Genomic DNA, 256427 nt, shown 5'->3' on the forward strand with positions numbered 1-256427 from the left:
CAAGCCTTTATTTCTACTCAGTTTGATGATTATGACTTAGGATCAATAAAAAAGGTATATTAAAAAGAGAATGATAATGATAATTTCCATGTGCAATACTGGTTTATCACTGAGCTTTTACAATTATAAGCAAACAAATAAAAAAAATGTTCTTCAGTGCTCAAAATATCCCCATGGAAAAAAGATTAACACGTGATGTGTCGTGATTAAACAATCTTGAAATATGTGTCTTTTGATGAAATTTCAAAAACGTTCTGGACAGAGAAATTAACAAACTTATTAACAAAATAAAAACAATCTAAAGCACTTGTGAAAAGTAGAAGAGCTGAAAATACTTTAGGCATTACAAATGTTGGCGGCAACCTTTTGCGGTTGCATAATTACACTTTTTCATTAATAATAGGTTTGACGCATGAATAATGTATTTGAGGTTTAATTATTTAAACATTATCGGTTAACACCAATTTAAGTACAAATTAGTGTTTGTTGTGAAAACGTTTGTTCTTGAATTTATTCCATCTCCAATGTGCATTGATGAGAAAACGCTTCAAATATTAAGTATGAATCATTATACTTTCTTGAAACTACAAATTCAACAAACAACCACTGATGCATCACTCCAATATGAGCAACAAGCAGTAGGCCGACTTTTTTTTTTTTTTTTTTTTTTTTTTTTGCCAGCTTGAAATGCTTCCACTGGGTATATTTTCATTCCAGAACAGAAAGGCACAAGAGGAAAATTATTCTTCTATAATTACAAAGCTGAAGTTAAAAACTCTACCACCTTCTAAGGGATGTCTGCAGGGACAAACTACGCAAACTTGAGACCGGTTCTGCACCTCGATTTCTAAGTGTGCAGCACAGATGGGAGAAACAGGCATCCTATTTTTCATCCGCTCCCTTTTTAATACAGCTCACATGGCCAACAAATTAGATGAGCGAGTATCCCCGCCGTAATTTTATGCACAAGTTATCCATATTTTTGCGTAATAAGCTCGAGGTCCTGAGACAAAAACCGAGCCTGCCAATTAAGACACTCACTTCCAATCTTCTCACTTTCTCCTTCTCTTCATCTTCTTGATTTCTACCACCTCTCCTTCTTCTCTCTTGATTATTTCTGATGCCGCAGCCTCACCCCCTTACCCTCCACCCCTCACCGAGTTCCCTGTCAGCATCTCAACCTCATAATTAGCCAGCATTAATTAGAGGCACTGGCATAATTGTTAATCATTGGTTGCGCTGGAAACATCTCAGAGAACGAACAGAATGCCAAGCATGGCGCAGGGGGAACAACAGCTCCACAATAGGGACAGAGCTTCATGATGCACAGAGATGATTGCGAGAGCACTAGGAAAGTCTCATAATGCGACGTGACTAATTCCCCGAGAACTCAGTTTTGCTGCTCTGCCTATGGAGACGGCAAAGAAGTGAGCTCAAGCTGGTGGGTAATTTATTAATGACTCTGAGTCCTCTTTTATCACCTAATATTATCACCCCAGGAGGACGATTCTGCGAGTGAAAACAAAAGCCGTTGGATGTTGGTGTTCAGATTCTAAACACGCCTAATGGCCGCCTCGACGGAAGGCGCGAAAAAGGGAAGCGGTGGCAGTAGTTTGATCATGGAGTCCCCTCGGCCCGCAGCGGCCGACTGCACCGATGCCTGTCCATCTCCGATTACCGTCTAATCGAATTCAGCCTCATGTCTGGGCGCTCCCGCGGGTCTGCTCTGGCGGTCGGCTCCTGTGATAAAACATTAAAACAAGACACCACCATTTCATTGCGGAATGAAGCAAGGGGGACATCAAAACGCCCGCACTGCCTCACAGTCGCTCGGTCTGTCTTCCTTTGCTTGTGTTTGTTCACTTGTTTGCATCTTCTCACTCCCCCGTCTAACCCCGTCGCCGATGATGATGATGGTGATGACGAGGGGCGAGTTCAAAGTAGTCGGCCGCGCGTCTTGTCGTCGCCGTAGTCGGGAGTCAGACGGCACCTTTCAAAGGTTACGCGGCTCATTCTTTATTCTCCGTGTCAACTGCCCGTAAATTTTTATAGCTGTGTGGTAAGACCTCGGCTATTCAAATTATCTTGTCACAATGCATCCCTGAGCAGGAATAAAGCCCTCCTTTATGGGAAACTGTAAACACTCGCTGTGCTTCATGGGGAACAATAGCCATTTATAAGAGTCCAGCAGAAACCATATCCAAAGGGGACAGTAAACTTTTTTCTTTTTCTCTCTTTCCTCCTGCCTCTCCATCCCACCTCCCTTTGTATTTTCCTGCCTTTATTCAGCCACCTATTTTTTTTTCCCAAAGCCTAGCCAAGATCAGGCTGGGTTTTAATGAGAGCCGCAGCCTCAGTCTGAGCCCTCCTCTCTATGCAGCTCCATGAGCCTTGTAATCCGCCATCGATCCTTCCATGAGTTGTTGCTGTCAGCTTTCTGAAATAACAGAAAGCCCAAAAAAAATAAAAAATCAGAAGAAACAAAGCGCCATTCCAATTAGTCCAGGTTATAATTGGGTTTATTACAGTGGCGGGGAACGACTCAGCAGAGCGTGAAGCATGTCATCGCTTCGCTCACCGCAGAGCTCCTCCGAGAGCTTTCGGCAGTGACACGGTGCCCTTCTTGCCAGCCTGCATGCTGCCTTTTTTTTTTTTTTTTTTTTTGCCAGCTCATATCCAAAAGCAGAAAAGCTTTTGCTGCTTAGCTCGGCAACATGAAGCCGAGTAAGCACTCTGTTTGAATGTGACTATAATCCTAATTACAGACGGACGGCCGCTTTAGCTCACCTCCTCGCGATACATAACAAACGTATCTCTCGAAAGAGATGAACTTTGTGCCGCCAAATGTCAGTTACCTTGCTTGAAAAGCTCAAGGACAGATGAGAGAGATAACCTTTGAGAGGAGTAGGGAGTGCTACAATATGCCTTTCAAAGCTTTTGTTCCAACCGTCTGTCTCACCTTTGAGTAATACACTGGACAACTTTCCGATTCTTTTAGCCCTGCCTTCACGGTGCTGAAGTTATACAATGAACTTATTTGAATGACAAAGAGAATCGTTTAAGCGGTGAACCAGACATTTTATTTTCACCGGATAATAGCTACAGTGTCTGATACAGGGACTGTGGTTAATTCACCACTTCTGGGTTTGCGCTTCATACATATTTGGCTTTGGATAGCCAGAACAACCCCCGGTGGTATATATGAAAATCATTTTCAGTTCGGGTGGCTTTGTTTGTAGGGGTGTACACACACACACACACACACACACTTCATGATTAGATACACACCTCAACTTTAAAGTCACAATTTCCTTTTTGAGAAGAATAAACCAAATTGTTCGATTTTAGCTTCTTTTTTTTTTTTTGCTGTAGTCAGTAATGAAACCGGATTCTTTACATTTCTTCACAGTATTTCCATTTTATTAGTATGTTTTAGTGAAAGATTGGCACATGACTGACAAGAGCTGTGATTAGGTTTTTTCATGAAATAAAGTCGTTATACAACAACAAAAAACCCACTTCGAAATGGTCAAGGTTGTAGGAGTTTCTTAGTAAGGCTTCTGATATTTTCTAATAATAAAAACAAGCTTTTCAGTCATTAGGTGTTTTTTTTCCCCCACATATGGAGAATCCAGGGTTTGTGTTGTAATTGAATGCACCGTAGAGACACACCTGGTAGGGAAGACCCTTATGAGTCACCAAGACTCATCTGAACTCGTTTGTACCATCGCTTTTCTGCTGACATAAAGATCCCTGTTGAACTGGCAGCTGGCTGAAAGCTACAAGCAGCTGGATTTGAACTTTAGCTGTTTATTTACACACCTGACTTGATGCAATTTCAAGTAAGCAGTTCAAGTTAATTTTAAAAATGGGATAATCCATGTTAATGAAGATTATCATGTTAATACATGAGATTATAGCCAGGTGGCTAGTTTCCATCTCAAGTCCCATTGGCAGATTGGTGTTCAAAAACATGGATAAAACCCACAAAATAAGTACTGCAATGGAAGTCAGTCAAGTTTATTTTTACAACACATTTCAGAAACAGTGTTTTGCGTCATGAATACATCGTAAGGTAAGATAAGATAATTTCATCTATATAGCACATTTTCAGCAACAAGGCAATTCAAAGTGCTTTACATGAATTTGAAGGAAATGCAGCAAAACAACAAACCAAAGAAAAGAACAAAAAAAAGGAAAAGTATAACCCCATGTTTAAGGAGAAGCAGTCCATGATTTATAAACTAGCAGACTTTTCTCCAGATTCTGGTTCTGCTAATGTTGAACTACAGTAATGAGTAGTTTCTCTAGATAAGCTAATACTTTTCTCTGGATCCTAAGTTTGTTCTAATTCCTGCTATGGATTAAGTCAAATCCTCTGGATCCTTTTCCTCCAACTATAGATTTGATTCATGTTCTGGGTTAAATGAACATAAATACGTCACACAGTTACCAATTGTGAAAGCAGTAACAGACATTACATGTTGTCAATTATTAAAATCAGTACAGATCAAAACATTTTGGCCAATGTTCCAGTTAAAAGCAACTCTTAGCCAGTGGGGTTGTATCCTTTGTTTACAGGAGCCCAGTGTTTCAGCTGTTTTGCAGTTTTCTGGAAGTTTGTTCCAAATTTGTGGTGCATAGAAGCTGAATGCTGCTTCTCCTTGTTTGGTTCTGGTTCTGGGGATGCAGAGCAGAACCAGAAACAGAAGACCAGAGAGATCTGGAGGGTTGATACAACAACAGATCTTTAATGTATTGTGGTGCTAAACCATTCAGTGATTTATAAACTAACAACAGTATTTTAAAGTCTATTCTCTGAGCTACAGGGAGCCAGTGGAGGGACTTTAGATCTGGAGTGATGTGCTCTATCTTCCTGGTTTTAGTGAGAACGCCAGCAGCATCATTCTTGATCAACTGAAGCTATCTCATTGATTTTTTTTAGGCAGACCTGTGATGACACTGTTGCAGTAACCAATGTGACTAAAGATAAATGAGTTTCTCTAAATCTCGCTGGGACATTAGTCTAATCCTGGTAATGTTCTTCAGAAGGCTGGCTTTGTAACTGCCTTTATGTGATATTGAAGGTTCAGGTCAGAGTCCATCACTTTACCTAGTAGGGCCAGTTTAAGCTATATTAACTTAAACTGCTTGCTGACCCTAGATTGTTCCTCTTCAGTTTTGGTTTTGTTCAGCTGGAGTTGCAATGAAATCCAAACATATTTGAATACAATCAATATTGACATTTTTGGCTTTGCAAGAGACAGTTTTTAAGATGCTTTTATTTTTTATTAAATGAAACAAGAAGTGAAAGGTACCTTATGTTGGTCAGAACTATATTTAAGTATGAGTTTTTCTAAGTTGTATTGGACAATCACCCCAGAACCTGGCCTTGTTTCCTCACTGCTGGCATAAAGTTTCTTCATTTGTAATTGTTGAATTTTTTCTTATTGATAATGGAAAGTTAAAAAACCTTCCTCTGTTCGGGTGTCACTTTTAAAAGTTGGATTGGCAGAACGTAGAGAACTTTAGTTCGCGCAAATGTTCCTCTCGTGTAGAGGTGCCATTAAACGCCCACCCCACTAAAAGTACTGATGCCTTGCAGCAAGAAGGTTACGTGGAGTTTTCATCACAGACGCACAGAGAGATCGAATGTCGAACTGAATCTGAGAATTTTCTGACCTGTCATCAGTTGTTTGGAAACACAAGAGTCGGATATTTTTCTGAGTAGTCAACACGCCGTACTAAGTTCTGCTGCTAAGATTGGTCGGGATACTGTGCCAACCCAAAAGCTGAATTTTAATGATGAGACCCATAAAACAACATGTTTTACCTTGAACTCTTTAATATACCCATGTGTTTTCCTAATGAAAGTTTCCACCAGTGGGTCCAAAACACGGCCAGCCATATAGAGCACAGACAGAGGGGTAACTTGCCCGGAGAGCGTGAGACGCCCCCCGTCAGTGATTTTCAGCAATGCAACTACAGCGAACCCTCGGTATAAAGTGGTTCACCTTTCACGGCCTCGCTGCTTCGTTTTTTGTGCAGTTTTTTTTTTTTTTGACAGTGCATTGTGTTCTGCGTCCTGATTGGCTAAACAGTCTCTGCGCTTCTTCTGTCTGCCAATAACGTTACGGTATTTAAATATACGTAATACAGCTTGGAAAATTTTGGCAAATATTCTTGCCAAAAAGAAGAAAGAGCGACAACAACTACTGATAACTATGTTCTTCTCTCAAAAAAAACACCACAGAGTTCAGAAGAAAAAGCCACTAGAGAGACGAGTGAGGCCGCAGTGTCACAGTCAGAGGAACAGTGAAATACGCCAGCCACAATTTGTCCTACTGTACTTTGTATTGATGACTAAAATGATTATTTTACTGTAGTTATTTGTAAGAAAGCGTTCTATTTGTTTAAAAAAATGCTTAGACCTGAAAACAGTTTTAGTTCTTTGGTTTTAATGTAGAGTATTAGATTTAGCTGTATAATAATTATTAAAAACAAAAGGTAACTACTTCACGGATTTTGCCTATCACGGGTTCTTTTCGGAACCTAACCCCCGCGAAAAACGAGGGTTCACCATACAACCAATTATTCACAGTGATTGTACTTTGTAGTTTTTAACCTTCACTACAAGCTCCATGAAAAGGTGTAGCCATAAAAAAAAAATAAAAAATACTTTGAAGGAATTTTGCAGACACAAATTTCTTGTCGCACGTTTGAAGCAAGGACAGAGAGCCGGTGAACAATCCAGCGCCAGAACACACTGCTCACGAAGTGAAATCACCTTAATGTCAGAGACAGTGTGCAAGAGTCACAGATTTTAATGAATAAAGCCTGAGAGATAAAGCTTGAACCACACAGACAGAGAACAGCAGACACATTGTTTCTTAACTTAAAATCTTTTTAATTTTAAAATCTTTCATTTCTGCCTCAAAACAGTTCAAAACCCTTAAATACTATTTTGTTACCGACAAAGATAACCAGGAAACAGTGACGAAGACGAGTTTAAACTGATGTGACTAAATTATAATGCAGAAAATATTCACTTAATTAGGACTCTCATTCCATAAAACAATATCCAATGGTTACTGGGTAAAGACAAAGTACCACATCCCTACGAAAAAATTAGACAGACCCTCAGTTTGAGTTAAGTTAGAGTCTAGTTTTAATTTTTCAAGGGAAATGATCCAAAATCAGGCAAAACCCCTTTACAGACCCCAAAATCAGTGCATCTCCAGCAGAAAGCAAACAAAAAGTAAACTATTTTTCTTCTGTTATGTTGAGACATGCCTGTGCTGCCTTTCAGGCTGTGAGAGAGATAGATGTAAAGTGGATAACAAGAAGGCTGAACAGACAAAAGGTTTTCTTACATATTTAATAAAACTGTCACCATGTCGTGCCAGGTCCTCCACCTCCTCCCTGTGCTGCTATTGCCATCTGAAGAAATGCACCGCTACCGGACAAAAACAACCACCCCAGGCCAGGAGGAGCAACTTAGCGCTTTCAATCAACCTCATAAACGCAGCTCTAAATGTGCTTACAGTGGAGAAACAACTCACCATTACAGAGAAGCTGCTTACCGACCGTTATATACGATAAGCGCTGCTGACAGAGAGAAGCTAAAGTGGTAGCAGAGAGCGAGGGATGGAGAGCGCGCACATGGGCATGTTTGACAGCGACAAGACCCGCCTCCTGGCTCTGATTGGTTGTTCCTAGTTAGCACTGGGAGAAGGCAGACGAGCTTTTTTTTTTTTTTTTTTTTTTACAGACTTTACAAAGTTACGGCAATGTGACAGTTTTAACAGATATGTAAAATAAATAATGGTTTCAAAGTTACATGCTGCACCTTTAAAATCTACATTCGCCAAGGAACACAGCCCAGTTTTTCATAACGCAAACTAGGGCTGTTGGTTGCAGTAAAAATATGGCTTGCAATAACTGAACAAATATAAACATTGTTAATCTTCCTGCTTTGAGTTTATGGCAATCATAAATCCCAATAATGGGAAGTTTATTTAGCTACTTGTAAGTAATTTATTTCTTCTTTTTTTCCTTTAAAAAAAATAAATAAATAAAAAAGCTGCTTCTTGTCAGCATATGCTTTTTTGGCCTTCAATAAAGTAGTTGTTGTACCCTAATGATTTAATCACCTTGCCACGCACACTTCCCTTCTGAAACGTTTTATGCTTCATCAAACGCTTGATACCAAATATGTCACAGGCACAGAAAGCCTTAATGCATTGGTCCTAAATAATTGGAAAGCTGTTATTGCAGTCCAGGCAATTCTTCGCTATGTTTGTTTTAAGCATAGTGGTTTTGCGATGATTATATATTTATAATATATTGAGCAGTCCAACGCTACCCTCGCTAACTGGCCTATCTCTTATGCAAGGTGCTTAAGCAAGCTTTGTAAGTGAACTGTGCAATACCTTCGTTTTAATACGAGTAAAATTCCACATTAGAACGGCTCCCTCTGCTGCTTCTTCCTACCGTTGAGAAAAAAAACATGTGTGTTAGGTTAATTGGTCACTTTAAATTGCCCCTACGTTCGAGTGTGTGTGCATGGTTATTTGTCCTGGCTGTCTCCAAGGATAAAAGGAAGGGATGGATGACTAATCATTTAAACTGAAAAAAGGAACCCTTTCAGGCAAATTAGACAGGAAAGAGTTTGCAGCTTTCCGTCCTCCAGTTCCATCTCCGATTCCAAGAAAAATAATCTTCTGAATATTTGAATAACTGGGCAAAGCCAGAAACGCAAATGTACGACTTCCAAGACTCAAAGCCAGTGAAAATGAGTAACATTTGGTACAAAAACTCACAAGCGTTAGGGAGGCTTAAATGAGTCTTCGCACTCCTCGCCTCTGAAGTGTATTCAGAGAATTGAATTGCGCCCCTCTGGAGGGAGAAAGAGAGATAGAGAGGAGGAAGAGAAAAGAGTGAGAGAGAGAGAGAGAGGCGGAGAGAAATGATGTGCAAGACAGAGAAAAAGACAGGATGAGAGTAAATAGAGTTTTCTTGTGTGGAAATACAGGGTTTTTGTTTTTTTTTCCTCCTCCTGGCTTTGCAGAGAGCAAACATCAGGAGTATCAACTCGGAGATGGAGACGAGGCTGGCCCGTGCTGCCTGTGCCGCGCGTTTCCATGGCAACAGCTAAACCATCTGATGATGCGAGGTAGCCTGATTGTCACAAACACGGTCACCGGGACCCGGCTGTCAAGCTGCTGGGGGAGAAGCACTCAGAGCACTTACAGGCCTGCTCTCCTTTCCTCGGTGTACTGTACCCTTATCCGTCACATCCTGCCAAGCTCGGCTCGGTGAAGGACAGCCAAGTACTCGCACACTTTATACCCCCAAACTCCCCTCCCCGCGCACACACACACACAAAGGCACGCACGTACACACACAACATGCACCCCCAAGGCCTGAAACGCGCTGTGTAAAATCTGTGTGGGCTGTTTGAAGCCGCCTCTGATTTGTAGCATCACGTCTTCCAAGCCTTTGATGTCAGAGAAAACAACAGCGAGTACACCGAAGCCGGTGCCATTAGAAATAGTTTTTTTTCCACACTTTTATGTGCTGATTAGGTATTCCGTGTGAAACGCCCTCTCCGTTTTCTTCCCGGTTAGACACGGAACAGCCAAACCGTGAAGGTGTTTAATAAAGAAGAGTGGAGCGAGTGATGATCTTTGTCTCGGCCCGTCCCCGTCAACCCCCCGCCCCCCGACCACTTTCCCGAGGGAGGTAACCGATGGGCAGCGGCCACCTGCTACTGGGAGCGCCACACTTTACTGGTGCCATGAAAAGACAGAGGAAGCTCTCCACAGGCCAATCAAAGCGTACCAGCAGCTGGCTGGATGCCCTCCTCAGCCCAGCTCTATCTCTCTCTCTCTCATTCTGTCTCGGTGTCGCTCTGTCTCAATCTGTCGCTCGTTTTCGAAAACCCACAGTCCCACCCCACCGCCCCTCTCTCTCTCTCTCCGAACGCCCTGTCCTTTTAACGTCATCCTCCGTGGAGAATGTCTCTGTCCTCCAACTCCCAGTTGGGTAACAAATATTTACAGTGCTGCCCTGATTCACTCTAGGTTAATTACTGAACGCTAAGTAGGCATCATAGATGTGATTCTTTAAAAAAAAGAAAAGAAAAGGAAAACAAGCGCACGTGAATAAACACACACACGGAAAATTGACTGTCTCGGGCACAATCAGGGCCCGCTCGCGACCTGCCCTCTGGCCCCAGAGGCATAATGCAGTTTATTATAGACATGCGAAGACTTAATTAGATGTGTATAATGCATGCTGTCCGGGGGCCGCTATCTGTACGGCTGTATAAAACTGGGACGAGTGTAAAACTGGCTGCGTTGACAGCCTGTATTAGCAAATCTCTTTGTGCTACGTTGGCGATGAGAGGCGGCTCGGCAGTAAAGCTCCGTTTGCTCCTCATTATGACAGATATACGTTGCTTTTCCAGCCAGCAGAGGCAGAATAGTTGGAAATATCTTGCACGCGAATCTCTTTGCGCTTTTTTTTTTTTTCTTTTCAAATAATTGGCTCTCTGTATGCGGAGCAGTGGCAGAAGTTATAAGTAATGAGCATCATCATTAAACAAAATACAGCCCGACACACCTTTTGGCTCCGCATTTGACAACTCCGGTAGCGACAGCTGGCGTTTCGGAATGTGTGTAGGAACACTTTCCTTCAAACTCGGCTTGTAAAGAACTTCTCAAGACTGCTGACAGTTTTTTTCGCTTTTTTTGTTTGTTTTTTTTTTCTCCTTTTTTTTTTTCTTTTTACATCTGTTGCAAATCACTCCGCTATAAGCCCAGTGCCCTGCCCTAGAGAAAGCCTTAAAGATTAGCAGTTAGATTGCAATCTTTACTACAAACAGCCTTTCCAAGTGAAGGAGGGGAGTAAAAGCTGTGCTGATGAGGAAGATTAGCCCAGGCCGAAACAACAGAGGCAAAACTAATCTACTCAAAAAGACGAAGAGGACGGTCACATAAAAGGAAGAGGTGGCAGACGGAGACAAACGTTGAGGCAAACTTTACACTAAAGGAAATATTTATGACTCGGCAGTGGGCATAAAGATGCAGTCGGAGCTTTGGTGAATCAAACAGAAACAAAAGAGGTGGGGGATCGATAAATCCATACAGGCTCAGAGCGGCACCGGGTTCCCTGACATTTGTCACATGCATTATTGCTTCGTCGGACAGGAGCGTGACCCGAGTGACATTGCAGGGCCCCTCGTTCATCCAAGGCGGGAAAGAAAAAAAGATGCAGAACCCACGCAAAAGTATTGAAGAAACTGCCGTTAAGAAAGGGGGAGGAAAAAAAAAGAAACGGTTTCTATTTGCTCTTCCTTTTGGATTTATGTTGCATAGAACCCCAGCGGATCCCATTAAAAAAGACCAAAACAAACAAGGAGGTAGCCCATCTTTCTCACCGGCTCTTTCTCTGCACCCTGCCTGGCAGCCCCCCTCTCCCATTAGTTCTGAGTGAAGAGGTAAATTTGTGAAAAGAGGTCACAAATGCCCAGTTTTTCTTTTCTGCCAAAGTAAAGCAGAGGGGCCCGGTAGCGTTAAGTACACTTTAGTTATTGAAAACAGATACAGTTGTGCTTTTAGTGGACCATTTCCAGTACATATGAACACATTAGCCTGTAGATCAGAACTAAGTGTTGCTCAGTTACTGTCTATGCTGATTAACTGGAGATAAGACACAGTGTCCTTTGGATTTTCAGTTTTTTTCTAAAGCAGTTCATTTGGAATGGATTTTCAGCTAAAAGTGTTTGACTGTATTGTTTCCCTTTAGCGTCACTACAGCCTAAATCAAAATAGAAATACCTTTCAGATCCAAGTTGGAGTTATTGTGTAAGCCAATCATCAATCATTTATGGCTTATTGTGTAAGCCTTAAATGAACTGCGATAAAAAAAAATAAAAAAATTCTTGTTTTTCTCTGTACTACCAAAGAGCAATTTTTACTTAAATTTTTGAAAGGCTTTTTCCTAAAAAGTTTCCCAAAATTTGCTGGACAGCGTCAAATGGCAAAAGGATGTCTGGACTTCTTCCTTGATCTATTCCCAATATTTGTATATTTTGTTTTGCTCTCCAATTGCTTTGTCTATATACGTCTTTTCAACCTGGCATCGATTCATCTCTTTCTTTCCTTCTTTTTTTGTGTCCGACCTCATTCACCTCTGCCCTTCTTTCATGTCCTCCTTTTCTTCCTTTGACTCTTTTCTTATTTCCTTCCTTCCAGCTTCTGTTTTATTTGTATGCCTCTCATTTAAAGCCAATATAAATTCTTAAATCGACATACAGGACTGAGAACTCTGGAAAGTTGAGTCTGAAAAAAGGCCTGCCGTTTCTTCATGAAATTTTGAAGGAACCCTGGTGATCTCTCCTTTCCCTCACCTCTACGGCGATGCCATTATCCATTACAGCCGATGGAGTCTACAAGCCTCTGATGTGCTTGCAAAAGCTTATTTTATTTTAACTTTAATATGATTGAAAAGGGTGCTTCAGGTTTATTATCCACTAGACTTCAAGCGAAATCTACTCCAGAGAATATTTCCTCATCTCAAAAAAAAAAAAGAAAAGTATTTTATTTACTTTAGACATGTCCTTCATAGCTAATTAGCTGATGAAAGTTAGTTTCATGATGCTGCAAAACACACAGCAAGTTCAAATGGTGCTGTCACATAACTCTTTCTTTTGGAAATTTCATTTGCCATTCCTTAAAAACAAGCTTAATTAGGTGGAATTAAACGCAGCGGTGAAGTTGGAGCGAACAGATCCCAGCGGACTCTGTGTTTTCTAACAACAAATTAACATTTCATTTATCGTCACATTGTAATTTAATTCCAGTCACCGCGCGGCTCGGCTGAATCCAAACAACTCTTGACTGTATATGTCGCTCTCAAATGGCCCTACCAGCAGTTTTTTTTTGTTTTTTTTTATTGCAGTAGAAATAGTGCTTTAATGAAGATGAGCTCCGTAAGTACAAACATGATTATTATTTTCACAGGTGTGTTTCTGTGAGCAGAGTTCTGTTCACCTCGAGCTGTTTGTGGAGCAGCCTCAATGTGACTGTGGCTGTTTTTGTGGACACTATTGAAAGGCAGCAGCAGCTCCCATTCATTACTCTATAAAATAAAACCCTGGCCAAAAATAAAAAATAAAAAAAGAAAGAAAAAACATTATGTAGTTCTGGGATAAAACAGAAAGACCAGCTGGAGAATTTAGGGATTTACCAAACACAAAGAACAAGCTAGAAAAAAAGAACAGAGTTTGCGTCCTCTGTGTAATATATGATTATTAAAATACCAGCAGAAACAACAGGGGCACTTGTGTTGGTGGATGCTGCATAATGCTGCGCTATGATGCCATAATTTGAATCAGTCAACTGAAAGCCTGCATTGCTTCTGGTGCATGTGTTACAGGGTCAACAGTGGCCGTTTTTACAGTACTAAGTACTAAGTCTCCTCGCATTACAAATGGATTTACATTTGAATGCAGTTTGAATACATTTGGAGTAAAATGTTCCACAACTTGGTTAGGAAACAGCTTTGACGGTTTTTTGAAAGTGGCTTTTTAATATGTGCTGATTACTTTGTAATACGATGTTAAACGCAGATATAATTGGTGTGGTAGGGATTGTCATTTCAGCATAATCCAACCATGGTCCAAACTGCTCCTAGCTGAGAGCCTTAAGAGGCAGAAATCCTATCGGGTTCAAAAGTAATTTGTTCTTAAGAGCTATTTGTTAAAACGTGACAAAATGAACGCCATGGTTTTTTTTTTTTTGTTTGTTTGTTTGTTTTTTTACTACATTCACTTCCTTTCTGTCAGGTTGTTTCTACAGTCAAAAATCCTTAAGGACCGACAAACTTCTCCGTGTCCACGTTGAAGCTATTTGGACCATCTTGAAGTCTTTGATTTTTCCCCACTAGGCTCGGGCCAATTACTGGTACCATACCATTCTTTTTTTCTTTTAATGAGAGAAAGAGTGACCAAAATTTTCTTGGACTATGCAGTGCATATAGTACTACTATACTGTCCCTCCTCCACAGAATAACGATAATTAGCTAGCTGATAGACGGCTACTGCTTTTGCCTTCCTTATAAGGGCGACAAAAATATGGTTGTTTGGAAGTTTATTGTAGTACCAACATACTTGAAACTAAAAATTTGCCATCCATCATTATTATTGTGGTAATTTTAGAAGTCAGTATGGTAAACTATGAATGGAAGTTCTGCTTGGCTGCAACCTGCTTACCTGGCAAGATATCCTGAGTGTTTAGCTCAAGTCAATTAGGCTGTTGACATGAGAACATACTTTTAGAAAGAGTATAACTACTGATATGTTTAATACTAATACTCAGCATGGATGGTTACCTAGAGTAACTTAGCAGTGCTTACACCCTGCAATTAAATCAGCCAGGCCTACGTAACAAGCCATTCCCCATCCTCCAAACATCACCGGGGGAAGAAATGCCACGATAGGGCATAGAAACAATTAAATAGGTCACCTCAAACTAAGGTTGCTGTTTATGTACACCCTGACATGCTGTCTAGTTGTGATGATGCCCTCATTTGCCAAATGTCTTCTCAAATGAGTAGAACAAAACCGCTGATAAGAAATAAGACAGATTGATGCAATCTTCTGGGTTTTCGGCTTAGATTGAAACTTTTTAAACTACTTTGAATAATTAATTGAGCACACTGTACTGTTTGACTAGGATTAATTGGAATGCGTGTGCGATCGAATTGAAATTATTTTCTTTTTCCTAAAGTACTTTGAGACGACATTTGTTGTCAGTTGGCCCAATATAAATTAGCTGAACTAAATAGATAATGATTTGTAACCAAGAATTGATTACAAATCAATTCTTGGTTGATTTGTAATCAACCAAGAATTGATTGATTACAAATCAACCAATTCTTGGTTGAGTATCCTTCAAGAGGATACCTTAAGAGGTATCCTCTTGAAGGATACCTCTTAAGGTATCCTTCAAGAGGCTGCACAGTGGTGCAGTTGGTAGAGCTGTTGCCTTGCAGCAAGAAGGTCCTGGGTTCGATTCCCGGCCCGGGGTCTTTCTGCATGGAGTTTGCATGTTCTCCTTATGCATGGTGGGTTCTCTCCAGGTTCTGCGGCTTCCTCCCACAGTCCAAAAACATGACTGTCAGGTTAATTGGTCTCTCTAAATTCTCCCTAGGTGTGAGTGTGTGTGTGCATGGTTGTGTGTCCTGTATGTATCTGTGTTGCCCTGCGACAGACTGGCGACCTGTCCAGGGTGAACCCGCCTCTCGCCCAGAACGTGAGATAGGCACCAGCACCTCCTGACCCCACTCGGGAATAGGGTGTTAGAAAATGGATGGATGGATGGATGGATGGTGTCATTGAGGTTCCAAATGCTCAAGCTATCCAAATTATGATAGCATCAAGTCTCCTCACACTTTACTTCATCCAGAACTGTTGTGTTTTTAATCTGACTTGCTGTTTTCTTTCTTTATCGATTGCTTGGTACCACCCTTTATTGAGTTTTTGGCTTTTTTTCACAAACAATTGCATTGGATCAAAATCTCCACAGAGGAGCCTAGCGCAAAAGCTACAATAGTTTATGATGTAGAATGAATGAACCGTTATAAAATTTTTAAGAATGCTACTTATTTTCAGATGGTAGGAATTCCCCCAAGTATTGCTCACATGCAGCTATTCCACATAACCTCACTTCAAAACAAAACTATTCCCTTTGACGTTTCTGTAACTCCCAATTCTCAGATTTGTAAAATTTCTTTTTTATTATTCTATGAAAGTAAAAGTTAGCTTCTGTCAGTTTTGTAGTGTTGCAGTGCTTAACACTGCTGAAGAAAATAATTAAAAAAACATCTCCTAGTTTTGTTTTGTGAAACAGAAATATATTTGCAATTTCTGCATTGTGTACACAGGCCTTTTAACTTTTAGACATAAAACTACAAGTTTATATTGCATATTTATTGGTTTTATGTGCCAGGTATTATAAGTTCTGACCACAAGATCATAAATCAAGTTTTTCCTGACCAACTCCTGGGAATCTCTACAATAAGATAGAGTTTTGTCATTGTATGTATGTTTGCTTTTATTATGAAATCTTGAACTAAATGACAAAAAAAAATAAATAATCTTGACCAATGTTCCTCACTGTGTTTTCTGACACCTTGTCTGTACATAGTGCACAGAAGAGGAAGAGGTGTGAACAATGAACCCAAGTAAAGTTAAGGTTAACATGAGGTCACGCACTGTCACTTGAGAAACAACCTGAACACCCAATTTTTTCTGTTCTGCTACACTGTGCTGGCAGTGTTCCTTTTGTATTGATTTGTCTTTTCCATCCCGTCCTGTTAGGTGTCATGTCTGGTAAAGGTCTGGAAGGGAAAAACCGGTGCTGAGGACGGTAATTGCCTGTTCACAGAGATAGCCATTCAAGGACATGGCAATAGTAAAACCAAGCCTGCAGACTCAAAAAAAAAAAAAAAAACCTGTCTTCAACTAACCTTGTACTGTCTTCTTCCGCAGCTGCATGTATAATCATAGAGGGTTTAGATCAACACTGTGTGGATGGAGTAGAGCATGGATGTTTTGCATTAAAGGACCAAGGTTATCATTAAGCTTCTGTGCTGTACAATTAGATCTCCATACTGAAGGTCTTAGTCTTTGTGAAGAAACTGAACTGCTCCCATTAATGGAAAGACGCAATAGTAAACATTTGGTACATTTATTATCACTCCACTGACGCAAATCCTAATCGCTCAAGCACCTTCAGAAAGCATGAAAATTGTTCAAGCTTACCTTACCGACCTGTCTCAAATGGATATTTAGATGTGAGGATCCGTTAAATTGTTTAAAGCTGTTAATATCGTCATAACAGATTGTGCTGAACAGCTATTTTGAGAGAGACCAAGACCAATGTGTTCTTGTGTTACCGCGTCAAAACAAGCACAATCCCAGGAACACCGCAGTGCATTCTGCGAGCGCTCTTTTAATGATCATTCAATCTATCCTCGTGCTTGCCTGGGTGATTATTTACAAAGAAACCAGGGCCTATTTAGAGAGGAAATGGACTTTGGAGGCGGTGCCACACAAGTGATCTTCTTGTGCAAAACAGGCAATTTAAGACATTTTTAGGCGGCACAACTAGTTGATGTGAAAGTAAAGCAGTGGAAAAAAGCAACTGTTCAATAGATGCTCTCTTCTGTGTGTGTTTCAGACAAGAACATTAAAGATGCACAACCCCCTGCCTCTTCCTGTCATCTCCCGTGTAAATAACATAGAAAATACAATATCCAGTAATAATCCAAACGCGAGGATGATTTAATTGTTCATTAGATTTAACATTTAAACAACTAAGCGATTTATTTAGTTTTTTTGACAGATGGTTTTTTGGAAGAGTAGCCATTAGATTCAGGGTCTGTGACCATCTAATCTGTATTGAACTACAATTTCTGTAGTGAACTGAAAACTGCCCACTTATCCCTGTTATCTACATGTACTGTCTGATGCTCTTTGCAGAAATTCACTGTATTTAGCATTACCATGACGACCGACCATTTACCCACACTACAAGTAACTCAGAGGGATCAAGAAGAACCATTTAGTCAAATAACCTTAACTTATTCCAACCCTGGCAATGTGCAATAAATATAGTGCATGAGACATGAGTTCAATGATTGGGAGTCCGTGTCAAGGCTCATGTTTTTGTTTCTGTGACTTCAGTGTGGCTCTTCTCTCTTTTTTGATAAATTTGAAATTTTTAAGTTTCTTTACATATATATATATATATATATATATATATGGTACTGTTAAATATGCATTATTGTTTTCTCTCTGTATCAACAGGAGAGCTGCACGACATCTCATTGTTCCATTTGACGCAAATGCAAGACGAGCAAGCGTAGTACACAACAAGAGCTCCCCCCGTATTTAACTTCAGAGGCAATCACTCCGGAGCAACATAGTTCACTTTTTAAATCCCTTATCTATTTTACTCTGTAATTGCAAAAGGAACTCATCCTGAAAACAGTTTCCAATAGACCAGGCTGTCATTGTCTGTTTTGGTTTCTCTGTCATGCTGTGATGGCTGTCTCCGAGGAGCACTCAATGAGCTGTTGATTAGATTAATAAGGCTACAGACTGACTGTGGTGATGTGTTTGGCTAACAGGTCATTCCCAAAGCCCCTCTCCTCCTGTGGTTGCTATACAGGACCAGCCAGTAAAGCCATTTGTTGTCACCGCAGATGGTGATAGCTCCCCCGGGAGCCGGCGTGGTTGGCTCACTTCTCCGACAGGCAGCCAGTCGTGTTCCAGTGACATTTGTGTCCCGCGTTTCTTTTTTCCCTCTTCCGTGTGCAATTTATGTCTAATTATATTATGTTATTAACTGCGCCGAAAACACACCGACTCTTCTGGGAGGATACTTCTAAATTTACCGCCGACACGTCCTGCGCACGGCTGGCTTACTTTTCTCTCTCGGAACAAGAACCGACGTGCGAAAACTTTTAACGTGCATTTGTAATATCCTGGCGTTGATATTGCTTTGTCGTTATCGAGGTCCGCCGAGGCTGTGCAAAACATTGCTCCGAGAGATAATGAAATAATGTCTCGCAGTGGCCTCCGCTCCTCCGTCCCTTTGCCTGTATAATCACTGATGTGACATGATATAATGTGACAAATAAAAAATATCCCATTCCAAAGCGACCAACATCTTGCATTTATCATCGTTTCAGGAAATGCCCAGAGGGCGAAGCCACAGTGCTTACCTGAGAGCGCAGCCTATTGATCTCGGCTGGCAACGCTAACTGTGCTCTATTCATCCTTTTCTGGCTGAGGTCTCCCCGCAAACACAGCCGTCAGTCAGCGCCGCAAAGCAGCACTGGCAGCATCCCTTGACATTAGGCTAACAATATCGTTTATCTCTACAGTCACTTTGTTGCAGAGTCATTGTGGCATTCGAAAGGGAATCCTCTTTCATTTTGCCTCTGAAGATGCTGAATTACATTTAAATTTTAATTAAGTCGTAATGAAACCAAAAGTGGAGGCATGTAACCCTACTCAAGCTCTCATTTTGCTTGCGGTAATTCATAGGATTCAGCTGTGTGTTATCGTCTTACTCTGCGTGCTGCTCGGACATGATCCCGATGATGAAATACATGCGAGCGGGTGAATATGCATCGATGCATGCTGGGTTAAGCGTTCGGCTCAAGGTCGCGGCAAAGGCGTCGCGACGTCGGGAATCCTGATCAGCGCTTATTTCTAGCGGAACCATGTCAAGAGATAATATTGACACCTTAAACAGCTGATGACTTCTTTGGGAGGTTAAGAAAAAAAATCCATGTCAAATGATTTCCCCTTCAGTAAAAAGAAAAAAAAAACTGAATGTGGGCATTAATAATTCATCAAGATTCAGAGGGAATTGATCCACAGGGAGCGCAGTTGGGATGGTTGGAGAGTTACTGTAACTGTGTATTTATACTTCAGATGTGACAATTTGGGTTTTTTCTGCACCTACAGAGTCTTTACTTAAAAAACAAACAAAAACAAAAACAGTTTCAACTTCTGTACATGGCACAACTGCACAATTCTAAGAAATGTTACCATAGTTGTAATATATGTCAGATTTTTTTCACCCCCTCTCTTCATAACATCACACACAGGTGGGCTCTTTAAAACAGGTGTTTACTCACGAGTATGTCTTAATTTTTTTTTCTCCCCACCAGGGGGTCTTTTTGTGGGCTCTAGTGTCCCTTATATGACAGTAGGCTGACAGGAGGGGGGAAGACATGCGGAAAGTGTCACCGGGTCCGGGAATCGAACCCGCGACGGCCGCGTCGAGGACTCAAGGCCTCCAAATGTGGGTCGCACTATCCCCTACGCCACCACAGCACGCCCCGAGCATATCTTAATTGATATATTATCATCGTCATCCTGTCAGAATGTCATGGAACATAAAATAAAATACACAAAAAAGACATATAAAGCATATCATGAAAGCTACAATTAAAAAAATAGCATTCGGCTGTGATAAACATAGATAAAACAAAGTCAAACATATACCTCGTTGGGTCCGTGTCCAAATGAAATCTAAATGCAGCTCAACTCTAATTGACAAAGAATGATATACAAGTCTTTATATATAAATTAACTAATGCACCCAAAGTATCTAAAGCTATCTGTGCTTTCATTACTGTGACATTTAGCAGTTAAACAATGTACTTTGAATCTGGTGTGACCATTTGCTGCTGTGAGCCTCTGTCAAACTGGCTAAATATTACATTGGGGTTAAAAATTCAAGTTCATGGCACTTAGAATTTATAAGGTAGCAATGATTGTGCAGCCCTATTGCAAACCTACCACCATTAATCAGCGAGGAAGCAAAGGGGCCACTGGCAACATTGGAGTAGGTGCAGCGCTCTAAAGAAACAAAGTCAAACAATAAAAGTGTGATTTGTTTTTCTGTGCTTAAACAACCGCATCTTGCTTGTAGGTTAAGCTAGATTATCAAACGAATGCAAAAGGCTTGTTGCATCCCCCGAGGTAGCACATTCACATTTTACCTTGGATGCGCCTAACAAAGTCCCATCTCAGCAGTGGTTAAACAGGGAGGTACTGTTTTGGTATCCATGTTTTTTTTTGTTTTGTTTTGTTTTGTTGCTTTGGATTGAGTTTATCCAATTATCTTGCAGGTGTGACATCAGGGGGAAGCTCAAGAAAGAAAGTCTCAGAGGCAAAGAAAAGCGCTGCCGGTTGAATGAGAGATAAGCAAATGAAAAACATGCAAATGGGGGGAAAAAAGTTATTTAAAAATTTCCCTTTTGAATGTCTGAGCTAATTGGTTGCTAGAGAGGAGAAGATGCTGATGTAGGTTTTTTTTTGCAGCACGCCACAAAGCCACCCACCCTGCAAACTCGCACAAAAACTCTGAGGGGAAGCATCAGACGGTGCACTCATGAATGCATCCGACACAGCCTGCGGTGACACCCTACCTCGCTTCCTTAACAATGCTCCGTTCTGCCTGGCTTCTCCATGAGCTGCGTTAGACGTCACCTTGTTTTGTCTTCTGCATCATTTCCCTCAGTTGCCCTTTGTTCTAGTGCATGTAAAAGCAAACGCTAACACGCCGTAGCGTCCTGTTCAGGTCCTTTTGAGCGAGACGCTTGAATCTTTAACCTGCATTTCACAGGAGGTGTAGGGTGTTCTCTTCACACACACCAAGACGTTAGCACCGGGAAGATCGGAAATAGCTGCGCAGAGCATCAGTGCACACTCCAAAGCACACAACAGCAACTTGTAAGCACAAGCGAGTGTATTACTCCATCAAAAATATTGGCTATTCGTTTCATAAAGATGCAACACTGGCAAAAAAAATAAAATAAAATAAAATTCTAAATGAGTGGAGGGATAATGAGCTGCAGAGGGAGTGCAGGACACCTGTTTGTTTACACAATGCTGCGCAAACACAGTGCGGTTAATCACCTGAGGTGCGGCTGCGGGGTGACGCTTATCTACATCACAATGAAGGGGTCAGCCAGCATCACACACACGCACACACACAGAGGGCGGCCGCCATTCAATTTCAATTTCAGCTTTTCGGTTTTAATGCCTGCCTTTTTTTTCCTTTTTTTTTTTTGCAAGCGAGACGTGGATGCAGATGTTCTTTATTGTGGTGCACCTGCAGTTCCACCCAGGGCTCCTGTGTGCCAACCAGCAACAACTAAAACAAAAATAACAAAAAGGAAAGATGACAGTGTGAGCGCTCACGATGAGTGATGGACAAAAAAGCATAAACGAAACAAAACAAAACAAACCGCTACCCCCTTCAGATGGAAACGCAAAAAAAGAAAAAGATCTCAAAAACGATTTTGAATTTCGTCTCAATTTCCCCATCAATAGTCGTCCGCATAGCAAGGCTCACCCAACAGCTCCCAAAAGAATCCTATTACTACTTTATTTATTTATTTTACCTTTTACTAGCACCGACGGACCCTCCACAACTGTAGTTAGCGCTTTATTTGTTGTCTCTATAAAGGTGACTTATAAGCTGTTATCACAAGGCCTGCAAGACACATCAATAAAAGATTAAAAGGTTCGGGCAGAGAAAGGGACGGACTTCATTAAAGTTGATGCCGAGCTACAAACACCTATTGATATGTGAGAGACAAGCGCAACAGTCGAGAGGTTCAATTGAGATTTGGCCCCTCATTGACATCTGCTGAGTCTTCATTGACTTGTTGGGGTGGCAGTCAGTCAGACGCCCAAATCTACCTGGGGTCAACAATCATCTTCGGATAATGGGAAGTTTTACAGACGCCCTGAAAGGATCAAAAGGGAAACCAAAGAAAGGATTGAATTACCCTGTGGAAACGGCGGAGACAACAGAAACAACAGTCCATCACAAGTTGAGAGTTGGGTTACCTCTGCCTGACGGATATGTGGAAAATCAGGAAAGCCAATGAAAGCCTGATTTGAACATGAGGGTGTTTGTTCTTTAATATGTGAACATTATCAACCTATTAGACTGAAAGGAAATACCTTTTTTCTTCTTCTTTTACAGTATTTTATTAGTTTTGTAACAAAGTAACAGTTGTATATCATGCTGTTGTATTACATTGCATAAGTGGAGGAGAATAGAAATAAAAAAGGGAAAAACTGTTGCTACGCTCTGTCACACATTCATGTCTTCGCTGGTCTTCTCCCTTACCTACTGTCATAATGGTCGCTGAACATTTCCATACAAATTGAATGCCTAACAACAAGACCATTAGAACTACCAGCTATGGTGACAAAAGGAATATACATTTCAAGACCAGCTGTAAAATATCATCTAAAGGAAAGAGACTGTTTCTGGTGAGAAATAAATGAAATTAAAATGGCTAACATCAAGCGCGGGTGTAGACCATTGTGTGCACATAATGGAAAACATGTTTCATTATATTGTGCAGGAAGTTTGTCCTGATTAAACTTCAGCCGTTTATTTTTGGTGTGTCGTCCCGCCATCTGTGCAAGAACAATCACTGATAGAGGATAAGTGTGAAGTGAAAGTAAAAAGATACATACATCCATCAACTGTCCATACCCGCTTATCATTCTAGGGTCGCAAGCATTGAACATATTGCTAGTCTAACAGGAGGCACACAGGGCAAACAACCCTTACAGAGACCAGTTTACCGAGCAGTCATGCTTTGGGACTAAGAATCCAGAGTATCTAAAAAGTTTATTTGGGCTGTAGCCCATGTGATGGACTCCATCCATTCATTTTCTGTACACCCTTGTCCCTTAGAGTGATGGGGAGGGGTGCCGGTGTCTATCTCCAGCTAACGTTCTGGGCGAGACCCTGGACAGGTCACCAGTCTGTCACAGAAACAGACAGGACACACAACCATGCACACACACACACACACACCTAGGGAGAATTTAGAGAGACCAATTTAACTAACAGTCACGTTTTGGACTGTGGGAGGAAGCCGGAGAACCCGGAGAGACACAGGGAGAACATGCAAACTCCATACCAACTGCGGCACTGTGCAGCCCTGTGATGGACTCATTTACATTAATCTCACTTATTTCTTTGTTTAGTGATGACAACTTGCTGTTTTGTCTTGAATTAACTTAAAAGTTAGAAATTTTTAACTCCAAGGAACTTTCTACTTTGACTTTACTTTAAACATTAACTTCAGAGCCACGTTTATATCCTACGTCTGCCATCACCAGGGACAGATCCAGCACCAAGCAGGTGCTGTGGAAACCTTAGTCCTCGACACATGAAGTTGGATAAACTTAATTGAATTACTTGTTACTAATTGAAGCAATTCAATTAAGCTGTATCAACTATTTTGGGATTCGAACCCAGGACTTTCTTGCTACGAGCATCATTTTCAAAGTTGACTCCAAACAGAAATCCTAAAACTTTGAGCCATAATTCTGTCCTGCCACATTTATTTTGACATCTCTAAATGAAATCAAATGCAATTGAATATCTTCAAACGAAGATGTTCTGATGTTCTGGTTGGATGAGACCAAATCAAAACCTTTTTGGCCAACATGGGGACTCCATTTGTGACACAGACACATTACCCTGACGATTTATGATTGGAAATGCACATCACACAACAATAATTCAAACTGGAATCATGCACTACTTTGTGTTGGTCAATCTATCACATAAAATCTATTAAAATTGTTAAGTGAAAACTTTGAAATGAGTGGATACTTGGACAATTTTTCATCTAACAGGAAAAATATGAAGTGGAGTACAAGTCATTCTTTGAAAAGACGTGAAGATCTGGACCACACATAATGCCAACCACATCTGACTAAGTGTGGAAAGCCTGAAACCATAGGCATTGTTAGCATAAATTTATGAGAAGAACTTGAGTTTCAGTGGCACTCTGTAGTCCTTGGTGGCTCTCAAAATAAAACAAAAACTGTTCTAGATACCCACAAAAAAAAAAAGACAGAATCGTGTGTCCTGACTTTGTGTCACTTTGGTAATGCATAGCCAATTAGAAAAAGGCTAATCCTGCCCATGAAGGTGAATCTGTCTGAGGACGGGTAGAAAGGGGACAAGGAGGCACATTATAGATCAGTGGCTGTCAACTGAGCTCAAGGCTCAGAGGAAGTTCAATCTGGAACAAAGTTAAAGCTTTCCATTGCATAGCTGAAGCACAGCATGAATTGGTTTTGAAAGAATAACAAAGCAGCAACTTAACTAACTTAGCTTTTTTAAAGCAAGCTAAGTTAGTTAGCATCCAAAAATATTTTTTCATTATTATCAGACAAGCTACACAATTTTACTGAACACCAATTTATTTTGCGCTGATTTCATGTTAAAGATAAAAATATTCTGTTAAGATAACTATAGTCAGTTTTGGTGTTTCTTTCTGTGGACGATTTGATCTTTTTTTGTCAGACACAATGTCATTGACCTGTAGAATCTTAGTATAAAAGTACAATGCAAAATAAAACGAAAAGAAGATTGTAAAAAGCCAAACAAGAGAAAACTTAGACAAAACAAAAATCTGATTAAACGAGAAATTATTTGACTTATCAAGCTCTAGCTAACCTACTGACAACATATGTTGTTATTGCTTTTTTGATTGACAACTTACAGGGATTTCAACAAAAATCACTTGACTTTTGCTCATTGTTACAAAGCTAAACACACAGGCTATTTAATGTATTTGAACTGTTTGAGGTCAATTACCATGTCACCCTTTCCTGCTTTCATTTTGAAACCACTTTATACACATCTGCTTAAATCATGTTTAATGTGTTAATTTTTCCAACGTGGTTCGGTATTTTTATAAATAATGCATCTGAAAACTTCATATTACAGCCTATTTCCAGTTATTCTGGTGTGATTCCCATTTAAACCCAATTGACCCTCATAGAATATGACAGATTATGACCCCTAAACAAGCCAAGGTAAATCTAAGCAACCTCTTGATGGCAAACATTTTCTACAGCAGTCATAAAAGCACATTTCCTTCCTGCAGAACCTGAGAAGACTGTAGAAAAATGTTGCCCCGTTCAGTGTGGATCAACCCAAACTGTAAGTGGGCCGAAGACAAAGGGGTGAAGTAACCAGCTCCCCCTTTAAATGACCGCTTTTTTGATTGTAGCGACAGCTGCCATTAAAAAAAAACAGCATCGTGTTTCTGCTGCAGTCTCGGCGGGCGATAACTCACTTAATGCAGTTTCATTGCACACCACGCCGATCTGTGTCTTGTTTAGCCTTCAGCTCGAGAAAACAGAGCTGCGGCAGGTGAAAGAGTTCATCACAGCAGCAACCTGTGGCCCTCAACAAGCAGCCTCTTCACATGGAGTAGCAGACTTTAGCCTCCAGCTGTGACCTCTCTCGTGGAATATGCAGAAAGAAAACCGCGGCACAGAAATGCAGAGCAAAAGCAAGCGTTCACGCAGAGACTCGCTTTGGCGAAGGCAGAGAGCTTAACAAACACAATGAAATGCAGCGGCTCCCGCTTGCCAGGACGCTCTCGTCGAGCCGCGCTCCTCGTTGCCGTTCGAATGTTTCAGTTTATTTATGGGATTTAGCCATGAATATTAGAAAGCTTGGAAATTGTTGAAAGACAGTTTCACAAGTTGAGGGGGGAGAGGGTCGTGTTCGGGCTACAAAAGAAAGCAGAAAACACATTGTTGGCTTAAATGCATTTCACTGGTAGTTTTGTCCTCTTCTCCTACGTACAGAGGCGTAAAAGGCTTTTCTGTACTCAGTTAAGCCAGTGAAAACACCTACTGCAGTGCAGTTAAATGTTTATATGGTTACGAATTTCCTATGATGCCCTGAATGTGTCTAAATCGGTGTTTGTGAAAACAGATGTAAATTAATATTACTCTACAAAAATCTTAAAATCGTCAGACCAGTTGATAAACATGGCTCCTCCTCTGTCAGTTTGGCAGCTCAAAAGGATTCATGAACATGAACACTGCTATATATATATGCATATACATATGTTTCTTTTTGTTTAAAAGTAAATGCAAAAAGACCAAAAGGAGTGCTATTCCTCTGCCTGTCCTTGTTCTACCTCTCTGCCAACTAAAGCGGCAAAGAAAACAAGTAAGAGTAAGAAAGTGTCACCATATCTACGCTGACAGGCTTTTAGAAAAAAAAAATACTGTTATTGCACGACGCGAGGAAAACAAAGAGCAGATCTTCCACCCAGCAACCAATATTACTTCTGCAACTGCAGAATCTGCTCCTCCTACTGTAGTTGTTTGTCTTCAAATCTGCTTTCAAAATCGACTCGCTCTTCATTTTCTTCATCTGGGTTTTGAATCAGAGTGGACTTCTGCCAAATTTCCTCCCTCTTTTGCTCAGCATGAGCGGCCATGCATGTTTTGCCTGATGTGAGAATAAAAGTTGGAGGACATTTCTGTGGTTTATAATTCGGTGGCTTTTCTCTTTCTGTACGGCTACAATGCATGGTAAAACCATGATCAAAGTCTCTTGTAGAAACTTTGGAAGGGGAGGCATCTAAATCGAGTCTTTGTCAAGATTTTGATCAGTCAGACCAACAAAATGCTATTTTTAGTCCCATGTAACCAATAGTAACCAGGATGTCTGGAAATTAAGTAATATAAAAAGGAAGGTTATGTCAAATTATGGTGATAGGTCAATTTTATTTTGACCTCTAATCTGTATAATTCAACTGAAAAATAAGCAAATATCCAGTCAAGAAGAAGACAAGCAAAAATAGAAAGGCTGCAACAACTTTAGAAACATGGATATGAGCAACTTTTGAACCAATTGCCACCTGGGTACACACCTGAAATCAGCTGAAATGTATTGGATTACCCTATTATTATGGTACCCTGAAAAGGTTCAGCTGTCCTAGCTGAGTTTTTCTGGTATTTGCCTCTATGTGCCTTTAAGCCAACGCTACAACAAAATGAAGACAGTAAGAACCAAAACTAAGGAAAAAAAATCAGAATGAAACTGGTCTGGAAGGCTAACGAGATGCCAACAGCAACATTGACGAAGCCTCTAAAATGTTTGAGCATTTCAGGTGTCGGCATTGTTGCACATGTGACCATAATCTTCAGTATTTGTTGGTCTGGACAACAAATACATAAGTACGGTATATGTATAAGCTCTATAAGCAGAGCTTAAGATCGAAGCTTTTTCTACCTGGATCAAATCTCCAAAAATGTTTCGGGAGATTGTCTAATGAAACCTCTCAACCATTTGGGCCACATCTCCAAAATACACGTTTGGTTGAAAACAACTTGGGTTAGATTATCTGGACCCAAAACCTTCGGGTACCTCTTAGCATTTGTATTGGAGTTGCATCAAAAAGTACTTAACAAAATGTGAAAACAGCAAATGTTTAGACAACGGAGAACCAGCACCGCAATGGAAGACCACAGATCTATCACAAGACGGGTTAAATGGAAGGATTTTAGGAGGAGTGAAAGACACAGATAAAAGCCGAATATAAGTAAACATTAGAAATGTCAGAGCTAAAGAATGTGCCAAAAATAGAGCACAAACGGTGAGAAATAAAAGTCCCACAGGTTATGACAGTGTCTGCAACCTAGGAGGAAAATATATGTCATTTCCCTGGATCACAGAAACTGAATAGATTCACCTGAAGAATGTTTAATTTTTGGTAATAGTCCAAATAGACCAGGACTAATCTTACAGAAAGTTGGTCAAATCACTTGGCAAAGTAGAGTATGTAAATATTTTAAAGTTAAAATATGACATGCTAATACTCACAACCAAACATGAAAAAATTCTGCTTTTGAATCAAAGGGTGATTTAACAGCAAGCCAGTTAAATAGTGTGCACTATTGCAAACAAGTTAATACACTGCTTTTTAGCCGAACTGCACAGGAAAGGTTGAAAAGGCATTTAAATGATTTAAATCAATTTTCTTGCTCTCATATTTTCACATCTCAAAAATCTGGCATTTTAAAAGGGCCGTGGCTCTAACTGCCAGGATTACACCCCTACTGATCCAAAGTACAGTTTTTGTCCCATTAGCAAACAGCAAAAAAAAAAAAAAATGGATTCTTCATAGACTGTGATCTTGCATGAATTCACAGAATCTGGTGCTTTTGCTGCTCATAACACAACCTTCATAATTTTGACATAATATCAGAGGCTGTAATTTGTAAAAAAAAAAAATAATAATAATAATAATAATAAAAAAAGGCCTAATGGATGACATCTCAAACAGCCAGCCTGAAAGAAAAAAAAAGGAAGAAAAAATTTCAGACAAGCTTTCAGCGGCGCGGCACAAAACTGAAAGGAAGCTGTCTGCTCTTGATGAGAAGGTGAGCGAACATAAAGGCATTGCAAGGTCTCTGGATAACAGCGCGCAAATAACAGCCATGGGGGGAAAAAAAAGAAAAAGCCTTTGTAATCTCCTACGTAAAATGTTCATATTACCATCATCATTCAAATCCATTATTATTCTCTGGTTTACAAAATGAAGAGGTAAAGGCACCTTTTACTTACTTTTACCGTATAGACTTTTATTTTTTTGCTTTTCTCCCCACTCAAAACTTTACGGATAACTTTTTAATTTCCTGTTAGAAGAAGAAGAAGGGCACGTGCCAGTATTGCTCCTTTAAAACACGATGAAAAGGAACCTGCAACGTCACATGTGAATAAGCAGTCACGATGAAACCGGGTGACAAGGTCAGACGAACAATTGTTTGTGCGCTAATGGAAAAAGTACCAACTCAAGGCGCTGAGTGCTGAAAAACTTTACCGAGGCAGTTCAACACCAGTTCTTATTTAACTGTCACAATTTTAGCTCAACTCTCGGAGTGGGGGGAAAGTATGAGCTGGAGGTTCTGTGAACTCATTTAAATGAGCAAAAGGTGAAAGAGATGCCATCGTTTTTAAATGCTAGGTGGAGATTCCACTAATCACCCTCCCCTGACAAAATACCAAAAAAAATCTGACTTATTTGTTCAGTTAAATGTTACAGGCATATGGTATTAACATATTTACAATAGTGTAATCTCTCATTTAAATATGTGTTAAAAATGGCCACATTTATCAAGCACTTTCTTAAATCTCACGTAAGCCAAAGTTCTCTGCATTCTTGTGGTGTTAGAAGTCCCGTCTAACACCACAAGAAACAATCCGCTTCCCGTTGGAAACTATTCGGAGTCGTGCTCTGCCATTACGAGCTCCGTATCTCCATCTAACTAATGCGTAACAATGTAGATACTCATTTAGAGATGTGTGCTTCCAAGGGCTGTCTTGTGTCGTTTTATTTTGATTTTTCTTAAATGACAAACTGGTTTATTTAACTTCTTGCTTCACAGTTGCAAGACTTGTAGGTTTTCTGACTTCATATTTGTGTCTTAATTCAAACAAATTCTGTTGCCAAAGCGGAACATGGACTTTGTCTTTTGACAAATTTTCCATATTTTGTGTTCAAACCACAAAATAAAACATACAATCCGTGGAATGGAAAGAATAGCTTTTAAAGTTAGTCTCTCACTCGGTTCTTTTCCTTCCTGTGTTTGAATTATTGTTGGTCATATTCAGAGCCTCTAAGCACAAGGAAGTGTGCTACTGCAAAATCTGTTTTCTTATGCAGCACTAAAAGATGATTATATACATGCAGAAATTTATTTTTAATAAAAAGGGTCTAATCTTTGTTTCACCTTTTGCACATTTAAATGAGTTCAAGTTGTTTGCCTGTCAGCTTGTTGTTTAGTTAATATACATGACATACGTTTCGTCTTCCTTTGGCTTCCTGACAACAGCCTGTTTTTCCCTCCTGTACTTGCAAGCTATATCTGAGGACTAAGAGGTTCATTTGCCATATGTTAAATGAAAAAAATAGACTTACATAAATTCATTCATCTTACTTCTACAACTTCGTACTTGCAGACCAAACGATTTTGCAGTCTAAAGATGAATTTATGAAAAAAAAGAATAAAAAGAGAGCATTCTGTTGACCTCACACACGAAACTAGTATCCATGTAATAAGAAGTTTAAGCTTTTCCAAAAATTGGACATTAATCTAAATCAGCTGTATAGTCATACGTGTGCTAACATTTCCTACCTAAATAGTTATGCGTTTGTATTAACATTAATGCAAACACATTGTCAGCCTTGTACAGCAGCAGTGCCTACACAAAAACACATTATTTTCTCTTTTTCCATTACTAGGTACATTATAAAACTCCTCCAGCATCCTAGAATAGGCACCTCTGAACACGAGGAACAAACGGAAAGCTGCTCTGCCTCGGAAAAAGAACGCCGTCATCGTCCCACCACCGGCCGTCCTTTTGTCCCAACGCCTTTCATCAGCGTTGGGTTCTTCCTTTTTGAGCCTCTTGCTTTCTGTCCCTTTTTGGTTATGTCCGTGTTGAGTTGTTAGAAAAAAAAGAAGCAACTATACAGGCCCTCCTGTAATGCAACAGAGACACATTTCTGAAAAGGATCAAAAGTGGAATCAGCTGGCCACCTCATTTATCCAGAGGCAAGAATATGTTAATTCAGACAGAAAGTGTTTAAGCCCTTTATATTGCAGAAATATTCGTAGCACATTAAAGGTGTACATTTGTGTTGTGCGCCATGAAATGTATGGGTAAAGCTAGTTGTTTTTTTTCGACCGCAAACTCTAAACATTAAACATTTTACTGTCTTACCACGTGGCTGAAAAACGGTTTGGTGCTCATGTGTATCTGCAATCAAAATTTTACAGCCAGACTATTATGAATCACATTAATTATAAAAAAAGTTATTATTGACTCCTTTGAAGTACAAGTGATTATGGCCTCTCAAATCTCAAAAGTTATGTTATACGTAGCAAATAATATAATCACATTTCTTGGCAGCAGACTTTGTGTAAATTGTAAAGTTTTCCACACAGGATAATTTGAGGCATTTAGGGTTAGAGGAACGCTACATTACCTAACAGCACCCTAGCACTTTCTTGATAAACTGAGAACAGAAGAAAATAGTTAGGCTAAAAAAAACAAGAGGACTAAGTCTGATTTTGTTGCACATGCTTTGATTTTTAAGTTTTCACATGTACATCTACAGGAAGCATTCGACAACCAGTGAACAAAGATCACCAGAAACACGTGTGTTGTTGACATATTACACATTATTATCAAAAACTGATAACAATGTGTGTGTGGGTTACATACAGTAAGGCCATATCACCCAATTACTTTGTGTGTGTTATACAGATGCAGGGATACTGGGTCCATTGCCTGAGTTTTGCCTCCCACACACACACACACACATAAAATGGTGGTTTGATTATTTAAACAAATGATAAATTCATACTTTCAAGACAGAAGTAAGACAGTTTTTAGAGAATCAGCTAGAAGAAGACTTATTATTCTTTATAGATGGTCATTTTGAACTCTACAATCGGATCAGATTTCACTAAAAGTCTAAAAACAGAAAGAAAAATGAAATAATAGCATAATATCATTTTTAAAAAAAAGAGTAAATGAGTTATGTTTACAAAAAAATTTGATCAACTTCACATAGGTTTAGCTTTTCAGATGCTACATAGTTACTACAAGCTAGCGCCAGCTATGTTCAGCTATCACAGTTGGACCAAACAACTGGACATAAGGTCAGTAAAGACAGCTTAAAAAGTTACATTTATTTCATTTATAGTATTTAATTTTACTTGTTTATTGCAACATATGGATAAAAAATCAAACTTTTTCTTTAGCATATTTGTTGGGTGAATTTCACCTGAATTAAAGGCATTTGAGGAAACTAAAGGAAAAATACAGCCTGATTACAATATATTTCTTTACCAATGATGCAGTGAGGAGACAAAAATTCAAACACTGTCAATGTATGTAGTAATTCCTGATATATTACATATTAGATGTATTAATCTCTTGTAATGAAATTGGTGTGATCTTTGGTAATCACGCCTAACGTTTTGTACTGTGACAGCCAAAATGGGATCTGTTGAAGGTTCCTCATTATAGTGAAATAATATTATGTGTTAAGTAAATAATTTAGTAGTAAATGTTTCATTATCATGTTGCAACGCTGCACAATACTCCCTCAATATATATATTTAATGTAAAGGCTGCTCAATCTAAAACCATAAACACTTGTCTCTAAAATTCTTCGCTAGCATCTTTAACATACATAGACAGTAGCTCAATGCGCCTTGGTTACACATTGAGCATTACCAAGGCCTTAAGACACCGCAGGACAAAAGGTAACTATGAGCTGAATGTGTGTCTATGAATCACAGACCCAATCAATTGTTGGTCTATTTCATGTCCCCACGAAGTGCTTAAAAATAATAGCCCTGCGTTACGTTTGTAATACCAAGTGTAAACTACATGCATCCGTTTAACAGTTTAACATCACAAGCGTCTCGGCCGCCCCAGCTGTCGAAAAGGAAAATATAGATTTAACGTTTTACTACACACATTAATTACGCTCTTAAGGATGGGAATTTTCTCCCGCTCCACTTCTGTGGCGCTCCGCCAAGCCTGCCCTTCACAACTATTACGGCTCGCTACTTGAAACTAGATTCTCCTGCGATGATAGGCTCCCAGGTCATCATGAGGAGCAGTAAAGGTAGTGGCGTGTTACATTACAATCAGAACAGTTGTAGGTCTTGCTCAACAGCCCTTCTCTTCATTAAAAGTTAGTTAATTGATGGTGAACTGGATCTACTTAAGAAGAAGTAATGAGCTGGGAGGCAAGGTCAGCGTCTGTGAATCAGCACCGATCTCTGTAATTAATTTGGAAAGCAGGAAAGAAAAAATGTTTTTATACCTGAAGGGAAACAATTTTTGTAACATTTTGCACAAAACTACACAAGTTGAGATGAGGCATCAGAATACAACACGTTTTTAAAAGCTGAATGAGATGTAGTTCTACTCGGTAAAACCAATTACCTTCAAAAGTCTGAGAATATGTCACCCAAAGGTGGACTCTGTTGACTAATTATCCAACACGTGATAAATGTGGGGGTTCGGCGAAGACCTCAGGAGTTTGTTAAGAGAACAACAGTGGCGTCACTAGGCCTGTTTGAGGGAGGCAAATTGTTTTAATGGCCATCTACAGAAACCTATGAAAAGGTAAAAGAAGAAAGGAAAATAAAATGCAATAACATGAATAAATGAAATTGGTTAGAACAGCATTAGAATAACATCAGTCCCTTTGTTGCCATGTGAGCAGGTCTGGCCAGATATATGTCTTTACTTTAGGTCAGTGGGGAGAGATTTTCAAAGTTTTTAGAAACAAAACTCTACTAGATGTTTGAAATTAATCACATAGTACAAGGTTTCCCCCAGAACACATGCTGGTGGTTGAGGCGCTCGGCAGTCACTCACCCATCAGTTGTTCAAAGGCCTGCCACACTGTTCGGGTTTATTTTTCTTCTTCTTTCTGCTGTCGCTGTATTGTGCTGGGATTTTGTGAGACAGACCAATTTTGTTTTTGTACCAAGACAAAATGTGGAAAAAGTTCAAGGCATCTGCAGAAATACTTCCAAAATAGCTTTGCATTGCATTGTGTGAAGAATTGTTGGGGTTATGTTGAATTTAGAGACTTTAATTAAAAAAAAAAAAAATCTAAACAGCCTGTATCTATTATAAACTCAACTCAGTCAAAAGTTTTTATACCACAATGAATGGATGAAAAAAAAGAAAGAGACAGAAAAAAGTTAGTCTAAACTAAATTCAGAAAACACTGATTTTTGAAAAGTAAAAGGAGAAAACATGTCTGGTGTCTTGCTTGACAGTCGTGTCTGTAATTCCACAACCAATCCATCTTGCCTCCGCCTGTCAAAGCTGACTGTCAAACAGAGTGTATATCTGGGATCTTTATACGCAGCTTCTCATAGCCCAGAAATAGAATCAATAGATCATTTTTTTAAACAATCAAAAACTTCTTTGATAGTTGTATCTAGTAGGTAAAGTTCACGTCCCTGCAGCATAACGCTCTGGTTCAGTAGTTGCTGACATGCTGTGGTGTTAAGTAATTAGGCATCATGCTTAATTTTTGTAGCTAGTTTCAGCTTTTTAGCTAATTTTACCTTAGAAACTGAAGGGACCTCACAGGTTAGCTCTGAAAGCAATTTTCACTGATTTCTAATAGTCTATGGGTGGGATGTTTGCTTTGAATGAAAGTTTTCACTCATCTTCAAAAGTTATTCTATCTGAGTTTTGCAGCCCATTTCTTACATTTCTACAAGTCTCGACTTTCTCGTAATTTTATTTCATTTTCCTAGCGTGGCCCTGAGAAAATGCTGCAACAGGCTGGATTACAGGAAGCTTACATGCAGCAGTTGTTTCCTCTCCGTCCTCCTACCATTAGATTGATCCTGAGTATATATGCGGTGGCCTGTACCTTGACCCCGCGGTGAATGCGTCGGCCGGCTTAGCTCAACATTTCATCACGGACTCTCTCTGTCGGAGTCAGCCTCTCTCGCCTTTGTTTTTTCTGCATCTGAGCTCGAAGGGTTTTTCATCTTCTGTTTTCAAATTTCACATGCTGGCCACTGTCCATGTTTCTTTTCTGCATCTCTTCCCCGCACCCCTCCCTCGTCTCTGTTGTATGCGCTTTATCTCCTCCATCTCCCCAGCTGTCCCTCTCGCTCTTCTCTCCCTGCCCTCCCATCTGCTGATGATGCCCTGATTATCCTGCAGAGGGAGGTTCTCTCCCTCTCGCGCCATCCTTCTCTCCCGACGTTCCCCATTCTGCCCCACATCTACCTACAGACGCAGCGCTTCCTTTCCTTCAACCTTTCTTCCAGTTTCTCTTGTATTCCTTTGTTTTCCTTTTTCTTCCCTCCAAAGATTTATAAGGCCGCCGCTTCATGAATCATAACCATCCACCCCTTCATCCAGCCAGCTACTCCTCTTCTGTTCCTTCCAACCGGTCCACACCCTACAGCAGTAGGATCAAAATGTTGCAGAGACAGAGCATGAGCCAAGATAAGCTCTCCCTGCAGGTCACTGTCTATGTACCATCTGATAAGAATCAATCTGCACCCCAGGATACAAGTCTTTTTGTTGTGCTCTTTCTTTTTGTTACAGACCATGTTCTTTTATTTTTCTTTCACCTCAATCCAAGCCGTTTGTTCTAAAGCTTTGCCAAAATCACTGTAGTGTGGCATATTCATCTTTTCTTGCCCCCATCCCTCCTGTCAGACTGTTTAATTTAAAAAATTTTTTCTACCATTTCTTATTTGGATGAGTTTATGCTGTGCCAATGGGTGCTTTGTAAAAAGGTTCACGATTGTACTACTTAAAGAACTCATCTTTATTGGCCTTCACTGTACTATAAATACAACAAACATCATTAGGAGGAACAGAAATAAGCATTCTTTTGAAGGCCAATAATTTAAGGCTCCCCAAATAAGTCATGGATGTGCTTCCTGGCAAGGGAAATCACTGAAGATTTGACTATGGTTCATGTAGAATTAGATGTGTGAAAACAAAAGTGCAGAAAGACCCTGTGGTCATGTGCGGTGTGAAGTAACACTCCCCTCCCCCAGCATTCAGTGTGATCTGTCAGCCAACTGTGCCTGATTTTATTCCCTCCTCTGACAAAGACAAAGATGGTCGTTTGACTTTGCTTGAAGACACACAAAACAAAACCACATTCGACCATAGCTTGGCTTTCAGACAAAGCAATTAGTAAAACTAGATTAGTTTGTCGAACTCCCAAGGGTTATATCGCAAAGCAGAAAATGACAAAGATTTCATGTTTGGCATGACATAGCAGGAAATTTCATTTAGCTGCTGCTAGCTTTATAAGTTTTTCTTATTTACATCAAGTCACAATGACTTTTTGAAATAGTTTGCTGATTCTGTTTGGGGTTTTTTTTTTTTAGCTACTGCTGAGATCAATGTGTTGGCCAGTTTATAAGAAGTGCAAAACTGTCAAGACTTATTTATTTTAAAAATAGTTTATTGGAAACTTGTATATACTTTACCAAATTGCTGGCTTATCCTGATGGAAAATTAGATATTTGTAATTAAAAATCTATTTAAATTGTGATCAAGAGGAAAGAGAAGTCAAAACCAGTATGTTGGGTGAAGCTCATAACACAAATCCTGTTGTGTTGAATTGGCCCAGGACCGATTTGGTCAACATTTGACCCAGTCCTTTGAGCCCTAAATAACTAAATTTTAATTGTGTTTAACTTAGCAATCTTTAGATATCTAAACATTTAACATGTCTGCTTTGCATATTGACCTAATACTAGCCACAGCAAAGCAAAATGTGTATTTATTGTTCCGACAAGTTGGCTCTTTGTCTTTGGTGCCCTGCACTTGCCCAAGCAGAGTTTCAGCACTGCATATAACCCATACATGTATAAATAGGACTAATATTCATTGGACATGTTCTCACAGGCTTTAGAAATACAAACTGAAGTAGCTTAATTCCTTGTATTGCTAACAGCAGTTAGCTAAGTCACTGACTATGTTACCAATTCCCAAGAGGCTTTCAGTTTTGAACTGCAAATGGGTTTGATGTCGTTCCTAGATCCGAGTTCAAACCAGAAAAGTTAATGCAGCAAAGCGTGACATTTTTCTGGTTTATTCGCTTCGGTTTTCATTACAACATCTGTCTCTTCAGGCAAAAATCAATATGTCCAAACAGCTGATTTCTCTGGCTGTTACTTTTGAAAGTCTTCACCTCAACACTAATTTGTTCATATCTACTTTGCGCATATACTCAAATACCATCTGAGGACCACTAAAGGCATCCCAAACACGAGTCGTACTTGTACTTGTTTGAGAACCACCGGCCTCATAAAGTTCTGTTTACCTTGACTTTCTTCTTTTATCGAGTTGATCAACCAACTATGATTAATCCATACGGGTTTAGTTCAAATTAACTGCGAGGAAGCGCAGAGGACGGTCCCTTCACTAAACGAAGAAGGTCACTGTAGAGGTGGATGGGAGTGGACCACACACCTACTGCCACAGAGAAATTTATCAAGCCAAGCTTTGCTCCCGGAAACACATGGTTAATTTAGCAGCCATTACAGGTGACATGTTGATGAATAGAGAGGGATGCTCACGCATACATAGGCAATGGGCATAAACACACACGCAGTGCGCACACAAACACGCTCATCGGAAGAATAATTGTCATTTTACTGCAGTCTGCAGGAGGACAGGAGATAAAAGTTAGTGTTGGCAGAATGATGTGTCAGGCTGGTTTCATTAACTCAGAGATAGAAGACTCCTGTCTGTGCCATCAGCGATTATTCTACAGAAGGAAATTATTCATCACTGCTGGAGATGAACATGTGCACTAACACAGTGACAAATGATCAAGTTAGTTAATCCCAACTACTTATGCAAGCACCCAACTAATCCTGTCACTAATTAGGACGCCTGCTAATCACTATTTAAGACGACCCAAAGTGAAATAAAGACGTGCACCTGAGTGTGCGGCCCAGGAGAAAAATGTTGTATTCATTCGGAAGACAACAGCCTATTGCTCATCAGTCCCTCCACCCCACTACTATTCAGTCATTTATCATAATTTTCTTCACTTTAAAACTGATGCGTATTGATTCGCTGGAGCTGCCCTTCACTGCTTTGAGTAGGAGGTTCCACACGCAGCGTGAACATTCGATCACTGTCAAACATGTGTTGGCTGGGCCCGCGACAAACGGTACACTAAGCTGTTCTACATAGCGCTGTCTATTCAAGCCAGCAGATGATATAGAGTTGTTCTACCCACACACGCAGGAAGCCGCCTGCCTACGGTTGAACGGCAGCCCAGAACCAGGCAGCGGATAGAGAATGTCCTTTATGAGGCAGCGACTCTGCTCGCGCTTTCTGTCTCTGCCGGCAAGTTGGCAGGGAGCGTTGAGCAGACACCCAGACAGACAATAGAGAAGTCTCCGTGGAGATCAGTTCTGTGCCGCCACACAGTCACCACTTTCCTCTTGCCGATCCCATCGCCTGCAGGGACGCTAGGACTTTTAAATACATATTCTTTCTTTTAAAACATGGACCCATTCGTTTTTCAGAGTTCTCCCAGAGATGAGCTTCAGATGCCAGTGAAAACTATTCCAGGCAAATGAATTGAGAAGACCTCCCCCAACTCCCTGAGAGGGCAGTGCTGGAGCTGCAAGGGCTAATAAAGAAATAGCAGGAAGCCAATACTCTCTCTGTCTGTGTCATCGCTAGTAACAATCATATCAGATCGAACAATCACGTCGGATCCGAACTTGATTTGATTATGGTCTTCCACTGTATTCTTTTCTTTCTTCCCCACCTTCTCGTTGGCGTTGGTGAGCAGAGGGCTGTCATTACCTTCAGCTCTCATCAAGATGCATCCTGAAGGTCAGGCCTGATGAATTGGAGAGACAGCTACGTCATAGAGAGCAGCCATTATCCAAGATACTGAGCGAGATTATTCACTCTCCTGGGAAAGAGCAGATGCGGAGCAACGTAGGTGCGGATTAAAGAAAGATATAGATATATATATATATATATATATATATATATATATATATATATATATATATATATATATATATATATATATATATAAGGAATGGAAAGGCAGAGATGGGAGAAGCTCAAACAACACTTCACCGACAAGTCGCTGTGAAATACTGATGGGTGATCGGTGACAAAACTCCCCCCTAACCACTTAAAGCTGACACCTCGGTGCAACTGTTTCTCTCCGCAGCAGGCAGTCAGGGATGACATCGGTGTACCTGAGAGAAGCTGCAATAGTCCCAGCCCAGTTAGAGCTGACACCAGGAAACAGTCTCCTTCCCCCGCTGCCTCTGTTTCAGCTCAACATTTTTCCTCAGCGGAGATGTCCTCTGACAGAATCCTGTGCTGAATCCTCTCCACAAGGCTGTTAGCTAAAGATATCCCCTCAGGCTGGATTTTAAGGAGGGAAAGGCCTGCTGGTTTGAGTGAATTCAAATAACATTGATCTGTCCCCTTATCGCCAAGCATTTTGTTGCCAATAATCTTAAAATGCAAGGATGTACCACGCTACTTCCTATTATCCAACCAGTCGGAACATCACGGGGTGACAAAAAAACAAGGTGCTGAGCTTGGCAGCTGACGGGATAACCTGTCCTAATAGGGTTCTTCTTGAACCTTGAGCCCATCTTCCCATCTGCCTCTGGTTTTCTCTGCAGGCTGTGGTGATGAAGTGCTTTGTGCCTGCAGTAGACCAGCAGTGTGCCATGCATGATAAAAAGCAAATGATGGTAGGGGAGAGCCAGGGACTGAGCTGCTGGCACAACGCTGCAAAGCCAGAAAAGCACGCACTTAGACCTGGGAGTGAAAAATGATTGGAATGGCAGTAAAACATGGATGTAAATTGGCTCAGCTCGTCCACATGGCCGCGTGCACTGAAACGACACGCGTAAACAAAAGCAAGTACCTGGATTTATGTGCAGGTACCAATGTGATGGTAATGCGCGGAGACAGCCACATGCGCAGATGAATGAAGGAGGAAAAAGAAGCGGTGTCCTTCTCATTTACCAGCATCCTTTTTGTAAAGATGAGTAAAAAGAGATTGTGTACTCTTCAAAAACAAAATGTATGCAGTTTTTCGTCTCTCTCAAGTTAAGCTACATACATTAGACTCCTGTTTATAAATCAGTCTGACAACACCATGCGATCTCAATGATGAACATTGCGTTTCCAGGGAGACGTATTTATTACACACCAGGAGAACGGGGAGATTTATGTATATTCTTCAGGATTCAAAATTGACTAAAATCAGCTCAAGCATAGATAATTAATAAAAATCAAGAACTAAATGCATTATAAATCAACCAATATCTACTCACTTACGAATGACAAAGTAAAACACGTGCGAGACACGAGGAAAGATTCTCCGTCCACCACTGGTCAACACAGAAACAGACTTCTAAGGACAATCAATGGAGACCAATTAACCCAACATGCAACCTAACATGGAAGGTGGCCTGAGAGGAAACACACATGCACTTGGTGGGGGGAAAACATGCAAACTCCATTCAGAAAGAGCCCAGACAGGGATTTGAACCCAGGACCTTCTTGCTGCAAACAACTCTTCATCATCCGGCAAATCAAAGAAAACATAAAGGACAAACAAATAACACTAATTGTAATCCACATATAAAAGCTGGATTATGTAACTTTTATGCAAAATATGTTTTTGGTAAAACTGCCACCATGTTGTGACTGTCTGAAACATATTGTGCATAATGTTACATAATGATGCTTTAGTAAGTGGATTACAATGTTTTGTGTGCATATCATCAAGCGCACTAGGTGAAAGTGGCTCTAATGTAAAGTGCTTTGAGTGGTGCGTTCTAGAAAAGTACTACATGAATTCGGATCGCTTACCTTTGAATCAGAACAAAATGAAAGTTGAACAATTGGTAGGAGCTCATCTGGTCATCAGAAGCTGCCAGAAAATGGGTTTCATGGCCTTAATTCTAACTCCTAATTCTTCCTGCTGTCTCACAACTTTGCAAGCACCAGATCACAATCTGAGCAGAACAGAACAAAACAGAGCGCCTTACTTTTAGGTCACGGTGGTTCCAAGCTGGGTTTCTGCGGACATGCGCCTCCGGACAACAATCCAGCAGACGACGATCTAGAGTACGATCAGGTCATTGCAGGTGTGGTGACTTTGGATCTCAACAGCACTGTTACGATGACAATGGGAAACGAGACTTGAAATAACTCACTGAGTTACATTGAGGACATTGCAACGGTGGATAAAAAAACGAAAAAACAAAACATAATGTCGTGCATTAACTCTGCACAAACCTCACACAAAGTACATGAATAAAAAAGGTGGACAAATGGCAGAATTAACACGGTTGGAGAGAAGGAAATCAACTCCTCCAGGATGAGACAGATTTCACACTGTCGTAAATAACAACCAAGCAAGGTTGTGTACTCCTTATGTTTTAGATTCTGGACTAAAATACAAGTCCTTATGAAGTGACTTGCATTAAGACAATTATGAAGATGCACATTTGAGGTGTAAGTGTCAGTATTAAATTAAGAGTAGCCTTTCTAATTTGAAGTCCTTCTGTAGCCTTGATTGTCACAGTATCAACTGTAGGAACCTTTTCTTGGGAAACACTCGTCTATATTTGAATGGTGGATTATCTTGTTTTTGCTATATTGAAGGAAAATGGGCCTCTGTCAGTCCTTGAAACGTTTCAATTATTTCCCTGATTATACACATGAACACGTTTAGTAAAGTAACGTCTTAGTGGCTTCATGTTCTTAAATACTTTTGTTGCGTTTTCTAGTTTCTCTCTTTGTCATGTTGTATTCGTAAGCCAAAGAAACAGGAAGTTATGTGTTACTAATAAATTCTCTAGATACTCTCCTAAACTTAAAAAATTATACATTAAAAATATCTTCTGGTAAATTTTATTAAATGAACTGAGGTGACTTTGTTGAAAAAAAAATAAAATAAAATGTTGCTGGATTATTTCAATGATTTTCCAAGTATTTTATTGTCTCTTTTGAAAACTAAGATAATTTTATGCCGCTAATCCAGAAGGCAATAGAGCCCTATGCATGTTGAAGAATATAACTGAATACCACAGTAAATGTAAATACAGCAAGTATTTGATCGGTGTCATTTTAAATGACACAAAAAAAAGATGATATTGCCATCTTTCACATTTATCTGAGTTTTTCTATACAACCATCTTGCAGATTCGCATATTGTACAGTCATCCAGATATATTCAGCTCAACATTAATCTAAATGAAATGAAAGCTGACAAGAAAAAAGCTGTGATGTTAAAAATGCCTGTGTTTCTTCTTTTAGAGCTTATCGTACAAAAGAATGCATTCTAGGGGGATACGTTCAGCCGAATAAAGAGCACGACATAAAAAAGGCAGAGGTTTGTTGTTTTAAAACAGATTACATTATTCTGCTTATGAACAGCAGCCATGCCTCAGGGCCAGTTCTCATCTCTTCTGCTGCGGGTCTTTAGTGACTCCCAAAATGGGAGGTTTGAGCTGATGCGAACCCCTGACTCTTTGTTGTGCCGTATCATCTTCTGCGTTGTTCTCAGTCAGCAACCGCTTAGCATCTCCTCCGTTTCCTCTAACACTGAGAACATGCATGCGATTTGACATCCACAGATTCTCCAGATGATCCAGTCTCGCACTAGCTCAGCCTCATAACTGAGTAGGTGGGAAGGCACAAGAAAATGTCATTGAACTTTATATTTGGAGGTGTTGTTTGCTATGAGGTGATAAAATTGCCAGTATACAGAAATATTTTTTTCTTAGCTTTAACTGTATTTTAGAAGCGAAGTGTGGACCGCCAAGTTTACACACCTTTTTTTTCACCAGTTTATTCTTTGTACCTGGCAATACAGAGCCATACAACCAAGCACACGTTCACAAAGTATGTCTTTCCATATTCACAGGAACTTTGCACCGACTTCCATTCAATTTTCATACATTTCTATAGTTTAACCTTGACCCATAGCCTAAACATTACCAGTACATTCCTTAACCCTAAGCCTAACCTAAACTCAATTCACTCCTAACCCATAACTAAAAACAGAACTTCTTCTGTAGGTCTTCACAATGTAGGATTTGTCAGAAAAATGGGCCTTACAATGTAACAAACACAAGACCACACACTTAAAAACAGTTCAAACTCTCCATTGAAACCAATTTGCATGTTTTTAAGCAACTAGAGACAAAACCTTAAAGCAAACTACACATAAATTAATGAGAAAAAAAAACAAACATATATATATATATATAAAACAATGACAACTACAAATGTGAAAACACATCTTAAAAAGCACATCAAGGTACTGGAAGAGGTAAAAAATATGAGGTATTGCTGATTGGATGAAGGCGCAATTGACTTTTGAACCAGAAGTTATTCTGAAAATAGTGAAGCTGAAGGAGAAGACTGTAGCTTTAGGTAATATCACGTTCTTGAAAACATGCACAAGTATGGAAGTATGTTCCTGTGTTCAAGTACCAAACCATGTGATGGCACAATTCAATATTACTGCCAGCATGGTAAGTAGAGAAGGTGAGTAAAGGTATCGCTTCTATATAACTACTGATTTGTCTCAACAGAAAAAGACAGAAGCGCAGCATCCATATTTTCAAAATAATTCCCCAACACAAACTACATTTCCTCTAAAAACTGGCTATATTAATGAATATATGGGTATACATATGCATATATGTACACCAGCATGTGTTATTTATGCCAACGAATACACACAAAACATAGATTTAATTCTGAAACCAAGTTCTCTTGTTCAAGTCACAAAAAGAGTGATGGTCAGGGCAGACGAAGTGAGAGAGCAATAGGGAAAGATATTAATGTTGGAAGTTGAGAAGTACAATAATTTATATGACACCACTCACCCTTTTTATCGCTGGCTTTATGGCACGATCTCTCATTCCCCATGCTTCACCTTTAGGCTTCTCAGTGGAGCGTCTGCAGAGTAAATCCAGGGTTATACGGCACTGTGATGGACTTATAGATAACTTTTCTTTGCACAAGTGTTGTAATTCAGCCACATTGCAATTTTTTAGAGCAAACCCATCCTTTGAAGGCACCGACACAGTACCTCAATCATAATCAGCTCGGGACTTTGTCGTCTTTTTTGTTTTTCCTGCTGCAGATTCTAACTGGGCCTTAACTTGAGGTCTTTGATTCTCTTTTTTTCCTGAGGCAACGAAACAACCATAGCCATACCACCACCATATTATACTATTATGATATTGGCCTTGATATTGATATGATGTTCTTTTTCTGAAATACAATTGTTACCTTTACACAAGATTTAATAGACAGGTCCCTTACAAAAAGTAAAACTTTTCCCTCATCAGTCTAAACAATATTGATGTCACTGTCTGGCTAAATTCAGACAAGGCTTTTCCTCTGCACTTGTAAGACACAAAACTCTTTGTTGGATGCGTTATTTCTATTACTACAGGGATTGTTATAGCTTATGTCTAAAAGTCCTATAGCATATGTCTAAAAGAAATTGTAATTGTGTAATATTTAGAGAAAGAAAACATCACAGACTAGTGAGAAGTATCTAGAAAATTGGACCAGATTAAAAGAATAGTATACAAATTTAAAATAAAACATTTGGTTACATTCGTTCAAAAGAATTGTCACCAGTGAATTCGTTATTTGTTTTTTGATGTGTGATATATTTTTTGATTTATGTACTTAAGTTAAAGATTGAATTTTTCTATCTTTTCCAACGATAAGGTCAATTTTTGTGCTTTACATAAACACAAATCAATTTGCCAAACACCAACAAAAATTCCAAACAACATAAAAACAGCAGAGAATGTACATTAAAATACAACAAAGACTTAAAAAATATTGTGTGTGTGTGCACTTCAGTCTGGTTCCTTGTCAATGCTCAGAGGATTAAATGAGGCGAGAGGAGTTTCTTCTCTATTGTGAGGGAAGAGAAAAGGGTAGGTTATGCTTCCAAACCCCGCCAGTACTACAGACATCATTTAGAAGAAGATCTCAGGGGGTCCAGAACAGACAGGATGACCCGAGCTGACCGGTGGAGCCCACGCTCAAACAGTCCGACATCTTTGCACAGGTCAAACATCCCCCTCCAGGGTGTGATTAAAAAAAGTTAGAGGTGTGATTTAGCTTGGAGCTACACCTCTCTTGAGTGTCTTCACAGAAACTGCCTCACGTTCATGGGTATTGACATCATTTTCTTTCTCAGGATCTTCACAATTCTGACATATTTGAGATAAAACCAGTTATTTGGTTCCACAGTTTAAGAAACATTGAGGCCTTGCTCCTTTACTTCTCTTTCCCTGACAGCTGACAGGTCTATAATAAAAAAATATAATATACAACAAAACGTTAAATTAGTAACGTTGCTAATGGATCATACAGGTTAGTGTTTTTGTTTTACTGCTATACAATTGCTGTAGCTGTGATTAGTTTCATTGTCCACATGGTTCACTCACCTCAGCATGCTGGAAGCTTGAAAATGAAACAGAAAGCTACACTTCTGGTAAAGATAGCTAGGAATTTTGAAAGCAATTGCAGGCTCTCACATCATATAATACTAATGTTTTATTCCCACATCTTTAGTTGATCCTCAAATTTAAGTAAGATCAACAAGACGTTGACTTAACTCCAAAACCCTGTACCCTGTCCTGAATTGATTGAACACTGTGAATTTCAAACCCTTGATCATAATACATATGGGCAATTCAAAACAGGGGTGCAAAGTCAAAAGCAATACATAGAAATGCATGTAAGTAGAGTTTTTCAATGAATCCATGGTAGGCTCTCACTAACAGTTCTTGGTCAATTCCCCCCTTCACCAGGTAGTGCCTGTGTTGTTATTTCGTAAATTTCTACCTCCATTTTGTAACTTAAGCAAATAATGTCAAAATAATGCATCTCATATATTTATAGTATTTATATTTTCTTTTTTATATAAATAAGAAAGTAAAGAGCTTAAACCCAGCATTTGGAAAATTTTCAAACAAACTAAAATAGCCATTTGCAAACAGCAACTGGGAGATGTTATTTATTGGAGATCATGAGGGGATTATGGGAAATTACTTTAAATTGCTGGCCATCAGTGGTGGCATCAGGCATAGTCTTGGTGTTTGTTCATTGAATTATAATCAAAATGAAACATCCAAAGACGGACGGCTTCATTTTGCACCCAGGGGTGTTAAACAACCAAAACTGTAGGGAAGGATGGAACTGAATGACAGCCTTTGTAAGGTAGTGTGTTTCCATGGCAACAGACAACCAGCCGCTCACTCAGCACTTGTACAGTGCAGTACAGTCATCTTGACCCAAACAGCAGTGGTCCTGCCATTGGTTTTTATCCCACTGCTGCCACCATTTGTAAGGTACTGTGGTCAAGAATCAGCAAGGTGAACAAAAAAAAAAAACAGCATCAGCCACCAGTTCCAGATTCTTCTGGTTACTTTAATTTGTTACTTTTGACTTCGACAACCATCCCGAGCTTCCAAGAACTCACTGTTTTTATAGCCAATTGGCAACACACCTGCACTTGAGTGGACCAAGCCACATTTAAACAGATCAAAGAAAAAAACCCAAATCTAAACAGAGAAACAAGAATAAAATTATTAATCTAATTTACAAACACATCTACAGAAGTTTGCAGAGAGAGAGATGAATGAGATTTAGGAGCATGAAGACAGGATAGGAGCTGGATGGAGCCAGCGAGAGGTAAATGAACTGAACATTTGCAGATGCATTAGGTTTGCTTATGAGGAACTGTATTTTTCACTGTTTCTTATTTTCTGTAAAGGTTTAGGTGTTTATTGTGCACCAAGGGTTGGGGTACAATAACACCTCATCCATGCTAAGACACTACCCTGCCTTGCATGAGAATAGGAGGAAACTGGAGCTTCACCCAGCCAAGGTATTTCATTACTATACTATATACTATACTATAATCATCAACCACTGTACCCCAATCTGTACAAACTTGCACTTATTTATTTATGCACCCGGCATCATGCCATGTGAGCGTGTCTTTTCAAAGGCTGAAGTAGTGTCAAGAAAAATCGTTTGAAACCTAAAACTGTGGAGAATTGTTGTTTCTTAAAAAAATGAATGAAATCATCCAAGTTACACAAGCCTGAGTTTATTGTCCAAAATTTCTTAAAAAATCAGAAATACAAGGAAAAATTTAACTTTGGTAATATAGTTAATGTGTTATCATTAAGATACTGACAGGATTGGTCAAAACAAAATATTGAAAATAATATCATGAAATTATAATGGTCCACATATGTGTTACTTTTTTGTTCTTATTAGTATGTAGTAAAAGATCACACTATTTTACATGTATTTTGTATTGGAGGTTGTATAATATTAAAGCACTTTAACACTCTGTGAGGAACATTATGTTCTTCGCTTTATATGCATACCTCTACTTAAGCAGCCAGTATAACATGGTTACTGAAAGGAAATATAAATAGTCATCTTAATAAACTTCCTGTTAGTTCATTTAATCTGTTACATATTATGACATTAAGTTCTAGATAAATTACCAAGGATTAGCTCTTCCACTCTCTGCACTAGTTAAAAGGCTGGCTCTGCTGAACTGACTTATAAAGGTCAATTTAGCTATGATGGACATTCCTAATTAGCCTGGAAAGAAAAAAAAAACCTCTGCATGAGGTCCGCTAAAGCTGATAGTCAGACCTGAGATGTAAAGGTGTGTTACAGCTGAGAGAAATGGAAAATTCATATCTACATGAATATATGTCTGATGACTCTTTCTACATTAACAAGTTCATTCTATTTTAAAAAGAGACTGAGTTTTCACACAATTGTACATTAGAAAACATACCCTTTTGGTGCAATGTGAGGTTAGGTGAGGTTCTGTCCACACGTTATAGGAAGTTAATATTTTAGTAGTAACTTCTTTGCCGGCTGAATTTAGTAGACATGTTGATTAGTAGGTCATGTTACACTTGTTTAACCAAATGTAGCTCAAAAAACCTTTAAATCATTGTCACATTCACACCAGATGCTTATTAACACTGAAACTAAAAAATATTGGTAAGGAAAATGAAGGTTCACCACCTTTAAATGTACTAAGAACAAAAACACAAAGGATTTTTCCATCCAGACTGGGCAGGTGGTTCAAAAGGTAAGACATTAATTTACATTAATTTATTCATTCAACTCAGCCTTACTTTTGATGCAGACGGGAGTACCATGTGGTGCAACACATTCAGTTCAATGCCCTTTTTAAGTATCACAGTCACAAAGCATACGGCATCAGTGGTAGAAAAACAAATACTCCAAAAGTTCCGATTTATTTACTGCAAAATCTAAACAATCACAATCCAATAGTCCAAAACAACATAGTGAAAAGTTCTGCTCAGATGAGTTTTGGGTCTTCAGGTCAAATTACACTACTACTGTATACAGAGCCACCCAATGCAAAGGTTGTGGCATTTTACAGGTTTATAAAATAGTGTTCGCATAAACTGCTAAGAAGTTATCTTAAGATGCTAAAAGTCTGCTTTGGGCCTGGGTCCAAAGGTTTTAAGAGAACTACATCTGCTGTAGGGCAGAGCAATTGAACTGCTTTCAACAATTAGCAGAATCTCACTTTAGAAATGATAATATATCCCTTTAACAACAACAACTCCAGGCTTTGCTGTTGCCCTGTGACGCTCTGAGGGTTTTATATGAGCAGTGCTCTCTCTTGGCCTCATTTCATTTTAAATCTGCTCATTTCCTATCTGATGCTTTTTGTGGTCTTCCAACTGACCCCGACACAAATATAATTACTTTGAGTGCAGTGTGTTTGTTGCGAGGCTCTGGTAGAGTCTAGCCATGAATGTCATGGTATTTACACAAGTTGCAGATGTTTTTCAGTAGCTTAAGTCACACATTTACTTTCAAAGCCAAAATAATATATATTTTTTAGGTCGAATAGCACTCACGTCTCAGCTAAATGCTTTCATTTTTCAACCTCAACAAGCAATAGTTAACTAAAATGGCAGCTAAATGTTTTGGGGGGTTTTTTTCAGACGACTATATAATTAGTCAGATTAAATTTTTAATAGAACATCTGCTGATCTAAAAAGGAGGCTTGGGCAGCTGTTGATACACCCGTAGCTGTCAGTCATGTTTTATATGCCCTCACTCTTGATTTCCCTAAGGGATAAAAGACAAGAGTGGAAGAAAGAAAGTTAATCAAAGGAGTAGTTTTGAAATTAAGAGAAAGTGAAAGTTACGGGATTGGATCTTGAATCCATTTGGTTTACTTCATGCCTGAGATGAAGGCTCCAAATAGGCTCCGTTGTTTCCCAGGTTCACTGATTAGGATGGTCATGGCTTATAATGCAACAATAAAGCAATGTTTTTACACTCCATTGTCTTGTTCATGTGCATTTTTATTTCATCCACAGGAAAGCACTGAGCAGCAAAATTAGTTATTAGTTTGATAGAACTAAAAATCAGCCATCGTTCAGCATTTTAAGATTAAATGCAAATAACTTGTGATGTTTATCGTCTTCCTTTGTGAATAATTCTGAGCCTCCTTTCAGAGTCAGACTATTCGTTTTGAAGGGTATCCAGAGTGTGGCCTCACTGTATGATTACACATTTAACTCTGATATTGGTGTAATCCACAAAAGAGTGTAACCCCATAGCAACCCACCTGTGGATATGCATTTTAGGGCTTTAGCGCTGCACGCCGTCTCCTCCTATCTCAGTTCCCGCGGCTTTTTCCATCACACATTAGCAATTTGGTACATTTCTCGTGATGGGGTGCTCATCTGCACTCCACCTGCATTTTGGGCAGCTGACCCTCCAGCCAAGGTGCCTCCTCTAGCAGGTCTGAATGTTTTATTCATACATGTAGAGCTCAGTAAACAGCTGAACCGCTACGGAAAACAAATGTTTCTGTCACCTAAAGGGAACTACGTCTCCTGTTTAAGGAAAACAGCTTACATCTCCGTTCGCTGTGACGCTGTGATCCTGAAAACATTTCAGCAACCAAGCAGTGAGAATTTATTTCATTTCTTGTGAATCAAATATTTATGTGCCAGTTCACCTCCCTGTTTAACTAGGAATATATCCTCACATCTTGGGTGTTGTCAGCGAACTATTTTCCCCCTAAAATAGTCGGGCTTTTCTAAATTAAACAATAATAATGAAAAACGCCCTGATACATTATATTATCAACATGACATTTATATATTCGTTTCCATTAAAACTTGTATAAGTGATTACATTAGTTCAGGTTGGTGCCATAAATTGATTTAAAAGTTAAAGTTGTAACTAGGAAGGCGTTAGCTTAGCACAGCTTCTAAAAATTTATTGCAAGGAGAAAGTCAGTGTTTACTACAATATTCATTGATATTAGTTGAACATATATTTTACTACCCTGTTTCTCAAAGTAGGTTAATAAAATAGGTTCAAAACGAAACCCTTTTTTAAGCAGCAATTGTTCATTTTGAAGTAGCAATCAAGCTAATCCCATATAAACTTGAGCTTCCATAAATAAAACTAGTTTTATGAAACCAAAGGAGGCATGGAGCTCAGCTGAGTCACATCTTAGCGCTATGCTTGACATTTTTGCGTCTGACATAATCTCAATGAACGAAACACGAGTGATGCAGATCAAAAATATGCTTCCATTTTTTTTCTTATTTGAGGTATGTGGCTGCTCAAAGTAATTTAATTACAACCAATCACCAAAGTTATCCTTCTTTAACCAATAAAAACATCATTTTCAAACTGGTTCAGACCATCAGATACTGCACGTCTTGTTATGCAATATAGTTAAAGTCTGTTGTTAAATGTACAAAAATGATATATGTTATTATTCTAGGTCATAGTTTCTGTTATAATGTTTTAAAGAAATTCACCCTTCTTTCAAATAATGTTACAACAGTTTGCCAGAGACAAAACAAAAAAAGGAAACCAAGTGATGTTGCATTTTAGGAGAAAAAAACAATAATGTTCATCTAAAAATGATACCAACACATATGGCATCATTGAAATTAATGCAGAGGGATTCATATTTAAGAGGCAGTCATATGAAAAATGTTTTACAGATGAGAAACGACTGGATCTCGGTGTGATCATGGCGGCATCACGTCAGGGACACATTACAACACTTCCTATTGTACTCAGTGGTATTCTATTACATATCAGTGTAATTTGTCCACCGCCTACCATTTTGTAATCATTCTCATTAATATCAGTGATCCCTTAACTCGGTTCGCGGCACTCTCTACTGTTTCAGCTTTGACCTTCGAAATTCCATATCAAAAGTCTTGAGATGAAAGATTCACTTTATACGGTATGCAGACGGTAATGCGCTTTTATTTGATCTTCTGCGAGGTTCCCTCACAACGTTTTTGATGAAGCCAAGGGGGTTGGCGCAGACGAGCGCGAACATCTCCGAATTGTCAAGCCCAGGCCTTTCAAGGCAATCAGAGCATCTGAACCGGTGGCACTTTTTGATCGCAAAATGTCTCCCCTCATGAAAAATGCAAGAATAACCCTCATGATCAATAAAAGCTGGCATGACTGGCTCCCAGGTGATCAGACAGAGTACATAGCATACCTGCCGTGTGACAGCTACGCATTGTTGAATGAGTGAAATTGACGTCAACGTTCAGTAATCACAGAGCTCCCTGTCTTCTCTCCTTGATGATTCAGAGCGAATCAGACACAGTCTTTGATCAGTCTCTGGCGCTGTACCCAGGGACCAAGAGAAAGAGACTGGCAGTACAGAAGATAGGGTAGAGACAGCCATGTATTTACCCCTGCATTTCAATTTCCCTATTGATTATTCACGTCCAGTCACTGTATAACAGCTTGGCAGAAGCCAAGTGCAGAGCCAAAGCCTTTATTACTGAGGATCTGTGCGAACATTATAGCTTTTGCTGCATGAAACAAATGCTTGAAGCAATTATAATGATTATAATTATCTGCTGGGAGACATGCTCAACGCAAATTGGCTCTGTGTCCATAATTAAGAGATGCACCCCGATTTTAAGGGAGACGAGCGAAGTTTTTTTCCGCGGTGCTTTTTAAAATATAAAGTCCGAGTGGCGCAGCGTTGAATTTTAATATCCATCCTGTGGGGGATCATTTGACCCCCACTCTCTCCCAAAAGGGTCCACATTTGAATATGATCACCATTTATAGTCGCTAATTATACATTTGAAAAGGTAAAAGAAAAATGTTCGCAGCCTAATTTGCATCACTATGCTCTCGACGGTCAAACGGCACAAATGGACCGTCCAAGTCAGACTAGGGGTTCATTTCTTTTTTGTTTTACTAAAATAAATTCTGGAACTCACCTCAGATTGTGTGCAACAGTATAATTTCCTCTCCATAGCAAAGCCAGGAGAAAGCAGTTGCATTAGAGCAACCCATTTAGACCATCCCCAGTGGCGGCCCTTTAGTAACAGTAGCACCAACCAGCCATTCCAGGTGTGGGTTTATGTATACATTAAAACTCATATTAATTTTGATTTTTATTGCCTTTCCACTGCCTTCACAGGGGTGCTGCTGCACAAAATGAGGTTAGCCAGAACACCACCCAAAAGGGGTGGCTACAGTAAAAAGAAATGACAGTGGAGCCACACACCAGATGCTGTCGTAGCGGGAAATGATTTGATTACGTCCGACATCCGTTCCTCTCAGGCTGAAGCAACCTTTGACAAACTTTTCCTTTCTATTACATCTGATGGAAACTTTGGAGAAGACTGATTCAAAGCCTTTCACTGTTTTGGCAGGCAAATATGTCCGCTCAGCGCACACATGCATACACACACGCCAGGCCGCTATTAGTGTTCGGGATGCCATCCTTTTTATGCTTCAAGTGTTTGCGCAACTCATAAAATGTAGATAGCGCGGTCACGTTGTTGATTGGAGTTTTCAATTGGTTTCAGCTCAGTCCAGAGTAGGCTCCTCTGTTCCGACCACAAAGAAAATGCAGTCTCCATCTCTCACAGAAAATTGGGTTTATAACTATCTGTCAACCCTGTATGCGCAACGCTGCACCTGCTCCTTCTCCTGCTCTTACCCCAAGGCGTTTACTTCCTGTTCCTCTTTACCTTTCCCGCTGCAGCCTCATTTCTCGGTGCAAAAATCAATTGCTCATTATGTATTCCCACACTGAATGCCACATATCACATCTCTGTAGCTAACAAATAAATCCCCGACTGTTTGTTGTTCACTCGCCTGGCTGTGCTCTTTCCTTTTCTTGACGGTCGCTCAACCGATCAACTACAGATTTAGTCCGCATAGTGGCGGGGATCCGAGTTAATTGGACTGCCGAGTTTAAGGAGGTTTACATAATTTGGCCGAAAGTTGTTTATTGCTCTAAAAATCAATGCCTTTAGATTGGATTAGCTGTAACGATGCTGTACGCCGTTGCTAGGGTATTATTTAGTTGTGTCTTGTTTGTTCGACGTAAACAGGCGAACGCTGTTTGGAAGGTCGCAGCATTCACCGCTGCGACCTTTGGCTCCATTAAAATCTAACCTCGTCTTACAATTTTTATTGGATGTTCTCCTTCTTTTATGACGCACACACCAAAAAAGCTGCTCCTCTTCATTCTACAGCTGCTTGTGCGCTCATTTTTACCTCGCCACCCTCACAGCAAAACTTAGCAGAACTCTATTTTAAACTGCCCAATATGTTAAATGTTTAAAAATTTTTTTAGAAAAGACTTTGTATGGATGGAACAAGGACAAACTTCCCTGACAGCGTTTTTGAGGTTGTTGATTGATTAAAACTATGTATAAAGAACTGATAGATTTATCATGACGGTGATTGAGGTTTAATTTCTTGATGCAGCAGCAGAACCTGCTGCGAGACCATGATTTTCCAAGGTAGTTTAGTGCCCTGGAGGCTGTAATGATCACAGTGATATAATGATGATGCAGTGTGTCCTGAGACACACTGAAGGACACACGGATCCAAAAGGCGTTTGTGACCTCGCACTCCGTGTACTGACTTTTTCCAAACTGCCAGAATCTTTTTTGCTATACTTTACAGTGCAGAGTTTAAAGGAAATGTCGGTTTTCAACTTGTTTTTGACACAGTCATCCAAACATGACATTTGTCCGAGTGTTGTTGAGCCATATCTCTTGCCGTTGGTCTCGTAAACGGTACAACAACAACAAAAATAAATAAAAATGAGGCAGGTGTTTTTCAGCCTCCTGGACAAATTGCCATTGTTGCTATTGTTTTTCTACAGAGTGAGTGTCGCTCTAACCAAACAGCAATGATAACAATTTCATGGTAGAGTCTGAAAACACATTCATTTTGACAGGTGCACATTCAACCGAATATAGCCGATGGATTATTTACTGTAAAAGTGACATCATCTTAAAAATGCCACCTAAAGGAGAACTTGTTCATTTTAAATTGTGCACATTTTGACCCCCACCTGTTCACAGCTCAGTATTTGTGAATTTTTCAGAATATAACTCAAAGTTATTTGTTAATAAAATTGCCAAATCGCAGTGGTTATTAAAGACAAGAAGGGGTAATGGAATGTATGAGGCAATTCCTTAAAGGTTTTTCAAAAATGCTAAAATGTCAGTAAGCATGGGACAATTAGCTTACTTTAGGTTGTAGAAATTAACCAGATATTTATCAATAATTATTGTTTTTAATTTATTTAATATTTTTATGGATTCCACATTTCCTTTGCAGTAATGCATTTTTTTAAATCCAAGTTCTGTTTATGTTTTGAGCCCAGCCAGTAATGAGGGTTGCAAATTAGCTTCAGCCAGAGTCCTGCATGCAGACAACCTCTTTATTTTTTGTGTCTAATTGTTAAGCAGACGCATAAAATAAAAGCTTAAATAATTAAACAGTAGTGCCTTAAATATTCTAATAAATAGGATGCTCATTCGGGATGGTTAAGCAGTATTCATTGTCATTAATTTCTTTGCATGGTCAAGTCTGTTGCAAATATAACCTTTTGACAAGCTTATTTTTTGTATACCTTAAAAGGAACTGAAGTAACAGCAGGTGTATTTTTCCTTAAAAAATAAAGGAAATGGTGAAGTGAGTTAATTAGGAGAATTTGGAACAGCTGTGGAGGAAAACAGAAAGGGTCAAATTGAGAAAAAGTGACTAATTAGCACAAAGGGAACTAAATTAGACACAGTGGAGCTACAAATTAAGAGGTGAAATATGTTGACATTGATCTAGAGGATGAGCTAAAACAGAACACAATAAGTAAGTAAAAATCTCAACCTAAAGAAGTTAACTCATTACAACACTTTTCTAACGATAAACAGAGAACTGAACTGAATATGGCAAGACCTTTTAAACATAAATAAACAAGGAAATGGTTAAAACACAAATGAAAACCAAAACATCCAGGAAGGTAACGCAGGTTGGCCTCAGGTCAAGATATTGCGGTGGTAAGGTTTTATTTATCTTTGCATTCATGTACCAAAAAGTGAGCTAGTATTTGTGTGTTATCACAACAAATTGTAAAACATTAACTGTGAATGGCAAAATATTCAAGTTGTCAAGCATGAATTGAGCTCTGCGTCCTCAAGTCCGAGCACATTTTATTTATCTGTTTTGTAGTCTGCACAGGATTTATCCCCTCATGTGTGGAGGCTGAAGACGAGACGGAGGTGAACACGGATTTCCCCATCATGTCTTTCCGCTTCGGAGCCTGGCTGTTCTAGTACCTCTAGTCCTCCAGAGGGGACAGGGTTAAATCTCAGGAGAATCCCCATAAGATTAAACAACAGCAACCACACAGCGCCAATGTTGTCCATGTCCTTCTTCTTCCGTTGTTTCCACAAATGACGCCACATTTCGGTAGCGCACACTTCTCAAGAGCAACTCTTGGCAGAGAAAGAGTTACTGCAACACAAGGAGATGTTTCTCTGCTGCCGACTAAGCTGGCCGGCGGAAATGCAATGCACTTTTTGTAGAGCAGAGTACGGCCGGGCCAATAGAGCGGCGTTATATGCAGTCACTCTCGTGTACAAGAGGTTTGTCACGTCAACAGCTGAATAAGATGCAGACGTCTGCTGTGATGGTTCGTAGATGATGATAGGGCGCCATGAATATATCTCATGTAATTGTTTACATCCGTTGCTGTCATGATTTTTAATGACATAGTGTGAACAAGCTGATTCACGTGTGATTTTTATTTTATTTCTCGTTTAAAGTTAATATCCCAAATGCGAAATTGTACTTTTTCAACATTAGCAGAAAACAGGCATTTTTCGGCACATTTGCAACCCAAGTACATCTAAAAACCTGAAAAAACCCCCCCCAAAAAACAAGGAATCTGTAAAGGACCTGATACTTTTTCCTCAGCAGTATAGCTCTCCTCTTTTCAGCACAGAAGCATGTGTGACTGTGTGTTTCCTGCCATACTCCTCAGGCTTCCTTGACACACATAAAAACAGCTGCAAGGAGAACTCGGTCCACAAATCACACGGAGAACGCGCACAGCACAAGTGGGAAAGAAGACAATGAGAAGTTATGATTTACAACGCAGCCAACCTGCTGCTGCTGCTGCTGCTTGGGAGTTAACCATTTACCCGCCAACAACCGCCGCTCACATCTCGACGAAGAGCTCACGACTTACACCACACAGCTCCGGGCTTGGCGCTGAACTCTAAACAAAACCAGGTCAGCCCACATGTACAAGTGGTGAATCCTGGCAGCAAAGTGCTCCACTTTCAATGGAGGCCAAGTGAAATACTGAACCAAAAAAAACACGATTCGAACCTCTCTCAAGGCTCTTGTGACGGGGAAAAAAAATAAGTCACTCAAGAATCTTCAAGGGCACGTTATTGTAATGTGATCATTTTATTTTGTGAAATGAATGACAAGAGGCACTCACATCCAGAGATGCCCGACATCACTCACTGTATGGAAAATATCTTCCTTAAAAAGAATCCAAGTGTTTCCTTTTTAGACAAATACTATATAAAAAAAAATTGTAATATGTAAATCTAAGGGGCTGCAAAAATAGACCCAAAGCAAACGTTTCAGATAAGGCGAGAAATGAAGACAATTTTGAGATCGTTAGGAGGACAAGATGGAGCGGACGAGTGGGCGGGTCATTGGAGGACATTACGTTAGCGCGGGCGGCTTAGGAGGAGTGTGGATCCATGGGATATCGGATGTTCTGACCTGGCCTGGTGGAGGCCGTGAGGATGGATTGGCCACTGCGGACCCGCCGGAGAACGCTTGAACAAGGGAGAATGAGAGATGGGGTGATGAAGGTGTGCAGAAAAGGAAAAGAGTAAGGAGAATATCAATGGCCAGACAGAGACGCGTATGGATTTCTCTTCTGTCTCTTCAGAGCCCGACTTTACTGCAGCGCAGGAGCAGATCGAATAGGGAGAGAGAGAAAAAGTGCCTGCTGAGCATCCCCAGAGAAATCAACACTTATGCATGAAAAGCTTCTTTGACTGTTAACTTTGTTTCCCTGCTCGTCGTTCAATAGAATGCGCTTATGTCTTCGGTGTCCCCCTGTTTACAAGTTGATGCAATAAAAGCAACATAAGGTGGTGACAGAAAATAATGAATACCACATAAATTATATTAAAAAGAAAAAAAGTCTATGCCTCAGAGATGACTAATATTAAAAAAAAAGGAGAGGAAATATATGAATAAATGTAGTTATTACAAAATCCTGCCTTGTGAGTATTTGCATAATTTCAATTACAGAACAATGACACACTTCCTTCCTGATGTGATTTGTGCTGACTTTTAATACCATCAGCATAAACAGAGGAATATCGCATTGATTCTCGGGCCGAGTCTGTCAATATCTACATCCACATTCATATATTGTGAAAATCTTGTAACGCAGAGAGACAACTAGAGGTTATGTGCTCTGAAAGACGTAGGAGCAGAAAACCGTTGATTCCTAACTTATTTCAGACTTACTTCGGCATCAATCAAATACGACTCATGATACCAGGATAAGTCGCAAAACATGTAAACAGTAAACGGAAAGCCGAGTCTTCTCTTCTATTTAAAGGGCATATTTCTTTATTTTTAAACAACTTTTCTTATTTGGTTCTTTTTATAACTATTTTCACTTTTAAGTCCAAATTCAATAAATACCTGACGGGGAAAAAAAGCAACCAAGAACAAAGCCAAAATTTAAGAGGGAATGATGATGGCGCATACGATATCGGACAGCGGCATCCGAGCGTAAAACAATAGTCATTGAAGAACAAGTTTTGCAAGTGAATCTCAAGCTCCAATTTGACATCGTATCGTGGAGATTTATATCCCCATTTTTCCAGTAAGGAGAAGGAAGTCAGGGGAAATGTTGTCCGAGAGCGATAAGACTAGTCTACCTAAATTATTTTTCAAGGTGGTAAATATATTTTGACAAAACTGAAAATAAAAGCGAAACAAAAAAATCTTTGGGTGTTGAGGTTTAATCTCTGTTCAGGTTTTGAGCAGCATTGTTAGTCTGACGCACCAGTACTATTGGTAAGCAGGGAGTGATTGTGTAAGTCTCACATTTTGCCACATATTTGGTCCATGTTTTTCTTATGAGGGCTTACAAGAAGTTCTTCAGAAATTATGTCAAAGCAATCAATCTCTTTAAATGTAAGATAGTTTTCTTATAGCAACTTGTTTAACCCAAAATCATCAATTCAAGACTTTGCTACTAATGACAATTTTGCCTTCATTTGGCTCAGGCACTTAAAAAAAAAAGAAAAAGTAAATGTTGCAGCTTATTATAATAGTGACATAGTGTCACTATTATACCCCCCATTGTTCTAGGGGACTTTTGACTCAGAAAAGTGGGTTTTAAAAAAGGTTGACAGTTTTGGATAACTAAAAAAGGAAACTTGCTAATTTTACGAAACGTTTAAGATTTTTTGAAATTTTCAAACTCTGAAATATGATAGTCACCGTTTAAAGTGCTAAAGTTAATTCAGAGTGTATACCCATCATCTTGTTGTCGTTGTTGTCTTCATTTCATCTGACTGCTATTTGATAAATGGCACTTCTCGACACTGAACAGTCACAGAGATCTTTTTTAATGTCCTGGTTAGGCCATTGACCGTGAAGCTTCAGGCCTATTTAACGACGGCAAGATCTCTTTTGGAGCAGAACAGAACGAAACAGAGGAGAATAGAGCGGTGTCCTTTGATCCCCAATAGGGGGATCACCTGTGAAGAAGATAATGAGTAAATCAATAGTCCAGTTGTAAAACTCATACTAAGCTGTGCCTCCTCAGCTGGGGGTATCTTAACAGCAGTCCTTTAGACTCATCTGAAGCATAACGACAATAACTTACATTTGCATGACTAGTTTTTCCTCAACTTCTGACTTTGTTGATGTGAGTTACTCCAAATCTGTGCTGTACAGAATTAGCTACATCCTTTTAAAATGCGTGCCATTTTGTGAGGCTGCTACAGAAAACAAGAGAGTATGAATAAAACAACCTTAGCCTGTATATTGATATTGCATTTAAAGACAACAGCCCTCAGAAAAAGAAAAAAAAAAAAAGACAATGCTAAGGTGAGATTCCAGGTTAAAGCCATAACTCTACAACCTAGGAAATACAGTTGTTCCCTCAGCAAAGTCAGTGCCTCTCAGAAACCTTTCTGTTAAATATGAAACAAAAGTGAGAGGTCAGATGTGTCAACTTAATAGAAAAAGGTTGAGGCAGGAAGAAACGAAGCCTGTGAATCATCAGGAGTGCTGCAGGATGGGTCTTGCTATTGCTTTAAGTTGTTACTATGAGTTTCTAAATGCTGGCTGTAGACTCCATTCAATGATCAGTTCAGCTTATCCTTGTCAGTGAAAGCAACAAAATCAATTTTTGTTTTCTTTGTTTTACTAATTAGTGAAAAAGAAAGAAAATAATCGTTGGTGTAAATTAGGATGATGCTTTCACAAGTTATCTCCTCCATTACTCATATTGAAGGATATTGTAGGCAACCGCCTACAATATTCTAATTATTGAATGAAATAATTTGTCACAGTGTTAAGATTTGCTGTCAGCGATTAAGCAATGTCGTGGGAAAAATACTATTTCCAAGCACTGTTCAGGTGAAATCACCTCTCTCAATGTACACTGAGAGATGAAGTGAACAACACGTACTACTTCCTTAGTATTGCAGCCGCTAGTGACTGGGGTGTATGAGGCCATAAGAGAGCATTGTGTCCTCAGAGTTTATGTGTCAGCAGCAGGGAGAGCAAGCGAGTGAGTGGATTTGACAAGGACCAAACTAGATTAGAGGATCTCCACAACTATTGGATCTTATCGGATGTTCTCTGTAGGGGAAAAAAAAAAAAAAAAAAAAAAGAGTCAAAGTACTTCTAAGGAAGAAACGGCGTCAGTGGGTGACAATATGGGTCAAGGCTGGGAGCAGGTTTTCTTAACCGATGGACTACTTTTAATTTCTATCTCAATTTAGGTAAATTTTTTTTAAAATTCAATTGTACTCCCACAAAAGTGTTATGCTGAAAGGTGTGTAGAGAGAAGCCAGTCAAACGTGGGTGTACAGCAAACAAATCTGGTTTATCAAGTCTCATGAACCACAGCAGATTTCAAAATGGCTGCCGTCCAGAAGGCCACTTATATACCAGTTAAGCCCCGCCTTCTCAATTTACACGGGCCGATGACCAGAGTGGGGATAAAATGAGAAACAAAGTTAACTTTCAAATACAACGTAAACACTAACAATTATTTATCCAAATATCATTTTACGTATACAAATGCAACGTTTACAAATCATGTTATTCTTTTTACGTACTTTAAGCTTCAGCCAATTAAACTCCAGCTCTAACTATAAAAGAACTGGGTTTGAGGCGGGCCTCCTCATTAGCAGGGTCCCAAGATGGCTGCCACAAAAGACACGTTCAACATTTCAGCCATATACACAGACATTGAAGGTTCATTTACACCCTCTATAATTCAAAAAGTTTAAGGAAAACTCATTGCTTCTTAACAACAAGAAGTGATTTAGCTTCTAACTGCAATTAAAAGGAGGTAAAATACAGACAGAGAGAGAAAGAGAAAACCAAAGAAGCATGCTAGCTGTTTTTGATGTCTTGATTTATGTTTTTCAGGTCCTGTGGTATCCACTGAGCCTTTTAAGGCACCTATGTGTCTCTTGCCTGAGGAGATACCTGTTGTGTTCAAAATCGTAGCTAAGGGCTCCCGACTAACATCAGAATGTGTTGTGATCTATTCAGCAAAGAGGTGCACCTCGAACAATGTTGCTTTGAAAATTATTTGTACAGAAAAGGAAAAAAGAACTCTTTACAAGCTGGCCTTTTGTGCAGGCAGCTGACGATGTGTTTGCCTTCATCAGAGCTACTATCTCTAAAACCTTTGTTTGCATTTGTTTAGCGGCCATTCTCACCGAACGGAGCCCAGCGGACCAATCTGAGAACACATTTTATCCGCGCGCAATAAATTTCGTCATCAAGCCCAAATCGCTCCCAGGCTACATGCTGCAAGCCCTCAAATCGAACACAATCATTTGCCCAGACTCTTTATCAGAGCAAGGTCAGTGAGTGGGTGGAAAAATTGCCCACTGCTTGACCTGTTTTATGCTGAAACGGTAATGCATTCATTTTAGCTGTTGGACATTTTGCTCCGAAAAGCCCGAAAGAAAACAAAATTTAGAGTAATTTGACACGATTGCTTATGTTTCTTGTTACTAATGCAATCTGTGTGCTGTACAGAGCCAAAGCACAGATTTACTGTGTTAAGCTCATAATTGCCGGAAAATAAGAGAAGCCAGACACTTCCAATGCGAGGCACGAATATGTTTCAGGTGTTCATTGGAGTGTATTTGATGCTACAAGGCAACAGCATGTCTCTTTGTAGGAAAAACTAAAGACAAGCCGCCTTGTGCTGCTGGATCAAGTAACACTGGACTGACTGCTCATCTGTTGCGTGTCATTTAGTTTACGTTATATTTCACACCACATCATATATTAAGGTTTGTTTCATGAAACTCCATTGTTGCGAAGGGAAAGGTGTTTTGCAGCATTGTTTTTGCCCAAAGATATATTGCTCAACTCAGCTTTTTATCTTAGATGAGAGTCTGGGGCTTACATTAGCCGATTGAAAAGCTTAAAATATCCAGTCTGATCTTTTCCCAAGAAGTGTGCTTACTAAACATAAAGTAACACTCTGAGTGGAAGTTGTTACCATGTGAAATAGGCCACAAGTTACTGAATCTGATGATTTAGTCAAAAGTCCAGGTGAGCAAAAGCTAGGAGCTCAATCACTGGTTGCACTGGTACAGAACTAAATCAGCAACACGTATGGCAGCAACGACAAGGATCAGACGGGGAAACACAGGCACCGGTGGGATTAAATACACAAGAGGTAATCAGGGAACACGAAACACAGCTGGGAGGAATAAGGGTAGCCAAGACGAGACGACACAGGAACTGAATTGACACACACAAAAACCAAATCCTCACAATTCTACTGTTCCGAAGAGATTAATACAATATTAAAAAGATTTTTACATGGTCAGCAGCAATACTCAGGTAGGCTGGGGTCTTTAAAAGTTACCCGGTTGTTACTAGGGGACCTGAAATGTGTCAAGAGATCATCCTCCATTCCTTAAAGGTGACCTATTAAGTCTAAGGGCTACACAAAACATGTTCAGCACATTTTTTTACACAAAATATTTCTGTGGCAATGAGAGTTTAGTCTGGTCAGTTCTGCCTTGAGCTCCTTTAAGAATGAGTTGCTTCTGGGTCTCTTTTCACTTTAAATCCAAATAAGCTGTAGCTGGCCACACCCCTAACTCAATGTTTACCGTGAAAATGTTTAAAAACGGATGCGCAGTTCTACAGCAGTACATCTTTGAGAAGCTTCAGTATGCAGCAAGTGGTTTCTGAATGGTAGGTAAAAAATAAAACACTAGTGTTTTCCAGCAGCCATTGTACAGTGGTAAAACAAGCTGTCCAAACATTCTGAAGCTGTTTGAGTTGCTAGGTGAGAAGCTGGGCTCTGGTAGGGTTAGTAGGTAACAGTGTACTGCCTTTCAGTTATGACTTGACAAGGTTTTTGAAATGGCTTATTTTGCAGACACCAAAAACCATTATCTTATTGCCAAAAAAAATAGCTGGGTGGGTTTTTTAAGCACTTGGTCTGTTTTTAGAAGTAGCGGAGAGTCAAATGGAAGTATAAAAATGTGAAAAATGTGAATTTTACCACCAACAACTATATAAACCATTGCTACAAAGCAGGATGGATCCATGTGTTTAAGTTGTTTTTGTGCTATCACTGGACCAGGCAACGGTTCTACTTTGGGTGACCCTGTGTGAACTGTAGCCTCGGGTTCCTGTGCTGAACAGATCAGATTTAGAGGCACACAGTGTGGCCTTCTGCTGCTGTAGCTCATCCGCCTCAAGGTTTGATCCATGGAGCATTCAGAGATGGTGCTCTGTATACTGTGGACATAACGAATGGCTTTTTGAGCTAGTCTCTCCTTTTTTTTATTATCGCTTGCCCATTCTCCTCTTATACAAAAGGGGCATTTTCATCCCAAACAACTGCTGTTCACTGGATATTTTCTGTTTCTGTCCCATTCTAGATTCCTACTATCTGTAATCTTAAGACTAATTATTCTGATACCAACCAACATGCAACGATCAAAGTAACTTTCTTCACCATTTTTGATCAATTTCAAGTTGCTTTTATCATGTCCAGATACCTGAATGCATTGATTTGCTGAACTGTGATTGGCTGATGAGCTATTTGTAATAACCCAGGTGTACCTAATGAAGTGGCCTCTGCCACATATTTTGTGTTGATGCTCAAAAGAACCCTGTAAAAAATAAAAACAGTCTTCCCAAACCACAATTTCTCCCATAAGCAAGTTGCATAAGCTCCGTACTTGTTTTATGTATTTTGTGCTATCTTCACATCGAGGGGGAGTCCAAATCTAATACCTTGGGGGAGGTAAGTATCTCACAGTCTCCCTATTCTCATAATGGCCATCGTAGTGAAGGAGATGAGAGGAGAACCAAGGAGAAAAGACCTTGGGTTGGTTATATATTCAGGACAGAGTCTCGCGCTAATCCACATACACTCCAGCTCCATCCCTCGTGTGTGCCCTGCCCTTAAGAAGACAAACAATGGATATCCTTCACTCTCCTCCAGATCACCTCTTTCAACACATTATCCTTCATCTTCTCATTCTTGATCTTTTTCATGTACCCGCATATTTATTTTCATGTAAAACAGAGAGTCCTTATCAATAAGTTAAAAAAAAGACAGTGTTTACAAAAGTGCCCACATGAAAATAAATCTTATGCAAAACAGGGAAGGAAGAGAAAAAGAAGGAAAAAAAAAAAACCCACGGTTCGCTTTCTGTTTGTGTAAGAGGGATTTTTCGTTAAGCCCAATTTAACAGTCAGTGAGTTTAAGCAAAGGTGCTCCACACTTTCTATTCTGCAGCATAAACACTCAATATATGCTAAGCCTCATTCTCTGGGTGTGCATAATGCTGCCTGGCTCTCACCGGGCTCCCGCGGACCCACACACTCTGCCCTGTCCGCCTTACTCCTTCTGCCAATAACTGCTAAGCCAGATCAATATGTCAATTCACATTGCAAATGTTGGGTCTTGACTTTGCAGGGTAATGTCTGCTTGTCTCTGCAATTTTGCTCTGTGAAATTCAAGAAAGGGGGGAGGGAAAAAGACAAAAACAATTCCTCCCCTCTCCCATGGACACCGCTGAAAACCGCAAGCGTCTTATGAACCCGATGTTGCACTCTGGTGAAAACAACGTGTGACGAGGTCCCTGTCAGCCGCGCCGGGCCGTGAACCGAACGTTATTTTCACAGGTTTTAAAAACCGACAAAGGGAAGCATCGCTCTCTTTTCTTTCTCAAGACCTTCTTGTTTTAAACAGAGACCATAGCTGCTGGGACCAACAAAGTTTATCCACGCCTTATCCAGAGGCCGCTACGATATTTAAGCAAAAGGAGTTGAGGCAAGTGGAAGTGGAGTTGAGGGGGGAATGGCGAGGAGAAGACCTGAAGCTCTTCTCTAAGAGCCCAGAGACCCCCGCAGCTCTCAGAGAGATCAGTTCTACTCCGAAAACTCTATCTACACTTAATACCGTCTCCCAGGGATGCACACCCACACATGCACATACAAATGTAAGCACTCAAACACACATGGTTCTGAATTATTCATCTGCACACACCGAGTGCATATTGTACATAATCACGCCAGCTGCAAGGAACACTCTATTCTCACTGGTGGAACTCGTTTCTGAGACTAAACTAAATGAAAGATAATGATATTTTTCACATTTTTGAAACATGTTTTTTTGCACTGGCTCTTCTTCTGGCCACCAGCCCGATCACTCGCCAAAAAAGCACATGTCGTGAAAAGGAGTTCTTCGCAAAGCATATGAAGCGTCTCTTAAGTTGAGCGCTTGCCCACCGGAAAGTGTGCGACAAAAAGTCAGTAAAGCTGGAACGCTCTGAAACCTCTTCGTGAGATGCCGCCGCCCCACCTTTAATGTTTGAATATGCATGAGATTTCAGATTAGCACTTTTCATTTCAAATGCGCACGCTGCCTCATCAGCTGTCACATCCTGGGCACGCATCTGAAAATAAACACACAAAAAAAGAAAAAGAAGGGGAGAGGGAAAGAAAAAAAACTATAAAGCCCACTCACTTTTCATATTTTATTTAGATATCATTTCCCATCATCGAGCACAAGGAGCAGAAAAGCTCATTTGATCTGGCTTTTTCAAAAAGTTTCATGAATAAGGTCCCCAGGGAGAGACCCTGTCAGACACAAGGCGATGTCTGAGACCAATCAAGGTCTGATATCTCTCCGGAGATTGTTTGTCGCATTCATTCTCGCCGCCTTGTTCGGGTTTGATCCTCGCTTTGGCCTCAACTGCTTCTTTGGATGATCAGTGATGTAGCTCAGAAAGGTGACTCATGAATAATAATACGCTTTCAGGAGTGGCAAATTAATTATTCGGCGGCTTTTCAACACTTGACTTTAAGAATAAACACAGCATTGTCTACGGTTTATACCAATTAGTGCTCAGTATTGACTTTTTGACAATGATAATTGTATAGATGAGTAGGCACTAATTCAAATATAAAACTCTTAACATGGCAGCTCTCTGTCACAAACAGCACTGTATGTAAAAAGTAACAAGTATGGGAGAAATGTTTGACTTTATTCAACTTTGTGAAAGAAAAGGATCTGTAATTTTATGTTTATGTCCAACTTATTTGTGGATTTGGACATCAGGCTACTGATGAAAGTGAAACATGAAAAGCACAATACATCAACTGAATTTGTGAGTTTTAACCTGTGCAGAGTTTAGAGGAGAAACACAGCAAATCTACTTTTACAAGCAAAATAAATCCACAAACTAAGCTATAGTTCTTTTGTTTGTTTGTTTTTTAAACCTAGTTGATCTAGGGCCTTTTCACAATTTTTTTTTTTTTTTTTTTTTTTTTTTTTTTGCTTTATCATTTGTGGAGTATATCCTTAATGAAATCTGCACGAAATTGTCAAGAATTTTACAAGAATTCTTGAAATGTCGAGAAATGTAATGTCTGGAGATACATGGGATTTTAAAAAGGAAGACTTATAGGGATCCTGACTAAAAAGACCAATCTACAAAACAAAAATATCTGACTATGCAGTTTGTTAATTAATTAATCCTAACCCAAAAGGCATACAACCAGCAGAGAAAAAAAACCAACAACAAACTATGGTAACTAGTACCTTCATCAACACCAAGTTTACTTTTGATCAGCATAAATGAATGTAAAATCTGCCCTGTGTTTTCCCCCACTCTGGACTTTCATTGACAGCTTTCCAAAACTACCATCGAACCTACTGTCAGATCCATCATTTCAGATTGCTCATCAGATCTTAAGTCCGGTTTCATCATTTCCAAGCAAATAAACAAAGAAAAAAAAACAAAAGAAACAAAAAAAACGGCTCTCTAGAGTCTCCTCGGTCTGTCTTCACCTGTTGTTGTGAAAGACGTCAGAAATATCACTGCTGCTCGCAGTGTCTGGTACCATTAATTAAAATAGCCACATCAACCAACTGATGAGCGAGGCTGAGACAGGACGCGAAAAGCTGACAGGAGCGTTGAGTCTTATTGACAGCTTTGACAATCTGACGAAAAAATTGTACCACTAGCGCTGAAGAGGGAGTTTCACAGTGGTCTTTTTTTATTTTTTATTTTTTGGTGATCAGCTTATTGCTATTGTAAAAGAAAAATGTCTTCTGTGGCGTTTCTGTTTATGATCCTGAAAATCGTACGTCCAATTCAGTATGTCCGAGTTGAAAGCTTAGCTCAATGTGGCTGTATGACTTGCATGAGGTCATCTGTGATTACACAGTGTTGCATGGCCTAACAGGCCCACCATGTAAATTGTGCAGCAGGCATGCTGTGACATTCAATGAATTCATAATCGTGGGTGAGAAATAATCTACTATATAACTCAAACAAATTGTTCCCAGGGAGAAATCAGTTGTGAATTTTTTTTTTTTTAGATGCTGGAAACAAACAAGAAAACTAAGCTGCATAATTACTTGGCAAAAAACCTTAAGAAGATTTGACAAATGTCTTGCATTCAGAACACACAAAGTCAAATTAATATAATGTACAAAAGTGCCACCAATAAAAAGGGGAAATGGAAAATTTAATTCTAAAATGCACTGTTTGACAAAAATGAGAAAAAAGGCAAGCACAAATTTTTCAGAATAGTTCAGGCGTGACAATATATCTTCTCTTGGCCATACTTAAAATAAATTTTTTGGGGGGAAAATTACAGTGATGGAGAACCTCACATAACAAGTAATTCAAACCTTTCATAGTCAGACTCATTATTTTCAATTATCTTTGTAGATGAAATGCTTCATTTACGGAATATCTATAATGGTAACACACAAAGGACAGATGTTTTCCTGTAAAGCTATCGATCTGTTAGCATCTAAATGTCTTCCAATCAAGCAGAGGAAAAGCTCTATCAGATGTAGACTTCACAACGCAAGTAACTTAACACCATTCATTTCCTGATAGTGCAGTTACAGCCGCGGAGATGTGATACTGCATCTGAAGACATTTGATGTGAAACTCACTGTGCACGTCAGCTTCGTTTTCCAATCGCCTGCTGTGTCTTACTGAGCCGCACACAAGCAGAAACTTATTCTTACTTTAATTGCAAGTCCAATTCGCCTTATCAACCCACTCTGCATCGCAAACGTAACTTCATGATGCGCAACCCGGGAAGAAAAACGATTTCCTCTGGGCTGTTATCTCTAAAAAGTAATTTTACACTATTTAATCAGAGGTGCGTAAAATTGGCTTTTTTCACCACTGGATTTCACTCATTGGTCTCAGGTGAAGACAAACTAATTAATCTATAATCCATGACAGGCTGTGTTTTATTGAGATGAGGTCTCATATAATGATCCTTTTCCTCTCAGACAATATCCACCCTCCTGAGTCGAGTGTCATTAGAAAGGAGACAAAAAAACGGTACTGTTTCAAGAGAAAAGCAGCTTCATGTTCCCTAATTTTTTTTCTTTTATTCGCATCTTCATCAATGGCTCTCAATTATCTGCAATAGGTAACATTTATAATTAATTTATTTTAAACTGTTTTTTTAAAACTGTTACTATATGTTTATAGTATAATATGAGACAAGATCCAAAAAATATCAAGCTCTTCTGCCTCCTCTCTGAGGTGCTACAGCTATCTGCAGAAACACACGCCTCCCAGTCAGAAACAACCAATCAGAGCCAGAAGGAGGGCCTTAGCGCTGTCAATCATGGTTGTGTACCCGTTGCTCTATGTTACGCTACAGCTAGTTCCTCACAATGGATCCTGTCCTGAACGCTACGGCTAGTTAGCACAGACACTGATGATGGTGGATAAACTGTTTTCCTTTAACATTAGGTTGTTTCTCTGCTCCAAACTGGGAAGCTTGAGCTTGTATGTGCTATGTGGGGCAGGGTGAGAGCAGTGCATACACAAGCAAGATGGATGTAATGTTTGTCAACAATAAGCAAGTTTCAAAGCGATTCAAAGAGAAAAGTTAGCTTCCTAAACTAATTTTCAATTATTCAAAAGATATTTAAAATAATTTCAGATTCAATTTAGCACAGTTAAGAGTAAGGGTTAATTCGCACACAAGAACAGCAAAAATATGTTTTCGTTATGAGCTCTTGTGTCGGCCACTGCCTCCTCTCACGAGGTGACAATGTGCTTCAAGAGTTATTGGGTGTAATCTGCGATGTATTTCATAATTCCACGGTCAGCCGACTATGACCTTCTGGAAAAGCATTTCCCCTTATCGAACGAGACAAGTGGAGTCAAGTGGCCGGCTCCATCTTTTTAAATGGCTGCTGTAAACATTGTTGCCGCTGTCGTTTGGAAAAACTTGTCTGGTTTTATTTTTTATTTTTGCTGATCTGAAAGTTCCGACGAATGACAGAGAATAAACTTAAAAAAAACAACAACAAAAACATCATCAACTATTTTCCAGATACATGTCTTGTTTGTCCTTGGGTTGACAACCTCTTGAACCTGTGTTGTAAAGCTCTTTTGATTGCTAAACTACTGTTTCACACTTTTGTTTTGCCTGCTGAAACTACTTTCGCTAAAGAGCAGAATAAATGAGTTTCACTTCTGAGAGACTTTGTATCTCTGTCATCTCCTCATTCCTCATAAGTAAATAAAATGCCTCGAACTTTAGATTCCTACTTTATTTAGAATCAGTCAGCTGACGAACTCAGCCCTTGTTTTTATCCTCTTCCTCTTGTGTTGTTTCTCTGTGACCATCAGGTTTCAGCTCTCCTCAACAACACAATCTAAATATGAACTACTGTCATGGCAGTCACAAAACTGACAGAGAGAAACAACTAAAGTCTTCCTTCACAGTGACCTCCATGGTCCTGACTGCTGAAATTTCAGGGCACTACTGTCAGAACAGCAACTTATTTTAGTTTAGTTTTAAATCTGGGCTGGCATTTCTAAATCAGTAGCAGATGTATGTCACTAATGATATTCCATGGCCACAGGTAATGGACTCATGACTACACCTGTCCTGCTAGATGTCAGTGTGGCATTTGATATGGTTGACCACAATATTCTTTTAGCCAGGCTGGAAATTCATTCATTCATATAATGAATCCCTGGTTTTTAATGTTAGTGAACGATCATTGTCATGCACTAGAGTTAGTTATGTCTACAGCTCTGAGTTTGGGCCAAACTAATTTGACATTCAGTCTACAAACATGTCTTTGCAACATGAAAGAATTGATGTCTTTTTTTTATTTTCTGCTTTTAAATTCTCACGAGAAACAAGTGTACTTGTCTCCTGACCGTCTCTCTTTAAATTTACGCCTGCTATGTCTTGATTATGTGTGAAGTCTAAAATAAACACTGACAGCCTGTGTTGCAAAGATACTAAGACAAATTCAGCTTCAATTACAGGGCATGTTGCAAAATAAACTGCAGCTAAGTTCAGCTTTCCATCTCCTTGGTCTTTCATATAAGGGCATTAGGAAAGTAAACAGCAGGATATTGTGTTGTGTTTTAACATATTGTGCAGCAAAATTATTTTACTTAACCTGGATCATCCTGTAAGACTCCCATCAATACAAAGAGATTACATTCCTCTCCTCTAGTGTGGTTTGTGTGTGACTAATCACTTGGAAAAAAAAAAAAAGAACTATTTCAACGACAACTTATCTATCGTCTTGATCGGAGCGTTTGTCTGGGGAAACAGGAAGACTGTCCATTGTGTTTATTGTGAAACTTTGATATTGACATTTCCTCTAAATCTTACTTAAAACCTGATTCTTTGTTGTAGAGATTATGCTAGGACCATTGCTTCTGTGTTTTTTGTATCTCTACAATCAGTCTCAGCAGATGGCCCCGCACTTAGGCGAGTTGTATTTGAGGTTACTTCCTGTAAAAAGAGCGTTATTCTTTTCTACTGTCGCCACAAGCTTGTGTATGGGGAGAGATTGCTGACAGGTGAGACCCTTGATGGAACCTGCTTTGCCTCATTACATAGGAAGCTGGACGATGGATGTAATTGGATCTAAATGTGACTTTATGATTGCTATAAAGCACAGGTGTCAAACTCCAGTCCTTAAGGGCCGGTATCCTGCAACTTTTAGATGCATCTCTGCTGCACCACACCTGAATAGAATAATTAGGTCATTAGCAAGGCTCTGGAGAACTGATCTACACAAGGAAGAGGTAATTAAGCCGTTTCATTCCAGTATTTTATATCTGTGGCAGAGTGGCCCTTAAGGACTGGAGTTTGACACTCCTGCTATAAAGGAATTTGCACAAACATAGGAGAGTTGATTGACACCAATTTTGTAAATCTGGGAGGCTGGTTGACCTCTGGACACTACTTTTATGAATAGCTTTAAAATGATAGCAGCACAAAAGAAAAATCTTTTCTTCACAAACCAGCAGAGTTCATTAACACCATATTTGTTTGATTTTGTACTCACTCAGGTCCAACACCAATGGTTGTGGTTGCATGTTACACTGAACACCACTGGAGCCACAATCTGGAAGTAGAAAGAACATAATTATTTTCATAAACCACGTTTGTAAAGTTTGCAGCAGAAGATTTGAGCAAGCAAAAGAAGTACTGGGGAAACATAGTGTGGTCAGATAAGGCCAAAGCTACAATCTTTAAATCTGTTCAGACACATGTTTTGAGGATAGATGGTTCTGCTCATCCCCCTAAAGGTACAATGCCAAGATTAAAGATTCCAGGCGGGCGAACTATGATCTGGGCTGTTTTACAGCATAGATAGACAAATGTACCAGAACACTCTTAAAAAGAGTCAGGAGAAGAAATGAGCTTGGATTTCTAAGAAAGTCTATAGTCTCTAACACAACTCTCAATTATATGAACAGAGAATAAATAAGCTATTCAAGTACACAATGAACATCCATGTAAAGAACTGAAGATTAGAGTGTATAGAAAAACCATTGGATCTTCAAAATTTGAATACAGTTTGTGTGAAGGGAATAAATTAAGATCTCACTTGACCGCTGCATGTCACTAGTTTCTCCTAACCGGCGGCATCTTGAAGTTGTCATTACAAAGAAAGGATTAATGTTTCACAATCTATTTATGCATTTATGTACCTGTGTTCAGAATAAACTCCCAGTGACATTCCATCTTATTTAGCTTTATTTGTGGATGGAATGGCTTTGATTTCTTTTTGTCTGTGGATAATACAAGCTTGTGGTTTGAATTTTATGTCAATAAAAAAATATTTGAAAACATGCGAGAAAAGCCTTCTTTCACCTGCTCTAACCACATTTTTGTTGTTTGTTTAGAGATCTTTTGTAAATTGGCACTATAAAAACTGACAGAAATTAAATGCATAGCAAATGTTAACAACGCTGCATCACATTAAATACAAATGTTTACTTTAGTTGTTTGTGAATTACTGCCAATAAAAAAATATAATGTGTTCTTTCTTTACTGTTATTGCATCCTGGTATTTTTGCATAGTAAATAGGATAAATATTTCCTGGTTTATTTTATTAAACCTGCTCTTACAGGGTTTGTATTCTCAATATAAAACAACAACAAGAAGACTTCTGTTTTTTTAAGCGTTCGCAAAAGGAAAACAGGATTTCCTCCAGAAAACTTGCTAAGCCCAGTGGTAGGGGCGCTACATTAATCAACTTACTGCGTTGATTAACTTACTTAACTTATTGTGGTTTGGGTTAGAAACATTTTAAAAGTTGACAAGAAACTTGAAAACAGGAAGACCGGAAAAGATGACTAAAAAAAAGACACCCGACTTCTTTCAGTCTTCTTGTGTTCACATATTGACCAAACTATATTGTCATTGTGGGTACAATTGTTTCATCAAAGCGACTCTTTAACCCGTCTTTGCCATCACTGTTACTGGTACATAGAAAAACCTATAATAAATGAGTAAACAATTCGTAGCCTGGTGGGAGAGCAAGCAAGGTCTGGTGGCCCGTCAGGCTTATAAAACACTTGGGGAAACTCAGGAGAAACCCAAATGCAATAATGTCAGCAAAACGTCACCGGAACAAAGCGTAATTATACCTACTATGCCATTCTTATCCTCCATTTGTAAAACCAACAACATAGTTTTTTTTTTGGGGGGGAGGAGGGTTTCTATTGCAGAAGAAGGAGCACCGATAAATAATTCATGCCAAACTTGTGTCACAAACAGCACTGGTCTATGAGAATCAGATATCATTTGTCTCTTACAGATACTACAGTAAATTGGACATTTTACAGACAAATATGCAAACAGAGGTTTTCACATGTTTTATGGATGAGCGGTCCTTTTGTGAATAAGTCCCTAAGTCTCTTTGTGAACATTGCGCTATATTGAAAAGCACAGTTTCTGTATTCATATAAACGATGATTGCTACCTCACAATGGCGGACAATAAAATGAAGATATTATAGCTAAAAAAAAAAAATAAAAAATCAACATTCCAGATGGAAAATACATCAGATTGTGCTCTTGTAGATCCGGTGGAAACATAAAAGAAAGAAAGGAGGAGCCTTTATAGCAGAAGACATTTCACAATGGCCCTGAAGGAAAATGGCACAACAGGGGAGTGGAGACACAAGTGTTTTGATTAGGTATACTAATTATCTTCAGACCGTTAGCAAAGAGAGAGCATTAAGTTAAATGGCCTGCTCCAAATCCTCTTTGTTTCGGCAACATAAATAGCTCAACGATGAATCAGATCTTCATCTCCGTCTCTTTCCCCTCTGACTCGCCCCTGATTCCTCGTTGTTTGATGAGGCCAAAGCGAGTGGAGATCTTCTTCATTACGACGAAATCAGACGACGTTAAAACTGTTCCGCCGTTAAATTAGCCCTTTGTTAGACGTGATTCCATCGTCATGTATAAACGGTAACTCGGTTCACACGCCCAGGTCTCCGCAGACCAATGAAACAAGTACAGCTCAGCTGCCACACTTAGACGATAATTATAGTATATATTGTCACAGTGGATGCCTCCTGACAAACACGCCATATGCAGATTGGCCAGTTTAACAGGCGGAGGATAAATCAAACATTTATTGCAAACCAACGCTGGGGAAATATTTATCCTGCAGGACAAATGATGTGTGTGACAAAGCAGCCATATTGGGAGAAGTAAATAAGGCAGATTAACCGTTCTGGAGATGTTGTGTTCCCAGACATGTTGGTGGAGGACAGATGGAGGCAGTGAGACATGCAACCCTCATTGTTATCTCAGCCTGGGCAAAACGGCATCAGATTTAATCAAATGAAAATAATCTCAGCCTTCATTACTGTACTGTAAAGACCTAATGAGAGTTAACAAGGCCTTAGACTGACCATAAAGAATGATCAACTGAATGTCTCATATGATTGAATCTGAGCTTTTCTTCCACTTTTTTTTTTTTTAAATCTCTCATTAACATTCCTGACACTTTATGTCCTCATGTTTTCTCTCTCTCACTCTCTTCTAGTCTCTCGCTTTTCATCCGTCAGACAGAACATTGTCCATTCTGAGCGAAGTCCATTGGTAAGGTCTAGCCGTGGGAATGAAAGGTCATCAAGCAGACTCAAGATATTTCTTTTCAGCAGAAACCTAAGCCACCCACACATAACACTTTGTACTACATTATCAGTCCTGATGAAAAAAAAAAAAACATGCCATCTTTCATCTAACCTGAAAAATGTCATCTTTCTTCCTTTTTTTCCCTCGGCTTGTAGCTGCAGCAGCTTGTTTGTGCGGTATCAAGAGGAGCACTGGCTGTCACTTGTAAACCAACATGATCTGCCAAAGATTGGCGCAATAAAGCGATAAATGTATTATCCAAATTTAAGGAATGCTGAATGAAAACACAGCAGTGCTTCTATTTAATTTATGCACCCTTTAAAAGGAATAATAGACGTGATTTTTTTTTAAGCTGTAACAGCGTTTACCTCCAGCAAAGATTAAAAAGAGACATAGATCAGTGAAGAGTCTCTGGGGGAAAGTCTGAGACATTAACAGTAACATATGCATTGTAATAAAGCTGAATATGTATCTGTACCTTTTACTTTTTTCGCTTGCAGGGACTGCAAACTTATTACTAATAATTTGATAGTCTATGTTTTTTTTATTTTTTTTTACACGTTTGACTGTATGGCAGAGTTTTCTCCTGAGCTATCATCAAAACGACCTCGAGTTTATTTCTCAGCAGGGCTTGGTAATGCTAGACTTGGAGGGGAAAAAAGGCTGCTGTTTGTTTGAGATGTCAGCTTTCGGTTTGAGTTGTTTGTCACCTTTCTCTGTCAGTCTCACTAATGGAACCGATTCTCTGGGGGGCTTGTTTGCAGTTATCTGGGATGACATGCAGGTGTAGTTTGGATTCTTACCAGATAAGGGCGTAAACTACAGTTCGGCCATCCGGTTTCCTCAAACTGAATGGACGTAACAGGGATAACGCTGTCACCCAGGTAGGAAGACTGGACATCTGGTCTGTTCAACACCTTGAAGTGTATGGATGTTTCTCAGACTCGGGAAACAAATTACACTGTGTAATAGAGCGGATCCTTAACTGGAAATGGATGACACCATAGCTTATGAATGGAGCCCAGCAAACTCTTTACTGCAGTAGGGTCAAGGCTTTGTTTTTTTTGTTTTTGTTGAAGTGGAGTTCTGCAGAGTAGTGATTCTCAAACTTTATAACAAGTAGCACTCCTCTAAATGTCGAGGTTTCTAGGTAACACCATCTTGATGTACACTTTAAAAGAGCGTGTACTTTAATGGCATGAAAACAACGTCAGAACAAGAGGAGGCATTTCCAAGTTTGAAGAAAACAGAAAGGGGAAATGTCGCATGAAGACACAATCCCAACTTTTAAATATGGCTATCGTATTAAAGTCTTACTAAATCATCACAACAGTCTCAACATAGTCTTCAATGTATCTTCTAGAAAGCTATTTTGCGAAGTTTCTGGTGATGCAAACGTCAATACGCTTGAGCAGTCCCTCTTTGTGTCAGTTGCTGCTTTCTAGGCCTGTTGCTTCAATATTCAATTGTTTCAATATTTCACAATTTCTATTTGAGTTTTAAGCTTATTAGAGAATAAAAGGAAACATTCAAATAAAAGAATGGTTCTTAGAATTATGAATTAAAGTAATGGGATTTATTTCTTCTTACTGTCGCACCAGATTTCCCTAGATGACAAAAAAAATTGTGCTTGCATCTCTGTCCCCCAGAATTGTGTCTGTCCAGTTCTGTTTGTTATAGACTCAATGAGATCCATAAAAATTTTTTAAAAAACCATCAAAACAAGAAACATTTTTTGCCGTTTTAAAATTATGGCAGTCATCATCCAGTCAGATTCAGAAACAGGTCGAATGTGACTTTGCTTTCATTTCTATGGTGTGTTTTCAAAGAGCCGACTCAGATTAACACACTTACGGATGACTATTGTTTCACACAAGATTATGTAACAGACACAAAGAGGCACACTAACTCTAATCCGATGCATGTTGGGTTTAAATCAACAAAGCAACCTCTCATATGGAGGGAAAATGACACACAAGAGGCAGTTACAATCAAAATATCTTCAAGGTTTTTTCTAGTCGATACCAATATTCAATATTCAAACTGAGATTAGTTTTCCAATAAATACTTCTGACCAAGGCTTCTGACAAGATGTAACCGAGAGTAATAACCGAGATGCTCAGGGCCGGACCTAGGAAGGTGTGGGCCCCTGGGCTTGAGCCAACCCTACTTAATCATCATTATATAGTCGAATATATACATACTGATTTTCTTCTTTTTGGGTGGTCGGCGCTTGGCCATGACAGTGGAACTGATCCTTATCCACCAACCTTATCTACCTACAAGGTCATAAAAAACAGCCACTGTCCACCATAAGAGAGGGCTGATGGACAGTCCCAAGCACCAGGTCATCTCTCCATGCAAGGTTTACAACAGTCACTCCATGATTGCCAACTTTTTTACTATATTTTGCACACACATGGACAAAAAAAATTTCAGCAAGTCAGATTTTTAAAGAACATGATCGGTCAGAAAATTGCTACACCTTTAATAAATATAAATATCATATGAACAAAATATACTTTGTAGTTATTAAAGAAATACTTGAACATCTTGAGTATGTCTATTCAACAGCGCTCTCCTAAGGAAGAAAAATTTGACAATGTTCTCTATCCATCCTCAATCTACAGTATTTATTTATCCTTCTTCATTTCTATCTTTATCTGTCTCCCTCCCTCTTTCAGTTTTTATCAGCTGTATCTTTCTCTGTAGTGATCACATTTATTATTTCCCCTCTGAGAGCCAAACCTGGTCAAAACTTTTATTTGGTGATGACTGGATTTAGCTGCGTGTCAGGGCAGAGCAGGACGCACTCAAGCTAATTTGTACAGTCGTCCCTTCGCAATATGATTAAGACAGTTCCTCCCACCTCCTGTTACTGTGGCCAAAATGTCTATCTAATGACAAAGTCTGTGTTTACGGTTTTATTTTTATTTTATATCCTATCATTCCACTAAAAATACATTAAAAGCCAATACTAAAAGTTAATTATAACGTTTGTTAAGGATGTCTAAATTAGTACAATGATCTTAACATCATTTGAAATATTCTTTCTTTCTTTCTCCCTTTCTTTCTTCCTTAACACGTACTATATCTTATGTCGAGAGGTTCTGAAACATTGCACCATAAAAACAGCATCTGTGTGTATTTACACAGCAGAGGGACTCGTCTAATTGAATCTATTTCCTTTGCAGATGATGAGTTCACCTTCTGTCATGGTGGATGTCCGATTTCCATGCTGTGGAAATGTGGTTTTATTTCCTGGCTTATCTCGTCTGCCTCCAACTCATCTCCTCCTGCTCCTATCAGCAGCTCTCCCCTATCGCCTCTCTCTTTCTCTCTGTCCATCTCGCTGACATTACCACCACAAGCAGAGAAATGATGGTAATTGGCCATTTTTGGCTTGGACAGCTACTGACATGAAAGCAAAAGCGGCTTCGGCTTGCAGTGTTGGGCCCTATAACCTCTTCAACGGTTTTCCCCTTAATAACCAGAATTTTTTTTTTTTTTTCTTTTTCGTTTTCGCTCACGTTTTCCGCACTCTCAGAGGCACGCATTAAAACAGACGTACACACACACACACACAGGTAAATGGATAAACAGAAACGGGGCACATGAACACTAATGAGCGCGAGTCTCCACTGATGTTGCTATCTTCCGGATAGATGTGGCTATATTGGTGCGTGGAGCCAGATAGGGTCACGTCGACAAATGCAGCTCATGTCAAGAGAAATTTCAACCGGGTATGTAAAAACAGCCAAGCAAACAAATTACGTTGACCAAGCAAGCTAGCCTTTATATCCATTGTTATTGGTTAATGAAATTAGCTTAGCTGAATGAAACCATTACTGAGGACGTGAGTTTTTCAATAGCATTTAAAAGGAGGGTGTTATGTAAAATCAACTTTTCTGAGCTTTTTTTTACGTTATTGTGATATTCTCTCATCAAAAACATACCTGGAGTGCTGCTTCGATTTTCATGCATATTTGAGAAATCCTTTGCCATTCGGGAGCTTATTATACGAACTACTTCTCAGTGCAACACTGGTAGGAACGTTGTTAAAGGGCATGGAGAAACGTGGTCGTGTGAAAGGGCGGGAACTTCTTAAAGCGACAGAGGCCCAATTTCTGTTTAAATTATGTTTTATATAGTATTTTTAAAGCAACTAAAGGTAACATAGTTATTTGATTGTGCTATGAAATGACACGGAAAATGCATAACACTGCCCCTTTATTTATGAAGAGTGCTACCAAAAAATATAAGTAATTTGTGACCCTCCATCTTTATTGGAATTTTTTTCTGTACCTTTTAGTTAGTTTTTCATAGAATTACTTGTTTAGGGCATCATTAGTGAGTGAGCTTGACTTTCGTTTTGGTCTGCTTTTTCTTTCTCCTCATATGTGGGCAGCGTTATGTCCTTTGAAGAGAGACGTGTGAATCTCATCAGCTCCTTACCTGGCTGAGTAATGAAAGGCTGATGGCTCTTTTCAGAAGGTAATAACTTATTAGAGGCTTATCAAGGTGGTTTTAGAAAAGAAAGCAGCACAGCAGATCTACTTATTTGTCTGGACAATGATCTCAGGAAGGTGCAGGTCAAGAAGAGTACAGCTGGTGTTGTGAGTGTGGCTGTGCTGTGCAACTAAATCACCTTTTTTGTAAATTAGATATTGTACAGGCCGGTGGTTTTGTGGTAAGTTTAGGAGACATACGGACAGCACCAGTGTGTGCCCTGCAGGTTGAAACAGGAAAATGCCATTATGACTTGGGGTGGGGAGAAGGCAGTACACAGCAACCTGATGATTACATTTTAGTGGACAAAGTGAAAGCCATCTAAGGAATGCTCGTAAAGATTGGATTTGAAGAGTGGATTGGAAAAAAATAATAAAACATAACTGAAAGTACATGAAGTTAACTTTTATCATAATGGGTTTTTTTTTGTTTTGCTTTGTTTTATTGTTTTTTTTTGTTGTTTTTTTACTAAATACACTCACACTCAGTTAATATTAAGAATACGAACAAGGCAGTAGTTCTGATTCAGGGGTTTTATAGGCCTTTATATGGAAACACACAGAGTATCTCAGACCTGATAGAAGTAACATTGGTGGTGGTGAATATCCTCGCCTTTTCGCTCTCTAAAGGGGAAAGGAGATCAACTTATACAAGTCTATTCATGGCAGAGTGGTTAAGCGTATGGCTTGCTTCAGAATGGGTACAACATATTTACGGTATTGTGCTGTTGTTCATTACCAGCACCCTTGTCTAGTGGTACATGAACTTTCAACAGTCACCCAGAAATAGCCTATCAAATCTTGTCGCCAAACTCACGTTTGGTTGCACATGGGGGAAAAAAAGCACTTCTTCGCTTCCCGCTTATAAAAGTATCCCTGGCAAGAATAGATTCCAAAAAAATAAAAATAAATAGAATTTGTAAGCGAAAACAATATAGATATTCAAAAGAAATGTTCAAAGCCTGCAGGAAAGAAATAATCAAAATCAGGGCAGACACAACAAAATCAAGACAGGTAGTTATTTACGGTGCAGCCGAAGGTGGGAGAGGTCAGGAGCTACGGCAACAGAGAGGAGGAAAACAGGTCGTAATCAGCTGGCTTCGAATTGGTAATTTGAGCAGTGCCTCTTCTCATCGTAGGAAAACATGCAGCTGGGAATTTTAGATAAAGCACAGAGCAGGAAGAGACAGTTCGACATATTGTGTTGTTTTCTATGGAGTAAAATGCAGCCAAAGCAGTTTTAAACAGGGACAGAGGAAAATTCGAGCTCAGAAATGTTATTTTAAGAATGTCGTCAGGCGATGAGACTCGTCAGAGCGAAGGGAAATTTTTATTTGTTGTTGTTCTTTTTAAACTAGTGGACTTCAATATGGAAGAGGATTTCTTCTGTTTAGTAATGAGTCAGGAACCAGTGGCATTTAGGAGGCAGTGAGACAATCAGATATTCTGATTATCTAAAATGTTGGAACCCAAGACTTAAACTTTATTAAACCATTTTTGTTTTCATTCTGACTTACTCCGGTTTCCACATTTGCTTCGTAGTTCACCTTAAAAAAACATAGAAATCACAGCTGTAAGCTCTCTTTGGTGTCTCTCCTCCAGCTTAGGATAAAAAAAATGGGTTCAGGTCACATTTGATCAGAGCACCTCCTTCCATATGTTTGCTGTGTCCGCTACATGGCCTGTGGCAAACTGCAAACGCAATGCTTTCATAGATTTTATTTTTTTCTTCTTTGAACAATGGCCTTCTTTTGGCCACTAATGTCGCTGAAATGTGCACAAATATGCTCTACTTTATATTGGTGGCGTCACATAAAGTTGAGATTTGTGGCTATGATGTGACCAAAAAAGTGAAATTCTGCAAGTGAGTCGAGAATCTTTGGAAAGCCTTAATATACTAAGAAAAGAAGCTGTCGGATTGTCCATTTTTCCGATTTTAATGAAAATCAATTTGAAAAGACATTTATTTGTTACATGCATGTAAAGTTGAATAAGCAGTGTGCATTTCCTGATCAAGAAGGTAACTCTTTGCAGTTTCAGTTCCCTCCTCTAGATGTCTCCCTTTACTCACTTGTATATCTGCTTCAAAGAGAAATCTGAAAAAAAAAGAGTGAAATTTTAATTGAACACAGTCTCATATTGGATCAAACATCTACTTAAATAGATTTATGAGATCCTGAGTGTGAAGACAGATAAATAACTAAATCTTGAGGGACTTTGTGAAGACTGCTTAGTTAATTTGATCAACATTTGGATCAAGTGACTGAAGTGTCGTATGAGGGCCTTCACATCCAGCTGGGAGACAATAAAACCCAAATGGAGCACACTGCGCATGATTTCTTCATAGTTTTGGTAGGTTTATATTCAGTTAATGAGTTATTATCACTCCTTATTACTTTTTAAATTCTCCATTCTTCCCTTTTTCCTTTGTTTATTCCTTCAGTTTGAAGTTCACTCTCTTTGCATTTTTTCCACAGTAAATTCAAAGGGAACTTTTACATTGATAATCATGTTACTCTTACATTATATCCACTGAACCCTAAATCCTGTCTCACCCGATGGATTTACTTATCGATCCATCCCTGGTGAAAAAAAAATATCTCCGGCGCTTGAATTCTTTAGCTAAAACATCCTCTAAACAGACACAATGATTCGGTCAGAGGGCAACATTCATCAAGCAGATAAAACAGACAGCTCTGTAAAAAAAAAAAAAAAAAAAAAAAAAAAAAAAACTTTTCAAAAGACAAATTAGCTAACAGGACACAAGTTTGCTTTCAATCACAGAACTAATTGTCTCCTATCTCTCCTCAGATCCCCCCTCAGTCAGAACCGACATTGTGTCCCACCGAGAAGACGACAGGACGATCAAAAAAAAGAGAAAAGTTTTATCTCCTTTTGTTCTCAGCAGTTAAATGTCTCTTCTCCTGACTGTAGTCCCACCCTTTGTCCCCTGGGTTGCCCACTCATAAACTTCCTGAAGAAGCTGCAGAGACCGGCTGCTGTATTTTTTATTTTGTTTTTTTGTTAGTGATGCTGACCCACAAACACAGCAAAGTTTGGATCTGCCTGTGGAAGCAGAGTTGGTGAGAGGGGAGTAAACATCTGTCTCATTGGATTTTTTTTTTCCTTTTTTTGAAGGCCACAAGAGAAAAGCTCTGCTGAATAGACCACACAAGCAACCACCCTTTACCCACCCCAAGTTTGGTCATATTTGGCATATAGATACATCTGAGTATTTTATTTTTCCAAGTAATGTAGTGGAAAAGTAACATTCATTACTTTTTCCAAGTAATGAATGTGGTGTGTTCTGATTTAAATTCCTCAAAAATCTGCAGTTTCCTCCCTTGCTCTGAAACAGGAAGTAGAACTGTGGTCGTCTTCCGCTCGTCTTGTTTATTGGAACCCGCCTTCCTGTTTTTAGATTCCTTCTGATAAAAGCTGAAAATCCCCAGCTGAATGCCTAACACACACACACGCACGCATACACACACACTCAGAAAGAGGCACGTTCTCTCTGTCTTCTCCCCTCTCCTTCTTTTCGTCCTTCCCTCCTGCTGTCTCTCAGATATGTTGGGTTGATAAGTTTTGTTTTGGAGGCAATCCTTTATTGCGGAATAACATGCTCCAGCTGTCGTGTGGGCTTCATTAGGTGGATGGGTTGTAAGACTCAAACTGATTGATTAACCCAAACTGATTGAGACTTGGGATCAAAGAGTCAGACGTCAACGTGTGAACCAGTAGGATGGGTTCAGATTAGCGTGTGTGTGTGTCTGCGTGTGTGTGTGGGCGTGTGTGTGTGTGTGTGTGTGTGTGTGTGGAGTGCGGTGCCCTGTGCAGCCAAGTCAGAAAGGTATGCAGGTCAGTCCAATGGGAATGTCAGGAATGTCAGGGTAACTTAAACTCTTTTCTGCCACTACAGCCGACTACTTTTTTGATAAGATTTTTTTTTAAGTGGGTAAGTCTGCACTTAAATGTGACAGAATATAATGCCATATTTAAGTGCGACATTATATGCTCCAAAAATGTTTGTGTTTGGAGGATTTCTTGTCTTCAGTTCCCCGCGAGGAAGATGGGAATCAGGAATTCCTCGCAGCTCAAGCGCATGTGGTAAAATTCCACACTCCGTTTCAGCCTGAGTGTTCCCAAACACCTGCACTGAAAACAAGACTCAGCTGACCTCCCAGCTGTCCTCACATGAGTTTCCCAGCTCCTGAATGCAGTTCCCAGGCTTTAGTAAGCCTTTCATTTGATATCATAACATATCTGAGCTCCCCACCCCAACCCACCACCATCACCACCATTCCCCCCCCATTCCCATCCCGTAGCTCTCTTTCTCCTCCCTCCCTGTCTGGCTTTTTCACGACAGCCTGTTTTCACTCAGCAGCTTTGACAAAGACTGGTGAAATAATTACAGCTGGGCCTTAACTCGGTCAGTGTTTGTCTCCGATAATCTCCAGCGGGCCTGCGGAGTACAGGCCGTGTCATAGGAAAGGGAGGAAGGGGTCGATTGTTCTGAAATTGAGAGGCCGATGACATCATTTCAAAGAGCTCTGTTCGGCATGTTCGCCAATCGCATAGTAAATAGGCGGTGGAGTACACTCACCGTACGTCAACAAAACATGTCGATTCAGACACGCAGATCTCGCTGTCTTTCTCTGTCGATTAGTGACTTTGATGTGGGTCACTACAGCTTTTGTGTTTCTCAGACGCTGGCTAGATTGAGAAGTAGTTGTTCAATGTAGCTATATCTGAAAAGTGTAACTTTGAGATGAACACTTGGCCTGAGGGAGCCAGGATGTCTTCTGTAATGGCTGGAGGACAACTTGAAGACTGCTTGGTCTTCAGAGGAAGCGAATACACTTTAAAAACTGCTCAGCCTAAGTTAGGCCATCTTACCAACGCAATTTGGGTTAGTAAAATAATCTGATTTCACCAGACTAACTGCTAGAATGTAACCAATAGAATTGGTGGAACAATTTATATACAGTACAGACCAAAAGTTTGGACACACCTGTGTGTCCAATACAGTCTGTACTGTATGGACACACCTGTGTGTCCAAACTGATATCATACCTGTGTGTTTGGTGTGTCCAAACATTTGGTCTGTACTGTATGTTTTATGTTTGCAGATTTTAAATATTTCTGATGTAAATAATATAAGTTTAACAGCAAACTGGTAGTTAAATTTTTAGATCTACTTTTAAACCCATAATCAATCTACTCAAATATGTTTGTTAGATTCTTAGTTATGAATCACATTCTGCTAATCTATTTTGTTAATTGTTAAAAGTATAAGATGAATTGGATTGCAAATATATTGATCAGCTTTTAAAATCGATATAAACAAGGTAATATCTGAACGATTTCCCTAATAACCACAAATAAGATCTGCTTTTAATTAGCTAAAACTGCCTCAGAAGCTCACCATGCTAGCATGTTTATCTTTAGCTTTAGGGATAGCTAAGCTAGCTAAAACTGGGAACAAATTTCCCAGTTTTAGAGTTGGAGGAACTCTTGCTCCAACAAAATGCAACCGCATGTCTTATTCCTAACTATTAATTAAATTATATTCATTCATTATCCAAACCAAACTTAATCGCAAAGCCTGTAATAAATCTATTTTTACTTTAAATCAAGATTTAAACAGTTAAGGAGTGGCCACGTTTAAGAGCTGTAGTAAGATGCATCCCTTGAAAGACCAAATCTACCTGGTAGATGCTTTGAAAGCAGCTTTGAAATTGGATGGTCACACCTTCAGAATGACTCTTGCCCTTACCGCTGCACTAAACACACGCTGGTTTAAATGTAGCTCTAATATTTTATTACTTATTCAAAGTTTTCTAATTGAAGAATTTAATTAAATTTAAATAAACACCAATGACTTTATGACTTTTGAATTTTGTGTTTCCATAATGTAAATCACTTTGAAATGCCTTGTTATTGAAATTAAACTTGAGAATGTTGAGCGTAGCTAGCACTAGCTTGGACTAAATAAAAAATTGACTATGGAGCAAAACTTATTTAAAGCTGCTTACCTTCAGTGCCAATGGCATAAACCAAGCATTTGGGTTAAAGAAGTCGCTCAGTAATTTCATATGTGGGTGTAAGAAGGGGAGCAAGGGAAGAATCTAAGACCAGGGAGCAATAAACAGTGAGTCACAGTTAAACAATGACAGAAAATGACCACAAAAGCACAAACAAGACAAAACTAAAACTGCAAAACATTTGATCTGTTTGAAGAATAAACCTAAACCACTATAGACGTTACACTAAAATGCTCCATCTCAGAAAGGTCATCCTCGCTGTAATTTGCAGCGAGGGTTTGCGAGTGAATTATCGGGGAAGTGTGGCTTATAAATCACCGTCTTGCCACAACTACCAGCAAACCCGTAAGTGTGTGATAGCTCCTCCAAGGGACAAGGCAGGAGCGCAGAGCCTCTCCATGGGCAAGCAAGGGAAGCATGGACACCCGGAGATATTTACATACAGTCAGACAGACTTCCTGGCATTGTCAGGCCGAGAGCGTTGATGTCAGATCCACTCCTTCCTGTGCAGGAGGGGAGAACGCCATGCGATGACAATGGGCCCAAAACAGGACAAAGAGGAAATGTTTAAATTTAGGCCACCTCTTCCACCATCTCCTCTTTCAGGGCGATGGAGCACTGGAGCTGTTTAGTTTTCAGAATTCCTTCAGTTCTCCCCCTGCTCCCTCCCTCCCAGAGCTCCCTCTCCCCATTGTACCATTTCAATAGAAGGATTTTCACATTCAGAGAAAATCCCAGAGGAATATCAGCTAGTGAGACCAGAGTTCAGTCAATAACTTGTTTTCACTGTTGCTACAGAAAATATAAGTGCTTTTCTTTTTTTTTTTTTTTGAAATCTGTGAACAAAACTTAAAGCAGCACCCAAAAATTGTGTGCTTCCAAAGCAGCATTAAATGGATTGAGGATTTTCTTTTCAAGGAGACAAAAGGATAAATACGGGATTAAAAGCTCATTTAAACTTCAGGTATGTATGAGGAGCACAAGGAGCAATGTTTAACTTTTTCTAAGCAAGTCATTTCTTTTTTCTTAAACTGAACTCGGAGCTGGTCTAAGATATAAGAAAGCTTTGCAACTGTTTAGAGCCCCCTGCTGGCCAAAGATACCAAGTAGGAAAACCACAACTTGAAATTTTGACCATAGATAAATGAAACACAAAGAAAATAACAAACAAAAACAAATTATTGAATAAAATAGCCATCACATATAATGTAATTGATCATTTTTGCTGCTAGAGTGTGAATTGAAAAACAATTACTTTCACCACTACTGATATAACTTGAGTTACTTTAAGTTAGGTTACTAGAGCCATGTGCATGTAGAAACTAATCTTTGGTAAAGTGTAATTCACCTATGTAATATGTTGAAAATAAATAGAAAAACAGGCCATGACATGTGGCTTTATTTGTTATCTGGAGCAAGTTTGATTGATTTAACAGATAATCCTGCTATTAAACAAAATAAAAATAATAGTTAAAATGAGCACATTCAAAAAAAAATTTTAGAATAAATATTCCTGTCTCTCTCGTGAATTATGAAGCAAGCTGTGTTAAATGTAGAATGCACAAATGAAAACATAAGCATGTAAAAAATACAAGGTCTGTGATGTGCAAGGTAGGAGAAGTGACGGGGGGGAGGGGGGGGGGGGCACAGAGGGGCAGCGGACCAAATTGTGCTTAGGGCCTTGTTCAACTTTGGGCCGGCCCTGGCTGATAGGGTTAGGGTTAATGCCATTTTCGCAGAATTGTTGGGGGTGGTGGGATGGGTATGTGTGTGTGTGAGAGCGAGAGACAAAGAGGGAGAAAGAGTGTGTGTGCGTGTGTCTGCGTGAGAGCTTTATCACAAATCAGAGTTGTCGGCATCTGCAGGAGCTCTACGGGGCAAGAGTTCACGCGCTTCGTCTAAACTCGGGGAGTTTCTTCAGCTCTGATGAAAGCTGACGAAGTTTTACAGCCCTACAAACCAAACACGTGAGAAATAAAGGGAGTAGCTATCCACAATAATACATCCGCCTTTTTTTTCTTTTTTTTTTTTTTTGAACAGGCGGACTGAAAGTTAAGGCAGTGCCCGAGTTCACCCACTGTTCAGGACGACGTTACGGGACAGCAGCGGAGATGCCCTGTTGAACACGGCGGAGCTGTGCTGCGGGTGAGTCCACAGCTGGAACTTCATTTTTGAGTTTAGGGTAGCTAAAATAAACGCTCCTCCCCAGGGTTTTAGTTGATTAATGTTTGTTAGTTGTAAAACTGTTCCCGGTAGAAACGGGACCATGTCAGTGTTTGGCTCCAACTGAAGTAGGTAAATTGCGTCAACGAGAGTGTTTATAGACGCAACATTCCTGTGAAATAAGAACAAAAATTAACGCCCAAAGAAACGGAGAAAAATACACTAACTGTATTCTTCTTGTTTAGTTAAAACTAAGTACCTACGCAATAACGTTGTAACAGTGACAGGAAAAGACAGCCTGTGAGCACTTTGTAGCCATAGGCTCTAATAACTGTACCGAACAATACTAATGGGATATTACAGTATAATTTGAAATAATGTTTATGAGTAGTAGCTGCGATAATATGTTTAGATTTAAATAAATTATGTACCTAGTTTAACAACTGACTGAAAGTAGTTGTAAGAGGGTCTGTCCAGATTTAATTTTGGGAACTCATTCCATTCAAAGTGTTTGTCCACCAGCCACCTCAGCAAACCTACATCTGCTTCTTACTGTCCATGCTGGATCTTTATTGGAATAGGCACTCACCTGTTCAAAAGGTGGCTGTAGTGAGCCAACAATGAATTCCTTATAGGAATTGCTCATATTTATTAAAAACTAGGTCTTTCTTACTCTTCAAAGAGGACATATTGCCTATATATTTTTTTTTGTTTAAACGTTTTAGTTTCTAACAGCTAATCAAAGCTGATCCAAGAACAAAGTGGACGTCTGACCATTTTAAGACTACTGCATTATGAAAACTTTTGTACGGTTTTGTAAGATTTACATTCTGGCTTTACAAGAAGCTATTTTTTTTATTTTTATTTTTTATTTTTAAACTGCATGGACCCTTTAGCCGTGACAATTTTCAAGCACTCTGAAAATCACCAGCAAGTAACTCCAACCGGTTGAAAGGTTTTTACACCTACACTTTGAATAGTCACACATTTGTCGTGATATGTGACTTTAACAGATTAACCAAATATAAGTTGTCCATTGTAATGTGTTGTGCAGAACCCATGCAGGCTGTAACTGGCATAAGACTGAAGCCCACAAACATCATCAAAAGAATGGCTTTCCTCCTTTGTGATGCTTTGCCAAGCCCTTCCTGTTCCAGCAGCAGTTTGTTTGTGGGAATTTTTTATGCCCTCAGCTTTTGTCTTCATCGAGTGAAGTAAAGGGTATCCCACTGCCTGGACTTTAAAAGCATACTTTTTGAAGCGTTATCACCTATGTCATGTTTGGATGCTTCAAATCAACCAGGACATTTTCAGGTTGATCTTTTGATTTATCACCCAAAAAGGGCATTTCTCTGAAACTTCCCTTGTTTTCTAACATGTGTTAGGTTGTGCATTGTCTAAATGTTGCCTATGAATGGCTCCCACCATGAGCTGAGCTCTGTAGATCTTGTGAGGACTTTAGATCCTCGTACATATTTGATTTGGTTTGCTTCTCGGCACTGCTATGAGAGTTTCTTTGCTCACATTTCTCTGATATAGCTACACGTACATGAAAAAATCTTATTTATCCCTAAATCTTTTGATAGAATAGACTAAGAAAGCTTTTATACAATTTTATTTCCTTTGTTCTGTAGCTTATGCTGCAGATTAACATAAGTAAAAAGAGTCTTTCTTTAAATTTTTTTCTTTTCTTCAAATCTTAGAAACAACCGGTGTCAGTGACAGTCTTGTGGTAGCACCCCAAAACCAAAACCGATTATTGAATTTCAGTATGTTTTTATAATGTTGTCAAGTATATTTATATTAGAGTGCCTTTGAAAAACAGTGGTAACCCTTAAACCATTGTATTTAATTTGTGTTTTATTTGCAAGACCAACTCAAAGTAGCGCTTATAAAAAAATAATACATGTTTTTATATATATATATATATATATATATATATATATATATATATATATATATATATATATATATATATATATATATATATATATATATTAATAAACAATACATATTCAATGAGTTTCATTCAGCCCTCCTTTCACTGGCATTCCTAATTAAAATAAAGCACAACTAATTGCCTTCAGAAGACACCTAATTGTTAAGCAAAGTCAAATTGCTTTAATTTAATCTCAGTTTCATTCCAGCTGTTCCAGACATTTTAGAGAGAACATTTGTGAACAATAATCAGCATGAAGACCAAGGAGCACAGCTGACCGGACAGGGATTGCAGAGTTGTGGAGTCGTGTAAACCAGGGCCCAGGCTAGAAAACAATATGCCATGGAGCACTGCTTAATCCATCTTCCAAAAGGGGCAAGCGTATGGTACATATGCAAAGTAACCCAGATACAGTAGTCGACCTATGGAGGCATTAATCAGAGAAGCAGCCAGGAAGCCCATCTTCCACAGGGACCGGGAATCTGGAGCTAAATACAGGACCATCCTGGAAGAAAACAACTTGAGATCAGGGTGGAGATTTGCCTTTCAGCAAGAAAACAAAGTTTCAATAAAATAGCTAAACTCAAAGCAGAGTTGTATGTTAGAGTGGCCCAGTCAAAGCTCAGTCCTAAATCCAAATGGGAAGGCTTGAAATAGCTATTTGTTGACGCTCTCAAGACTGATTCTGGTTGATTTGTATTGGAAAGCAGAATGAGCAGAAATATTTTTCTTGAGGATAAAACAAAGTTGGCATTAAATATGCCAAAAGGTTTAGTCCTACAAAGTATAGACTCAGGAGGGATCTGAATACAAATACATGTAAAATTCCTAAAAGAAAACTGAAGCTTGTGGTTCTAACATCACCAAATGTGAAAAATAAGATTTTGTATCAAACTAATTAATGTTCAGATGTTTCCATTCCTATCTCTATGTTCGCAGAGTTTGCATTTGTAGAAAACTTTGTATTGATTAAAAACATGTTATCAATAAAAACCAAAACAAAAAACACGTTAAATGTGAATTGTGATATCCAATTAAAAGGCCAGAACTTTGAAACTCATCCTTGCTTCAGAAGTCTAGCAACAAGAGCAACGTCTGCCAAAGGCCTCGATTATGTAAGATGCCCCCCTGTACATCACAGGGATTACCAAACAGGGGTAATTACCATGTGGTCGGGTAGAAAGCATCATCATCATCCCCAAAAGAAGCTTATCTAAGTGGTGCGATGATGTCACAGCAGAAGCAGGTCTGAAATAACCAGACATCCCTGTAGTGAGTGTTTCCATAGCAACGCAGCCTCCCGGTTAAACGGGGGACGGGGGACTGTGTCTCAAATAATTACTTTGGATAATTGGTACCAAATATGAAGGGGGGTGGGTGGAGCTGTTGCTGACTTGAGGAACAGAAGTCTCTGTTTAAGAATCACAGTCTAACTCTCTCACTGTGATAATCTCCATATCAGGTATTGCTGAAAATTTGACCCTGGGTGAAACACAGCTGCCAGACTGATTTTACTCCCCTATATTTTCTGTAACGTCGTTGGCATTCATCGCATGCATTTCCGGGTTTCTCGGTGTAAGTTAGAATTGAAGGAGCATATATGAAATGACAGTGTTGTCAGTTTAACGTCAGATTGCTGAATAAGAATGTGTTTTTGCTCCTTCAGGTGTTTGAAAAAAACAAGAGAGCGAGTGGACCTAAACATGATGTTCACCGGAGCTGATAGCTGACACTGTAGAATGAGAGAGGATGGAGCAGACAGACAGCCCTGCCTCAGAGAGCAGCAACCCTAATGGGTTTGTCAACCGAGTGTTCAATGTTTCTCTGGATGTGGAGAACGAGACAGGCAGTGTTTGTATTCAGGAGACGGGGCCGGGGCCCATGGAGGTGCAGAAAGAGAGCCAAGCTGCCTCCTCTCAGACCCCTGTCAAAGACAGACAGGAGGTCAACCGGAGGGCCCGTGCCACGGGGGGCATCTGGCGCATCTTAAACCGAAAAAGAGCCATCCCTGAGCTGGAAAGGAGACCCCACTCCATGATCCTCCCCGGAGAGGCTTCCATCCCGAAACTCTCGTTTGCAGACAAAGTTCGGTCTTTTAAGAAGCTAAAATCCCCCGCCATGTTCAGAGGAAAAACAGGGAAGTTGTCCACTGCCAAGTTCACCAGCTCCTTGGTGGACGAGGAGTCTTTCTGCCGTGACATCGGCACTCCACAGCAGATCAACAAGAGCACCCTTCGAAATAGAGGGAAGAGGCATTCGTACGCCGGCTACTCGGTGGACTTCGACTGCTCGTTTGAAGACCTGGACCTATCTGCACCAATAGATGGCCTCCAGTCCACTGTTACAGGAGAGACTGTTGTCCAGAACGGCTGTAAACCTTCTGAAAGAATCTCATACACTAAGAGAAACAATAGCAACTCTAACAGCTGCAACAAAGTCAGCGCAGACTGTGAGGAGCCCAGTGTTAGGAGCAGCCCCAGAACCCATCATAGTGGAGGGAGGAGGCACAAAGATGTGTGGAGTTACCTGAGGAGGATTTCCCTCTTGGGGAAAAGTAATCCTGTGTACTCCGAGAGAAGCTTTGACTCTGAGCTCCCCTCGTTGGACAAAACCATGGATTCAGATTTTGGATCTGTAGACTTTGAGAGTGTCAGAGACTTTCAGCCGCCACCCCCGAAACAATCGGACACAAAGGGACACTTTGGTGGTCTCTTTAAGTTTTTTAATAGTGTAGCAGAATCTGCCAGAAAATGGCGGACAACTTCACGGTCCTTCTCTCCTCCGGAGGGAGAGAGGACTCCAATGACCTCCCCGCGGGCCCCACAGCTCTCAGTGGACAACATTCACAGTGTTTCTCTCACACTCCACAATGAAGGATCTTTAAAACCCCAACCAACAGAACTGTCGCCGCTCGCTGCTCAACCCACAAATCCCAGTAGCTCTGACGGTGAAATGTCTGCGACCACAACTGGTGGACAATCCCCCAAACTTGCCTTAAAAGCCTTTAGAGATTATTCTGGATCTCAAGCTGTTAATGGCCTTCAGAACTCGGACAACATGACAAACCACAAATCCACGGCGATTGTAGAGAATCATATTCAGGATTCAAGTTTAAGCGTGGAGGCTGAGGCTGATGCTGAGAGGGTTCAGTTGAACTGCCTGTGTCAAGAGGAAAAGGTAGGGGGACAAAAAGGAAATGAGCAGGATTCCAGGGATACTCCGCTTGACTCCCACCAAGTACAGGAAGTGAATGTCCAATCACAACAAGGTGATAAAGAAAGCACAACCAATAGCGTAGCAGCCTCAGATTCTACTGAAGAAATTTTTAAGGTAAGGAATGAAAATCTGAAAGGTGCTAATAATAAATTTGTCAGCAAAGTTGTTTATTTCTCTTGCTAAGCTGTTGTTGTATCTCTATTTCTTTAAGAGAATACCATAACCATGTGTAATATGTTGTGTATTTATTTTCCATAACCACATTTCATTGCAGGCATTTTTCACTTCATTAACTTTCCCAGAGGCATGTGTCATGTAATTACTGCACAAATGCTAAAAAGTTCATTTATGTAACTGCCTTAACCATGGTCATTCTTCTGCTTATTAAAAAAAACGTCACCGGCAACCTGGAATATAAAGTGCATCAGAGCTGCTACATATATCTTTATGATACGGTCTGGAGTGGCTGAATGGATTGGTATGAGACAGCAGCCCTGATGTTGTCCTTTTGCCCCATCTGTTGGAGAAAAGAGGTTACAGTAAATATTTAAAAAAAACAAGAAAAAAAACAACACAGCAGCATGTTACAAAAGTTTGTCCTTCCCCGTTTTGCCAGCTTTTTATACCCTCCAAGAAAAGCTTGCCTCTCCCATCGAGCCTGCAGTGTCGGGCTGCAGCGGCCCCAGAGGTCCGTGACGTCAACGTCTCTTAACGGCGACCTCCCCTTCTCAGAATTAGTCATCTCCCTCCTAGTCATCTCGACGAGTCAGGGCACGTTAGCTTCTGACTAAATGAGATATGACATCTCAATACTCAGCACACTTTCATAGGGGTTTATTATGCAGAGGCAAGGGCTTTAGGAGCATTTGTTTAGGGAAAAGTGCTTATCTTGTGTCCCACAACTATTTAGCAAGGTCCTGCGTTTACATCTAGATGGGAATCAGACCTATACATGAAAGTTCAACTGAGTTCCTGTATTTTTTAATTATGTCCTTAAGACAAATTCATATCATTGGGTAACTTATTTAATTTGGAGTACAGAAGCCTACACACAGTGTCTTAATAGTTTTTGTGTCCCCTTAAAAGGTTGCAGATTTTATTAAGATTTTATACACAAAGTAAAGCATTGTTGCTAAGCGGAAGGATCATTACAAATGGTTTTTAAATTGTTTTATATTTACACCACTTTAGTTTGACAGTCTTGGATAAAATCCAGTGGAGCCAATACCTTGTAAAATCACCCAACTAGCATGCAGAGTTAATCTCTGTGTGATATAATCTGAAAATAAACATAGCTTCCCTGTAAAGACTTCTGGGATTTCTTAGAGAACTTGAGTGAACAAACAGCGTCATAAAGTTTAAAGCAGAGATAGGTTATAAAACAAATTCGCAAGCTTCAAGCAACCTGTGCTGTTTGAGCCATCATCTGGCTAGCCACTAAACTAACAGACCCAAAAATGAGAGTATTAATGAAGTAGGCAAAAGGTGTCCATGGTTACTATGGACACGTGAGCAAAGCTGTTAGCGACACAACTATCAGCCATGCATTTGTTGTCAAAAGAAATAATAATACATCAAAACCTTGCCTTTTCAGGTGTGCACAGATACAGATATCCACATTTTATCAGTAGTTTCATTAGACTATGAGATTGTAGAAAATTACTTAAATATTGATTATCAAAGTGGATACCAATTGAAGCTTAAGGGGTGTAACCTCTTGCTTGGCACAACACTATTGTTCCTTCATGCATTCCCCATCAAAAATATCTGGAAATAATTGTTTATATGAAGTTCATGCGTACCTACAGAAAGTCTTCATGCAGAATGAAGAGTTCTTTATTTATTCATATCTGATGTGCAGCTAACAGCTGCAGCAGACAACACCAGAACTTAGAAAACCCCCTGCGGTATGATGGAACGTCTTGATTTAGTGATGTGTCAAAACATGTTTCCAGATCTAGTTTGAGGGCTGCAAACTAGACTGTAAAAATAGTTTTGTTTAGACTTTTCATCATGATTAAGTAATGAAATGAACATATGCATTATTTACAACCCTTCTTAATAATTACCTCATGGAAAGAAAAATAAAAAAAATGTGTTAGTCTCTTAAACTCAGTGGTTCTCCTTACCTGGTTACCCACACACATGCATTACAAGTAGAGACACGAAGTGTCGACTGGTGGAATTAATTTTTGTACAGAAATATGAAGCGTAGCTTGTCAAAACTGCAGACGTACTTTCCTTATTCCCTGCACAAGAAATGCATTGTTGCGCCTGTATGTGGGCCAAGCAGCTGAGTATCTCTGCCAATCCCAGCTGTGTGAGCAGATTGCCAGCAAGACAGGCTGCAGTGTGAGGCAGCCCGGACCAGCCCCGGCCCAGTCTTGCACAGAGAAGACCTCTGTGCCTCACAGGCGGTTGCTCCACCGTCCCCGTCCGGCCTCGGCGGTGCTGGACCTGTGGAGGTCCAACCCGGAACGCGAGATCTACACGCATTATAGCGAGGTGGGCTCCCTGCCCCGGCTGAGACGCAGGCCCGCTGCCACCATGCTGCACTCCCCAGGCCAGAGACGGACGGCTGCGCGCTCCAGGCCTTGTTCTGTCATAGAGAGCAGTGTTACTAGAGAGACCCAGTCGACGGCGCTGCCTCACAGAGTAAGATGTTACGAAGCTCGATTGTTTCTAAAATTAAAGAAATAAATCAGATACTACCTTAAAGTATGCATTTTCAGAGTCTATAATATGCAGATGTGAGAATATATCGAGCTGAAAGTAGGATGGCCAAGACTCACTAGTGGGCTCCACCAACTCACTGATAAATATAGAGCATGTCCGTAATGAATCAAGCACACTCTCCAGGCTTTGAAGGGCAGCCCAGTACTAACCCAGTATTTATATGCCGCTCTCTGTTAGTTGCAACAATGCCTGCATGCTCTGCCTCATTTACAGAGGCCTGCATTTCTGAACACTGCATTTTCCCTCTCTTTTTCTTTGCCTCCATCTCACCAATTCCATTTTTTTCCCCTTCTTCTTCTCCTGTCTTTTTTGGCTTCTCTGTATCCATCCTTCATTTTCAGTCTTTCTCAGTGGCCAATTTTCTGCCTCATCGCTCCCATAAGCTTTACCTCTCATTGGCCTAACCCGGAGTCAGTTCATTTTAACCTGAGAGAACGCCTTGGTCGGCATGATGTATGGTCTCTCTTGGTTTGCTGCGGCACACGCATGGAGGCCAGTGCACCAGAATAGAGTTGCTGGGATGTGGAATACTTATATTCACAGCAAAAAAAAAGAAAGAAAGGAAAAAAAAGGGGGACAACGCAGAGAGGAAGGTTTCTTTTAAGATGAAGGGTAGAACAGTGTGTGATTGTGTGATTTGCAGTCGCGTTATGTGGAATATATGTCCTAACTACCCCAGTGCCCTCTAGGCTTTGTCTCGCCCTCCGGGAGTGTCGCCACTCGAGCCCCCGCAAAGGGCATCTCTGCAGCGGTGTCGCTCGCTGCCTCTTCCCCCCAGCACTCTCACTGCCTTGGCTTTGCTCCTGCCTTCTTCAGGTAATAGCACATATTTTGCTAGCAATGAATTTGCAGGTTTATGCAGACTTTCTTAATTCGTGACCCGTTTTTTCCGCGCGCTTCCCACCCCAGTGGACATGGGCCAGTCGTCCTCGTCGGTGCGCCTGAGGTCTGGAGGCTCCACCAGCTGCAGGAGGAAGAGGCTGTTGAGACCCGGATCAGAACCACTGCAGGTCAACATAGTGAGTCAGACACACCCCTCAAATCACCTTGCAGAGTGCTGCAGCTTTATTTGCTCTGTATTTCTGCCAGTAGGTGTATGATACCGAGGCCTGGCTTATGCAAGCATAGCACAATGAGGTTGTTTCAGAGAAAATAAGCAAGTGCTAAAATGGCTTTAGTGGGTGTTTAATCAGATGATGAGGGAAATGATTCGTCTGAAAGGTGCAGATGTTGAGGAATGTCATGCTGCACTCTGAAGGAGTTACATCACTTTCGCGCTTAAATTTCTGACATGGAAAATATCAGATTTCTGGTGAAGTCTGAATGAAAATTGGCTGATGTATTAATATTGATTTCACACAGTGCTTTGCAATAGTATTGACACCAAACAACTTGTCCACATTTTGTCACGTTATGTCCAGAGGCATTTTGTTAGGATTTATGTGGCTTACTAACACAAAATACGGTATAATATTGAGGTGGAAAGATAAGGATACATGGTTTTCAATGTTTTTCCAAATAAAGATTTGTAAAGTTCTCCTGCATTTGTATTCATCCCTCCAGAGTCAATAGTAGAACCATCTTTTATTGCTATTACCTCTCTATGACTGTTTTTACCCATTTGTCTTTGCAAAATAGTTCAGCTTCACTCAGATTAGAGGAAAAGTAGTTAAATTCAGGTCTGGACTTTGACTGGACCATTCCAACACATGACTATGCTTTGATCAAAGCTATTTCCTTGTAGCTGTGGATATATTCAGGGTTGTCCGATCTTTTGGAGCCTCCAAACTGGTTTTCTTCAGGTAGTGACTTCTATTACCTCTGACCAGCTTTAGTATACCTGCTGAAGAAAAATATGCACACAGGATGATGCTGCCTCCACCATGTTTTCAATGGTGTTCAGGGGTATGTTCAGTATTACTGCCAGTGTTTGGTATGGAGGACTGAATGTTCATTCTTTGGTTTCATCTGATCAGAGCATCTTCTGCCATATTTTTATGTCTCTTCTAAAGTTTATTTAGGGGTGTCAGAAAAGAAAACAGGGCAGAAAAGCAAATGTGTGCCTCACTTTTAAGGTTTTTATTAATAACTTACTTCTTTTAATTTTTAATCATATGCCACTTTACTTCGCTTTGTGTGGTCCTACCACATAAAATCCCAATAAATTAGATTAAAATTTTGTGATTTTAATATGACAAAATGTGAAAAAAGACCACAGGATGTCAGTATTTTTGTAAAGCAGTGTATGTACAAGGCTGCGTCTTTGTCAGCTGTGTAAAAATTATCTGCAGTAGATGTAATTCTACACAGGAAGCAAATCTGGGCCTTTCAGCGCCGATCCTTTGATGTGCAAGTGGCCTCTTGGGAACTCCAGGGGAAGGAGAGGCAAAGATTTTCTAAAATATCCATGACGGTGCAGGGAACAGTTCTCCAGCTGAGCCTGGGTTGTCTGTCTGTGAAACCTTGAATGCATAGATCCCATATTGATTCTGTTGTTTAATCACAAAAAGCCACTTCTCTGCTTCCAATGAGTTTTTCTCGATGTGCTAAGAGCTATGTTTCTGTGTTTCTGTCAAATGTACATCTGCATGCTGCGATGCAAGGAAATGCAGAATGTCTGCAGTGTCATGACAGCATCTGGATAATGTTTTCTTTACATTGAAACAATACGTGATTTGCATCCACAGACGACTGAAGATAGTAAATTAAGTAATGTAGGCGGCTCATTGTCACTACAGTGATGCAGTCTGATGAAGTGGCAGATTATGAGCCCCCACTGTCAGCTTTTCACGGCTGCCACGTCTCTGGATTGAAACCAAGTAAGCTTCGTCCTTGAGGAAACGAGAAAGCTGCGTTTTGACTTTGATTATAACTTTTTTTCCCTTCTTCTTCTTCTTCTTGATCTAAATTGTATTTGTGAACCGCGGCGCTTTGTTGCTATGACATTCGGCTGGCTCCCGTTCAGCTTCTTTGCTTCTATCTTTAGGCATCCTTTTTAAGCATGAGCTAAATAGAGAAAGTGTGTGGGTGAAAAGAGAGAAAAAGGGGTGGGAGAGAAGGGAAGAGAGATGCTCCCTTTGTCACGGCCCTCCCCTTGGGGCTCCGAACACGGACATGTAACGCTGAGGAATTCGAGCTTGAATGGCGAGAGACTGAGATTCAAATGAGATACTGTTATTTTTATGGAACAAATCCGGAAGTCGCTCATGAAATACTAATAAGAAACATCAACAGTGAACAAAGAAAAAAAAAATGGGGCTGCAAGATATCTTGGCTTCCCTGCAGGCGAATGGTTTTCTCTCACAGGGCTGTCTTGCTTGGATGTGCTGTTTGGAATACAGTTAAGTGTATGTTACAGTCTTCCTGTTATGATGACGACTGAAGCCGTGAGGCCGCAGGCAGAGAGAAAGCATTCTCACTGCAGTGGATTAGCTACTAATGCTGACGCCTCTTTTCTCCCTTTCATTTAAATGGATTTCTCCCCCAGTTCTGCTCTCCTCCTTCCCTTACTTTTCCCCTCTCCATTTCTGCTCTGGTGTTACACTTTCATCATGGTTTCCTTCCCCTCCTCGCCCCCCACCAGCCACTCATCTCCACTTCTGTCCCGTCCCATTCTACACTTTGAATTAAAAAAATAAAAAATAAAAATGTGGGCAGTGGCGGTGTTTAATTCCTGTGCAGATAAGAGGTCTGCGTGAAGCTTGTTGCTAATTGCTGCGCCCGAATCTCTGCTGTCAACTTGTCCAGAAGGAGTGGAGTTGTCTTATTAGGGATTTCATGCAGATTAGGACTTTCAACAGAAATTGTATATGATTAAGTTGCAGTATTAATCATATTATGCAATGGTATCCAGTTACTATGAATACATGAGTCAGCAGGCAGGAGCTAGTTGACCAAACAGCAAGGCATGGATGAAAAGGAGCAAAGTTGAGTTTGAAGGACTTCTTCTTGTTCTTCTTTCTGTCCTTGTGAGGAGCAGCAGCAGCAAAAATGAACTAATGCAAATGATATCAACGCTTTTTCACAGTTTGTTGCTTTATACACACAAAGAACTAAATGTTATTTTGGGATTATATGAAGCACCAATAAAAATAACAGAGAAGTGAAAAGAAAATCATATATAATTTTCAAACTGTTTACAAATATGAATCTGAATAGTGTTAAGTGCATTTATATCCATCTTTACTTTGATACCCCTAAATAAAATCTCATTTACATCATTATTAGGGACCTGTGTGTGACTTAATCTAAGCAGAAATGCAGATTATCTGGGAAACAACAAATTAGACCAGAAAAGAAATATTTTGGGTGATGGAAAGCCAATGCCTGGTTCACACTGCCGGATTTTTAAATTGTTGGCTGATTGTCAACAACGCATGAGGATAAAATAAATTGTACCTGTAACATGTTTGGTGTGATGTGTGTGGAATTGAGCCATATGGAAAGAGCAAAGCACCACACACCAACATTTAGATGTGGGACAGGAAACCTCCCCAGACCAAACGTGAGTTCAGATCAACAAACGTGGTCGACTGACAAGAAGCAATGGCAACACATTATGGACTAACAGAAAAAAAAAACAATAGAAGAAGATGTCTCTGATGTCCGTCAGACATTATAGTGCGCCATGGCCATTGCTTTGTCTCCTTTGTTTAGAATCCCCCTGTGTGTTTCCATCACCTTGGTTTCTGATTGGCTGCAGGTCGGGTTCAACAGGCTGCGTGCTCATTTGTCCTCAGGGGACACTGGACACGCTGCGATGTCGGGTCAAGACAATCCAACATGTTGAAAACAGTCCTGATGTCTTTCCCAGTGGACCAGATCACTCTTAACACACCAAACACAGCAGGAATAACTCTTGAAATGACCTTAAGAGCCATCCTGATAATCAGGGCATTCTTAAGATTCTCCATAAGGAGAAAACTGGTATAAACGTCTTGCCATATAAACTAGGCATAACAGTTGTTAATTGGGTCACTTTGGCAGAAAAAACTGCCTCTAGATTTCCTTTGCTTCACATTTTCCCCCTTATCTGTTGCGTACATGAAATCTCAAACATATACACTGCAGTTTGTGTTTATAGATAGACAATTTTAAAGTTGTGTGAATTTGTTGCCGTTTTATTGCTAAAATACAGAGCGACTCTGTTTGAATGATGCATCCTCTTCGAACACACGTGTACGCCCTTTACAGGCTGCTATCCAGAATTCAGTATTAAATCTGTCAGGACAGAAGAGTCATTACATTGACATCTTTATTATTAGATTAGCAGTGAGTAGCACCAGCTAACGATATCGTAGCCAAACACACAGTACATGGAATTTCACCTAAGGCCTTATTTCAGAGAAGCCTTGGGAATAGGTCCATGCCCAAAATAACTGTGCACATGCATAGTTTGCACGATAACCCAAAGGCGACCCAGAATCCTTCATCGGCGTTCATTCAGCATTGTTCACCTGCCAGCGCGCCAACAGCTGTTTGGGAGTACATGATGAGCTCTGATTAATAGCAGTGTCCCTGCCTGAGTCTGAAGCGGATGGTCGGATCAGAACTTCCCCGGGCTGATTCTTCCCAAAGAAATGGGTTGATGGTGTATACATGGTTATGTGGCCACATTTATGCTGAGTGTGTTTGTATGCGTGTTAGGGAAAGGAGAAAGGCTCAGGGCCTTTCTCTTACATAAGCATAAAGGCGGATTCCACCGCTCACTGCAAAAGCCATTTGGACTTTTCAGGAGAGCTGCATGCTCTCTGGTACTGGAGGAGCCGTGCTCTCTGGCCCATCCTGTTTTACAGCATCGTCCTGTTGTGCACTGCATTCTGTCAGGTCATGCACAGACTTGTGTGTGTGCAGCTCATGTCTCATCAGAGCCGGAGTATGCACCGTTCCATCTCTACGCTGCGCTGCTGGCACGTCGGAGGAGTAATAACAAGGTTGCACTAACAGGCAGTGATTCCTATAATGAGATTCTTTAACACATAAACACTTTCTGCTGAACATTGGCGGTATCTTTTGGGTCGTATTCCATTTCTAATTTACCAGGATTCACACTGTCCGCTATTTGTGACTCACTGTTTATTTTTAGGCCAGATGGTTGGTTATCAAGGATTAATCCATTCCAGGGCCTTCAGTCAAAATACTGTTAGATGCTGTCAGTCTGTCTGACAGGACAGTCTTAGTGATAATTTTGTGTCGTTTTTTTTTCTCAATTGTTTACACTTTTTCCCAACTTACTTTACAGCTTTTGTATCGTAAACTGGGATGAAAAATAACAAATTATTATTATTATTATTATTATTATTATTATTATTATTATTATTATTATTATTATTATTATTATTATTAGAGTGATAATTTGATCGATAACATTGACAGAATTTTAGCACTTAAGCGTCCTCTAATTGTCGCCTAACTAACTTTTCAATTAGTTGGCAGATAATAATAAGTTTTCTGCAAACTAAGCTGATGTTAGTGGACTATTTAGTCAGATAATCAGCTCATGTAGACATTTTATGTATTTTATCCAATTAAATTTACCACAGACCTCATAAAGCAGGTTGTGGATTTCATATCATGCAGTATAATTTGCAGGGTACAGACAATTTAATGTCGATATCTTGCCATATGGTTGAAGTAGTTTTAGCTTTTAGTTTATAGGCTGTTCAGTTTTTCATTCCATATTGCATTTTACCAACTAGATCTTTCTTTATTACACTTAAGAAGCAAAAGAAGAATTGAAAATGAAGCCAAAAATTCACAGTAATAATTTAATTTGTCAACTAATTTTCTCAAAATAAATAGTGAAATTGAATTTGGACTCATTGCACAGCCCTAGAAAACAGACAGTCAGTATCTGGTACAGATTTTCTTCACATGCTATAAAGCTGATGGTCTTAATTCCTATTCAATGATTACCTTACAGATTTTTCATGAACATAGCTATTATGTATGTTTTTGGTTACTTTATCATTTTAAATTATTCCAAAGATGTTTTCTCATTTTTAACAAGACACCTAATTGTATTTATATGTGAAAGGAATGACACATTATGCATGTATTACACATGTATTTGTACTTTATAAATGTTTTTGTCTGTGCAGCTTCTTCATTCAGAGAAGGGAAAAGTTTGTAGCTTTCACTGTAAAACACTGAACAGAACTATCGTGCTAACAATGAATCATCAAGTGCTCTGAGTCTGATTTTACTAACTACCCCAGCTGCATTTTGCAATTTAAATCAAACACACTCCTCTAACCATGATCACTTTATCCTGCCATAAAATAATGAGACAGAAGCTAACTGCCTTCTCAGTTTCCTGAGAGTCCGGATGTATCCTGGAGGGCTCAGAGTACGATGGGCTGCATTTTTCTGGCAGCTGCCACTACTCGTGTGCATTATTTAGCCTAACTTTCTCCCTCTGACCTCCCTGCTACTGTGCTACACCACATGTGGCATAAGAGCAAACTCTCCACTGTAGACACTGATTATGCAACCACACATCCGAGGTCTTTGTAGTTTTACCTCATTTTCCATTCTTTGCGCGCCTCCTTATGTTTTTTTTTCTCTGTGACCTAAGAACTCATTCCTTTCCCTCGTTCTCCTCTTCATGGATCAGTTTTTCTCCCCTACTGTTTTTTTTCCCCCCCTCTGTGTTCCTTCACCTTGTCCTCCCTTGCCTCACCCCATTCCTCCCCTTCAGGCATGTGAGAACACCTGCCTACTGCAGCCTGGTGTGTGTGTGTGTGTGAGAGTGTTTGTATGCATGTTTTTTTGTTGTTGTTCTTGATCACCCATGCCTGTGTGTAGTCATATTAGTTTGGGAGTCAAACTATATAAGATGTTGTGAGAATGAATTCATTCAAAGTGATATATTTTATTTTTTATGTTAACTTTGATGATAAAAATAGAAACCCTACATTTACTTTACTTTAAAATTTGAATATGGTATAACACCAATTGAAGAACACAAATATTATGGGATGGCCTTCCTACGTATCAGGGTGACTGCTTACTTTACAATTGTTCAGTAGAGAGCTATTATTATTACATTGACAAGCTTTACCGAGTTTGGCATTCAGGTACGTCAATGGAAAGTTGAGTGGAAGGAAAAAGGTTTTGGGGGTAAAAAACTATACAGGCAGCAAAGATATTTACTGCAGTATAAAGTAAAGCCCATTCAGGAATATTCACAAGGACCAAAGCTAACACAAAGACATTATGGGCTCCCACTGTCACATTCCTCATATTAAACCACTCCTAAACCACAGGCAACATCAGAGTTGTCTTACTTAAGAAGAAAAAAAGACTGGAATGTTGCTCAGGGGCCCAACGTCCTCTTTTCAGTTGAATATAAATGATGCACTTGATTTTGGGAACCAGGGTCCCAGAGAGATGTTTTCACAGTCGTAATGATTTGGGGAGTCACGTCGTCTGCTGGTGTTATAAAACTGTACAATACCAAATGTATTTATAAACCACTTTTAAAACAACAAATGATCAACCCATATGTTACGTCATGCTGATTTGATGCAGTATTCCACGCAAAAGCAGCTTCAACCAAGTAATGAGTGTATATTGTAAGCTAACTTTTTTTTTATTGAAAATCTTTTTGACACTTATCTTCTAATTTTCTGAGAAATTGCGGCTAAAATTGTGAAAATTAAGAAATTAATTCCTTTTTTTTAAAGTGAATTACAGAAATAAACGTAAATCTACTCAGAGGGACCTGTAACAATCTTCACGCAGATGATTTTTCTTTTGATGAACGGCATGAACGGTAACCTCAGGATGGATCCGAAAGGACAAATCTCTCCCCTGCTTCCCAGTGCTCAGGGCCGCAGGTGGCAAAGTCAGGGCTCTGATGAATAGTGACAATAGTGAGCATGAACACTCACGACCAGCGCAGCAGAATGGGAGTAAAGTGGCACTGATTCAGGCAACCAAGCAAATCATTACACAGTTCATTTGAGTGTTTCCCATGTGCCGCAGCTGGGGTTTCAAATGATCTGTTTTGCTTTATTTTATAACACACTGGTAGGCTACTGATTCTGAGAATCATAAATAGATTTGGGGAGGCTGTGGCTTTATCTTTTCTCCTAAAAGTTGATTTCTTGTTGCTTTGTTATTATGTTTTGTTGTGGAAGAAGAAGGAGCAGAAATGACTCAATGAAGAGGCTTTTTAAGGGCTGAGAAATAAAACATGCAATCATGTCTTTTATTTTCATCATATCTACAGACATAGTTTCAAATGCAAGGAAAATAGAATATTTTCTTGTGAAATGAGAATATTAATGACTTTGACGTGTGTGTGTGTGCAATGAATATAAAATTGTGGCAAATTGCTGTTCTTCCAATGCTAGCTGGGTTTTTTAATCCAAGTGAAAAATGTGTATATTTCTGAAGGTTTTGTGTGTTAAACAATCTAGATGGACAGATATTTACCCAAAAATGTGAGACAGTAATAGAGATTCACATCACTTCTTCTTGGCCACTACTGATCTCCAGTTTCATTTAAGGTCTGATCTGGCAATTCTACCTTTGGCCTGTTGTTTTTCCTTTTCCCTTAGGAATTCTGCTTTTTTTTCCCTATTCATTATTCATCATTTTTAATTAACTGGTCAGAAATATAGTTAATGTAAAATCCCCAGTTAGGATTTTAGTTAGTCAAACATCCTTGAGCAGTAGTAAATCTGTAAGGTGTAGTAGAAGTTGCAGCTAGAAACTATTTATTAGCGCTTTCATTAAACCCATTTACACACATGGTGCTATATTCCATTGTCTGATCAGAATGTGGATTCTATAACATGTCCGTTTTACTGTTGGCACTGTGGTTTACATGTTAGCATGCTAACATTATCATGTTAAATTGACTGAACATATATAGCTCTTTTCCGATCATTTTGACTACTCGAGGCACATTCATTAGCACTTACATTTATAGATCAACATGTGACAGCAGGAAGCTGAAATCAAACCTACAATCTTCCGATCACGAGACTCTACAGTCGCCCCAGTACCACGTTAGCATGTAGCCGTTAGCATAGCTTTGCAATAATTTCAGGAGGGCCTGCTTCCTGATGTCTTTTCTACTCTGTTGGCAGTCCTGATTACTCCAAGCACTTTGCACTTTTTTGTTTTTTCTTATTATTCTAAAAGCATCTTATTACACTGAAATTGAATTACTCTCGGACAAACACATTCTACTCACAACGCAGGAGTTTTTATTTAGTTCTCGTCCTGGACAATTTATGGTTTTCATCAACAAAATTAACAGAGATTTGCTTGAACCAAAGGTAGATGAGAGGGTAACTTTTTTCCTCCCTGCATGAGTCTTGGGTTTGATTTTCACAGCTGGTATTCACAAGAACCATCAAGAAGTAAGTGGTAATCTTTGTCAAAGAAGAAGGCAAAACCATTGAGACATGTTAAATTAAAACCAGTCCCCAGTGTCACATTCCTTAATTAAGCTTTACTTCAGATGCATTTCCTTTCCTGAATATCATTTATAATAAGTTCAGGCTGAGGAAATTCAAAAAGTGTCTTAAGTTTACCTTCAGTTCTAGCGATCCTCTCAGGTTCATTTGCAAGTCTCAACAGGGACTCAATCAAAGAGAAAACAGTCACAGGATAGTTTCATCTTATTCTACAGTTTGGAGATTCTGATGTCGTCATTAGAAAATATACTCCTGTGATGTTTAGCATATGACTAGGATTCCTTCATCCTACTTGGCAGAGCCCCTCTGTTTGATCTGTTTGTCTATTCTTCTTAGCTCTCTGTGTGCTCTGACCCACTGACTTGACTTTCTAAATGGTCCTGAACGAATAAACAGCTGATGGCCGGACAATGGTGACACAAACTGTGCTCAGGAAAAGTCCAGCGATTTTATTTTTAGGGCGCTTTGTGGCTTGGAAGGCCTGGGAGGAAGCAGGAAGTCAGTGTGGTTGCCGTGGGGATGGGAGGAGAAGAAAAGAATTGGAGCAGACTGAAGGGGAAATGGGTGTGGTGGGCTTTGCCTCCCATTAGTGAAATACCTACCAACCACAAACAGATTCATTTGCAAGCTCTAAAAATTGAAGTCTTTTTCGAGGAAAGATTTTCTAAATATGTAGCTACTTAGCCAAAGGCCAAAAGGGACAGCAATGACTTCAGCGACCTCAGAAAACCTTACAAAGAGGCCTTAGAACAGGAAATGATCTGGTCTTTCTATATTTGTTGTTGTTTATGTTGTTAGTTTTGCCTAGAGATACAAAAGGTGGGGCATATATCTGATGGCTTGTAATTTGGTTTTGTTGTTATGGGTAATAAAGCATGTTGTGCTGTGTTGAATACATTTCTACTTCTCTTTTTAATCAACTCTTTTTTCTTTTTACATTTTGTTGCATAGTAAAATCACAGTTGGCAACAAAAAACCCCCAACAATATATCTATATTTAATATGTAATTGCAGATTGGAATATCTGGTGTATTTGATGTATGAATAGTTTATCCAGGATACTTTTTGTTAATATGCTTTATTTCTATACAAAATGAACAAAAAAACCCAACTATGACTCCTACATTAGCTGTACTGCCAACTAGTGGTTGAACAAGTTCAGTTCAGATCAGGGGTGCGTAAAATCGTTCCTCAAGGGCCGGCGTCTCGCATGGTTTAGTCCTCTCCCTGGTGGTACCAATAACCTTTTCAGCATGTCAATGTTCTTCTTAGGCCTTCTAACGAGCCATCATTGGATCCAGGTGCGTTAAACCAGGGAGAGAACTAAAACATGCAGGATGCCGGCCCTCCAGGATTGGCTTTGGGCTCCCCTGGTTCAGAGGTTCAGATTGAAAAAAGTACCACATTTCATTCCATCCCTTGGCAAAATAAAAGATCTGTTTGGATCTGGGTTTGTATGGGGGAAGTTGGAAATCATTTCTCCCTGTCACAATATCCTTCTGGAGTCAACTCAGCAGCCTTCAATAAGACTCTTAGATTGATTTACTTTTGGGAAAATAGTCAACTGGAAACTGAGGAACACACAAGGTCTGAAAAGTCCCTCAAATGTATTTATTTGGATTTTATTTCATTGTGAAGTCAAAGAAAAATAGCAGAGATCTAAAGGAGCATAGATGTCCATGGTAACTCTGGAGGAGGTGCAACGATTCATGGCTCAGGTGGGAGAGTCTGTTGACAGAACGGCTGATAGTTTATGAAAAAGGTGCATAGAGAAAGCCAAAGTGAGCTCCGCTTACATGCATGTGTTAAAATGGCCCCGTCAAAACCCACACCTAAACCCAGTACAGAATCTGCAGTAACACTTGAAGATTGGTGTTCACAATTTAGCAAAGAAATGTTGGTTTTTTGATGTGCAAGGCTGATTGGGACATACCTCCCTGCTCTTCCAGCTGTAGCAGCTAAATGTGTTTCCACAAAGGACTGACTCAAGGTTACTGAGTACAAAAGGTCAAACCACATTTTATAAATTTTTTTTATCTGTGAATTAGTATGAAAACAACACATTTTCATTTCACTTCACAATTATGTAATGATCTGTGTTTATCTATCACATATCTCAATAAGTACAGTGAAATTTGTGGCTGCAACCGGACTGGATTTTGAAAAGCTGCAAATACAAATAACAAAACACGCAGCCCATATTCAACTTTCTCCAGTGTCACGTTTGCTCCATAAGCTCTGTACATCATTTGGACTTACAGTAAAAGAAAATGTGATCTCTTGATGTAATCTTGCTGCCTCACATTAAGACAGTAAATTAAAACAGCAATAAGTCTAATTTGATTTAAGATTTCTGCCTAGAGTGAGAAATTACGGCCTTTTATACATGCTCTCTGTCTCTTTGTGTACGTATGGGTATATTAGCGTTGGTGTCTGTACAGATTTAGACTTTCAGATGTGACCTTTGTTGTCTAAATGTCAGGGAGATTGGAGAGGGAGCCCACAGAGGTAGGACAGGCTTATGTAATCTGCTCACTGAGTCTCTCACACACACACAACCACAGATGAGGGGGGGGGGGGAGCATGTTTGAGGACGACTGTCATATCTCAGCTGTGATGCACCATACCCCTCTCTGTGCACTGAAAGCCTGCCTTTCAGGAGCCGTTGCTTTTATCAGCATGCATGTGCAGAAAGTGCCTCGGAAATTATTTATGGCTTTAAAAATACTGATGTACTGCGCTCCTTTGGTGTTGTTCTTTTGAACTTCTTCTGAGGTCTTTTTATCCGTACCAGAGCTCTCAGGTGGATCTTAGGGGTTTGCCTTTGTGTATCTGTGTGTCGAGCGGCTAACTGGGCTAGTTTTGTTGTGTGGGGGATTAAGCTGTAGCATCAGTATTCCCTTTCAAGACTTCTTTTTACAATCCAACGGTGATTGCACCTGAGCTACAGGACAAGTGCTGCAGCCTGCTCATGAGTATAACAATGTTCACTTTAAGTATCGCTGGCGAAATAAAGGCCAAAGTGACAATTTGCATGCCAATGGTAAGAGCAAGCTTCAGATGGGAACTGGGGTCATTTTCATCCTGTCACTCACAACTGCTGAGCCTTAAAGGGGCCCCGCGCGGAATACGTTTTGAATACCAAACACTCTCCTCGTGTATGTTTGAAAGGCAGCGCTGAAATGTTGCTTGGAAACAGACTTTGTCCGCACTCGGCATGGATCTCTTGGCTGTTACGGCTTACACCAGCAGCGACATCTTTTGGGGCTGGGCAGTGATGTGGGGGGGATCAAAACATCCATTAAAACTTCTCAATCTGCCTTGCCAGCATTCATCATCAATATGCTTGGTATGCTCCAAACCGCCACACTGTTGCCCAAGAAATTCAGCCCACAACTGTGGTAGGAGTTTGCTCGCAGTGCAAAGAGCAAACTGAGAAAGCAGTAATCGGAATCGTTGGGCAAGACAGGAAAAAGTACATTAATAGTTAAAGTTTCTGCTGCTTTGATCGTGTAATCGGAACATAAGATGTGCTGTTGTTGTGTTAGCTTTACAGTGTGCAGCAGACTCAGAGAGTAGTCACTATGTGTAAGAGCTGCTTGCTCTTTTAAAGTGTGTGTCACGGTGTCTCTCTGGGTGAAGGGCGTCTCACGTTCACTGCCTTATAGTGCAGATCGTCTTTGTGCGCAGTTAAGAAATGTTCTTCGTGATACAACTTTGTTGACGACAAAAGCAAAACTATGAAATGGAATCATAAACAGGATGTTTCGGCGTAACACAGCTAGTTTGAGGTCTTAAAACGACTACAGTTACATCCCAATCTGACTTTGTGAATTCAACACTGACTGCAGTTACAGCTTTGTGGTATACCTTGACCAGCTTTGCTCACACTCACTCAGAGTGAATGGATGTAATCTGTGAACATCTGTTTTCAGGTCTCGCTTCAGAGTTGGATTTAGGTACGGACTTTAACTAGGCCATTCTTTGATCTAATAACTACCTCTAGCTGTATGTTTAGGGTTGTATCTCCACCCTTCTTATGTTATTTGATGATGAAATAGTATTTAATTCACCGTAGGGTTTATTTTTTAAAGGCTTCTTTCTTGATACTTTTCCATAAAGCCTGATTTTAGTCAGCAGACTGACCTCTAAAGGTCCTCCAGAGTTATCATTGGTCTATTCTGTGCTGATCTGAGTAATGCCCTCTTTGAGCAGGCTGTCACCTCAGATAGTTGGCCGTGTCTTGGTAGGGCTGCAGTTGTGTCATACTCTTTCAATTTCAGGTGATGGGCTGAAACGTGCTGCATCAAATTTTCATGTGTTGCTTTATAAAATAACTCTGCTTTTATCTTCTCCACAGCTTTTCCCTGGCCCATCTGGTTGGTCTCTTGGTTTTCATGATGGAAAAAAGAAAAAGTAAAACCATGCATAATTTTCCTTCCATGTAATTGCAATTACATATTTGTATGGGTTGTGTCAGTCTGTCACATAAAGTCCTCTGAAAAGTGCTTTGCGTTTATAATGTATCTTATGCAATGCAAGACATTAAGAAGTTTAAGGGCTATGAATACTGTTGTTGCAAAACTCTGTTGGGTTAACCTCAAAAACAGAACAGAGAACAAGCATGCTCATCAAGTAGACTGAACCTTTTACAAGTACAGATAACAAAAATATGAATAATAATGCATTAGGAAAAGGTTTTAACTATTTATAGTAATAAAATAAATATTTACTACGTCTAGAATGAAGATGACAACAAACGCAGTTTTATTCTTTCACAATAAAGCTCCATCAGGTGGGTTAGGGTATTTCCAGTAGCAATAAAGAGGCTGGGACCAACATACTGGTGAAAATACTTTGTAATAATTTCTTGTCTGTTTTTTTTTTTGTTTGTTTGTTTTGTTTCTAAATACGATGCAGAACAAAGAGGGAATGTCTTTCATTAGAACAGTGGCAACTAAAGCTACTGTGCCTTATTTAGTTGACATTAAAATAGGCCAGCAATATATCAGTGGAGTTGAATTGTGTTCATTTCAACAATCCTCATTTGTAAATCCCCAGGAAACCTTACAAAGCAAGGAAACCTGTTCGTTTGTAAGCATAAAGTTCTATTCAGCTGAATTGTCTGTGCAAGTTCCGACTTATTACCAACTAAGTCAAAGTTCAGTTCACAAAATTGACATTTTTATGAGACTTGTAGCTAAAGTCAGCTGAAAAAGTGATCTAAATGTCACCAGATGACACATTGTGCATATTAGCATATTTATGACATCAACACATCACATTGGCGTTCTGCTCTCTGGCCCGCCCTTTACATCTGTTTGCTCGTCTAATCCTCTCTCTGCTCACATTCATTGTTCGAATACGACAAAATAAAATGCACACAAAGCAGCTCTTGCTCACATTTTGCTCTCTGTCTGTTGTCAGAATACAAAACAAATCTGCAATCAGTCCTTTAGGGCTAGTCATCTAACTTTTCACTGTTTCCTTGATCAAAACTAAGCAGAATTACAGAACCAGAGCCTTTTTTACGTAGCACTTATTTTTTTTTTTGGATATGGTCACTTTGAAGCTGGTTTTATGTGACAAGGTGAACAACTTGATTGGCAGTGTTTAATAAATTGGCACACAGCAGATGGGAGCCCTGATGTTACACATTGTTCTTCTGATGAGCTAAGTCATATTAATAGTTTTGAAACCTCTTACTTTTACTAGCCGTCTCTTTCCCTGTTATTTAATTTTCTTCTTTTCTATTAGTTTTTACTTTCAGGTTCTTTGGAAACTTTGTTAATTTACTTGCATTAGTTCACTCAGTGTCAACTGCATAACTTTCATCGTTCGTCCATTTTATGGAGAAAACACGAAAAGGTTTGATATCAAAGTTTTAGGAGCTATCATCAAGGTGTCATCTTTAAAAAGTCTTCAAAACTCTTAAATTCCTGCATCTAAAATTAAGGCCTTAAAATGTCTTGAATTTATTTTTTTTAAATGTAATTTGTCCATAAATATAGCAATGACAGGTCTGAAAGGTCGCAGGACTGTTCACTTGTTCAATGTTTACTTCACTTTTTTTCATTGCTTGTGCTCTGAACTGGTTTCCTTTTTTGTGTGTTTATTGTTTACCTTGGTTTGAGGGTTTTCTCCTTCATCTATGTCTCAGATTTGTTTCTTTCTCCTTACTCAGCTGTTTCACATCTCTCTATTTCCCTCTGCCTGCTCTCTTCCCCAGCTGCCTCTACTTACCTCTGATTAGTTCCTCTGGTTCTTATGTGCCACTCTCTTTCCTCTCTGTCTGCGTATTTAAGCTCTCTGGTTTGTATGGTTCCCCACTGTCTCCTCCGTTACCGTGCCTGTTTCCTGGTCTTTGTCTCACGTCCTTTTGAAAATTCCCTATATTTAACACTAATTAAAAAAGCTCTGCTACATGTCTGCGCTTGGGCCCTCCATTCTTTACTCGTCATGCCAAAAGCTGCCGTGGTTAAAATCATTGTTATGAAGTAATTTGCTTATTTGTTGAGTGAAAAATCGAGAGTATGAACTGGTGAAGGGACAGCTTTCAAATGTCTCCACAAAAACAGGAAGTCTACCTTTTAGAATTTCATAATAATCTTCTGAAAGATTATTTCAAATCTACATTTTTTGATTGTAACAGATTGTATTAAAACATCTGTTACAATTCAGTGCAATGTTGTTTGATTCAACACAAAACATAAGCATTTTAAAGCTGTTTTGTTTCCCAACTCAATGTATAAAACGTTTTTGTTGGTGAACCGATAAAATAAAGATATTTGATAGGTTTTGGTATCATTAACTTCAAAAAACATTCTTATTAAGTTTCATACAATCTGTTCTTACCTTTCTTATGAAGAATTATATAAACTTCTAGTTAAGTATTATGTAAGATGTAAGGGAGTTTATTGAAACTTAAGTTAAATCCAAAAGACACATGTTGAAACAGAATTTAATAATATAATAAAGGTTGTTACAGCTTATAATAACCCAATATTAGTACAGTATTAGTATTAAGATGTGTGTGTTGAATGCCTATTATTATTATTATTATTATTATTTTAAACTTCCAACTGTTGAGTACTCTGATGATCTTGGTGTTAACGCTTATGAAAAAGATTGTAAACATAGTTGAACACAGTATCACCTGTAAATCACTGCTACTGACAGAAACTGCAATAAAGAAGGCTGACATCACGCCAGTAGAGCAGAATGATAAGAAGATGGAGATTGAACTATTATTTTACGTCCAGTCCCCTTCGTGTTGAGCTGCTAATGATAAGCCATAAATCACCACAGCTTCCAGCACGGTATTTTTAGATGGGCAGGGAGATGAATGAGGTTATGATTGTGGTCTCAGTGGTCGATATAGTCAGAAAAGGGGGCTGGCTGTGCCCCTCCCCCGGCTGTAGGTGATGTCTGAAGCCGGTAGTCCAGCAGCAGCGCGCTGATCACGGAGGACCGCCTCTCAGGCTCTCGGTACATCTCCTTGGTTCCCACTCACCGGAAGGCTGCTCGGCAGCTGCGAACAGCCTGCGCACAGCCTTTTTCTCTTGTTAGCCCTGCGAATCTATTGGCCTGGCCGTCGGTCAGTGCAGGGGAAGAGGCGAGAACACCGACAGGTGTTGACTAGCGGGGAGAAATCGCGGTGCAGACTGATGACGATGATGATGGTGAGGATGATGCATCTCTTCCCGTGCCTTTGTGAAACGCTATTGTGAAGAGGCATAGGAAGACATTTTTTATTTTTTATTTTTTTGTATCCTCCCCTCTCCATTTCTTCCCCACCGGTAATGGTGGATTTCTCGGCCGCTTTGAAGCTTCGCGTCTAGACCTGGCGGGGGGGTCGGAGAGAGAAAGAGAGAGCGAGCTGGGAACAAGCCGTTAACAGAGAGCCCCCCTCTCAGCATCGGCCCGCAGCGCTGCGCCATGGCCTTGGATGTCCAGACTTGCGCGGTGTTTACGGTGATCGCGGTTCTGGTGCTTGTGAACGTGCTGTTGATGTTCATCCTCGGTACTCGTTAATGGATCTGCGCTTGGGGCCCGGTTCGCAGCGCACCACGCTCTGGAGAGGAGAGAAAAGCGGTGCGCGTTGGTCGAGAGCGGGGACACCCGGCGCTCCATCACGGCTACGCGTTGAAATGAATGACGTTGGTACAACATAATGTATTTCTGTGTGTGTGTGTGTCCCCCCACTCCACCCCTCACCCAACCCCACCACTACCACCACCCCCTCCTTCTCCCCTAAACCTTCGTTATGTCTTGTGTCCTCTCACCGTTTGTGATAGCTGCTGTTGTCTAGTGGTGGCTGTAGTTGTGCGGATCCAGGTCTGTGATGCTCTTACCTTTTCTGTGCTTAACTGGAAATTCATATCACTCGTACTCAGCTCCTAAATATTTCGATCCTCCTCTCCCCCATGTTGTGTATTCTAATATCTGTCATGCAGTGTTGTTGTCTTAAAGATGAAGGTGGAATCAGATTTTCCAACCCTGTCCTATTGCTGCGTCAGGACTTGTCCCCCCCCCCACCCCCCCTCCCTCTCCCTCTTCTTCTTCTTCTTCTTCTTTTCTATTATGATCCACCATAGCCACATTCACAACATGGCAGCTAATAGCCGCTCAGTGATCTCTGTGCAGAAGTTAGTGTGATATTTGTAGCAAATAGCGTTGCAAGTGAGAGACCCAGGCGGCTGCTCTGGAGGATCATTGTGATCTCAGCTGAACAGTAACCGACAGCAGGCAGGGCTGGGCCTAATAAAGGAGGGCCTCCATCACTCCAGGTTTCCCCCATTTTAGATTCAGCTAAACTCAGCTCCCATTTCATAGCCCCCAATATTCTCGTTTGTCCAGTCTGCACAGCTTCCACCTGACACCCGTGTGCGACCTGTTCATTTTATAGTGATGAATATAGGCATGGGATTATATATTAATTTATGTCTCAGGCACAGCGTCTTCTGAGTAGAAAGGGTTGTCAGGTTGTGATAATACAGAGAGGGGGGGAAACACATTTATCCTATTCTTGCTGTAGTGTAATAAAAGGATTGGAGGCAGGTACCATGAATGTTGAATGAATGTCAGAAATAGATATGCTAAAAGCCTGTCTCAGAGCCATCCATGACAAGAGCTATTTTTAGAGATATACTGGCCAGGATTTTTTTTTTTAAAGCTACTGTATGTGCTGTTTCACACTAAAGTTAAAGTGCTTTGTCTTTTTTTACCTCTGAGCTTAAGTGGTAAGTGTTGTATGCAGGGCTGTATTTAATGTCCCCCTGGGGCTGGAGCCCAGTTTGGTGCCTTACCAACTCAAGTTTCTTTGACACATGAAAATTATTTTGTGCTCTAAACTCACAGGTTTTTTTTTTTTTTTTTTTTTAAACATTCATTGTTTATCCTTAATAAACACGTCTCAAGACAGCATTATTCATTTATAACATTTCCTGGAAGCTTTCAATAACTATGCCGAGCCTTTCTGTGGTGATGTTGCACACTTATTGACATACACCAAATGCAAAAGAAGAAAGCGTATAGATGATGCTGAACGTTTGCTGCTGTTTTTTCTGATGGGCCTGGAGTTGAGGGCTAGGTTAGCAGCTGTGCTTTTAAAGTGGTTATGTTTTGAATATCTGCATGGAAATCTAACAAATGAAACACCAAGCTTCGCTTGGAAACTTTTGTGGGAGGGAATTTACGACTCAGTGCAATGGCTTATACTTTTAAGTCAATTTCAAACATTTGCTTTATTTGTACACCAGATTCACAAAGCAGAGTGCACTATATGCATGCAGATGCAAACATGGCTGTCAAATTCAGATGGGAGCAATTTGCGCCTACTTTTGCTTCAGGTCACAGTTTCCCCCTGTTTATACACCCACACAACATTTGCTAGGTTATCCAAAAGATCAAGAGAATAGTTTCAACTTATGAAATTATTTTAGCTTACAGAAAACTCCTGACTTAAGAAGGTATTCCGCAAAATTGTAACTTTAAACCGATAAATTATGACAACTGCAATAAATGATGACAAATGTATAACGTTAAGTGTTTCATTTTATTAAAAAAAAAAGCATTAGCAGGTAAGAATCAGTTTATTAAATTGCTCAATGCAGTTTATGAAAATATATACTTTGTTAACTATTAGTTATATGAGAACTAAATTAACACATGTATGATTACATTTAGTTTATTTCACTTAGTAAATACAGAAAACATTCACAAAGTGTTTCATTTTATATCTTCTGTGGCAAAATTACCACCAGTTTTCAGCAGAGGGTATTTTTATGTGATCTGGATTGTGCAAACAGCCTGGTCTTAATTGACATAAACACACATTGACATAAGTGGATTTCCCATCTTGCCTCATAAAAATGTGAACATCAGTGGAGAAAGCTATTTGGGAGCAGTTCTGCATTTGTGTTTCAGAAGAATTAGAAGGATTGGGCATATATATCAGTCGCAGACACTTTTGTACACTTGCCCCTTTGTCTGCAAATTTATTAAAATGTTTAGATCAACAAATAGAAAACTATCTTTAGGCCCATGAAACCTTCAGTTTTGAGGCCATTGCTCTCCGCTAAGCATCAGCCCATCAGGTTGTATGCATAAAGAGAGACGTTTGCTAGCGACGCCTTCATCACATGCCAGAGCATGTGGGCAGGAGTTGTCATCCCTGTGGCAGATCACATAAACGTCCTCCTTAGCTGTGACCTCACAGGGCCCGAAACATTTACTTGTATAAAAAAAAAAAAAAAAAAATATATATATATATATATATATATATATATATATATATATATATATATATTCAGAAGTCACAAGCTCATACCATCAACCGCTGATACCTTTCCTACTTATAGATGTGTTCACATGTTAGCATGTGAACAAGTAGCATCTGACTGCTGGTTTTGATTGGGCGCTCTCCGTTGTTCCTCACTGGATGTGTAACTCCTCCAGGGCAGGAACCTTTAGATAGAACCGTGCCGGGTTGTGTGCGGTGCAGCCAGAAGTGTGGATGTGCAGATGGTGTGAGAGTGAGTGAGTGAGTGAGACGAGCGTTTTGTGCGAGGTTGTGCGTGTGTTTCTCACCAGTTCTGAGGAGAGCATCTTTGATTGGCTCCCAGACTCGAGGTATAAGTGTATTACATAAGAGGGCTGGCAGACACAGGGAGGACGGACCGCGATACTCACTCGGTGCGTCGGGGTAGAGAAACCTCTTACAGGGATAACGTCGTCTTGTTACTTGACATCTAAGGAGGACCGCTTGTCGCCTCGACTGCTTCCTAAAGGGATTCAGTTACGATGATTTGAATGAGCCGGACTTCTCCATGCATACGCTCGCCGAACAGCTGCATGCCGCCAACATGGTAAGGGTCGGACATTGAGGCAAGCGTGCATCTGCTCGGGGATGCTATAGGTGTTTTGGTGCAGCTGTGCTGTGGATGGAGACAGAGTGATGTGGGAATGCAGTGGATCTGCCAGTGCGGTGAATGCTGATGTGTTGAGCAGCAAGAACGATACAAGAAAATGAATCAGCTTTTTATTCTAACACATTTGCCAGCTTAAAAAAAAAAAAACAAATAAAAAAAAAAACAGAAAGCATTGTCATATGCTCCTGTGTGTGGGAATAGATTTCTCTGCATTTATTTGCATTGACCTAAATAGAAAATTTGCAGTTTAAAAAGTGATTATAGATTCGCTGATGTTTTATGTTGCTTATTTAACAACAAGAACAGATAGACAAACCGGCAATAATGAGCATGGCTTTATCTTTGTGTTTACCGTATGCCAAATGATCAAGCTAGGTATGGGGGTGTTCTAGAGGATTGGGGAAGATTGATTATGTAAGGCTTTTAATTTATTCAGACATGAGAAGGGGAAAGGGATGCAATATATTGGAGAGTGCAGGACTCATTTGGAAGATCAAGGGAAGATGCAAAGGAGAGTGAGGTGGGATGGGGTCGGGGGTCTCAGCAGTAAACGCTCTGCCTCACTTTCTCTTTCCGCGTTCCTGTCCATCGGTAGGGACTGGAGAGATTGTGCTTGTGCTGAATGGGATTGAAAATGAAGTGGCAGTGGAAGCGCAGGAGGCAAGACTGACTTGAATGCAAATCTGATTTGTTGTAGGTATCAATGTACAGCAGGCTTTTGGTTTTGGTGTCAAAGTTGCAACTTTTTTTTTTTTAAGACACATTGATTTTACAGTTCCAACGACAGGACAAAGTATCAGAGTAGCCACAGTTTGAAGAAGAGTTGAGAAACGCTTGCCCTCCCCCACTTGTTGCTGCAAACTGCCTGTTGAGTCCCTTAGAAAAGCAAGAAGTGTAGATTTTGATTAAGGTTATCATTCCTAAGAGTAACATGCCATGCCTAATTAATTGTATACATCTGTCCAAAGGTGTCTTAAGCCAACTTTATTTATTTATTTTTTCCATTTTTTTTCTCCGAAGAGTTTTTGCGGCGCTAGTGGCTCGTATTTTTGCGACAGTAGGCAGACAGGAAAGCGGGTGAAGAGAGGGGGGGGAAGACATGCGGCAAAGATTGTCGGGACCGGGAGTCGATACCGCAACATCTGTATCGAGGACTAAGGCCTCCAAACGTGGGGCGTGCTAACCCCCTTCGCCACCACAGCACGCCCCTTAAGCCAACTTTAAAGTAGGTGCTACACCTGCCTGCTCGATGTCAACAGTTTTCTGAAGCTTGACACCAGACGTCACCGAGCTTTGCACTGAAGTGCGGCAGGTTTGCGAGTGTGTAAAGCTGAACAACAGAATGATTGCACGCTTGCTCAGCGCTCACTCTTTGTTTGTGACAGCTCGCTCTCTCCCCACATTTGGAAATATTCTGCCGCTTCCTGAAGTGTCCTTGCCTCATCCCATCGTCTTTGTCAGCATCAGTGAAGCATCCTCATCTGTCACCATGACGACAGCCATTCCTCGCCTTGCAGGCGTGGATGCCTCCCCTTGTGTTCACTCCTCTGCCCTGATTGGCTTATATCCCCTGCAGCTGTACGGGTTGAAGGTTCTGTGAAGCCTGAGAGCTCATGGGGAAGGGTTTTTTTTAATGTACTAGAGATATGAAACTAAATCATAAACGGAAATAGAACTTCTTTGATTAAAAAAAGAAAACACGGTGCCTGAAATGAATATAACAAAATTCATACCCATCCATGGGACACAGTCGTCTCCAGGCCTTTAATAACTCCTTACCTGGAGCTCAAGCATCGCCTGTCAGGCTCGGTTAGCCCTGGCTACTCTGCCCACAGCCCGAAGGAGTGGATGCATGGTTAGCTCCGAACTGGAGAATGCTGATGAACACTACTGCAGGGAGAACAATTTTAGAAACGACACACAGGGCCGTAAACAGGGTCAGCGTACACAAAGAGAGAAGTGTGGCTCTACATGTGCAAATATGCATGGACGTCTAGTTGTCAAAGCAAGAAAGCTGACTAGTCAGCGTGATGGATGGCGAGGCCATAGACTGATGATGTCAGGTCCGGTTCTGCCTTCAGAACATTATCTGCTGCCTATTCTTCCTTTAATAAGAAAACCTTTTGCTTCTTCAGGTCCCCTAAAGAATACTCATCACCCTACTGGGTTCAGTTTTCTTACTCTACCTGATATTTTTTTAATGTCCAGCAAAAGTATTCGTACCTTATATTTTATCACATTACAACCTAGAGGTCATGCTACATTTTGACTAGCGGTGTCAAAAAAAAAAATCCTGTATTTCCACCCACCAATTTTTAAAATGATATTAGCATTTAATTTTCATTCTGGTTAATTGCTGTTTAACAAGATGAACACATAATCTGCATCATGTCATCAATCAAATACATTTGACGATGACATCAGTTGCATTTAGCATTTTCTCTGCAGTGAGAGTTTTGAAATCAGGGAACATTTCACCAGTGGAAGTGGTCAGAAGTTTGACAAGACTGCTTGAACATCACCTGATGCCCCAAAACATTTGGAGAACTGAAGGAACCACTCCAACGACTCTTGTCTAAAACCCTTCAGTCTGTCAGCACTCAGACTGCATCCAGACCAGAGATGATACTCTGGTCACTGACCATTTGGTCAGTTGTGTGTAATCTGTCAAAATAAAGGATTTTTCTGTCACCATTTAAAAAACTGGCGACAGTTTTTTAACTGTCACCAGTTAAAAAAAGAGTGTAAGCTTTGACGTTTTAAAAATGCTCTTGAAGAGATTTCTCAGGTTGAGTTCAAAGCCACCACTAGGTGGCGGTGTTATATTTTAAGCCTTGTAGGATGGTTGGACCTATTTGCTTTAATTTTTAAGGCTGGGATTCTTGGACGTTTTTCTGCATAGTTGTTTCATGTTTTGCCATCGGCTAAGGCGAAAGATATTTGGCTAAGGTGAACCCTGTTGCAACGATACACCATTGTATTTTATAGAAAGCTTGCATGATCAACCCACAGTAAGTAGTGCCTTAGTACCCAGCCCCATTTGTCATGTAAAGCACTTTGAACTGCTTGTTGGTGAAATGAAATTTAAACTAATAAACTTGACTAGACCTACTCTGGCAGCTGTTGTTAAGTACAGGTTTTCAGTAAAGGTATGAGAGGTGTGTTAGGGAATGTTAAGGAACAAGCAGCATCACCATGACCGAGGAGGATTTCAGCAAAAAATACTTCAAACTTTGACCTGCTTAGGTGGAAAAACTACAGAAATTCACAGCTGAGGTTAGAGAATCCATTGAGAAAGTCAAAAGAAGTTCAGTTTCCAGTTTTCCACGAGCCTTGTAGGGCAGGCAGCAAACATTTTAAAGAGGGCTCTTTGGTCAGATGGCACTATAAAAGAACCGTAAGCATATATTCAAAATGCAATGTGTGACACACAGCTACCACAAAACACACCGTACACAAACTCAATCAAACTTTGATGCCACTTTATATACTATCTGTAAAAAGTATTTAAAAACAATGTCAATTTTTTCTTCCATTTTACAATTATGTGACCTTTTGAGTGACTTATGGCACAAAACCTCATCGAAATCAGTTCAACTTTGTGGTTGTAACATGACAACGTATGAAGAAATTCAAGAGGCGAACAAATGAGGATGAATGATTTTGTGAAGCACTTTGTTATTTCTTGCGCTGCTCCAGGCTCTGCACACAGCTGTGTGCTGCTACTGTTTATTTATGCTACGACAAGATGTACACATTATTTATTCATGATTTGGTAATCAATACATAGAAGCTGACGAGTCACTGGTCCGTGATTGCTGAAGACTGTTTCGCAGACAAATCAAGACGACCCTGGTGGAACCATGGAAGGTTATCTCTTCATGTTGTTCTGCTTCTTAGCTGTTACATTACAGTAACACCTGTAATTATTACAATGTCATAATGAGCCAATTTCAGCCCCAGGTAGAGACGGGTATGTTGCCTCTGAACGGTGTTGTTTCTCCATTAATGGCGTTGCCCTTTTTGTGTGTTTCTTTTGTTGCACCTTGTATGCTGTTGTGGTGTCGTATTTGCATTGCAATCCCTGTATTGTCACTGGATTCCTCCATTCAGTTGTGCATCAATTAGTAATCTAAGGGTTTTAACAAAAAGGCTTCACAGGTTGAGGCGTACTACTGTCTTAAAATTAGCATTAAGTTTGATTTCTGTGCTGCTTAAAATGTGCATTTTATTGATGGATTTTTGTTTAGCACAGCAGTGTTTTTACGTAATCAGAATAAAACAAAGCAGATGCCCTGTCTTTCTCCTCTAGTTGATAAGTGGAGGCTCGGTTGTCAACGCTGAGGCGGTATGGGACCACGTGACCATGGCGGATCGGGAGCTGGCGTTTAAGGCCGGCGACGTCATAAAGGTGCTGGACGCTTCCAACAAGGACTGGTGGTGGGGCCAGATCGATGAGGAGGAAGGATGGTTCCCTGCCAGCTTTGTACGGGTGAGTTGGAGGCAGCTGTGGCTGTCAGTGAACCTTTGACCTGGCGGACATCTTCACGCTCACAGAAACGGTGAGCACGTCGCCATACAGAGTGGAAGGGATAAACGCGCAATCGCACGGTCACGTCAAACATATTTAAATGCACACAGAGTTTTGAATTAGTTTATTTTAGGAATACGCAATGCCCAGGAGACGAGAGAACAGTCAGCTAAGCATCTTTGTATCCAAGAAGAGTAAAACAAAGATGCTAATGAGGTTCTCGTTTTATTTGGCTTTCACCTTCAACTCCTGTCCTTCATGAAATAAATTTTCCAGGAGCCAATATTGTGATCTTGCACTCCCTATTAGACTGTTTCAGATTAGTCTGGTGCCAACATCTGAACTTGTATTTTTTTATTTGCAACTGTCTAGGATTTTAATTGTTATCAGTTAACACCTTACAGCCAAAACATTGTGATGAAGTAATGTGTCTGTGGCGTGAAAACAAGCAGCCTGGAATGATATAGATGGTTTTGATGCTCTAAGCCCTGATGGATATTGAAACACAAAACTATTTTCCACATAAAAACCGGGGCAAGCAGCTTACACTAGCTAGATATTAAGGAAATGTATTTTGTAAGAAACATGTCTAAAAAGACACCTCAACTCTCCACAGGGTGCATGGATAATAATCAGCACAGATTATTATCTAAACACTGTTCTTCATCAGCGCTGCTTTGGTGACAGAAGCAGCTCTGGCAGGTGGTCAGAGCAGGTGGTCATAATGTTATGGCTGAGAAGTGTATACTAATTTAAAACTGACAAAATAATTGTGGTTTACACGTTTCCTTGTTAAGCTTTGAAACTTTCCTAGATAATCTGAAAGGCATATAACCAGATAGAGGAAAGACTTGGTGCATTTTGAAACTAACAAAACGTTGATAGAGAAATTAAAATGCTTATATTCAGTTCTCTTTACTCTGATTCTCTTAAATTGAATCTTTTGCAACCACTTTAAGTTGCTTTATAAATAAATCAAGCCCATCTGTGTGTAATTTATTAATCTGAGCTGTTTAGTAAACAGAATAAACACCGTCAAGAATACCCTGGATCACAGCAGACCGGTCAGGTAGAACATGTTTCATAATTCATTCATTCATTCATTTGCTGCTTCATAATTCGGAGAAGCAGCAAATAGGCACAGGGTAACTCTGGAGATGCAGAGATCTATAGCTCAAATTAAATAATATGATTGTGCTATTAGCTGTACACTCCATAAATCTGGTCTTTATGAAGAGTGGCAATAATGAAGCCACTGTTAAAAGAAAGTTGAAAGTTCCTGTAGAAAGTTTACAACAACTTAGTAGGAGACACAGCCCCAGAAAACACCAAAACATTTGGCATATTTGTAGAGGATATTATCTGGGGTCAAACTAGCATCCACACGCTGTGGCAGCAGCATCACCCTGTGCGGATCATTTTCTTCGGTGTAGGAAGAGAGGCATTTCAGAGTTGATGGGAAGATGGACGTAGCTACATATGGGGCAAGTCTAGAAGAAAGACTGCTAGAGGCTGTGAAAGACTTGAGACGGGGTGGAGGTTCATCTTCCGGCTGAACAGTGACCTAGCACAGAGCTTGAACCCCGATGGATTGCTGAATCTTTGAGTTGATCTAACATGTTAAATGCCATTTAAACACATTGAAGTTTGTGGTTGTACGTTACAAAATTTCACAATGTGGTTGAATACTTTTGTAAGGCAAAGCCGCCACATATCTTTAGATGTTCATGTAGGCAATATTTAACCCAGTGACGTTGGAGTATGTAAGTAAGGCAGCAGCTGTACCATAGCTGGAGTCCTTCCACTGTAACCCGCCTCCCCTCCAGACTCTTCTCATGGCCATTCCCACCTGTCCATCCTTCCATATTCACTCCTGAGAGGGCAGGAAAGACAGGCTGAGTGACTGTCAACCAAACAGTATCTCTCTGTTCTGTCATTCTCTCTCTCCAAGGTGGAACCCCACCCTCCTCAGCCCCAAACAAAACAGGTTTTCTATATCAACCCCATAGCAACTCCACGGTTCCAAAACACCACGTCAAAGGTGCGTTTTTTGTTTTTTGTTTTTTTTTTCCCCAGCTTCCATCAACCCATCCAGCCTGCCCGCTCACCTGCCCGCTCCAGTCTGTCCGCGCAACGTTCCCTTAACATTACCAGACATTAATGTACCCATGGCGTTATCACATCATTCCTCAACGGGGTCAACAGAGAGGCGCTACCGATGAGTCAAAAGTAAAGACTGTGTGAAATGCCCTCTTAGAGTAAAATTCTCACATATTCATGTGAAAGAATGTCATTTCAGGATGATATTTTTTAACACGTATTTGCATCAAATATGATGATTTTCCCTCAGTACTTCTTTTACTATTGACTCTGACTACTTTTCAGTCGTACTGCTGCACTACCAGTTGTCGTCAGTGCTCCACCACCTGTCACTCTGCTTGTCTGTGGCGCTACATTTCCCATTTTGTGTTTGGCATTCTAGACGTCGGTTCTTTGATGTACTTTTGGCAAACTGTGTGTCATCAGGTGTTGGCTGCTGGGCGAATCAAGCCATGCTCACTTGGCCCCTTCAGTGAAACACTGGAATAAGCTTTACATGTGGATCTGTCTGTGAAGTGCGAGTTGGAGGCTGCATGAGTTTTGTAAGGAAGTAGTGTGCATAGCTTCAATAAAGACGGTACTATAAGTATCTTGCAGGACTGAAGTATGATTGGCTGTATGTCCCCAACTTTTTTGGAGATGCTAACCCAAGACTTATTTATTGTGCAAACTTTGTGAAACTCTCTAAAAGCAATTGAAATAGTTTATATATATATATTGTGTGTGTGTGGGTGTGTGTGTGCGTGTGTGTGTGTGTGTGCATTCATGCTGAAGAGAGACTGATACATGTTTAGCAAATGTGTGAGTGTAAATTACAGCAACTTTGTGATACTCACACGCATTAATAATAATGATAATGCTGATCATATGTCATGTCCTCCACACTTACTGGAGCCATTGGTAAAACTGGGTAAAAATTATTTGATAAAGTCCACCGTTTTTTAATGCAGTAACATAATCTCAAATTGCAAAAAATAAATTGAATTCAGAATTGGATGAACTCACTTAATCTGAAAAACTGTTCTTCCTAGAAATAACATGCATGTAGTTATTAATTACTTTTTAAGTTAACTAGTGTACTTTTAATGAATCTCCAAAGCTTAATTATAAAAAAATAAAGTTTAGCCAAGAGTGGCTTTGATTAAATGCTCTCTACCTGCTAACCTGCTGGTTGGTAGCTGTTCAAGAAAAATAACCTTTTTCCATCATACCATTACAAATAAAAAAACATCAACTTTACCTGGACTTTAGCTAAAGTCAGGTACTTTGGTTAGACTAAGATTGAACCTTTTTTTTACAACAACCACCCCACCTGGATTTGGCGTGAAACAAAGAACGAATACAACATACTTTCATTGTTTAGTATGGTGGAGAGTCTGTGATCTTATGGGCCTTTTTCTATTTCAAAGACCCTGGAGATTTTGAATAAAATTTTATGTAGTCATCCAGAACATTGAATATGTGTTGAGATTGAGTCTTTAAGTAAGAAAATGATGCAAAACCGAATGACAAAATAACGCAAAAGGTTCACCAGACACAAAATCAACCTTCTTTCAAGGGTATCTTTAGCGCCAAACCTTAAATCCTACAGAAAACCTGGGAGGTTGAGCTGAAGAGAAGTGAGCATTAGTGAGGATCCAGGACTCTGGGTGATGTAGTGAAACTGTACAAATAGGAATGGTCAGAGATCCTTCTCTCCGGATGCCCCAACCTTGCTAAATGTAACAAGAGAGGAGTAGGTGCTATCCCATTAGCAAAGCACTAACAGAATCAATGCCAATAACTGTGTTACACATGTTTTCATCTGAAAAATGTTTTTTTATTTTTTTATGTGAGATTATGCTATTGCAATAAAAGTTGAATTCATCTGAAGGCCTTTTACACATTCATGTGGAGCTTGCTGTCTAAATATGTTCAGTGAAACCGTTTCCATCAGATCTGTGCATGAAACCCAAGAGTGCTCATACGAGCTCTTACGGAGTGGCTCTGTGTGTGAACGTGTTTGTCCTCAGCTGTGGGTGAACCAGGAGGATGGTGCGGCAGAGCCCGCCGAGGGGACCAGCGAGGTGCAGAACGGGCACCTAGATCCGACCAATGACTGCCTGTGTCTGGGCTCCCCACTTCAAAACCGAGACCAAATGAGGGCGAACGTCATCAATGAGATCATGAGCACAGAGAGACACTACATTAAACACCTCAAGGACATCTGTGAGGTACTGAAACACGTCCAGCAACACAAACACTAGCGCTCCGTACTGTTTCCTAATAGTACTAGTATGAGCAGGGGAGGTAGTAAAATTGCAAGAAGCTGAATAAACAAAAGCAGGTGTGAGGTGTACAGCAGGCTCGCTCATGCTACACAAGGATCTATTAGGAATCAGTCACACTCCCACATTCACACTTTTATCTGTTTTAATCATATTTTTTCTTTGGATTAAAAAACAGCCCAGAGCTAAGACTCCTCTTGTCAGGAGCATGTGAGACCACTCTATAGTTTTGGCTGACTATAACAAATGCATCTTGTTAGTTATGTTGAGGTTTGAAGTTGAATTTTGCGCTTAATAAAATTCACTGAGTGCTATTTAGATCAAAATCTGATTACAAACTTAAAATTGAACCACATTCCTAATCGGCCAGTCATAATTTAAAGATACAAATACTTGTTTTTTTTGTTGCTGTTGTTTTTTTACTGAAGTAAGTGAGTGTGTCTCACAATACGTTGGCCTGTCACAATAGCAAATTTTGCTGAACGATTAATTGTCTCAAAAAACTATTGCGATAGACGATAGTATTGTTTGAAAACCTTTTTACACTGATTTAATAGAAATGACATAATGCATGTGATTTTCTGCCAAAGTGTAAATAAATACTGCATTCAACCAAAAGATTATAAAGTCTGTATATCATACTGCCCTTCAGTAATCATTAGATTTAAATAGAGAAGATGGAACATCGACTACCTGATGCAATAGTTCACACTACACGTTAGTTCACACCTACATTTTCCCCTCATGACAATCTTAGAACTTTGATCGTACTAAGATTGTCGCTTGTGATCATCCTGTAGTGTGTGGTGTGTTACGGTAGATCCTCGTTGATCTAAATCAGGGGTTTTCCCCACTGGGATCGTTAACGCAGCCTGTTGAATGTGACAGGTAGTCAATCAGAAAGCCGGATTCTGCTCCGCGCTTTCTGAGGGGAAATTACAGAGGGGAATCCCAAACAGCTGACACAGCGCAACCTGAAGTCCACCGGACATTGGAGATGATATGTGGAAACAACATTAATGTTTATAAAACATTTGGTGCAAAGAATATAGAAATGACGAGGGGAGGAGTTGGAGCAAAATTGCTTTGCAGGTGATGAACCCGGTAACTTTTCAGCTGTTCTTCGTTAACATGACATAAATAAATTATAGTGATTTTCATTCAGTCAGGACGTTACGCTGACACTAGAGCCACATGCACTGCAGATAGATTGTAGTAAAGCATTGATTAATGCCTGGTTTTAAAATTAGTTCACTGGACTTGTAGCCATTATGTTGTGCCCACTGTTGGACACCACACGGCACATCGAACCCAATTGAACCGTTATACCTAGGATTTCTGTCGGCTAAATTTCTCAGGTTGTGAAAATGGGCCGACATTCGGCCGAAAGCTCTAAGATAGTGTGCACTGGGCATTACACTAAGGAAATGAGGAAGGGAGGATCAGTGGACAGCAGCGGAGTTGAGACTTTTTTCATTTAGTGTCATCAGCAGAAAGAGAAAAAGGCTGAAAGGGACTATAAAGGCGATAATTAAAATGACGTCGATAGTTTTAATTTATCGTACGATTAATCGATTTATCGTTTATCGCGACAGGCCTAACAATACGGTTCATAAGAAGTATGCTGAAGACAAAAAAACAACCAATTCTGATGCATTTATTTTGGATGATGACATCACAAGAGGCAAAAGATTCTTGCTGTTCAGCCACATTAATAAAAGCTTTGGCACAAAAGTGACTTTTAGTAGATCTTGACGTAGAGGTGCTCTTCACAAACAGTGTTTTATTGCAGCCTTTTCCCATAAGGCCAGGGAAAAATGTATGTCTTCAAAAGAAATTAGAGTAGCTGCCTCATTCCTTAGGTGATGTCAGCAGAAGCATGTGTTTGTGGAAGCTTGCTTTTTAGATTTTATCTCGATAAATAAAGTTTTACAGCAAAGTAGCACAACAAACAGAAAACGACCATGACACAAACTATATCTAAAGTGAGTGTGCGACTGATTTTACAGAAAAAAACCACCTTGCAGCTTTAAATAAATCCCTCTTGTTTTTCTCTGATTGTCGTTTGATTAACAGAAACTATAGTTTATAGTACAATAGACTCAGATAAACACAAGTTGGTTCTGGTTTTAATTTTTTTCTTCTTAAAGAGCCAGCGTCAGCCTTTGCATGTGTGCACAGCATCATCAGCAGATAAAGCAGATAAATAGACCACTTTGACTTGGGGTGGTTTCTCATGCACATTTCTGGCTTATCTAATCATCTGGGCCTAATCCTCTGTATGCCCTTTGCTTGTTTTGTGCATGAAGCGTAATGTTTAAAAATAGTTGCAGCAAAGCATAAATTTCACCTTCTCACCTCTGCACCTCATGCTAGTTGAACCACTCTGCATAAAGGTTGTTATGTGGAGGGGTGTCCCAGCTTCAAAAGCCCGCTTACTTAACACAGAGACATGAAATCTGACTGTGATTATTTGGACAAGTTGACATCTTGATATTTTCACTAAATGTTAAAGCATCATGACCTTTAATTAAACACTAGCAGCCATGTCACAATCCCTTCACGCAATTCTGAGTAAGACGTATGTGAAACTTGATTTTTTTTTAAAGTGTTATCCTATTTAGTTTTTTTTTTTAATCATCATTGTTATTATTTTTGCAGGGTTACTTGCGCCAGTGTAGGAAGCGTGTGGACATGTTCAATGACGACCAGCTCAAGGTCATTTTTGGAAACATAGAGGACATCTACCGCTTCCAGATGGGCTTTGTTAGAGATCTGGAGAAACAGTACAACACAGAGGAACCGCACCTCTCTGAAATCGGGCCGTGCTTTTTAGAACACGTAAGTATTTCCTTTTATTTTTTTTAGTTCACGCTAAAAAGAAGGAGGTTTTGGACATTTTTGGGACCAATTTTTCATCAGTTTTGAAAAACTTTCTGTTGCAGATTTTAGCTGATTATAGTTTCTGATTAATAGCAGCAATTCTTCTCCTTTCTATATAGGTGGAGGGGTGGCATGAAATGCTTGCAGAAGCATCTGTGTTGGTTGATTTTTAGTCATTTTGTTTAGCATACCGTATCCGTCCAAGGGCTGCACAGTGGGGCAGTTGGTAGAGCTGTTGCCTTGCAGCAAGAAGGTCCTGGGTTCGATTCCCGGCCCGGGGTCTTTCTGCATGGAGTTTGCATGTTCTCCCTGTGCATGGTGGGTTCTCTCCGGGTTCTCTGGTTTCCTCCAACAGTCCAAAAACATGACTGTCAGGTTAATTGGTTTCTCTAAATTCTCCCTAGGTGTGAGTGTGTGTGTGAATGGTTGTTTGTCCTGTATGTCTCTGTGTTGCCCTGTGACAGACTGGCGACCTGTCCAGGGTGAACCCCGCCTCTCACCAGAATGTAGCTGGGGATTGGCACCAGCAACCCTCCTGACCCCATTAGGGACAAGGATGAACAGAAAATGGATGGATGGATGTATCAGTCCAATGAGTAAACCTGGGTCAACATTAACGACTGATTTTTATTTCCATCTTGTTGCCATTTGTGTCTCAGGAGAGTTATATGCTATGTGTGACAGTAATAATGATGCACCAAAGGACTGTGAGGGGATTATTATTAATACTGGATATAGATTTTGGCCCAAATTTTCTTATCGGTGCATCGCTAGAATATTTAACTGTTTTAATGTAGTTTCTGGAGTATATTTTAGGAGTTTTTCTTTAATAAAAAACAATCCAACATTACGGAGCTGCTTCTAAAAACCTACGAATGCAGTGATGAGAGTGCAGCAGCATGTGGTTAAGCTCGCTGTCTGGGGTTTGACCCTGACCTTGACACCCTTTCCTGGATGTTTTTCTGCAACTGCCTTGCATTAACGATAATGAATCCTTAACTTTTTCTAAAAACTTTTTTTTCTACACATGCAGTGACTGTAATGTGCACCAAATTACAAGATAGCAATTTATCTCAACCACATCCCAGCAAAATAACAATCAGTGGTTAATAATTGAGAGGAAAACGTTTGTATGTAATATTGTAAAGTTGTTCATTTATCGTAATAATCCAAAGGCCTCATGCTTGGTTTATGCCTTCCCTTCATGTCCTTCCATCCTGTCGTTTTAGCCTGTCGTGTAAATTCCTATATCAGTCAACCAACGGCGCTGACCATACCAAAAGAGCAGCTGGTTTATGAGCACAGAGGGAATCATTTTTCCAAAATGTTACATCATCTTCTAAAACTAGTGCAGTAAAACTTTGAAGTTCAGTTTATATCGGGAATACTCTTCTCTTCATTTATTTTATTTTTATTCTTTGTCTATGAGTTGCTGAATACATGCAGATTTAATTTAGAGTGACGTCCGCCGTTTAAAATAGGAACTGCAGTAAACGGGCTCCTCAACCGAGGTAAAAAAGTTCTGCAGGCCAAACTTCTGGGCTTGGTTTGATGTTATACGCTCAGCTCCGGGAGACGTTTCTGTCATTTAGGAGCAGCATCATTGTGAGAGAGCTGTTGTGCTACACAGTTCTGCAGTTAAACAGGATTTTACTGCTACTTTAAAACAAAGGCATAATAATTACAACGTTGACATTAAAGACAACTCTCCTTGGCATTTTATATTAGCTATTGGGATGATTGATGTTATTACCATCGCTAGCACAAGCCCCTAAATACTCAAAAAGAAGGAGCAGAGCAGCTGAGCTCAGTTTCATCAGCTTTATGATCAGCTTTGTGTTATTTGTTTTAAAGTAACAACCTCTGTAGAAAGTACTGCTTCCTTTCTGGAAGCCTCTTGCTGCTTTTGTGCTTCCTCTGACTTCACTAATTGTGAAAATAGCAAATGGCCTCCTTCCTCAGTAACAGTGTCCACACTAAAGAGTGTTGTAGTCAGTGCAACATGGTAAATCTTACAGATGGTATATTCACAAAGAATAAAGATTAGACTTTCAGTTTCTGACCAAACGATCGTCAATCAGGGATGGTCCAGCAAAACATAAACCATTTCCATCAGATTTCTGGATGCATAAACTGGAGCTAAACTATCTCAGGATCTTAATGTAACATTAAAATTGAGAAAACCATCAGAAAGTAAAAGCTAAAAATGTTGTTGTCCTTAACTTAAAGATCTAGACGCCACAGCCACCTTCTTGTAGATATTGGCAGTCCGGCTGTCTGCTTAATTGTGCTTACCGTCTCATTTCCTCTGACGATGAATCTCACCTTCTTTACATTGCAGCAAGATGGATTCTGGATCTATTCAGAATACTGCAACAACCACTTGGATGCCTGCATGGAGTTAAGCAAACTGATGAGGGATGGCAGGTATCAGCACTTCTTCGAGGCTTGTCGCCTCCTCCAGCAAATGATTGACATCGCTATAGACGGCTTCTTGCTCACCCCTGTCCAGAAAATCTGCAAATATCCCCTACAGTTGGCCGAGCTCCTCAAATACACAGCACAAGACCACAGGTACCGTCCACTTTAGAGTTATTCCATGGCTTTAGAAGCTGTACTGATGCGCTGTTGTGCTCTGAGATACTCCCACCCCAGATGTTGAGTTCATTCCACCGAGTCGGTAATTCTCCTTGCTTGCGCTGAAGCAGATGCAGAGTCAACAGCATGCATCTTGACTTGAAAATCACACTCCACGTTTTGTTTTGATGGCACTTTCCAGGAGCGTTTTTTGCAACCCAAACTGTAAATATTAACAGATTCCTTTGCCTGCGTGCTACAATTTTCACAAACTACACACTCAGTGCAGGAGCCGGTGTGGGCAATGTAAACATTTGCACATGCACCCTTAAGCCCTCCCAGAATGCATGATGTGAGCTCCCAGATGTGCAAACTCATCCATGTGAGCCCACAGAAACCCTGTGCAAGTAATTCAGCGTGTCTCCGCCAGCTCCAGGTCATTCACAAACCAAGCATTCTCAGCCAGAGAGGGACAGGTGCCAGCTCTGCCAGAAAAGCCTGCCAGATCACAGTGTTTCACTGTTTGAGAGCTGTGGAGAATCTGCCAGATATAGGCCTGTGTCTGTCTCACTTGTTCACACAACACTGGGGCACAAACACACACACACACACACCCACACACACACACGTTATCTTCTAAAGTGAGGATTGGATCCGTAGCGCATCTTAGCCGGAGGGATAAATCCAGCTCAGTTTGCATAGATGCTGTCAGACCTCACTGTGAATAAAGAGACGGCTGAATAAAATTAAATAGCTGTGTGTTAATTTGACTGTATTTCAGCGGACTTACCCCACTCACTCACTGGAGTTTATCACCGCTGCCTCTGGCTCCTCTGTATCCCTCACTAATGCAGCGTAATATGTCTTTGAGTGGACAAACTCCAAGAGCTATAACTTCGCCCCGTAACACTCCAGAGTAATTACGCATGCCTTGTGTCTGTAGCGACTATCGATACGTTGCCGCTGCTCTGGCCGTAATGCGGAACGTCACTCAGCAGATCAATGAGAGGAAGAGGCGGCTGGAGAACATCGACAAAATCGCCCAGTGGCAAGCCTCCGTTCTCGACTGGGAGGTATGTGCACCGTGACAAAGACTTTTTATCCAGTCTGCTTATTGATTCAAAATTGTATTGTTGCACACTGGAAAAGCTGAGGAAGATGGGAGTGTCAAGCAAAAAAAAAAAAAGAAAAAAAGTTGAAAAATAACTCAGCAGAAATCAGACCTCTTCATCTTTTGTCATACCACCAGTTCAGCTAACTGAAAAGAAAATCTCTTCTTATGTGTTCTAGCTAAATAATATCAACTTAAATTTAAGATTCATACAGAATCAAAGCTACAAGCAAAAGAACCATGATGCTGCTGTATCTCCACAAGGATTATTAATGCAACAGTTTGTCCTGTGTAGCATATTACAGTTCTAATAATGTATCATTTATTGTCATTTGTAGTTTAACAAAGACTTGAGTAAATATATAGAACATAAACCTGATGCATCGATTTGTAGTTTTTGAATACTTATTGCTCTAAATATTATCTGTTAGCTGTTCTGCTTCTTTATAGATTAACACTTCTCGCAGCTGATTCTGATTGGTTAATTGGCAGAGCTAGCTTCTCGGGAAGCTAGCTGTGCAGTCTACTGCAGTCTACGCATATTAATTTTAAGGAAAAGTGCTGATACTTTGAAGTGACACTATGCAAAGTTACTGCCAGTTAGTCTATTTTTAGTAACTAGATGTCAAATTGCACCAAGTTTGTGAAACAAAATAATAATCCTGCAAGTTGTGGAAGGTTGACATCTAGTTAAGGAGCTACAGAGACAATTTTAGCCACAGAAATTGGGAACATATAGGATAAAATGTTAGAAGAGTTGAGATTTAGATTTACGTTTTCAGTCAAACAACAAAGCACCTGGCTGGTCTTCTTGCCAGTTCGGGTTTAGGAGATGGACATGTGGAGATGTGATGTGTTTAGGATGGAGATGTGTTTTTGAGATACGAGTCCCAAAAACTTCAGGACTCGTATCCTGAAGTGTTTGGTTGCTACCTGCAGCTTTTGCTTAGGTTGCAGACTGAAGACAGGATGTGGGAATCTGCGAAAGAAAAGTCTTGTCCCTTACACTGACCGATAACCAGCGAGAAGAAAGCAAAGATGTTGTGGTTGAGCTTTGGCTCAATCAGCTGCTGAGTATAAATATGTATATGTACTCTCTGCACTGGGTGGTAAGCAGTGTGGCAGCCTGTAAACCAACCCTTTAGATTAAAATCAATAAAATGAGCTGCACATCTCTGTGACTCTGTGATCATCTCACAGTGATCTGTTCAAAAGCAACCAAGCAGCCATTTTGTCTGTTTGTTTCAATGAGTGAAGTTTTAAAAAATTAAACTTCAATAAAGGGTGCAACATGGCCTGCGTGGCTCAGGTGCAGTGCTACTGGTGGCTCAATGAATCTAAAAAGTAGTTAGTAGAGTATATAAACGTTTGGATTTTGCATTCGGTTGCGCAGTTGCATACATAGAATAGTTTTGTGCTTTTCTAAGTGTTGCGATGTTTGGAAATGTTCCAAATATGCTCTATGATCTCAGAAAATGGCTTCAAACTTTGAAACAATATCTAGTGAAATCGTGGCTATATGACATCAGTGAATGTAGACGGGTTTAGTTAGTTTAGGCAGCTAACATAGCGACTTCCATTTGACAAGATGTTGGCCTTTCACACCTCTGAGAATTGGTTTACTTTTCTAAAGGCTACAGGATTCCTATGCTGGACATGAGATGTGTCTATGTTACAGAGAATCTTTACTGAAAACACTTTCACAGAATCTGCCTTAGCAGTTTTTGTTTTTCACAAATGCGAACATTTCTGAAAAAGCCAAATGTACAGCAACATATGCTGCACATGTTATACATTATCCTGTGCTCCATGAAGCCAGTGAAAACTCTGATTACTCTGGCACTTCTAACTTCACATTACATTGATTTAAACCAAAGTGATGATTTGATGGAACATTTTAAGGGTTTTGAATTGGTAACGTTTTAAGTATTTTGCATACCTTGATAGTGATACCTGGTCCATGCCTACCTGGGGTTGTCGTAGCAACTGCTGCACAGGAAGGAGACGAGATTATAGTAAAAATACGTGAAATTATCAAAAAGAAAAGTCTTCAAAAACAGTTTTTACGTGATGATTTTAATAAATATTACTGATTTAAGAGAAAATCATAATAGCACCTAAAAGAGAAAGTGAGCTAAAGGTCATGTTTGATGCTTTTGTCTTTCTCGAATTGCAGCTCAATGGCTAGCTCCCATTTTATGACAGCACAGAAATGTGAAAGCTCCCTCAGAGCCACAAAAACCATTACATAAGTGCCTTCCAAAGGCAGAGAACGTGTAGCTATGATTAGTAAATTGACTGTAAGTGCACTAAGTACCAGTCTCCCTTTAATTAGTTAAGTTTTTCTGTGATTGTATCTAGGGAGATGATATTTTAGACAGGAGCTCTGAGCTTATCTACACCGGGGAGTTGTCATGGATCTATCAGCCGTATGGACGCAGCCAGCAGCGAGTCTTCTTCCTCTTTGATCACCAGCTGGTGCTCTGTAAGAAGGTAAGCGCTTTTTCTTCTTCTTCTTTTTTTGTTGTCTATTTCAACTTCTTTTGTTTTTATTTCTGCTCTTGTATGGGTGTAAACAAGCCGGCTGCAAAAACACAAATCCCCCCGTTTGTGCTCCAGCGAGTTGCAGTATCACATGGCTGGCGAAGAGGGGATGCTTGAACGCAGTATGACTCCACACAACCTTAGCGAGGAGTTGAAAATAGATTACATAACGCTGCATGAGACACACCAGTCCTCTGGGAAGACGCATTCAAATCCTCGGCGCATTTCACAAAATGGGAGCTGTGGTCGTTTGGGCTCTAATGCACTTGGGCTGTTATTCTTCCTGTCAAACGAATGTTTACGCTCAGATGGACTCGATACACTCACCGAGAAGGAGACACAAATACAGATGGACACACAGACACACACACACACACACACACGCATTCACACACACAGATCACTGCATTAACACAGGCAGAGGAGCAACAGTTTCATCACAGCGCAGACGCATGGAAAAAAAATGAAAAGGAAAATAGACATGTTGTCCTTCTGTTTTTCCACCCTTCAGTTCCCTCAGTTGAAACTCTCTGGCACTCATAATTAACCCCGGTATTTTGTTGGGTCTTTATGTAACTGTTCTTTTCCTCCCAGTGTGGATTCTGCCTCAATATGTTCTAAATTATAAATTCCAGTCTATTTTCTGATTATTTAATATCTGGCATCGGCAGTACAATGTGTGCTCGAGATCCTAGCATCCCTTAAGTAGCATCAGAGCAGAAGCATTTTGTACTCCTCTACCTCTTCATCGCATATTATAATAATCAACACAACATCTGCATTTGTCTTTCTATGTTAATAACTAATAAATAGTTTGCCTTCTTTTTTTAAGGTAAAGAGGCTCGTGCTAAGAAAGGATTGGGTTTTTTTTTTTTTGGTTTGGGGAGTGCAGAACAAATTTGCATGTACTCTTTTACGTTTTCAAAAAGATAGTATTGTATTTTAGATTTTATGAGATAAAGAAGAGAAAGAGGAGCCTAATGCTGAACCAGGAGGAAAAGAAATTAATGTCATAATAAATTAAGATTAGCTCAATAATTTCCATTTTGGTGGTTAATATTTTGTTTAGAGAGACATTGTAATAAAGTTTATTTATGGCTTTGGTTGTAAGAAGTTTTTACTTCCAGTTTGTTTCTTGTTTTTGGTTGTTGTGTTTATTTTGAATATTTAAAACACCTTCTAGTTACAAAATTGTGGTTTATTGGTCTGTGAGAGGATGAACATGCATTATTACACCTCTATCAGTATAATACTTCAACATGGTCTCAAAACAGCACTAATGTTTACCACAATAATTACTGGGACAATTTATTGTTATCCTGACAGACCTACTTACAAATTAAAATCTGGAAAGTATCCATTTGTATTTACCCTCCTTTACCTTGACACAACCCAGTAAAATTCATTGCGACTAATTCAGACGTCCACCTGTGTGCAATTCATACCTAGACGTTCTGCATTGTCATGATTTAGTGCCTTCAAGAGACGCTAAAGGAAAAGCAGCTGCTCTCACTGAAACCCTCTTCTCTGTCTTCACCAGGACCTGATACGCCGGGACATACTCTACTACAAGGGCCGCATCGACATGGATCGCTACGAAGTCCGGGACGCCATCGACGGGCGGGACGACGACTTTAACGTCAGCGTTAAGAACGCTTTCAAGTTGTTCAACAAAGACAGCGAGGAGATCCACATCTTCCTGGCCAAAAAGCCAGAAGAGAAGATCCGCTGGCTCAGGGCCTTCCACGAAGAGCGGAAGATGGTGCAAGAGGACGAGAAAATTGGTAATCACACACCCACTGTAGCTTCCAGTGTAGGATCAATTGTTTGATATAAAGTTGCAAACCAAAACAAACAAACAAAAATAACCACTGCAAAATAAATCAACACTAGTTCGGACGTGCTGGACTCTGTTCAGGATGAAACAAATGACTCATAAAAGATGCGTCATGAGGATCGCAGAAGATTTTTGATTTGTCTCTGACTTAAATCTGTTTCTGCTTCTGCAAAAGACAACCTTCGGCTCCAATCGACCGTTGATGTCTGACCAAATTCCTGTGCTGCCGTTTAGGTTTCGAGATCTCTGAGTACCAGAAGCGACAGGCAGCCATGACAGTGAGAAAGGTGACCAAACAGAAAGGTGAGGCAACAAGAAGATACCAGGTGATTTTCCCTTTTTGTTTTGTTCTCCTCACTGATCTACTCTGTCTTCTCATCGCTGTTTACTCTGTCTTTAATAACCTGCTCTCCTTTTTTGCTTTCTGCACCCTGTTTAACACATGCCTTGTTTCTGAGTGGAAATAGGCCAGTCTTGGACCCAGTAACCCAGAACAGTCAAGAGATTATGGTTACTCGTTGTACTACAGCGCCCTCCTCTCCTGTTGGCACCAGTAGCAAACGTGTGAAAAACCTTAAAATAAATCTTTTTCTTTTTCTTTTTTTTTTGCAGCAGCAGCATAATCTCACACTGAGAAATGGAAGAAAAATCCGACCTTGTGGTGTTTTTTTTAGCCACTCCTACCAATTTTGATCAAATAAATGTAAAATCTTGATACAAGTAAGGAGCTGCAGCCCTAAAATGTTACATATCTACAGTCAGAGCATCAATTAAAAGTTTAATGTGACTCTGTGAGAAACAAACCGCCTCAATGACCTGTTTGCGTTTTTACTGTATGCAAAGCAAGCTGGATTATAAGAAACGTAAAAACAAACCCTCCAATGATTAATGCTGCAGCAGCAACAAGACGCACTTTGGGCTCACCAGGTCTCCATAAAGTCCACTGAACACTATCCACATGCCCACTGGTTGACAAAAAAAAAAAGCCTTTCCTGTTCTACAATCACATATCTAAGATTCTGTCCAAAGCCATCTCAGTCCTATAGAAAACCTGAGGTGAGCAGAAGAGAGGAGATTATGTCCAACAGGCTCCAGATTCTGCAGAGAGGAGTAGTCAAAGATCCGTCTCTCTGCATGTTCTCCCTATTTTTAGTAAACAGGCAAATTGCTGCCCTATTGGCAAATGAGGCTATTCAAACTCTTAACCCCAGGGGTGTAAGCAATTCCAGGACCGGTTATTCTGCTTGAAACAATCACTAAAAAACTTAAAAGTAAGTTCAAATATGAGATTATTCTCCTGCAAAGAAGCATGAATTTATTTCAGGGCATTTCCCACACATTTTCCAGGGATGCCAACAATCATGGAGGGTGCTGTATATCTTAACACCTTCCGTCTGAGTCAAGCGTTAGTCAGCAGTACAAGTTGGAAAAGCAGCCGTTAAGCATCAATGAAAAGACAGAGGGCTGTTTGCATGAAGTTTAAAGGATGATCCCAGTCTTCAGGACATGTGGGTCCTGTGCCACGCTTGTCTAGACGCCATTAATAGTAGCGCTCTAGACGCGTTTCTCTCCCTCTCTGAGCTGGAAGGTGTTTGGTATAGCTTCCGATTGCCTGTGAATGCAGATTTCGGCTCTGCACTTTTTGCCCGTGTCATTGGGACGGGGATAACTGCCAAACATGCAACGGTGAGCTCGATAGCAGAAGAACACGTCAAAGAAACCCGTTTTTTTCTCCAACTGTACGGAGCACCCACATGCCCTGACTTGCTGGCATCAGTCCTTTAAGATTTAGCCATTTAAACTGCTAGGCTAGATGTTTGTACATTTACCATTACCGATGTTCTTGCCAGATAAGCATGACCATCCATTTACGGTATCGATGAAGTAATAACTAGAGCTGGAATGTTCTCTCTGATGCTAGGAATCCCCTCCCCCGTAGATGTCTGCGAGAAGTAAATGTTGTGTGTTTCTAAGTGCTGTATGTGTACGTGGCTGGCACAAGGTGAAGTACTTTCTTGAATTTCAGATTCATTTATAGATTTCATCTTGAGAAAGAGGGCCATGTTGTATGGACATGGTTTGAAAATGATAAAGGTATATGCATTAGAGTTTTCCTTAGAGCTAGCACAATAAGATGCCATGGCAACTGCTAAGCAGCATTGGAAGGTGTTGTGTTTATAACGTTGGCACTGGAGCATGCAATCACTGTCCAATCTGTTTACAAGCATTATCTTGACAATCCAAGATAAACAGCCTCTACTAACACAAATAGATCCAACCTCTCCGACTGCTAAAACAGAAGACACCGTTTCTCATCTCTTTGGGTTTGTTTTATTTTGCTAAGATGCCATGGCAACTTTTTCAATATTTCATCTTCAAATTCTGATTCCTTATCCCTCCTAGCATAGCTGTGATGCTTGTAGACTGTAGCTCAACGACATCGTAGACTGTAGATTAGTGCATATTAAAATGCTTTCTGTTGGCTCTACTTTCTCCACCTGTGTGTGTGTGTGTGTGTGTGTCTGCGTGTGTGTGTGTGGTGCGTGCAAGTGTCAAACGGTGCTATTCAAACCAAGGCAAAGACAACAATCTCGGGAGAACAGACTCCAAATGCCTGTCAGTTCTCCCGTTGTGCTGCCTCAGAGTTTGTTTGAATAGCATCGCCGTCCTCCACTGTGTCATCGCTACAGCTGAATTTCACATTTCTGCCGATTCAGCTTTCATCGTTTTGACCAGAGCGTACCATGTATCAAGATTAAATATGCAGGAATGATAACTGGTAGCTAATCTTGTTCGCCTGCGTGCCTGTTTTCTGTGTGACGCATGTCTTGATGTTGTGGTGATGTCCGAGATGCACCGCTTAAAGTTTGGTGGCCAAATTCCGACTTGTGTAAAACGTGAACCTGGCGACGACGGTTTTAGTCGATTCTAATATCTCTGTGTAAAACTGCACGATTTCAGGCTTTATTTACATTGCTAAATCAATTATTATTATGTTTGTAATTCAGTGTTTTCTTTTTAATTGGGTCGAGTTTACAAACCATTTCGGTACTTTGAATATCGTAGTTACTCTCAAAGAGCCCATGGATAAAAAAAAGTAAATTAAAGAAACGTACAATTTAATAGCTTTATTGGCTTCAAAACAAATTCATATCTGGAACAGTGTGACATTTTGACTTGAAAACTGAATGAATCATAGACGTATAGAGATAGCTGACCATTTTTTTATTTTATTTTATCAGGAGCAGAAGTGATATTACAGTCACGTAAAACAGGCTTTTACTATTATTTCTTGGTCAAAGAGAGATAATTATGGAGTTCAGCTTTGTATATTAACAATAGGACTCACATTCTTACTTCAACAATGCGATTTTCAAAAATGCACCAACATTTCAAAACTCAGCATGAGACCCAAAAGATTGAAAGAATAAGAGAGGTCTCACTCTCTCGAACTCGTTTTTTCTTTGAAATTGAAGAAAACATTTAGCTTTTCAATCTACTCTTCCTGACTCCCTACTTAAACACCTGCCTGATACCACAAGTAGTTTGGGTCTCCTCCATTCAGTAACAGCGTCCACACTGAAAAGTCTCGTCGTCGGCACAACGCGGTTGCGTTCGAGTGTTGCTTTCACTCATCGGAAAACGATTGGATTTGTCTGTTTCGGGACAGTCTGGCCACCAGCATGTTTATCGCTGCATCTCTGGTTGTTTTTCCTGTTTCATACATGAAACTGATGATGTTTCCCCTTTGCTGCCTCCTTTCTTCTTCTCTTCTTCTTCTTCTTTTCTGCTTTGTGATCTGCACCGCTTCCTTACCCCTATCTCAACCCCCACCCCCCAAAATCCCTCGAACCCCTTGCTTGTTTTTATTTGCACCTGCCTTCCCAGGTGTGAACAGGTGCACGCCCCCCTCATACCCGCCCCCGCAGGACCCCCTCAGCGCGGGGCAGTATGAGGTAACGGAGGACATGGCACAAGGAGAGGTTTTTGAATTCAGTCAATCCAAAAGAGGCCAGGGGCCTTTCTGGCAGAATTTTAGTAGATTAGCTCCATTTAAGAAATAAACACAGACTCTTCTGAAGGACCAGCTATTTTTCTTAGAAGCACTAAACACTGGATGATTACGTCCCATGATGAAGAAAATACAACCACCACAAACACACAGGAGACTCTGAAGTTAAGGACCAATGTTACTATATGATTTGATCGGAAACACCAAGAGGACTTTGAGACTTGAGTTTAAAAAGTGAGGAAAAAGAAAAAAAAAAAGACACACCTTTACAACAATTCTTCTTTGTTAGCAACGTCATCACGCTTCTACTCCAGCTGACTCTGCAGTCACAGACTCTATCCCTCCGATTCTACACATTCACACCTTCTGAATGTTCTGGAGTTATTAAGATTGTTAAATGATTTCGTTTTGAGCCCATCGTCGTCCATCGTCATCGTCATCATCTGGAAACAGCAAGCCTTCAAGGTTAAGTTGGGTCGGTCCTCGTGGGAGCGAGACCTCGCCGCGTCGTGATCCCTCTGAATGTGAGCTTGATGGATGACACGGGAACCCGATGGGCTCGGGACCCGCCCAGCTCGACAATCCCAGACGGATCTATGCTCCACTGAAACCATCCATCCTCACTTACTTATGAAAGCCCCTCTTCATTTTATTTATTTTTTATGTTTGCCCCCAAGTCTTCCCTTCCTGCTCCTCTTGTCCTCTCTATCTCCCGCTCCACCTCCTCGGCTTCTTGTGAGCCGGTGGCTCACAGAGGAAGAGTTTCATTCTTTGGGAAACTTGCCATTGGCCATGATATGACAGGTCAGGGAACAAATCAATAGTCGGAACATCAATAGAATATTTACATCCTCTCGCCAACTCCTCGTGACAGGGTATTCACATCGGCTCACAGTGATGCTCAGCGCGTCCCGCTCAGATGAGCCGTCTGCGAGCAGGAGATAGGCAGGGTATGGTCCGCCCGCCTTGCGTCACAGCCCCCCACACCGCCACTCTCCCCAGAGACCACCCCTGTAGCACTGTGCTGGCAGCTTACTGGGAGTTTGGAAAAGAGCACAGCCTACCTCCAGAAATGAGCAGTAAAAGTCAAGTTGATGCATCGGCCAAGGTCCAGAACGAAAAAACCCCAAAACAAAACAAAAAAAATAAATATAATAAATATATATATATATATCACGCTAAAGAAAAAAACTAGGAAAAAAAACAACGATAAACGGACTTCTTGAGTTGATTTTGTAACGTTCACGCTGTTAAATATATCCAGCCTGAGTTCTTCTGCTCTTATTTCAATACAAGGGATACAAATATGCAATGCTACAGAGTGGAGAAATTAGCCAGGATCCCAACCGGCACACTGGTTAAGGACATTCGGAGTCTGTTCGGATTTTTAAAAAGTCAATACCATGATGGGAGGGGGAACGAAAAGGTGTATTTAATCTGTAGCATGCACCGTCCCTCCTGACAGATTTGTTAATCTCTTAACACTTTGAATCTTCCCCCCCATCCCCCCTTTCCTTCACGTCGCTTTCCAAATCTGATCCGTGTTTCTGGCAGTTAGCTCTGGCAGTTAGTTAGTTAGTGATTTACAAAGGACCGATCCCCGATCAGATTGATTTGTTTAATCAACAAAGTCCCTGCGGCTGCTTTGGGAGAGAGATCCTCGCCGTCCCTCTGGCGAGGCGTTCAGATAAGGGAGGATATCTGAGGAGGGGAAAAGAAACAAAACAAAACAAAAAGAAAAAACGATTGACACTCATCACGAAGGCGTAATTCTACTCTAGGAATGTAAGTGAACCATCTGTCCATGCTGTGTGATCATGTTTTGACCTCAGAACTGCATTTTCTGTTGGATTCTACAGTGCATATACAGTATGACAATTGTGCAATGTGATATATCATTATATATCTTCACTACTCACTTACGGTGTGCTGTGAAAGAGATTAATATCGTTCTATGTCATTTTGTTTGCCTTCTTACGGGCCTTATAACCTTTCGGAAACGAGACCTTAGGCTTGCTTTGTATGTCGTGCAATTTATGTTTGAGTAAAGGAAGTTGAGAAACGGGTGAGTCGGCTGCTGGTGTCTGTAGAGATGGCTCCCAGTGAGATTGTCTTGGAAGATTAACTCTCACGCCTGGCACAGCAAAGAGAAATGGTTCCCAGGCCATGATAACCTCAGGTCCCGTGCTACACCTATCCACCACCACCACCCTCCTCGCCCCTTACTCACCGCCCCTTCAGATCAACACACACGCACACACACAACCACACGCACGACACAAATGCACAATCACTTGCTGGCCCGTTCTGCTGCGGAGAAGAGAGATGCTATCTAACAGTGCCTTCCAGCATTCCACTAGTGATTATCTATTCAGTTTTCACTGGCAGATTTGAATTAGTCATGTATTTTCCCTTCGGTGCATTTCTTCCTTTCTCTCTTCTTCTAGTCCACACACTGGGAATTCCTCATCCCCACCGAATCCCCGGCTCCCGCCCCCACTCCAACTCCCAGTGCACCAAAACTCCAACAAATCCGACAATTGGTCAGGCCTTTCTACTCCCTCCCTCTCTCCCTCCCCACCACCACCACCCACTCCAGTAGTTACAGTGTTGTCTGACTGAAACACTTTATTATTGTCATTATTTTGTATTACACTCACATAGCTGCAATCAACTTGCACCAGAGAGGAAGTTTGTTCTAATTCCAGCTACGTGGAGTTCCATTGGTTATCTATATATCTCGCAGAAAGAGGATTTGATTTGAATTTAGAGTAGGAAACCGATTCACATTACTCAAGTTAGACTTCACATTTCAGAGTATATTATTAATAGTGAGTTATGAATCGAAAGAAGTCATCTATTTTAACTTTATCTGCTACACTCTGTAAATAGTGTAAAAAGAACAGATCATATATTTGGATATTTTGCGTTGGAGACGAATGTTGTTCCAGTTCTAGCGTGCGGTAGACCTCAGTACCCAGGTAAATGCATGCTTGTGGCATCCAATATTTTGCATGAGACTTAAGGCAACTCTTAACGGATTATTTACGTTCATCGAACGTCCGAACGCTTTTCTTTTCTCTTCTGTTTGTTGGTTTTCTTTCTTTCCCCTCCCCTCATAGCGGAACCATTCATTCGTGAAGCCATGCCATCTCACTAAAGGGAGTTGTTTTCTCTGTCCACCTGTATCCTGCTCACTTCACGCTCCGACGTTGTAGCCTGTGTTTTGTTTTGTTTTTTTATTTATTGCCACTTAGAGCAGCATGTCAGTCTCTCATGCTGAATCAAACATCTGTTAGGTGAAACGACAGACACCGATGGTCTCCGTGCCCAGATAAAGATGGGCGTTTTAACCCTTAGCTTTTCGTTTAGCACGCCTTTCTTTCATGCTGCAGACTGCTGGTTATTTTTATTTGACTTTATCGTGTTTTGTTTGGAGTGCCATCATCAAGCGGAGGCAAAACGGGTATAATTTTTCTATGACAATAGTGAACCAAATAGGAGTTAGCTCTGATCGCGGCTGTTTCGTGTATAGATTTGTAGTCGAGCAGAAGACATGAAAACACGTGGAAACCCCCCCTCCTCCTCTTTACACAAGCTAAAGCTAGATCCACCCATTGAAATCATTCTCTCTAGTTTAAGTAATGACTTGACATGGAAAATTTACTACTCTATTTATTGCTATCAGTATTAGGGTCATTAAGTTTGGGCCAAACAGTTTAAATAATGTATATATTGGGTTTGTTTATTCTTATATAACTTTCAATCTGACCTTTTAGGAGTCCTGAAGGACAGCCATCTGTCCACTTTGAGGTCTGTTTTATTTTATTTTTTTCCGTCTCTCTGCCCATGTAAGCCAAGTTAGCGGACGGAAATCCATTAGAGAAGGCTTCGATTTTTGTCATTCTTGGTTTTTTATTGTCCAGAGTTAACTTGAGCCATCCACGTTCAGCACAAAGTGCCGAGCAAAACTGTGAAAACATCTTGAACTTCTGCACCTTTTGTAACGTTACAGCTGCTAACTTTAATTCACTTTGTTGGGATTTTATTTGATACACCAACGCAATGCGCTGTGTTCTTGAGAGGCTGAATGATAGGTGCCTTGCTCAAATGAAAATCTGAAAGGTGTGGCAGACATATCTATGATACCCCTCAACCTTCCTAAATAAATCACGGGTGTTTCATTTTCATTTCGGGCCATTTCAAGATCACAACTATCCTCAAATTGCCAGTTGTAGCAGAAACTATTGATGAAACTACTTATTAACAAACTGTTAAAATATTAATAAGCAGCTTTCTTTACATTTAATGACAGCATCTTAAAATTTAATAATAATAATAATAATAATAATAATAATAATAAGCGTCTCTCAGGTTGATGTAATTTGTCAGTAAACAGGAAAAAAAATGCTTTAAAATCTGAGACTCTAAAAAGAAATATATTATTCAACAACACCCATAAACTTTCTCATTTGCAATGTACTCCTGACCAAGAATTCGTTTTTTGGCCGACTTGCGGAGTGATATTTGTGAGGAATAACACACACTATCAACAGCAAGACATGGTGGTGGCGGCGTCATGCTGTGGAGATGCTTCTCATCATTGGTTTTAGAGTACAATGGAATATGGATGGAGCTGAACGGAACAAAAAACAGGCTTGAAATTGAAGCGGAGGTTTACCTTACATCAGGACAACCACAATGAAAAAGCTAATGTCAAAAATGGCCCAGTCAAAGTCGACGTTTAAATCCGATTGAGAGTTTGTTGCAAGATTTTAAAACAAATGTTTACAAAAGCTCTTTGTTCAGCAGGAAACGGCAAAAAGGTGGCTGTATGACGAACTGGGTTTCGTCTAGAAATGCAGGCCATATTGGAAAAAGAGATATCTGTAAAAACAAAATAATAATAATAAGCAGTGTACCGTGCTTTCATCACTTCTCAATATGGCATAACCTTGTGTTGAACTTTCAGATAAAATCCCAATAATATACAGAGAAGTTTCTAGTTGTAATGTGACATAATTTGAGAAGAAGTACAGGATGTTTGGAAATGTTTTGCAAGGCACTGTCGCCGAATATTCAGTAGTAGTTCCTCACAGCTGATTATAGGGTCCTGTGTTGTTTCAGAGTAGTCAGGGTACAAAGTCTTCAACGAGCCATATATTCATGTGGTGTTTAGTGACGACGACAAGACTTCAATCCCCGCACTTGCAAACCTTTTCATTGTATATTACCATCAGGTTTGAGGTCCGGACTTTTTTTTTTTCCTGTCACAGAAAAATGTACTCCACATCTTTTTGACACCATATGCAAACAGTGTTTTTTTTTCCCTTTCCTTCTTTCTTTCTCATTTTCTTTGTTTCTCTCTTTCTTTCTTGCTGGCCTTTATTTGTTGTAGAAATGGATAAAAACCTGAAAAATAATGCCTATTCAATCCAGAAACTGTGAATGGGAGAGTGGAGATGTCAACTGTATGTACATTATATGTTTTGATGTAATCAGAAGCACTGGGAATATGTTGTACTTCGCTGTAAAGAAAAAAAAAATCAATCCATATCTGATATAGCTGTACTTTTGTTGAAAATAAAACCTCTACAGAACGCCGTGTGGAGGCATCAGTGTGTGTGTGTCTGTGTGAGAGAGAGTGTGGGGACGGTGGGGTTGCATTGTTGTTGAGTTTCCTGTCGCGTGACATCACCTCCTGTTTGTAGGAGCCGTTTCCAACACATGACACACTCACTCCAGGAGACATTACAAAGGAAAGATTAAAGGGCATGAGATAAACACAATCGCGTCACAGAAATAATAATAAAAATAAAAAATCAACACACTCCTAGCCACAAACGGCAGCTTGCGTATGACTCTGGTGCGATGAATAAGTAATGGGAGTTACGCAAACGTATATCTCCCTCTTGGCCACGCTGAATCGTAGGCTGTTCACTCCGCTTCCTGACGTTTTGAAGTCCAAAGACGCAAGATTTTTTTTTTCTTCTTCTTCTTCTCCTTCTTTTCTGCTGCCGGAGATCTGAGACATCCTGGTGAGCTACAGACAGCCCGTGCGTGTGGGTGCACGTGTCTTTTTTTTTCCAGTCGGGTCTAAATGCAGTGGGGTCTTGAAGCTGATGCAAAAACACACCATGGTTGGCTGATCCAAGCTGCCCATGAGGAGCCTCTAATGGGGACAGAAGCATTGTGCTGTGTGACTGTGGTCTCTAGTGGCCGGACACGGTGTTACACTTTACACATATTTTCCCCCCAACATGGACTCCATTTGGATAATCCTTTGTCCTAGTTGGTGAAACACAAAGAGATCTAAAGAGCCTGACCAGCCTGCATGATGTTTCGACAATGAACTTTTCCAGATGTTGCAACTAGACTGTAACCACATTATTCAATATATTTTCTGTTTTATGAGCTAGATTAAAGTAGTGCATGACTGTGGACAGATTGGGAAAGGATATAAATAAGATTCTGAAATGTGTACGCTGGTATTTCGTACATACCTTTAATCAACTTGTGCCAGAATATCTCAGTTTAAGCTTGACAAGATCCAACTGGGTTTGCAAGACAGCAAGATGGAAATGGATCTTCATGTTCTACTTTTTGTCGAACTTGAGTTTGAGCTATAAAATAGTGCAAAAAACGTCAGTATTTTGGAGATGTACCACAAAAAAAAATTTTTTTTTCATTAATTGCAGCTGTTACAGCAGCAGCAGATGATTTTACCATTCATTGACTCAGGGGTTGAATAAAACCAATACCACATCTTTAAAATTTTAATTTGACAAAGATGTAGAAAACCATGCATCACTGTTTTCCCCTCCACATTCTAATTATTCCCTTTTGTGTTTTACTCTATCACTCAAAATCGGACTAAAATCCACCAAAGTGTGGTTGTAGTTACAAAATGTGGATGAGTTCAAGGAGTGCGACAGGACAAAACTGCTGCTACAGTTTTTGTCTTGTCCTGCTCACTGAGGAAATTTGAGGGGGGGAAAAAAATCAAGCAAGCAAAATCGAACAACAGAAAAATCGGTAAACTCAAACTAAAATCACTCAGGTTCAGCGTTTATGTGCTTTAAGTAGTTCCTCAGGACCAGAGGTATGTCCAAACTGTCTATTGCAGGGTCCTTGTCGGCAAACGGGACGTGTCTTCGGATTGCCAGCCGAGCCTGTGACATCAGTGTTTTGGGACAAACTGTTTGGGTAAAAATGACAACTGTGAACCATTTGCAGAAGGACGTATTTAATTGAATCATACCGGAAGCTACATGTGTCAGACTCACCTCTCTCTCTGAGCAGCAGCAGTAGCGCTTCATTCTGCTTTGTAGTTTTGTCAATAATGAGTGTAGGTAGATAGACGTCTGCCCCGAAGTCTACGAGCAGCTGCATGTACTCCACCCCACAGCCATAACGGAGACACACCTCCACAACCGTCTTGGGTTGCTTGATCCTGGCCAGCATCTTCTCATCCGTGCAGTTATAGTTGGGGTTGGCCCCGTGTAGCAGGAGCAGCTTAAAGCAGCTCAGGTGTCCATAGACGGCTGAGATGTACAGGGGCCCCCTGCAGGCTGTGGCGTTGGAGGCCCACTCGGGGACCTTGGGCCGGACGTCCACCTCGGCTCCGAACCGCAGCAGCTCCCGGAGAACGTCTACGTCACCCTCCCTAGCGGCGGTCAGCACCGGGGAGCAGTTGTTGTACTGGCTGCCGTTGGGGTCGGCTCCCGCCTTCAGCAGGGCCGCCACGCAGTCCAAGTGTTTCCCACTCACAGCTGTGAACAGAGGCGTCTGGGCCTTCACATCCAAAACGTCTATCTGGATTTTGAAGGAAGGGGATGAGAGGTTAGTGTTACTTTCTGTGAGGAAATTCAGTTCTTTTAGGGTTACAGCAAGCTTGAAAACTGAAGCCCCGCATTCACACACCGATTCACCACAGTAAGGATGTGAGGTTAACACGACGTCCGCCAGTAATGGCTAGTTAGCCTGACCTTACAGGACACTCTGGGCTTTTTCGCCTTCACTTGGATTGACTCCAGTAGATTTTCTACCGGGCCAATCAGCGAACAGAAGGAGAGGTTGTGAACGGTGACGTTCATTTTCAGCGCTGTAGTCTGTCTGTAGTTTTAGCAATAAAAAGAAAATATATACATACACATTAAAAAATTTTTTACTAGTCTCATTAGGAGAATTTGGGAAACGATAAGTATTAAAATCCAAGAGATGGCAGTAGTGCAACACTAATTGATACACGCTGCCATTAAAATCTAAAGAAGAAGAAGTTTTGGCAGAGACATTGGAGGAAGTGAACAAAACCGTCCAGTCAGTGTTGGCTACGCTTCCAAAGCGCAGTGGAGGACGACTATTACAGCGCAGGTAATTTCAGGTAAGCTTATAACGCTGAACTGGAGCATCCTTAAAGGGCAACAGTTAGCTATTGGGTAAAATTCAAAACCTGGACACAATATACGCCTCCAGAAAGCAATAATTTCTCAATGGTCAAGAGCCCAGACCCTCTGCACGAAGCGAAGTGTAATACGATGAAGGAGCGTTTTCGCGCAGTTGTTTAATTCCAACTGAGTTTAGTGCAAATCTTTCAGGAAAATGGTCAAACCTTTGGATTTAAGAGATGCTAACGCTCACCTGCAGGTGGCACTATTTCTTACTTCTACTACAATTTTGCTTCTGATTTACTTCAAGTTATATTCCGAGATTTACGTGGCCACCAACAAAAAAGTGATATTGTAATATTTCTACAGTAGCACCGCAAATCAGCGATTTTGATTGCAAAAATCTCAAAATCGTGGAGGGACTGGTCAATGTGAGTAATATTATTTAATTTTAAAAAGTTAAAAAATTTTAAAGTTACTTATTGAATGCAGACTACTACTTATTAATATTTTAACAATTTGTTAATGGGTTTAATCAATACATTTTGGAACAACCGGCCCTTTCAGAACATACATATTAAAATGTAACCAATTGTCTGGAACTATTAAGGTGTTTCATTGGATTATTTTTTTTTTTCCAGAAATAGAATTTTTGATTCGTCTTCATTCGTATAGTAGCATACAGTAATGTCCAAAAGTTTAGAGACTGACAGAAGTAACCTTCAGTTTTTATGGGAGTTGACTGAGTTGCTATAAAAGGTGATTGAAATTGTACCTAATCCAGAAAGCGTGATTTAAACTGTTTTGACCATGTCCCTAAATGACCTCTTGGCATCACTTCAGTGGCTGCATAGTGAGGCCAAGAAGTTGCTTTGGAACATGTGATTGGTTTGTGTTTGAAGTCAATCGTCTTTTTTGAATGTTGGTTACCTGGAAGAAAACGTGTGCTGCTGTCATTGCTCTGCAACAAAAGGAGTAGACGGGTAAGAATGTTGCAGCTAAGGGGCTAACTAAGGATTAGTGTGTTTCTTCCTCAAGGAGAAAAACATGGAGGGGACAGACTGAAATACAGAAGGACACACCAGGATTGTTGTCTTCTGGATCTGGGAAAATGTGGAAGGAAAAAGGTGGATGCTAACATTAACACTGAAGCACTCAGACAATTTATGTTTGGGCTTGCCTCTTGTTATGTGCAAGAGAGTGACCTCACTCATGATTTTGCCTATTAAGTCTGCCCTGAGTAAGGAATGGGATCAAAATGTCCTCCAAGAGCAACTTTGCTCAATGATCCGGGAGCAATTTGATGATGATCACGGATTTTTCCGCCACAATGGAGCTCCATGCCGCAAGGCAAAAGGAAACAACAAAAGATCAAAACACTGAAATTATTGGTGGAAACACCTCCGAAGTAATCGAAAAACGTGTCATGCTTTGCCTAAATTTGATGAATTTCTCAACAAACAAAAAAATAAAAAAAAGAACCCCTCATTTGATAAATATAAAATGTGTATTTGTCAGAAATACCTGATTAAAGATGTAACACACTGAAGCAGTCTTAAACTTTGTGCTGCACAACTCCATACCTGCCAATTTCATGCAGTATCGAAGTGAACAGTTTTAGCAGTTCCTCAGTTTGTTCATGTTTGGGAAGAGTTTAGTCTGCGCAAGTACTGTGCATAAAGCCAAGCTTGTTGCAATAAAAAAAGGGGGGAAAATGTAGTTCATTAGGAGGCTTCTACAGCACGATGAGCTTCTAATGAGGGGGCAATATGCTAAGCCAATGGTCACAAGCGAGGACAGCAACACTGTTAAAAACTGCTGATTCACTCACCGGACGTGTTGGCTCTACCTAATCAATTCACTTTGTAGGGATGTGGATACAAAGTCATGCAGAACACACATTGTTCTCAAACTGTGCCCCAAGTTTGGTACACAGAATAAATCTCACTATTGACTGTTTCCAAGGTAAATACAATGAAGCTCATTAAGATAAAAAGCTAAAAAAAAAAACAACAAAACCCCGACGACAACAACAACAAACCCTCCTAAATGATGAGCTATTTAAAAACCCTGTGATCTGTGGTTTATCAGGAACTTCTCCAAGAGAATCAGAGTGAGGAAGCCTTTGAGAATACCCGTCACAAACAGGAAGAGGATGACAGAGGACACACAAGTGGTGCTGCTTTCCATTCACCTCTAAAGTTGGGCGCTTTAGGTCTGGGAATGACTTCAAGCTCAACTTTACTTCCTGTTTCACCTTCATAAAAACAGGTGAGATTTTCTAAATTATTTGCTCCGTTTAGCACTGCAGGGTTCTGAGATTAAAGTCAGAATTCTGACTTTAATCTAAGAATTCTGACTTTAATCTCAGAATTCTGACTTTAATCTCAGAATTCTGACAAGTCAGAATTGTTGTTTTTTTTTTCAGTGGCCCTAATCCTCTTCCGTAGTAGGTATAATCTGGTCATATTTTCAAATTTCCTATCTCCAAACTCAAAACCACGGTGGGCCGCTGGATGACTGCTACTACCACCGGTACTAACAGGTGTTCAGGGGGAAACCCTGCACTGCAAGCTAATAATGTGTATGTAAAATGAAGGAGCTTCCAAAGTACTTATGGGAAGTCTGAACACAGTTGCACTGAATTTAATTTCAGGGTATCAGGGAGCCTTAATACAAACGTAAAGCCACATTTTGAAGATTTTTCCTTCTACTTGTATATTTTTTTTTATACACTATTTAAAGGGACGGTTATGTATTTTAGAAACACATTGTGCTATAAACCGAGTCGTTCAGTTATGTTACCTTCAAAACGACTTATATATCAAAAAAAGACATTTGGCAGTGAGATTTGCTGCCTTGAAATTGCGCCTCTGTCTCTTTAAGAAGCTTCTACTCTTTCCGGCGCTCCGCCCCTTTGAACACGTCCTCGTAATGCTTCCCGTTATTCGTTTGCAGTCGTAAACGAATAACGTTTATAGGTAGTTCCTGTGGTGAGCTCAGCAGACTCTCAGTTCCACCAGGTGTTTGCTAATTGCTGCTGCTGCTGCTGCTGCTGCTAAGCCTGATGTAGTTGAGAAAAAATAAAGAAAGAACAAAAAAAAAAGAGAAGAAGAAGAAGGTGTGGGGTGAAGGGCGCTCTGTGAGGCGGAAGCTCGCCTGGAGACCGGAGCTGTGTGGAAACAGGCAGCGTTTTGTGAGCGCGAGCATTTCGACGCCCCCAGAATGGCATGCATGCAACACGCATGAACAGGATCAAGGCAAATCTCTCCAGATACGTCTCTGACGAGGGAATGACTTTAGAACGTGACATAAAGCACCAAAACGTGGATTTCACTTAATATTTCCTCCCCCTTTAACGTCAGGCTGCAACTTAGAGCAAAAAAATAATAATAATAATAATCTTTTGAAGTTTCTTTTTGTATTGGCTGCAAATACGTTTCATAGCAAGGCATCTTATTTGATTCTGAGGTCAAACTATATTTATAGTTTTGCTTCCTGGGGAGCTTTCTGTTCATTTTTCAACTTCTGTGTGACATATAATTAAACTGCATTCCTCAAGCAATCATGCAGCGGCTATTTAAAATAATGATTTATTTTCTTGCTTTTGTTGCTCCAAACATAACCCCGGCGAGCCGAGGCATCCGAGACGACTGTACTTTTTGGTACGAAGTGGCACTCTGTAAACAAAGTGCAGCAATTACTTCGCTACGCACGGCGTTATACTTAGACGTTTGATTCACGGCTCGTGTGAAAGTATTTATCGCGGCGGGCTTAAAATAGAGAAACAACAAGAAGAAAAAAACATCTGTGAATCGGTGCTGACTTCTTTTTCCATCTGAGCAAGTTTTCTCTTAATTGGATTTAATGCGATTTATGTCATTAAAAGCAATAGACACAAACCTCCGCCCCGTGCTCCAACAGGAGCTCCAGGCACCTCAGGCGTCCGAGGGCAGCGGCGGTGCGCAGGGGGGTCACCGGGACCCCCCAGCCGCTCGGAGCGTTGATGCGCCGCCGGTATTTCTCCTGGGCGAGGAGCTCGGAGAGCAGAGCTGCGTCGTCGGCGCCCACGGCGTCGTTCAAGGCCCGAGCCTCCTCGCCGTCCTCGTCCTCCTCCTTGGGCTGGAGCAGGGAGAAGATCTTCGATACGTCCATCAGACTCATGTTGACAGGCTGGCCCACGGCCATCGTGACACTCCGAGCAAAGACGGGGTCAGGACGACTTCATCTGCAAATCAGTTTTGCAGCTTGATTGCTTTTTTTTGTGTCAGTAGAACATAAACTTCACAGATTACTCAGAAAAGACGAGACCCCTACCTTAAGTTGCTTTTAGCCCCCCTGATGTCGGCGTTGTTAAAAGTAGGAAGCAAAGACAGAGAGGTCCTCCAAGAAGTGAGTTGTAAAAAGTGCAGTATTCCCGCTGCGTGTGCACGTGCGCCTGTGCGTGCGTGTTAACAATAGGGTGGGTAGAGGCTTCTTACTAGTGGGGGTCCACTGGGGGGCTAATTTTAGGCCACGCAGGGGCCTGGCTACACTTCCATTCTGGGAGAGTGAAGGCTCAGGTTTATAATTAGAAAGGTGATGCAGCTCTGACACTGTGGCTTGAGCATGACTTACTCCTCCCTCTTTCCCCACATAAAACCAAAATAAAGAATCACCTCATCGGGTGGACAGTTTTTGACAAGAACATCTTACTAAGTGAATAATATAAACTGGCCCTTTTGATTGATTGATTTTTTTGGTCGTTCTTTCCTGATTCCTCTAACTTGGTAACCGTCAGCTGTGAGGCCGTCGCGGAGAGGGGGATGGGGGGGGCTTTAGGAGAATCCGGTCAGCTGCTCCCGCCCGGCCCGCGTCTCCTCACTGTCCCGTCTTTAGACAGGAGGCTCCGGCGCAGATGGCAGCCTGTCAGATTTATGGCATTGTTCAAACCCACGAGGAAGCTCTGCTTATTTGTCGGGGCACACCAGAAGTCGCCGGTGAAATGGCTGCGGACACGTGAGGGTCCTCTGACACAAGCTCACTGAAACCTTTCCAAGAACAAGAGACTCGATAGGAGCTGAAAAACCATTAACCGGATTTTGACCACGCAGGTTAACTTCCTCGCATTGCATCTTTAAATAGTGTTGATTATTTGAAGGATTGCCAAATCTTTTAGTGAAATACAAGAATCTATAGTTGGATTTCTGTCCCTTTCTTTGCATTTAATAAATGAATAAAGCTGGATCGGAAGCAGGCGCAGCTGAATGTCTTCCAGGAATCCTTTTCTTGCTCTAACGTGTCGCAGCAAATGTATTCGTGCCCTTTGAACCCTTTCACAATTTGTCGCGTTACAGAAACGAGATACAAACTTCTGTGTCGTAAATTTAGATCTTATTTTATTTGGAAGTGGGAGGAAAAGCAGATGTGGGCTGCATTTTTTTATTTTTTTAAAGTGAAACCTTACCCCTGTGGCATGCATTTCTATTCATTAAATCCAATGCAGCGTCCTAGTTTTGGGCTATGGATAGTTAGCTAGTTGGACTCACTGGAGTTTCTTTTTTGGAGTGCCAGATTGAAACCGGTTGATTATTCCACATTTTTCAGACTTCTGTTATTAAGAATTGAGGGTCGTTTTGCTTAGAGGGAAGTAAATACATGTGGAGAATGAAAATCCGCAGCATTTTAAGTCCAAGCCTTTGAAATGAACCTCTGTGTTCTTTATTACCTGGCATTCCTACTTGCTGCTAGTGTACTAGCATACTTTACTGCATAATGTCTAAGGATGAAATTCTTTCTCCTGAACTTTTTCCTTTTTCTTTTTTTTTTTCCCCCCTCCCCCAATTTCCAGAATGTTTTGGCTTGCATAGCAATGAGGGGTGTTGAGAGCGCTTCTTGTAGACGAAATCTGTATTTTCCCTAAAGGTATGTTTACTTTCCATTTTCACACCAAGTTAATGAAATCTATCTGTCATTCCAAATAAAACCTTAATGTGTTCTGTGGCCGCCACTCCGACTAATGGAGCTCAGCAGTCTGGTCATATTCTGCAACGTGCACTAAGATTCATAAATTGCACAAAAACAAACAGTTCCAGGCAAAGCCACAAATCATTTTCAGACTATTCGTGTCTGGGGATTAAGATCAAAACCCCAATGGCCATAGCTCGCTAACCCTCTTATGACCAGAACTATATATAGGTCACCTGGATTTGTTTTGGGTTTTATGGGTGTAGACTTAACAGTTTCGTCCCTCCTTCCAAGAGCACTTCAAATGTCAGCGTCTGGTCGTTCATTCGGGATTGTTGCGTGTTGCTGGCAGTGCAATGTCAGCATTAAAAAAAAAAAAGGGCTAAATAAAGCCGTTTGGAAAGTAAAACTGCTGCGCTCTTTCCGGTTCCCCCATGAACCGCCAGGTGGCGGTAGAGGCGCACCTGTAGCAGGAAGTGTAACTGTAGCAAATAGAGGAAAGCTGTTTTCCAAGTTACCGCCAAAAGAAGCCAAATGAGATCTTTAATGGCTGCCTCAGTTGATCCTTTAGTGTTCTTTTTTATTTTTACTCTTTTCTAATAAAGAGTTTAAAAAGCATAAAAATGCCTAATTCACAGGAAATATTTTAACTCTGAGATGAGAATGTATTTTTGACTGGACAGCAGTGCAGAATAAATGGCACTTTCTGGAAAGGTTGGATTACAAACAATACAAAAGAGAAGCATAAAAAACCAGTCAGAAGTTTGATTTGTATTCTTATTTAATTTTGATCATTTATATACTTAGGAATATCCCTGTTCTCTTCAGCATACAATTGTCCAAAAGTTGTGGCAGAAACCCAGGCATATATTGGAACCCTGGGATGAAGATGAGGCATTTCAAAAGCTACTGCTGCAGTTTGACTTTATGCGTCTGGAGCAAGAGCAATTCTCTTTGCTCTTTTGAATAGATGAGGAGGCGTCTCAGATGAATAATTTCAAGTTATGGTATCAACACTGAAAGGCTGAAAGCTGCATTCTCCAACCTGCCGCTAGCTGACCGGACAGACTGAAGGAGAAACCCATCCCTTCTTTAATCTGCGTCAAGGTCCGGATGTCCCGCCTGTCCCTGTTCGGTCCAAGGGGAATGGACATGTGAGAGGCCATCTTTCTGTGGTTCGGCTCTGTAGCTTTTATGAGGATGGAAGGCCTTATTTCTGCCGTTTATGTCTTTGAGCTGACAGGCTGGGGAGGCGGGCGGAGCTCCCCCGTCCCAGTGTCTGCAGGGTCTGTGAGCACAAACAGCCCTAACTGGCCTTGGCAACTTTTATCTGGAGGGAAAAAAAAGACACAACTGCACTTCCAGACACTGAAGGACAGACTAAACACAAACTTGAGCGAGTGACTTAAGGACAGATTAGTTTGGCAGACAGGTTACACTTTCTTAATTGTTGCCGTTTAAATGTCTCCTCTCTGCACCAACTCCCACAGAAAGAGTCCAATGTAGCAGAGTTCCGGCCCTCGCTGGATTTGGGAGGAACTTCTTAGGTGAAAATATGCGGTCACAGCAACCTAGGGTTGCCTTAGCAACCGCTAAAGAACGTGGAGTTGCCCTGGCAACAGATGAAATGAGGGGTTACCCTGACAAAAACGCAACAGGAACTCATTTAACAAATCCTCGCTGTCCTTTTTCAGACAGATAGCTGCAGACATGACAGCATATTAACAGAGTGAAAAGCACAATGATGCGCTGGAGTCAAACATATTCCTCCTTCTTTACCTTCAAACAAAGGCTAAGTCCATCCATTTGCTAGCAATGTTTATAGGGCTCCATAAAAGTAATGATACGCTCTAAACTTTTTTTGTTTTTCTGAATATTACGACAAAAAGCACAATTGTGAAGAGGCTGTGTGTGTGTGTGTGTGTGTGTGGTTTTAACAGTTCCTTCAAATAAAAAACTGATACGTGCGGCACGTGTTTCCCTCCAGTTTTATTGTGACGCCACAAGACAACGTATTGTCCAAAGTCACCTCATTCTGACAGATTCCACCTGTGTGAAGCTTAATCGCTAAACAGTTGTTTAGTGAAAGCATCGGGAGTTTCTTAGAACACAAATCAAGTCGTCCTGAATGCATCAATGCCGATGTTCTTCAGCAGGACGGCTAGAGTTGACGAGAAGGTGCATGGATTAAATGACAAAAAGGCAATCTGAGATGAAATCTACAAAAGGGAGAAAAACAGCTGAAAATGGGGCTCAAAAAAACATGCAGCCAGAGCTTCGATGTGAAGGTTGACATCAAAGCATATTCATGTTTTAAAATGGTCCAATCAGACATAAAAATGTGTGGCATGTCACAGTTTACAATGCATCATTTTGGGTGATGTTTGGAAACTACAACACCAAACCACAACTGTTCTATGCAGACAAAAAAAGAGACATGGCACAAACATAGTACAAAACATCAATTTATTTCCTTTTCGCAGTATTAAAGTTAAACACACTAGCTTTTTTTTTTTTTTTCCCCCTTTCATTTTGACTGTAAACATAAAACAATAGTGTAACTGTATTTAACTTAAAGAAACCATGTCATTTTACATTGTCACAAAAACTACACAATAGTCATGGCATGCACCGCAGAAGAATGATTACACAAGATAATTAAAAGCAAACAGGAGCAACAATGGCAACAGTATTTGGATGAGTTCACTTTGCATTATTGCAACACGCTATTCAGGGAGCTGGTACACTACTGGGGGAAGTCACACATTTACATAGAGTAAACACATCCAAAGCGATGAAAACACAGACAACTTGTATGACATCACTGAATCCACAATTAAGCGCCGACAATACTGAAACAATTTACTGAAACGGAGAGAGTGTTGAAATCCTCCTCAAGCTCAGAGCTGTTTTTTTTATTTTTTTTTTATTATTATTATTTCAGTCATGTGGGGGGAATAAATCTGGCTGATCCAAGATCAGTGGATCGGAGCAGTTTAAACCCTACCGAGAAGTTGAAGTTGTGAGGAGGATCTACTCGTCTGGTTTCCTTTTCGGCTTCTTTGGGTTGCGGGAGCGGCTCTTGGCCTTGCACAGCGGACATATGGGAGCGTTGCGGTGAATCTGCTGATGGCAGGACAGGCATGCCTGCAGAGAAGAGGTCCAGTCAAACACTTTATTCTAGACTTATTGAGTGCTACTATTGCTCCGACATGGAGAATCAAGGAAATAATTCAGTCGTATAAAATTTCCCTTCACCGATTTAAGTAATAAATCCAGTGAGTTTAGTATAACTTTGGTCGGACTGATTCGAATGCTGCGGTGCCAGGTAGTAGTCACACTCCTTATGCTTATTAAAGTTTATGTTATGACCATAAATATCAATGTGGTTGGCAGTGATTTAATTTGATAGACCCACACAAAGTAATGCATAACTGAACGATCCTCTTCCCACAGCTTTCAGCATCTTCACTGATGAATATCTGAAAAGTGTGGCATCCATTTTCATTTAGCTACTTCTACAAAGAGAGTTTCTAAATCAAACCCATTGGAACAAATTGCCTAATTAGACAACAGACTGTACAATGGTTAGAACAGACCAACAAAATCCTGATGTATCTAATGAAGAGGCTTGTGGAAAGTTGAATTTCAGATCCTTTCCTCTGTCCAATCTGTTTGAGTTTTTTTTTTTTAAAGAGAAATATAAGAAAAAAAACTCTAAAAACATGCAACTTTAATTGCAGCAAAAACTGATTCTGCAAAGAATAGACTCAGAGTGGCAGATAAGAAATGGATTTGGTTGTAACAAGACAAAATGTGGGGGGAACAAAAATACTGAAGGGATGTGAATTCTCTTATAAAGCACTGTCCCACTGAAACCAAACTTGCATTACTTCCTATATAAAAACGGTGCTGCGTGAATAAGTTATGGATTTACCCATTAACAAAATGTGGGAACATCTATAAAGATGAGCAACGGAAACTTATGACTACACTGACCTAAACAAAGCCCTGTTCGTTTAGAGTAAGGGCAGCACTTAGGTTGTTTACTAGTTTTTGCTCATAGATCACAACCAGGAGATAGAGCTCCAAGATCAAAAGGTAACTGAAAAGTGCTGCGACGCCCTGCTGCTAACAATATTAGTATCGATGTGTTCCATCTGTGTTCGCATTACAGCTGCACTTCCCTAATTTTCTGCCACCGAGGCGCATTGGGAAATTGTGTCTTTTCAATGTCCCAAGTCTGAACAACTCTAGGTCTTTCACACAAGGTCAAAAAAAAAAAAACCCAACAACACACAATTAAAGCAAAGCACAAGAGCCAACTGCACAGTGTTTAGTATACAGGCTTGAAAGGAATTACTGTGATATAAATGAGTAACCAAATGAAACCCACTTTGAACATATTTTACCAAACAAACAGATTGGAACAGATTATTAAAAAAAAAAAGAGAGAGAGAGACTGTGCTTGAGTGGATCCAAATTGATGTAAGGTTGCAGGAGATTGGTACATCACCAGCTCTGAGAAGAGTTATAAAGACCTGCTCATCATTATCTTCCACCAAGCTCCACTTTTAAATCATTAAACCTGGGAAGTAGATGTCGTATGAATTTTTTGTTGATTTTTGGGTGCCCTCAAATAAGCCTTAAAAAGCCAATTTGTTGCTGCACTTCTATTTTTAGAAGTTGGAAAGAACTAGCTGGTGGCTACCACAGCTATGGATAGACAGTAGTGCATTGATGAACAAGAAGTATATTGCATGGATTCTTAGTTGCGTGGGTTTAATGAAAGCACCATAAAGGTTTGCAAATTAATACATTGAAAGCCCCTTTTATGCTAATGTTAGCTTGCTAGCTAAGCATTTTAGCTAGCTGCTAGCAGAATGTACATGTTAAGAGTTTAGGTTGGGCCCAAAAATATCCAGCCCGTCCCGGCCAGAGCCCGTAGGCGTCGTGTCCAAGCCCGATCTGACCCAACTAAATAACTTTAATTATAGGCCGGCGTCCGAAGTAAACCTGACATATTATTTTTAATTACGATTTTAGAGTATTCATTTTTAGAACATAATTTGAGTAAGTAGTTCAACTTTTCCCATTTTTAGATTTTATGAAATGTCGTCAAGTGGCATCTTGTTGCGTGTGACTGCAGTGTGAGTCACGTGTAAATAATCTGGTGTGTGTGATAGATAGGACCTGAGCAGGGCGGGCATTTATTGTGCAATGCGCTGTGCTTGTTAAAGTCTAACGACCTTTTGCACCTTCTTTTACTTTCCTCAATAGGGTAAGCTGCCAACTTCTCTATTTAGACCTAAAGTAGTAGTATAAGTTGCAGTTTTATGGCCGATTGCCAATCTTTAAAAAGCCTGACCTCCCATTTCCGACTTCGGCCGATACCATTTTTGTTTCGTCTTAAATATTGCGAAATATAGCAAGAAACTCGTTGAGTTGGCAACAGCTGGGGTGACTATTATAACTGAAAATGTGCAAACATGGGCCGGTCTGTCGGTTAAACCTCTCTCACAGGAGAAGAAAAGAGGACAGTCGCTGATTTTTATACCTTTTTGGATGTAGACAAGATTGATGGATAAGATTATTTCACATGTACGTATCAGCTGATGACCAATCTCCGAAGATTAAAATGACTAATAAATTGTTGCACCCTAAAGTAGTAGATTAACAAAACTTAATATTATGCATTCCCGTTTGGATTTCTCTGTGCTATAAGTATTGTAGGCCAACTAAACGCTACACAGAGGGCCAATCCTGACCCGATCATCAAGCAAATAATTTTGGCTCGACCCAGTCCGAATTTTGAGTCGGGTTCAGGTCATAAATCTAAACTCTAATGTTGGCTGACATACTGACTAATATGCTTAAATTAGCATATTAGCAAATTTAAATATTTTACCAATGCCAGGATAAGCTACTATTAGCAATAAAGTTAGCTAATCCTGTCTAACCTTCTAGTGATAATCATGTTAATATTTGCAGATTAGCCAAGCTAATGATAATATTTTAGCAGACAGTGACACCTACTGTTGGGCAACATGTTACAAGTCCTTTGCCTTCTGCCAACATCATACAAAACAGTAACTTACTATCCAACTTTAATATAACTTTTGCGTTTGATTGCTAGCATGCTGATTTTTGCTTTTAGCTCACGTTAAGCAATTTTGCTAATAGCACACTCCGGCTATTGGCATAGCAGATAGCTTTTGCAGTTAGCTCACATGCTATTAGCACCTTGGTAACTAACAGTGATATATGAGCTAATCTGAGCGTAATCGGTCATATTTGCTATCAACCCCAGTATGCTAATATTACGTATCGTCCTGAGGTTAGACGGCCTCCTTGCCATCACCCTGATCTTTAACTTCAGCAAGTCATCCTGCTGATCACAGTGTTGTGCTCATTCCAGCCACTTAAACAAGATACTAATAAAAGAGGTGTGAAGGGTTAATAGAGTGAAGTAGTTCTGTTATCTGCGGTATTTTTTGTCACAGGAACACAAACTCATAAGGCAGGAGACATTTCATGAAAATCTCTGGAATATATCAACAGCACACAGAGAAAATTTAATTTCTCCTTGATGGTCTATTTATATTTGAATGCCAATATTTCTATTATCATATCTAGTTTGAGGCAGCTGATTGGGATTCATAAACATTATTTAAAGCACATCCTGGTGACAAACCTCTGCACTTACTCCACTGTGAAAGGCAAACTGTACAAACCTGTTATCAAACATTTCTTATATATGCATAGTTGCTTATAATACATTTGCTATCATGTTTTTAGACAAAGTATATGTTTATCACAAAGATATTAATGTTCAAAGAGTTCAGCTCTGTCTGAGTAAAAGTGGTACAGAGATTTTTCTTTTAACCAGAAAGTATTTAGTAGATAAATAATCCCTGCATTCCTTTGAGGTGCTGCATTCCGGATTATTATGGTTGAATGAAGGAATTACGGTTCAGTTATTAAGGCAATAATGCATAAAAATGTCCTCAATTAGATTTTCTTGTCAGCTTATATCAAAACATTCTTATTGATAATCTGCTTACATTATTTTGAATTTATATGAAGTTTTGGTGACAGTCTCTTTTGTATTTTAAAGCTTTCTAGCAAAAGGTGAAACAGATTTTCTCCGTGTTCCTGTGTCTGGAAACCCTTGGCTACAGTCAGCAGAGGTACTTGTGTGTGTGTGTGTAGGTGTGTGTGTGCGTGTGTAGGTGTGTGTGCGCTTCATATGCCAGTTGAGTTCAGCTCCATCTGAGCTGAACTCAACTGGCATATGTCTGAGGGGAAGAAAGTGTTTGCTTTATATCCAAATAAAGTTTTGTGTTGTTATTCTGTTTGCAGCCAAATGTTCTTAAGTATGGAAGCACTTGATAATAAACGTTACAGGGGTTTTGTTTGTTAGAGAGATTTTGTTGCAAACTGCTGAAACACAGGCACCTCATATAATGGACATGTTTTTTGATAAAATATACATTTACTACATGAATGTATAGCTGATACATTCATGTAGTGAATGTATAGATGGTCATTGATCAACCCAGTGTCTGCCTGTGTTAATGTGAGAGTGTATGGACCAGGACAAATCGCTTTATTCCACTTTGATCACATTTATCCATGTGGAATAATGGTAATATGGAAATAAATGCAACTTAAGCCAGGTAAAACCAATAAATAATGCTCACAGTTAATAAATACAAACAATTTGTAAGTTACAAGCACATTGTACTCACTTTACATAACATTTTGAGTAAAGGGCTTAATAGATTCCTTACGACTGAACCACTTATAACTGGTCATTTCCAGGCTTATTCATGGGAAACAACTCTTTAATTGCACTAGTTTTCCCTCACACTGAAGACTTATTTCATGCAAAAAATATGAAAAAAATAGTCTAAAATAAATACAATAGATTGAAAATCTGCTGACATTGTATACCGTTAAAATTTTTAAATAGCATCCACTTTATTAATATGTTGCAAAAAATTCTTATTAATATTATCTACGGAAAAAAAAGTGATTAAAAAAAAAAGCGTGTCTATCCACGCACTTTGATCTCTGCTGCATCTGTTTCAAATGAGAATACCTTCATGGGTGGCGGCTGCTGCCTGAAGGTGGCCGTCTGCCGGGCGTCTTGCTTCCTGGACACCTGAAGCTGCTGCGCCGCTGCTGCAGCTGCAGCAAGAGATTCTGGGATGGCGGGCTCATGCGACTCCTTCTGCCACTCTGCCTTCTGCTTCTCAAAATAACTGTTCAAAGCATAATGAAAAAAAAAAAAAGAAGAGAAGGAAATAAAGCTGGTAAGCAGATCTTATTTAGATCTCAGAATTCCCACAGCTGACACTACCCCAGTCCACAATGAGCAACTTAAGCTGAAGAAAATTACAGTCGTGTCACCGTTTTTTTTGTTTTTTTTTCCTCTTTATGCAAAAGTCGGATCAAACGCCTGAAGTATTTAAAAAAGACTGTTAGCATGCTTAACACGTGTGCGCGTGCGTGAGTGAGTGCGTGCACGTGGGTGTGTGCAGGGGAGGGCTGGGAAAGAAATGTGGCCTTGGACTTTATGCATGACTGGCCCTTTTTCAAAGACAAAAAAAGTGATATCCCCTTTCATTACCCTCTCTGGTTTCTCTCAAAATAGGTCCGGGCTAGAGTAGATCTCTGCGCATTCACAGAACAAATTTAATGTGTTACATTTCCTGTGAACATGAGTGACCCCTGTGCCAGGCATGTTGGCCTTTTTACTATCACTGCATAACCCACATGTGTTTCTGATATTTTGCTTCTGGCTTCTATTCAGGTTAATATTTCGCAGGAGATTTCCCCTCCCCTCCATCTTCTGAGGCATAAAATGTTCATTTTTCTCCAGACATGTCACTCTGATATTCTCCTAAAACGTACCCAGCAAGCTGTTTGGAGGTGTGATTTCATTTTCTTCAAATCTGCTCTCTCTCTCTCTCTCTCTCTTCTTGTCATACAGTTTCGCAGGGAACTTTTATTATTTACTACAATTACTCCATAAATCTATCACTCTGCTTCTGCGATGAGTTGCATATACTAAGAAAAACCGCAGGGGAACATAAGCCTCAGCTTTCGAAGTCTCTTTTATGGCCGGCTGATAGTCGAGTGGGAATGTCACCGGGACGGGAAGGAGAGACAACAACCACCTGGCCAGCAATGAACTCATCACTCGAGCCTGTGCACAATACACGGCCAAATCGCAAAGTGAACCGACCAACAATGTTGTCAGCCCACGGAGCAGCAGTAGGTCAGGGCTCTTACTACGCACTTTTTAGTGAGTGTTTTAGTCTCCAAGAAATCTCAAGACCCTTATTACTTATTCGGAAGTTCCCATGTTATTTTCCAGCTGTTCATAGTAAGACTCTTTAGGTGAGTAAGATGGAAAAGAAACATCTCTTATGAAAAGTTTTGCTTTTTTAAACCGACTTCAAGACAAGAACATGGCCTTCAGTGTAAATAAACACGGCAATTAAAAATAAGCTTTCATGAGGAATATCTTTCAGTTACACTTCAGCACTCTTCCCATAGAGCAAACTAAAAACAACACCCGACGCTCCGGACTTGGGATACCTGAAAGTCTGTCGGTCCAAAAAAAACTTTGGATGAGTTTAACTTCTATGTTCTAGCGCCATTAACTATGATTTGCGGCAGCAAATTGTACAATCATCTGCTGTTGATGGATGTCAGCCCGCGGTTTGTGCTGCTGGAAGCCTACTTGTCAGACCACCCTGATGTACCTCCAATTTTGTGGATGACACGGATTTTCATGAAGCCTGAAATGGCTTCATTCGTCACCATCATTTTGGCAGTTTCTACAGCTGGGAAAAGACTGGACAAAATTAGGATAAAAAAAAAAAAAAAAAAGTTTGTTCGATGGATGTTAATGTCTGAACAGTCCAGTTGATCAAGAAAATACCAATGAGAAACTGAAAGGGTTTTAAAACACTACCAAAAGGATGGAGTTTTTAAAGGACCGGTTCACCTAAATTACACACAAAAAAAGTCATTTCACGATAGGCTAAAATTTATTAGCATTTTTACTTCAGATTTTGTACATCATGGTAAATAAACGTTAGCATAGCCGTTTTATCGTCAGTATTGCCATACTTAGTTGAAATTGAAATCAAACTGGAATTTCTTGGACCAGAGTTTGCAAAAAGATCACATCCCACTCAACTGCAACCCGATAAAGCGTGTCAAATTTGTGTTCTCAAAATAATATGCACAGAATTTGTCCTTCAAGCTAAAGCCCGCAAAAGAGTGTCACAAATTTTCATACACATCCAAACCGTAATTATACGCTAATGAACCAACACAGAGTATACGTCTGTTATATGGACAATATATAGCCATATCCACTGTATAATCCTTCATGCGTCAGATTTGACTCAATGTCGGCTCACACCAAGTTTGTCTCAAAAACTATTTTGCGCTGGTAACTGTAGCTGTGACTTGTCATAAAGTAAGATTACATGGTCTTGCCTGAGAAACACCAGGAGAACGTCAATAGCTTCAAAGCGTAAAGCTATGAGGTCAGCTGGGATGCACATTAAAATGCCATTCATTGCTGTAAATATTCAATGCGCCATGATGCTAAAATAAACCCTGTAAAGGATTACTTTTAACTTACTGAATTTCATCTGTAAGGCTTCTGCTTTATCCCTGCAAGTAGTAAACATGTTGTGATACCAAAGGCAAATAAAATGAATTAAAGCGTGTTACGCAGATATCAGGATATTTTACATAACATTCAAATAACAACAAAAGTATCTTACCTCCAGGACTTGTTACAAATTAATTGTAGAAAAATAATGATAAAAAAATTACAGCATCCTGTGAAGGGTTTTTCACATTTTGTCAAATCACAGCAACAAATCTCAGTTCAGTTTTTTTTTTTTCCCTGAAAGGTTTTTACCTTACTAGATTGTAAATACAGCTGTTCTGTTGGTGTGATATGATGAAGAACATACACTTCATAGTGAACGATCAGCTCAAGGAAAAAGTTGTGGATAAATTCAAAGCAGGAGTCAATCACAAAACAGCATCAAAATCTTTGACCGCCTCAGAGGCCACTGCACCATCCACCATTTCAAAATGGAAAGAACGTGACAGGCCAGTGGAAGAATTTATTTGAAAGCTGCAGACATAAGTTGACAGGAAAACTGTTCATTCTCAACAAATCTGGCATTTATGGAAGAGGAGCTTTAAAAAACAACATTGTTGAAATAAACCAATGACAAAGCTGGACATGAAGCATTTAGCAGCTGATAGAGCTAATTACAGGGCATCTTACTGTAATCATACAATCAAGAGACACCAGGTAATGATTTAGATTCCCTTGTGGTGCTACTGTGTCATTAGGATACTTTTACTGAATAATTTGATGCCCATATTGGTAAATCACTTTTTCCTGATACCCCCCGTGGCACAGTCACAACAAAATACACATCAAGTGTGGCCATCATGGGCAGTGACTGCTTCTCCCACTGGCCAAATAAATTGTCAGTATGCAGAATATTTGCATGCATGCCTGTCAAATACTGGATCCAAGCAGTACTATGCAACTGCAAAATTGCAAATTCTGAAATTATTATGGTGGTTTTCATTGGATATATTGTGCAGATTTAGTTTATTAATGAGTTAATTCTGTTCCAAAGTCCAGATCCACATCATACTGCAACAACAATCTTAATCTCTGTACTGCAAAGCCTAAGAGACTGGCAGCAGTTTTTGCAAAAGATGGTTGTTTTACAAAGCTAATTACAAATGTACAATAGATACTTCCACATCTTCTTTACTATTATGTTCCAATATGTGTTTGTCAATCACATAAAACCCAAATAAAACAGAATTAGGTTTGTGGTTGCAACATCACAAAATGCATATTTAAGAAAATTCAAGATGACAAATTTTTTTAGCGAATGCATTAAGTAGAATATCTGCTGTGTTGTATTTACCTGTCAGTGTGTGCATATTACTTACTCCAGAGAGAGCTTTTCCTCCTCTTCGTTCAAGTTGGGCAGTCTGTGCAGACCTAAAGTCATCCTGAGTGCATCAACGTGCTCCTTCAGAGGCTTGTACTCGTCATGGAGGCGGCGAGTTGTCTCTAGCAATTTATTCAGGTCGTTCTCTGACTGTTTTATGGTGCTCTCCATCTAAAATGACAGATTAATACATAAGTTTTGGCCAAAAAAGACGGTAAAACTTCAGAGCCTGAAACAATGGATTCCACTTAGAGACAGATGCCAGTCCTTTGATTGACACTGAAGAATTTTTCAAATAACAACCTTCCAGTCGCTGGAACTCCGCTGGAAGTTTTATTTAACAATAACCAAATGGGTTTTTGGGTTCAAGAGCATTTAGGAATTTGACCAACTCACCACATTAATATCTGCATGGATGAGGCGCAGCTCTTCAACATGGGCCATTTTCTCTTGCAGAAGGAGATCCATTTCTTGTTTGTATTCTTTTAAATGCTTCTCCTCTGACTCCAGAGCCTCAAACTCCATCTTTAGGCGAGACTTAATCTTCTGCATCTGGATCGTCTTGTTTCTGCAAGCCCGTGGCACACTTTTTTATTGTTTTCTTTTATTTCCCCTCCAACTGTCAGGATTCTGAATAGGTTTACTCTATCACGGACGAATCAGATCATTTATTCCCCGAACAATAACATCTTTTAAAGAAAGAAAATTCCCACACACAAATGACGTAAATGACCCATCAATTCATTGAATTGTAATTACAGAGTTCAAAACTGCACAAACCTGTTTCTAAAGAAAAGGCTGCTAATTAAAAAAAATATAAAAAAAATTCACCATCCTGTCCACTTCTGCTAACCAGCCAAACGATTGATAGCTAAGCTAAGGACCTAGCTAACACAGTTCAGCAGAGCACATCTGGCATTTGTTGTGATACATCTGGGATTTTGATGCATTAACCCTAATGGGCGCTTTCAGCACCCGAATTCCGTCAGTATTTGTTACACAATTAGCCCGCCTGTCCACGTTGTCAAAGACAGAATAATGGAAGATGTAGAGCAGCACAGCGCCTTTAATTCAAAGCAGAACGGCTAATATTAGCGAGGTAAGAAACAAAAGCGAAGCCAGGGGGGGCTATTCCCAGACGGCTAAAGCTAGCTAACTTAACGCTTCGAAACACTAGCCAAACATCTGGAAAACATTCATTGAAGAGGCAGAATTTGCGCTTTACCGTATTTCCAAGATATTCTCCAGCTTGCACATTATTTCTTGTTCGTCCGCCATGGCTTTTAATGCCCCTTAGTTATTATTCAGCTGGTCACCCGCTCCGTTACCCCAGCAAGGCCACAGTTGTCTCCTGGTAATAAAAAAAAAAAAGAAAAAAGAAAAAACCACAATAGTCTGCGTGAGCGCGCACTGATGTACGCGCGCGCAAATGAAACCGTGGCAACGTTGGACGACAGAGAAAGCACGAGCTAAATTACTTTGTTTCTGCCTCCTTTACCCTAACGCTTTTCGACAGATACAAAGGAGCAGGGCAAAACGATAAACAGTTATCGAACCATTATTTCTGTCATCTGCTTGCTATACAGAGCGTCGGAAAAGTATCCACACCACTTCAACTTCAATGGTTAACGGTTTCCACTTTTTTTTTTTCTCGAAATGAAAATCTGAAAACTGGCGTGTGTCCTTTTTTTTTCTTCAAATTTTTCAGGTGGGAGAATTTATTGACAGGTCAACCAAGGGTGATGAACTATAAATCTTATCTAGGCTTCAGCAGTGACAAAAATAGAGCCATTCTTTAAGGTAAGCTGGTTACTTTTCAAGTTTATCACAAGGCAAGTAGGGATCACAAATTGTGTAGAGGTTCTCTGGTCAGATGAGACTGGACTTTTACTTTTTGTTTACAAAGCATAACTAATAGTCTGTTGTGCATCAACCTGAATGGAAAGGACTCAGTGGCAGCATCATACTGCATATGAGGGATCGATGCATTTCTTCAGGAGGGATAGAGACTCTGATGAGAGTTAGGGAGATAGATGGAGATAAGTACAGAGCATTCCTGAAAAGAATAAAATAAAACTTGAGGTTTAACTCCTGCTTGCTTTACATCCAATTTGAGCGTTTTTTTTTTGTTTGTTTTTTTTTGCATTAAAAATAGGCTATTACTTCATGTGCAGTGGAACACCCCAGAAAGATTAGCAGCTGCATCTGAATCCAAATGCACACCACACTTGTCAAATTTTATTTTGTTAAAAAAACACAAAAAAACATTTTACTTCACCTTTATAATTATGAAGTAACTGTTAATCCAACTCCTACCGATAAAACTGTTGCCACACCAGGAAACTTGTCACCAGTAATTTATCTACCACCAGTAAAATAATGTTTGTGTTAATAATTAATCCTACGCTAAAATCTTACGTTACACACCAGTTAGTTACTGCGTTCCGCAGAGTCCCATGCTTGGAATAGTTATCTGTACTTTATTAATGCCTCCACTCAAAGCAGGATTAGCACCTTTAGAGAACTCCGGGACAGTGAAACTCAAGGAACCCTAGGGAAACTCACAGACCTTATCTAAATTACATGCATACTATGGGGAAACACTGTACTCGATGACAATACCCTCTTAATAAACCTGTTCATCTGACTGGGTAATGGCCACACCGACAGAGAAGATTCTTAGAATAATTACTGTAATAATCACTTCCAACTGTAGTGAGAAGTTGTATCTCTGACTCAGATTGTATTCAAACCCACCAAAACAGACAACATGCAATGTAAGACGCACAATATTGACTTAGAATTTCCACTGAGTGTTCCTGGTGAGCCAAGAGAAATAAAATAGTTGAACCGTCATAGTAAAAATCCTCGTCATGCTCTATGTATTTACGATCTGCAGGCGTGACTCGTTAGTTTTTTTCTTTATTATGATATGATTAAATAACGATCACAAGGATTTTTATTTCACCAGGTGTATCATCAACAGCGTGATATTATGTTATAAATTCTACATATTTCTACCACAAGAGTGTAATAAAACAGAATTATGTATCACTTTTAATCCAAGTTAAGCTGAGTTAAATAATGGAAATGAATGAATGAACACCAATAAATCCTTTGGAGCACATGTGTCAAACTCAAGGCCTGGAGGCCAAATCCGACCAGCATTAGTTTTTGTTGAGGCCCTCTAGATAGACAGAACTTTCAAGAAAAAGTTTGGAGCTTGATTTTTATTGTATTAATCAGATAAGTGTTTATCTGTATTCTCATACAGATAAACGGAAGAAGATGGATCCATCCATCCATCTTCTTCCGCTTATCCGGGGTCAGGTCGCGGGGGTAGCAGCTTCAGAAGGGATATCTGTATTCTGCCAAATTAAATAGTTATTTATTAATATTTTAACTTTTAGAGGAGTTCAAGTATCTCGGGATCTTGTTCACGAATGGGGGAAGAAGGGAGCAGGAGATCGACAGGCAGATTGGCGCAGCGTCTGCCGTCAAGCGGGCGCTGTACCGGTCCGTCGTGGTGAAGAGAGAGCTGAGCCAAAAAGCGAAGCTCTCGATTTACCGGTCGATCTACGTTCCCACCCTCATCTATGGTCATGAGCTTTGGGTCATGACAGAAAGAACGAGATCGTGGATACAAGCAGCCGAAATGGGTTTTCTCCGTAGGGTGGCTGGGCTCTCCCTTAGAGAGAGAAGCTCAGTCATCCGGGAGAGACTCAGAGTAGAGCCGCTGCTCCTTCACGTTGAGAGGGGCCAGTTGAGGTGGCTCGGGCATCTGGTCAGGATGCCTCCTGGACGCCTCCCTGGTGAGGTGTTCAGGGCACGTCCCACCGAGAGGAGGAAGACCCAGGACACGCTGGAGGGACTATGTCTCTCGGCTGGCCTGGGAACGCCTTGGGATTCCTCCAGAGGAGCTGGTGGAAGTGGCTGGGGAGAGGGAAGTCTGGGCCTTCCTTCTGAAGCTGCTACCCCCGCGACCCGACCCCGGATAAGCGGAAAATGATGGATGGAACTTTTAGAGGACATTTGTGATCTTGATGTGGCCCAAAATGAAAACCGAGTTTGACTTCCCCGCTTTGTAGGAACAAAAAAGAAAACATTACTGACAACATTTTAGAACATAATTCAGTGCAGACATACTAACAGCAACTACAACTATAATAGTTATGAAAAATGTAACAAAATGTTCAAGTGTAATAAGACAATGTAAAGGCTTTTGTATATTAATGCAAAAACAAAATATTTGAAAAAAAAAATGGAAACCTGTGCAAATAATAGCAGTAAAAGTGAACAGTTTATTGTGCTTTTTGGGAAGTAGAGATGGTTATAAAGTCTAACAGCTGCATGGAGGAAGGACCAACAATAAGACTTCTTTGTGCATTTAGGACGCAACACCCCATCACTAAAGGAGCTCTCCAGTTCTGTTACCGAATCATGCATGGAATGGGAGAAACTTTCCAAGAGAGATGTTTTGCTGGTGCCTCACCCCCTGCATCGTTTCGAAGGGACTTCCTGACAAGACCTTTTCTTCCTGGTGAGTTTATCCAGTCGTTTCCTCTTAGATGGTGATAAGCTGCTGCTCCGACAGACAACACTGTGGAATATGGCACATTATGAAGAAGGTGGTCATAATGTTGTACTTGATTTCTGTGTTAGAATTTCATCCAACCATAAGGTGTTCATCCTTAAATCTGAACATGACTTAATAAATAATCTGCATTGAACTAAACGAGGAAGGAATAAATACTTACTTGCTTCAAGTTCAATTAAGCATCAAGAATATTAAATCCTCTTTAAAATAATGTGGTCCAGATGACTATCAATTCCATGTTTGATGACGATAATATTATATAAGTCAGTCCCAAAGCCCTCACTACAGAGACTTAATGTTATACCACTCTTCTTTATATTTTATAGCTAATGCCTCTTTTCACACACACACACACATTACTGTAAAACACACTTTATTGCTAACTGGTCATCCTTAAAACAAAAGAAGAGAAATTCATTGGTATGTGTTTGTTTATAAATGTCTGTGATCTTTCCGCACCCTATCTTTGCAACTTGTTACAAGCTGCTGTTACTCCCTAGAGCACATGCTTGCCCCAACACATTACGCTCAATGTTCCCAAAGTTACATCAACATTTAGAGAGATATCTATCCATTGGGCTCTGCACTTTTGTATCAATAGAATTTTTAAAAAATATTTTAATGAAGATGCTGCCTGAAATATAAAGTATGTAGTGTTTAAATTCTGTCCTCTGTTTGTAATGTTTTTATGACCTCGACAGCTTTGTTAATGCTTGTTGTTTATTTTAACCGTGCTCTGCTAGAGACATATGTGTCATCTATTTCCCACCATGTCATTATTGTAGCTAAAAATTTCTTCTCAGGTAGTCACCGGGGTAAATGAAGGTTAAAAGGATTAAAGATAATTAACATAAGACAGAACTGGTGATTCCGGTTCTGTCGACTGGTAATAAGCTGGGATTTTCTTAAAGGGGACCAATGAAGATTTCACTTTTTTCACGTTTTATGCTTCAATTTGTATCTCAACTGCTTCAGAAAAACAGCCCAAGCACTTAAAAACATTACACTGCCATTTTCTGGCAATGTAATGTTTTTTGGGGGGTTTGGAAAATGAACCGTTTCAAATGGTGAGTCAACAATCAATGGGTACTGTGCCATTACCTAGCAACCCCGCCTGAAGCTAAAGCACGTTTGGTTAGTTGTTTTTACCGCTGCATGTGCTGCACAATGGCTTCCGGAAAAAGACAGATGTCTGGTTGTTGCTACACCCGCTACATTCTTGATTGTTGTGCAGGAGACTCCACTTCTGCTTTTCACAGATGCACGATTGTATAATTGCACGTCTGTTTGCTGGCGTTTTCACGTGCTGGTGTAAACATTGAGTCGAGAGGCATGATCAGCAGCAGCTTATCTGGATTTAAAGTGACAAGAGGCTGTTAAACAGCTCAATCTGAAAATAGGCAGATCTGACCTGACTGAAATCTCATTATTTAAAAATGAAAAGTAGTGAACATGTTTTGTGTAGCCCAAAGACCCATCCTAACCTGTTCCAGGAAGCAGTGTATGTCACCTTTAAGAACTCTACTCATTTCCTGATTTATATTCTGCTTTAAGTGATCATAGTTCTGCCTCATACATCAATGTCAATGTCAAAGTCAAGTTTATTTTATAGGACCTTTAAAAGCAGGTTGAAGCTACACCAAAGTGCTGTCCAAGGACACGTTAGAAATATAAAATAAGAAAAGAATAAAACGACAAAAATGACATAAAATAAAAACAAAACATCGCAATAGAAAAGACATATACATACATACATCCATATTTTTATGTCTCGTTGTGGTTAATGCATCAGTTTTAAAAGTGAATCCATTCACTGAACACTGAACGGCATTTAGCAAAATCTAAATACAAACCTCATATTTCCTCTAAATTACTGGATTCCAGGATCTAGTCTCTCTGAATAAACTGACTATATAATTTATGTTATGCTTAGCAACCTATAATAGCATCATAGAACGCTGAATGGATTTGATGGCAGAGCTTTGAAAGTGGGTGGAGAATGATGTGATTTACGACGGAGTTCAGTTTAGTCTAATGAAAAAAACCAGCTAGACTGTTTTATTGTATGTGAGTCAGAGAAGGAAGCAATTTTCTCATCGCTTCCTGGTGATTCAGAAGTGAACTTCAACAACAAGCATGGGTTTGAAAAGAGATGGTGGATTAACATGTAGCAACAGAGTCAGTCCTCCTTCAGGTTGACCTCTCTACTAGAACTGTCAGGGCTTTCATCTGCAAGCAGTGGTGGGGTGTCTATTGATCTCTTTCCAAGATGTCTTCACCTCCTTCTAGACTTTAGTGAAAATTGCGGGTTCAAAGTGCTCACAGGGAAAGGATCATCTTAAACCAAGGTGGCCTTTCCCAGTTGCAACCTCTCTGTCTTAGATGTCAGTACTCCCAGGAAATTCGGCAAGAGGCGCACGGCGAGCTGCCGGAGACGAGGCGAGAAGGGGGATTCGGTTTCTTAAACGAGTGTCGGAAATGTCTCAAATACCTTTCTCTTCGAGTTCCCCTGGAGTGAACTGAAGAGGAGGACTCCAGTTCTTGAACAGTCAGAGGAGCGGGGATGATTAGAACCTCATCCAATTCTCTGACAGGTTTAGGATCCTCGTTAACTTTACGTTTCTCCCTCTCTTTTTTTGGTCTTGAACATGAAACGCACCGTATAAGTTGAGAAACTACCAGGTCGCAGAGGGACATGTGGTGTGGTATTTCAGACTGTGGACACGATTGGAAGCCCTGTCTTAAGGTGACCTAGAAGTGACCGCAACAGGCGGCTCACTAAAAACCTACAGTAGTTCATTTTTAGGAAAACAATCTCCCCCAAAGGTCCTGCAGAACCTTTGGAACCACCTTCATCTCTACACGTTTCTCTCTCTGAGGTTGATAACTCTGGGAGTTTTGTCATTTGCATTCAGAAAAGTTAATCTTACAACCACCGTATTAAGGTTAAAAATACATGGCAAATACAAGAATACATTTAATTCTTAGTGTGTAGTTTAGATGCTACACCTTATTGATGTAATGTATAAAATAGAACTTTGGATAAGAACACGTTCAAGAAACATCTGCAAACTTTGATTAAACAGCAGCAATAGTGTGTTTTAGAAATAGTTAAACACGTATAAAACCACACAGATTAACACCAATGTATTCGCTTCGCAATAATTTGTAGTAGTTGAGATATTCCAAGTAAAACCTATCCAAACACAGTGTTGACATTTTGCTATAACTTATCCAACATTTACTCCTATAGGTGATTTCCTGCTTGTTTCCATAATTACAGTTTCCTGTTGAGTTCAACTAAGAAGACGTTGTTAGGCGACGCCTCTGGAGTATCTGAAACTGATTCCTCTGGAATTTTTTTATTTTCATTTTTCTAAGGGAACATCTGCAACGAAACAAGCCGTGTGATGCTGGCGAACATCTGACGGCAGTAAAAAAAAATATTGATGCTTTGCAGGCTATAAAAGTACCAGTATGCTTGACTGGAGTGTGGTTAATATTACCACATTCATCAAATTTGTTGCAAATCAGCTGATGTTTTTTTTTTAATTCGTTTTAATACAATCATTTCGAAGTTACAAACTGCTTGAAAGAATATAGAAGCTACTGGAGCTTCTTTATTTTTCCGCCCCACAAAGCAGCTCTTTTATGTCCTCCTGTGAAAGAAAAATCCACCTGAAATTAAATAGTGGCCCCATGGTAACACCTGAAGGTTCTGTGCTTTTCTTAAGACACAGTATACTCAGAGGTGATTTAGGAGTTAAATACTCCACATCATCACAGGGCTCAAACTGGGAAACCGTGCTGTTTTTCTTTGTGTTTATAATGTTTTTCTTCTAAGAGAACAAACATATTTGGGAACTTCTGTGATCCGGTAAAATGTGCATTACATAGCCCGCCCTCCTTTAGATCAAATTGCAATGCTGTGCAGTATAACTTTTGAACTCTGTCATACTTTGATAGGTTCCAACCACAAACTCCAATGTATTTCGATGGGATTTAATGTGACAGATCAAAAGACAAGAGGACATAACCGCGCAGTGGGGCAAAAAGGATACATTATTTTCTCCTCTTTTTCTTTTTACAAATAATAATCTGAAAAGTCTGGAGTGCATTTGTATTCAGCAATTACAGCCCCAAGTCTTCTGGGGTGTATTCTTATCAGCTTTGCAAGAGGCTGTTCATCTTAGCTTAACTAGCTCAAGCTCAGTTAATCGGATGGAAAGCATCTGTTAACATTAGAATCAGAGTTAGCTTTATTACACAAGTTGGCGTGTACAAGCAAGGAATGTAGAGTGAACATGTTAATGTTTAAATTGAATTTTGACTGTACTTTTAGTCTAAAATCAAATACATCAAGCATTTTATCTGGACCATTCCTTGTTATAAGTTTAGGACTGCTGGAAGCTTCTCTTCAAGTTTTAAGTCTTTTGGATTGCCTCATATTTAAAACTCTAGGATTGTCCTTAATTTAGTTTCTTTCATGAGAACCTGGCTGACAACACAAAGTAGATCAAAAGATCTCAAAAGCCAGTACATCTTGCTTGAAGACCTATCTAAAGAAAATGCAAGAACAGATGAGAAACAATGTCATTGACATTTATCAAACTGGGAGAGTTTCTAAGGTTTTTTTGGACCTTAGCCAACTCCAGCAGGAGCCATTCACTTAAGTTTAGTTCAAAGTTCATGATTCAACAAGAAATGACCAAATACAGACGAAAAATGGCTTTGATGGGGAAAGTCAAAAAACATTTCCGACCAAAAAGAACACAAAGGGCCCATTTCATGTTTCACATAAAGAAACCTGTCCTGTTAATCCCATAACATTTTGAGGAAAAGGTTCTATGGACTGTCGATAAAAAAGTAGAAACTTCAGGAAAGTGTGTTACAGCTGCTGTAAAACTAACAATATATCTTACCAACAGCCAGCCCTGGTAGTAGTATTTTGAGAACAGAGGGAGAAGTTATAAATTATGATGCTAATTTTCTGTGCTGTTTTAGATTTGTAGTTTTAGCAATGGCGGCGAAGGAATTGAACAAAGCTACTCAGTCCGTGTTGGCCGCACTTCCAAATATCGAACTGACATCAACAGCCATCTTGTTCAGCTTGGCACTTCCCTCTTCGTAGTGGAAGATGGTTGCTTACAGCACAGGCAATTTCCCGTTAGCTTCATGGCGTCAAAATGGCGTAAAACATACATCACGGCCAAACGTTAGCGAATGGATACAATTTTAAAAATCCACAGTATCCACGCCCCCACCAAGCAATCGTTTCTCAATAGCCGAGGGCCCAGACACTCCATGCAAAGCAAAGCGTTGTAAAGAGCTTTTTCTACTACCAGACTAATGTCCAACCGTCAGTCAATGAGTTTGAGCTCTTGGGTTGTGCAAGGGGACAATGATCTGAGGTCCACCACCACGTCCACCTCTTAATGGCTCAACAGAATAGTCAAGGTCATATGTAAAACCCATCGAGACGCCGTGGTATGACAAGGCTCCAAAACCCTCTAATGAGTCTGACTTAAACCAGTCCTGAAAAAAGGAGCGGGGCAAGATTCAGAGTTTTGATGTTGAGGTAATTTAGTGAGTGAAAAGTCTTAGCAGGAGGTTGTTCTTCACTGACACGATCGCCTAAGCCTACTTTCACCCGGCATTCACCTGTTATAAATATGGCTGTGCTTCAGGTTTCCAGCAGAACATTTCTCACATGGCGATAATAGGAAACATGGCGCCAGGCAAGAGTAAGAGGTCAAAGTGTTTTTGAATCGCGGGCAGTCACCGCGGATACACGTCAAATGAAACAACTTATAATTACAAATGTATAAAAAAAAAATTTTTTTTAAAGTGCGGGGCTATAACTCAAGAAAGCCTCAGCTGTTCAAGACGGGGGTCCATGACAGTCAACAACATGTTAATACCTCGCTGAATCCTTCTGTTTCCTGTTTGCCTCCTTACACACGCTCCCTCCTGCTGGTTTAAACCTCTAACTTGGACTCGGCTCTGAACAGGAATTTTTTCCATCATCTGTGAAACGTTGAATGGAATTTTGCCCGTTTTTTTTTTTTTTTTTTTTTTTTCTCTCAGTCAGCTCATACCTTTTTAAATCTCTCAATGAGCAAAGTGCTGCAGCTTCAATCCTTTTAGCATGTGGTCATTTTTAGTCAACCTTATTGACTCCGACTCTTTGGAGACCGTCAGTCTAGCCGTGAGTTTTAGATGAAAGCACATGTTTGCTTCAGAAAACAAACAAAAACAATAATCTTCTCATACTTTTTCTTTGTACTGCAGCCATATTTTTCACTATAACAATGTCCTGCTGGAGGCCTGCGATACACCCACTTTTATAGCAGGTGAACAATGGCTACTGGTGCATTTCCTCAAACAAACCTCAGTGCTAGAGCTCCTTTTCAACACGTGCTTCAGTGGAAGGAATAAAACTTAAGGAAATGTGACCTTTTGTTCAAAAAGGAGTTGGCATGGTCAAGCAACAAATTTGTTTAAATTTGACTGCTGACCTAAATCTAGTCCTGAATCCAAAACATGCCTTTGTTTTATTTTGCACATTTAAACTTGTTCTGAGTTGAAACAGAGTCTAATTTGCAGTATTTTGTAAAAGTCTTCATAACCCCTCCATTTTTATAATGACATTTTATGTCCTAGACCAACACAAATGAGTACATTTTAGTGAAGCCTAAGAAAAAACTGCTACATTTTTTTCCAAGTTTTTTTTCCCCCTTAAGTAAAAATCTGAAATGTCTGGTCCCATACCCCCCCACCCTAACAGCTCTAAGTAAGATCATCAAAAGTGTAATTTAGTTTCAGGACAAGAACAACCATTCTGTGACAGATTTAAATGCTAGTCAGAAAGCATTTGTGAATAGACAGCGAATAAAAACACGGGAGTCCGTCAGGTTTGAAGTTGCAGAGAGGTTCTGAAACGACATCTCAGTTCAAAAGGTCATAAAAGAGTGGAGCTCAAATGCAAACCTATCAACACATAAATGTATGCATAGGTGATTTTTTAAATATATTTTTAGCATTAATCCAAACCTGTAAAACAGTGTATCACAATTTCCTCTCAGTTTTAAAGACAGGTTTCAGAAACCCAAACTGAGTTTCAAAGAATCTGTATAACTAGATTCTTTGAATCAGTCTAGGTTAGACCAGAATAAGTATATGGATGACAATGTTCATGGTCCTCTCAATTTGAACTTGTATATATTGCCATAAAAAAATCTAAAAAAAAATAAATGCGTAAAAAAAAAGAAGTAGATTTTGAACCAGAGTTGACGAGATTCATTCCAGATTCTTTAAAAACATTGTTTTAATGTACCCTAGAAATCTGGAAGTACCAACTTTGTCATTAGCCAGCCACATTTTTTAAAGGTTTTGTTGGCTCTAGTGGCCTTTATTGAAAGAAGTTAGACAGGAAGCAGGGTAATGAGAGAGGGAAGACATGCGGCAAATGTCGTCAGGCCAGGAATCGAACCTGCGACCAACACCACGAGGACTAAGGCCTCAATACGTGGTCGTGCTTTGCCCCTGCGCCACCACAGCACCCCACATGTTTTTCTTACCATGCTTCCTCTCTGCACAATACAGGGGGCCACCCACACACTATTGACTAGTGATTAACTGAGGAAAGACCTTTTCTGTCCCTTTCTCTATTTTTTCCCTACTCCTGTGGCTCCCAGACTCAGTTGTGCCTTGGGTTAAGACTATTATCACCCATATCAAAAATCCACACCAACTGTCCATCTAAGCTGGACAGTTGGGAAAGAAGAGCTTTGATCGCAACCCTAATAACCAGAGGAGGTCCGGAGATGCACAGCTCAGTCAGGAAAATCTGTTGATGGGCCATTTCTGAAGAAAACCACATTAAAATAATCCTATCTGAAATTTTCCATGGAAAAAGGAAAATATCGGATGATAAATTCAAAAATTAGAATAATAATAACAAGAAGAAGAAGACGGACTAAATTACAACCCAGAAGCCATAAAAGATGAACACCATGATACTACCACCACATGCTCCACAAACAATAAACGTCTGTAAGCCGGAAAGCTGTTTCCCTTGAACGGAAACTAGAAAGTTTTAGGGTTTTTTCCCCGTCTTGTTCAACGAACATGTTATGAGGTGTGATTTTTTCAGACTGGGAACCCTGAATAAAGATCTTTTAGGAAGAAAAAAAAAAGATGATTTTCTTTTGCCTCCTGCCACGTTTACATTAGTTATTGTGTGCAGCCCTTTCCTCAGAAAATCCATTTTGGTTATTTTCCATTTTCTTTCTACGCTGAACAAAAACTGTCACATGAGCAACACAAAATCACATCCTATGATAATTTAGGAGAAAGGTGTTTAGAGAAGGCAAAGCCTGCCTCTTTAAAATGTCTGGGCCAGAGTTGCAGTTGGATTAACTAAACAAGCAGCACTTAGGAACAATACAAAGGCCTATTCTCAGTCACTGTAATCCTTATAGGTATTGCAAGCACTTTCATATGACTCTGCAGAGAAAAGGCTTCAACAATCTGTGAAGAAAGATTTTAGCTGCCGATAAAAGAAACAGCACAAATGTCAACTGTAAGTAGATATTATTGTTTTATATCCATGTTTTTGGTTATGCTTCTTTCCTCTCTGAACCTCTGAATGACAGTTTGGTGAAATGTGTTTTCAGTCGAAGCTGTAACGTTGTGATGGATTGTAATTCTGGAAGTGTCTTTGGAGGAAAGGTATTTGGCTAAACAAATGACATATTAGCCAAACGTTTCCCACCTAATGTTATTGTGTTGTCGGATTTAGTCCATTATCGAGAGGACCGTAGCAAGACTGATTTTTTTGCTTTCTAACTGTGGCAATTCCTGCAAATACAACAGGATAAAACGTAAGACTCAACCGCAAAATGACCTCCGTTTGTATGCTTTTAAGTCAACCGAACATCTTTTATTATTTCATAAACTACTCTCGACTTTTTCCTTTAATTTCCACATTTTTAGATAAGAAATTGGTTCAGAAATCAATATTTGGGGGATCAACTCTGATCAGAGCTTTCGTGTCTCTTGTCATCCAGTCTTGATGTCATGCCACTCACGATACAAATCTCCAAGGAGCTCAGCTATGTTTATTTAAAACCCTTTCACTGTCATGAGGATTTTTTTTCCAGTCTTGATTTTATCAACAAAGCTAACCATTATTCAAGAGTGGCCAGACCTGTTTGCAGTTGTCATATGATGAAAGGCACAGCAATCATGTGGAATAAGATGCTCTGGTCAAACTGAATCCTTTGACCTAAATGGAAAATCCTGTGAGTGAAGGACAACTACATGTAAAAACATATTGGTGGCACCATCATGATGTGGTGATGCATGTTCTTTGCAAGAACATATAAGTTGGAGAGTGTTGATGGGTAGCTGGATGGAGGTAAGTGCAAGACAACGCTGGAAGATAACCTGTTAGAGGCTGCAGAAGTTCAATTCCCAAAGGGAATACATTTATGTATGTCAGAATGCGCAGTTTAAAGTCCTGGTGCAAAACATCAACGATTAACGCCTCCAACCTACTCAAGTGTGTTTGGTTCATCTTCCTCTTGATTATGTTCTACAAATTTTCAATGTGTTTCAGTTCAGGAGATGGAAATGTTATTCGTCCTTCATGCTGGAGGATCTACCTGTGTGGCAATTAATTTTTCTGCTGGTAAAAACCAATTCTCAGAGTTGGATTGGTTTTGGCACAAGTAAGCAAGCTTCCTTTAGTGCCCACTGATTGCCGCACTAAAGTGTCAATCACACTGACTTTTAGGTATCACTTGGCCTCCGTTAAGACCTTTAGACAGCCTATGTGTTGAGAACAGTTGAAACTTGACTGAGTAAAGATGATCGTACTCCTGTCCAAACTTCACCGTGGCTCTCCTTTGGGCATTTTTTTAAGCTTTACCCCATCAAAGCTGGACGTTATTCAATATTTCCATTGACTGTTGATGTCATCAAATGGTTCCTGAAAGACATTCGAATGAGGTGGCAGTCAATGCAGCCAGTGGCGAATCACCTTCACCCTTTAGCTTTCTTGGCCCCGATAACTCAACCACCACCTTAGAAATTGCAGAGGTGAAAGCAAAGTGATGCTGCCTGTATCCTTCTGTGAATAAAGTCAGAATTACAGCCAATTTTCCTCCCTATAAACTTTTCTTTACCATTGTCTAATGGTTACCGGAGGGCTGTTGTCATTTTATCCAGTAGTTTCTAGTGCTGGAAGATAGCTATGATTTTCATAAGTTCCTAGTTAGTTCAGATGACCACCTAAGTTCTTCCTTACGTAGAATTATGTGTGCTTATGCTGGATGAGTGTCAAACATGTAGAGGTGCTGATTGAAAAGATTAAGGAACTCTGACAGTTTGTCTGAAAGAGTTGTACAACTGCTCGTAGTCTCACTGTTTTGACCAGTCAGCCATAGTTTTGCCTTAAAAGGAGCTCCATATTCTCAATTAAGACTATAATGCACTACTGGCTCAATCTTTTTTGATTGTAGTCCCCACCGACCTTTTGTGATTGGATGCTCCTGACTGAACAGAGGAATGTTAGAGGAACTCTCTTTTTGCTTATTTTCCTGTAAACAAGCCAGCTCTTATAACTTTGTTGCATAGAACAAAGCCATTTTCTCCCAGAATTAGTGCTCCCTGTACTCCCAGTTGTGCATTTCCATGCAATCCAACACTTTTCCCAGTGACTCACGCTTATGAACATTTGGGAGCTTTTCCTCTGTTTTCTCTGGCAGATTAATGTCCGAGTTACAACAATGGATGCGGAGTTGGAGTTTGCCATCCTGCCAAGCACGACTGGCAAACAGCTTTTTGACCAGGTACAACTGGTGTGTTGCAACCAGATAGGAAGTCTGCTAGAAAAAAGAAAACAAAACAAAGAATGACTCTGATCCCATCCACGGATGTGCTTAGGTGGTGAAGACGATCGGACTAAGGGAAACATGGTTCTTCGGCCTTCAGTATCAGGACAGCAAAGGCTTCTCCACCTGGCTCAAGATGAACAAAAGAGTGAGTTGAAAGTCTGAAAGGCTTTGTATCGCCCTCCTTGTGTAGACGTCTGTGTGTTTTTTTTTGTTGTTGTTTTACCCTAATGAGGCTAATTAGTATCTACTTATTCTTAAACTCCACCACTTTGGGGCATCAATCCCAGGTGACGGCTCAAGATGCGAAGAAGAACAACCCCCTGCTGATTAAGTTCAGGGCCAGGTTTTACCCAGAGGAGGTAGCCGAGGAGCTGATCCAGGAGGCAACGCAGCGCCTCTTCTTCCTGCAGGTCGGACCACGCCGTATCTTTGTTTTCTCCCGACAGAAAGGAATTACGTCCTCAAGCTGTCGAGCATCTCGCTTGTCGAAACAGAAGCAGCAGTCGTTCTAAATATTCATGTATAGTAGCCCACGAAGGAAATAAAGAAAGAAAACTAATCCAAACAAGATGTAGGACCTCTCTTAATGACCGGCGAGGCTTTCATGATGACTCACACACAAATTCTAAACCCACATGGGTGTTCAGTATAAGACCAAACAAAAACAAAGCACAGTTTCATGTGGAAGATATGCAGTTTCTTGCTAAAGTAATCATACACCTCACACTTTTTCACATTTTGTCTCACTGCGACTACAGAAACGTCAGCGCATCTTAACATCCGTTTCTTTATGGGATTCTTTTACATAAGGAAAATTCGATACTGTTTTCAAAACGTCGACCAATAAAAATCTAAACACCGTGGCGTCAACCTCCCATCAGTACGTTTGTCAGAACCACGGTGCCCGCAGTGTGATGCTACAAGACAGCCTTTGGACGGAGGTTCACTAAATGTCTCTATTTAGTTCCTTGTATATTCCCTGACGCTACAGAAAATCTGAACCACAGCATGATGCTGCCACCACCTTGTTTTGTCACGGGGATGCTGCGTTCAGACGATTTCCGTTTTTACTTTTCTGCAAAACAATCTTAAGTTTTGCATGTAGGTCAAAAAGCCACATTTTGCTCTCATTACAACTTTTGTATAGGGACGTCAGAGTAAAACAAAATTGGGGGGGGGAGTACACATCACTTTTCAGACTATTTTTTTTTTTTTTTGTAAAACCATTCGAGATCATTGTTCACAATAACGTGGCACTCTGTGTTGATTTCCAAGTGAAATCCCAAAAGAAAACACAGCAAAGTTTGCAGTCGCAGTGAGACAAAACAGGAATAATTAAAATACTTTTGTAAGGCACCGAGTCTACGCGAACACGCGCGTTGTTTTCTCGGGGAGGCAACAAGTGAGTGCATTGTACCTTTGTACCAGGAGCCTTTGTCTCTCCTCCCGCTTTCAGGTGAAGGAGGGCATCCTGAACGACGACATATACTGTCCGCCCGAGACTGCAGTGCTCCTGGCATCGTATGCAGTGCAAGTCAAACACGGAGACTACAGCAAAGATTATCACGTACCGGGATACCTCACCAAAGAGAAGTTGCTGCCACAGAGGTAGAGCATCCCGTTCATATAAGTATAAACCAAAAAGTTCACCTTAATTCCAGTCCCAGTCCCCTGAATTCTAATCGGTGTGTCCTCTTTCTGGATAAAACCAGGGTTTTGGAGCAGCACAAGCTGAATAAGAATCAGTGGGAGGAAAGAATCCAGGTGTGGCATCAAGAGCACAAGGGAATGCTGAGGTAGGGAGATCGCAGTGCGAGGAGAGTTAATGGGCTTTTAGCAAACCTGTGTTTCAGCATGTCATTAAACCGCAAATCACCCCAGGGAGGACGCAATGCTGGAGTATCTGAAGATAGCGCAGGACCTGGAGATGTACGGGGTCAACTACTTCAACATCAAGAACAAGAAAGGGTCCGAGCTGTGGCTGGGAGTGGATGCGCTGGGGCTGAACATTTATGACAAGAAAGACAAGTAGGTTGCAGCTGGCTCCGAAAACCGCCGCAGGTTTACCTCAGTTTGTCAAAACGCAGAGACGCATCGGTTTGACCAAAACATCTCATCTGCTGTGAAACTCTCGTTCCCGTTGAACGACTCGCCAAAAAAAACAAAAAAAAAAAACCCCTGCCTGCTAATGTTTCCGCAGGATGACCCCAAAGATCGGCTTCCCCTGGAGTGAGATAAGAAACATCTCATTCAACGACAAGAAATTTGTCATCAAGCCAATTGACAAGAAAGCCCCGGTAAGTTAAAACAAAAACAAAACAAATAAAAAAAAAAACAGTGCATACGTTTGATTTCAGTAGTATCTTTGGGGAAAAGCGTGTCGTACCCCCTCTTTAAAAAATTAATAAATAAATAAGCACACAAACCCCACTTAAAATAATGCAAAACTTTTCAGATGTGTGATTTTAAAAAATTTTAATAAAAAATAACAAATAAAACGAAAGACTGTGATATAAGAGCCCGGAGAGATAGGTGACATAAGGATATCGAAAAGATTAAAACGCAAAGTCTATAAGAGTGCAGTGAGACCAAGACAGGAGACTGGGCTGGAGGTGTCAGAGTTGAGGAAGGAGAGATTTTCATCGGGACTGACCAGGATGAAGAGGATTAGAAATGAGCAGATCAGAGGAACAGCTAAGGATGGGCAGTTTAGAGAGAGAAAGTTGGAGAAGAGGTGAGGTTGGACATGGACTGAGCAGCGGAATAAGAATTCACCATGACTTGAAATTCCCCCTTAAGCACAATATTTGTATTTCTGATGTTTTGAAACGTCTTCATGTAACGTCTTCAAAAACAAACAAAAAAAAAAAATTACGCTCTTTCTCCACTAACTAGATAGAACTTGCATAACTAAATGGAAAGTTTTATTTTTGTTCCTTTTTCTTTTTTTGCCTTCTGAGGAATGGAGATTCGTCTCTCTTTAACTGTGTCTGTAAACAGGAGGTGTGACAGAACCCATTTGATTCTGGTGAAAATATCAATTTGCAAAAAGCACAAATTACAGACAGTAGAATTTCAACAGCAGCTGCTACTTGATCTCATCTACAGACATGAGCTCTGCCTCGGCAGCCCCATCTTTTGACTCCATGCCCAGATTTCGGGAATCATCCAAGAGATTGGGAGGGAAGTGTGTGTGTGGGGGAATTCTTCAAAAAAAAAAAAAAAATCGTTTTAGATCCGGACCCATCGCTTTATTGGGGGATAGAAAAAAAAATAAAAATATCGGTATGTCATTACGGCTAAAAGCATTTGCTGATTCCTTTGATGCAGGACTTTGTTTTCTATGTACCTCGTCTCCGCATCAACAAACGCATCCTGGCATTGTGCATGGGAAATCATGACCTGTACATGCGCAGACGCAAACCTGACACCATCGAGGTGCAGCAGATGAAGGCCCAGGCCAGGGAGGAGAAGAACAAGAGGCAAATGGAGCGGTAAAGGAAGCTTAAATAACACAACTCTGTGTCATTTGATTTATTTTATTATTATTATTATTTTTATTTTTTTTTACAGTTTACTTTTTGTTCTCTCTACTTTAAAAAAAGCGCAAAAAAAAAAAAAGGCAAAAAGAAAACTGTCAGGAGATGAAGTTTTTCTAATGTGTATTTATGCACAATTCTCCTTGTCAGGGCTCTGCTCGAGAGCGAGAAAAAAAAGCGAGAAAACGCCGAGAAGGAAACGGAGAAGATTGCCCGGGAGACCATGGAGCTGATGGAACGATTGAGACAGATTGAAGAGCAGACAAAGAGAGCTCAAGACGGTCTGACGACTTTCCCACTACAAACCGTTGATACCCTCAGTTCCATAGGGTTGTTTTCTGCTAAAGAGCATTAAAAAAAAAGAGAGAAAAGGAATCCAGATTCACAAGTTTAACACAGGCTTGATTTCTATTATGTTTCTTTTTATTTTTTAGGATTCCTGTAGAATAAACCATGTATAAGCCTCTCTATGTGTATGCGTGCTTGCGTGCGCGCGCGCGGGTATGTGTGTGTGTGTGTGACCTGCACATGTGGGGATGTTGCTTTAGAGTTGGAAGAGCAGACCCGCAGAGCCCTGGAGTTGGAAAAGGAGAGAACAATCGCTCAGGAGGAGGCAGAGCGTCTGGACTACGACCGCAGAGCTGCAGTGGAGGCGAAAGCGGCCCTGCTACACCATTCCGAGACCCAGATCAAGAGCCAGGAAGGCCTGGTATTCACGCACAATGCACATTCTGTTGTCCTTCATCTTTGGTTGAACAGAATAAAAGCCCTGAGGGGGCCAGAGGGGGGCAGCTGATAAACCTGAAATTCATCCAAACCTTTCAAGATTTATAGATCTGGGCCCCAAAGTCAGAACTGAAAGCTTTACGGTTATACAAAATAATTTTTTTTTTAAATTAAATGATTTCAAGCTGGTAAATATGTTGCACGCGCTCGTTCGCGCTCTCCCTCACACTTTGCACGCGCGAGCGGAGCACAATGACCTTAGATCAGAAGCACTCTTAACTCTTTTTCCATTTGTGTGCATGGTTTGTGCAGGCCACTGAGCTGGCTGAGCTTACCACTAAGATCTCCCAGCTGGAAGAAGCCAAGAAGAAAAAGGACGAGGAGGCGCAGCAATGGCAGAAAAGGGTGAGAGAAAATTAGAGAGGGGATAGAGGATGAAAGAGGGATGTGTGGCGGCGGGTCCGTGTCGGGTGAAAGGTGGCTGTGAGGCAGAAAGCAGGTATGTTTTCAGTGTGTCCTGTCAGCGGCAGTCCTGGATGATGGTGTTTGATCTAGGGAGGGATTCAGTTTCGAATGCAGATTTCCTTTAGGGCCCGACTAAGCAAATCGGAGCACAAATATTGCTTTAAGCCCGCATGCAAAAAACTGGTGATTTATTGCTGCGTAAAACTGTCGCAGCTTATTATGAAAATAAGGCGGCTAAGATACAAATCTATCATGACTACACTGCAAAAAAAAAAAAAAAACATAAACTAAATCTTACCAAGTGTTTATTTTTGACAAGATTCTACACTTGAAATAAGACAAAACTAGCAAGCAGCTTTTCAGCATGATATATGAGCTTGTTTTAAAAGAGTAATTCCTTAATATTGACCAAAAAGTGTTAATTACACTGGCAGATTTGACATTTTTCATCAATGTTAAGGAATTCTTGACTTAAAACAAGCTTTGCTATATTTCTTAAAAGTTTATTGTAAGTCAGTTTTGTCTTATTTCAGATGTACTAGAAAGTAGGCCAGACATACTTGATTTTGTGTGTTTGTTTTTTTGGGGGGGGGTTTGCAGTGCAGGAATCCAAAAGGTAACGAACAGAACAAACTAAGTTAAACCTGTGTTGGTGCAATCCTTCTTAAAACCAAGCAACTCCATATTTTTGGAGCAAATCTGCAAAACATCGAAGGGCTCCAACCACAGCGCCTCACCGTGTGTTGACAGGCCTTGATGGTAGAAGCTGATTTGGAGCGAACCAAAGACGAGCTGAAGACTAAACTAATGGGTCTCCAAATCCAGAACTCTGTTCACCCCCACATGCACGAGCACGACGAGACGGACGAGAGCAGCGCCGAGGCGAGCGCCGAGCTGACCGCCCCCGGCATGGTCCGCGACCGCAGCGAGGAGGAGAGGGTGACGGAGGCGCAGAAGAACCAGAGGCTGCAGAAGAACCTGAAGGTGAGAGGGATTTTTTGTTTCTTCCCCAGAGGTTTCCGCCAAAAAACCCCCCAAACAAACACAAAACGTTTCACCGCCCTGGGCGCCTCTCCGTTTGGGTGGGTTGGAGGAGTCGCAGGTACGGTACCGTCTTGTTTTTACGAGCCGAGCAACGTCTCTGTTGCTTATTAGCGCGCCAAGTCAACGGCCGTTGGGTGTTTTTTACGAGGTGCGTTCACCACCACTGACTAATGCGGCGCTGATTCATAGCTTCTGATTCAGCGTTAGTGAACATTTTGCCGGTTTTTTTTTTTTTTTTTTTTAGTTTTAAGTTTGAAAAAAAAAAAACAACCTCAAACTGGCCTAATTGAAGCTGGAAACCTGAACTCTCCTTTAAAGCCCCTCGAGTGCCGTGACGTCGCCCGCGTACGCCGTGGACCCGTCGGGTAGCGCGTAGCGTGCTGCGGGTGGCGGCTACGGGGTTAAAACCCGTTTCAGACTCCACGAAACCTATGCTTGTGTTGGTGAAAAGGAGCAGAAAAATGTTTATTATCATTATTACCGTGTATCATTTTAATGTGTCTGCGCAACATAAAAGCGAAAATTGTCAGTGTTCTTTAAAAAAAAAAAAAAGATTGTCAAATCTCCTGCTTCGACTTGCCTCGTCTCGCTCCTCTGACATCAGCGCGCGAGGAAGAGGTGCTCCTGCTCGCCCAGGGCACTGTTCATGCGAAAAGCACCACTGTTTCCAGGAGTCCTGGTCCAGCTACAGGTTAAACGTTCCCGAGCCGCATGGAGCTTTTAGGAGATTAAACAAATTAATTTTGAAATGCACTTTCTGGGAACTGCGTTTTGCGAATTAGGAAAGCGCTCCTGCTGAAAGGGGAGACAAATGTTGCAGACGGGGGAATGAGCAGTTTTTATTAGCAGATAACATAATCAAGCCAAACAAGGCTGCATTAAGGGGGACAAATCCTACTTCTCTCTAAATACAAAGCTTTAGCTCTATTGGCAAGCTGAGAAATCTGCACAAGTACTTGTTAACACATAGACTTAAACCCTTTATAAAAGTAATGTAAGAACAGTGCACTTCATGACTGTAATAGTACATAAAATCAGAATAAGTTCATCCATCCATCCATCCATCCATTTTCTTACACCCTTCTTCCCTAATGGGGTCGGGAGGGTTCAGAATAAGTTCAAGGGGTTTGAATATTATTTTTTTTTTTCTGGTTCTCTGCTTTTATTGGCTTTTACATGATAGAACAACGCAAAGTTGTGGCAGTTGTTTTTGCAAAGAAAAACATCTTAAAAGTGTGGAGTGTGTCTGCATTCAGCCCCCTTTGCAGGTTTACGTCAAGATAAGCTGCCGGTGAAGGCCTCAGAGGTGAGGGAGTTGTGGAGAAAATTTAATTTGGGTCATAAACGATAATCCCAAGTTTTGAACATCTGACCACAGCTAAAACTTACAAACTGAAAAGTGGAGAAGGCGCGAAGGTCTTCCTGCACTGACGGGGTGAGACACACGATTAAAATCACACGTGAATACGCTTGTTAACGGGATTAGTCAGTAGTAACATCCTGTTGTTGAATTACACGACTCGTACGTTGAAAAAATAATGCGGTTCCACGGTAGTTTTGGAAAAATATCGCTAATTTTGATACAAATGGAAAAAAATAAAAATAAATCACTTCATGCAAGCGCCCAAGCTTTTTATTTATTTTATTAAGACGTGACTCTTTTTGAAATGGACGTGTTTCCATGAGGCAAATTTATTTTTCGTAATTCCAATTTGCGCAATCAAACGCGGCTTGTGTTGACCCAGTCAAAGCCCCAGCCTGAAATCTAATTGAGTGTTTGTGGGAAGACTTGAAAATTGCATTTTATTAGCAAAAAAAATTTATATTTTTCTTTGTTTATTCATACAAAACCCTAATGAAATCCATTAAAGCGGGGTTTTCGATGTCTAAATTTGAAAATTCACGTTCACAAATAAAGGCAGTGCTTGTTGAAAAGCCTGTTACCTGATGAGCATTTTTCTTTTTTAATTTTACTTTATTTGAGCATACATTCATTTAACTAACAGAAGCTGTCCTCTGTGACAAACAGGAGAGATTACGAATCCATTCAAGAGGAGCCAGTGACTGGGCTGCAGAGTTGTTTTACTCTTGCCCTTTCGGCAAGTTCTTTATTTCCTGTTCTGTGTCAACCGGTTTATACTTGGAAAAGCAAATTTGAAATTTTTCTGAAAGTTTGGTTCGTTCTTTCCTGTTTTTACCCCGGGTTTTGACTCTTTGTGTAAATATGGCAGAGTAATTGCTCCTCCAAATTGTGCTTCACCAGAACTAAGTGCACTTTACATAATTAAACATCGTTGCACTCATGGTACATCATGATTGTTATGGTTTTCGATCAAATGCGAGGATCTCGTCCGCCGTCTGAACAACATATGGTGTTTTAGAGCAGGCTGGACGAAAAATAACCTGAATAAATGACGCCAATCGAGAGGTTTTTTTTTTTTTTTTGTATTGTTTTGTTTTGTTTTTTTTTTTTCCTCCTTCTTCTTCTTTTTTTGTCAGATGGAACTGTGGGGGCCGGGGTTTGGCGGGGCGGGGGGAGTGTGGCGGAGAGAGGAGCGAGGTTGCTGAATAGTCTCGCAGAATGAGGCAAAAGAAGAAAGAAAGAAAGAAAAAAAGATTCTATTCTCCTCTTTTCGCTTTCAGTTCCTGAGCACCGAGCTGGCCAGAGCCGTGGACGAGAGCAAGAAGACCCCCAATGACCTGATCCACGCTGAGAACGTGAGGGCAGGCCGTGACAAATACAAGACCCTGCGTCAGATTCGCCAGGGCAACACGAAGCAGCGCATCGACGAGTTCGAGTCCATGTAAGACGGCGAAGGCTCAGAGCTGCGCTTAAACAGCGAGGACGGAGTGGAGATTTTAGATGAGTAGAGGCTGATTATTACCCAGGAAAACGTCTCGATGTAACCGAATGTGACAGAAATATAATTTATCACGCCGTGAGTTCTTTGGCGTCTCCTTTTTTTTCTGTTTTTTTTTTTTTTTTTTTTGGAAAATAACAAACTGCCCCCTGAAAGCACCCAGTAGTTGAAAACTTGTATCTTTCTCACCCTTTGTTCCCCCCCTTACCCCCCCGATGTCCCGGACAGTCTGATTATACACACACACACACACACACACACACCGTCCTTGTGAAACATTTCCCCGCCGTGGACCGATCGGGAAAACATTTTGAGCCGCTTTGCAGGTATTCCATGTTACACTTGTTGTCTGTCTTAGAGAATTAAGAGAAAGTAAAAAAATAAATGCTCCTGGAGCAAAAATCAGTCCTACTCCGTTTTCTGTTCTGTTTCCATATGAATGAGTGAGCGAGCATCACCTTCAATGTGCCTAACGAAGCATATCATCGCCAATTATAACTTTTCCCATTCATGTACACAAAACACCGAGTTCCCACCATCATCTCCTCATCACTGCACTTACACTTTTATTACCCAGTCTTGCAAAAATGAATGTGTTTGGATACAAATCAAAAAATTTGGAGCAGTTCTGTTGGGTCTTTATTCCCTCCCTGCACCCTCTCCTCCCCACCTCTATTGAATGAAAATACAAAGGTACATTATTAGGCTACATTTGTTTTGTTTACCGTTAATAATTGTTTTAAACATGAGTGAACTGTTCACACTTGTAAGCTTGTCGTAATTAGAGAATAAAGGAGTGCACCCTGGGTACATGTCGGTTTATGTTTCATTGTGGTTTAACAATTAAGTGTTTTGTTTGTTTGTTTGTTTGTTTGTTTTAAAAAAAAGAAAACAGTGGCATGAATAGAAATCTGAAAAGTGTGGCATGCATTTGTGTCGACCTAAAAATCCCCCACCCCTTTATTTATTTATTCTTTTTACTCTTATACCCCAAAATAATTGTTAAAAGTAAATAAGAAATCATTTAAACTCAATGTACACAAGGTTGTCGCACAGTATAAAAACAAACTTCAGTTTATTTCTTTTGGGACCAACACAAACTAGAGATGATTTCTTTCTTCTTCTTTTTTTTTTATTGCAGGAAGAAAAAAATGATACATGGTGTCCAAATGTTTCCAAAGAATATTCTAAAACCATTCGACGTACGGCTGCTGCTGTAGAACAGCGTGTTCTACGTTGTGTTTTTGGGACTGGTTTTTCACTAAACCAAAAGACTTCAGCGTTCAAATCTGACATTCTGAATCTCACTCGCACCAAACAGAACCTCAGTGGGATTCGGGGATGGACTTTGACTAGGTCTTAATAACACGTGATCCACTACACTTTGACTCCAGCCGTTCCGTTGTAGCTCCGGCTGCTGAATGGTGAACTCTGACCCCCATTCTCAAGTCTTGTTGGAGACTTCTTTCCCCCTCCTTATTTAGCTGAAACCGTCTTCCGCACAGTCCCAACCAGCCTTCCAGTCCCTGATGAAGGAAAAGCATCACCCGCAGCATGATGCTGCCATCGTCTAATTTCATACTGGAGGCTGCGTACGCAGAGGGACATATGCACTGTTAGTTTTCTCCTTCAAGCAGCATTTCACATATATAACAATCCAGTTTTGGTCTCATACTGTGAATACATTTTCCCTCTTCTTCTTTTGAATATGAAATTGTTTTAACAATATGTATTAGTTTCCTTCACAACTGGCCTCTACTGTCGTGGAAAATTCTCTCAAAACCCACTAACGTCATAAAAGGTAAAACAGTTCAAGGATTTTATTTATTTATTTATTTATTTATTGTGATCAGGGACGTTATCAACTGAATATTTCATCCGGCCCACGCTTAATGGGATTTTATCATTTGGAATGACGGGAGGGAAAGTGGACAAACAAGATTGTGCAACTGAAGTATGACAGCTGCAGTCTTTTGCTCTTAGGTGTAGACAGTGACATTAAGTGGATTTACTGCCTAATCGCTGCTATTCTCGCGAGATCTATTTACCCCCCCCCCCCCCAAATAACAGGGGGGCGAACCCTCACTCGGATAAGTTACGTTACGGCTCGTTCACCGTGGAGTTATTGTTCACTTTGCAGCTCTGACAGTGTAGCCAATCAAGGTTCAAAGTCCTCCCTCTGCTGTCTCTATCGGTTACAGTTGAGGTTAATTTTAGTAGCGTGCAAAACAGCCTAACCCGAAGCGCCGCTGTTGAAAATGGTTTCTTTGTAAGAAAGAAAGAGACGGGGGGAGAGAGGAAAGAAGGGGAGAAAAAAAAAAAAAAGTTGTGCAGCGCTTCATTCGCGGATCGGATCGGCGGGACGTCCCTTCCCTTCAGCGACGTCGTCGGCTGATCTGAATTCCCCATCCGCTGAGACGCATGAGTGGAGTCTTACTGAGTAGGCGTTTTCTCGCCGGGAAGGGGGGGTGGGGGGGAAGTGGTTTGTTTGCTCTCCGTGCACTCTGCTTTAACTCCAAGGACGAGAGCCGAAGATGGCCTTTCGCTCCAGGCTGCCCGACCGAGACGAGACGGCAAACTCTCTGAGGATGACCGAGAGGGATCGCATGGAGACCATCGATGCATACGCGTGTCCAACTCTCGAGCTCAGCCGAGCCGTGTCGGTGTCTCTAGGGCTGGACCCGCTGTCGTCTCCGCTCGGCGGTCTGAACCAGTGCCCCAGCAGCGCCTTCGGAGACTGCGAGCCCGCCGCCGCCGGCGGAAACAGTTCCTGCGGAGCGCCGGAGTTGGGCACGCCTGGAAGCGCCAGCTCGGAAGGAAGCAGGCTGGTCCGAGCCGACAGCAGCCTTGGAGTGGACGAATTTGGGGAGGTATGCCACGGTTTGCGGCAGGTGAGCTGCGTGGATCAGTTCAGTTCGGGGGACATGGACGGTGCGCAGTCTGTGACGCGCGGCTCGGTCATCTCCAGATTTGTTTGCAAGGACTCGAGCATGTTCATGAACTCGATAGCGGAGGTTCCCACGACACCTCAAGTGACTGAAGTTGGATCTTTGAAACCGTACTCCCCCTACTCTGCCGAGGCGAACCTGTACAGAGAGACCCAAGGTGTGTGGTGCGCAACCGAGCGCGCATACGGCGAACGATCCGAGCCGCATAGAAGCGCATACGACGGACACAGTTTCTTGTGTAAATACTGCGGACAAACCTCTTTCGGACCCAGGCAAGAGTGCGACTGTGTGTGGTACAGGAGAGGTGAGCGGGGCGGTAAAGGCGGTGCGCCAGTTTCGACGGTTCAGGCGTTCGGCCAAGTGGAAAGTTACCCAGACGCGATTCCTCAAGGGCAAAGCGCTTTTTCCACTATCAAGACTGAACCTTCCGTTTGGGTGCACTGCACAGATCGCGGCTTCAGGTAAATTACTGCTTCTGAGTTCCTTCTTTATTTGTTTCAAACCAAGAGGACAATCTTTTTTCCAGAGCCGCCCCAAGCCATAAGCAAAGTAAGCAACTGCTTAGGGCACCCAGGCCACCAGGAGGACCGCAAGAGTTCTTGACCTCTCTCGGAGAATATATGTTGTTTTCTCTTTGTACTTGAATTTTCCAAGTTCTTAGTCATAAAGACCGCCCCATTAAGCCAGAATTCCAACTAGGAGTGTCGGAGAGTTGCTCAGCAGCACCAAACTTTGGATCCAATATGGCTGCCGCACATAAATCATGGGGAAAGTTGCCAAATGAAAACTATAAATTAGGACACTTGATGATTTGTATCTCGTGAAACCTGTTGCATACACAATGCAGTGCAGTCTCGACTTGTGAACATGTTCTTTTAGTGCTTAGTTAAATTTTTATCAGCTTGTGCTCCTCCTGGTTGTTAACACCACAACAATTAGCTTCATGAGCCTATAACTCCTGTGTTATGGGTTCACAGATCCAAGCTCCTACCTCCAACAAGTCAAACATAACTGCATCTAAAAGAAAAATAAATAATAATAATAATAATAATAATAATAATAATAATAATAATAATAATAATAATAATAAAAACTAAAACAAAATACTGCCCAATTTTGTAGCTGTGTGTGGTGGTGGAGGGGAGAGGGGGGGTCAAATATTGTTCATTGTGATTTGAATTATTTTCTGGCACAGGCCAAAATCCATCTCAAAACTTTACCTCTTTAGTTGCTTTTGATTAATTTTTGTTTTTAAAAGATATCCCCTTTAAAAAAAAATTACTGTGGATATTTTTCTTTTAAATTTTAAGTTTTTAAATTTACCTTAACCATGTCTTCTTCGCCTTGTGTTGAGCTGAAGTCATATTTTATATCCCATGTAATTACAAACTAATCAATAATGAAAAGGTAAATAAATTTTTCCCCCCCTTCCAGACTCTGCTGAGTGTGCGCTGAATTGCTGCACTCCAGGCACGAATACCAAACCGAGGCTTGTCTCCGCAGTTTATTTACAGCTTCGTCTTTTTTCTTCTTCTTCTTCTTCTTTTTTTTTTTTTATTGAAACATGACCTGGAAATGGGGTCTCAAATAAAATCCATGTTCAGGGTTATCCATACAGTCTTGATCCGGTTCTGGTCTGGGTCCTGCCACTTTTAATTTTCACGGGCGATCAGTCAATCGCTTCTGCGTATGCTGGAAAACAAAAGAGCAACGTGTTGGGGGGCCGGTGGTGGTGGTGGGGAGGGATCACGCTTCATTACAGCAGCGTTACTGACAGGCATTTACTTTTAAAGCGCAGTGGTGGTGAAACCCCCTGATATCTGATTTCAAACCCAATTTCCCTTTCTTTGAAAAGCCACACGGCGTCAAAAGATTGTGTGTTGATTAAAAAAAAAAAAAAGTAAAAATACGTGGCCGTGCCCCCCCTTATTGGCCATGACTCGCATTGTTACTTTGTGGAATCATGGCCTGTCCCGCTGCAGCAGCAGCTGCGTATCGACCCCCCCACCCCTCTCCACACACACACACACCCCTGTGTGTGTGTGTGTGTGTGTTTTTTTTTTTTTTTTTTTGCGCTTTTCTGCTCTTGGCCTTGGCCGAGCTGCGTTTCAACATACAGCCGCTGTGAAGCAAAGTTCACCCAGTCCCCCCCAAAATTTCCAGAACCGTCCTTTTATTTGTGCTGCAGCTAGAGCCGACTTCCAGACAGGGAGTTAATGTATCAGCGTGGCCATAAACAAGAGATACAGCACCTGTTGCTGGTTCGGTGCTCGGAGTGGAAGAGTCTAAATGCCACGGGTTGCTGATTTCCAGAACTGTGGCATTCTTTAATCACAAGTTTTTATTTGTATCTTATTTGAATTCATCTCTTGTGTCATCGGCTCTGTGTGATAGGGAAACTAGTTGTAATTGGATTGGATTTAAAGGGCTGGTGCTCTAATTCTAACAGATCCCACTGACCTTAATCTATAAATATCTCTGATTTACTGTGTCCTTAACTGCTTTTTTTCATGCATGTTATGACTGAAAGTAATAAAACGGACCCTGAAATACTCTAATACTCTTGCCTCCTCCCACTGTTTATGCATCATTTAAAACCATTCAGACAGTGGTCAGTATTAGGCTGTCATGGCGTGATCATTTAATAATTTTTAAAATCAAAACTGCATCATTAGTAGGGTTTGCTATGGCTGCTATGGCCCACCACCCAGGGTGCCCTTGGGTTAGTGGGTGGCAAAAAAAAAAAAAAAAAAAAAAAAGATATCACCTACTGACCTGTGCAACAGGAAGTGGAGTGTAAACAGTGTTAGAAATAATGGTTGTACACGTCTGCTGGCTAATTAAGTTGGTGTCTGCCTCAGTAATCCTGCGCAGGGTTTCATTAGGTCTTGGCTGATCCGTCTCTTCCTCGGCTGATTCCCGCTGGAGACACCTGGAATAATTTTATGGCTAAAGAAAGGAATGTAGGGATGTTATTAATGAGTTTGTGAAACTTTACTGAAGGAGTCGGTAGCGGCTTTTCAGGAATGTGGCTCACCACCTAGGGCGCCAGTGTGAAAGGGGGTGTTGTGCAGGGCGGAAGGACTGTGAACTAAATGGCGGCTCGCTTTGTAGAATTGACATTTGAGATTTCTGTTCACCGTTACGTTGAAATTGGGGCTTGTGGACAATTTAACCAGATCAAAATGAAAACGAAAATGAAAAATAGTTAAACAAAACTCGGTTTGTGATTTATGAAACCTTTGCTCTGTTTGAGAAATGACTCAAAAGAATCCCCTTGTGAATCCAGCATTGTGTTCTGTGCTTCGACCCAAGGTGGCAGTCAGGTGATGACATGATTTAGTTGCTTTATTTAAAACAGAAACTAAAAATTTGTTTTGTACTGATGGTATATTATTGTATCATGTCATTCATAACAATCTTATCTGTTAAATTTTTATTTTTACTTAGATATGCAGACTTCATAAATAAATCTAAAACGCAGATTAAACTTAGCGACACTTTTCAAGTACTGTTTGTGTTTTACTCTTTAACCCATAAAGCAGTTTGTAGAAGTTTTTAATGTTCACGTCATGATTGTTTGTAGTTTCTTTCTTGCCCATTAGAAAAAAAGTAGAAGCTTTCTTTCAGCCAGCTGATTGCAGTGTGCAGCTACCGTGTGGAAGGTGGCAGAGCTATGTTACTCTACAGCCGGAAAAAAAAAACAAAAAAAAAACTCTCCTGGTCTTTGGCATCTGATTTAAAGTAGGGCTTCAAAATAAAATCTCTGATTTGTTTCAGACCAGACCCGCCTCCCGACATCGATTTGTTTTCTTAAAAAGACAGCACAAATGACAGAAAATATTTTCAAAGAGTGGCTTTTATTTCACTTATCCTTTCTATGAGTTGTATGATGGAGTACCAGGGCCAGGCTGTTTACTTTTCACAATATAGTCGCGATATCATCAGAGTAAAAATGTAATTTCACTAGAAAGAAACACCTTCGTATGAACGGTTCCTTTTTCAAAACAGACACAGTCGTTTGCATGAATGTTTCAAACTCCTGCTACTTATAATAATTTAATGCTGTGTTAAAATATAAAGCATTGATAAGTATTATGTGTTGCCTTTAAAACTAATACCAAAGTATAACTTCACACAGCGCTCAACATTTCTAATTTTTGTTATTTTTTCTTGGAGTTCTCATAAAAATAATACTTATTTGTCCTAAGATTGCGAATTTATTCTTGTGTTATCCCAACTCAATTGTAGACCTCCTGCATGTCTGTAATATTCCGACTTTATTCTCGCAATGAAATCTAAAAAAAAAAAAAACATCTCCCGTCCAAACCATGACGGAAAACTCTAGCGATTCTTGGAACTGAAACATTTGAAAACCTTGGCTTACCATCATAATCGTTGTAATTTGCATGTATGTGTGTGTGTGCGCACCTCCAGGCACGAGGATTTCTTCCCAGGCGTGTTCCTGTCAGACAGGAGAGTGTGTCAGGTGTGCGGCGACGACGCCTCGGGTTGTCATTACGGAGCGGTCACCTGTGGCAGTTGCAAAGTGTTCTTCAAGAGGGCTGCTGCAGGTGGGAGTGACGCAAACAACACCACAACACTCACACACACACACACACTCACATTCAAGCCAGCATCCCTCAGTGCACATCAAAATTACAGTATGCATCCCCTGATTTAATTTTATACACCCACCTACACTCTAATGCCGTCAGGGCACAGTGACCTGACATTATAAGGCAGAGCAGTTTGTTATCAGTAAACACCCACGTGGCGTTGCTATGAGTAAAAGGCCGAGGCAATGTGGATTTTTCTCTTTTTTTTCCCCTTTTTTTTTTTGTTGTTGTGTGCCTCCAGGAAAGCAGAACCACCTGTGCGCCAGCCGGAACGACTGTACCATCGACAAGCTGAGGAGGAAAAACTGCGCCTCGTGTCGGCTAAAGAGATGCTTCATGTCCGGAATGAGCCTGAAAGGTACGCAGCTTGTAGGCATTAAAACCTAGAGGAGAGAAATGTACCCTGACAACAACCTTTAGTGCAATGTCTTCCTCAGTCTTAACAGGTTGGGGTGTTTTTTTTTCTCAGGACTGGCCTAAACTGTATTTGTCTCCCATCTATTTTCCCCTCATCTCTGACCAGCTTTTTCTGTCCCTACAATTAAAATTGCGTCCCCAAAACACTCTGCCATCCCACCGCCGTTCTCCGCAGTTGGAATGGAGTTTTCAGACCGATGCTCACCGTGTCTTCGACACACCCCAAACACAACTTTTATGGCTTTCTCATTGTTTCTCTTCCAAATATTTTAGCAACACTAATAGTACAGCTAACTCCCAAGTTCAAAAGGTACGAACACTTTAGCAGGCAGCTGTATTCGCTGTGCACGTGGATAAAGAACGGGTCAGTGTGGTCAAATACCTAACATTCAACAGAGCAGAACTGTTCCTGCTAAAATTTAGCGTGACAAATTCAATTCAACGGAGGTCAGAAAAGAGCTTTTCTGCCCTTCGTGTCTGCCTGTTGGCCGGCGAAGAGGAACTTCACTGACGTGTCAATGATAGGAAACATCACAAGAAGCTTGTGAGCAACTTTAGCCTCATTTGTAGTAACCCACGTGCTGCTGTTTTCTGTGGGGACATTATCTGGCGAAAAAGAAAGAGCTCACTTGTAAGTGGCGCTTCCTGTTTTAGCAATTTATCTTCCACCTGGTGTGTGATTGTAGGCCGTAGGCTGAAGGGAGCCGGACAGACGAGAGGGGGAGAGGAAGAACAGCAGCCTGGTGCCTGGGGGCACGGAGAGAGGGAAGGGAAGCACAACGTTGTCTTGGAGCCTGGAAATGCTGCTGCCAGGGCTCAAGGTGGGGAGGATCAGTGGCTCACAAGATCAAATATCAAAGAGATTTGCAAAGAGTGTGACCATTTTATATATATATATATATATATATATATATATATATATATATATATATATATATATATATATATATATATATATATATATATATATATATATATATATATATATATTTAATCGTTCTTCTGCTCCTGTTTCTGTGTAAACTCCTGCAGGGCCTCAACTTTTAGGGATCCCTCCAACTATGCGCTCCTGCCTCTCCCTGCTCACCATCCTGCAGTCCATCGAGCCCGCCGTGGTCAACGCGGGGCACGACCCCGCCCAGCCCGACAGCCCCGCCTCCCTGCTCACCAGCCTCAACGAGCTCGGGGAAAGACAGTTGGTGACCGTCGTGCGCTGGGCAAAGGCAATACCAGGTAAACCGGCATGAGCCGGGGCGAAGGGGGCAGATGTTGTTTTTTTTTTTCTTGAAAAGCGCCGCGACCTGAAAATACCTGCGGCAGCTGTCTCCGTCTCAATATGTGATAAATAACAGCACCGCTTGGTCGGACCTGTTGTCAAAACCTCCACAGATACGCGTGTTTCTTGTGTGACTCATCAGATTATAGGGCTATGAAAATATTTCGAAAGCTTGCACGATAATCGCAAAGTATCTATTAGCTCGGTGCGTGACCTGGAAGGGGTTGGATTTCATTTTAGGAGGGTATCATAAACGGTTATAAGCCGTTAATATCTCACCTGCAGCAGATAACTCTCGTGGCATTTTCATTTGGTGTAAATATGGGTCAGACGGTCCACCTCAGAAAAATAAATAAATTAAAAAAATCCACAGCGCTTTCTGCAAGGATTCTGTGAAACTTTAAGCCGTTTTCTCATTTTGCAGTTGCGCAATAATTCATCCAACAGCTGAGGATTATTTACACAGGAAGTGGAGGTTGGAGGAGGTGCACCACTAATAATATTTCAGAGTGAAACATGAACTGAGAGAGGAACATGTAAAGCATTTCCCATGTGAGTTAGAAAGCTCGCATTCTCTTACATTAGCGGTCACCAATCAGGAGTTTCACATGTCGGAGAAAGACTCGGAAATGTTTTATTTTGAAAAACACTTCGCCCCCTGCCCCTACCCCCTGACCCCTACACACCCCTACAAGTAACATTTGTCTCCCTGGTATCATCTCTCCATGCCTGTTGGCGCGCTTGACACGTACTTACAGTGCAGACATCTGACCCTAATACAGACAGCTGGTCCAAAGCAAAGGATCTCCCTGCAGAATCCACCACACAGGCTCCCTGCTGAATGCTAAATCTGCTGCCGTGCTAGGCACAGTGCCGGTCACATGACCGCAGCGCTTCGTGCCAAAACAGATTTTGCACATGTGTCTCTTCAGCGTATTATCGTCACCCGACGCCCCTGCTTCCACGTATACATGAAATGTTGTCCTGCAATGCGCCGTGGGCCACAACTGCTTCAGTGCCGCCTATAATTTTTTTCCTTTTATACAGTTTTTGCATTTATTTCAGGGAGACTCAGACTGGGAATTGCTTCCCGGCATGTCCTACTCTCGCAAAAAGAGTTGCACACAGAAAGGCTTGTCATTTTTACGATCCTCAGCTTCTGCGTGCGCAGACATCCAAAGAAAAACATAGGGTCGTAAAATATGCTTTGCTCAGACGATTGTGAATTTTTTGAGATTAGATCTTTGTAAATACATGGTAGACTAAATGAAGGAAGCACAAGAGTTGTCTACTGCAGGTAAAAAGATCAACTGCTTGCCAACTTAAAAAAATAAAATATAAAAGGCCGATCCTTTTAACACTGAAGCAGTCTGGTGCAGAGCAAGCTAGCCTGTTCAACTATAAGCCACTAGAGGGAGATGTGTTCTCGTTGAAGGAGATGATAGAGAAATGAAAATGCACAGCGGGGTCTCTAGTATGGTCTTTGATATTATTAAGGTCTAGATTTTATTAATTGAGTTATTCATATAATTATTATTATGGTTTTCCCATTTTCTAAGATGTCCACCTTATTAACAGGTTTCCGCGACCTGCATGTGGACGACCAGATGTCGGTGATTCAGTTGTCATGGATGGGGGTGATGGTGTTCGCCTTGGGCTGGAGATCCTACACGCTCACCAACTGCTCCATGCTCTACTTCGCGCCCGACCTGGTGTTCAACGAGTAAGTCATGCGAAAAAGTTTTTTCCCGTCCCAGACGTGTAAACTTGAAGGAGTTCTTGGTTGCAAGTTGACTAAAGTTTCCCAAGCCTGTCGCCTCGTCTTAAGAAAACAGGGGGTCGGGGGGAAGGAAAAAGTTTCTTTCGGGCGTTATCAGTTGTAATAATCGCAGCGGCGCGGGGGTTTGTTGGAAATATCGAGAGATTTCCACCTGTCACCGTCACTGGGAAGCAGAACCACGGTGGAATACGCGCTTCAGAGGAAGACTGACTAATCAAACAATAAAACGCGTGCTTTCTCAAGACACGGCGGTAAACAAGCGCGTTCTGATCTTAGCACTTCCTCTGCGTCTGATACGCGTGGCCGCAGAGGGATCACCTCTGATGATTTATTCCATTTAATCTCTCTTTTACCGAAGCAGTCGTCTCATTGAGATGTTTGCTTTCGTTCACCTTGATACGCGCCGCAACCTTCCAGCCTCCACCCGAAAACCTGTCTTTGACTTCAACTTTCGTCTTTTGTCTTTGCTTTGAACTTCCAAAAAAAAAGAAAAAAAAAACTTACTGCCGCTTTTATCACAAATCTCAATGCGTGATATGCATGTACACAGTGTCTTACAAATGCATTCATATTCATAGAGTGGTAAAGCCATTGTTGAAACAAATCTATAAGAAGACTTGTTTGGAGTTTGTCACGAGTGATATAGGGGGAGAGCGAACTTCTGGAAGTAGGTGCTTTTGTTAGATGAGACCAAAATGGAGCTTTGTGGCTTACATGAGTTTCAAAAAGCTAACTGTGTACATTGTGAGCGTGTCTCCGCCACTGAACGACACGGTGGTGGCAGCATGTTTCTGATGACTTTGGAGGAGTTGCCGAGCCAGTCTGTTGACACGCAGTCCATAAATCTGTTTTTTATGGAGAAGGAAGTCAATGTCATGAACAGTTCAACTGGTCTCTGTTCTGTATTTGAACTGTTCAACTGGTCTCTGTTCTGTTTGTTGAACAGTTCAACTGGTCTCTGTTCTGAAGGTTGAACAGTTCAACTGGTCTCTGTTCTTGATGGATTGAACAGTTCAACTGGTCTCTGTTCTGATGCAGAGTTGAACAGTTCAACTGGTCTTATCTTCAACTTGCTTGACAGTTCAACTGGTCTCTAACTCTGATCAGTTGAACAGTTCAACTGGTCTCTGTTCTGGCGCAGACTTGAACAGTTCAACTGGTCTCTGTTCTGACAGGTTGGGTCAGTTCAACTTTGGTCTCTGTTTAACAAGTGTTGAACAGTTCAACAGACCAGATAGACGAGAATGCTTATATTGGTCTCTGTTCTAAACCGAGGAGTTGAACAGTTCAACTTCTGTTCTGGAGAAAGAGAGTTGAACAGTTCAACTGGTCTCTGTTCTGGACGAGACTGAACAGTTCAACTGGTCTCTGTTCTGGACAGTTGAACAGTTCATCCCTCCCTCCTGTCAATCACACGTCCCAAATGATTTGCACCTGACTCACCATGGGGTTACAACAAGCACTGAAATGGAGCCGGAAGAGGAAAACACAAGCCAAAGCAGGGGGAAGTGGCTCTGCTTATTCAAATATTGGTCTAAAAATGAAATGGGGTTGTTCAATTTCATTGTTTAAATGTATTTATCGGGCGCAGTCGGTGGCTTTTGCAGAGAAAAAGTAAATGTACTCATTTGCTTGGTGTATGACATGATCTGGATTCTCTGTTGAACTCGTTGAATGTCTAATTAACATTCAACGAGTTGAACAGTTCAACTGGTCTCTGTTCTGGACGAGTTGAACAGTTCAACTGGTCTCTGTTCTGGACGAGTTGAACAGTTCAACTGGTCTCTGTTCTGGACGAGTTGAACAGTTCAACTGGTCTCTGTTCTGGACGAGTTGAACAGTTCAACTGGTCTCTGTTCTGGACGAGTTGAACAGTTCAACTGGTCTCTGTTCTGGACGAGTTGAACAGTTCAACTGGTCTCTGTTCTGGACGAGTTGAACAGTTCAACTGGTCTCTGTTCTGGACGAGTTGAACAGTTCAACTGGTCTCTCTTCTGGACGAGTTGAACAGTTCAACTGGTCTCTCTTCTGGACGAGTTGAACAGTTCAACTGGTCTCTCTTCTGGACGAGTTGAACAGTTCAACTGGTCTCTCTTCTGGACGAGTTGAACGAGAAAATGCAAAGTGAAATGCAATTGAATAACCAGAATTCAATTATGCAATTATTTAAAACTGAATTAATTATTATTTAGAAAACAGAATATGACAGAAAGTCTAAATGACAAACAACAAGAAACGTCAAGCGCAACCTTTGTCTCTGGTCAGTCGAGTCCAAAATTTAACTTGTTGGGCAGCTGTGTTTGGGCCAAAAACTAACTTTACATTACCCCAAACAGTATCTTTGCAGTGAGACATGGTGGTCGCAGCAACGTGCTGTAAGGCGCAATATGGGAAGAAAAGCTGTTAAGAGGCTGTAAAAGACTGGAGAATGGGGCAGTTTCACCGTCCAGCAGGAGAGCAACACTGAGCATACAGACAAAGCTACAAGCAAAGGGTTTTAGACCAAAATAGGTGGTGGTGTTTGAATGGCTCTGTCAAAGTCCACACCTAAATTAGGATTAAGAAACTGTTCAAAGACACTTTATGTTCAGTTCACTTTACGTTCTGCTACTCTGCAGAAATAAAATGGGCAAATTTCAGTTTCTATCTTTGGGCAAAGGCCCAAATGATTTGTCATTTAGTCATTAGATATTTACAAAAGAATTCAAAAATAATGTGTCATTTTTCTTCTGCTTCACTATTATGCTCTACTTTGTGTAAAATCCCAGTAGAAATTACTTTAAGTTGGCGCGGTGTGACAGAGTTCCATAGGTATTCGCCGTTTTGCGAGCCGCTAAACGTACGCTGCTGCCTTGCAATCTGGTGGGCTGCTGTGAGCGGCGTCCGGATGGCGTACAGCCAATCATGCGCCGTCTCAATTTTTCTGCCATTTTGTGTTACATTAGCAAAACACTCGTTCTCTGCGCATTAGACCTCCGTCACTCCTACAGGGCCGCCCGCGACCGTCGCGGTTAATGGATACGCCTGCCCGTGTTGCTGACCCTCATTTTTCTCTGCCTATCTGTCATTCTGCTTCTCCATTATCCATCTAACTCATTTTTCTCTCACCCCTGCCGCGCCTTCTCCGATCTCCTCTTTTCTTGTCCCCACAACTATTAATCCTCTTCCTCCTCTCTGTATGTTTCTGCCAGAACATCTCCTGGCTTCACACTTCTGCTTCTGTCACACCTTGTATCCGATCACTCCTCTCTCCTCTCTCTAATACTGAGTTTGTTTGGTTCCTCCCCCCTCCCCCTTTTTCTTTTTCCTCCCACCATCCTAGCCAACGTATGCAAGTGTCCAGCATGTACGAACACTGTGTGAGGATGAAGCTGCTTGCCCAGAGGTTCTGCAAATTGGAGGTTACCGAGGAGGAGTTCCTCTGCATGAAGGCCCTGGTCCTCTTCAGCATCAGTGAGTCACCCGGGATCATTTCCAAAAAACAGCCCCGTTGAAGTGAAATACGGCTTGAACAGAGCGCGGCCCATGCTCCGGAGAATTGATGGGGAGGGATAAAGTCTGTGAGAGTTATTGTTGTGTTCTGGCTTTGTGGTCACAGTGCCAGTGGAGGGCCTGAGGAGCCAGCGCTGCTTTGACGAACTGCGGACCTCCTACATCAAGGAGCTGGACCGCTTAGCGAGCCACCACGGGGAGACCACCCGGACACAGAGGCTGTTTCAGCTCACGCAGCTACTGGACTACCTCCAGTCGGTAATACATGGGACTCTGTAACCCAACCCAACCCAACCCCTAACCTCCCTCCTTCCTTCCACTCCTTACTTGTTGCTGATCTGTTATGCAAGTGTCATTTTGTCATTTTGGGCCTACTACAGGTGAAAGTCCTTTGGATGCAGTACAGTGTTGGTTTATTTTTTACCAAACACGTTCAGGTTACATTAACAGAGTCACTTATTTTGTTTATGTAATAAAAAAAAAAAGAGAAAGAAATAACTTCCTTGGCAGAAAAGGTTCGGTTCAGCTCTTCTCATCTCCTCTGCTCTGGCTCCACCTGCTGGCTGCGGAGTGCCACTACTGGAATTCAAAAAATGCTCTGTTTAGTTTAAGTCGAGTGAAAGTTTATTTACATGGTGCATTTACAACAGCCTCAGCTTCACAACAGTCACAGCATCAAAGGTGGATAAGTGATGGAATAAGAAATAAAATTAAGTTTGATAAATGTAATAAAAAATTTGGAGCAAAGTAACAAAAAAGCAATAATGCGAGTAAGAACCAAGACATATTTAATTTCCCCCCAAAAGATCTAATTAATTGCCCTTTTTTCCCTCCTTTTTAATTGTGTATTTATTTATTTTTTACACATTTATTTTTATTTATTTTTTGTTCGTCGCATCAAAAATGCTCATACATATTGCCTGTTCCGAAAAAATAGAAAAAAAATGACTCACTAATATTTTGCTTGGGTTGTGGCACCCACTCGCCGTGTTGTTTCAGTGTCACAGTGTTTACTTCTATCCACATTTGCATTTGGCTTTCGCCAGGGTCATGCAGAAACGATGGGAGAACGCGAACACGGTGCGATTAGTCTCCAGCACATCCCAGTTTCTGGACTCTGGTGGCGACAATTATGTTTCATGCTTCTTGAATCACAATCTGTGCTTGATAAATTTCACCTTTGCCATCTTGGAATACACCAACGCCGTCAGGTTAGGGGGAAACAATTGGAACAACCTGGTCGTTCGGTATACTTGGGTTGTCAGCTGACCACAATCTTTGGGTACTTAATGTTGCTGACCCTGTACCTGACCAACTGCAGCGACCTCAGATCGTAGCACTGCCCCCACAGACTTGCACAGTAGAGTCCAGGGATGATGTCTGCATCAATTCATCGGCCTCTTTTCATCCCAGAACAGGATAAATCTGGACTCATCAGACCACATGACCTTCCTAAATTTCTCCAGAGACCAGTCTTTAAGCTCCCTTTGCATCACTGATTAGTGCTTTTCTTAAGGCTAGACAGCTGTTTAGGCTTAATCCCTGAAGTTCCCTTCACATTGTGCGTGCGGAAATGCTCTTACTTTAATCTCTGGTTAGAGTCGGGACTTCTGCTGTTGTTTTTTTGTGACGTGAATTCACCAAATGTCTAAATGACTGCAGATCCAGATCGTTTTATATGTTTTTCCAACCACATTTCTTCTGCGAAGATGACAGTTCCCCATTGTCTGTCCAGTTTGTGTTGGACAGACCTTAACTCATTTTCTGTTGTTGCTGGCTGGGTTTCCCGCAGAAAGCTCGCTAAGCCCGGTGGTAGGAGCCCTGGAGCAGTCAGTCAGCGCCCCACCGTGTTTTTGTGTTAAAAAATGTCAAAAGTTCACAAGAAATTTAACAATATGACTAGATAATTATATGTTATTGGAAGACCTTGTTGACAGTATTTAAACACACCATGAGACTGAAAAAAAAAAAAACCAACACAAGAAAATATGGATAATTATTAGCTTGGTCTTATGTAATGCTGGTCACATTCAGAGCCAACCCAAGACATTGAGTGGACTAAGGAGCCATTCGGGGCCCCGGGGGCCGTATATTGTTGCTTATATTTTAACACAGACGATAGATCTAGAATTGCAACGTTTGTTTATCGAGAATGACATTTCAATCAAATCTGACCCAATGGTTTCACCAGAGATAAATTAAAAGCCTTATTGTTTGATATTTAAATTAAAAATGTTAAAAAGTTGGCAAGTTACATTTGTGAACATGCAAAAAACAAATGTTCATACCGTAGTTTGTTGTGTTACTATAGCTACGAAACGATGTTAGGAGTTTGATCTTTGCGTTTGAGCTCGGTTTGTTCACATATGTATCAGAAAATAATAACCTGCTATGACTGATTGCTTTTAAGCTTAGCCAACTAACTCTTGCCAACTACAAAATTCAAGTTTTAAATGATGTCTGCTGCTTGGTGTGGTATAAATTGGTTGGTGTTTAGCCAAGCGAACGCAGGGTTTGCAAGGAACACCGGCTGAAAGAGATATGTCTGATCGACTGCTGTGGTTCATCGACATTAAAACTTCTTCAAGTGGAAAGTGCCGACACAGAGCCAAGCACGTGCCAGGACATGTATGGAGGGAGCAAGTGTGAGGTGTGAAAGCACATGCCGCTCACTTTGTTCTCACCGAAGCTCTCAAAACAAACATCCGCGACTATTTGTTAACTCATAGTTGCGGTTCACATTGAGTTGCACAAGCGGCACGGCTTTTACACTTGACACTTACCTCGGCGTAGAAAGAGTCAGCAATGTTCACAATGTGAAAGCCTCATGGTGGAAGGTTTTCTTGACCTTCTACAATGAATCCTTCCAGGATGGTTCATGCGGATGCGGGTACAGGTGAACCTCCTCTGAACACCTTCCAAATCACCCGGTGTGAGTGAGAAGTGGCGCATGCGATCCGTAAAGCGGTGCATGACCAGACACAACGACGATTAGTGCGCCCAGTTCAATGCATCACCTTCCCATGGTTTCTCCCACCGTTTCTGGTGTATGAACGCATTCTCTAAAGTGAATAAACAAGCGACGCTTAGGGTAAAATAGCTTGTTGTCTGCTGAAAGATACTCATCTCCATAGTAATTATCCTGTTTGAGGCTTTGACCTATTAGCTTTCACAATCAAGGTTGTGAATTTTTAATGTTTTTTTGGACAGGCAGTGAATTTTATTGGGATTTTATGAGGATGGATGAATACAGAGTAGTGCATAATTGTGAAAAGGAAGGAAAGGAACACATGGTTTTCAACTTTTCCTTTTCTTTTACTACAAATAAGACTAAAAGAAGGTGTGATGTATATTTGGCTTCAGCCATCTTCATCAATATTTTGTTCTCTCAACTTTTACTCCAGTTATGTCTCTTCCAGCTCTGCACATCTCAAGACGGAAGTCTTTAGGACAGGTTTCAATCACAGTTGATGGAGAGCATCTACGAATAACTTCCAAGTCTTGCTGCATATTTTTGAGTGGATTTAAGTCTGGACTTTGAATAGGCCATTCCAACACATGAATAGGTTTCGATCAAATCAGGGGTCTGCAAGCTATGCCTCTGGAACCAAAGTCGCCTTCTCCGTGTTTCAGCTCCTTCCGCAGATTTCCAACAGGATTTAGACGAGGGCTCATAAAGGCCACTTCAGAATAGTCCACTGTTTTGCTTTTAGACATTTTTGGGTGTTTTTAGCTGTGTGCTTTGGGTCGTTACCCTGCTGGAAGACTCACGACCTGCGACTGAGACCGAGCTTTGTGACGCTAGGCAGCACATTTTTCTCCAGAATGCCTGGTGTTGAGTTTTCATAGCACCCTGCACAGCTTCAAGACGCCCTGTGCCAGATGCAACCTCAGAACATAACCCAGCCTCCTTAACGTTTCACAGTAGGGACAGTGTTCTTTTCTTGGTTTTCTTCATTCTGGGGTCTGTGAATATAGAACTGTGGTGCCAAAAAGCTCCAGTTCTGTCTCCTCTGTCCAAAGAACTTTCTCCCAGGAGCTTTGTGGTTTGTCACCATTCATTGTGGAAAATTCCAGTCTCGCTTTTCTATTCATTTTTTTTTCTCGCTTTGGTCTCCGCCTTGGTCGTCTCTCACTTTGGCTCAAAGCAACGATGGATGGTGCGATCTAACACTGATGTACCTTGACCTTGGAGTTCACCTTTAATTTCTTTGGAGGTTGTTCCGGGCTCTTTGGTTACCATTCTTGGTATCCTGCTCTTCAATTCGTCATCAATTTTCCTCCGGCGGCCAGGGAGGTTGGCTAGAGTCCTGCAGTCCTTAGACGTCTGAATAATTTGCGCAATTGTAATCACAGGAGCGCCAAGCTGCTTAGAGACAGTCTCTCTCGTAATGCTAATTAGAGGACACACCTTAGCTTGACATACATGGCACCCCTGTGGTCAATTATGCCAATCTGTTTTTATTAGAAATACCAGCTTTTTTTTTTGTCCATATCTGTTTCTTTAGTTTTATTTTTATATTAAGGATTCAGCTTCACCACATTTCTAAAGAAATGTCTGCTTCGTATAGCTTAATTTTTTTGTACATTTTTAGTTTTCAAGTTATTTCAGTGACCATTGCGGATTTTCTTTTGTCTTTAATAGCAATATCAATTTTTTTGTCTCCATATGTGCTTTTTTAAATTATTATTTTTCCATAAATTGAAATATCGCATAGAAGTTCGTTCTCTTTTTTTTTTTTTTTTTTTGCAAAGGATTTGTTCTTTTTATTTTAAAACATAAAACTTACAAAGAAGATTGCAATAGTAGATTGGATTTAGCTGGACTCAGGGGAGGGGAAAAAAGTCTGTTTGGCTTGTAAATGTTCCAGAAATGTCCCACTTGCATCCCAACACCAACTTAACTGTGTTTAGGGAAGTTTTTCCTTCTGGAAGTTGAAACTCCACCATTGTTTCAAATCTTTTGCCGCCTTTTCAGCACAAATAAATACCACAAAAAGAAAAGGCTTCAAAGGAATATGAATACTTTCAGGTTGACGTCTTCAAACATCTGCGCTATCAGGTTATGAACTACTGGAGCAATAAACCGTCTATGCCGTCTTTATTAGCGGCGTCAGCTCAGGATACTTAACCACCCTCACAGGAATGCTTACGTTTCCCTCGGCGGACCAGACCGACGGAGAAAAATTAGCAGCAGACGTTTGACTTCTAAAAGTTGTAAATTACGCCGCGTATCTTTACATCCACAGAAGTCTGAGACAGAAGGTTTTGGCTAGACGGGAACCTGAAGACTCACAGAATGCGCTGCCAGATTAAAGGGGGTCACTATGCCTAGTTTTTTTGTCCGTCCATCCTCTACCATCGTTTGTCTTTCTTTCTTTAAAACATCTGCGCACATTTGCCTGCAAGATAAATACCATCAGTAAAAGCTGAAATAAATCACCGGCTGAGAGCTTGTTTATCATGCGGACATGTCAGGCAGGCTGTGAGCTTTCTTTCTGCCGAAATTTATCGGCCAAGTATTTGTCGTTATGGCCCGAGGGAGCGCCTGAGAACAGGCTTCTATTTACACAAAGTAAATGTTTTTACTCAAGGAAAAAAGGCTTACAAATCACTTACGCTCGGATGGATATCTTTTTATTTTAGCAAATTAATACATCAGCAGCTCTATTGGTCCCGCTGACGTTTTAAACCTAACAAATGTTTCGCCACTAGGGGGAGCAGGTCGACCACTTTCCTCCCAAAGTGGCTTGAGCGAAAACAATTAAGTGCCAGCAGACAAACTCCTGAGATCATTGATCGAGGTGTAACCCCAAGAGGATCGGATCTCTCCTACAGAGAGCCGGTTTTGTCCCTTAAATGCTCTGCTGTGTGTTACGAGTTGGAGAGCAGCCAGAGAAGAGGCAGAAGAGCAGAACTGATTAAGGTCTCGCAGTTCAGGCTTTTTTTTTTTCCTCCTCCTTTTTCCACCCCTCTGTGGAGCGTAGAGCGTCAGATGTCTTTTTCAGCGCTAACCGCCTCTCTCTCCATTCTCCACCTTGTTCTCTCCTCCATCTTAGGTCGTGAGAAAGTTGCACCAGTTCACCTACGACCTCTTCATCCAAGCTCAGTCCCTGCAGATGCGCGTCAACTTCCCGGAGATGATCTCCGAGATCGTCAGCGTTCACGTGCCTAAGATCCTCTCGGGCATGGTCAAGCCCATCCTGTTCCACAACACGGCCTGAGGGGTCCCGACGGCCACGCCCGGGCGGATCCGAAACACGAGGGACGCGTTGCGGTTTTCACGAGGTGACGGAGCCTTTCAATCGGACCCTGACAGACGGAGGGGATGGCGCATTCTTCCAGTGTTTTGTAATCCAGTAAAGTCCCTCTGCTCTTCTTTCTTCGCTGCCTGCTCAGTACATCACACACACACACACACGCACACACACACACACACACACACAGCACATGGTTTTTTCTCTCTCTTATTTTTTTTTTTTGGTTTCTTGGAGAGCTGATCACAACACTTGCATGCATTCCTGCACATCAGCCAACGAAGTTGGGCATGTAAAACCTCTTCAGCTCTTCTTACTGATTACTGTCAGCTGAAAGATAAAGCCAGTATCGTAGTGAGAAAAACATGTTTGCATCGTTCTCATCCCCCAAAAAGCTTTTCTTCTGTGTGCTGCAGTATGACATTTGAACTAGCTTTTTTTTTTGTTTTTTTTTTCCACAATGAATGTGATTGTGTGCACCTGACAGAGTCAGAGAGAGAGAAAAACTGCTTGACTGGCAGTTAATAATAATAACGCAGTTGTGACTTGCATGCTAAGAGGAAAAGTTATCTCGCCCGAAGGCATATAAAAACATTTTTAAAAGCTGTTCTCATGTCTTAGAAGAAGAAGAAAAGAAAAAACCTTTTAAAAAGACAAAAAACAAAACTTGACAAATAGTTTTATGTATTGTTCAGTGTGTTAAAATGAACACCTTTAAAGTGCAAGTGACTGCGGTAAAGCTAATTTTAAGTGTATATTTATGAAAAAAGAAAAATTTACTTTGGATCCAAGTAGAAAATGATCAGACAGAAAAGTCTCAAAGACTTGTTTGCCAGTTAACACTGAGGGGAACTTTATTAAAAAAAAAAAAGAAAGAAAAAAAAAATAAAACAGAAAAAATTAAGCTTTTTGGAGTGCCAAACACTGTTCAAGTACAACTTTTTAAAGTGGATATTTCATAATGCTGTGGAACTTTTCTACCGTTTCTTAAAGGTGTTCTTTGCAAAATGCTTTCTTGTGTGTTGTCATGTGTTCATTGTAGCTTCGATAATAAATGTCCAGTAAAGACTCTACACGTTGGTTGCTGTGTTTCTTGCATAAGTGTTGTTGGATTTATGGGCCACAGCTCAGACGGCATCAATGAAGACACAGAAACCCTAAGAGGGTTAGCATTTAGCTCAAACTTTGAATGTTTTTCTGACTTTTGGACATTTTTAAAGTATGAATGTGAAGAGTTGCGGTTTTTTTTTCTTTGCCAATATGATAATTGGCAGTGTAAATAATAAAGTTGGAACTGTTGGAAATGTAAAATAAAGAACATTTGCAATATTTTATATCAAAATATAAATGCAAAACAAAATGAGTTAAATTACTATTCCTTAACAAAATCGATTGGGTAATAGATAATGTAAACCTCAGACAAAACAGGGAATATTTGTCAGTTTTTAATCTTGTTAATAAACCAATTGAGTTATGAAAGACAATCAACATTTCATAAACTCCAGGATAATGGCATGTAGTCTGAAAGTCCTAAATTCAATACCCTCTAAAAACATTTAAAATTCACAAGTTCAGAAAGATAAAAACCAAGCGTGGAGACCCACTCATCTGGTCAGTCTTTAGTATTAAGAAGAAAAGAGTTTGTATTTAAGGCATGAAATGCTTTTGAAATCACAGTAAAACCTTTTAGGTCTATTTTAACAGGCTAAATGTAAACCTGTTCCATGACAACCAAAGCTAGGACGCGCCGTGGCAACAGCCAGAAATGCTAGCTTACTGATAACTCTGACACTAGCGTTAGCACCGTGGCTAAAAGAGATAAATCTGGAAACCATCTTAAGTTTTTGCTCCGACAGAAAAACTCCTCTAACCACACATCTTGTGACTCGTTTCCAACAGCGTTGATATATTCTTTCATAATAGAAGGCATATGAATATATCAGCTTTAGCAGTTCCAGCTGGATACCAGCTAACTGAATCGGCATATTTAGAGTCTCGACTTTAGCTTTAGTTGGGATTTATTACCAAAATAAAGGAGCTAATTTATGAACGTTACATTATGAAACTAATGTGCTTCATCGTGACTTAAAAGAAGAGTGGCTGATATTTAAAACTCTCAAATTCCTTTTTATAGCGTGGTGCTGTATTTACAGTTTCAAGCATTAACTGTCTGTCAAATTGATTTATTTCTGTCATGTTTTCCACTAGCTAGACAGGCTCTACAGGACCCAACACAAACAGAAATAACGGGGTTGACAGCTAAATAAACATAGCAAATTTAAACAAGACGTTGTGGAAATTAGTAATTAGTGGATCAAACGAGGAAGTAAACCCACTTTCTTCCTGAATAAATAAAATCTTTATTATTATTATTATTGATTTGTGTACATCCAGACTTTTCTTGGTATTTTCTAATTGCCATTTTCATTTTCATGTGGTTGTATCTTGTCTTTTCTGACTGGTCAGGACTAACACAAGACCTCCTTGTGTTTTCCATTTTGAAGAGTGGCCAACTTGTTAACTTCCCTAGAAGTTATGATGAACTGTAACAAATAAATAATGAAAATTCATAGTTACATTGCTGACATATTCTTTCACCCATTATTGTGGCATTTAGCAAACAGGAAGGATTTCAGTCATTTTAACTGACCTAGAGCAGGAGAAGTGTGTGTGTGTGTGTTCATTTTAAACAGTATCTTTACATTTGGTGTGTGTGTGTGTGTGTGTGTTTTATAGTCAGAATAGCTTTTAGCTACCCAGGTCTGAATACATTATACAATCTAGTGGTGCTTTAGCTAAATAAAATCGGAAATAAGCATAAGTAGGACATCTGTTGGATCTATTGACATTTGCCCCGCGACGTAATTGGACACAGATTCACTCCTGTGTTTCAGAGCAGTTTCCATTCAACGGTCACAAGCGTGGATCTCTCCACACTGAAGGGCTACGGTAAATAAAATACACACGAGACAGACATGGAAGGATTCGGGGTCAACGGACTCAAAGGTCAGGGCGCTCTGACAAGCAGATGAGGACGTCTTCGCTCCCTGGAGCGGCAAAACCGACGACGACGCCTTAAAAAGTAGCAACTCGCTGCCTGTAAAGTAATATAAAATGGGATATTAATTTCTTACTGAATGAGCTGACTTATGACAGATCAGACACAAAAGTGGACTTTAACGTGTCAAACTATGAAGGCTTTTCTTTAGAGATTGAAAGCAATTAAATGCATTGATGTAACTTATTAGTATCTATGTTGACTTTAAATTGAAAACTTTGCTCTAATTACAGTCACATCCTTAATGATGCTGTAAATTGATGAAAAAGCCCAATAATGCTCTTCTTGGTTTATTTATTATTTAGCTAATAAACTGTAAAAATGCTAATTGGTGTTACTTAAAGAAATCATTAACTCCCAAAAGCTCTTCTGAAAAAGTGTCAGAGTTAAATCCATAAGTGGATCAGATTGATTCTAAAAGATCCCACATTACAAAAATAACATCATATCATAATTTATTAGGGTTATTATTGATTATAAGCCATCAATGCAGTCTGAGAGGACAGTTTAATTCCCACGTCAGCTGATCCTTTTCTCCCTGACATGTCCTCAGTCTCTAACTGGTATTAAAAATTTTATGACTGGGGGGAAAAAAATCCTGAGCTGTTTGATTTCGAAATGGTTTATGACTCCATAAACAAACTCACCAAATTAGCAGTTTTGTGCCTTGTGAAAGTGATAGTCCAGCTGTTTTTGATGTCTCACTTTGGACAGCACTCAGCACTCCTCCCGGTTCGCGAGGACGGAAACGGACAGAGCAACAACACGACAACGTCCATCCAGCCGTCAATCAGGAGGACAAACGGTTGCCACCGTCCGCCCCGACACGGCGCAACGGATTCTGACGGCTCGACGTGAGGTTCCATGAAAGCTAAACACAAAAAGTGTGGACGTAGGATGGAACGTTTACGGTTCTCCTCTCGGAGATTTGAAAGCGTCCCTCGTGTTTCTCTCGTGTCTCTGTCGAAGGAGGACAGAAGAGTTTTGCACTCTCAGGAGGAAACTGTCAAAGTGCAGAGACAACCGGGCAATTATCGAGGAGGGTTTTTTTATAGCAGCTGTCATGTGGCAACGTGGGCTCCTCTGCAGCTCCACAAGCATTTTATGCTTTCCTCATGTTTGAAATGTTCTGTGAGAGAAGAGGATTTATTATTATTATTATTATTATTATTATTATTATTATTCAAAAGATTTTCCTTTCAGTTTAAGAACATCAGTTACAAATTAGTTACTGTGTACTTCTGATAAAATTATTATTATTATTTGTTTATATATATATATATATATATATATATGTGTGTGTGTGTGTGTGTGTGTGTGTTAAAAAAGACAAAACACACACACACGTTTGCATAATTGCTGTAGTCCTCTTTCCAACTCTGATGATTGTGGCCATTTCCATGTTTGGGGGAAAAAAAAAAAAAATCATAAAATAAACAGCTTCCACTGAAAGCAACTGTGAGGCAATAAAAAAGTTGCCCTCTGGTAATAACAACACTGATCATAAAATGATCCCCTGTAGTTTTAGAGCCCTTCTGCTGAAATGTTGAAATGGAGCTAATTTTGTTGAGTTGGAACATTTAAAAAAACAAAAAAACAAAACCTAGTTGCAATTGTTCTAATTTAATCAGCTGTTCGACTCAGATCGTTTCTATGGATTAGAAATCAACCCAGGTGAAATGTGTATATGTAAACTAGCTTATTTACTAGCTCTTGTACCTTTGAAACTTTTAAAAAAGGCACAACCTCTATTTTTCTAAAAAGAAAAATCTAGAAAAAAAAACAACAAAGTCAGCTGGTCTCTATATTAGAGTTAAAGATGGACTCAGTAGCTCCTGATGGTTTTTAATTACAAAAAAATCTAAAACATCTAAAAAATATTTCAGCTCAATCGTTGATTTTTCGTCTTCTTCTTCTTCTTTACCCGTGTCTTGACAAAATCTGATTTAATTTTGCAGTTTTTAAAAGTTTTAGTCAGGAAACTGATGCACTTTGAGAGCTGGCTCAATCAATAAAAAAAAAAAAAAAAGAAAGACGGACAGAAAGAAAGAAACAAGTCAGTCTGGGTAAGCTCCACCGCCATCTTAGGTCCCATTTCCTGAACAACTTCCTTCAACAAGTATTCGTCCCTCTCATAAATGAAGTGGAGCTGAACGGCGCTGCGAATGCTGAAATATCACTTATTTCTAAAAATATATTCCCGGCCGCCCGCCTGGCTTCTCCCCACTCCGCCGTCTTTTAAAACGGAACGCCGTCTCGTAGGTTCTGCAGAGATCAAAAATGCATGTGTCGATGTCGACATTTGAACTTAGCTTGGATTCCATTTGATTTTCTGTTTCTCCGAGTCTGCTCTGCATCAATATTACATGTGTGCTCCAGCGCAAGAGGGGGATTTTTATTTATTTATTTTATTTTTTCCCCATTCTTTCTTTCTTTCTTTCTTTCTTTTCAGTTGTTTGTTTCTGCTCGGGGTGAGGACGACCGCAGAAAGTACAGTTATGCTGACCACAAACAACAAAAAAGTGGAAAGCGTTTCCTTATGTTTCAGAGGGTGGGAAAGGTTTGCACGGGCGTGGGGCGAGAGAGAAAACAATGAACAATTAACAGAGAGGACGGCTCGGTTACAATCTGACACCAGAGTAACAGAACAGGTTGGAGCGCACAACAAGGAAATACATTTGAGAAACGGCGGAGCAGTTATTGCATTAAAATTAATAAACAAACAGGTTGCAGCAAGCGCCACTGCTACAGTGACCGTAAACCAATCAGATTAAAAAAGGTGGTAAATTGACACCCTGAGTGGGGGAGTGTTGGTGTGGTCTACCTAATGGAGGATGATTCCTGCCCAAGCACCAGTCCATTAACAACCAATTAACTTCCTATTAATATTTTACCAGACAGGGCCTCTCATCCTGACATGTTTTAAGGAGCTTTTCCCAGGAGGGTCTGAACATGAGCAGCTTTTAGCGCAGCATAAAGAGGCCTGTGTAATGGGCTGAAGGAGGAGTAGGGGCAACCCGATAGCACTGAGAGCTGAGGAGGGGAGACAGACTTCTGCAGCTGGTCCGGCCCCGAGCCGAGCCAAAGCCCGGGTCGGGGCCAAGCGCGCACAACTGAGCGGGCAGTGTTGGGGGTGGGAGGGTGAGATCCGCCGGTTCTTCACCGTACCCTGACACCAGATCAGACGTGAGTAACGAGCTCGCGAGAACCGCGTCGAGCGTTTTGAGATGTGAGCGATGACTCCTGTCGTTTGCTCAATAAAACAAAAGCAGAAAGCAGCAAATTGAGCCGGATGCTTAACGTTAGGGAGTTAAAGACGCAAAGAATACCTCTTGGAGCTTTTGTCAGATTTTGCCTCCCCTAGGTTTTTAGTATGTCTTACAAACAGAAGCTGTGCTGCTCTGTACAAATCCGACCTTCGTGAATGTCTGTCAAGGAGAAAGCTAGAAGACGTCCTGTTGACAGATTGCCATGAGTCGTGAACGGGACAGAGCAAACTCCTTTTTAGGGCAACATACAAAACATCGTCGGAGGGAAAATAACACCTCATATTAACTTCAAACACAATTCACATGTGCGAACCTGAAGGTGGCAGCATTATGCTGTTTAGTCGAGCAGAGACCAATACGAGATCATTTTGGGTGACAACTTACAGGAAACCGCCAAACACCTGAGGCTGCCGGAGCAATCTTAAACACGTTACCAAAACTGCAATTGAGTGGTTCAAAAATCAATGGATTAAAGTGGCCTAGTCAAAGTCTAGTAGTGCAATTTGAACGCGACATTCCCTGGACATAGGTGTAACTTAATCTTTTCATTTTGCACTTAATGTTAGCATTTTGATCAAGCCCAGTCAAAGTCTGTTAGAGAGTCCTTGAAGATAAAGATGAGGGTGATGGAAAGGAGGCCTTCCAGCCTCCAAGTCTTAAAGCTCACTCATCACCGAAGAAAAATCACCAAACTGCCAACGGAAACAAGTCGAATTTACACAGGGTTTGGTCCCTGCAAGGTCAATAAAGACATTTTCACTGCCTAGAAGGGAATAAGAATAATTGGGATCTCCCATGTTTAATAAAAAATTGTAATGAATCAATTTTTTTTTCAAATTGATAGACCTTTTCCATTTTTTTTTAGATCACCTGTGAATCTGTTGTGTGTGTTTTAAAGATGATATTCAAGGTTTTCACCATAAAACTTGCTAAGCTCGGTGGCTGTGTGCTAGGGAACAACTGTTCATTTATCGCCCTGTCGAGTTTTTGAGTTAAAAAAATGTTTAAAGTTGACAGGAAATTTGAAAATATCACTTGATAATTATGCATTATTGCAAGAGTGGAAGATTAATACCTGTACACCAACTGTAAAGTCTTAAAAATGCAAACATTTTAATTAGACTTAAATAAATAAGCAATGCTCAGCCTGGTGGCCCGCCAGGCTTATAAAACACTGGGGGAAACCCTGATATTGCATAAAAACAATTTTACATGTAAATGTACAAGAGGTATGAATAATTCTGAGCTTAACAAAGCTGGTGGAGGCGTCTCTCAGAAGACCTGCTGCTTTAATTTTGACGAAGGCGAATATTGTTACCCATTTCAGACCTCTTCTGTTTAAACAAACAATAATAATTGTCAAAATCGTTTTCTTTCACTTCACCATAGTCATAGTCACATAGAATCTCCAAAGTTTGTGATCATAATGTGACAAAAACCCTAAAAAATGTGTAATGTAGTTGTACGGCTACTTCTGCAACCCGCCACAAGCTAAAGCACAGATAAGTATCTCCGCCGCTGATCTTCCCCCGAACTGCTGCTTTCTGCTGCGTAAGGCCGGTTTGAGAGGATATTTAAAATCTAGTCCAGGGGAAACTCCCTGCCTGCAGAGGAAAAAGAAACAGAAAGAGGAAAGGAGGCTGAAAGAAAGAGAGGCCATTATGACTACAGCCTGCAGCTACTCCCAGCGGGTGAGGCATTTGTCTTCACTTGAAAGTATGATTTATTTTTCCACCAGTCGGAAGGGTTATGTTTGTCACCGTGCAGTGAAAGGACTTTTAGAAATAGCAACGAAAAAGCTGAAATGGAGAAAGAGAAAGTGAGAGAGAGAGAGAGAGAAAGGAAGTCTATTTTCTAACGGAGACGTAATGTTTTTCTCAAATACTTCCCTTCTACGGTTACCTTGTTTGGGATCACTTTCAGCGCTCATTAAGTTTAGTTAATCATACTGAACCTTGTGTCTAATTTATCAGTGGGGGCATGTGTCTCTGTGTGTGATGATGACTGGGAGAAAGAAAAAGAAAAAGAAAGAAAGAAAGAGAGAAAGGATAGAGAGTGAGGGGTGGAGTGGAGGTGGGGGTGGCTGTGGGAAGATGTGGTTGTATCAGGTTTCCTCCACTGGGTGTAGATGTGGTCTTAGATTTCTCTTTGGGCTGCTGATTAACCGTGTGTGTGCGTGTGTGTGTGTGTGTGTGTCAGAGATGGGAGTGCACTGAGGAGGGGAAGAACCTCAGCTTTAATTTCCCCCAGCTCCAGATATTACACCCCCGCGCTGCCGCTCTGTTTTTATTGGAACAGAGACCAAAAAACAGCAAGTGTTTACGATGCATTAAAACATGCTGGGGAATTCGAGTGTGCAATTGTAAATCTATACATTTGGCTCCTTTCCTCTCTTTCTCTCTCTGGCAAAATTAATTCTTTTATAGACGAGGTTTAACTGTGTTTTACAGAAAACCGTGTCGTGAAATCTTGTTTATCGTCTCGATATGGAGGGCGCCGATAATAAGTCGGCGGGAGAGCAAACGTTGAGGCCGAGGGTGTTGGGAGAACGGAGGTGGAAAAAAAAAAAAAGAAAAGTCGAGGGTCACATGAAGAGGTGGGAGGAGTTGCTGAGTTTTTTATTTATTTATTTATTTTTTTTGGCTTTTGCTTTACTCTAATGACCATTTGGACAAAGGCATGGTTGAGGAAACCGCATTACATTCTATTAACTGGGCTTTTGTTGTCACTGAACTGTTAATGATGTACAAAAGGAGCTCCGCGGCGCTCTCCTGGACAATGCGAGCTCTGTGTCTCTAATTATTCTCAGGGAAGCACGGTAACCTTTATACCTGGGGACACATTAGCCGTCTCTAATTAGAGTAAATATTCATTCTGGTACAACGGCGGCATTGCCTCGTCACTCCGCCAGCAATTAACTGCGTCTTTTCTTTTCTTCTTCTTCCTGCAGGCCTCTTCATATCTCTTGCCTAGTCGTTCTCCCCCACCCTCACCCTCCTCTTCTTGTCTTCTCCTCTCTCGGTTTCCCTCAGCGGCGTCAGAGGCACCACCAGCTGTGACAAGAACCGCAGCGTCCAGCCTACCTTCCAAGTTCATTATCTGAACACGCACAGACGGGTCCATCCCTCGCAGCCCCCTTTCGTGGTTCCCACGTCGCAGCCAAATGCAATGTGACAGCGCCGCCGCAGTCCTCGTTTGCAGACATCACAGGACAGATTTCCTCCTCCACCAATCCACTCCCGCCCCCCACCTTTTTTTCCCCGCGTCCTGATAGATGGCACCCCCTGCTTTTTGCTTGTGCATGCAAGCAGCCGGGTTGCTCCCTCTGCGTGTGCATGCGGTGCAGTTTACGTCGCTCCATTCATCTTACATGCACAGGCAGAAGGCCTACTTTGAAACAATTGCGTTGCAATGATACAGTGGAAGCTTCTCTTGCACTTTCTCACTTTTTTTTTTCTTTTTACTTTTAATGTCCTCTACATACGTTTTCTTCTTGACTTTTAGAATGCCTCTCACGTTTCTTCTTTTTTTTTTCTCTCTCAGACCTTGCATTTTCTATGGCATGCTTATTGACGCCCCCCTGGGGGTAGGCACATCTGACGCTGAGGGGAATGGCTGCTTGCAGACTTCAGATATCTTTCCCACACACACACACACACACACACAATTTCTCGTATCTCGTCTCTCCTCTTTACTCTCCTGCCTTCTAAACATTACACTTGTAGCTGTTGCCTAAGGCTTCGGCTCTGTCATACTGCGAAGGTCAAAACAGACACACACACACACACACACACACTCATAGATTTCAAATATCAGCCCTCAGAGGATCAGATTGTTTTACGGGAAATCATGTCACGGGTCAAATGATTGAATTATTAATGCCGGTTCGGCGCAATAACAATCTGCCTTTGTCTGTTGTGGGTCCAACGTGATATTCGCAGGCTCTCCCCAGCCTTATTTGATCCTGCAGTGTTACAATCCAAATCCAATAACGCAGACTCGGCATCTCCTCCCTTGCTATTGTTTCATCAGTCAAATAGCAATTGTAAGAATGCGTGGCCTCCGAAGTCGAGAGCGAGACTCCAGAAGCTTATTGACTTCTGTCCCATATTTCCAAGGACAAGACAATACATTTCTTTCAAAGCTCACGGCGGTGATATCAATCCACAACGCTGGGACTGAACGTGTCCCTGGTTCTGGGGAAAAATTAAAAAAATAAGACGTGCCTCGGTGGGACGATGACACAACAGACGTCGTCAGTATGTCAGATAGTCTAAAAATAATAATAGTAATAGGAAAAAGTTGAGTTCTCAAGTTGGAGTCTGTGAAAGCAGGGGAGGCTGAAGCAAGCTAAACCTTCCCTGCATGCTTTTTGTATTCCTATCAATGAACTCCAGGCTTATTTCCTGAGGTATTTGTGATTACGATCACAAATACCTCTCACTAAAATTCTCCTCAATTCTTTTGTTTCGCTCAAATTGACCTGACGTTTAAAAATAGCTGACAATTTTCTGGCTTAGCTGAGGTCAAGGCGATCCGAAGGCTCATTATTTCCTACTATTTCAATGTGTTTGGGATCATTATCATTTTGGAAAAACCCAAACGTGTCCTTAAGTACAAACACCTTACCATTGTCTCCTCCGCCAAGCCAGATAACTCTTGTCCTATCTGACTGCGAAAATTCCCTCCAGAAGGTATTTTGCTTTTCCATGTGGGGAGCTGTAAATTTTAATCGAGCTTGAGAGTCTCGTTTTGGAGCAGAGGCTTCTTTCCCTGGCCCTTCGCGCTCCCAGTTCAAAGCGACGGGAAGCTCGCTCGCGGTGGCGAGCACCCGACAGGCCTAATGATTCCTGAGTTGTTCTTAAACCAATTTCCTTTCATCTAAAGGTGGCCGGCTGGGTCAGAATGTTGAAATCTGAACACAGCTGGACGCTCCATCAGGAAATCGACCCCAGAAGCATATCTGAGTTGGTTTCATAATGGATAAAGCAGGCTTGGGATTAAACTTCTTGAAAAAGCTATGCTTCAAATCTGGGAGCGTGCCAGGAAAGCAACACAGTTCTGCCAAGAAGACAAACATCCAGCCAGAGTTATGTCAGAAGCGTGCTGATGGCTACTAAAAGCAATGGGGGGGCCGGGGAGGTTCTCTGCAAGTTGCTTGCAAAAACGACTGAGGGTGTATGTAAAAATTTGGTTCTGTGTCCATAATTTCAAACCTGTGCGGATATTTTGGAAATTGTGGTTATAAATCACTCCGGTTGGACAATGCACTCTTAGAAAAGAATGCTAAAATATAACATTCATTGCCGTAGGGGTATTTGAACCTTTGACCTTCAATGTCTACATGTGTAATGTGGTTTTGCTGGAAATAAAAAAGGGAAAAAAAAAGAAACCTTTTTATGTCTTGATGTGGAGCCAAGTATGGGTTTTTGTTTCGAGACATAGCTCAAAATCAACCAAGCAAATCTGAGGCTTCTTCACGGCTCACATTATGGAAATGAGAGCAGACAATCCAGCGCTCTCTCATTTGCATATGTAAAGAACGAAACTCTGAGAGGTACAAGTATTTTAACCTAATTTGAAACATGAGAGATTAAAGCGAAAGCAATATGGTGCTTTATGATGGTTTTTGAATGGAGTCCGCCTCAACCGGAGGCTGTTCCCGCTTCTCGCCGAGCCTGATATGGTAATGAATGTTATTGTGCGAACGCCCGGTGATGATATTCCCAACCTATCAGCTGGAGGAGGATTTCGCGGCCCGTTTCTGAGCGTGACCGTGGGGCAGCGAGCCGGAAGGAGCCACGGCGGAGTCAAGCCTTTAGCGTTTATTATTATCCACCCGCGCCAGAAAACAGCGGCTCTTTTAGACGACCTCAACATAACCGGCCCGGACACATGGGCTGACAACTTCACTTAGGAACAGCAAATCAAACGGGCTTGTTAATGCAGCTGCTGAAAACAGACCCATTAGGAGCAGTCACTCCTACTATTTGTTTGGGTTGGGTTTTTCTTTTCTCTTCTTCTGCATCACTTGTGCTTAGCTTGTCATCGTCCAATCCAAAGTGACGCAGAAATTAAAACGTTTCAGGGAAGACGCTTCTCTTCCGCTTACGGCTCGGGACGGATACAACGCGGGGGAGAAGAATGAAAGAGGCCTAATAGATTTTTCGGTTTCATATTTCTCTGAGAGGCCGCCGCGACGTCGGGTCCCATCAAGCTTGTTTTGAGTCGTTATGCATTCTCATTACAGCTTTAGCAGAAGTTTCCCATCTGGAGAGATGCAATGTCCCCGTTTACAGTGCCTTCTCTCTCTCCCCCCAGCCCCATTTCAAACCCCGTAGATATCCTCCAAGGCCTAAACGAGCTCGAAGACAAAAAGAGCACTGTGTAGTGTTACACAAAGCTGCGCAGAAATTAACTTTTTTTTTCCTTCTTCTTCTTCCCTCATTATGTTACCCCGCTTTATGGGAAATAGAAAACAAAAGACGACATATGTAATTACCGCATGAGTAAAGCGTAAACATGAGGCTGCGCTTTCGGCAGAAGGCTAATTGTAAGTCTCCTCACCCCGCATCCCCACCACCCTCTCTCCTCTTCTCCTTCAGTGCTTCCTGAGTTATGCGATAGCTCACGGTAAGACCCGAGAAAATGCATACGCGCTTGCATGTAAGCACACACCCACACAGATGCTCCCATGCTGCGTGTGCGCTCAGGGCCATTTTACTTTCAATATTTCAACCAAAAAAAAAAGGAGAGAGAGAAAGAGAGAGAGAAGGGGAAGCTCCTCGGTGTTGTTTACTTGTTTTATTGCTTTTGCAATGCCTCTTGCAGATTTTTTTATCTTTTTTTTTTTCCTCCAGATTTTTAAATAACAAATTCAACAAGATAAAGTGGAGTAAATACAAAAACTCTGTTTTCAAATATCCAACCCAATCTGGTCCAATTTGTAGCAGTTATGAATTAACCACATTTTAAGCTGACTGTAAATCCCCTCGCCACAGTCAGGCCTGGCTACTGCCAGACATGTAGAGTCGAGAAACCGCTTGAGCAGAATCCGTCTGACAGCATGAAGTAGGCGTGAGATTGGAAAAGAGCAATGCGCCATTGCTTTGACCTTAACAAAGTCATTGGCATCTATGTCTGGAAAGAGTTAGACTTTGAGGTCTACAACAGACAACAGTGAGAGACATTGTACACAACTGGAGAAAATATGCAACAATGCTCAACCTTCTCAGGTGTAGGTGGTCTACAAAAATTACTCCTAGAGCTAATCCACGACTGATCAAAGAGGTCACAGAAGACCTTACAGAGACCTGGCTTGCATTTGACAAAAAATATCATTTGATGGTTTCAGAAAATGTTATTTGGACTGAAAAAGCAAGGCAGAACATTTTGAAAGATGTGTCTTAGTCTCTTTTTTTAACATCTTCAGTAAGAGAAACTGCATTTTAGGGAAAGAAAATTGCATCAACAGACTAATATGGTGGTCGTGCGATGGCCTGAGGCGAGATTGTTGCGTCAGCGCTTGTACAACTCGCTGTAATTTATGAAACCACAAATTCTTACACCGGAAAATTGTGAAAGAGAATATCCAGCCATCAGTTTGTGACCTTTAGCTCAAGCACGGTTGGGTTGTGCAGCGGTACACCAAAAACTACACCTCTAAGAAAACTAAAAGTCAATGTTTTGGAGTGGTCAAGTCCAAATTCAGACTTGAATCTAATTGTGATGCTGAAGCATGACTTTAAAACATCCAGGTCATGACTGAAAGCCCTCTAATTTAACCACGTTACAACAATTTTCCATAGAAAATATTGGGAGTACATTCCTCTACAGCGAGAGTTATTGCTACGGTAGATAGCAAACGTCCTTGATGCCCAGGATTAACTTTGCCTGATGTTAAAATTTATTTGAAGATCTAAAACATCAAAGTGACAAAAGAGGGAAAACTATGATAAGTCCGCAAGGGAGTAAATACCAGAGCACTGTAAACCAAGGCGGTGCATGGTGGAGCCGTCTTCTGAATCTAGCATGTGAGAGTCATATAGTTGTGTTCTTTGCACTTTGTTCGAACGAAGAAGATCACACTTTTTCCTTTTTTACAGCTCACGCTTGCCCGTCACAGCCTTAAAGCCTTCTTGGACAGTTGAAACTCTAACTCTGATACATCCATGAATGGCATCCCAGCCTTGGACTACACTCACATCATTCCACACATTACTCCCCGCCCCATCCCCCAATTTGATCTGTCGGCGGGAGAGCTAGCCACCGTTGTACAGGTTTTTATTTTATTTTATTGCTCGTTCCGCAGAGTGGATGTACACAGACAGCATGTGTGTTTGTGAGAGAGAGAGAGAGACCCTTTGGTGTTCAAAGGCAGCTGAGGGGCTGTGCTACTTAAGGCCTATTAAACCTGGAGCTCTGTTCCTCGCAGCCGGCAGAGGCCGAGCTGTGTGCTGAGGCTGACAAAACGGCGAAGCGATACCTTTGAACTGGAATCATGTGGGAGCTCACATTTTCACAAGTGCAGCAGAACTGAAAACAATGTTTTGGTGAGTCCCTTGGTACGTGTTTCTCTTTTTTTCTCTCTCTGTTAAGGGCCAGCTAACAGAGATTCTGTTAGGACTTTGCCCTGATGGTGTGATATTACAAGCCCACGGTACATAATCCAACATAGTGCGAGTTATTAAAATATGACCATAGCAGCTCCCCAAGGCTATATAAGTTGCACATAAAGTGTCTCTCTCTTACACATTCACAGACACACAATATGATATGCATTCCTCTGGCACAAATGGAGGCTGTCTGTCTATCCTGCTATATTTGGCCACACAGAGTTTTATCCCGAACTAAAAACAAACTCATAGAGTGCTGTAAGAAAAAGTTTGCGTACGCTACAAACTTTTATTTTTTATTTTTTCCAGATTTTATAGAAAAGTAGTGCATAATTACTACTTTTCCTTTGGAGGAAGTATGACAGGATTAGAGTGCTTCGATTTTCAACCCCGTTTACTCTGATACCCCTAAAAAGTCCATTGCAAACAGTTCTATCAAGCAGAAATTGAACTTTTCAGCCGATATGCAAAGGTTGTGACCCCAAGGCTCCCAATCATCTCCTTCTTTCTTGTTTCTTCTCGCTGTCCATCTACAGGTAAACAAAGGCCACAAAAACGTGTTTCAAAAATAATCTTTTGTTTTTACCGGCACATTTCTCATTGCTGGAAGTAATGTTAACAATTTGGATTGGCAAGCCAATGACAGCATGACGTCAAGAAGTTTTCCGAAGAATTGGAGTCATCAGTAAAGATAAATCACCAAAATACCAGCGGAGGAATATAAAAACATATTGTTAGTTATATCAAAGGTTTGGTTGATTTAAATTCAACCCCCTTCACTCTGATGCACCTAAATAAAATTATATATATATATATATATAAAACTGACAGTAAAAGCTATTTTGAGTGATGTTATTAAAAATGGAATCTCAAAAAATGCTTGATTTTTAAGATTCCATTTTAAAAAAAAATTTATACACCTTTTGCATTATTTTATCATACTTCGAAAGATGCCCTTCTCATCTTGGATCAGAAAAAACTTCTTAATAAAAAGAAAATTGTTCGGTGATTAAAAGAAAAAACATATTTAAGATCTGAAAAGTAATATTTTCAGATGCCTTCAATTTAATCTGACTGAGCCTGTAGATTTGATGCAGCAAGGAGTAGAAATTTCAGTACAAGCGAAAGGTGGGTTGATTTTATTACAATTATGTTCTACTAACACCGCGGCTGCCAAAATGTGAACGGGTTCAAGGGGTAGGAATAGTTTTGCGAGCCACTGCATCCCAAAGCGGAAGGGATGAACTCTGCCTGTACATGACCTCTTTAAGGGCGCTTCATCCCATTATTATTACAGTTGCCCTTAAAGTTGAATCTTAAGAAAAGGATGGTGCCTTCAGGGTGGTCTCTGTGGAATACTCAATTCATCCCCGAACCTCATTTCAAATAAAAAGAGGGCCTGATTTGACTGCAAGTCCTGCAGTAATGATGGATATGCCCATATTGGATTCATTTATAGACTGAGAGAGGAACACTATTGTTAGACCATAATTCAGACAACCTGCTTCTTTCAACTGTCGTAGATGAGACTCCCAGGAGGACACTGCTTCAGCTCCGTCGTCTGCGTTAAGAGCGCGAGTGCATACACACTCCGCGAGCTCGAGCAGACGCGCAGTTTTGGTGCTCGTGCAGTCCCCGTGGGGTGCAGGGCAGGACAGGAGATTTATGTTCTCTGTCGTCCGCGCGCTGCTCTCCTAGCTGGCTCGCCGCTCATTAGGGGCTCCTGGACGGTCATACGTGTTACTCTAACAAGCTGAATGGAGTCTTCCCTCTGAAGCCTGAAGGATTCACGAGCAGGAGTGTTTTCCCTCACTGCGAGAGCCCAACGGAGACGTCACCACGTATAAAGAATCGCAGGGGCAACTTATCTTCATCCCGGCAGGGAGAGAGGACCGTGAAGCTGTTTGGCCATCCATCATGGTTAGCTACGTTTATTAGGCCTCGGCTTAATGATCCTCTCGCAGACACAATGTGCTTTAAAATTAAAATGTTTGCTTTGCTTGCTCTGTGAGTGCGTGTCGTTTTGGAAAAGGCCTAGAGTTATCGCTGCTGCAAGGGCAACCGAAGCGGGACGGCTTGCTAATCTCCATAGTTACCCTGATATGAAATGAGTGTCATTCTCCACTGGCTGCCAAGGCTGGAGCAAATATGAAAGGCAAATGAACACACAGCCGACTTGTTTGGGAACTGCTCTGATTACAGGGTTTATCAGTATTGTTTTTAATCCGCCTGATAATGAACCCCCGAGTCTATTTTGCAACTCACACCTGACTGATTAAAAGCACGGCGCTCACAGGAGAGACATTGGCAGATCTTTCTATTAGATCAGCGCCTATAAGTCCAATCGGAGAAAGCCCCTTTTACTTGGTTAAAATATAATTTCTTGTGAAAGCTCAGGCAATAAGTGGTAATATCGCTGCCGATGAAGCTCATTTCATCCGAGTCCTCGCCGCCGCCTCGGGATTTAATCAAGAAATCCTCCAGCAGTTCACATACAAGAGTTGCGATCAGGCTCCCTATTCCCGCGGAATACATTCTAATGATTTCTGTAATGAAGACATATTGCACATTCCCCCTGACCGGCCATCGAAGCTTTAATCAGAAAAATAAATGAGCTAACAACAAGCTAATAATCTCCCAGCGGACCGCTTCGTTTTCCCCGCGCTCCGGTGAGAACGACGAAGTTGCACGCAGGTGAATGAAACGTTGCATTATTTACAGGCCCCATTAAGTGCAGCGGGAAACACCGCGAGGGGCTGGCCCCGGCTCCCCCGCACGCCCTCAGACGAGTATATTTCGAGCACAGCCGTCACGAAGTGACAAATAAAATGTCCGCAGTCAAATTTTACAGACCAGTAAAGTGGAGGCGGCAAAAATGCACGCGGAGTGTCGACTGCCTCTGCAGTAATGCGGTGATTCCAGGGTGATGGAGGATGCCATTAACAGTCCCATTAATGAGCCAATTCAGTGTCTTCATGATCAAATGAATCGGCTCAGTCTGAACTCGGCTAAACAAACAGTTGGGGGAACTGAAAGCTGCGGCGAGAGAGAGAGCAGCGCCTTCCTTCCCCGAGACGCTCCTGATTAATCGCTCGGAGATTTTTGTGCACTAGGTCATTCACCTCAGCTCGCTTTGGCAGCAGCAAGTGCCTTGATGGCTCTTAGGAAGCGGTATTTATCATCTCACCAAATACGGGCTATTCAAATGCGGGACAGGTCAATTCATTGTACCTTCTAAAACTGTTTGAGTTGGCTCGCCCTGCAGGTTTTTAAAAAGATATTCAGGCGATCCGGAGAGGGTTTCGCTTTTCAGGCTCGACGTCCAAAGTAAACCTTTTGCGGGTCCAGTGACGGGGAGAGTCAAGAGCGCTGCCACTGGAAATGAATTAGCATTTTGGAGGGAGGAAAAGTCGGGAAGGAGGAGTATTCCCTCAAATTAGACAAACTCCCAAAGCCCAGCTTGATGCCGCTACACCCTGGCTGTGATATGGCCGGCGTCCATGTTTCATGAAGAGCCAAGGCAAATTTGAGCTGATAGTGTTGGCCGGGCTTGTTGCTGTTAACCTCCATGTTATCAGGGGCTCAGGCCAATTATCTTTCCACATGCAGCAACTGGTGCATCATCTATCACTGTGACGCAAAGACAGGATGAAGGCAATTGACTGTGTGAGTAATTTCATTATGGGAAAGTCACATTGGTTGCCTCTTGGATCTTTTTTTTTTTCCTTTCGTTTGCTGTGTCACTGTCGGTTTTTTTGTTGTTTTCCCCAACTGAGGAAGACAGAGAAGGGAGGTGGGGGTTGAGGGACTTTTATGTATGCGGTCTCAATTTAAGCTGCTCTGTCTGGGGAAGTGGAGGGCGGGGGGAACCGAGCCAATCTGGCGGCCCTGGCCCTTTCACAGAGACAGTGCTGGGTTTAATTATCCCCAGCTGTGTCTCATCTCCCTCCCCAGCTGGGCTTGGTGCCCCAGTGTCCTCTACAAGTATGCCACATTCACAGAACAGTCAAGGTGAGATACAGATACGGGCACACACACACTCACACACACCAAGGTGGCACAGACTGACATGCAGCCTCACAGAGAGACCATCCATGCAGAGATCAGTAGAAACAGACTGAATAACAAGAACACCTGTGCAGTTTAATTCATTCATCCTGGACACACAGTAGGATTTAGCGGCTATCTTGATGTTGCACAAAAAAATTGTAAAAAGTAAAGTTAGCTTGTTTGAGGTCATTTAGGAAAATATACGCAAAATAAAGCAGAGTCATTGATTATATGGTTGTTACTTTCCACCAGGGTGACCATGCCCAATTAAGAGGCTGGCAAAGCTTACAGCTTGACTACGGCGTTTAATTGGATCACAGGAGGAGAATACTCGCTCATGGACTCAAACAACTGATGAACAATTTAGGTGGCATTCAATTACTTCAATTATAATTGGCGGATTAAGACCCTTCACAGCTGTGTGCACTTTATAGTTGATCTACGTTTGTAGATTTTCATCCTGTTGGCGTTTCTGTTCCGATTTAGGCTATTTGTTTTTCCTGAGTTAATACCGACTGCACAGGTATTGCAGTTTGGCTTAGCCTGTACACATTTGGTGTCGCTCAAAAGTATTCATTGCCAAATGGACTCAGATATTTTTAAGTGTCAGTCACTCAGTCAAATTGAATGAAGAGCAGCTGGAAACATCAGTTTTCAAGTCTTACTGCAGATTCTCATTTGGATTTAGGTTTGAATGTTGAGACACCCTAACACATTAGTATGATTTGATGCTGCTCCAAGACAAACCTCTGTCCAAATTGAAATCCTTTCTTCCAGGATTGTCTTGTTTATTCTTTTTTTTTAGTTGAATCTATTTTCCCATCATCTCTGATCTTGTCTCAGCTGAAGAAAAGAACGTTAGGAACACTATGTCTTCATATTAGGTTGAAGTGTTCAGGCTGAGGAGTAGTTTTCAGTCTGACAATCCTTTGGAAAGATTCATCTTCCTGACATGCCGAAATTGGTTGTCGTTGTTGCAGCTGCGTGATGCAAATCACATTATTTTGTCTTTATCACCTTGCCGTCCATTACGATCTTATTACAACCCCCCCAACCCCCGTGGCAAACTTTTTGCCCCCCTCTGCATGCAAAACTGTGGTGTGATTGGTCAAAATTTCGTCGCCCTGTTTGTATACATAGAAATGCGCTTGGACAGTAGTGTTGTGTATTCACTTTAACTACTCAACTCTTGCTATCTGTCTACCACATCTGTTGGACGTGTTCGGTACACCAACGTTGTCTTCCAATAACAGACATGTACATGACAAATACTGCAGCAGGAAGGGGTTTCACAAGAGCTCAGCATGGAGTGCCTCGTTGCCTTGAAGGGCACATCCCGTGACATGTGACCGCATGTCGACTGTTCCACTTTGGTCTAGTCTGACCATACTAAGGCCTTGAATCTCTGTTGCTCTTCCAGAGCTACGATCGGCCTCTTGGGTGTTTCTTTGAATAATGATGTCCTTAGATATTTTGATGATTAAAGAGAACTGCCATATCAGTGGGTTTGCTGTTGGGCCATATTCTTTTGATTTTCAGATGATGGGTTGAACAGTTCTCCTTGAGATGTTCACAGATCTTTTATAACCCAATTCTGCCTAAACCTCCTCCAAAACCTTTTTTCCTGTCTGTTCACTAATGTTCCCTAACAAACCTCTAAGGCCTTCACACAACAGCTATATTCATACGGAGATAATACTCACAGGCAAATTTTATTTGCTAATTAGGTGTCTTTGGAAACCTATTGGTTGGCCCAGATTTTATTTATGGCTTTTTAGAGTGAAAAGGTACAATCAAAAAATGCACACAGCACATTTTAGATAGCTATCTAGAAAACACGGGTAAATTTAAAGCCCTGTATCACTTTCTTTCCCTCTTTCAGTAATTATGCACCACTTGTTTCAGCAGCACGGCATTGACGAAAAAGTCAAAGGAAATGAATACGTCTAAAAAGAGGTAATAATATATAAATTACTTTTGTTGTGGTTTCAGTCAGGCTGCAATATTACCATAGATTCAATATAGACCGGTGGTGGGAAAACTAACAAAATCACAAGTTCTTTTCAACAGAAAGTAGTGTCCCGACTGACTTCGAGTTTTAGTCCGCAGACCTTGACATCCTTTTTGTGCGCCCTGTGGTTATGTTTTCCCAGTCTGTTGCCACATTCATCTCTTTCCTTGTTTTGGGGACTCTTCCCCCCCCCAACCTCTTTTATTCTCCTCCTCAGCGTGTGGTATGCAGTTAAATCCAGTCAGGTGATTGACTGAGCCAGTCCGGCACATTCCACGTCCTCCAGCGCTTTGGCTGTAGAGTTAAAACCTCTGTCCCTCTTAGAGATTATGTGTAACTGCTAATGCTTTTGGTTTAAAGTCACAAAGGAAATGCATCAATAAACACCACTTCCTCTCACAATCACACTGAGTATATCCAAGTCATTAAAGAGGCCGACTTTGATTATAGCTGCATTTCCCCCCCCCCCCCCATCATCTGCTAGCTGAACTTAATGAAAAACAACCCCCTGTTTGTTTGTTTTATTCATTTTTCTTCAGCCATTGGTTTTTGCTGTTGTTGGGGAATGGCTGCAGTTTACATTTGAGGTGAATCTTCTGAGGTTTGGTTAATGAGGTCCTTCCGTGATTGTTGACAGGGAAACACCTCCGCCTACATCCTGAAGAACATTCTTGAGCTGATGAGCTGCCATGAAGAGCTTTTAGTCCCGATTGTTCCTCCCACCTACAAGACTTCTGCACCTCAGTCCACCGACTCGTGTGCCTTTATCTGGCTTTCATGCACATGTCTGTCTGCTTTAATGGAACGAACCTTAAGCTAGCTCTGAAAATAACCTTTGCTGCTTTGAATAATGCTTTTCTCATGTTTTACATTCGTGTCCTACAATTAAGCACGTATCTAATCCTCATTTTGACATTCTTTTCCACAAGTTATGCTCAATGCATTTGCTTCTTGAAAGTGAGTCAGGTGTTGGGTGTGTGAAAGAAAACGAAAAGTTGCATCTGCATCATTTAACTGTACTGTACACTTTGACTGTTTTGAAGTAGCACAGAGCAAAACGACAGCCACTATTTAAAGTGGAATGTGCGATTGCTTTTAATGCAACACGTCCGCCTGCCTGGATGAGATTAAAGTATTTTTTGTTGATGTTGTTTTCATAAGGAGAATTAAGTTGTCGTGAATCATAAACTGCGTTTCAAAGAAGCTGCAATCAGTGGGAAATAATGTAGTCCAGGTGCAAGTCCATGTATTGCTATTTCAGCGCTTGTCTTAATCTAAAGTGCATAAATAGGATTGAAAAAGTGAATTTTGTCACAGGGGTTTCTTAAATCTCAAACTGTGTTTTGAAGAATCTCTGTTCTGTATGAAATTATCCAGATTTAACCAAAGTATTTGGAGTGCTTTGCAGTCAATATTTCTAAATACCCCACCTCCCCCTGTCCTGTAAAACAACCTTTAGTATGCAGATTGCAGAGAATATTATTTTTTTTGTAAGTCCCACCTTTTAGATCCTTTGACTCTTGTCTGTCGCTGTCATATTTTACTTCAGAACACCATCTTATGTAGCAACATCATAACATGTACTTTTGATGAGAAATACTGTGACATTTTAAAATAACAAGCTGTTCCACTAATAATGCATTTTTTTACAAATTGCCACTTAGAGTTCTGGAAGTTATTGTTTACTCAGCCGAACAACACGTGTTGCATAAGAAACCACATTAGCAGTAACCCACTTTTGTTTAGCGCTGCCTTTGATCCACAATAACTGGAAGATCGATCATTATATTTGATGTGTATGATTTTGTTAATGGCTTTTGATAAAATGGAATATTTATGACTTGTTTAATAATTGATTTCTGTGTGATGTTTTTATCTTGTAAAGCACGTCGAACTGCTTTGTTGCTGAAACGTGCTATATAGATAAACTCGACTTGACCATAGCAAAGGAAAGGCATCAAATATTATCCACCAAAGTTGTTAAAATGCATTAAGAAGTAAATTATTACAACATTAGAGATTTTATTTTATTGCACAGTCTAGCTACACATCAGTCAACCACCTCTCCTTTGTCGCCGTGGTGATGTTGACCTGATTACCAGCAACAATCGGGCATCGCCCGACAGCTAAGAGATGCTGAAATGATACCAAAGGGCCCAAAGTGTAGCAAGAAAATATTGGCCAAGCCATTAGAGCACCATTAGTAGCCTGTAGGATCGATACAAGGCTGGATGAATTCATGCTTTCTTGTTGTTGGTGGCAAATTCTGACCCCATCATCAGAATGTTGCGGCTGAATTAGAGACACGTCGGGCCACAAAACGTTATTGTCCAATTTCAGTGACCCTCTGTGAACAGCAGCCTGTCCTCAGCTGACAGGAGTGGCAGAAAATGTGGACTTTTGTTGCTGGTGCTCGTCTGATTTATGTGCTTTCAGTGATATTATTTTGCATTCCTCTGTTGTAACGAGTGGTTATTTCAGCTTCTGTACAATCTGAGACCAGTCTGCCCAGGATCATCTGACCTCTGACATCAACAAGAAGCTTTTGTTTTTTTGTTTATGGACTTTTCACTGTAAACATGAAATATTGCTCTCTGTAAAAACCCCAGTAGATCAGCAGTTTGCAGATTATTCAAACCAGGCCGCCTGGCTGGTGTTCAGTTTGAGCTTCATAAATCCTCTTCACCTTGTTCAGTTACCAAAATGCACTGAGTCGCTTCCTTGTGATTGACTGAGTCACTATTAGTACTTGCAGGCAATTGAACAAGAGTAAAATCACCAGCGAATGTAAATAAATTTGGGAACAATTAGGAACGACGGTAGGAGTTATGGTTGAGAGAGTTTCTGTGTTGGTAGAAGAGTGTAAATCTGTATCCGGCTTTCAGTAGGTTAGTTGTAGTTCTAATGCTAAAGTCAAACAAAAGATGATTTACATATCACATCGGTAATCTAGGTCCAAAACGTTTGTCTCCATTTCGCATTTTTTATATCTTAATCACAAACCGATACTCTTTTTTTTTGTGTGTGTGTGTGTGTGTGTTTTTAAACAAGCAAGACAGATTATCTTGATCACTTGAACTGGACTAATTCAGATGAATTAACATATTTTAAAAGTCTTGAGTTTTTCTGCATGTTCTCCATGTGCATGCATTTGCTCTTTCCTGGTACTCTAGCTTCCTCCCACTATTTAAAATCATGACTGTTGGGTTAATTGGTCTCTCCAGATTGCCCTAAGATACAAGTTTGTCTATGTGTTCTTGTGTTGGCGTGCGTGTGACCTTAGATATGTTTTCTTTCTATGATGGAAATTGCTCTTAAATTTTCTTAGTATCTTCTGTTTTGACTTCCTGCTGAGAAGTTACTCGTCGCTACATCACACAACTCACCTACAGCAGAAAATTAAAAGAAAAAAAAAAAGAGTAATCTGTTTCATTTTATGTCCGGTCCAGTTTGCAGTCAGTTTAAAGAACAATATTTTCACCTGCCATACCCAGTGGCGCAGCTCCCAGATGGACAGTGGGTGAACTGGACAGATCTGGGGATATTTAGCCAGGAAAGGCTCGTCATTCCTCCATCTGAATGCCATTGAAGCAGATTTCCAGCGCATATTTTCATTAAGCGAAATCAGATTTAGCAGATTACGCAGAAATCACATCAGCTGTGTATTTACATCTCGGCGGTAGAATTTGCTTACATTAAGGTCAGGAGCATTAACCGAGAACATCCCTGCTGCGGGCCCTGCGTATAAAACGCAGCGCTTACGAGCTCCGGGGGATGCAGTTGTGAACACTACTCGCATTCATGCGCCGCAGCACATTAATCATCCCCCACCTTTGTTTTTAGCGCCAACGTATTTGTTGAGATAACAGAGCGCTGCCGCTCCGTACCGTTTCCAGAAGGAGACAAATGCTTGTGAAAGCATTCCCCTGCGTGACGCTTTAGCATGACCGGCGCTCCGGCAGTTTTGATTGAATCCCAGTTTGACTGAGTTTGACTCTGTCCATCTGTGCAACCGTCCTTGGCCTTGGTGTAAGGTTTGGGGTAGAGGGTGGAGAGAGGGGGACTGCAGGGTTATCATACTGAGAGGCTGTTAGGGTCATTACAACCCTCTGCTTCAATATTTCCACAATTTTTTGGGGGGGGATTTATTTTATTTTTTGATGGGAGCCAAATGTTGCGCTGGAATCCCCGTGTCTGTCTGTCTTTGTTCCCGTCTCTCACCATCCTGTCCGGGGCTGTGCCAGCACAGCTGTGAGCGGCAGCGTGTAATAAAAGTCTAATGCAAGCAGCTGCTGGGGGTTTAGACTGTAATGAGATGGTGTGTGAGATTACCACACTTCGCTAGTCGCTGAGAGAAAGCTTGGCACCCCAACATCTCCCCCCATCTCTCCCCTCTTCTCCCCGCCACCCCAGTGGTACGATTACACTTTAGATATGGCTAATAGAATGCACACACAGCGCCCTGTAAGCAAGTGGCATAATTAGCTTCAACTTGGCCTCTTCCCTTTTCCTCTTCTTCCCCGCATTCCCACAGCTGCACGGCGAGGCGTCCGCCCGGAGGAGAACGGCGCTGATGTGGAAAACAGAGACGGGAGTTTTTCTGAAATCAAAGGCGTGCCTCGTCAGAAAATTCCCACAGAGGGGGACCGTTTTTCACGGAGGTTTGATAGCTGGAAACACGGTTTGCCTGCTTGCATCATCTCAACAAATAATTCAGGCCTCGAGTCATGAATAGTAGAAAGGCGCTGTGTCAACTTCATTAGTCATCAGGGGAGTTTGCAGTAGCGGATGTATGCGCAGGCCATACATTCAATGACGGGGATCACAATGGGAAGGAGTCTTGCCATGGCGTTGCTGTGGAGCTTTTGTCATGTGTCACTTTATCATGCAAAAATCTCTTCTCCTTGTCTTTCTTTCCCCCCTCTGTCTCTCATTGTCTCGCCTACCTTCCATTGTCGCCTCCTCTCCCCGTTATCCTCTCTCCAACTCTCTGCCTCGTCCTATTGCAGGAGCCGCTTCGGAGGCACGATGGGATGAATGTAGCAACATAAAAGTGCTTGTTAAGATTTTGACACCCCTTCTGAGGTTTCATGAAAGTTCAGAGTTTCTTGCTGTGACGCGTCTGTACCTGTCACAGCATCGCCGGGATAATGGGCCCAGAGGTGTGTGGACCTCATCACCGTGCAGGAGGAGCTACTTTCTTTTTTAAATGCATGCTGCTCTTCATTACTTCATGCAGAGGGGCGAAACTCGAAGATTCGCTGCTCTGTGAAGGAGGCTGGATATGGCGAATGTGACCCCGGGGAGTAGAGCAGCGGAATTTCAATACGCAGCCGGGTCAGTATTATTCCACACCTGAACGCAGAGCCTTGCAGACAATTAGTGGAGAATTATAGAAAGGGAGCCTCTGGGTATTTTCACCGTTTTCCGCCTCGCCTCGGCCCTGGCCTCGCCAGCCAGCAGGGATGCATTCAGATTTTCTCAGCGCGGGGAGGAGAGAAAATAGATAGTCGAGGGGAACTTCAAAAGGAGCTGGGTTCAATTTCGACAGGTATTTTTGAAGGTGTCAAGTGAGGTTGCGGCAGTCATTCAGCATCTAAGTGTTTCCGTGTCGGGGAGATCTCTGCCTCAGCACATTCATTTTCAAGCTGCTCTCACTACCGCCTCGTCAGATGCTGATGCTGAAGGTTTTCCCAGTTTGCAACGTAACAATCGCGAGGCGCTTTGCTGTAGCTGTGCAGAAAATGTTGGCAAAGCCAGCGGCGGTAAATAGTGAATTATAGTCGCCACACATCTTTTACCACTATGTTTGTAAGTCAAGTGGAAATCTGGAACAACAATGTAAAAAAACTGAACATTATTGAACAATCGATAATCTATTCATAGTAAACTGTAAGAATATGAAGTTAAATGATTCAAATATATTCATCAAGGTTTCCATCAAAAGCAATACTATTTGCATATTTTTCAACAGTAAACTCTTTAAAAGGGATAAGACCAGAATAATCAGGGAAACTGTAATACAAAGTTTGTGAGATAATGAAACTAATTAATTACACGTGAGATTATGGCATTATTTCTTCCCATTTATCTTTTTAATATATCTAATTTAAAAATAACCAAGGATTTGCATGAGAGCAAAATCTACAAGTACAAAATGGAAGTAGAAAGGTTGCAAAATGAGAAGGCGCAGGTACAAAGTAGAGTTTTTAAGATTCACAGGGTCAGATTAACTCTTAAAATGAAGAAAATATATGAAACATTACAGAAAAAGAAGACAATGTAAATGCAACAAAACCACAGTAAGCTACATACATTTGAAAAAGAGCAAGAGACTGTGTTTTAAGCACAATTTAAAAACTAAAGGGAACTTCATATTTTCAGAAAAAAAGACGACTAAGAATGGAGCCTTGTGGTATTCCACAGAACAAATAAACGGCGTAAAATGATTTAATCTGGCTCAAAAACCAAGAGGAAGAGCCTACATCATCCTTTCAAAGAGTTGAACCAACTCGTGTTAAAGTTATGAAACATTGTTTTTGTGGGTTTATGCGTTTCAGTAGTTCAACAGATCCATGATTTTACAGAAATGTGCCATGTTTTAAGTCTTATGTAAGACCTCTAGTCATATCAGCTCAAAAACCAAAGAGCAAAAGTATGTTTTGATTTAAAGACATTAAGAGAAAATGGCTGTCTGAAATGTAGTGGCATCACCACAGTTTCTGCCCTCCTGACCAAAGAGTAAAATACACGTATGAGCAGCAGACTGCAGATAAGATGAAGCAAAAAATGCTTAAAGACCACAGAGTAGACGTTTTAGATGAATTTACAAATGATTTAAAGTGAAGGAGTAACAATATTTGAGAAAATGTGGTCTTATTTTCTGAAAACACCAGTGAAGCTAGTAGGGAAGTTTGGCAAAGTGCTAAAATAAGCACACCACAATAACCAGGAGGAATCGGTTTTTATCTTTGGCAAAAATCGGAAGAAGACGACGGGTCCACCTAAATTGGTGAAAATGTTTTTTTCCCCCAAAAGATCACTGAGGAAACAAATCTATACCTTTATAAATAAGTTTTGCTGAAGTACAGTGCTTAAATCTACTTTGACTCACATCTTTCCCTGAAAAAGAAAAAAAAAAAAAAAAAAAAAAAAGAAAAGAGGGCAAAGCGATAATTAAATAATAAAAAATAAAACAGTGCTCTGGTGTCTTGCCAGAAAGTGGTCTGTCTGTAACTGATCACGCTCTATAGGAGGCCTGCGCAGCCTGTCAGAGCGATGCTGCTCAGTGTAACTACGTCTGCTACTTTCGTCCAGCAAGTCTTCACTCTGTGGCAGAACTCCAGAAACTTCTGCAGTGACTGATGGGCGAAGCGCGGTGCTGAAATTCCCCCAAAAAAGATAAAGACGCAGACACCAGGGGCTTGCGGTGTTGACCCGCTCGACAGCCAACCCCTGTCAAACTTAGCCGCAGCTAAGGCAGAAAATAGGAGTGAGCTACCGGACATGATGAAGAACCCACTCGCGTCAAAGGAGGGCACCTGCTTGGTCATGCTCCACAGAGGAACAGATGGAACATGCAGAATCAGACTACAGGTTGTTTAAGTAGTTCTGCTTCACTGGAAAACAACAAAACAGTTTGGATCCTTTAGGACAGGGGTGTCAAACTCATTTCCATTTCGGGCCATATTAAAACCTGAGTGTTCTTAAAGGGATATCTGTGTGACAGAATATCTTGATAGAATTAATTAAATTGTTAAAATATCAAGAAATAGCAGTTCCTCCAGGATTTTGTGATTGTTTTAGTGGATTTTTTCTGCAACCAAAATTGCATATTTTGTGGTGCCAATTTAGAAATTAGGAAGAAATTAGGAGTAAGGAATTTTTATAATATTTGCACTAATGCATGATGTTAAATGTGACTTTTTATTACATACTGTATCAATTATGGGCTATAACTTGACATCAGTTAAAGCTCATTGTTTTTGACCAATTCTGAGGAGTTGCAGTAAAATCAGACACAGAATGTGGAGATTTGTTGATTTTGTGTGAATTTTGCAGATTTGTGAAAAACTGGAAGAACGTATTGATGTAATTTGGAGTCTAAAGGGCCACAGAAAAAGCTACGGCGGGCCAGATTTGGCCCCCGGGCCTCGAGTTCCATGCGCTTTGGGAAGAAGCTTTGTTGCAAATACCAAATTTGACATTCCTTTAGCCTGTAATAGCTATTTTAACTATAGCCTATAAACATGATTGTGTTAATATATTTATGGAAGATAAATTGATTGTAATTATAGTTTGGTCCTTCAGCAGTTCACACACACACACCATTCGATTGTTTGCTCTGCGCCAGGTAATAGGTCTGGAGCATCTTTTTATTCTGCCTAGTAAAAAAAATTATTGCTCGCCAAAAGTAACTTGAATTAAAGCATAACTTTACAAACAGTCGTATTAAATTAGCAAGCTGTAGTGAAAGTGGCTGTAATTTTAACAGGGGCTTTAAGAGGCACACTTGTTGGTCTAATTAGGTTTATTAACTGTATTAAAAATAAGCCAAAGCTTGCAGGAACAAAGCGCGGCAGCAGAAAGAAATACAATTATGCTGAAACAGAAGCGCACACAGTCTCGGTTGAGTTAAATGATCCCACGTACTGAAATACTTTGAATTTATACTCAAGCATACAAAGACGGACACTGCAGGATCCACAAAGTCATCCTTTATAAAGTAAAGATGAATTTGCAATTAATTTCAGAGCAATTGGTGATGGATGGGTGATTGCATCCGTCTCGCACTCTCTTCGTGCATCAACTACAAACAAATTTGTTTAACGATTATGAGTCCCTGAGAGCCAGAACAGCGAAGGGTCAGCTTCGACCCCGTTTTCCACGTGGAAACTTTCAGGAGATCGCTGCAGAAGACATCACAGATGGAAATTTTGACCTGACGGGAGCTTCTGTGAGCAGCGACTGCAGAATCTCAGCCACACTTCCAGCAAATCGAATTAATAAGAGTCTGCTTAAGAGAGTTTTCCAGCCAGCTGCCACGTGTCTCAACTCGGTGCGTTTGGTTTCCGGACAAGCGAATCAAAAGATTACTCCCTTCTTGCACTTTTTTTGACCACTGCCTTGAGTGCTTTGATATGACCCCCAATTTTGACACGCAGAGGGATGATATTTTCCCCATCAGTGAAAGCGACGCAAACGGTACCGGGTTGCTCTGACGAGATCATTTTTCGGGTTACACGCGTTTACTTAGTGATGGCATTTTCTCAGTTTCAGAATTAAATTCCTGGGAGCTCAAAACGTGCAGGAAGCTTTGAGAAAAGAAACTGGAGGCTGCTGCCAGAGGGAGTTATGCGTCAGCTGATAACAGAGGGATCGCACACAGAGGAGCTTTTTATTGGCGGCTATATGAACTGTGTTAGCCACGCTAATTGCTACAATAAAAACACTTTACGATATCAAAGTCCTTATTGCGTTGTTCTTGTTTTGAAATACTAGCGAAGATGTGCTCAAGTGCAGAGCTGCATACTCTAACACTCTAGTCTCAATGTAAATAAATAATGACCAATCATATCAGAAAGGCTTCACTGAATATTTACAATAAACGAATAAATGAACAGTCTTACATAACCGTGGACCAGAGCTTTTTTCCTTTCATACATCAAGCTTGACTCAAGTGTTATTTACCTTAATGCCATATCCCTGAAAAGAACTGAAATATCTTTTATCGTACGGTGCTCTTCTACATTTCCTTCTATTTGGCTTTCATTTAAAGATACAGATACATTTACCCTTTAAACCAGAGAATATTACTCGGTAGATTTTCAATGCTGCAGCTGCGCAGTTAGAGAAAATATGCTTTTGTTTTATTGTAAACGTATTACTGTTCAATTTATCACTCAGTTTACCCAGAAAAGATGGAATAAATCCAAATCAGCAAAAATCTCTGATCAGAGTTGAACCACAAAATCCCCAATCGGTGCATCTCTGGTCTTGTTCTGTGAGCACGGTTCAGGTGAGGCCGATCTGGGCATAATAACTCGGCCATGCCAGCTGCACAAATTGCTTTATTAACACGACATAGTGAAACATGTCAAAACAACGACAGAATTATTATCTCAACAAAAAGGAGGGAAAACCTGAGCTTTGTAATTAAAATTCCTAACAGCCCGTTCTTTCCCTGCGCTCCCTTTTACGTGATCTGTGAGCACCGACGGTGTAGCCGCTACACAGCAAACTCGTTATGTAGAGCAGCTCAAAAACCAACAGGAAGAGTCAATATGTTATGAGTTAGGGGTGCAAATGTGTTATTCCCCCCCCTTCGTCTCGTATCTGTTTGCCTTCCCCTGCAGGTATGCAGAGGCTTCAAGAGGTTCTGCAAAGCAAATGGCTCAGCAACCGCTCCAGACTACGGTACGGCTTTATCATCCCTCCACAGATGAGCCCTGTCCTATTATAAATTCAAAGGATCATCAAGTCATTAAAGCGGCGTTGGAGTCTAGACTCTGAATAGGCAGCCTTATCAATGCACCCCCCCTACTCATTTCATTAGCCCGCCTCATCTTGTTATCATCATCAGCAGCTGATATCGTCTGCCGGAGATAACAGTTGTCATTTAACCACACTACAGCCCTTTGATTAAAGTGATCTATTAAGTAACACTCCGCTGTCACTTTACAGCGAATCCATCTCTTCATCTGAACACAGAAAACGCGGGGTAATTACGAGATGACACGATTGTGACGGAAAGTTGCGCAGAGTTTTCAATCGACACGAGATCCCAAAGCAAGCCACCAAAACAAACGGATCCGTTAATGGGTCAGTCAGTCCACCTCTGCTCGCCCTGTCATCTGCGTGACATGCGATGCCGCAGCGCCGCCGCTAGCCGCTCGCCGTGGAATGCCTATTGCCACATGAGATCTTCATAGTGTCTCGGCTCTCTCCTTCTGGAACGTGTGTTCCAGCTGTTACCACTCTGCGGAGTTGTGAGGTTATAATGAGCATGGAAGCAGCTGCTTCCTCCTACAGTAGAGGCCCCAGCCTCTCTAATCCTGATCATTAAGAAAGGAAAAGGGTGTGTGGAGTCGCGGGGTTGCACAGGGGGTTGCCTCAGCGCTCCAGGACAGGGTGCAGAGACTTGAGTTACTCGACCATTTTATTGGCCGCACCAGCGGCAGGTATGGAGGCCTATTGATCTGCCCGAAGTGTTAAAATGAATTAACTTACGCAAAGGCAGCTGGAGCAAACACTACAAAGATTTTCCGCCATTTTAGTTCCACCCCATCTTTGCTCAGGCCCGCCATATGTCAGTGTCGTACACTTTCATTTCTGTGGTCCAAATGAAAGTCACAGTCTTCTTCATTTGTCTGGAGAAGAATCACTTTCCCTGCCTATTTCTGTTTGTTCTAGTCTACAGCTTTATGTTTACTGGCAAGATAAAGGTTGCAAAATTATTGTGTGGACAAGAAAGATGTGGTGAACGTCACTCTTGGTATGGTATCACTTATTTGAAAGTACATTTGAAAAGCTAAAAACAAGCTCATAGCCTAAATACCTATACAATAAAAGATGTTATACTCCTAGCATTGCTCTATAAAGATCAAAAAGTATCATATTTTGTGCTAATAAAGTCTTCAAAGACAGGATTTAAAGGCTTTAAGCCAAGCAACTTCATTTTAGGTTGTTTGTATGAGAATCCCTCACCGGCTAGATGTTAGCTGCTAACGGTTAACATTCAGTTGAAATTTAACCTCATTACTTGTGACTGAAGTGGATCCTAAACCTTGATTTTAAGGATATTCTCATTTGAAAACTGATTTTGTTAGTTATTGTAATGCGTCCATGAACAAGGTGACTGATCTTAAGCAGATGGTCAGTGTGATCACCTGTTCATTGTCACTCTCTGCATGTGTATCTACTTTGGGTCGGTGCGAGATCCTCTTGGTATGATGACCTTGAGAACAAATACCACGGTTTCACAGTATTCCCACACAGATTTAAAACAAAAAGTTGTATGACACGAGGAAAATGCTTTAGTTTAAAACAGCTTGCAGTTTGAGGACTGGCCTTTTGTTTCCCAACAGGAAGCGCTTCCAGAAAGCCGAATAGGTCTTTTCTGTAACACATATGAGGAGTAAAAAATAAAATCCTTCAGCTAGCCGACCGGGGTCATGAGGGAGGGGGCAGCAACATGTTACTGAATGCTACACACATTCAGAAACTGTACTAGCTGACAACTTCAACGTATTTTACTCAAGTAAATGAAATAAGTATCCATCCAAGAAATTACTCAAGCAAGACTAAAAAGGTGTTAGATGAAAAAGTTACTAAAGTACCGAGTAACGGATCAAAACATCTGATTCCATATTTAAAAATAATAAAATACAGACAAAAAGTGTAAAGTTATGGGCAAAATCCTGTATTTTAAAGCCTAAAATGAAACAAAAGAATACAAATCAATAACACAATTACAAAATAACAAATTAAACATTTTTCCTGTCTTAATATTGAAGTTTTTTCAAGATAAGTCTTATTAAACTAATACATTAGGTAAGTATTTGCATATCAGAACAGGGTAAAGTACATCTAGTGACAATATGTTTAATGTATCTTTTTGACCTTCAAATGTTTCAGCAAATAGAAACTGTGTTTATCTTACACCGTAGCTGTGGTTCTGTATCTGGTGTATTTTGGTAAAAACTAATTTGTTCTTCGCTTACTGAAGTTACTCACAGTGGGTAGAATATCCAGAAATTTTACTCAAGAGTGTCGATACTTCACGGTAACATTAATCAAGTAAAAGTAAGAGGTACAATGTAGTAAAATTACTGAACTGTGACCAGTGATTTATACTCTGTGTTTTATCCTCAACACTGGATTATCAGAACCACTTTAATCAGTGTCATTTTGTTTTAGCAAGAGTGGAAGTAATTGTATTTTTACCCCTGGTCATAATAACACCACGGGAATCGCACAACGACCCGTGCTCAACTCCGACCCCGGTCCGGGTTTAGCTATTCCATCAAAGTGTGGCCTTGCTCAGTCAAAATAAAGACGCAGAAGCCTGCTGGATGTGCATTCCCACAGTTTTGAACATCAGTGCGCGTAAACCCCAGCCCTTACATAGAAAATATCAGACGATGAAATATTTATATTTTGACCTTTCGCCATTATGATTCCGTGATTTAATTTTCTCCGGCTTTAAGTTAAAGCGCCGTGAGAATACAAAACAGTCTAAAGAACTCAGCGGGAGAGCAGCAGATGATCTACAGAGACTTTGACATTTGCATTCAGCTTGTAAATACCAACAACTCTCTGGTAGTTTATTCATAGGCCCAGCCTTGCCAGCGTGGCCTCTCTGGGACCCCTAATTACAGAGCCATCCAAAAGTATTCGTGCACCTTTCACACGTTCTTTTTTTTACACATTACAACCACAAACTACTGAGTAAATGATCGACTTCTTATACGACAGCAGAAGAAATCCCGTAATTAGAGCACATAACATACCATCTCAACGGTAAAATGTGGCAGTGTCAGAATCGAGTTACAGGGATGTTTTCTTAAGCAGGAACAAGGAAGTTTCTCTGACATGATTGGAGTGAAATACAGGGCATGACTCCAATTGAGCTCGAGTTATTTTGCAACAAATGGCAAAAAAAAAAATTTTTTTTAAATGTCCAGACTGTAGATTTGTCAAGCTGAGAGAAGCATACTGCAAAATGTTTGTAGCTGTAGTAGCAGAAAAATGTACTTTGGATCAAGTACTTTGTTTCGGATTATCTGAGTAAACGTGGCTTAACAGATTTTTTTCTACATCAGAAAAATGCAAAAATTAATTGAATAAAATAAAATAAGAAAAAAAAACATGACTTCCTGCTCTGTCTTCTGGTTTCACCCTGTAAGACTTTAGAGCTGAAACAGATGAGTGGGTAGTGAAGTTTACAATGGGGCGACATCTGATACAGGAGCTGTAAATCACAGCCCCCTGAACGCAGCGTCGTTCAGCCGGAGCGTATGCATGCGCATACCATGGAATGTACCAGTGTAAAGTTAATAGTGTTACATTCAGAATAACAAGCCCACTCAGGCTTGTCACGGTTCAGGCGATGGGAAACTGCACCCAGAGCAGTGACACTAATAAGACTATGTCTTTGGAGCAGTTTTATGTAGATTAATAATATGCTAATTTGAAGCATGACCTCGCTGTTTGCTGGAGAAAATCAGGCTCCTTTTTCTTTTTTTGATCTGCATGTTAATGCCCAAAGAATAGATGGGAGCTGAGACATGAAAGGGTTTAATAAAATCAGCAGGTAAAATGCAGCCTCATAATTAATCCCACAAAGAGGAAGACTTCCGCAGACAATGGTCGCACCTCACATACATAATTGGGCTCTTTATTGATATTCCACAGCCCTCTCCTCTCACATCACCTGGAAAGCTGATTAATCTCTCACTCCGGAAGATGAATAGAATAAAAGAATGACGGTGAGACGAGTTTAACTTTCTACAGCGCCGGTTGCCCACAACAAGTAGCAAGAGCAAAATCCTGTCTCCGAAACACAACCGGGGCAAATTTACTAACCGAGCTCATTCTGTTTCGGCTGGAAGCACGAGTGCAGGTCCAGTTGGTGGGACCGGCTCGTGGCTCTGCGCTCACGGCGCTCCGTCAGTGCGTTTGCTCTTCCTAACCTCTCTTGACACCTGGAGTCAGAGACCCCCCTCGAAATGTGTAATATTCAATCTTCCTGACAGCTCCGCTAATGACCAGAAGGAACCAAAACAGAGGTAATAGGTGAGCCTCAAAATTGCTTTCAAATTATCCCCGATAATGATTCCCGTCCAAGTAATAAACTCTGCGGAGAGCGCGTGTGTGCGTGAGTGAGTGGCGGTGTGTTTATGTCAGGCGAATGTAGAATGGCAGGGCTAATTATCGGCACTATTAAAGGTAAGTACATCCAGCTGCATCCCGGACAAGTCCTAATGAAGGACAGCAGACAAGCTGGACTCTTTCATCTGTCTCCTGTTGTTGCATGAGGACTGTTTTGTTTCCCTCGCCGCTAATTCGACTGTTAGGGGAAAGTCTCACACCTCGTGAGGAGGGGACTGTTATTTCTTTTGTGTGTTTATGTCAATAAACGTAGCCAACGCATTCCTTCCTTCATACATTTTTATTTTCTGCTTGTAAACAATGACATTTGAGAGTTGGTGTCTGGAGAGTTGTGGAGGATTTTTTTTATTTTATGAAAAAGACTTTGAAAAGTACAAAAAAAAACCCCAAAAGTTAACTATCTCTATTCCTCTTATTATATGAGGCTGATTTGAATTTTGCTTTATATAGGTTTTCACTACAAAATGACATTTTGGGGTGTATTAAATCTTAGACCTTTAGAGGGTCAATGCAATGTTCAATAATTGTTAAATTCTAATGAAATAACTTGTTTCTAACAAAAAATGAAAACACTTTAATTAGCATTAGCTAAATGTGCTGCTTTGCTTCACTGTAAGCTCATTCGTTGCTTTGCTGTGTTTTTACATTGTGAATGATTACATCAACTCATTTAACAACTTGTTTTATTCCTTTTTTTATATTAAAAGTTTGAGTCCAGAATTAGCTAGCTTACAGTGCTAATGCTAAAATCAAGCTTGCTAGGAAGTTGAGCTTGGATATGAACATCACATTTAAATTGTGGAAATGTACAAGTTTTTGAAAAGTTTCTTACTACGTTTTTTTAGTCCAGTTGTATGTTTCGTTATTATAAAACCAATTCTTAACTGAAAAACAGATTAGCAAAATAATTTTAAAACTTACTCCAGTCAGTAAAGATTGGTTGGAATTTAGCAGATTTATTGATGCATGTTTTAATTGTGAATTAAAACCAACTTGGTTAAAAACCTGTACAACAATTAAAGTTTGAGTCTTTAGTTAGCGTACAGTGATATAACAAGCAGTCTGTTTGAGATTTGATCATTTTTGCTTTTATAAAATTATAAAATCTCAAATAATTCGACACAAAACAATGTAGTATTTTTGATCAGTCTATCATCTGCTCTGAAAAGTTGTGTGGAAGCAGAATAACAGGCTTCCCCCCGTGGTGCCACGCCGGTGCCACGTGGTGCTACTTCCTCCTGTTAATGGTACAAGGCCAAGTCCAGCTAACAAGCATGCAAGGAGTCCAGTCACAGTTGAAGTCGTTTAAGGATTTCATTTTATTCCCCTTCTATATTACTGGGTCATAAATCATCCATATTAATAGTTAATGAAGTTTTTTTTGCCACTTTTACTACCAGGTCACCTTTTTCCCTGTGTCGTGCGACGGCCTCCTGAGACTCAAGGCAGCGTGTTGTTGTAGCCTGTGAATGAAAGCCTGTCAGGCGAACATGCCAGATTTTAACAAATGGCTGATGCACACATTTTCTGAGTCTTTATTAAACAAAGGCATCCAACCTGTCACATCCGCAGAGAGATCGATAATTCCACAACAACAAGAGGAAAACGCCAGAACAGAAATGGCCTGCCAGATCCGGACAGATTCTGAGTTTAGTATTTTATGTTTTGTTTACTTTATTTTGTGGCTCTGACATTCTGGGAACACTTCGAGTGGTTTTCATCTGTGTCATTTTTGCATCACTTGACGTGGGGATCTTTTTTTTTCTCTCTCTCTCTCTCACTTCATGAAGGCAGCAGATTTTGAAACATTTTTCATGCACACAGAAAAAGCGCTTTTGTAGCTCGCATGATAAAACACTACATTCCCCTCTTTAATTGCTGTAACATAAGGAAGTCATGGTTTTAACGCATGATGTTCCGCTGCATAAAGACTGCAGATCCTCGTCATACATCTTCTTGCCGGGCATGTTCGACGCCAAAGGAACGGAGAAACGGGCCCTGGACCACAGCTCTGTGTATTTCAACACTCCTCTACAGCGGTGTATGCCAACGTGCAATACATCAGGCTCTATTTCTCCTCTAATGCATGTAACATAGCAGTTTGTACATTTCTAATCAGTGCTGCGTAAATACATCACTGTCAGCATGCAGCACTCGGCTGACTCGTTTCTTCTCTCAAATTACAGCTGTTGGAAAGTGGTCTTAATTTTCCACAGCCTGCGAGTTACGGATGATATAAAATATTTAAAAAGGAGCAAAGGAGCAACGGCAGACAGCGTCTCACAATCAAGCTAAGTATGCGGCGGTCTGTACTTAACTAAATGAGAACAGAGCTGCGCAGAGACCACGGTTTGACCTCCAACACTCCGCATTTATTTTCCCCAACATGTGTTGGCTATTTCGCCCGGCTCTGGACTGTGAAACTGAGACAGGAGGTAGAGAGGTCTGTGGTGCGTGTGAGTATGATCTAACTGGCTGCGCATACGGGGGAGATCGGCGCAGCGGTTAGCCGGTGGGGTGGAACTTTTTGAAAACGTGAGTGACATGTTTGGGTGATCCAATGCAGATTTTTTTTCTGGACTCCAGCCGTGTGAGGAGAGGGTGGGGGGGGTAACCTCGGAGCCTTTCGAGCTGCGAACCTCGAATCGTTCCTAAACGTTCGTGAGCACGTTTTAGGCACAGCTCTGCGTAATTACACCACCAATCCCCACTTGCATAAACACTGGTAAGACGCAGCTGTTGTACTGTGTCAGATATTAGCTGACAAGGTGACATGGTGGCCACCTGAGAGGTGAGGCCTCTGCAGTCTGTTCTCTCCAGCGCGAAGGGGAACTTTAGTCAAGCAGAGCAGCAGTCATTTCCCCACCCGGCGCTGTTCTCTTCCCATTGCCTCCCAGTTTGTCTTCAAGTCAGTGGAGGGGTACAGCGGCATCCTCGAGTATTACCCCACTTTTGTATTCCCTGTTTTGGTCACATTTAAGTGTTAAAGATCATCAAACAAATTTTAATGCGAGACAAAAATAACCTAACAAATACAAAATGCATTTTTCAAAGGGTTTAAATTGTTCAAGGTATTATTTTTTCCAATCTTTCCAAGTGAAAACTAGTCTGGACATTATCTTCCCAAGCAATCCTGCTCTATTCTAATCTCCCTCACTGATCCGTCAGCGATTTCTCCCATTTACTCGGATTTCTCCGGTAGAATTTAATCAACGAACAGAAGAAGTTATGAACAGTGACGTTGATTTTCTGCGCTGTTTTAGAAGTGCAGTCTGCCTCTTAATTTTATCAACGGCAGCAGAGAGAGTGGACGAAGCTGTTCAGTCTATTAATGGGATTAATCAATTATTGAAGCAATAACTAGATTCTTGCTGAAAGAACAACATATTCAGAGCCATAATTATATGGCTCCAAAAACTATACAAAGAATATGGACATTTGCATTTAAGATGAAAAAAAAAACAACTTAAGTTTTACCCAAAACTCCTCAAAAGGTGTAGTTTTAGCTTCACCAGGCTCACATTATGTGAAAAATCCTCAGTTTAGGCATCTTTTGCTATCGAATTATTAATGGATTGAATTGACATTAACAGCCATCTTGTTCGGATCGGTACTTCTCTTTTCGCAGAAGAGGATTTTTTATTTAATTTATTTCCTTTATTTAACCAGTTAAAACCCCATTCAGATCTAGATCTCATTTTCAAGAGGGACCTCTTGAGAAGGATGAATGTTTACAGCAAATCCAATTTCCAATAAGAGTCTTGGTATCAAACGGGTGCATTGCAGACGTGACAGAAAACAGTTAGCGATTGGGTAAAAATGTTAAACCTCAACAGAGCCAACGCCTCCAGGAGGAAATCGTTTCTCAATCGCTGACAGTTCTGGACGAAGCAGAACGTAGAAAACGGGGGCTGGCTTAACCAGGCTGGGTGAAAAAGTAGTTACCCCCTTTCTGCCACAGGAGCATTTGCAATAACTGGCTACGAGTTTTCTACATCACTGTGGAGAAATTTTGCTTAACTTTTTTTCTTTTTTGCAGAATTATTTTCATCCTGCCACGTTGCAGGGTTTTCAATCATTCCACGGCATCTCAGTCTCACAACTTTGACTTAGCCACTACAAAACCTTCACTTTTTTTTAATTCAGACTGACTGTGTGCTTTAGATCATTGTCCTCCTGCATAACCCATGTGTCTGAGCTTAAGGGTTATGAACTGATGTCCATATGTCAGGGTTTTCAAGCAGAGCAGAATTAATGGGCAAATCCTAATTTCACTTAAGGCCGTCCAGCTTTCAAAATCAGTAATGGAGGAGGGGAAACTTTTTTTCTTATCCTTTTTTTATGTTTTTTAATGCACTGCATGTCCATGCTAGGCTGTGCAGTTTCCACTGCAGCGTGCTACGAGCGTTTTCCAGGTTATTGATGTGCTGCATATTAGGCAGCGGACTGAATCGGCTTCATGTGCTGTAAATATTCTATTGTCACTTTAATGCCTCGGTCAATGGCTTTGTCCAGGGTAATTCAGTCTGCTGGTGTTTCTGTCCCCTGTAGCCTCCGCCGACAAATGGGCTCACACACACGTGGACACACACACACACACTGAAACGGAGAAAATGAGGGGTGGAGAGGAGAGCCAGTGAGGGCACTCACCTCTCAAACACACACAAGCACACTCGCGCACAAACCCACTTCGCCTCGGGTTTTCTCTTGCCGTCACAGATGATCAGGCCCAGTTTTGGCTTTAGCTCATCTCTGACCAACCCTTGGTCCTGGAGCCAAACTGTTAAAAGACATTAAGTCAGCACAGAGACGCGCCACTGCTTCCTCTCTCTGCTAACCACAGGACACTAAAAGTGTGTCTGTGTGTGCAAGATGGAAACAGGATGGTTGCAGGGCCAAAAAAAAATAAAAAATTGAAAAAATAAAAATCATACATGTGTATCCCAAAGGAGCCTCTGCATGCATGCGCAGCACTCTCCTCGGTGAGGTCAGATAAGGAGGTGGGGAGCAGAATATTTCGGAGCGAGCCTTTTCGGTCTCTCTTGGCACGCCGCATGCCTGTCGCAGCTCAGTGAGCAGACTGTGAAGAGCTTATGTAAATGACGAACTGCTCAGATGTGAAATCAGCTCTGTATTAAATTGTTTTGTTCCACTTGTCAGAGCTGATTAGTCTAAAAGCTCTCCAAAAAGCGGCGCAGGTATTGTGTTGATTGTGCCCGTATGCGAGAACGCACGAGGAGGAGTCCACGGATCACCTCGGGAAAGAGCATCTGCGCAGGTGGCGGGGTGCAATTGCTCCGTGAAGTGTGATCGGTTATCCCGTGGCAGATTAGCGTGGTGGGTTTTGAAGATGCTGGCCGGCCCTCGTAGATGCACACTGATTGAAATCTGCCCCCGTGTGCAGCGAGATCCACGCCGCCTGTCTGTTTAATAAGAGGTCAAATCAGAGGTGCACTAAGTTTAATGTCAGCTCTCTGTCTGAATGTCACAACCGGGACCGAGTGTTGGATGAACCACACTTTTTTTCTTCAGGGGTATGTGACTTTGTACATATTTGTTAAAATTGCCACTGTGTCATAACTGCATGGTATTGATTTGGATAATTTGTAAAAAAAAAAAAAAAAAAAAACCCAAAAAAAACAATTGAGCTCTGCTGACTTCTCCCAGTGCTAACTATAGAAATACACAGCTAGGTCAGAAACAACCAATCAGAACCAGGCGGAGGGTCTTACTCTCGCTTGCTCTTTGCTAAGCTATTGCTAGCTTACTGCAATGTAGCCTGCCTTGAATGCTCAGGTTAATTAGAATGGCCTCCGATGATGGCAAATACACAAGATTGATTGACAGCGCTAAGACGTACCTCCTTGTTCTGATTTGGTTGTTTTTGACCGGGAGCGATGCATTTCTCCAGACGGCAATAATAGCACCGGCTCAAGCATTTCCACTGGGTCACAGTTAAATTTAGGTCTGGACTTTGGCTAGGCCATTCTGACACATGGAAATTATTTGATCTAAACTCTTCATTGTACGCATATCTATTTGTTTGAGATAACAAACGTCGTCCCAGGGTCTGCCTTTATTTGGCCACCTCCATCTTATCAACTCTGTGTCGACCCAGCAGCATGATGCAGCCATCACCATGTTTTACTGTGTGAATATGTCTTCTACATGGCTTTGTCAAACTAAAAACATGACGTTTAATAACTTTCTCTCACCAATGGATTTATTGGTGAGCGAATAAATCCCACTTATGTTTTGGATCTCTCTCCTACCTCCCAACTACAGACTAATTTGTGAAGGTTTACAATGTAAACATCCCAAATGTTAAAACGTTCAAGGGGTTGAAAGAAGTTTACAGCTAATTGAAAATGGCTCAAATCCAACATATGAACCATTAAAACCTCTGATCAAAGGGAGTAAAAGATTAGAAATATGTCGTTTTACCGCACCATTCTTGTGAAGCAGTGTGCGCGTACGAAAATAATTTTTTTTTGATTTAAGGGCAGGGTTTCAGATTTTAAAAGCAGAACGCACTTACGGATCTGATCAGCACAAAACCAGAGTTCCAGCGTCTTTAAGTGCACTGGAAGGAAAATATTTGAAGCCTTTTTCCCCTCACCCCCTAAGTTTCAGTCTTATCTTCGCAGTTGGCCCACACACTTAACATGCTTTGACCAGTCACCGTGAAACGACTACATTAGCAAATCGTGCCGCCAAAGCAAACATGCTTTTTGTTGCAGCTGACAGGCTGTGATTGTTATTACAAGCTTCTGAAAGCATTACAGGAAGTATCTCTGTTGAAATCTCTCCCGAGGAAAAACTCCTGCTCCGGGAACGTCTTGCCAGGACTACACATGTATGTGAGAGGTGTTTTTTTTTTTTTTTTTTTTCTGTTTGTGTTTCTGGGTGAAGGTGCTGAAGTTGGTCATGTTTCTGCCTGGTCAGAGCTGAGGAGGCAAATTGCTCAGGCGCACTTTAAAAAGATTTCACAGACCGATTCTCCTGAGTCTGGCACGTCGTCAAGCGCTAGTTGAGCCACAAATGTAAACATTCCCTGACTTAATGTGGACTTAATGACTGGAGTGAGAACCATGGCAAGAAATCTTAAACCAAAGCATCCTCTTACTGGTAAAAAAAAACAAAAAAACGTTACACCAATTAAAGGGGGACTTGCTGTGATCTGTGATTATTCCGTTAACTGAAGCACATCCTTCTCTGACTTTTGACGGGCTCACTTCCTCATCCTCCCTTCAGCTTTTTTCTTCAGTTCTCATACCGCACTCCTAAAAAAAAATAAATAAATAAAATGCATATTAATGCAAAAAAATTTCAAATGGCTAACTAGAGTAACATCATCTTTTCTATATTCAATAAATAATCTATAATCCTAAAATAACGTGATTAAATGCATTACTACGGTCATTAAATTGTTAAATATTGCTAAATAATGTTGGTATATTTGGTGTTAGTTTATAGAATGTAGGTCTAAACAGAATAAACTAAGTAAAAGATTTAAAATCCGATGCTTTGTTTTGCTGCCGTTCTGCTCTTTCCAACATTACACAAGTAGAACAAGTCAATATTAGCTGAGTATTTAGTTGAGCAATCTACTCAAATAGCCGGCCACAGTTTGGTTGTTTAACATTCACGCTCAATGGTTGCCAAGTAAAGCTTTAAAACAGCATTACGTTGATAAGAATGACGGGCAGAACCACCTTAGTTTCCAGACAATGACTGTCTGTCAAACTTTGAAATATTTCCAGTCTAGTTTGTCTTCCTAAGCCAAGATTTAGAATTAAAGTAATGATTTAGAAATTTACCAGAATCTTTATCTGGTAAATATATTTGCAATATAAACCCCTTAACAGACACTTTGTTGTCCACATTGTATGAGTCAATGTGGTGAGATTATGGGCCGTCTGTGTCTTCAATGCATGCAACAGTCACACTCCATCATTAATGCCCAGGGTTGTCGATAACAAAGTACGATTGTGTGACACCAATCAATTTTGATGCAGCACAGTTAAGCTTCCATTTCCACTGCCCTCTACATGCTGCCACTGATGTTCGGTCAAACGGTCACCGAGGCTGGCGACGACAGTCTCCACGGCACACGCGCTTTGTCCTGTTTTCCCGAAAACAAAAATCAACATCGAACGAACATATTAAAGTCTGAGAATTATCTAATCAATACGATTAAAGGCAATGTCAAGAGCTGCAGCCAGCGTTGTCAAAACAGCATTTCAATAAAATCGACACCAAAACGCTCTTGTTCAGAAGATACTCAC

The 256427-nt window shown here is 40.7% G+C and overlaps 5 protein-coding genes and 1 long non-coding RNA gene across 33 annotated transcripts; 3 read left to right on the plus strand and 3 right to left on the minus strand.

The window, feature by feature from the left end:
- Positions 1-41082: 41082 nt before the first annotated feature.
- On the minus strand, positions 41083-71706 carry LOC122837297. The gene is made up of 3 exons (XR_006371744.1): positions 71539-71706; positions 43895-43967; positions 41083-41167 (listed from the first exon to the last, which is right to left on the minus strand). It is a non-coding gene; the product is annotated as an uncharacterized LOC122837297 (long non-coding RNA).
- Positions 71707-86929: 15223 nt separating this feature from the next.
- Positions 86930-146573, plus strand: LOC122837298 (rho guanine nucleotide exchange factor 9). 18 transcript variants are annotated; one of them, XM_044127556.1, is made up of 16 exons: positions 86936-87330; positions 90954-92617; positions 94820-95158; positions 95929-96055; positions 96149-96258; positions 121417-121596; positions 123587-123676; positions 125748-125948; positions 128664-128843; positions 131227-131459; positions 132406-132535; positions 134935-135066; positions 136658-136901; positions 137189-137257; positions 138981-139048; positions 140843-141238. In XM_044127556.1, exons 2-16 carry the CDS (start codon positions 91037-91039, stop codon positions 140846-140848), a joined length of 3690 nt encoding a protein of 1229 aa, XP_043983491.1. In that variant the 5' UTR covers positions 86936-87330; positions 90954-91036; the 3' UTR covers positions 140849-141238. The 18 variants fall into 18 exon arrangements, with proteins under 18 accessions (XP_043983495.1, XP_043983491.1, XP_043983489.1 ...); XM_044127554.1 differs by lacking the exon at positions 138981-139048 and having other exon boundaries at positions 140843-146573; XM_044127557.1 differs by lacking the exon at positions 138981-139048 and having other exon boundaries at positions 137189-137280.
- A 1156-nt stretch (positions 146574-147729) lies between these two features.
- On the minus strand, positions 147730-153813 carry asb12b (ankyrin repeat and SOCS box-containing 12b). The gene is made up of 4 exons (XM_044127584.1): positions 153671-153813; positions 153257-153581; positions 148253-148781; positions 147730-148164 (listed from the first exon to the last, which is right to left on the minus strand). Exons 2-4 carry the CDS (start codon positions 153539-153541, stop codon positions 148019-148021), a joined length of 960 nt encoding a protein of 319 aa, XP_043983519.1. The 5' UTR covers positions 153542-153581; positions 153671-153813; the 3' UTR covers positions 147730-148018.
- LOC122837300 (moesin-like) lies at positions 148722-192279 on the plus strand. Of its 11 annotated transcripts, none has more exons than XM_044127578.1 (16): positions 148722-148808; positions 151445-151624; positions 171714-171862; positions 182692-182775; positions 182870-182965; positions 183108-183230; positions 184277-184428; positions 184533-184616; positions 184702-184848; positions 185021-185117; positions 186151-186314; positions 186510-186640; positions 186908-187068; positions 187398-187490; positions 188301-188534; positions 191238-192279. In XM_044127578.1, the coding sequence occupies exons 4-16, from the start codon at positions 182713-182715 to the stop codon at positions 191400-191402; spliced, it is 1710 nt and encodes a 569-aa protein (XP_043983513.1). In that variant the 5' UTR covers positions 148722-148808; positions 151445-151624; positions 171714-171862; positions 182692-182712; the 3' UTR covers positions 191403-192279. The 11 variants fall into 11 exon arrangements, with proteins under 11 accessions (XP_043983513.1, XP_043983511.1, XP_043983514.1 ...); XM_044127576.1 differs by lacking the exon at positions 148722-148808 and adding an exon at positions 148896-149349; XM_044127579.1 differs by lacking the exons at positions 148722-148808; positions 151445-151624 and adding exons at positions 154217-155257; positions 162417-162489.
- On the minus strand, positions 157749-168730 carry zc4h2 (zinc finger, C4H2 domain containing). The gene is made up of 5 exons (XM_044127585.1): positions 168548-168730; positions 167719-167890; positions 167321-167493; positions 163404-163566; positions 157749-158446 (listed from the first exon to the last, which is right to left on the minus strand). Exons 1-5 carry the CDS (start codon positions 168598-168600, stop codon positions 158333-158335), a joined length of 675 nt encoding a protein of 224 aa, XP_043983520.1. The 5' UTR covers positions 168601-168730; the 3' UTR covers positions 157749-158332.
- A 1258-nt stretch (positions 192280-193537) lies between the features above and the next one.
- LOC122837305 (androgen receptor-like) lies at positions 193538-213317 on the plus strand. The gene is made up of 9 exons (XM_044127586.1): positions 193538-194864; positions 198841-198977; positions 199264-199380; positions 200126-200260; positions 200472-200672; positions 202294-202438; positions 205818-205948; positions 206094-206245; positions 212047-213317. Exons 1-9 carry the CDS (start codon positions 193990-193992, stop codon positions 212209-212211), a joined length of 2058 nt encoding a protein of 685 aa, XP_043983521.1. The 5' UTR covers positions 193538-193989; the 3' UTR covers positions 212212-213317.
- The last annotated feature ends 43110 nt before the right edge of the window (positions 213318-256427 follow it).

Source organism: Gambusia affinis, linkage group LG09 (genome assembly GCF_019740435.1).
Source record: "Gambusia affinis linkage group LG09, SWU_Gaff_1.0, whole genome shotgun sequence".
NCBI classification, from domain to species: domain Eukaryota; kingdom Metazoa; phylum Chordata; class Actinopteri; order Cyprinodontiformes; family Poeciliidae; genus Gambusia; species Gambusia affinis.

Bases quoted from the DNA above. Each gene is read 5' to 3' on its own strand.
- LOC122837298 (XM_044127554.1), top strand. From the start codon at position 91,037: ATGGAGCAGACAGACAGCCCTGCCTCAGAGAGCAGCAACCCTAATGGG. The intron at 121,597-123,586 runs GTGAGTTGGAGG...TCTCTCTCCAAG, and splicing joins TCCCTGCCAGCTTTGTACGG to GTGGAACCCCACCCTCCTCA. The intron at 125,949-128,663 runs GTACTGAAACAC...TTATTTTTGCAG, and splicing joins ACCTCAAGGACATCTGTGAG to GGTTACTTGCGCCAGTGTAG.
- asb12b (XM_044127584.1), bottom strand. From the start codon at position 153,541: ATGGCCGTGGGCCAGCCTGTCAACATGAGTCTGATGGACGTATCGAAG. The intron at 148,782-153,256 runs GTTTGTGTCTAT...TTCAAAATCCAG, and splicing joins TGTTGGAGCACGGGGCGGAG to ATAGACGTTTTGGATGTGAA. The intron at 148,165-148,252 runs GTGAGTCTGACA...TTACCCAAACAG, and splicing joins GCTGCTGCTCAGAGAGAGAG to TTTGTCCCAAAACACTGATG.
- zc4h2 (XM_044127585.1), bottom strand. From the start codon at position 168,600: ATGGCGGACGAACAAGAAATAATGTGCAAGCTGGAGAATATCTTGGAA. The intron at 167,891-168,547 runs GTAAAGCGCAAA...ACGGGCTTGCAG, and splicing joins GAGAATATCTTGGAAATACG to AAACAAGACGATCCAGATGC. The intron at 158,447-163,403 runs GTATTCTCATTT...TCTTCTCTGCAG, and splicing joins AGCAGCCGCCACCCATGAAG to GCATGCCTGTCCTGCCATCA.
- LOC122837300 (XM_044127573.1), top strand. From the start codon at position 182,653: ATGAACATTTGGGAGCTTTTCCTCTGTTTTCTCTGGCAGATTAATGTC. The intron at 184,849-185,020 runs GTAGGTTGCAGC...ATGTTTCCGCAG, and splicing joins ATTTATGACAAGAAAGACAA to GATGACCCCAAAGATCGGCT. The intron at 187,069-187,397 runs GTATTCACGCAC...TGGTTTGTGCAG, and splicing joins TCAAGAGCCAGGAAGGCCTG to GCCACTGAGCTGGCTGAGCT.
- LOC122837305 (XM_044127586.1), top strand. From the start codon at position 193,990: ATGGCCTTTCGCTCCAGGCTGCCCGACCGAGACGAGACGGCAAACTCT. The intron at 200,261-200,471 runs GTGGGGAGGATC...AAACTCCTGCAG, and splicing joins TGCTGCTGCCAGGGCTCAAG to GGCCTCAACTTTTAGGGATC. The intron at 202,439-205,817 runs GTAAGTCATGCG...CCACCATCCTAG, and splicing joins CCCGACCTGGTGTTCAACGA to CCAACGTATGCAAGTGTCCA.